This window comes from Mustela lutreola, chromosome 10 (genome assembly GCF_030435805.1).
Source record: "Mustela lutreola isolate mMusLut2 chromosome 10, mMusLut2.pri, whole genome shotgun sequence".
NCBI classification, from domain to species: Eukaryota; Metazoa; Chordata; class Mammalia; order Carnivora; family Mustelidae; genus Mustela; species Mustela lutreola.
Window position 1 is genome coordinate 93259506 of NC_081299.1, and position 262618 is coordinate 93522123.

Here is a 262618-nt window from a genome sequence, read left to right on the forward strand (position 1 = left end):
ATGGCAGCTTATAACATGGCAGCTGCTTCTCTCAGCACAGAGGAGGGAGAGAATTAGGAACGCCCAAGACAGAAGCACAGGGGTATTTTGTTGTTGTTGTTGTTTTGGTTTGGTTTGGTTTTTGGTAAGCTAACCCTATAGGTGGCATCCCATCACTTCTGTCCAATTCTATTTAAGAGAATTCAATTAAATGCAGCCTACAGTCAAGGAGAGGGGATTACACAAGGATGAGTATACCAGGAGGCAGATATCATTGGAGTTCTCTGAGAGGCTGCCTACCACAGTAGGTCATACGATCTGTGAATGTCATTTCAGAATAATAAAGGAGACATAATACTTTTGTTATTTAAGGAATATTGTTGAGTCTGATAGGGTTGAGAATTGCTGTGTTAGATAGTGATGAAACTCTGACCTTGTCTGGGAGTTGAGGTAAAAAACATTCAGAGTGGGGCACCTGGGTGGCTCAGTGGGTTAAGCCTCTGGCTTCAGCTCAGGTCATGATCCCAGGGTCCTGGGATCGAGCCCCGAATTGGGCTCTCTGCTCAGCAGGGAGCCTGCTTCACCCCCTCCCCTCTCTCTGCCTGCCTGTCTGCCTACTTATGACCTCTGTCTGTCAAATAAATCAATAAAATATTTTTAAAAATTCAGAGTGTCCATTATCAATGCACAGATAAAATGTGCTGGGTGTACACCAAGAAATATTATGCATCAATCAGAAGTAATAGATTGACAATGTGGACGGAGCTTAGAAACATAGCGCTAAATTTAAAAAGAAACACAATGAGATCTATAATGTAAATTAAATATAGAGACACGCAAAAAAAGTAGATATTTTACAGGAACAAATTAAAAAAACATAGACATAAAATACATTGAAAGGTCGTGGGGCAATGCACAGATAAGTAACAGGTGAAGGACTTTGGAAGGCCAATTACATTAGTATGTCATGAACTGCAGAGCATCAATAATTCAGCCTTCTGAACCTGAGATCCAAAATATAAAAGATAAAAAAATGCAGTTATGAGCAGAGCAGAAATAAAGCACAGAGAGTGAAAAGTAATTGTATGCTTCAATGAACTGTTTCAGGTGAATTACCAGAGCTACCAGAGCCCAGTTTGTTAGGTGGGGATGCAGGAAATGAGGCTGGAATGAAGCTGGAGTTAGAGTGTGAAAGGCCTGACATTTTCTCTTCAGAGACTGAATTTCACTCTGCAGAGTTCCTGGGAGGTCTTTCAGCAGAAGAGACACACGACCCTATCTTTAAAAAGAAAAAAAAAAATCACTACAGCAGGGAGACTGAGGATGAGAGATGATTAGAACCTGAATTAAAAAGAAGGAAATTTAGGAGGTAGAATTTACAGGACTTTGTGTCTGAATCAAACTGAGAGCTACGGAGAGAGAGGTTTACATCCAGATGGATGGAATGTTATTAATATAAATTGGAAAGTAAAATGGGAAAGCTATTGGGGTGGGGGAAGAAAATGAGCTCAGTCTTAAGAGTTTAGAGATGTCCTATAGACAGACGGACATGTAGACCTGGAAATCCACAGAGAAATTAGGACCAAAGAAAACGGTGTGGAAGACATCAACACAAAGGTGACAGTTTAAAGACTGTGTAGCAACTAAGGCAAGAGAGAAGGGGGTCACAGAGCAGATCCTTAGAAATGGTACATCAAGAAACAGAAAAGACATGGGCACCTGGGTGGCTCAGTGGGTTAAGCCTCTGCCTTCGGCTCAGGTCATGATCTCAGGGTCCTGGGATCGAGCCCTGCTTCAGGCTCTCTGCTCAGTGGGGAGCCTGCTTCCCCGCACCCTCCCTCCCATGCCTGCCACTCTGCCTACTTGTGATCACTCTCTCTGTGTCAAATAAATCTTTAGAAAGAAAGAAAGAAACAGAAAAGACTGACAGAATGGTCTAAGAGGTAGTGTTGAAAGAAATTTCTAGACTCACAATGGAACCTTTCCTGTCCCAGATGCCATATCAGCAAATGGAAACTCAGTTGCTCTGTTTGACCAGAAATGCAGCATATTCCTTAGCCAATTCCCAAATGCTAGGCCAATTCTGGGCTTTCTTACTCCCAACAAGGTTGACTATCAGCCAGCCAATCCGATATATTCATCTTTCTCTTTCTTTTTCTTTATTTTATATCCTATAAAAGCATTCTGCCTTACACCCCATTTTACAGTTCTCCAAGACTGTCTGCTTCATGAAGTGTTCAAATCCAAGGCCTTTTCCTAAATCTCTTTAATCATTTTTAATAGTAGGAAAAGATAAAAAAGAAAGATGAGGAGGAAAAGAACATATTTTGAGAGCTAAAAGAGAAAATTCTCCAAAAAGAAGCAAGTGGTCAGGAATGCTCTATGCCACAGAGATTAAGAGTTTAAGAGATTTAAGATGAGACCTTGGGTCTGACAATTAGGAAGTGGTAAAATAATCTGGACAAAATAGTTCCAGGACACTAGTGAAGACACTAGTGAAGCCAGATTATAAAAGGTTAAGGAATGAGCATATAGTTGGACAGTGAAGGGTAGAAAAGCAAACAGGTGAAAATAGCCTTAAAGGGCAATAAGATCAAGGAAAGTGGTCTTTGAATAAATGATTACTGAATGAGTAAAGCTGTGAATTTGTGCTGGATGCTTAGCTAGCTGCTAGAAAAAGTCGGGTTTTCATTATGGGGGGAAAAAAAGGTGGAATGAGCTTCTAAAGGAAAGGTTAATGACAAAAGAGATTTGTTCCCAAAAGAATGGAGTCAGCACAGAGGCAGACAGCAGTAGCTGATAGGAGGGAGCAGTAGAGCTGAGTTGTGGGAGAAAAATTTAGACAGAAAGGCAGTGGGAGGGACTATCAGAAATGAGGAAAACAGGAGGCTGGGTGGTATATTAGGATGGAATAGGAGAAGGCAGGCAGGTAGTCCCAAAACCCCAAATCCAGGAGAAGCTAAGCAATCTCACCCTCACTCTGCTCCCACCCTCCACCCCACCCCCACTTCTTCCCCTCCATCCTAGTATACAGACTTCTACAGTGCCACTCCCTGTTTGGGGCTGAGTGAGATAGTGTCATTTTTTTTTTTTTTAAGTGGCTTTCAGAATTTCCACAATAATCTTGTGCAGTCTTAACCATCAACTTCTTTACCAAAGAATTCCTGTATCCTTTGGTTAAACTTGCAGGCTCTGGGGTCAGATGACTCGGTTTTAAAATCCTAGTTGTACTTGGGGCACCTGGGCAGCTCAGTCAGTTGAGCGTCCCACTCTTGCTTTCTGCTCAGGTCATGATCACAAGGTCGTGGGATGGAGCCCCGAGTTGGACTCAGTACTCAGCACAAAATCTGCTCAAGAGTCTCTCTCTCCCCCTCTGCCCCTCCCAGTACCTTGTGCAAGAGTACATGTGCTGGCACACACAAAGACTCTCTCTCTCTTTCAAAAAAAAAAAAAAAAATCCTAGCAGTATTAATTACCAACTGTGCTATTTTTGAGACAACTTACTTGACCTCTTAATACATCCCTTCCTTACCTGTGAGATGGAGATAATTTACTAACCTTCTAAGGTTATTAGGACACTTGGATGCGTCAACACCTAGAAGGTGCTTTGAACTGTACCTGGCATGTAGTCAATATTCTGTCTCAGCTGTTTTTATTCCAGAACCTATCTTTCAGCAGCATTTTCTGCTGTTCTCTTTCATGAACTCTACATTCCAGTTTCACAAGACCACATTCAATTATTCACACAACAAATATTTCACAAGCACCTGTAAAATGTGCAGCACTGGTAATGGACTGTGGATAATGGCAAACATTGAAAATACACAGTCCCAAGCTCATGAACCTTACAGTGTAGTAGGGGGACATGAACTGAATAGATATTGTATACTCTGATAGTTTATGATGGGGAAGGCAACCCAAGAAGGTCAGAGATGCCTTCCTTGAGCAGGCAGGGTTTGAGCTGAGACCTGAGGGATAAATGGAGTTAGCCAGTTAAAGGAGAAAGTCAAGAGTATGCTGTACCCCCAAATTTATCCTGTGCCTTCCCATTTCCATGCCTTTGATCACTCTACTCCTTTCCCACTAGAATACCTTCTCACTGGAATGCTACACGTGCCTTTCCAGCCCAGCTAAAATCTCTGCACCTCCACTAAGGAGGAGCTCTCCAGCTGAAAGCACTTTTTCCTTTACTCTCCCATAGCACTTAATTTTCATTTTCTTTCAACACTTCTCACTTTCTACTGTATTTTCTGCTGATTTATACACACAGCCTATCTTGTCTACTAAATCTTATTAAAAACGGAGTCTGTTTCTCATTCATCTTTGAGCTCCCAAAGGCTAAAACATTCCTTAGGCTCTGAAGTCCTGGAATAAATATTTATAGCATAAATTAATGCCTGTTTAACATCCTTTTTCAAATATGTTGTAATTCAAATGAAGCTATTGTTGCAAGCTGGCCCTTTGGGACTGAACTTACTCTTTGGTTAAACCAGAATGCCATTGTCATGGTCCCCATGCCTGATTAATGTTCACCACAGTGACCACAACAACCCGAACAAATAGGCCACTGTTCTTGACTGACAGGTGTTTGGCAACAACTGCCTGTCTTCCAGTGGAGGCTGAAATGAACTGAGAAGGGACTGTCTGAACTGAGTCCCCAGTCAGTGGGGCTCTATTTATTCCTTGCAGTTTGGCTGAAAAAGCCCGAGGCCCAGGCTTTGGCCTGATGGAAGGCTATATGGTGCTTTCCAGGATGACAGAGACACTAATGCTTGGAATAAAACCATCAAAGATTAGTATCAGTGGAAAGCATCCCAATTTGAAGCAGTATGAAAACAAGGGGAAGGAGCTCTGAAGTCAGACAGACCTGGGTTTGGATCCTAACTAGCCATGTGATGAGACCCATGTGCCTTCTTTGAGTTTCAGATCTCTCATTTGAAAAATATTCTGCAAAACAGTTATGAGGATCAAACTGTCATAATGTCATTATATACATAATGCCTGTGCTCTATTAAATGTGTTCATTCATCTCTCTTCTCCAATACAGTTTGTTCTCGAGGGCAGGGACTCATTTTTGCCTTTATTCCTGCAAAATCTAGCAAAGTGCTCAGCACATAGTAGACACTGGTTAATATTTTTTTAAACAAATGATTAAGAGCAACAGTAATAACTAGCCTTTATGGAATGCTTACTTCATGCCAGGTATTGTTGTAAACAGTTCATTTAATCCTTCAATGACCCTAGAAAGGAGCAACCAGTACAACCCAATTTTACAGAAAGAAAACTTGAATTTAATTTTTTTAAATATAAAATTCTTGGTATAACAGATTTTGGAACAAAAGTCTGGTGAGATTCGTGTTATTCGATCAAAAGATAAACTACTTTACGCAAATATCATTCTCAATGGAGAAAAACTGAAAGCTTTTCCGCTAAGGTCAGGAACACGGCAGGGATGTCCATTATCACCACTGCTATTCAACATAGTACTAGAGGTCCTAGCCTCAGCAATCAGACAACAAAAGGAAATTAAAGGCATCCAAATCGGCAAAGAAGAAGTCAAATTATCACTCTTCGCAGATGATATGATACTATAGTGGAAAACCCAAAAGACTCCACTCCAAAACTGCTAGAACTTATGCAGGAATTCAGTAAAGTGTCAGGATATAAAATCAATGCACAGAAATCAGTTGCATTTCTCTACACCAACAGCAAGACAGAAGAAAGAGATATTAAGGAGTCCATCCCATTTACAATTGCATCCAAAACCATAAGATACCTAGGAATAAACCTAACCAAAGAGACACAGAATCTATACTCAGAAAACTATAAAGTACTCATGAAAGAAATTGAGGAAGACACAAAGAAATGGAAAAATGTTCCATGCTCCTGGATTGGAAGAATAAATATTGTGAAAATGTCTATGCTACCTAAAGCAATCTACACATTTAATGCAATTCCTATCAAAGTACCATCCATCTTTTTCAAAGAAATGGAACAAATAATGCTAAAATTTATATGGAACCAGAAAAGACCTAGAATAGCCAAAGGGATATTGAAAAAGAAAGCCAACGTTGGTGGCATCACAATTCCGGACTTCAAGCTCTATTACAAAGCTGTCATCATCAATACAGCATGGTACTGGCACAAAAACAGACACATAGATCAATGGAACAGAATAGAGAGCCCAGAAATAGACCCTCAAATCTATGGTCAACTAATCTTCGACAAAGCAGGAAAGAATGTCCAATGGAAAAAAGACAGCCTCTTCAATAAATGGTGCTGGGAAAATTGGACAGCCACATGCAGAAAAATGAAATTGGACCATTTCCTTACACCACACACAAAAATAGACTCAAAATGGATGAAGGACCTCAATGTACGAAAGGAATCCATCAAAATCCTTGAGGAGAACACGGGCAGCAACCTCTTCGACCTCTGCCGCAGCAAAATCTTCCTAGGAACAACGCAAAAGGCAAGGGAAGCAAGGGAAAAACTGAACTATTGGGATTTCATCAAGATCAAAAGCTTTTGCACAGCAAAGGAAACAGTTAACAAAATCAAAAGACAACTGACAGAATGGGAGAAGATATTTGCAAACGACATATCAGATAAAGGACTAGTGTCCAGAATCTATAAAGAACTTAGCAAACTCAACACCCAAAGAACAAATAATCCAATCAAGAAATGGGCAGAGGACATGAACAGACATTTCTGCAAAGAAGACATCCAGATGGCCAACAGACACATGAAAAAGTGCTCCATATCACTCGGCATCAGGGAAATACAAATCAAAACCACAATGAGATATCACCTCACACCAGTCAGAATGGCTAAAATCAACAAGTCAGGAAATGACAGATGCTGGCGAGGATGCGGAGAAAGGGGAACCCTCCTACACTGTTGGTGGGAATGCAAGCTGGTGCAGCCACTCTGGAAAACAGCATGGAGGTTCTCAAAATGTTGAAAATAGAACTGCCCTATGACCCAGCAATTGCACTATTGGGTATTTACCCTAAAGATACAAATGTAGTGATCCAAAGGGGCACATGCACCCGAATGTTTATAGCAGCAATGTCCACAATAGCCAAACTATGGAAAGAACCTAGATGTCCATCAACAGATGAATGGATCAAGAAGATGTGGTATATATACACAATGGAATACTATGCAGCCATCAAAAGAAATGAAATCTTGCCATTTGCAACAACATGGATGGAACTAGAGCGTATCATGCTTAGCGAAATAAGTCAAGCAGAGAAAGACAACTATCATATGATCTCCCTGATATGAGGAAGTGGTGATGCAACATGGGGGCTTAAGTGGGTACGAGAAGAATCAATGAAACAAGATGGGATTGGGAAGGAGACAAACCATAAGTGACTCTTAATCTCACAAAACAAACTGAGGATTGCTGGGGGGAGGGGGTTTGGGAGAAGGGGGTGGGATTATGGACATTGGGGAGGGTATGTGATTTGGTGAGTGCTGTGAAGTGTGTAAACCTGGTGATTCACAGACCTGTACCCCTGGGGATAAAAATATATGTTTATAAAAAATAAAAAATTAAAAAAGTGGGAAAAAAAAAAGATAAACTACTTTATAAAACCTGGAAAAGAAAAAATGTGGTAGAGAGAGAAAGAAGGACATAAATATAAGAATGGGAAGAAGGAGCAGGAAGAAGAAAGACACGTAGAAAAAAGAAACAGAAATGGGCAAATTCTGAGCAAAGTATAAAATAACTACTTAATCAAAATAAGATACTGTCTATCACTGTGCTTTGAAATAGTAACTAGCCAACTAATCAATCACTCTTCTCAGCTCTTCAACTGTCATGTCTTTGTCCTTAAACTTTATTTGTAAAAAAAGCAAAACAAAATAAAACAAAAACCTTTATTCGTAAATTCTGAGAATGACGGGGGAAAAGACCTATCTTTCAGAGAGTGACAAAAATTGGAATGGTTTTGAGGTGCCTGGGTGGCTGAGTCAGTGAAGTGGCCAACTCTTGATTTCAGCTCAGGTCATGGTCTCAGGGTGGTGGGATGGAGCCCTGAATCAGGTTGCGTGCTCAGTGGGGAGTCAGAGTCAGCTTGAGAGTCTCCCTCTCCTTCTGTCCCTCCCCCTGTTTGTGTCTTCTCTCGCTCTCCAAAATAAATAAATAAATATTAAAAAAAAAAAGGAGTGGTTTCCTTCTAGTACAAAATGAGGAGATAAAGTTATCACTAAAACAGCAAATGGCATGAGCAAAAACTGTGAAAGCAAACAGTACATTTGAAGAACACCGAAGTCTTTTCAAAGCTGAAGCTTAACGTCTACCACTGGGAGAACAGTGGAAAGTGCTACTGGAAGGCCATGAATAGCAGGGTAAAGAGTTAAACAATATTTAGCACCCAGTTCTTGCTGTTACGGGAAACAACAGTTGTGATTTTGAGCAAAATTTTCTAGTCCTCAGTTTAGAAGACCAGAACTATAATAAGGCACTTGTGAGGATTAAATAGGATCATACAACAAGGTGTGGTAGCTTTGGAAATGTCAAAACATTATATGAATGTAAGTTTTCACTACTGGAGGATAAAACTGATGTTTAAAGAAGACTGACATAGTAAAATCACTAACATGATAGCTGTGAGATTAAAAAGGGAAAAATCTGGGGGCTCCTAGGCGGTTTAGTGGTTTAAGCCTCTGCCTTTGGCTCAGGCCATGATCTCAGGGTCCTGGGATTGAATCCGCATTGGGCTCTCTGCTCAGCAGGGAGCTTGCTTCTCCCTCCCTCTCTCTCTCTCTCTGTCTGCCTCTCTGCCTACTTGTGATCTCTCTGTCAAATAAATAAGTAAAATATTTTTTTTTTTAAAAAGGGAAAAATCTGAATGACATCTTGAAAAAAGTTAATTGACTCAAAGATAACTGACAAATTTAAACTTTAGTGATTGGGGGAAAATATTAATCATAGAAACTGGGAAATTGGAGGGGAATTGCATTTGGCTTTTAACATTTCAGATTTCAGCAGAACATCTATTAGAAATTAAGATTGGAGCTTGGCTAGGACATCAACTTAAGAACTCTGCAAAGAGCTAGTAGTTGAAACCATGAACAGAATAGGTCACCAAGTGAGAGTAAATAATGAGAAAAAGAGGGTGTAGGTTTCTTAGGAACATCTGTATTTCGGTGGAAAAACCTGAGTAAAGACAGCAATTAGGTGCAGATCAGTGAGGCTAGCACCTTTCAACAATAACCAAAAAAGAGGAGAAATTTTTTAGTTGAAGGTGAGCTACATGATCAATGCAAATTAGTAAACATGAATTTATTTAGGACTTGGTTTGGGCTCTGTGGGTTCAGGGAATCAACAGTCAGTTGCTAGTGATATTATTAGTGTTGATGCTGATTTAGATAACAATTGATGAAAAATTCAAAGGACAAGACAATTATGGATTTTTATGTTGTTTTTGAAGGGTTGTGAGCAGTTCATTTGGGCAGGGGGATTTGTATGTGTATTTGCATATATTTATCTGGCCTTGTCTTACATTTTGTCCTTTGTGTCTTCCTCCCCCCATACCCCCCCCCCCCCCCCCCCCCGCATTTCTGTGTCTTTTTGCAAGGAGTCTGTGTTGCATCAGACTTCTTGTGGCTTGCCTCTCCACTTCGGCTCTTAGAAGGAGACATTTTGGGAGCTTTTTTTCCTGTAACTAAGCGGGCTACAGTGAGCAGATGGCATTGTAACAAGAGGGGCATTTAGTTCTTTTAGGACCTTGTCAAATCACTGGGTACCTTACTTAAAATTTCGGCCTCAGAAGATTGAGTTGCACTCTCGCCATGTTTTTTTATTTGAGAGACAGACCGCGCAAGCAAGCATGGAGGGGTGGGCAGAAGGAAAGGGAGACAAGCAGACTCCCCAGTGAGCAGAAGCCCCACCCAGGCTCCATCCCAGGACCCCAGACAGTAACCTGAGCCCAAACCAAGAAGCAGAGGCTTCAGCGACTGAGCCACCCAGGCGCCCCTTGCATTTTAATAAAGCAGGTCGAGTTGTGCCCAATTAAAAATTTGAATTACAAAATGCAACTTGCGGCTTTGTCTCCTCTACTCTACCCCCATCATTAGGCTGTAGATCTCTTTCCTCAGCTTGTGAAAGTTTTGTGAAAAGCGCTGTCTTGATATCCCCGATTTCTGGTTAAACAGTCCAAGGTGACCCCAGCATTTAACTAAATACAACAGAGTATTGGGCCTCTCCTGAAAGTTTAAAGGAAGATCCACAGAAACAGGCACTTATCTGTATGTTTCCCGATAGAGTGGAGCTTTAGGGACTGAAATATGTGGCTTGTTTCTGTTATGTTTCTTACTTCATTCTGAGAGTTCAGAGCCTAACTATCCTGATTTCCATAAGGAGTAAGAAAGAAGTGATAAAGTGATGTAAGTCAATTATTTCTCAGTAAAACTGGAGAAAAAATTCTGGCGTACCCAGTAGCAAAAGGAAAGAAAGAAAGAGAAAAAAAAGAAGGAAAATAAAAGAAGTAAAGGTAAGAAAGGGCAGCGCACCAAAAGCAAGTCTGGAGACCTCATGAGCCCTGCTGTCAAGGGTTGTCTTTTTTTTTAATTTTTTAAAGATTTTGTTTATTTGACAGACAGAGATCACAAATAGGCAGAGAGGAAAGCAGACAGAGAGAGGAGAAAGCAGGCTCCCCGCGGAGCAGAAAGCCCAATGTGGGACTCGATCGCAGGACTCTGGGATCATAACCTGAGCCCAAGGAAGGGGCTTTAACCCACTGAGCCACCCAGGCGCCCTGTCAAGGGTTCTCTTAGTTGGAATCCCAGGACCGAGACCTTTCCGTCGCTGGAAGGTTGCGGCTTACACACACACTAGCTGTCACAGCGCAGAAAAAAAGTGCAAAGCTGCAAGCCTTTACCTATCCAAATTCACCAACATGAACAGGTCAGGTTAGGCCTCCGCGCTACTGCCGCAAAGACACCCGGAAAAATGTGGTTACCATGACCACTTCAGAAGCCTCCCGGAAAGCCCGCTTTTACGCGTGTGTACACAGCAAGCACCGCCCAAACGAGTCCCCTAGCTCCGCAATCTGCTAGCCACTCCTGAGTGCATTCGGCGCTCGCCTCTCTGCCCTTGCGCCTGCGTACAACGCCTTCTACCCGTCGCTGCGGCCCCGATCGGGAAGTGTCAACACGGAGCTGGGTTCTCCAGTCTTCACCGATACCACTCACAGCTGATCCCGGAACCCCTAGCCAGGCCCGGGCCCAGCCGCCATGACGAACGGTGAGAGCCAATACCCAGAGTGGAGAATGGGAGTAAAGGACGAGGAGAAACGTGGCGGGCGGGGCCGGGACTGACGTGGCCATTCTCCCCGCCCCCTCCCAGCCCAGCCCCACCTTGGCCTTTCAGTGCCCCAACCCTTGTTCCCCAAACCCTTGTTCCCCAAACCCTTCCGCGGCTCCCCGGTCCAGTGCTCATCTAGAAATACCAGTGCCTTTCGTCTCCACACTCCACACGAGTCATCAGTCCTTAGGAAGAGAAAGTCTGTGCTTTCTCTTCCCCCTTCCTAAAAGTTCGTCCTAGCCCTTGCAAGACTTCTGGGCAGGGTAGTCCCAGTTGAACTATTGCTTTTGCACCAGGGAAGAGAGAGGATCCTCGTCTCAGCCCCTACGTTTTCATACTTTTCGGACTGTAGCTTCGTTGGGAGGACCAAAAAAATCCCAGAGAGTGCCAAGCCTCACACTTTTTGGAGGCGAATGTAGACCTTTAAACAAAGTTCTTGTTTTGAAAAAAAATGCCAGAAAGCTTTTTCTTGTTTGATTCTCAAGTCCTGCCTGAGAGTGATCTCATCTGGAGATCCTGGCTAGTGTTGCAGGGGTTGAGTTTAGAGACTGCCTCTTCTAAACGATGTGGCAGTTGCAACCCTGTTTATCCGACCTAATTTTCCAGACGCCTTCAAACACTTTATAGACATGATTGCCGAATTCCAGGGAGGTGCAGGAAGCAGGACTTTTATGGTTTTTAGAGTCAGCTTTACAGGAAAGAAGAGAAGGCCTCCTAGTATGATTTGAGGGGCATAGGAAGGTATTTCTTAGAAGTACCTTTTCCATAAGCCTGGCAGTAAATTTTGGCATTGTCTGCAAGAACTTATGAAAGTTAAAGAATATATTAAACTGTCATTCATCATAAGAATTGCATGTATGTGTTAATTTACCGGACCCTTTCTTATGTGACAGCTGGCTATGAGATAGTTTTACTGGAGAGAGGGAGATAGAGTGATGCGGAACTGGCAGCTACTGATTATGTAAAATAACCTTTTGAAGCTTCCTGGGCAAGTCACAGGTCTGAAGTTACTAAGCACAGTACCAGAAGGAACATCACTGGAGGAAGAAATCATCTGAGCCAGGAAATAAGAAAGCAGTCTGATACATAATAATCACTGAGTAAATTTTAGTTACCTTCCCTCCTTTTATGGTCTGAATTTTTTTTTAATTTAATTAATTTATTTATTTATTTACTTATTTGCAGTTGGGTGCTTCACTGTGCTTACATGTACAAGAAATGGCTTGTTTTACATATGCAAGAAAAAGAGCTAATTGTTCAACACTTTTTTCCACAATTGTTCTATGTTGATACCTCAGATACTTTTTTTTTTTTAACAAGAACCTGTTATTCTAGCTGAAATTTGGTTTGTAAGTAGAATATTGTGCATGAGGTGTAAGATAAGCATAGGAAAATTGTAGTTTTATGAACTCTAACTCTTGGTATTTCCAATAAAGCTTTAGTTTTTGCCTTAACATATTCTTCAACAAAGGCAGATTTGAGAGACTTGGCTAAACATCTGGCTCTCCTTTATCACATGAGTGACTGATAATAGCAACATGGGTACTTTCTTCAGCTCAGGCTCCAAGGATTCTTAAGCCTCTCTCAAACTTTTACCAACACTGACCATTTCTGGGAGACTGATTTGTGATGCACTCTTCTCAGGACTTATAGCTCTTGAAAGGGGAGGAGAGGGTGCAGTGAAATCTAAGGGGGTTGTCTCCAAGCAATTTGGGGAACAATAAAGTAACTTTGTTAGTCCCAGGATTTTGGCTCAATCTTGTCAAGTGTTGGCATTGCTAGTTGATTTTAGAATCTGGATATTATATCATTCTGTTCTCTTTGGAGTTTTCAAATGGGATCACCTGTCGCAAGCTAGACTTGTACCAAAGGTGTATGTGTGTTTTTTTTTCTTTCTGTAACAGTGTACTCCTTGGATGGGATTCTGGTGTTTGGTTTGCTCTTTGTTTGCACCTGTGCTTACTTCAAGAAGGTACCTCGTCTCAAAACCTGGCTGCTATCAGAGAAGAAGGGAGTTTGGGGTGTGTTTTACAAAGGTATAATCATCCCTGGACAGTGGGGTGCTTCTAAGTGTAGGGGGGAGGGGGATTGGCCTGCAGTGTGTTTGGTTCCACTTTTATATAAGTTTATTTTAGCATCAAGGTAATTTTAATATTCTCTGTGGGGTAAAAGCATCTAAATAAAAGCAGTTTACACTGGCCTAGAACTGTTGGAATTTCTTCCCAATGAAAAGTTTTCCTGCTTTCAGAAAAGAATATATTGGAGTCTCTTTTAAGACTGAGTTCATTGGGGCGCCTGGGTGGCTCAGTTGTTGGGCATCTGCCTCCAGCTCAGGCCATGATCCCAGCCTCCTAGGATTGAGGCTCCCTGCTTGACGGGAACCCTGCTTCTCCCTCTCCCACTCCCCCGCTTCTGTTCTCTCTCTCTCTCGTGTCTCTCTCTATCAAATAAATAAATAAAATCTTAAAAAAAAAAAAAAAAGACTGAGTTCATTAACTCAGATGCTTTTTTTACTTTTTACTTTTTATTAAGGGTATATCCTACCTACCTACATCTTTTTTCAAAATAGAACAAAATAAAAACTACAAAAAATACAAAATAAAAACAGGGTATTCACCTAGAATCTGCGGCTTATGGCTAGTATTTAAATGCATCCTTGGGTGGGTTCTTGAGAACCTTGATAGGTGTCTTCATCGTGACTAGAGATTTCAAAATACCACCTTGAAAATGAGGACTTAGATGAAAGGCAGGGTGTGATTTCTTTTCTCTTTTTACTTTTGTCTGCCAGCCGCTGTGATTGGAACCAGGCTGCACGCTGCTGTGGCAATCGCCTGTGTTGTAATGGCCTTTTACGTCCTGTTTGTAAAATGAATTCCAAAGCATCCGTCTCTTCAGCTGCCAACCAAGAGGATGAGAGTGAAGAAACTGTCCGGGGCCTGGGCCCAGCGTAAGAGAGCTCAGCTAAAATCATCAAAGTCCCCAAGATGACACCACAGCATTTGCCCCTACCATATAGGGGGGAAATTCCTCATGGTTACAAACATTATTTATACTTCAGGGGACTCCAGAAGGCCAACTTCTTTGGATCTGTGTGAATCAGTCCTCAGCAGAGAGCATATGATGTCCAGATAAATTACACCCCACAGTGATAAGATTACATACCTCCTGCATAAAAACCTGTCATCTATTCTGTTCTCCAGCTTATCATCAGGATCTTTTCAAACTGAGGCTCAGTATTCACACCTCTTGAGAAGAGAGAGAATTTTCAAGACTTTACTTTTTTTTTTTTCCACTGTTTGATTTGGATTTGGCAAATTGGTGAGGGCGGGGAGGGGTGGTGAGCTGGTGGGGTTGTCGGGGGTGGGGAACAGGAGTTACACAATGCCAAGAAAATTTTTTGGCTTTGGAAATTTCTCTTTCATATACCCATCTGGGAACATAAGAGAGAGAGGCATGGTCCTCACTGCAAAAAGAGGACAGATGAATTAAATGTACTGTGTGCTGGTAGCTCAAGAGTTTGCCAAGAAAATCCGGGCCTACATAAGATTTGGGAATTAACTGTCCATAATGAGACCAAAAAGCGGTAACTTGATAAGGAAAAATGTTCTATTTACCGATATCCCCCAAAGGAGACTTTATCCCATCAAATGGTATATGGAAAATGAATCCACTGTTGCAATTTTCCTAAAGCCTTTTTATATGCTCTGAATTACTGAGTGCTAAATAGTGTTACTCAGTCTTAAATGCCACCACTAGGGGAAAGAGAAAGTATTGAAGAAATAATTTTTAATATATTTGCAGTTAGGGTAAAAGAAATCTAGTATATAATTAATACACTAGTAAGGTCATCTAGTTTAAGAATTTATTGTGATGTTAGATGGATGTTTTGTCATGTTATCCAAGACACAACCTTACTTTGTTTGAGTCTGGATTATTATGGCAATTTTTAATTGATCACTTGTTTTTCTTGGGCAACTCTTAGTTTTCCTCATATTGGAGTACTCTCTACCTAGCTCTTGGAAATTCTTTGTATTACAAGAACATGATAAATTAAAATGAGTGAGAGAAGTTGCTGCTATTCATGGGCATGTTTGGAAAGTTCACAGAATCCACAAATAAAATGAGGGTATTTTCTAAAGTTAAGTAAAACAGATGTTTGCAATGGGGATTAATGGGCTTTTCCATGGATATGGCAATTCTTACACAAATCATTTTAGATGACTCAACATTTGAAGGGAAGACTTCTCCATTTTAAAAAAGAGAGTGTTAGTCTAATTCTTGTAAAAATCAGGCATCAACATAGGAACCAATTGAATTGTCCATTCCAGTAAAACTTGACTGTGGACAAATCAGTTGTGGTTGACCCCTGTGTGGCAGGAAATTGTCTTTTGTCTTTTCTCCGAAGAAAAGCTGCTAGAAAGTTTGGTTCTGAAATAAGCCAGTTTAGTGGTTTGAGAGTTTCTAGAGGTGTAAAAAGTCCTCAAGTAAACACTACATGTCTAATCATCTCAGAATTGTGGCTTTTTTGTCTCCAAGAATTGGCCGACAGGGTAAATCAATTTCAATGATTAGTATGTTTTCCATTGTCTCTTCTGAGGATCTTTGACGAGGGAAAGGACATCTATTGGGACAGAAAAAAAGAGTTACACCTTGTAGGTGTTTTTGGGACCTGTTGGCCAGCAGGAAGGTTACTCCCTGGAAATACAGGTTCAGCATGTTTTGCACTTGTTATTTTGTAGCTTTAATGACTTGTTTTCCAATAGGGCTAATGTCTCTAAGCTCAGTGAGGAGAGCTGCTTCGGATTTTAAACCCATTTCATTTCACAGTTCTAGGCCTTGAAACCAATTTTTACAGCCTCCCCGGTGGGTCATCTTGACATAAATTGTTATATTTTGAGATGTTTTCCTAACAGAATGTACCAAAAAGTGCACAGAATGAAGGCAACTTGCAGCAAGAAACAAATACACAGCTTATTTCATTTCTTGCCTTTATGTAAGCAGAGAAGTAGAAGGCTGTTTAACTCATTGCTTTGGTTGATGTGTCATATGTTTTTTGAGTGAAAATTGTAGAAGTTGTTCCTCTGAGGGAATGTTTTGGGGTGGAAGAAGGGGGAAAGTGATATTGCCTCAGATTCAAACTGGCATTACCGTAAGCTCTGAATGCCAGGGTGGAATGAAGTCAGCCTTTTATAGTTAAAATACAAATTTTTATTCACCATTATCTGCACAAATCCTTGAAAATAAAATTTCTTTCCCTACCATTTTTGTCCATTTTATTTGTCACATGATGAATTCATTGAACGTTGTTCAATACTCCCCTTGGTTCTACCCAAGTATACCCTTTTAGTTTACATTAGTGAATATCATTATTCCAGTTGACCCCTTGTGATGGTCACCAAATATACGATGTAGTTTAGAATTTGTGAAGGTGCAGTTTTTTTCCTTTGAGGGAGCTAATAATGTATCAGCTTATATATATAAATATATACATTACATATATATACATATATATGGATAAGTTTTGAAGCATGTTAAATAAGACAACAATACATTTTATCTACCCCTGCTATTAAAAGACAAATATTATGTTATTACCAGCCATAAACATTCAAATGAGGTAATCAGGTTAACCAGCCATGGCACATAAATGGATAGTATCCCCCTATTTGTTTATTCTAAATGTATGGTGGAACTGGCAGTTACAAATTATAAATTCACAAAATTCTGATTTATCCTACCCACACACATACCTTTTTCATTGAAGAAGGAGAAAGAAGGAACTGAGACATTAAAAGCGTGTTCCCCAGTATGAATGGAGCTAATTCGCATTATATAAACACTACTTTTTTTTCACTACTTATTCTGGAGTTTGAAAGTTAGACATGCTGTAATGGATGTGAAAGTTAAGTGAAGGTTCAGCAATATGAATGCCATAGATAGCGTCAAGTTCCCGGTAACAAGGGGGCTCTTGTAAATGCCAGGGATATGCCTTCTTACTTTTACTCATTTCACAGTATCCTGACTCCCAAGACATTGGATTTAAACAATCTATTCCCACCTTTCTCTTTGCTAAAGTGGTGTTTTCCTTTTCCCCAGGGTGGGGGGGGGGGGGGAGTAGCTCTTGGAGAAGCTGATACTGGTTAGTGACCAGGATTTGCCTTTCCACGGGAAAGCATTAGGTCACCTATAAACCCCCTACACTGAATCATCTTATATTCAGAACCTGAATCAAAGACTTGGGTCAAAGACCGAAGGAAAGCTACATATACGGATATAAGCACGTACCTGCACAAAGATCTTAAGACCATCACAATTTAGTATTGTGGGAACTTGTCCGGTTTTTCTCTGGGACCCGGGTTCCCCTCCGGGCCACGCGGGGGCAGCAAAACGCACACCGAGGGAAAGGCTAAACTCAGTGGTTCCTCCCATAATCCTCCGAGGCCGGAGGGGGGCGGAGAGATTTAAAAGAGGGTGAGAGTTCCGGTTCCTTCCCGGAGGGAGCACGGCTTGGGGACCGGGTGGATTGTGTGTTTTTACGGTGCTGCGTGGATGGCGCGTGTGGGCTGAGTGAATGGACGCGCGAATGCGTGAGTGTGCGCATGAGGCGTGCAAGACGAGTGTGAGCGCCCTTCCCTGAGCCCCTCCCCCCGCCTACACCTTGATCTTATTTGATCGGGTTGAGACCGTAGCCCCGCCGGGCCAACCCGAGATGAAAAGCTCTCCTCCTGCGAAGCCCCGTCCTCGGGGCTGTGTGCAGCGAGGCCCCTTGGGCGGCGGCAACGCCGCGGTCCCGGAGCTGGTCTTAACGGGGCCCGGCGCTCAGAAGTGATGAATTGATCAGATAGACGAGGCCGGGCTTGTCTCGGGCCGCTGATTATCGAGGCGATTCTGATCTGAGCCCGGCCCCGGAGCGTGATCGCCCGTGGCTTTGGGGCTAAACGTTAAAAGGCGGTGGCGGGGCCCGGCGCTGGGGGCTGAGGCGGGGGTGAAGGAGCTATCGCCCGACCTTCCCGGGAGCGGGAAGGCCACGGACGCCTTGTTTGGTGCTGCAGTGCTTTTCCCTAGTCCCTTTCCTTTTTTCCTTTAGGCCCGACGTGTGATGACTCTTTGTATGGTACTAACACTGGTGGCCCCCTGTACAGTGTATGCCGCTTAAGGTTATACATATATATATCTCCATAAGGGAACTTGGAGAGCTTATAAAAAGATTCCGAGGACACCCCCCCCCCCGATTTACTAAATTAGAATTATTAAAGAGGTCCACGAGTCTATATTTTTAAGACTCGGTTTATGGGTCACGATAATACATTTTTTAATACTCAGTATCGACCTGTATGAGATGATTAGCTAGAGAGTCACCCCTCTCTGCCCCTTTCAGCCATTCTAAATAATGAGAACTGAAACTTGATATTGCCACTTAGCAGCAAATGTTCTGAATACGTTGGAGTATCTCTGTGGAAGAGGAGCCGCGATAGTTCAATGGAACTTAAGGACCCTGTACCTGAGTAACAGGAAGAAATTCATATCTGAATTATTCAACAATGCATATGTTGTCCAAACTTAGAAATGGGAATTGACCCTACAATCTTCTGAAAGTTCTGCCATTTCTTGTCCAATCTAACAGCAGGTTCCCCTGAGTAACTTAAAATTTTAGAAACCACATTAATGTGGTTAATGTTTTTAGATAACCTTCAAACCCAAGCACCAGGTTGTTGAACCACATTTATAATAATCAGGGGCTGTATTTCACAGCATAAACTGACAAAAGGGAATTGACTCCCAGGCAAAAAGCAGAATTAGAGAATGAACAGTAGCAAGGAGCCAGGTCTAGGAAGATGGAACCCTTATGGAAAAGTAGAGCTCAGCAGATGACTAAATCCGGAAGGTCTGAAATACGTTAAGTGTGACCTCAGCGTAAATGTTAATGCTACACAGAGTTACCAGAATTATGGTGTGGTAAGCTCATTAAGAGAATGGGCTATGTCCCTGACACTTAGCTCAGTGGCTGACATACAAGTTTGCCAGAAATGTTGATATATCTATGTTTGGAATGAGCCCAGTTTATAAAATATAAATACCTGTCCCCTGCCAAAAACAGTGTTTTCTTTTTCTTAGACTCCATACCCAGCCTTATGTGGGGCCTGAACTCATGATCCCAAGACCCAAGACCCAAGCTGAGATTAACAGATAATTAATCAACTGAGCCTTGAAGGCACCCCATATGCTGTTTTGTTCTAGATCCTTAGCTTTTCAGCAAGATGACTTAACAAATTGCAAAAATGTCCAATAGGACTAGTTTCTAAAGTTGGGAAACTTCCACATTTTAAGAGCTGTCAAGTAGCAACTCTTTAGTCCATGGGTAACACACTTCAGGCTTCATCCAGCACAAATCTATTTAATGGAGATGGGCAGCAGATGTTCCACTATGATTAATTAGTCCAGGGGCCTGTTAACATTAGGTAGAGAAGAAGCCACCATCAGTCTTTCGGGAGTAGCCTCCATTGGTGGCTGCAGTGTGAGGGGACACTGTGGAGAAAAGAGAACAGGGGGTAGGCTGTGAATTTCAAATCCTTTGCCTTTTCTGGGAACCTGTAATCACCCACACATTTCTGGGTGCTGTGGAGAAGGTTCTTCAGTAGGTGGGGAAACTGACCTATAGAGAGGACTAATGGGAGACAGCTGTAGGTCTTCCACTCCCAGGTTTCTGCCCTTTCCTACAATTTTGTCCCTTAGAACTAAGCCTGTTAAAAGCTCTTGAAAAATGGAATTCATTTCCTAGCTTTTAGGCAGTATGTCCTCTGGTATTAGTCTAATAATGTGCCAGCTTAGTCACTACTACTCCAAGACCTTCAGTTATCCCTGAAGTTCCCTAATGACCAATCACCTCAACTCCCTGATTCCTGGGTCAATTTAAAAAAATTCTGGTACCACCCCTCTGCCCATCCAGTCTTCTAACCCTTACCTATGGATCCCTGGATGCTGTGGATAGACTCCTTCTTAGGGTTGATCCAGTATCTGATGTTAGACCGGGAAGTGATGGAAGGTGGTGGAGGAGGGGGTAAAAGTTCTCCAGGGAATTGGGTCTTGATGATTCTAGAAGATGGTATGGGGAAGAACAAGGGAGAGTGAAATCAATCAGAAGAAGAAAGGTGAGGAGGGAATAAGAGTTGCATGCAGCCTCAAAAATAATGCAGCCAAAGACCCTTTTTGCCCTCTAGGAATTAACTGAAGATTTTGTTTGTTTATACAGATGAGCACAATGCTGGAGGATCTCTATTCCTTTTAGTAAATAAAAATACAGAAATTGCATTATAGATATAGATGTAAAAAGCACAGGAATAGGTCTACAAATGAGTATCTACTGATTATTTCTATTTCCCAGATGACGATTTACCTTACAAGACTGGATGGCATTGTCCTTAGGGTGGAGAGGCTCTGCCTCCACCACTTACCCATGGGTATCCTGGGTAGTCTCCTGGTGTAAGAGTATCTCACTTTTGTTCTTGAATGTCCCTGTGTGGTGGTTGTACAAGGCTGCTAAGCGAAAATCCAGGTCATCCTTTGGTATCTACAGAGAAAGTCAGTCACCTCAGGGTTAGCTTGCTACCTCTACCCCAACTCTAGTCAGGTTCTCTTGGGCCCTACTTTTTCCCCAGAAGCAGAATGAACCCCTTTGGGGCCTGAGGTCCACCAACTCCTTACATACCAAGGACACTTTAACTCTTGTCAATATAGAATTATGTCATGCTTAGGTCTAATGAGGGGTGAGCTCTCACAGGAGCTATGGACATCTTATTGTCCTTCACTTGGGCTTACTGGGCCTTACCTCATTTCTGGTTATAATCAGAAGAGTGAAAAGTCTGGTGAGAAAATGATTTGCTCCAGATAATCAACTGGACAAAACACAAGCCTTCCAACTTCACAGAGGCCAGATAAATTAGTGTTAGGTTTTAGATTTGGTAGGACCTTGGACTGGGGACAAAGTAAAGATGCTGATGCCATGAAGGACAGATGACCTTTCAAAAAAGAGATTCATGAGTCTTACGCAGATGTAAAGAGAAATAGCATTTCAATGCTATAGGTACCTCAGGATCAAAAAAATAAACATCCCGCCTCATGGAGGTGATTGTGGGAGTTGAGCTGAGCCGACTCCAGGGTTCCTGTTGCTGAGCAAGGTGAGCTGGGTTCTTATATGGCAGTTTCTGCAAGAGAGAAACCACACGCAGGACCTGGTTACAGGAGGCCTTGCTGATGTGATAGTTTCAGTGACATCCATCTCCTTATTCCAGCCTATTTTAACTGAACCTCAGGGGGATATCTTCAAAGGGAAGAATGATACGAAGCAAAACTCCCAGGCGCTTGATGCTCCTAAGTTTTCAACCTTAGAACTGACAGAAGTAGGCCAGGAATACAGGCAAAGGGGTGGAGTGGGACGGGGTCAAGAGCGTGGAGAAGATAAGAAAGACGATGATCTCAGGTTTAGACATACTGAGTTTGAAGAAAAGATACGTTGTCCAAATGCAGTCAACAGGTGGAAAATGGGAAGTGTGAAACTCGGAGCTCGGAACAAGTAATAGGGGTATGGAGGTCATCTACATGAAGTAGTGGCTGATGCCTACAAAAAGAGGGGTGTCCAAAAGGGCTCATGATTGCACAATATTATAATGGGGAGAGGGGAGGAGAGAGGACGCTAAGGTAGTCAGAGTCAAAAGAATCGGGAGAGTGCAGTGTCTAATCGGGAAGAGAAAAAGATTGCAGTAAGCAGGGATGAGTCGTTGTGGCTGCAGAAGTGTCATAGAAAAAGTACACTGAATAGTCAGTCTTCTAAATAGAACCGGATAAGCATGAATGTGAAAAGTATGTAACTGATTTTGCCAGTTAATGTAAAAATGCCATATTGTTAACTATACAGAAATAAATGCCAGTTAATGTAAAAATGCCATATTGTACCTAGCACCGCAACCCAATACTTGGTGTTCAAAAACTAAATACTGTTTGAATAATGACTGCGAGTACAGTTTCAACCTAGTTGAGATCAAATTCAACCTATCCTGTGTTGGAACCCCCTTCCCTTCTATATAGGGCAGTGCTGTGTAACTCAGGTCAGTTAGACATTAATTGGATAGTATGTATCAGACAGTGTGCTATCACCAAAAAGATTACAAATGAAACAAGGAAACTACAAATATATGATGCAGGCATAGGCAGTTCTCCCATTCCTTAAAGACTACATAAGCCTCAAATGTCCTCATTCAGCAGAAGAATGAGACTGTCTTTCATTGAGAAAGTCAAGACTGTCAAGCATGAATACCATCCACACATCCAGTGTCCTTCCATCTCAAAGAAAGGGGTGTACCTTTAACTCCAGGATAACCCTTATGAATGAAAAAAGTTAGTCCATTCAAATGGAAGCAAAAAAAAAAAAAAAAGAGGTAGCAATACTCAGACAAAATAAACTTTAGAACAAGACTGTAGCAAGAGTCAAATAAGGGCATTTCATAATGATAGAGGCATCAATCCAATAAGAGGATATCATAATTGTGAATAGCTATGCACCCCAAATAGAAGCACCTAAATACATAAAGCAAATATAAATAGACATAAAGGAAGAACTGACAGTAATATACCAATACTAGGGGACTTTAATATCCACTTGTATCAATGGATAAACCATCCAGACAGAAAATCAAGAAGGAATTGATTGCTTTGAACAATACGTTAGATCGGATGGACACAACAGATATATACATTCCATCCAAAGCACCAGAATACACATTCTTTTCCAGAATACATGGAGCATTGTCTAGGAGATATCACATGTCAGACCACAAAACAAGTCTCAATAAATTTAAGAAGACTGAAATCACAAATTTAAGAAGACTGAAATCACATCAAGCAACTTTTCCAACCACATGGTATGAAACCAGAAATCAATTAGGAGAAAAAAACCCTGGAAAACAAAAACACATGGAGGTTAGACAACATGCTACTGAGCAACCAATGGGTCAACCAAGAAATCTGAGGAAATAGAGAAATACAGAGAAAATGAAAATGAAAATACAACTGTCTGTCCTAAGTCTTAGAGTTCTAAGAGGAAGTTTTATAGTGATACAGGCCTACCTCAAGAAACAAGAAAAATCTCAAACAATCTAATCTTATATCTAAAGAAACTGGAAAAAAAGAACAAACAAAGCCTAATGAAGAGTCAACAAAGTCAGTAGAAGGAAGGAGATAATAAAGATCTGAGCAGAAATAAATGAAAGACTACACACACACATATACAAAGATCCAGGAAACCAAATGAAACCAAGAGCTGGTTCTTGGGAAACATAAAACTGATAAACCTTTACCTCAACTTATCAGGAAAAAAAGGGAGAGAGAGTGCACAAGGAATTAAATAAAATTAGAAATGAAGGAGAAACAATAACCAACATCACAGAAACACAAAGAATTATAACAAAATACTATGAAAATTATATGCCAACAAATTGGACGATCTAGAAAAATGGATAAATTCCTGGAAACATAGAATCTTCCAAAACTAAATCAAGAAGAGATAGAAAATTTGAACAGACCAATTACTAGTAACAAAATTGAAATGGTAATTCACAAAACTCCCAACAAACAAAAGTGCAGGACCAGATAGCTTCACAAACAAATTCTACCAAACATTTAAGGAAGACTTAATACCTATTGTTTTCAAACTATTCCAAAAAATAGAAGAGGAAGGATAAAAATATTATCATCTCAATAGATGCAGAAAAAGTATTTGACAAAATACAACATCTGTTTATTATTAAAAATCGCAATAAGTAGGTTTAGAGGGAATGTACCTCAACATGATAAAGGTAAATATGAAAATCCACAGTTAACATTAATTTCAATGGTGACAACTGAAAGATTTTCTTCCAAGTTCAGGAACAAAACAAGGATGCCCACAATCACCACTTTTATTCAACATAGTATTGGAAGTCTTAGCTACAGAAACCAGACAGGAAAAAGGAGTAACAGGTATCCAAATTGTTAAGAAAGAAGTAAAACCCTCACTATTTGCACATGACACAATATTATATATATAGAAAACCCCATAAAATACCAAAAAACTGTTACAGTTAATAAATGAATTCCCTAAAGTTACAGAATACAAAATTAATATAAAGAAATCTGTTGGGGTGCCTGGGTGGCTCAGTGGGTAAGCCTCTGCCTTTGACTCGGGTCATGATCTCAGGATCCTGGGATTGAGCTTCCCCCCAACCCCCACCTGCCTCTCTGCCTACTTGTGATCTCTCTCTGTGTGTCAAATAAATAAAATCAAATCTTAAAAAAAGAAAAGAATCACATTTACAATTGCACCAAAAATAATAAAAAATCTAGGAATAAATTTAACCAAGGCAGTGAAAGACTGAAAATTATAAGACACTGATGAAAGAATTGAAGACAGTACAAATGGAAAGATATATCATGCTCATGGATTGGAAAAATTAATGTTGTTAAAATGTCCATACTACCGGAAGCAATCTACAGATTCAGTGCAATCCCCATCAAAATGCCAATAGCATTTTTCACAGGACTAGAAAAAAGTAATCCTAAAATTTATGGAATCACAAAAGATTCTGAATATCAAAGCAATCTTGAGAAAGAACAAAGCTGGAGGTACCACAATCCTAGATTTCAAGATATACTACAAAGTTATAGTAATCAAAACAATATGTTATGTGGGGCATCTGGCTGACTTGCTTGGAAAAGCATGCATCTCTTGATTTGGGGGTCATGAGCTTGACCCCTACATTGGGTGTAGAGATTGCTAAAACAAATACATAAACTTAAAAAAAAACCAAAAACCAATACAGTACTGGCACAAAATGAGAAACATAGAACAGTGGAATAGGATAGAGAGCCAAGAAATAAATCCATGCTTACTTATATGGTCAATTAATCTATGAAAATGGACGCAAGAATATACAATGAGGAAAAGACAGCTTCTTTGATAAATGGTGCTGGGAAAACTGGGCAGCTACATGCAAAACAATGAAACTGGCCACTATCTTACACTATACACAAAAATAAAATGAAAGTGGATTAAAAACCTAAATGTGAGAACTGAAACTGTAAAGATTCTAAAAGAAAAAACAGGCAGTAATTTCTTAAGATGTTAGCCTTATCAACATATTTATGGATATATCTTCTCAGGGAAGGGAAAAAAAAGCAAAAATAAACTATTGGGATTACACCAAAATAAAAAGTTCTCGCACCAAGAAAGCCATTAACAAAATGAAAAGACAATCTAGTGAAAGGAAGAAGATATTTGCAAATGCTGTATCTGATAAGGAATTAGTATCCAAAATACATCAAGAACTTATACAACTCAACACCAAAAACCCCAATCTGATTAAAAAATGGGCAGAGGACCTGTGTTGACATTTTTCCAAAGAGGACATAGAAATGGCTGACAGACACATAAAAAAGATGCTCAACATCACTGATCATCAGGGAAATGCAAACCAAAACCACAATGAAATATCATCTCACACCAGTCAGAATGGCTAGTATCAAAAAGACAAGAAATAACAAGTGTTGGTGGAGATGTAGAGAAAAGGGAACATGTAAATTGGTGCAGCCATTGGGGAAACAGTATAGAGGCTCCTGAAAAAATTAAAAATAGAAATGCCACATGATCCAGTAATTCCACTACTAGGTATTTGCCTAAAGAAAATGAAAACACTAATTCAAAAAGACATATGTACTATATTTACTGCAGCATTATTTACAGTAGCCAAGATATGAAAGCAACAAAAGTACCCATTGATAGATGAATGGATTAAGAAAATGTGATATCTCTATATATCTATATATAGCTTCATTCTTTATCTGTTTATTTATCTATCTATACACAATGGAATATTACTCAGCCATAAAAAAGAAAAATCTTGCCATTTTCAACAACATGGATGGAGGTAGAGGGTATTTGGCTAAGTGAAATAACACAAATAGAGTCCGATACTGTATTATTTCACTTATATGTGGAGCCTGAAAAGCAAAGCAAAACAAACAAAAGCAGAAACAGACCCATAAATGCAGAAAACAAACTAACAATTGCCAGAAGGAAGGTGGGTGGAGATCTGGGTGAAACAGGTGAAGAAATTAAGAGATACAAACTTCCAGTAAGTCATGGGCATGAAAGGTGCAGCATAGGAGAGAGTGTCAATGCTACTGTCATAACGTCGTATGGTGACAGGTGTTGACTACACTTACTGTGGGAACACTGAGTAATTTATAGGATTGTCAGATAGCTATGTTGTACACCTGAAATGAAGAGAACACTGAAAGTCAACTATACTTCCAAACTAATAATAAAAAAGAATAACCTTTCTTCCTTGAACCTAGCCTTTCCCTGCACTTCAGAGACCGGCACCATCCTGGTGTCCATCCCCTATACCCAGCTTCTCTTTCATTTCTTTATCACTGCCTAGCTACCACTCTTTCACCTTGCCTGCAGATCTAGACTTCTTCAAGAGTCAACATTTACTATCTTCACTTCCTCCCTCTTTCCATGCCCTCTTTAGCCACCACAGCCTGGCCTCCTTCTCAAGCAAGCCCTGAAACTACTCTTGCTGGTGACCAATGCTCTTTATCTTTAACTAGGTTAGGTGGGTCCTTTCCAGATGTCTGCATTTTTCTGGCACCATGATTCTGATTCTCTCAAATGTTTTCTCCATGCTCTGTGGGTCCAGCTCTTCCTGGCTGTCCTCCTGCCTCTAACTGTTACTGCTCAACCCCCTTGTCAGCTCTACTTTCCCCCTCTGCTCCCTTAGACAGTGCCTTCTTCAGGGGTTTCGTTTTTGTTTTTCATATTCTCACCTTCACTGGATGAGCTCATTCCGTCCTCTGGGTTAAATCACCACATGGGTACTGTGGCTTCTAGATATATATTTTCAACCTAGAATTCTCAACCATGTTGCCCACTATTCATCTTCACTTAAATGTCCCACGGGCACACAAAAGCAACATCTACAAAACTGATCTGCACATCTTTCTCTCCAAACCTGCTTCCCCTGGATGACTCATTCAGTAAATGGTATCAATTAAGCCTTCGGACACCTAAGAGCTATCCTAGACTTCCCTTCTCGTGGGCCCATATCCAGCCACAAAGTTACATCAGTCTTACCCTTGGCAACTTTTTCACATCTGCGCCTCATTGTCATCCCCTGATTTAGACCTGTTATTCCTCCTGGAGACTGCTGCCTTCTGAGGCTCTTTCCTCCTTGCTAATTCTTCTTGTCCCCACTCCCATTCTATCCAAACTACACCACTTTGTTTTCTAAAACACCCATTGACCGTGTCACTCTAGTGCTTAAAATCCTGATGTGATTCCCCAGAACCTCCAGGATGGAATCCTAGCTCACAAGCAGCGTTGGTGGTATAGTGGTGAGCATAGCTGCCTTCCTAGCTCACAAGCATGGTGTACACGGCACACCCAGTCCAAGTAGGTGACTCCAGCTCCTGCTCTCTCCCCTCCTCCATCTCACATTGATGCTCCAGCCACTCTGGACTCTTTGGCCCCAAGCAGGCCATCTTTCTCTCCTTTCCATGGACGTGCACCTGCTGCCCCCGTGCCTTTAATGTCTGGTTCTTCTTTGCTTTTTTCTAATTCACATTCCACCTTCTCCCTCACCCTAGTCCAGCTCACTCATATTTGGGTGTGAAAACTCACCTGTTCTGAGCAGCTTTCTTTAAGCCTCCAGTTCTCCTAACACAAAATATGACACAGAGTATAACTCATGTGCTGTTGTGCGAGCATTTTCGCTGCTGCTGCTGTTGTCAGCTTTTCTACTAGTTTCTCTAAAGCAGGAGCCATATTTCACTCACCTACACATCCTCAGTGTTGAGCAGAATGCCAGCGTATAGTAAATGATAAATGTTGAATAAACGAAAGGAAGCTCCTTGATTCTGTTATCAAGCCACAACTACTATCAAATTAATCTTACTTTGAACCATTTCAAGCTTTCCAAATACTTCTGCCAGAAAAAGATTATTTAAATTCCTCAAATCACTGACACACATACAAAAATACATTCCAGCATTAACCAAAAGACAGAGATGGTGTGAGGGCAGATGTACAAAGCATGGCCTGGTGGCTTCCAGGGCACTCTCTCCCACTCCATATCTCATATCTCTTCAGAGAACAGGTTTCCAAACAGAGCAAAGGGTGGCTTGGTGGGACCCGGGCCTGATTATCCACATTATACCAAGCACTCCTCTGGGCAACGAAAGCCCCTTGTTCCTCTGGGCTAGAGCTCTACTTCCCTCTCCTCAAAAGCATCTCTGAAACGTTAGCAGATCTGAACGTGGAGCCAAGAGGCAGGCAGAAAACAAACTTCTCCGATACCTTACTCAGTGTCCTCACCAGAGTGCTTTAAGTTACCATCCCTGCTCATCACACCAACAGAAAGAAGAGTGCCATCGCCCTCGGTGGGAATCTACGCAAGAAATCACAGTACCTTGGAAGCCCGGAGTTTTCCCAGGTAGGTCTCATCGTTATCCAACGTAGGGTGCTGGAAAGGGTCTCGGGTGAAAGGCATGGTAAAATGCGGAGTGAGAAGCTGGTGTGAAGGATGGAAAGCTCGCGCAGCCGCACACAACGCACGCGGAGGATCCCGGTTCCCAATTGTTTGGAACGCCCACTTCCGGTTGCCAGGCAACTCTCCCGCCATCTGTGACTGAGGTGCATTCCCTTCGAGGAGGGCGCCACCTGGCGGTCCGGCGCGGGAGAACCCTCCGGAGGAAGCTCTGGGGAAGGCAGAGGGGAAAGCGCCACCGAGCGTACCGGGGAGCCCTGCATTTGCACTTGGGAGCCTTAGTTGAAAAACGTCGGCATCCCGCCTTGCAAAAGACTTCAGTTAAGTAAAGAAGTCCTGAAAGATGACCCAGGAATTTCCTTCTCCCTCACATCTAACGAAAGAATTTTTCAAAGCAATGAGAGAATGAAGATGTTAAGAGACGGAAGAGCCCAAGTGTCGTGCTTGGAAAATTTCAGGCTAACGCAAACCCTCCTTGCTTAAGTCTTAAGGCTTCGCATAGAGCCGGTTGTAAAGGCACGGGTGGATTTGGCGGGATGGAAGTAAGATCTGCAGAAGCGGCTGTTGCAGTAGGTAACATCTACCCGGGCCACTCTTCCGGGGGGCTGTAACTTCTGGAGGTGAGACGGCGCCTCAATCTTCCTTCTATCGCTGCACACAAAGGAGGTGCACAATAAGTATTGTCGAACGCCACGTCTGCAAAATTAGAGATGCTCATAAATGGCCCATGACCCGAAAGAGCAATGGAAAACGTGAATTTGGTGGCGTTGGCCTGTAGGATGTTTCTACTGCGTTCTTTACACGACCCCGGCCCGCCTGTTGGGCCGGTTGCAGACCCCGGGCGCGCGCAATCTCACGCGGCGCGCGCCAGCGGCGGCGGCTGCCATGGCGACCGGCAGGTGAGCGGCAGAGGAGCGCGTGGTCCCTGACCCACCCGCGCGGAGGGAAAGAGGAGGCGGTTGCCAAGGCGACGTGGGTAGGAGGAGAAGAGGAAGGAGGGAGGAGGAAGGATGGGCGGCCTCGGCGTAGCCGCAGGGAGGTGACTGAAGTGAGCCCAGCCCCTTGCATCCTCCCGCTGTGAACCTCCCTCCCCTTTTTTTCCGCCTTCTGCCAGCAGTAGCAGCAGCCGCAGCACCTGAGCCGCTGCTGCCGCTCGCGCAGGACAACGCTATGGCTGAGCCGGGGCGCAGCCTCCATCCCTCTGCCAGAGGCAGGGGAAGAACGGAGCGGCGCACACTCCGGCTTCTGCGGCTGCTGCTCTGGGTTGGGACCGCCTTCCAGGTGACCCAGGGAGCGGGACCGGAGCTTCACTCCTGTAAAGAGGTACTGTTTTCCCCGACCTGACCCTACTTTGGTCAGACAATCTTGGATCCTGGCGGAGACCTTGGGGACCCAGGCACAGACAGTTTCAGAGGCCACGGAGTTTAGGTTTCTTTGGGGATGAGGCGGGTGGGGGGGTGGTTGGTGGGTGGGGGGCGGGAAGAGGAGCGGACTGGCGTCATGGAGAGGCCAGCCCACTGGAGGACTCATGAAACAGATCATCCTCACAGTCTGGGCTGTTGAGCTCAGAGGAGAAGGTCCCAGCTCCAAGGAGCCCAGGAAGGACCTGGGTCCCTGGGCTCGGAAATCAAGGAAGAAGACATGGATGGTTTTCCAGCTGCAATGAAATACCTTAAAAGTAGTTGAAAACAAAAGATTATGTACAGAGGGGCAAATTGGAAAGTGAGAGGGAAGAGCGGGGTAAGAAAGGTGTTAGGAAGGCCGAGGAAAGTAGGGGAGAAAAGCGGACATCCTTGTGGTTTTATTATGGTTTCAAATAAGTGTGAAGTTGGGAGATGTGACAGGGGGACTGAAGGAACCCATCACCTTTCTCCCCCTCCCCTCCTTCTTAAACATCCAGTTACCTTGCGGGCTGCTAAGTACTTTGCCTCCCCCAGTGTGCTTTGTTTAGTGTACCTGACAGCCCACGAACCCCTCTGACAAGACTTTGAGTCTGTAATATCTCGCTTTCCGCCAGTCTCTACTTTCCTTCTCTGGACTTCTGCTGACATATGTGAGAAGTCTTTTTCAAGGTGTTTCTAAAAGGTTGCCTGCACAATTCAGACGATAGGCAGTGAATGTCTTCCCACTGAAAATCCTTTGAGCATTCTTTTTGGAGGAATACAAAGGTATTAAGTAGTAACAAAACTCAGTAGTTTCTATAGGTTTGAAATACCATTATTTGGTTGTTCTCTGGGTAAGCTTTTTTAACCATATGGCAGAAACGTCAACAAGAACTGCACTGGGGAAGGTAAAATAAGAGTTGTTCTGTTATCTCTGTGAGATGTGAAAGATTTCATAATACACCAAGAGGTTAGCCCTGTAAAAAGAATCTCCATTGTCATACTTAGCTAGGGTTTTGAGAGATTGAAATACTTTTTATGAGTTGTTAGTGTTCACTGATTAGTAAAAGCAGCCCCCTCTCATATGGAAATATATTATTATGAAGGTGCTCTATCCATTAGACTGTCTACAACAAAACAGATCAGGAAGAACTGAAGGGTGGGGTAAGGAGAGAGAATTTTGTACTTCATTCATGAATATGGCACAAGTGATCCCAGTCAGTGGCACTTTTGATAACTTTTTATCAGTTCTAATGAAGACCTTCCCTGGACTGCCTACATTTTCACTCAGCCACTTTTCAGAACTGTTTTTTCTTTTTTTAAGATTTTATTCATTTATTTGAGAGAGAGAGAGAGCGCGCGCGCATACAAATGAGCAGGGGGTGGGGCAGAGGGATATGCAGAAGCAGACTCCCTGCTGAGCAGGGAGCCTGTCCCTGTGGGCTCCATCCCAGAACCTTGAGATCATGATCTGAGTCGAAATCAGATGCTTAACCAACTGAGCCTTCCCAGAGCCCCTTTATGACCTGTTTTAAAGATGGCTAGGAACAGGATGATCTTTTCAGTGATTGTGGCTTACTGGGCTTGGTGGTGTGTGGCCTAACCAACTGAGATACCTAGTTCAACCAAGCACCCTTGCCTAAGAATCCAGTATGGGAGTCTCCTCTGAGTGGAAGGTAAGAATCTTAACAGTTCCACTACTGCTTCTTGGTGAGATATTGTCAACTCTGGAAAATGTGAGACATTTGAGAAATTAAACACTTTGTATCATCTTGTTTTGGAGGGAAGGAAGAATACTGATGCTTGAGACCTCTAACTTGGGCACATATTTTTGCATTTACTCCTTTTTAAATGGCTGCCATTTGTCTAAGCAAAAGGTCTTACTGCAGAGCCTGAGCTCGGGCCAGTGTTACCTGTGCAACTCAACATACCAGGGGTCTAGTCTCTACCTGTTATTTACCACACAGTTTTTGGATCTGTACAATGGGTGTTTCAGTAACACCTACCACAAAAAGGATTGCCTTGAGTATTGAAAGAGAAAATACACACACAAAAAACTCCCAAAACCATAAAAATCAAACACAAGTTAGAGTTACCTAACCCCTTTCCTTTTCAGCTTCATTACCATTAGATCCATACCCCATGCCAGAGTCAAAATGACTTAGGAGTTGGCCACAGGCGTCAGCAAGTCCCGTTTATTTATTTTTTTTTCTTAAGATTTTATTTATTTATTTGTCAGGGAAAGAGAGGGAACACGAGCAAGGGGAAAGGCAGGCAGTGGGAGAAGCAGGCTCCCCATCGAGCAAGGACCCTGAAGTGGGACTCGATACGTGGACCCTGGGATCATGACCTGAGCCAAAGGCAGACGGTTAAGCAACGGAGCCACTCAGGCGTTCCTGCAAGTTCTGTTTAGACTTTCCTTGAGCAAACAGTGGCTGCTGGACACCCTTGACTCCAAATAATAAGGAAGAGAATAAACGCATTGTTACAACAGTCTTCATTTGGCAATATGAACTGACTCAACAAGTTTGGGGGCTTCCAACCCAAATGGTGAAAAATCAATTCAGGGTAGACTAACGCTTTTCTATTTTTTTTTTTTTTAAAGATTTTATTTATTTGTCAGAGAGAGGGAGAGAGAGCAAGCACAGGCAGACAGAATGGCAGGCAGAGGCAGAGGGAGAAGCAGGCTCCCTGCCGAGCAAGGAGCCCGATGTGGGACTCGATCCCAGGACGCTGGGACCATGACCTGAGCCGAAGGCAGCTGCTTAACCAACTGAGCCACTCAGGCATCCCACGCTTTTCTATTCTTAATTTTCATATGAATTCCTTGTGGGAATTCAATTCCCATGTTGGGTATTACTGGCGGGGCCTCTTTTCAGGCCAACCTGATATGACAACAGTGCTGTTCCAGCCTTGTTTCTGAAATCTGAGGTACCCCTCTGGATCTAATCAGGAAACAGAGAGATTTAATCTTTTTTTTTTTTTTTAAAGATTTTATTTATTTATTTATTTGACAGATCACAAGTAGGAAGAGAGGCAGGCAGAGAGAGAGAGGAGGAAGCTGGCTCCCTGCTGAGCAGAGAGCCCAATGTGGGTCTCCATCCCAGGACCCTAAGATCATGACCTGAGCTGAAGGCAGAGGCTTTAGCCCACCGAGCCACCCAGGCACCCCAGGAAACAGAGAGATTTAGCAGGAGGTTTAAACTGAGGTGACAGAGAACGGGGAGTTATAGATTGCTAAAGCTATGTTGGGGTGTGGCGTGCCTTTGCTTACACAATTTTACAATAATCAAGGTCACCAGTGGAACTAAGCATCCTGTATGGTATTTGTTTTCATGAATCATTTCTTTAGCCCTGTGCTAGCCTGGGCAGAGTGCTGAGAGCCAAGGGAGCATTTCCCATAAAACAATGAATATACATCAAATGAGAGAGGAGCAGAAAACCCTCTTTAACAGATCTGTCTTGTCCTGAGGCTCCAGTGATAATTGCCCCCAAAGGGACTTCCCAATCTATACTGGGAAATCCATAGGACCTGGGAATCTGGCACACCTGGATTGTAATAAAATTGGATGAGTGAGGGATGACTCTGCCACTTAGTAAGGATACTGCATCAAACAAGTTAATTCACTTCTTGCAGCCTCAGATTCCTGATCTGTAAAATGGGAATGGTAATACACATTATGATTCTTACTCTAACAAGGCTGCTGTGAAGATTAAATTAAGTTAGATAACACATGCAAAAGGCCCAGTGCATACCCTTGACATGTCACAGGTGCTTAAGAAATACTGGTAGGCAGAAAAGTAAGTACACAAATAAGGATATATAAATGATAACGCACAGTTAACATATGGTAAGCGATGCAAGAGTGGCAATACAGAGTTAAATAGGAGAAGAAGAAAACATATTTGAACAGTTGGCACTTGACCTAGTTCTGGAATCATCAGGAGGACTGCAATGGGCAGAGATGGATTGGATAGAGGGGGGAGCCTGCAGAAAGGTCCACGAGGAAAATGCAAGGGATCCTGGGAATTGCCAGTAGATCAGGCGGCAGAAATGTGAAGTACGTGTGAGTACAACAGGAGATAAGGTTGGAACGTGGAGTAGGTGTGGGGGACAATAGAAATCCAGCCTGGAAAGTTAGAAATCTGAAGTGGAGAATCCCTGAAGGATTTCTGGCAGAGATAGCAGCCTTCTCAGTGTGGATTAATAGGAATGAAAAGTAAACATGGTTGAGGAAGGCCAGAAGGTAAGAGAGGGAGGTGGGAGCAAGGAGATCAGTCAAGGAGGAGGCTAACAGGACTGTGCTGGCAGGTGGCAGTGGGACACATGGAGAGGTGTAGATGGGAAAAATGTGCTGAAGGTAGAGGTTAGAGGGTTTGGCAACTGACTTTAAGTGTAGGGTGAAGGAGAGGGGCAAGCCATGGGTCAAATTTGGTCAGGGGTTTTGAGTGGGTGCGGGAGATGTAGAAAGAACAGCTTTAGGAGCAGAGTGATGGACTTTCATAGTTCTGACTCCCCCCCCCCCCCCCCGATCAGCCCCTCTACCAGGAGGGAGAAAGTCCCGAGATCCCAGCATAGTATTTCACTGCATGATCATATCTTCGGACCTTTTATGTTTCCTCCTGTATTTGCTTCTAACTCATTATTTAAGGTTTGGGTTCCACAGGGAAATGAGTAGGTCTGGAAAACATTCAGGACCCCTGAGATTTCAGGAACTATTTCACCGGGAGCCTAAGATTTAAAGTGACTCCTGCGGGGCGCCTGGGTGGCTCAGTCAATTGAACTTCCGGCTCTTGGTTCTGGTCGGTCATGATATCAGAGTTGGGGGATCAAGCCCCCAACATCCGGATCCACACACAACAGAGAGTCTGCTTGAGATTCTCTCCCTCCCCCTGCTCTCTCGATCTCTCTCTAAAATAAATAAATACATCTTTTTAAAAAAATAAAAAACAAAGTGACTTGGGGCACCTGGCTACTCAGTTGGAGGGGCGTGCAATTTTTGAAATCAGGGTTGTGAGTTTGAGCCTCACATTGGGTGTAAAGCTTACTTAAATAAAAATTTAAAAACTTAGGAGTGCCTGGGTGGCTCAGTCGTTAAGCTCTGCCTTTGGCTCAGGTCATGATCCCAGGGTTCTGGGATCGAGTCCTGCATCTGGCTTTCTCCTCCGCGGGAAGTCTACTTCTCCCTCACTCACTTCCCCTGCTTGTGCTCCCTCTCTCGCTGTGTCTCTCTATCAAATAAATAAATAAAATCTTAAAAAAAAATTATTTTAAACTTAAAAAAAAAAAAGATTTGAAGTGACTCCTTTGGTTGGGAGTCACCAAGCTTGAATGTTTAAAACATCCTGCCATATTTGGTGGAGAGGGGAAATAGAAAGGCTCCTTTTGTCATGAAGTACTTTTTTTCCCCCCAGAGATTTTGTTCATTTATTTGACAGAGAAAGAGAGAGCACACAAGCAGGCGGGAGGAGCAGAGGGAGAGGGAAAAGTAGGCTTCCTGCTGAGCAGGGAGCCCAATGTGGGACTCAATCCCAGGACTCTGGAATCACGACCTGAGCTGAAGGCAGCTGCTTAACCGACTGAGCCACCCAGGCATCCCTCACTAGGTACTCTTGTAGGCTTGTGAGATGTGCTGGTTTTAGTAATAGATATTTGAGATCTGAAGGCTTTTGGGGAGTCATTTTGTCTATTCTCCCATCTCAAGGTAGGAGTATACTAAAACTGGACCAGTCTGATCATTATCTACCTTACTTTATTTTTAAAAATGTTTTATTTATTTGAGAGAGAGAGAGAGAGAATGGGGGCTGGGGCAGAAAGAGAAGGGAAGAATCTCAAGCAGACTCCAAGCTGAGTGTGGAGCCCAGTGCGGGGCTCAATCTCACAACTCTGAGATCATAACCTGAGCTGAAATCAAGAGTCAGTTGCTCAACTGACTGAGCTTCTCAAGCACCCCAATCTGCCTTACTTTCAAAGAAAAACTTTAGGGGCAGCTGGGTGGCTCAGTCAGTGGGGTGTCTGACTTTGGCTCAGGTCATGATCTTGGTGACGTTGGGATTGAGCCCCATGTCGGCTCTGTGCTCAGTGGGGAGTCTGCTTCTCCCTCTCCTTCAGCCCCTTCCCCTGCTTGTGTGTGCACTCTCTCTCTCTCTTTCAAATAAATAAATAAAAATCTTAAAAAAAAAAAAAAAGAAAAACTTTAAAAATTGTAAAAGTGACACATTTCCTTTGCAGAAAACTTGGGGAAAAATAGATAAATAAGAAGAAGAGAGTAAAAATCACCTCTACTCCTAGCATTCAAACTATGAATTTTACATAGGTTTTTGTGAGAGGGAGGCAGAATATGGTACAGAGTGTGGGGTCTGGATATATGGAGTGGGGTGGGATCAATTTCCAGCTCCTTCGCTCAGTAATGGCATGCCCTTGGGGAAGCTATTTAATCTCCTCACACCTCAGCTTCTTCATCATTGCCATGGGAATATTAATAAAGTCTACTTAATTGATTACTATATTATGACAATCAAGTGAATTCATACATATAAAGTGCTTAGACTAGTTTCTGGTGCATAGTAAGTACTCAATAAACATTAGCTGTTCTAGATTTTTTAGTGGAAGTATAATTAACATGGTCTTATAGTAGTAGATAATAAGAATTTAACAGGGGTAAGAGTGTTGGAAAGGGAAAAAGAGTAGATGTGAAAGGTATTCTGAGGACAAAGTTGGCAAAACTTGGCAAAGAGAAGGAAGAGAGCATAGCAGGTAAGGGTCTGGAGCTGTGCTATCCAGATATGGTAGCCACTAGCCTTGTGTGGCTATCGAGCCATGAAAATGCAGCAAGTATAGCTGAGGAAATGGATTTTTTTAAAAAAGATTTTATTTACTTATTTGAGAGAGAAGACTATACAAGCAGGGGGAGTGGGAGAGGGAGAAGCAAACTCCCCATTGAGCAGGGAGCCCGATGCGGGGCTCGATCCCAGGACCCTGGGATCATGACCTAAGCTGAAGGCAGACGCTTTAACCCACTGAGCCACCCGGGTGCCCCAGAAACTTAGTTCCTAACTAAGAAATTAAGTTTCTGTTCCAAGTCCGGTATGTGTGTTACACTTTACAGCATAACTGAATTCAGATGCTAGATTTTCATAAAAAATACTGGATCTCTATTTGGATTTCATTAAATTTCTGGTTAAGAAAGTAGATGGGGGGGCGCCTGGGTGGCTCAGTGGGTTAAGCCACTGCCTTCGGCTCAGGTCATGATCCCAGGGTCCTGGGATCGAGTCCCACATCGGGCTCTCTGCTCAGCAGGGAGCCTGCTTCCTCCTCTTTCTCTCTGCCTGCCTCTCTGCCTACATGTAATCTCTCTCTGTCAAATAAATAAATAAAATCTTTAAAAAAAAAAAAAAAGAAAGAAAGAAAGTAGATGGGGTCCCCTGGATGGCTCAGTTGGTTAAGCAACTGACTCTGGGTTTCTGCTTAGGCTGTGATCTCAGGGTGGAGAGAATAAGCCCAGAGAGCTCCGCTCTCAATAGGGAATCTTCCTCTCTCCCTCTGCCCGTCCCCCTACTTGCACCCTCTGTCTCTAAAATAAATAAATAAATCTTAAAAAAAGAAAGAAAGTAGATACACATACCCAAGTAGTTGCAAGCACAGCTGACAAATTTTCAATGACTGAGTTGAGTGTGCATTTTAACTTTAACTCTTATTTTTTTTAAAGATTTTATTTATTTATTTGATAGAGATCACAGTAGGCAGAGAGACAGGCAGAGAGAGGGGTGGGGGGAAGCAGGCTCCCTGCTAAGCAGAGAGCCCCATGCGGGGCTGAATCCCAAAACCCTGGGATCATAACCTGAGCCAAAGGCAGAATCTTTAACCCACTGAGCCACCCAGGCATTCCTAACTTTAACTTTTAATTAAAATTAAATAAAATTAAAAATCCATTTCCTTGGAGTGCCTGAGTGGCTCAGTCAGTTTTGTGTCTGCCTTCTGCTCAGGTCACACGATCCCAGAATCCTGGGATCAAGCCCCGCATCGGGCTCTCTGTTCAGCAGGGAGCCTGCTTCCTCCTCTCTCTGTGCCTGCCTCTCTGCCTACTTGTGATCTCTTTCTGTCAAATAAATAAATAAAATCTTAAAAAAAAGAAACTAAGTTTCTAATGGAACTTAGTACAGAAAAAATGAATGGGAAACATCTCAATAATATTGCATGCTGATGGCATGTTGAAATGTAGTGTTAAAATTCATTTCACCCGAAAAATATAATTTCACCTGTGTCTCTATACTTTTTCAAATGTGCTTACTGGTAATTTTAAAACCTTGTATGTGGTTCACATGTTTCTGTGTTCGGTGTTCACTTGGCGGTGACAACTGACCATTTCAACTGCATTATCTTGGGCAAGATACTCACCTGTCTTCTTCTCAAGTTTTTCATTTGGAAAATGGGGATAATTTATATCTTTTATGGATTGGTGGGAGGATTAAGCAAAATGCTTACAGTGGTTTGCAAAATGCATAGCGTAGAGTCAGTGCTTAATGTTGCGCTTGTTACCGTTTTATGATCAGCTTTTTGAAAACTGAGGAATGGGGACTGAGGAATGGGACTGAGCTCCAGATTGCCTTATTCTCTTTTGGCATATTGAATACTATTTTTAAATAGCTTTATTATTTTTGTAACAATGGTACATTCTTATTCTAAAATATCAGGAAGTAGAGAATGTGAACAGGGATGCAAAACTTACCCAAAATTTCATAACTGGCTAACATCACTATAAACACTTTGTTGCCTATTTCCGGGCTTGCTTTTATACTTGTAGACTTTCTATACTTCTACACGTAAATGTAGAGATATAAATATATAATTTTCCATAAATGGGATCATATCATACATGCTGTGTCATAACCCTTTTTTTCATGCAAGAATTTGCAAAAGACATCGCTATCTGTTAATAAATATAGGTCTAACTTCATCATTTTATTTATTTATTTATTTATTTTTATTTATTTATTTGACAGACAGAGATCACAAGTAGGCAGAGAGGCAGGCAGAGAGAGAGGAAGGGAAGCAGGCTCCCTGCTGAGCAGAGAGCCCGATGCGGGGCTCAATCCCAGAACCCTGGAGATCACGTCCTGAGCCGAAGGCAGAGGCCTTAACTCACTGAGCCACCCAGGCACCCCTAACTTCATCATTTTAAAGGTTACAAAGAGTTCTGTAGCATGTATAGAGTATAATCTATTTAACCAACCAATTCAGATGGCTTCTAAATTCTATTGCTATCAACAATACTGAAATGAATGCTTTTGCATATATATTTGTAAACATTTGCTCAATTGTTATCCTGTTAACCCCTTAGCTATATTCCATACATGAAGATTCCTTGATCAAAGAGCACATATATATTTTTAAAGATTTTATTTACTTATTTGACAGAGATCACAAGTAGGCAGAGAGATAGGCAGAGAGAGAAGAGGAAATAGACTCCCCATTGAGCAGAAAGCCTGACTCGGGGCTCAATCCCAGGATCCTGGGATCATGACCTGAGCCAAAGGCAGAAGCTTTAACCCACTGAGCCACCCAGGCGCCCCACAAAGTGCACATATATTTTATATTGCTCCCTATTATCCAATTTCTCTTTTGGGGAAATTGCACCAATTTTATTTTCCATGAACTCTGCATGTCCTCACCTTTTCTCATATCTCTGGCAATATTGTCAGTCCTTTCAAACTTAACAAATGGGGCGGTAGGCAACACGCACACCCCTTTGTTTTTGCTTGACCCCTAGCTGAAGGACCCCTCCTGTTTCAAGAAGGACCCAACCTAGAGCTCCCAAGAGACCTTAGAATGTTTCTCAAAGCTATTACTGCAACTGAGGGACAGACTCTCACTCATTCTATAGCAAGCAATACAAACAAATCCCTATACATCAGTCTTTTTCTAAATTGCTTCTCAGCTTCTTCTCCCTCCACCAGCGAGCAGTGCTCTTGGCCACGCTGCCTCCAGCTCCCCTCTCCCCTCTTTCACGTTTCCCCGTTTCCCCGTGTAAATGGCCCTGGGGAGGAACTGGGCTTGGAATAGCAGACTTGATACTCCCAAATAACCAGTGTAATTGACTTGCAAATTTGGTTCAGTGATATGAAAGAAATGCAGAAGATATGACAAGGAGACCTAACTGTAGATCATGGATCTACCCTAGATGGTAGATGGGGAAGGTGACAGCTGGCCTCTCTGAGGAGTGGGTTTAAGTGGCGAGCTCAATGAAAGCTGTGGAGAAGTTTGGCAGGTGAAAAGGAATGGACAAGCTTGCAGGCAGGAAAGAGCCTGTGCCGCTTTCTCTTCCGGTCCGAGGCGCTTCGGGAGCTGTGGGCTTCGGTGCAGACATGGCCAAGTCTGAGAAGCACACCACGGACAACCAGTCATGAAAATGGCACAGAAATGGCATCAGGAAACCCCGGTCCCAAAGATACGAATCCCTTAAGGGGGTAGACCCCAAACTCCTGAGGAACATGCGCTTTGCCAAGAAGCACAACAAGAAGGGCCTGAAGAAGATGCAGGCCAACAACGCCAAGGCCATGAGTGCACGAGCCGAGGCTATCAAGGCCCTCATCAAGCCCAAGGAGGTCAAGCCCAAGATCCCAAAGGGCAGCAGCCGCAAGCTCAAATCGACTTGCCTACATCGCTCACCTCAAGCTCGGGAAACGTGCTCATGCCTACATTGCCAAGGGTCTCAGGCTCTGCCGGCCGAAGTCCAAGGCCAAGGCCCAGGCTTCAGCTGCGACTTCAGCTCCAGCTCCAGCTCCTGCTCCTGCTGCAGCTCAGACTCCCAAAGGTGCTCAGGCCCCCACAAAGGCTCCAGTGCAGAAGCTTCTGACTGCCAGTGTGAGGACAGAAGGACTGGTATGACCCCTGGGCTTCTATCCGCATGGGTCTGGTGTCCTCCTGTGCTATTTGTACAAATAAACCTGCGGCAGGATCTGTAAAAAAAAAAAAAGAAAAAGAGTCTGTGCCTAGGAGACAGAGAGAAGGCCAGTGTGGCTGGGCAACATCAATTTACACTTGCAAAATGAGAAATGTATATCCCCATTTTGAAGTTTCAAAGCTATTAAAAGAAAATATCTTAAGCAAAAGTCCCGGAGGGCACTGTTTGTTTAAAAATTGTTATTAATTTTTCCATCATAAGGTAATATATGCCCATAATAATAGCTTACATTTATTGAGTTCCCCAAGTGACCTACAGGCAGGAACACATTTGGTCCTCATAAGAACTCTGTGAGGTAGGCACCCCACCTCCATTCCACCCCATCCCTCTCCTCTTGCTTGCTCCACTCTCTCCCACAGCCCTCTCGGCCCTCCGGCATGTAGTTTACGTACATACATCTGTGTGTGCGCGCACACACATTTTTTTTTAATTGTCCGTATTTTCTAACTAGAATGTAAACTCTGTGAGGGCTGGTATTCTTGTACATTTTAATCATTTCTAATTTCCCAGTGCCTGCCACAGAGAGATTAGCCTGCCAGAGGTTACTTGGCTGGAAAGAGAGCAGGAACTCAAGCAGCTGGGCTCTTCCCCACCGTGCTGTTTTCTGCATGTCAGCCCCAATTGTGCAAAGGGTAGAAGCCTAGAAGTAAAAATTTCCCCTCCCCACCCCTCACAAGTCCCCAAAGGCTAACCTCTGTCAGCTCCTGCTTCGATATTCTTCTTGAAATATCTTATGCCTCTACAAGCACATCTATTTTTTCGCCTTCTGTACAAATCAGATCAGAATATGTGTCCTGTTCTGTATTTTATTATTTTCCTTACTACAGATCCACGTCTTTATTTTTAACAGCTCCATGGTGGTTTGTGATAAACATGTGCCGTGATCTGCTAAAGCAAAGTTGATGACTAGGTCAGTTCCCGTCATTTATATGGTAACAGAGCTGCAGTGACTGTCCTCTATGTGTACTGAGGCAACTTGTCTGAGTCTGTCAAAGAGTCCAAGTGTTTAGCATTTTGATAGAGGTGTGCCAGGTTGGGAGCATGGATTTTTAAAGACAGCATTAGCCTTCTCCATCTGCAGTCAGAGGGAGGAGGGAGGCCTTGTCTGGGAGGGCCGCCGCCACTCTCTTCTCCCCCAGGAATCACCGAGAACCGGAGGGCCGGGCTGCAGAGCCTGTCGGCTCTATCAAGCTGCCAGCTTTTCCCCGTCAGGACAGATGGGCCTGATGGCTAATTTTGCCAGATTTTCAGAAAATAATTTGGTCCAACTCAGAGCTCTTCCTCAGTCTGTATCATTCGTCTAGTAAAGTGATAAAAACTGTGCCTTTTGTCACATTTCTTCCTAAGCTCTCTTTCTATGTCATACCAGATAAAGCACAGAACAGATAATTATAGTTAGTGCTTGACAGCTGCCGAAAGAAAATATATTTTTCATACTTCCTAGCTCTGTGCTTTTCAAAATCTTTTTAAGTCTGAGAACCCTAATGTGAGGTTATCACCCATTCTTCTCCTTCAATTTGACACGTGTTATTAAAAGCATTTTTAAAAAGACCCACCGAACTCTGCAGGGTGGGAAAAAAATAAATAAAGTGGCTTTCACAGTCCTAGGGCATGATTTTCTAAATCGGAATTGTGCTGATGATACAATAAAATGCAAAAACCCGTAATAATAATTGGAGTTTAATGTAATAAGCCTGCGTCCTTGTTGGAACGCCCCTCTTCTTACCCCATGCACAACACTCAAGGAAAGCTGTTCCTCAATTAGAAAGGAAACTGAAATTGGCTAATTTTCTGCTTGAAATTGATTACTTTGCCCTCCAACCTCAATCACATGAAGATAAAAGAGTGGCAAGTAAGCCACCAAGAGAAAAGATAAAAGGAAGCATCAAGGGTATCCATTTATTTGACTTGCTTCAGATTCTCCTAAGGGTGGTGCTGGCTCAGGACAGCATGTCAGAAAAGTCAGGTGCTCCCAGCCATGTGCTAAACACAGGCTAGATGCTCCATAAATCTTGAATTAATGGCTCAATTTTTTTCCTTGTAAAACATTTTTTTTAAAAGATGAGGGCTAGAGCTTCCCTTTGCAAATATTGAGCTATATAAATCATCCATACAAGAAAGGAAAGGGCTATGACCAAACACAGAATAAGAAACAAGGTAGCAGGATGTCAGAGGGAAACAAAGAACTATGGGGAGGGGGAGAAGGCATATTTTTAAAAGAATACATAGAGTTTTTAGTCCTGGATTATCCAAAGATGAGTCCTGATTTTTATATTCACTAGCTCGTTTTTCTCGGGTGGTGATAGATTTGGGTAACATTTCAGAAGAATGAGTGATCATGGCCAGTGTGCTTTATTGTCTTTGATGTAATTATCATTTTAGTCAGATGATGGGCAAACAATGAGGGTGGGCATGAATGAAGATGAGCAGATAAAGGTGATGTCGCTGGGAATACGCCACAAATTTTCAGGAGCTTCTCTGAAAGAGGAGACATCCTGTTGAGTTTTAGATAACTTAAAAATCTCAGGTTTTTGTTTCCAATTATGATCGATACGCCATTAAAATCCCTATTTTATACTCGCAGAAACTGAGGACCAAGGAGATCAACAGGTTGGTTCACTCTGGGGAGTGTTGTTTAGATATAAAACTGTGACCTCACCAAAAGCTGGTGTCAGGGTAGATCTCAGTGGCCAACCAGACAAAGACAACCTCACAGCCTCCCTAAGACAGCCCGGTGAGCGCTTACCCTCAAGTGGGTTTTATTGCTTAACAATTACCAACGTTTTAAAGATTTATTTATTTATGTATTTGACAGACAGAGATCACAAGTAGGCAGAGAGGCAGGCGGTGGAGGGGGGGCGAGGGTGGGGAGAAGCAGGCTCCCCGCTGAGCAGAGAGCCCAATTCGGGGCTTGATCCCAGGACCCTGAGATCATGACCTGAGCCGAAGGCAGAGGCTTAATCCACTGAGCCACCCAGGTGCCCCACAATTACCAATATTTAAAAAAAATACTTTTACCTCAGAGAATGAGAGGCTCACTATTTATGGAGTGGACTCCTACAATTGGGGTAAAAAGTATTCTTTTTTAAACTTTGTAACTGTGAAGCAACCTGACAGCCCCATTGTCTCCAATACTCATTTCCTCCGGTGACAGATACTGTTCATATTAGTACCTGGTCCCAGAGAACAGTGATCATCAGAGTACTCACAATTTGAAAACATTAATGACAGATTTCCTCTAGAGATCATGGGCCATTGTCAAGTTTTCTCTGCACTTATTTTTTTCTCTGAAATTTGAAATAATTCATCCACCAGGTATTTTTTGAACGTCATGGACTGAAAAAGAGACATGGGAGAATTGTAGGACATGAAACCGACACTGATGGCACTTACAGCCTTTCAAGGAACAAGCAGTTACAAACAGAGATCAGTGCATGATAGAATGAGGCCAGAGAGGGAGGAGCAGCGGAGCAGAGCAGTCTCTGGAGACTGGCTTTGTACCCTGGGTACAGCTTCACCGACTGTCAGACTCATTTATCAAAGGAACTAATCATATTTAATTTGAAGCATTTTTATGAATGTAGAAATGAGAAATAAGATGTGCACAGTATGACTCTTTGTATTTGTTTGCTAGGGTTGGGGGTCCTAAAGCAACAGAAATCTATTCTTTCACACCAAGGTTACTAACCTTGTAAAATCAGCTCTTAAGGAGACAGAGATCTCCTCTGGTCCAACAGGAATTAATTTATAACAAATTGCCCTTAAACCTAGTGGTTTAAAAACCCAAACATTCATGATCTCAGTTTCTGTGGGTCAGGAATTCAGGCCTGGCTAAGCTGGCCGAGTCTGGCTCAGGGTCTCTCATGAGGGTACGGTCAAGAGGTCTACCGGGGTTGCAGTCCTCAGAAGCTTGTTTAGATCTGCTTCCAAGATGATCCACTCACATGGCTGTTAGCAGGAATGAGTTCCTCACCTTCTGGGTCTCTCTCTGGAGCTGCCTGAGTGCCCTCATGACATGGCAACCAGCTTCCTCCAGAGAGGGTAGTCAGAGACAGAGAGTGGGGAGGAAGCCTCAGCCCCTTTTATGACCTTCTCTCAAAAGTCACACACCATCACTTTCGCCATGTTCTTTCCGTTCATTAGAAGCAAGTTGCTGGGTGAATCCAGCCCACACTCCGGGGAGTGGAGGGGGAGAGGATTAAACTCTCTCTTCCTCTTGGAGGGAGGAACATCCAAAAATATGTGGGCATATTTTAAAACCACCACATCACAGCATATCATGAAATCATCCATCCAACAGCAAAAGCTGTTGGACTAGTTTCCTACATTTGATGTTCCTATATCTCCATGTTGTTATTATTATTATGTATTAATACACAGGAATCATTTTGGCCTCTCACAGTGTGCCTGACACTGTGCTTGCAGCTGGGAGTTTGGAATGGATTGGCCTTAAAGGAGTTTACAGTCCAGTGGCAAGGGAAATGTGTTATAAGTATAATGCACTCAAATAAGAGATAAAAGTTAATATAAACAAAAGGCTTTGGGTTTGTACTATAAGAGGGAAACTGCAGAAATCAGAGACAGCTGTAGGGGTAGGTGGCATCTGAGTGCCTAGGGTACCATCCTAAACTTAGCCTCCTCCCAGTAGATGCTGGACAGGTCACTGGGGTGGGACATTCTAGACCAGGAGATGGGAATGTGCAGGGCTACATATGGGAGAATTTCAGGTTGTCCAGGATGGCTTTCATGGAAGGGGTAGGAAAGGGAATGGGAAGGTGGATTGAGGCAAGCCTTGGAGGACCTTATAGAATAGATAGTGTTAGGGAGAAAGATTGAACCTGATTATGAATATATTAAAGAAGTTTTTCTAGAGAGTAGTAAATGCTTAGATAAATGTTTCAGAGAATAGGAAAAAAGCTGGACCAGAGAAACGAATGTATCTGTGTGTATGAACTCATTCATTCACTCATTCATTCACTCATTCATTCACTCAACAAACTTTATTGCAGACTCATTATGTGCCAGACATTGTTTGTAGTCTAGTGGGAGATATATATATATATATATATATATATATATATATATATATGAATGAAATCATCACAGAGATAAAATTACACCTGTGACAAGTGCTACAAAAGGAAAATACATTAGGGGATTTGACTTGAGCAGAAAGTTCAGGGAACTCTTAGGGTAGCCATAACCCAGCTGGGGTCTGAAGGATGTCCAGCAATAGGCAGCCATGAGGGGTAAGAATCAGCACAAGCAAAGGCCCTGGAGTGAGTACAAAGGACTGAAAGAAGGCCAGTGTATTGTGAGGAGCAGAAAAGGAGGGAAGGAGAACATGATGAGCAATGAGGTAAGAGCAATGAATGGCCTTATTTTAATTAAGTAATTAATAGTGCCTCCACCTATAAGGACTTCACTTTTCAGGAAATATTCCATCAAAATAGTAGAATCCAAACATAAGATGAATATTATGGCAGGAAAAAATACAATTTAGAATGACAAATACAGAAAGAATAATTAAATGAACATATAAATACTATAGAAGCAAAAGAACTGGAAAATTGACCCTGAGCTCCCTGGTGGCCAAGGTAAAAGATGAAAACATTATAGGACATGTAGTGCTCCGAGCCCATTAAGAAAACACGAGAAGATTATTTAGCAGGCAGATGCAACAGAACCATGTACCGATGGGCAAGCTGTGGCATGATGGCACGAGAATAACAGATTAGGAACATCAGGGTAAGACATTGCAGAGAGATTCATTGATTAGTTAATTTCATTGCTGAAACTCTATAGTATCTGTGGAGACTCTTATGGGCCCACTGATTATGAGTTGTCTCATATATGTATGTATATATGAAGTAGATATGGAATGTAGCTTCTTTTTAAGCCCGGATAATTTCCTTTGGTGTCAAATTGAAATCGCAGGGGATATGATGTTTAATTCCTCTCTGTTAACCATTATTGAGGTTGGTAGTATGGGAGTGGGAGGAAAAAAACAAGATGGCTTGTTGATCAGTGAGTATAAAAATAAGTAGGAGATCTGTCCTGATTTCTCCTGCGACTGCTAAAAAGCAGGAGGATCATCTAAGGCCTTCCTGGAAATTAGAGAGAACAGCATCCTGCTTTAATTTCTTCCACCAAATTTCACTCTTGGACCCAGGCCACTTCTGCTTTGGCAAAGCAAGAGGTGCTGATGTGAACCGAGTTCCCAGTGATGGAGCCCCAGGCTGGTCCCCGGGGAACCTTTTGAGATTGCTTTATGCAGTGGCTGCCAGAGCCCTAGGCGCTGTCAGGTGCCTGGCCGTGGGTGGGGGGATGTGGGAGGGGGCAGAGGAACCCTGATACCAATTTTAGTACCACATAAAGAAGGCTTTCATTTTCTACTTTGTAGCAGAAGCCATCTGCAAAAGTGAACTCGGGCAAATGGCTTGGAGCTGAGCATTCTGCCTTGGGCCCTGTTCTTTCTTGCAGTTCCCCTTCCCACCCACCCTCCAGCCCCACCTCTCTTTCTCACAATGGACAATATTACAGTTTCCCAAAGGAAAACATTGCAGGCAGGTCAGTGGCACAGTTCCCTCCTCTTGCTTTAGTTTCAGGTGTTTGCCCATTTTCTGCTACAAAGTCTCACGACCTCCTCCAGGCAAAGCCTGGTGGTAGAAAGCTGGTTTGGGCTCCATGCAGGCCTTCGCCACCTCCCAGGGCTCCGGGCCTCTCCCCCCGCGGCTGACATCATCTGGCTGCCACCCTCATTTGCCACCAAGACCCTCAGAAAGAAAAGTGACTTCCTTTGAGAACCAGGTCATCCAGGAAAGGGTGGCTGAGACCTGGCCCTCTGGCCTGTGAACGGGTGGCCTCTATGATGGCCTCCTTGGTTTCTGGATAGGAAACAGCTATGCGTTCAGATGGCTGCTGCGTTTCCTGCTCTGGTCTTTTCTACATGAGGTGTAGACGAAGTTCTGCAGAGCTAGTCGATTCCACCTTTGTCCTTACTTCATGCAACTTGGAAGCCCTCTGGCAACTTTCAAAGCATCTTGCCCACCTCATCCCGGAGAGGACTGTCTGTTCGCCTTTCCAGGTGGAAAGTCCTTGGGGGGTGGTGTTGTCAGAGCTTCTCCCAGGAATGTCCCAACATTTCCAGCAGAGGAAAGAAACAGATTTAAGTAATTACCTCCAGGCACTCTCTCTCCTCCCTCCTTTTTAGAAGTACTGGGGTAATGTAATTTCCCAACATAAAAAATAGTAACAGTGGTTGGACCTGGAAGGCGAGTGAAAGGGTCAGTAGACAAAAGGTCGAGACTGATACAAAGCGAAAGTTACGCAGGGCTTTATTTCGCGCCAAGCATCGAGACTCAAACGGACCGGCCAGGGCGGTCTCTTGCAAAGAGGCGACCCCTCCCAGTCTCACAGACTAACTTTTATAGAGCAAAGGCCATGTGGTTGAGCCTGGCCACACACAGGTGGCCAATTGAATTACAGTTCACCCTATAGTAATTATTTGAACTACCGTATCACTCTGGTCAGAATTGGCGTCCAAAAGGCAGGGCCCACGATTTTGGGTGGTTAGGGAGGTGCTTTCCTGATTGGATGTCTCCACCTGGCCTGGCTCATCCTTGGCGGGTAGGGAGGTAATACGTGCGCTTTTACTGATTGGACGTTTCCACCTGGCCGGACACGTCCTTGTATGTGGGCTCCGTTATCTCTGCCCAGCCTGACATGTCCTGGTATCTGTGCTCCGTTATTGGGGGCTATTTGGCCGTATTTCACCAATTCTGTTCCTAAGCGCTTTCCTCTTGGGGGGAAGGGGCAGGTTCAATCTAAGTTTACTGCATAAACAACAAAATGGCTCACTCAGGCTAAGTAGGCTCTTAGAGCGAGGTTTCTGGAAATCCTGCAACTATATAGGTGACCTCCCCACCCTCCAAAAAAGACTGAGCCGATCTCTCAGTCCACACCTACTCTCCACTTCTCCTGGGCCAGCTTCCTGGTTTAGTGTGGGGTGGGGGCTCCCGGCTTTAGCTGGTGTTCACTGATGGGGAGGACTTCCTAGAGCCCAGATTGATGGCCCCACCCTAGCGGTTCTGATTCAGCCGGTCAGTGAAGAGCCCTAAGAATTTGCATTTCTAATCCAAAATGATTGGGCCTTTTGGGTCTTGGGACCACACTTTGAGAACCACCGATTTAAATGTAATGAAAAGGATAAGAGCTTTGAAGACAGGTGGGTCTGGCCTTGAGCCCCAAACCTGCTGCTTACTCATCAGCCGTGTGACTTTGGGGTATGCGCATCTCCGAACTAACGTCATCATTCTTAAAATGGGGTAAATAATATCTACCCCACAGGTCATTGATCTGAACACGTATTTGTTGTAGGAATATTTCAATACTGCATTCTCAGCTGGGTGGTGGGGACATGACAATGGATGAGACAGTCTTTGATGTGAAGGACTTGGGGTGGTTGTGAAGATTAAAAAGATAAAACTTGCAAAGGTTGAGGACCCTGAGAGATGCCTAATAAATATTCACTGCATTTCCCTCATAGGAGAGAACGTGATTCTACTTTTTGGGTTTGTTTGTTTGTTGTTTTTTTAGAGGAGGGTGGGGAATCCAAAAAGTCATTTTCAAATTTTATAGCATGAGACCTAGAGCAATAATTCTCTTTGATAAGATAGAAAATTTGAGGTAAAGGAGCCCCTGGGTTGCTTAGTTGGTTAAGCATCCAACTCTTGATTTCAGCTCATGTCATGGTCTCAGGTGAGAATGAACAAGCCCCTCATTGGGGTTTGCATGGAGTATGGAGGCTGCTTAAGATCCTCTCTCTTCCTCTCCCTTTGCCCCTTCCCCCACTCACACTCTCTCAAAAAAAAAAAAAAAAAATCCCCAAAACAAACAAAAAACCCCCCCAAAAACTCCAAAAGTTAAAAAAAAAAAAAAGAAAGAAAGAAAAAGAAAAGTTGAAGTATGTATGTTAGTGTACGTCCTATGTCCTCCAGCACCTCTGAATATGGCCATATTTGGAAATAGGGTCTTTGCAGATTGTGGTCAAGTTAAGATGAGGTCGTTAGGATGGGCCCTACCCCTATATGACTGATGTCCTTATCTAAAGAGGAAATTTGGACACAGACACAAATGCACACACCCAAGGAAAATGCCATGTGAAGACTGGGGTTATGCTGCCACAAACCAAGGAAATCCCAGGATTGTTGGCCATCACCAGAAGCTAGGAGAGAAGCACGGAACAGATTCTCCCCTTCTAGTCCCATAAAATGAAAACTGTCCCGGTGCTCGTATATGCCAGAACAGCCTTGATCATATTTATATCTCCTTACCCTATCTGTAGTGAGTATTTTTAGCTGAGTTACTCTGAGGTGAAGCGGGAAAACATCTCAAAGTGTTATGGTGAGGGCATAGGGTCGGAATAGGGAGAGAGAGAGGGTAGAAGTAAGTAGGGGCCAGGGAGCAGATTGAACCTTGCGAGGTGTCTAGTGCTTGGTCTGAGGGCAACGATGGGGCAGTGGTACATTCTGTTCTGCAGTTCGGTGGGTCATGCTGGCTGTGGCCTGGAGAGTGGCTTGGAGGCAAGAAGGGAGCAAAGCTTGGGAGACAGGTGAGGAGGCTCCTCTAGGTGAGAAATGACTGTGTTTTTACTTCAGTGGTAGCAGTGTGGATGGAGAGAGGTGGACTGATTCGAGAGATATTGTGAAGGTAGAAAACACACTTCCTGGGGCGCCTGAGTGGCTCAGTGGGTTAAAGCTTCTGCTTTCAGCTCAGGTCATGATCCCAGGGTCCTGGGATTGAGCCCCGCATCAGCTCCCTTCCTCTCTCTCTGCCTCCCTCTGCCTACTTGTGATCTCTCTCTGTCAAATAAATAAAATCTTAAAAAAGAAAAAAAAGAAAACACTTCTTGACTTGAACAGGGGCTGAATGTAGCAGTTTAACCAATAACAGAGCAAAAAGGCAATGCCAAGACTGGTTATATTATTTTTTCAAGTGTTCGGAATTTTTCTTTGTTTGTTTCTTTCTTTCTTTTTAAAAAGATTTTATTTATTTATTTGTCAGAGAGAGAGCACAAGCAGGGGGAGCAGCAGACAGAGGCAGAGAGAGAAGCAGGCTCCTTGCCGGGCAAGGAGCCTGATACGGGACTTGATCCCAGGACCTTGGGATCATGACCTGAGCCAAAGGCAGCTGCTTAACCAACTGGGGCATCTAGACATCCCCAAGTGTTTGGAATTTAGTAAATATTTTAAAGAAATAAGTAAAGCTAAATATTCAAACATTTCAAATGCACATCAAGTAAAATGTACATTTATAAAAATATAAATATTATTATCATTCTAGTATAAATTGTTAGCAGATAAAATTAAGGAAAAGAAACCCTATAAACCCTGAAGACCAGTATTGCCACCACAGTGGAGGATGGTGTGGAGCACCAATGGGTGAGCAGAGTTGAAAACTGTTTTTAAATGTTGGAACTGACGTGCTTGAGGAACACCCTCAGAGGCAGTAAAAGATAAGGATTAGGAACTCCAGGGTAAGGGCTAAGCTCAAGGTGTAAACTTGGAATCATCAGTCCATGAAGACAACTGAAACTTCAGAAATAGCTTTGTGTAAGAGATTTGAACTGAGCTTTAGGAAAGGCTAGGATTTTAGTTGAACTAGAAAATGCAAACACAGAGGAAATGATTTACAAGTGGAGGGAAAGAGCAAAGCCAAGAACGCTGTGGCATTAGGGATACACGGATACTGTTAGCAGTGTGCTGGTCAAGGTCTAACAACCTGCTCTTCAAAGGTGAGGAAGGGCACTTTGGTGGCTCAGTGGGTTAAGCCTCTGCCTTCGGCTCAGGTCATGATCTCGGTGTCACAGGGAGCCTGCTTCCTCCTCTCTCTCTCTCTGACTGCCTGTCTGCCTACTTGTGATCTCTGTCTGTCCAACAAATAAATAAAATCTTTAAAAAGAAAAAAAAAAGGTGAAGGGAAACCCTGGTTTATCGTGCTTGCTGATTTCCAGGGTATAAATGCTCCCATCAAAGTCGGTGTCCAGCTATCAGTATTCCTGAGCATGGGGCCGGGGACAGATGAGCGCAATCAGCTATGGGGAGCTCCTGCTAGGAGCAAGAGAACGTAGCACACATCTAGACACAGTCCTAAAGGGGAGGGAGGGTTCTGCCGGGAGTAGTGCTGGGAGTAGTGCTGGCTATGTTTAAGAGGTATCATGGACGGCTAGAATGGCTTCGAAGACAGAGAACAAGCAAGTGTTGACAAGGGTGCAGAGTCACTGAAACCTTCATGCTTCTGGGAATAGAAAACGGTGCGGCCATTATGCGAGGTGGTTGGGCCGTTCTCAAGAAGTCAAACATAGAGTTACCGTAGGACCGAGCAATTCCGCTCCCAAGTATATTTCTAAGAGAACTGAAAACAGACATTCACACCAGAACTTGGACATGGATGGTCATAGCAGCATTATTCACGATAGCCAAAAAGTGGAAACATCCCAAGTGTCCCAGTGAGGAATGGGTAAATAAAATGTGGTATATCCATACAATGGAACGTTATTGGGCCATAGAAAGGAATTACATACTGATATGTGCTACCACATGGAAGAACCTCGAAAACACTAGGCTGATTAAGAGAAGCCAGATGCAAAAACTGCCTATTAGGGTTGTCCAGCTGGCTCAGTTGGTAGAGTGGGAGACTCTTGATCTCGGGGTCATGACTTCAAACCCACACTGGATGTAGAGATTGCTTAGATAAAATTAAAACAAAACAAAACAAAACCCAAAACCACAGAGGGCCACCAGGTGTATAATTATATTTATATGAAATGTCAGGAACAGGTAAAACAACACACACATACAAAGTAGGCTGGTGGGTCCCAGGAGCTCGTGGAGGGGAAGATGCAGAGTGACTGCTGCTGGGTAAGAGTTTGAGGACTCTTAAGCCCCAGAGTAAGAAACAGTGTTCTAGAAGACCACGGTGTCGCAGCCGTTCAGATATGTTTGCTCCATTGCCGTTCCAGAAGCCCTGTCTGTTGACCTGGCTCTCCAGGCTGGATGTCTGTCCTCTGGATTCAAATTCTCCATCATCAACAGCAAACACATTTGAACACTACGGTGTCCTTGGAGAGTTTTGCACAGGCCAGTACCTCACTGCCCTGTTTCTTTCATGCGTGATTAAAAGCTCAGGTAAAAAAATTTTAACGGAACATTTTGATCTCATTAGAAAAACCAAGAAAAGCGCATCTTTGAAACATAATCTCATCAAGCAGTGCCTTGTAGACAGATGTGTGTACGGAGCTCTCAGCTATCAGAGAGGGATTGGAATTTATAAAGGGACATTTTGTTTCCTGGCGACAAAGCCATTTCAATCCTAGGGATGTTTATAAGCAAGACGGAAAAGCTCTCTGCACCTGACAGGCTGGCTTGAGGTACCAAGTGTCTAAATGTCAACGACCAGCCTTTCTCGTGGAGAGATTAGCTTTGGCGGCGGGGTTGGGGCGGGGGCGGTTGTTGCTAGGGAAGAAAAGGAGGGAAAAGGACAGATGTTATTTCATATGTATGAGCAGACTGGGATCAGAGGGTGAGTCGGGACAGGCGGTAAACAGCAAGGGGAACCGAGGAGGGGGGTCCACCTCCTGCTGTCATCGTTGCTGTCAGGCCACAAATGTCTTCTCCTCGCAGCCTTATTGCCAGGAAGAGGAGGGACGAGCCGGGGCACCCCCTCCATGAGCTCTTTCCAGGCAGGGTCATGGCAACTGCTGGCTTTGTTTTCTTTCTTCTGTTAGCCAGTTTACAAAGATCTTTCCTCAACATCATCTCCTAATTGTCCCGAGAATTTGCTGTTATTCAGGTTTGGGTGGGTGGGTGAGATCTACTTAATCATCTTATAAACAAAAAAACAAATAAATAAAATAAAATAACATGTGGGGGCCCCCCGGGGGGCTCAGTCAGCTGAACGACTGATTGATCTCAGCTCAGGTCTTGATCTCAGGGTTGTGGGTTTGGGCCCAGCGTGGAGCCTACTTAAAAAATAAATAATAAAGGGGGCGCCTGGGTGGCTCAGTGGGTTGGGCCTATGACTTTGGCTCAGGTCATGATCTCAGTGTCCTGGGATCGAGCCCCGCATCGGGCTCTCTGCTCAGTGGGGAGCCTGCTTCCTCCTACTCTCTCTCTCTGCCTGCCTCTCTGCCTACTTGTGATCTCTCTGTGTCAAATAAATAAATAAAATCTTAAAAAAAAAAAAAAAGATAATAAGGGACACCTGGGTGGCTCATTGGGTTAAAGCCTCTGCCTTCAGCTCAGGTCGTGATCCCGGGGTCCTGGGATTGAGCCCCGCATCGGGCTCTCTGCTCGGCAGGGAGCCTGCTTCCTCCTCTCTCTCTGCCTGCCTCTCTGTCTACTTGTGGTCTCTATCTGTCAAATAAATAAATAAAATCTTTAAAAAAGAAAAAGAAAATAGATAATAATAATTAGTTCATTTTAAAAAATCATCTGAGGGGGCACCTGGGTGGCTCAGTGAGTTAAAACCTCTGCCTTCGGCTCAGGTCATGATCCCAGGGTCCTGGGATCGAGCCCCGCATCGGGCTCTCTGCTCTGCAGGGAGCCTGCTTCCTCCCCTCTCTCTCTCTGCTTGCCTCTCTGCCTACTTGTGATTTCTCTCCCTCTGTCAAATAAATAAAATCTTTTAAAAAAAAATCATCTTAGCAGGGCGCTGTCATCCCTGTTTTGTGGGCACAGGGAGATTTAATAACTGATCCCCAAATGTGCAGTTTGGGGTGGCGGGACAAGGTGAGAGTCTGGATCTTTGGGCTCTAATCAAAAGTGCCTTGCACAGCTCCAGAACCTCTATAGAATCTACCTTTTCCCCACCATGCCGTCATTCAACAAATCCTTACTGATAGCTACTGTGTGGCAGGCACTGTCCTGGGCACTTGGGCTACATTAGCGATTGAAAATAAAGATGCCGCATCTTACAGAGTTCGCACCTGATCTGGAGTGAGGATGGGGCAGAAATAGACAAGGAACATAATGAATAAGTTATAAAGTGTGTTTGAAAGCGGTAAGTGTATGGAAAAGTCACTCAGGATTTGAGGATCAGTGGGGTGGAGGGGATAGGATTACAGTTGTAAACAGGGAGGTCACAGTGGTAGGGATAATGTCACGGGCGTTGGTGGGGGCTAAAAGTGAATGTGAAATGACCAGCCCAGAGCCCGGAGCAGAGCGTGTTCGTAGTGCTCACTAATGGTGGCTGTCATCACCACACCAAATCTGTCTCTCTATTGCCCTGTCAGAGTCTCCCAGGGGCCCTCAGGCCAAGGCTGTGCCCAAAATGGACAGGCAGCTCAAGTTCCAGGCAGGTTGGACAGCAGGGTCAGGGTCCTGCCTGGCCCAGGGCATGGCAGCACCAAGTGCCAGAGCCGGGGGTAAAGACCCAGGATCCTGTAAAGATCCAGGATCCAATGTGTCCATGGCCAGACCAGCAGGGCAGGTCCTGCAAGGGTGAACGAGCACCATCTCTGTTGTTTTTTAACAACATGGAAGCTGAAAACCCAGAGTAGAATAGAAAATGCTGAAAGAAGGGGCAGCGTAAGTCCAGGACTCCCCGATACTGGGAACCCCAGGGCTCCCGACACCATGTTGCTAGGCAACAGCACACAGATTGAGGACAGCCAACGGGGGGGGGGGGGGGGGGGGGCAGCCTGCCTGGGGTCTGTTTGCTTTGGCTGCTGCTGGGTCTGGTGCCTGTTCTTGGGAGAGGCTGTGTCACTTGCAAGGAGAGGAAACACCTGACTAAAAGCATGATTAGAGGAAGACCACAAAGACATCCTTGAGTCTGAATCTGCTTTGGTGCCTGCAATTCCACCTTGAGCCATTTGCTCCTTCAAGCCGAGTCTGGGGTGTGAAACTTTTGGTTAAAACAAAATCTTCACTGAGGAGAACAGATCTGTAAGATTTTAGGAAAAAAGCCAACAACACAGGGTTGCTTCATTCAAGCAGGGGAAATCCCCACTCCCCTCGAAAGGAGATTTCTAAACCCCTAGACTCTGTACCATAATTTGAAAATCCTTGACTTTAAAGTATTTCAGCCCCCTGTTAAAAAGTGAACAGCCTTTACTCCATGAAATAGTTATTTAAAAATTACTAATTTTATGACAGATTTCCATGGTTTTCTGCTGGGGGAGGGGTGGTGGATCACAGACTCCTCTGAGGATCTGATGAAGTCTGTAGACCCTCTGCTCAGGAAAATGCACATACCTGCAATTCTGCATCTCGTTGTATTGGGGAAGTGGTCCATGGGCTGTAGGTTAAGGATCTCTGTCCTGTGGGACATTTGTTTACCTAATTTGCTTCCAAGTGAGACAAATACTTCAGCCTTGAGGTATAGAAGAGTGAGTTTTGAAGGAGGGAGAGAGCAAGGGGGAAAAAGATCTAGACAAAAATCAGAATCTTAGGAATGAAGCCCAGGAATCTGTATTTTTAACACTATCTCCAGGCAGTTGTGAAGATCAGAGATATGAGCACCAGAGGCCTGGAGGTGGTCAGTCTAGGGTCCTGGGGCACAGGAGACACTGCTACTGAGTTAGTAGTCCTCCTGAGGGTGAGGAGGAGAGTGGGGGGAGAAGTCCTGCTGCCCTCCCCATACTGACAGGTTGAACAATAAGAAAGAGCCTGTGTTCACAATGGGAAACTGAGGTCACTGTGCCCCTGAGCCTCAGCCAGACCATTCACCCAAAACAAAAAGAACAAAGAGCAGGAGTTCATCCTACTAAGGCTGGGCCTAAGAGAAAGTCTCATTTGGGACACTGATGTTCAAATTCTGATATTTCTTTCTTTCTTTCTTTCTTTTTTAAGATTTTGTTTATTTATTTGACAGACAGAGATCACAAGTTGGCAGAGAGGCAGGCAGAGAGAGAGAGTGGGGAGCAGGCTCCCCACAGAGCAGAGAGCCCAATGTAGGGCTCCATCCCAGGACCCTGAGGTTATGACCTGAGCCGAAGACAGAGGCTTTAACCCACTGAGCCACCCAGGCACCCCAAATTCTGATATTTCTCTGGGGTTTCCCATGTTCTGTATGCTGTCCCTACCAGAAAATGTTAGTATCCCCCTTGATAGTCAGGATTGTTTAATGCGATCTGTTCCCATCGGGAGTCAGGTGCTTTCCAAGCAAAGGAGCATTTGCTACTGAGTCAACAAATAACTATCGATCCCACTCTACCAAGCTTAGTGTGTTTGCCTGGCCTATTCTGCCTCCATCCTGAGATTCTCTCCAGAGGATCTGCTTTTTCAAGGGTGGTGAGAGAAGGGGATGAGCCTGCAGGGAAGGGAAGAGCAGGAGGTGACCTCCTCCAGAACCCAGGGCCTATAGTCAAAATCCGGGTTTACTTAAGAACCTGTTTCTTGACGCAGGTCCTATCCCAGCCAAGACAAACGCAAGTCGTGTTTACCTCCTGCTTCCTTGGGTGGTTGTGGCTTTATGCAACAGTGACTTGGTGATACTCAGATTTAGGGGTGATACCCCCTGCAGGGCTCTCTCTTCTCCTGCCTATGGAGGGGAGGTATCTACCCCCCACCCACCATCGTTGCTGTGGTTCTTCACCCTGACGGTGTTTTGCTCGGGTGTAGCCCTTTATCCAAATCAAACAGTGAAGATTTGTGCAGTCCAGTGTGTATAAATTTTACCTAAAAGTAAAAAAATAGCAACAATTTTCAGAAGGTGGAGTGGGTGGAAATAAATGTGGAGTGGGTCCAGGTAGATGAACAAGAATGGCAAAAATTAAGTATTGAAACTGGGCGATGGCATCATTATAATCCGTTTTAAAAAAGTAAATAGTTGACATTTTTTACAATAAAAAGAAAAAAATAAATAAAAAGGACTTAGAGATGTCTGTTTTTGCTTAGAAATCTCCTTCCCTGATCAAGAACCTTAAAGAAACTCATACTCTTTACCCTAGTAAATTCCACTTCTGGGAATGTATCCAAATCAAATAATGGGAGATACACAGAAGGCTTCATAGTAGTGCTATTTAAAATAAAGAAAAAGCTGGATAAAACTCAATGTTAAGGGAACTGTGGTACAGCCATTAAAGACATGGGAAAGTGCTTGTGGCCAAAATTATAAAAAACAACAACAACAAAAACCAAAACAAAATAGCCACAGCACAAAACTCCAAACTGTACTATCTTCATTTTGTTTTTAGAAATACATGTGCACGTATAGAGAAAGGCTCTGGAAAGAAATGTAATCGTACGTTTAAAGTAGTGATCTCTACTTGCTTGGGCTTGTGGTCGATTTTTACTATCATTTTATTTTATTATTTAAAATAAAACTTTTTTACTATCATTTTAATTGTAGCCTGTATTTTCATCTTTTCCGCAATGAACATGGATTACTTTGATAATTATTTTAAAAACTGAGCAGAGCCATTTTGAAGGAAGTAGCGGGCAACAGTGGAAGAGAGAACTGATTACCGTGCTGGCTCCAGCCATAGAAGAATAGGGTACCGGAAGCAAAAGGAATCTAGAAAAGGCCTAAACTCAACTTTTTCAGTTTACAAATGCAAAGACCGAGGCCCAGAGTCCCTCGGACCTCTTGCTGAGCACCACCCTGAGCCCTCACTTCCCTCCAGGGACCTCTGCAACTCCAGATCCTGGGGACTCTGGACACATGGTGTCAATCCTAGCAGGTCCCGCTCGGGAACCAGCTATTTGACTTACTAGCCAGTCTGGGTCGCCTGCTGCCGGCGTCTGTGGCCAGCTGGCCTGGGGAAATGCCCTGGCAGGAAGAAGGTTGGAGGAGCAATGGGCCTCACAGCCACCCGATCACCAAGTGCCTGTCCCTCTGACAGTCCTGCGCAAACCTCTCTGTCTCGGCTTTGCTGTGACAGAGGTTCGTTACTTCTAAGTAAGGAGTGAGGTTCACGTTTTGTGGTGTCTGGCCTTGTCATGGTGTCTGGTTCTGGCTTTCAAACCACTGTGAGTTGAAAAAGAAACAGTGTGGTTGCATGGTTACTGTCAGGTTGGAGTCAGAGACGTGTTATGGCCTTTGCCAGAGTCCTTAGGCATGGTCTTAGTCCATTTGGGCGGCTCTAACAGAATACGGTAGACTGGGCAGCTTCAAAGGCAAACGTTTCTTACTCATGGTTCTGGAGGCTAGGAAGTCCAAGATCAAAGTGTAGGGAGATCCAGTGTCAGGGGAGAGCACTCTGCCTGGGAAGGTAACCTTCTTTTCACTGTATCCTCTCTTATACGAGACTCTGTTCCTCTTCATATAAGGACACTGATCCCTTCGTGGGGGCTCCAGGCTCATGTCCTAATTACCTCCCAAAGGCCTCACCTCCAAATACTATCATACCAGGGCTTCACTAGGGGACACAAATAAGCAGTCCATAACAGATATCAAAACCTTCTCTGGAGAAAGTCGGGGCAAGCAAGAACGTGCAAGGATAGTTAATTGTAGAGAGCGGTGGAAGAGCAGCAATTAGCCTACATATGTACGTGTTTATGACCTATCTCCTCCCTGCCCCATCCCTGCCAGCACACTCCCCACCACGGACGCATCTACACTCCTTGAGAGCCGAGACGGTCTCGGACATCCCTGCTTCCTCAGAACTTAGCACAGAAGGGGCCCTCAGGAACTACATGTTGAATGAGCAATGAGTGAACACCACATTCCTAGAATGTGGAAGACCTGACGTGTTCCAAGTGAACAGTATTTCCAGAGTTTAAACATTTTAATTCCAAAAGAGCAGAATGTTTGAAAAACAATATTTTTTGGCACTTACTCTTTATTTGCAGAATTGCAGCACGCTGCTTTCAGATGTCGGTAGAAAGCACATAAGCACCAGGGGACCGCCATGGCGGGAGGCGTATCCAGTGAGACGGTCATCATGGCCGCTCTGTCTGTTGTCTTCCACCCCTTCCTCCCCTCCTCCTCCTTGGTGTCTTTTTAACTTGTCCAATATATATGCTTCTCTTTTAGGGATATTTCTTAAACACAGACTACCAGATCATAGGCTTCTACTCTGTGGTGTACTTAATAGGTTAAGTCAGAGATTGGGCAGGTTCTTGTAGCATAATCGTTGTTTTTTTTTTTTTTTTTTTTTTAACTAGAAAAAAAAAATTCTTGAAATACACATAGCATAAAATCATCTTGACCACTTTGGGGGCACCTGGGTGGCTCAGTCGGTTAAGCATCTGACTCTTGGTTTCGGCTCAGGTCATGATCTCAGGGCCATAGGATTGAGCCCCATGTGAGGCTCTGTGCTCAGCATGGAGTCTGCCTCAGATTCTTTCTCCCTCTCCCTCCCACTCTCTCTCTCAAATAAATACATAAAATCTTTGAAATAAAATTACCTTGACCAGTTTTAGTGTACAGGTCAGGCATTAAGTCCATTCCCATGGGCAGCCATTGCCACCATCCACTGACAGAACTCTTTTCATCATGCAAAACCAAAATTCTACTCAGGGGCCCAACCCCCAGCAACCACTATTCTACTTTTTCCTCTCTATGAATCTGACCGGTATGGGTACCTCATCCAAGTGGAATCACGTAGTGTTTGGCTTTTGTGACTAGCCTAATTCACTTGACGTCATTTTCATTTACCAACAGATAGCTCAGTTTTTGAGCAAAGAAATTCCAGCTTTGGGATTCTTGTCTTCTTCTTTCTCATGTTCCCCAGGAGTACGCCATGTGGCTGGATGACTTAGGAGAGGGCAGATAAACTAAGGTGCCCACTCCTTATTTCCAAACCCTACCCTTCTCCTGAAGCCACTGCCTACTGTGGCCCATTTAAAATTATAACTTGGCCCAGGGGCGGAGGGGTTGGCACCTTGCTGGCTCAGTTGCTTAAACATCCAACTCTTGGTTTGGCTCAAGTCATGATCTCAGGGCTGTGGGATCAAGCCCTGGAGAAAGTGTCTGACTCCATGCTCTGCGAGGAATGTGCTGGAGATTCTCTCTCTCCTTCTGCCTCTCCACCCTCAAATAAATACACATAAATCTTAAAAAAAAAAAAAAAAAAAAAAAAAAAAACCCAACAACAACAACCTGTGATTTGGATATGTGTCATATCACTGTGCATGGAGAGCAAGGAATTGTGAGCTGGACACACATACCAAATATATTTGTATGTCTCCTTTGCCCATATGTTACGCAGACTGTACACTTCCAAGGACAGATCACTGGGTAAACCTGATTTGTTCATGGACCGCTGACTGCAGTCAAGGAGTGCTGTCAGTTAATGCCTCTGATTCAACTGCCTGTCTAAGCTTATGTCCTGAGTGGTGAGGTCTCCTAGTTCAGATTTGAAACAGCTGCAGCAGACTCACCACCTTGGATGGTGGAAATATCCCCAAGTGACACAAAGTAAATTAGCACATATTGAAAGGGGAGTTTTCTAAGGCTTGGAATCAACCATTTTCCCAGCAAACCTCCCACCCAAGTGAGCCCCAGGGGACGCCAAATGAAAGGCAGCGAAGAGAAACAGACTTGGCCCATGTGTCTCCAAAAGCCAAATGCAGTCCAAGTGAACTGAAATGATTTGCCCGAACAGATTAGGTATTTTAACACCAATTCTCAGGCCTCAGAAGCAAGTCTGACTGCTGGCAGACAGCCAACACTGCCTTATTTAATTTTTAGATTTGACTGTTAAATTTGGCCCAGTGGGAAATTGTGTTTGATTGGACGTATGAAGGTGGTGGATTTTGGTTGGGAAGGCCTGGGTTCTAGCTCGGTGACTTACCTGCTGTGTGAACTGGAACTGGCCCTTTCACCTCGTTGAGAGTTTTTTCTCATCTTTACAATGAGGGAAACATTCCTGCTCTGTTTGCCTTACGGGAAATTTGAAGATCAAATGAGACCATGTTTGAGAACTCTAAAATTACTATGCAGATGACCAGCGTAATTATGCTTACAGGCAGAACATCGAATCCTTTCTGCCCAGTTCACTCAATTCTGCATTTAATTTACACGCTGTGGATTTTAACTCTCATTCTTGCAGGAAAACCCTTTGGGGAGTATCGTTTTTAGACCTGGAATTGCTAATCTCAGCATCCTCTGAGATAAGGAAAAGACTGGAATTATGGGGAAAAATAGACCCAGAGAGACAATAGCCCAAGAGCACAAAGGATTGCCACCCTGCTGTTCTTTCTTTCCTAGATGACACTGACATCTAAGCCCAAAGCCAAAGATTCTCATCAAAAGTTACGCTCACAGTTCCCCCTTCTCTACATCTTCTCCCTGTGGATGAAAATGTTGAGTTTGTGTTGCTATCTTGAGCCCTACTGGACACAACACTCAGTAACTCTAATGGCTGGACATAAAATATGTATGTGGTAAATATGTATAATAGAGAGAAATAAAGTTGTTCTCTTGCAATCTTAAGTTTCTGAAACGACAGCTCGAGAAAACACGTTCACCGTGTTTCCACAAATCTGAGATGCCAGTGCTTCTAAAACCCACTATTTTTATGTATCGCTAAGAGAGGAGAGTTGTATCCGTTAAAATACGTGGGGGTGCCTGGGTGGCTCCGTGGGTTAAGCCTCTGCCTTTGGCTCAGGTCATGATCTCAGGTTCCTGGGATCAAGCCCCACGTCGGGCTCTCGGCTTGGCAAGGAGCCTGCTTCCCCCTCTCTCTGCTGGCCTCTATGCCTATTTGTGATCTCTCTCTGTGTCAAATAAATAAATAAAATATTAAAAAAAAAATATGACACAGTGCCTTCTCATTATGTCAGCTGTGATTTCACAGATGTTAAAATGTGAAATATGCATCTTAGAACAGATGAAATGCAGTGTGTTTACATCTTCCAAAAGGTTAAGTTTTCTCCTTTTGGTTCTGATGCATTCTTAGATTAGCAAACTTAAAAACCATATCATTTTTAGTCTCTGCTCCTTGCATTTACACGTGGTATGCAGTCATTCTTTTAGGTGGGTTGAAGGGGAACAGTAAACCTATTTTTCTTATGGATACTATAGTACCAAGTACTCTGGCACTTGAATATAGAGTTAGGTAAAGGCAGCTTATAAAATACTTGTCAGAGCCAAAAATTACATTAATCCTGTGGTCTGTCACTCATAAGATTTAAAAGAGGAAGAAATGTTTAAGGGCGTGGGATGCATCTATGGTGGTCTTTTTTCCTCCCACATAGTGCTTTTTATTATTATTATTCTGTGAAATGCCTGATTAGGCTGTAGTGGCTGTTATTTAGGTTAGACTTAGTTCAGGAAAGCGACTGAACTGTGAGTTTCCCAGTACACAGAGAAATTAGGTATGAATAGGTTCCGGTGATGAGAGCTGCCTGGGTGAAAATAATGACGTTTTCATAAAATGCAAAGAGGGATTTAGAGTCTTTCTGGGCAGAAGAGAGTATGAAGAACAAGTAAATACAGCTTCTGTGACAATCCTTTGCACATGTTCCAGGGACAAGAACTTGCTCATAATTCTATCGTTGGGGACAAGAAAACTGCACCTGTTTCTAGCCCGTTCTGAACTTCCCTTCTCACCTTACTCTTGCCTATCAGGTCATTTCTTATATACAACGGCCAAGAGAGTCACCACCCAGAAAGGATTTCTAAGGACTAGACCATGGCCGGGTGGAAAGGAAGGATCCAAGGCATTGTAGCTCCTGTAGGCTTCCTAACAAGCATTTGGGCACGATCCCTGCTTGCTGCCTGGGAAGAGGTGGGGGTAAGGGGGTGATTGGCTGGTGTGGTACCATGTTGGCCAGTGTCAGTAGCCACCACGATCCTTGCTCCCTGCTGGGCGGGGTGGAGGCAGGGGTCTGGCGTGGTACCATGTTGGCCAGTGTCAGTAGCCGTCACGCTGGGTGAGCAGTGGGTGGAAAGCTATTAATGTTTGATCCCTGCTAATGCACATCTTGCCCTTTGTTGTCTCCCCTGTAGTCCGAGTACCACTACGAGTACACTGCGTGTGACAGCACAGGATCCAGGTGGAGGGTCGCCGTGCCGCACACCCCGGGCCTGTGCACCAGCCTCCCTGACCCAGTCAAGGGCACTGAGTGCTGTAAGCAGTCCTGCTTCTCGCCCTTGGTCTTTGCCCCAAACCTCCCAGCATCGGAACTAGGACCTCCCCCAACAGTGCCGCTGACTTAAGAAATCAGATTTTTCCCTCGGTTAACCCCCCCACCCCTTTGAGATTTGGCGCAGAAATGTTATTTCATGGCTGCAAACTGGGCATCTAAATTTGCCTTTATTTTCATTTTTCTTTTAATTGAAATCCCATCAGGGGATAAAGAATGAGCAACTCCAGCTGTGTGCCACTCAGATCTTTTTTTTTTTTTTTTTTTTTTTTTGGTTCACATCCATTTGCTTTTGTGCCTGGGCGGGTCTCTCCAATCTACACTCACCAGCCACAACCAGTCCCTAGGAAAGACTGTGATTTGCTTTTGTTCTTGAAAAGGAAACCAGAGAAGATGAATTTCTGCAGAGACAGATCTTTAAAATGCACTGGGCATCGCTTCAGGGAAGAGAATCTTACCCAGCCATGAAGCTGCCTGTGCAGTGGGGAAGGTGGTGACTTGTCTGCAGCTCTGTCCCCACCTCTGTGACTCTGTTGTCCCAACTTTTCCACAGCTGGCAGCTCTTTCCCCTCCACTGTTCTTTCTAGAAATGTGAGGGGGTAACAATAGGGACTATGGTCAAGGAACACTTGAAGATTTGGAAAGGAGACTGGGGACATTTAAATTCTAAAAAAAAAAAAAAAAAAACTTGCCTTGTGCCTGGTTCAGTCGGTAAGCAAGTGCCTGTTAAATTAATGAGTGGATATTGCTAGGGTCTGAGCAGGACCAAGGTGTGACTAATGCTAACAAATGAGCCATCTTCAGGTAACTCAGCCAACTCAGTTGAGTTCCTCCTATGGGCACATGCTATGAACCACGAAGAGACCTAAGGCCCAGTCTCTGCCTTCGGATGCCTACAGTCTTCTAGAAGAAGCAGACATTCACATCTCCATTCATTTTTTTCAGCAAAACTTAGCGGAGCCCCTGCCATGTCTGTGCCCATCACTGGCCACTGTCCCTGGAGCCCAGAGCCTTGTAGGAGGCTCACATCAATACGATGTGTTAATATGGGGTGAAGAAGAATGGGAGTTACGGATGGATGCTTGGGAATCAGGAAGAGCTGGGGAGACCACCTGGGCAAAAAGTTTGCAGGAGGAAAAACACCAGACACATCCAGGGAAGAACATGTGGTCTGGGGCAGAGGCAACAGAGGGAGGGTAACAGAGGGGGCTGAGGCAGAGAAAATCCTGTAGGGGGAGATCAAGCTGGAAAGTTAAGTTGAGGGAAAATTATGGAAGACTTGGAATGCTTGGCTGAGAGCTTAAGTCTATAACCAAAGGGGGAGTGCCTGATGATTTTTTTAAATAACAGGAATAATAGTACATATCAGTGTGTTAGAAAGATACCTCTGACCACAGAATGAGCAAACAATAGGAAATAGGGAACCAGGTAGGAGGACACTGCAGGAGGACACTATTATCTCAATAGGCATGAGAATCCCGACCAACATGGCAGCAGTGGAACCAGAAAGGAGACAGATGCCAAAGACTCAAGGGGGAAATTCATGGCTACAGGGCTGGGCACCATACAGAAGGGTCAGCACAAGAGGCCATGGTATCTTCTACTGCAGAGTTCTTAGAATAGCTGAGGCTTTCCCTTAGGAAATGTCATGGACATGCCCAAAGTCCCTCAGCAAGGCAGAGTTCCTATAGCCCTAAATCTTTTTTTTCTTTTTTTTTAGTAACAGCTTTATTGAGATATAATTTGTATGTCATAAAATTCACCCCTCGAATGTGTAAGGTCCAGTAGTTTTTGTCCAGTTCTTTTCCAAAAGAAACATCACATCCACAAGCAATCTCTCCCCATGCTCTCCCCGCAAAGTCCCAGGCACCACAAATCTGCTTTCTGTCTCTGTGGATTTGCTTATTTTGGACATTCCATATACACGGAATCATACAAGATGTGCCATGGTTCTAAATCTTTGCGGGGCAAACTCCTAGATCTCGAACTTCTGTTCCCCCTTTTCAGGTGCCCACAAGCTGCCCAGTTCTCCTGAGGCGGCAGGAGTCTCACCACCCTGCCCTTATCCCCGCTCTGTGTTCCAGCTTTCTCCTGCAAAGCAGGGGAGTTTCTGGATATGAAGGACCAGTCCTGTAAACCGTGCGCCGAGGGCCGCTACTCTCTCGGCACGGGCATCCGGTTCGACGAGTGGGATGAGCTGCCCCATGGCTTTGCCAGCCTCTCAACCAACATGGAGATGGAGGACAGCACTACTGAGTCCGTGGAGAACTGCACTGCGTGAGTGCCTCCTCCTCTCCCTTCCCCTGTACTGGGCTAGGGAGGTTGGAAACAAGAGAGCCAAGTAGCCAAGGGGAGACCAGAGCCGCTTCCCACAGGACTGTTGGACATGACGCCCACCTCAGCACACTCTTACCGATCCAAACTTACTGGTGACTGACAGGCACTTGTGAAAGGTGGAAAACTGGAGGCAATAAGGGGATTAGGTAGACAAGGGTTAAGTGGCCAGTCCACTTCAAACAAAACCGAATTGGAGTTCCACCAAGGGATTTTGGATCAGGAGTAAACTTCCTCAACTTGAGTGCAACACAATGTGCAAAGCCTTAGGTATCTCCCAGGCTTTGGTGCTAACTCCTAAAACGGGCCAGCCCAACCAGTGTTTATGGGTTGGGGGGGATAGGCTAGGACCAGAGCTTTGGTCGGTGGCGGTCCAAACCCCTTAAGACCCCGGGGACCAGTGCCAGGTTCCTCGGGAACTGGTGAGCTATCCTTCTTGTAGCTGTGGATATTTAATCCCAGGAACAAGAATTAAATGATGCGGCTTTTATGTGCCAGGTACTGTTCTGAATGCTTTCCCTATATTATCTTCTATAATTCTCACAAGAACCCTCTGAAATTGGTATTATTGTTCCCTTCACACACATGAGGAACAGGAGCCTCAGAGAGGTTAAGTGACTTGTGCTTTTTTTACCCAGCTTCAAACCTGTGACACTGGAATGCAGACCCAGTCCCAAGCTTTCTACTGCCCCGTGCAGACATTCTCAAGGAACATGTAGCGTACGCGAAGCAATGTTAGGTCCTTACGGGAGAATTGTGGAGGCACATACAGATGTGAAAGACAGTCACCCACTGCTTCTTGTTCACTATTGACAAAGAAGATGGGAGAAGAGCCACCGGAGTGGCTGAGTCAGTTAAGGGTCTGACTCTTGATTTTGGCTCAGGTCATGATCCCAGGGTTGTGAGATGAGCCCCAAGTCTTCTTCAGGCTCAGTGCTCAGTATGGAGCCTGCTTAAGGTTCTCTCTCACCCTCTGCCCCCTCCCCCCAAAAATAAAAGATGATGGGAGAAAAGCACATGAAAGTTTCTCTTATACCCAAGCAATCAAAAGGATAAAAAGAAGTTGATAATTGTTTACACTTGTGTTATACTTGGATTTCTAAAACTGGGACCAATGTCTCCCATTCCTAAAACTGGGACCAAATCCCCTCCCCTTTCTAAAACTGGGACCAATGTCTCCTATTCTCTCAATAAGAAATATAGAGGAAAAAAAATTAAGGAAGCACCATTATCAGAGCCAGGCAGCAGGCATTTTATGGTCCAATTTTAATGTCACTTTAGAATTTAATATTTGTGTCAAAATCATTGTATGACAAGGTTGGCAGCAGAGATAGAGCCAGAGAGGGTTAAAGCTGAAAGGGGACCCATTTGTGCCTTAATAGAGAATGTGATTGACCCCAAACAAGGTGCAGGCCTCCCTCACTCAATCAATTCTTACCCTCACAAAGAAAGGGTTTCTCTCTCTCTGGGGACCTCACTGAGAGTCCAGAAATCATTACCGCTCAGCAAGACAGGATGTGGGCCGGTTAATAACAACTTGTGTTTCCATAGCACAGAAGGCTTCAGGGCCTGGATCTTCAGGGAGCCTGAGACATCCCCAGGAGGGGGGAAGGATGTTTCTCCTCTGTAGAAACAGAGAGGAAGTGGGCACCTAGAGAGGCTTTGTGATTTCCACACTGCCCTCAGAAAGGCGGCCATGGAAATAGTACCAAGAAACCGAGTGCCTGGCTTTTCTGCTCACCTGAGTATTTACCTGAATCCATCCCCACCGCCTCCACCCTGACCAGAACCCACCTCCTGCCTGTTCTAGGTGCCCCCAGCTGGTCTCAGCTTCCACTCCAGCCTCTGCGGGGCCCCTGGCCATCAGTGGCTGACCCATCTACTTAAAACATAGAGCCAACTGCAGTACTTCCCCGCTCAAAACTCCATATTCCACGGATTCCTGTTTTCTGGGAATAAAATCCAGTATCTCGCCACAGCCTGCATGGCCCTGCCTTGGTGCAGCCTTCCGCCCATTGCGCCAGGATCCAGCCATGCTGGCAACCATGCTCCTTCACTCCTGGGTCTTTGTTTTGTGTGTGGGTTTTTTTTTTTTTTTTTTTTTTTTTTTTTAAGACGTTATTTATTTATTATTTATTTGAGAGAGAGAGAGCGCGAGAGCGTGCAGCATGCATAAGTAGGGGGAGGGGCGAGAGAGAGAATCTCAAGGCGACTCCACACCAGCGAGGAGCCTAACACAGGGCTCTGTCTCACAAACCTGAGATCATGACCTGAGCCAAAATCAAAAGCCGGACACTCAACTAACACCCAGGTGTTCCCCGCCTAGCTCTCTGGACACAGTCTCCTCCAGCTCTTCTGGCTGATTCCTGCTTTACCCTCAGGTCTCTGCCTAAAAGTCACTTCCTGGGAGCTGCCAAACCTGGCCCCATAGATTCCCATTACATACACTCTGCTCATCTTCTATTTCTCTTTACGGCACTCATCAGACTGATTACTATGTGATTAGTTCTGTGATTAGGTAAGTGTCCTAATCATTTCAGTGCCTTTATTTCCTTCCTCATCCTAAAACAAAACAAAACAAAACAACAAAAAAAAAAAAACAGTGATAAACATGGTCTTTTTCTTATAGGCTGTGGTGAGGGTTAAATGAAATGATCCGTGTGAAGAATTTAGAGCAATGCCTGGCACTAGAAATCAATCAACACATGTTGTTATTGAACAGGAAATGATCTGCACCAGAGACAGCTCTAACAAAACCCAGAATCATGGTGCCTTGTGCAAATGTAGCCCACTGACGGAATCCTTTTAATTATTCATCTCACTTTGGGAGTTATTTATAGATAATGCCATGGAGCCCATCAGCACTAAGGGTTGTCTCTTTTAACAGGAGAAATCAATACTATTAGGTTAAGGGGAGATGTCTGGGATGAGCTCAGCTTAGGTATTTCGGATAAGCTTCCATTTGAGAATAACATCGTCGAAGAACTGTTATTATTCTAACAAACTCAGGGGGAATCCAGTGGACTATTGGAGGTCCCCTTCACTGGCCACTGTTAATAATCGCCTGGGCTGCTCTCAGGCCAAACAATGATATAATGGACTTATCTTTGGTCACCCTTTTCCACACCCACCTGTGTAATCCCGAGTCCCTCCTGTTTGCCAGAGCCACGCTTGGTGCCCGAGCAACAATGTGAGCAAGACAAGGGTGACCTCTGCCCTCACAGAGTCTGTCAGCCAGCCAGGAGGACAGACAATTAAAGAAGACTTAAATAAATTAAAGAGGAATTAGAATATGACCAGAGGAGAAAGCCAAATGGCAAATAAACCAAAGAAAAGATGGTGAACCTCGATAATAATCAAGGAAAAGAGATTTAAAGCTCAAGAAGCCATTATCGCCTACCATGTCACATTGGCAACAACTTTATAGTCTGACCATTCCAAACTTGGGGAGTCTGTGGAGCAACAGGAATATTCTCACATGCCAAGAGGGGCACATCCGTAGCAACCACTTTGGAGAACTGTGGCAGGAGCTGGTAAAGTAGGAGGTTCACATGCCCTCTCACCCAGCTTCCCCCTCAGACATGCATACAAGGAGAGGTACAAGAATGTCTTGAACAGAGTATGTACAAGAGCGAAAACAAACAAACAAACAAACAAACAAACAAAACCACACACAAAAAAAACAGGAAACAATCTAAAAGTCCATTAGCAAGTAATAGGTAAGTAAATACGTCAGAGCCATGCAAGGCTCTGATAGTAGCTTAGATAGTAGCAAACATGAAGAAGGAGCTTTGTGTGGGGGTATGGATGAATCCCACAATCATATTGAAACTAACAAAAGAAGCAAGTTTCAGAACACAGACGTATGATGCCATTTACGTGAAGTTTAAAAACAAGAAAAAGCATGATCATAGGACATATTGTTTAGAAATACCTGTATAATTAGTAAAGGGTAAAGAACCGCATGGAGATGATAAGCACCGTATTCCAGAAAGTGGTTACTTGGCTGAAAGGAGTAAGGTAGTCAAGGGCTTGAGATTTTCCAGGTGTACACCAAGGCTTCTGCTGTATTGTATTTCTTTTTTTTTTCCTTCAAAGATTTTATTTATTTATTTGACAGAAAGAGAGAGCACAAGCAGGGGGAGGAGCAGAAGGAGAGGGAGGGGAGAAGCAGGCTCTCCGCTGAGCAGGGAGCCCAACCCAGGGCTCACACCCAGGCCCCTGAGATCATGACCTGAGCCAAAGGCAGATGCTTAACTGGCTGAGCCACCCAGGCAGCCTCTGTATTGTATTTCTCAAGCACAGTGGTGGCCTTAAATCTTTCATAATATGTGTAAGTGAAGTGGAAGAGAGCTGTGGCTACAGGAAGAGAATCGGTGACAGCTCAGAGTGCACACATAGCAGATGCCAGTAGAGTCAAGGAGGACTTCTCAAATGAGGTGACATTTATTCTAAGATGCCTGGTACACAAGAGGGACTCAGGATTACACAGGAATTAAACAGAGGGAGGGAGGGGCTTCCTGGGTGGCTCAGTCAGTTAAGTGTCTGACTCTTGTTTTCAGCTCAGGTCATGATCTCAGGGTGGTGAGATGGAGCTCCATGGGGGGCTCCTGGCCATGGAAACTGCTTAAGATTCTCTCTCTCCTTCTCCCGCTCCTCTAAACAAACAAGCAAACAATGCTGGTGGGCTGGAGTCTAGAGAGTAGGTATGGATTTGTGCCCTATTCTAAGGGCAGCAGGGAAGTGGCATGGTCAGATTTTTGTTCTGGAGGACCTCTGCCGCCACAGTGTGGAGGAGGCATTGGAGGAGGCAGGACTGGATACAGGGAGGTAAGATAGGGACTGGTTCAGAGCTGGGGGTGGAGGGTACAAGGAGGAGGGAGAGCGCTGGGGTAGGGTGTGGCCAAGTTGAGAGATATTTAGAAAATGAAATTACAAGACAGATTGATTGTCTCTGATGTTCTCTGGCCTTCCTTCTTTCCAGTTACCAGTTATATGCAGCATCTAAAAGTGGGCCTTTCCAGGGGTGCCTGGGTGGCTCAGAGGGTTAAGCCTCTGCCTTCGGCTCAGGTCATGACCTCCGGGTTCTGGGATCACGCCCCACATTGGGCATTCTGCACAGCAGGGAGCTTGCTTCCCCCCACACACACTCTGCCTGCCTCTCTGTCTACTTGTGATCTCTCTCTCTCTGTTGAATAAATAAATAAAATCTTTTAAAAAAAAATTCTTCAAAAGTGGGCATTTCCAGAAAACCAGCTGGACTGGATGTGTCTGCTGACTTTCCCTGATGGCTTTGGAGTTGGGAAGACCTGGATTTAAATCTGAGCCCTGCCACTTGCTGGCTGCATGACATCGGGCAAGGCCTCCACTGAGCTTCAGTTTCAGCATCCATTAAATGGGAAAGAAAAGAAGTCATGCATACAAAACACTGTAGTTCAGTACCCAGGAGATAAGAAGCAACCAATAAATGTTACCCCTCTTCCCCTCACAACACCTGCCATCTATCTTCTGGATAGTTCTGTAGAATGTGGGGACGCACCCACCTGTCTTCCTTGTGTCTGCTGTATCCCCAAGCTCCTTGATCTGGAGGTCACTCTTGTTCATGTCTAAATTCTCATCGGTGAATCACAAGTCTGGAGTTTCTCAGAGACCTAGCAGGACATGAGAACTGCACTTTGCACAAAGCACAGAGGGCCGTGACCCTGCTGATGAACATGGCTTCTGTTTCCTTACAGGTCCAAGTGGGTTCCCCTGGGTGACTACATCTCCTCCAACACGGACGAATGCACAGCCACGCTGATGTACGCCGTCAACCTAAAGCAGTCTGGCACGGTCAACTTTGAGTACTACTACCCAGACTCCAGCATCATCTTTGAGTTTTTTGTAAGCTCCTGTCGCTGGGGGGGGGATGGGAGGTAAAGACTGTCCAGGGCTCAGATCCACTGACAGGAATCGCAAGCGTATTTCTGGTTGGGGATTTTCCACAGTGGTCTTCCCTCTGGAGAGAACTGTGGACAAAATGAGCTGACACTTCGAGGCGAGGAGAGAGAAGCTGGGGGCCTCTGAAGGGAAAGAGGAGGGAACTGGAGACTCTAGGCATTTTGCCCATGCAGACATGAAAAAGTGTGTAAAGGCTTCTGAGTTCCAAGTTATTTCTTTGGCATTGATGCCCTGTTGTTTTGTGTGTGTAGCTAGCTCCCACGCTGCTTCAAGGTTCATGTGTTCTGACCTCAGTCCCTAAAGGAAATTGGCAGTTCCTCTCCCATAAGAAGGGCCCTCTGGAAGGCTGTGATAGCAGGGCGGGTAAGGAACCCATTTTCTTGGAAAGCTGAGACTCTCTTCCCAAACTCCTGCCTCCTCAGGTTCAGAATGACCAATGCCAGCCCAATGTAGATGACTCCAGGTGGATGAAAACCACAGAGAAAGGATGGGAGTTCCACAGTGTGAGTATCCTGCCAGTCTCCCAGGAGCCTTTCCTGGGGATACCAGCAAAGGGGCCGTGGGCTTTTCCTCCAAGGGGTGGTTCTTCCCAGTCTGGGCTCCCACCTCTCCGTCCCTAGAGGCCAGGCGTCTGACCCGATGAGGACATTGTAGTTTCTGTCCTCTTGAGTTGACAGAGTATGGGTGGGAGATAACTTGCACTCGTGGCCTGACCCCAAGGATCAGCAGCTTGCCAGCTCTAAGGCCCAGGTCTTCTGGGGATGGGGTGTGGAAACACAGAACCAGAGAAGAATGCAGGAACTCCACTCACCACTCCTGTCAGTCCTGTTAGGCCCCTTCATAGGTCTCACCTTGGAGATACTCATGGTTTATGTGGGTGAGGGAGAGGCCACGAGAGGGTGTTAAGAGGAGGCTTCAAAGCAGAGGGAGCTGAGCTGAGCTGGGTGGAAAGGCAAAGCTGAAGAAGGTCAGGAAGGGGATCAGAAAAGGTGCTGCCCCGCAGCCGGTAAGAGGACAGGTCCCTACCAGAGGCTAATCCCATGGATTAGGGATATCTGTCTTCCTGTTTGTGGCTTAGGTCGAGCTAAATCGAGGCAATAATGTTCTCTATTGGAGAACCACAGCCTTCTCAGTGTGGTCCAAAATCTCCAAGCCCGTGCTGGTGAGAAACATCGCCATAACAGGTACCGAGAAGGGAGCGGGACCTGGGGTCTGTGGACTTCCTGACTCGGGGTGGGGGGGGCGGTGGTTGTCAACCCCCAGAGGGCTTAGTCTCGGGGCTCAACCCTTGCTTCTCCATGCCGTTCTTCCTCCCTAGGGGTGGCCTACACTTCAGAATGTTTTCCCTGCAAACCTGGCACGTATGCAGACAAGCAGGGCTCTTCTTTTTGCGAACTTTGCCCAGCCAACTCCTATTCAAATAAGGGGGAAACTTCCTGCCACCAGTGTGACCCCGACAAATACTCAGGTGAGGTTCCTGAGGGCAGGTAGAGTTGGGGGAGCGGCGGGTACCAACAATCTAGGGGAGAAAGAGGAAGGAGAACCATACTTCTGGCCATGCTGAAGACGACTCTTCGTGAACCCCTGCTCCTGGACGCTGGAAGAACCCTGCTGATCCATACTCCACCGATCACTCCAGAAGCAAAAGTGAAATCATTCACAAGTAGTTGGTGAGCCTCTCCTATCTGCCAGGTCCTATTCTAGGTGCCTAGACTGCAACAGCAAACAAAACCCTAACTTCACAGAATTTATATTCTGGTAGGGGGAGGGGGAGACCGACAATAAACAAGAATGATAATAAATATATAATAAATTATAGTATGGTAGACAGTAAACCGTGCAGGGTGCTGTGGCAAAAAGAAAAAGCAGGTCAGGGCTAGAGGGATTAGGAAAGTTAGGGAAAGAGGTTGCAATCTTTTTTTTTTTGCCCTAAACAGTGAAATTTGTATAAATGAAATTTTTTTTTTAAGATTTTATTTATTTATTTGACAGACAGAGATCACAAGTAGACAGAGAGGCAGGCAGAGAGAGAGGAAGGGAAGCAGGCTCCCTGCTGAACAGAGAGCCCCAAGCAAGCCTCCATCCCAGGACCCTGGGATCATGACCTGAACCGAAGGCAGAGGCTTTAACCCACTGAGCCACCCAGGTGACCCTGTCTGTATAAATGAAATCTTATATAATATTATAATTATAAATAATAGATACAGTAAGTAAAAGTTATACATTTATATATTTTAATTCATAACAGCTATTAACAGAGTTAGGTTAGAAGAGCCATGAGGCTGCATTGAAGAGCAAAGTTTTTTTTTTAAAGATTTTATTTATTTGACAGAGAGAGACACAGCGAGAGGGGAAACACAAGCAGGAGAGTGGGAGAGGGGGAAGCAGGTTTCCCACTGAGCAGGGAGGACAGTGCGGACCTCAATCCCAGAATTCTGGGATCATGACCTGAGCCAAAGACAGATGCTTAATGACTGAGCCACCCGAGGCACCCCAAGCAAAATATATTTTTAAAGATTTTATTTATTTATTATTTGAGAGCAAGTTGGTGCTAGGGTGGGTGGGTGGGGGAGCAGAGGAGGAGGGACAAGAACACTCCCCTGCAGTACAGAGCCAGAAGCCAGGCTCGATCCCACCACCCTAAGATAATGACCCGAGCCGAAATCAAGAGGCAGAGGCTTAACCGACTGGACTACCCAGTGCCCTGATGAGCAAAATGTTTTGATAGCAAAGATTAAAGCTGGAAGTTACAATCTTTTATCAGCATGATGATCCACTGAATTCAAAGGCCTTCTCAGGAAATCAAGGCTTCCTTAGAACATAGTTTAAAAACCAGTGTTTGGGGGCTCCTGGTGGCACAGTCCATTGAGCATCTGACTCCTGGTTTCAGCTCAGGTCATGATCTCAGGTCGTGGGATTGAGCCCCACAATGCCACTGGCTTGGCACTCAGCATAGTCTGCTTGGGATTCTCTCTCCCTCTCCCTCTGCCCCTCCCCCACCCCCCCCCACCCCCACTCAGGACCTGCATGCATGCTCTTATGCTCTCTCTCTGTTTCTCTAAACAAACAAACCAGCATTCTGAGGACAAATAAGGGGACAGGTGTAGCAGCCTGTGGCTACAGTCTCTGAATAGCTTCCTGAAGTATCCCAATTTAAGAAAGAGAACCTGGGCATGTGAGGGAGTCCCAGGGCCTCAGGGCTCTGGTGTAAGGTGGGCAGTCCTCCCAGAGGACCCTCTTCCCAGACAGCCCATAACTATTCCATTTTTCCTTTCTTACACGGAGCCACACTCACACCCCCAGCTCAAGGCTCTCCCTCAAGCAGACCCTCAAATCTGTCCACAGACACACCTGTCCTTCACACAGGCATTGCCTGACGTGTTTGCCCAGCTGAGACCAGCCATTGACCCTATGAACTGCTTATTTCTACGCTGCTTCTAAAACAAAAGTCCTAGTTATCGACACAGATCTTGCCAAATGAGTGTCGTTTTCAGCAAGAACAGGAATGTTTAGATCTTGAGGGAAGTTTTTAATCGGTGAGTCTACATTCCTGTTTTTCCACTTGAATTTCCTCTTCTCCTTCCGTGCTCTATCAATGGCGCCCTTGTTTGTCTTCATCTCCAGCTGCCTTGCCAGCCCAGCAGTGGTTCAAGGGTTTGAATGGCAAGGTGGCTCTAGAAAACCCCTCTGGGAATGTTTTGATCAACTCTGTATGTAAATTAATTGTTATCCAGAGAGCTGTTATGAAAGTGTTGGGTTGGGAGTCTGAGTCCCTCGGGGTCTGTTCTCCTGCTACCCATTTCTCAATCCACCTCTTTGAAGGGAAAGTGAGTTTTTATCATGACTTGACTCTTCCAGAATACACCCCCTGCGAGGGGGGGGGTGCAAAGAGATCTGATCAGAGCCTGTGATGGAATGTGCATAAAGGGAGGGACAGAAGACACTGAGAGCATTTAGTCATCCGTTTACGAATAAGTCCCGAGTGCCTGTGAGTTTCAAAGCCTGGGCTTGGTTGGAGCTGGTGCCTGCCTTCTGGCTTGGGTCGAAAAGTGGGAATGTAGTTATAGGAGCACCTAAGCGTGGTAAGTGCATTGTGCAGTGGCCACTCAGATAGGAACTCTGAGTGTAGCGCACAGTAGAGGCAAAGAAGGGACATGGTCAGTCCTCTGTGAGGAGGCAGGAAAGGCTTCAGTGGTAGTGGTCTTGAAAGAGGAGTCGGGGGGGTGCCTGGGTGGCTCAGTGGTTTAAGCCTCTGCCTTCGGCTCAGGTCATGATCTCGGGGGCCTGGGATCGAGTCCCACATCGGGGGAGAGTCCCCCGATGGAGGGGGGACTGCCTCTCTGCCTACTTGTGATCTCTCTCTATCAAATAAATAAATAAATAAAATCTTTAAAAAAAAAGAAAAGAAAGAAAGAGGAGTCGGTGGTTTGATGGATGTTCAGGAGGGAGTGTAGCCAAAGCCAGAAGGCTTGGGGGTCTTGGAGAAACTCAGCAGGGCAGGAGCTGACTTGGAGAGAACTAGCATCCAAGGCTAAGAGGTGGGTAGGGAACAGACTACGGACCAGCCCTTCTGTGCCATTGCTGAACATTTGGGATTTGATTCTGCGAGCAGTGGGGGCCGTTCAAGAATTTTAAGCTAGGGAGTGATGTGATTTGGCTCTTGACTTTGAAAGACCACTCTAGCTGCCATTGGGAAAATGAATGAGGAAGGAAACAGTTGGAAGCAGAGGCCACAGTCCGGAGATTTCTCCACAGGCTTCATTGCTGGTATCTAGGACCTAGACTGAGGTGGAACTAATGGGAACGCAGAAGTTAAGGACAAAGGCTTGACTAAAAGCATCTTTCTTATTAATACCTAAAATGTGATTGTTAAGAATTATTCCTTTGTGTTATGTTCAATATTAGGGATTCATTTCCTAGTAGAATAGCATGGGTTTAAGAGCACGAACTCCAGAACGGAATTACTAAGGTTCAGATCTCTGCTCTGTCACCTACTAGCTCTGCCACCTTGGGCAGGTCACTTGTCTGTGCCTCAGTTTCCTCATCCATAAAATGGGAATGGCAATAATCACATCTACCTCATAGTGTTATTGTGTGGATCAACTGACTATTACAGATGAAAGATTTAGAACAGTGCCTGGCATTGTAGTAAGCACTAATTTTATCACAGCTTAACCTTGAACAGTACAGGGACAATAACTTCTGACTCTCCAGAAACTTAACTACTAATGACCAGAAGCCTTACTGATAAACAATTGGTCAATATACATTTTGTGTTTTATATTACATACTGTATTCTTACAATAAAAGAAGTTGGAGAGAAGAAAATGTCATTAAGAAAATCATAAGGAAGAGAAAATACATTTACAATACTAATACTGTACTCTGGGTGTGTGTGTGTGTTCCACATATAAATGAACCCTCCCGGTTCAAACCTTTGTTGTTCAAGGGTCAACTGTGTTCATTTTCATTGAGGCTTATCCCAGCTGGCCTCTCTTTCCTTGAAAGGACTCTTAGCATAGGTAACAGTGATAACAAGTCACTTGGATAGTACTTTACAATTTCCCAGAGTGCAGGAGTGATCTCCCTGTGTATAGAAGAATAAAGGGCAGTTCAGAGAGGTTAGGGGGTATCTGAGCTGGACCAAGCCTTCATTAGATGATTCAGTCATCAAGGGGAATGTTTTCCTTTGATGAAATGGATCTGAATGAGAGGACATTATACTCCCGGGGGTGGGGAGAAGTCCTTAAAGGAAGAGGAAAGCTCGGAGAGAGAATCCCAAGCCCCCATGATAAACTTTATCTTCTCACAGTCTTGCTCCCTGGGCCAACGTTAGAAGAATCCCTTTTTGCTCCCTTGCCCGAACATCTAGGCAGATCTTTCAAACTTGACCAGTACCCAACTTCAACACCTCGATGAAACCTGAGCTAGGGAAGTGAGGTCCGGCTCAGCATTTGGGTTAATCATTTATTAAAACTAGGTTAGCAATCATCAAGTGTATAAACACCTGGACCACTTTTGCTGAAACCTGGAGCTAGGGTATCAGGTTGAGCAAATATTTGAACAAGCAGAGAAAAGTCCTTGTGTAAAATGTACTTTTTAACATGGAACTTGCAACCTGCTAGACCCTCTATGCTGGATCCTGGGAAATGGTGTGTTTTCAGCATCTCCTTCCGAAATCCTCCTGGCCCAGCTTCTCAAAAGCAGGAATCCCTGGATCCCTCTGGCTGAATAGGGCCTTCTGCTTGTTAACCAAGTCAATGAGCTGAGAAGACTCCAGCTGTTCCTCAGGCAGTAGCTCCCTCTTGCCCAGGCTAATCAGATGGGAACAGAAGAGGTGTGGGAACACGCAGTGGAGGGAGCTCCCTAGGGCAGGCCAACAAGGGTGTAACTAGGAGATTCTCTGATCTAGGAACTCATTTGGTGCCTCAGAAAGAAGAAAGGATCAGTTGAGGTATAAGACTTAACTGGAAGGGAGAGAAAGAAACTTTCAATCCTTATTTAAAATCTCATGACAAGGGGCCCCTGGGTGGCTCAGTCGTTAGGCGTCTGCCCTCAGCTCAGGCCATGATCCCAGGATCCTGGGATCCAGCCCTGCATCGGGCTCCCTGCTCAGTGGGAAGCCAACTCTCCCTCTCCCACTTCCCCTGCTTTGTTCCTCTCTTGCTGTCTCTCTCTGTCAAATAAATAAGTAGATAGACAGATAAAATCCCATGACAAGGGACGCCTGGGTGGCTCAGAAGATTGAGCATCAGACTCTTGGCTTTGGCTCAGGTCATGATCTCCGGGTCATGAGGTTGGGCTCCGCGCTCAGCAAGCAGTCTACCTGAGAGTCTCTCTCTCCCTCTGGCCCTTTCCCCTGGGCTCTCTCTCTCTCTCAAACAAATAAAAACATCTTTTTTTTTTTTTTTTTTAAATCTCATAACAGTTAACAAATAAAAATAATTCCCACAAACACAGGGAGTAATAGTTACCAGCATTTAGTGAGCCCCTACTTGCAATGTACCAAGAACGTGCTGGCTCAGGTAAGGTAGATATTATTATTCATGCTCTACGGAGGAGAGCTCTACGAGTCAGAGAGGTTCAGTAGCTTGCCTAAAGTGACACAGCTACTAAATGGAACGGGATCCAAACCCAGATCGTAATACTGAAAATCTCATTTCAGTCTATCACATGCCCTGTCAGGTAATCTACAGAGAGAGGATGGCACACTTGTATCAAATGCTTGCCTGCAGGTGACACAGCAGTCACCTTAGAAATGACAGTGACAGGGGCGCCTAGGTGGCTCAGTGGGTTAAGCCGCTGCCTTCGGCTCAGGTCATGATCTCAGGGTCCTGGGATCGAGTCCCGCATCGGGCTCTCTGCTTGGTGGGGAGCCTGCTTCCCTTCCTCTCTCTGCCTGTCTCTCTGCCTACTTATGATTTCTCTCTGTCAAATAAATAAATAAAATCTTAAAAAAAAAAAAAGAAATGACAATGACAGGAGCAGTAGTAATAGTGCTGCACTAGTCCTCTATGAAGCAGTGGTTTCCTTTCTTTTATTTTCTTTTTTTTTAAGATTTTAAGATTCCATTTATTTATTTGACAGAGAGAGACAAAAGCAGGGGGAGTGGGAGAGGGAGAAGCATGCTTCCCGCTGAGCAGGAGCCCCATGTGGGGTTTGATCCCAGGACTCTGGGATCACAACCCGAAGTGGAAGGCAGACACTCAATGACTGAGCCACCCAGGTGCCCGAAGCAGTGGTTCTCATTCTGGAGAAAATAAATTCCCTGGTTTAAAAAAATTTTTTTTAAAGTTTAAAAAATTAATTTGCATAAGTTACATATATTTTTCTGGAAAAACCAAACTGGTCTTTTGTTTCAGTTTCTCAAAATGTTTTTAATTCCAAAAAGGTGAAGTCCACTGCTTTAAAGAGGGATACACTGAAATAGTTCTTGCCATTCAAGCATTCACAGGGTTAAAGCAGAGCTAACATAGAGAGAGTAGAATAAATAAAATGATAGTTGATACCTTCTTTATTAGGAACAGGTCAAGGGTTAGAGATAGTGGCAGGATGTTTGGGGGAGGGGAAAGTGGAAAAAACTCTTTGTCTTAAGTGGAGTTGGAGGAAATGACCACCTTATTTGTGGAGAGTGGGTGCCTGGAGAAAGGGAAACGCCGAAGGTGGAAGGCCTTCATTGGAGGGAGATATTCAGAGAAAATGCAGGGAAAGAATTGGAATAAGAGTATGAAGACACTGTCCTAAGCTTTCCTAAGATTTGCTGTAATCCTTCAGGAGTGGAAAAAAACACCTGCACAGGATTATGAAGCAAATGGAACATGGCAGGTCTCAAAAAACCGCGTTAGTTGTGGTTAGCCTGGAAGATGCTGTCTCTGGCTCCCCACCCCTCTCACTGGCCCGCTGGCGCGTCCCCTTCCTGATGCCCTGCCCGCCAGTGCCTTCTCATAGCACCAGGGACAGGTGCAAAGGGGGTATCTGAGTGGGGCTTTAGGTTCTGGAAGCGAAGCAGAAGGAAGGGTGGGTGGGCTGGATTTTCTTCTTCCCGCAATACCTGTGTTTGTGTGCTGTACCCCAGGGTCTTGGAGGCCCTAGGGTCATGAGCAAGTGATGAAGAGCTCTGATTTCTTACGTGACTTCACCTATTTGTCCTTGCTTTTACAATTTAGAGAAGGGATCCTCCTCCTGCAAAGTGCGCCCGGCCTGCACGGATAAAGATTACTTCTATACTCACACAGCCTGTGATGCCAATGGAGAGGTGGGTAGCATGGTCTTGGAGCCCCTTGGCCCCCAGATAGCTCCTTTGCCCACTCCTTGGGCTTTACTACATTTGGGGCTCCAGAAGTCAGTGGAGCTGGCAGGGAGAAAATCCCACAGACCTCTGTGGGGACTCCAGGGCCTGGGAGGGGGAGTGGGGAGGCAAAGCGAGATGGCCTCTTTCATCTTCAGGTCAGAAACTGTTTTTGCCCCATTTGTTCCACTGCTTATTCACACATGCTCTGTTGCAAAAAAGCCATTGCATTTTCTTTTGCTTGGTTTCTCCCATTCGCTTGGCGCCTCTGGGCCATGGTGCTCTTATTTCCTCATGGAACTCATCAGACCTGTCCCCTCAGCGCTGCTTTTGTCGGCTGGCAAAGGGAATTCATTCCCATTTCCTGTCTCACTGGAGAATGGGCTGACTGTTCTGTCTCTGCTGGTTCCTTCTTTCCCCCAGGCTTTCTGCCTCAGAGAGTCTTTCCTTTGTAGTCTGCGTCACCTCTGAGTCAGCAGGCGTGATTTGAGAACAAATGCTCTGCCAGGCCTTGTGCCCCGGCTGGGGGTCACGTGATGAAGGCTCCTGCCCTGCCCTCCCAGAGCTCACTGTTCTGGGAGGGAAGGTGAGAGATGAGAACAGGAGGAGGAAGTGCAGGGGCCTGGGGGCCTCCGGGAGAGCCGTGACCAGGACTGGGGAGCCAGGGAAGGCCTTTCAGAGGAGGTCACATGTTCAAAAGTCATTTACTGTGCCTGTGCCTGGTACCTCCCATACAGCAGTTAACCAAACAGGGTGGGGGAACATCTACTTTTACGGGGCTTCTTTCTTGCTGGGGAGCAAGTGGAAAGAGAGACAACAGATAAAACATAAATAAGAGTATATCAGATGGTAGTGAGTGGAAGCAAAAAATTAAGAAAAGATGAAAAGACAGAGAATGACAAAGGGTGACAATGCTGTTTTAGAGAGGGTTGGGATGACATTTGAGGACGTAACATTTGAACAGAGACCTGAGTGAGACAAGGGGTGGCCACGGTGGTTTCTGTGCACACAGCACATGTGGAGGAGGCTGACTTGTGTCCAGCAAATTCGAGGAACAGCAGAAAGTGAGCTAGGATGGCTCAGGGGCACGAGTGGAAGGATTTGTTTTAGATCAGAGGTTCCAGATGAATTGTCTGTATCCCTAAACCACAGCCTCTCAGAAAGATAGAAGTTGGGAAATTTGCATTCAGCGTTAAGCATAGGCTTGGCTATTATTAGGATGCGTAAGTGTTTCCTGGTTGGGCGGCTGGATGAATTCTCCTCTTGCCAGATAAGCATGGGATAAAGTCTGGTCCTTAGCAGTGATTGCTTTTCATCATCCTCTCTTACTCCTCACCCTTCCCCACACCTGCCCTCGTGTTTCGAGCATCGTTCTCTCCCCCAGTAGCCGAGGGAGAATGGCTACACATCTCATCAGTTTTACCTCTGTTGTGCAGTGTCTGGGATTCTGTATGACCTTGTAAAAATCATTTTCATCTTCTTGGCATCAATTGACTCACTAATTAAATGGGGACGTTGAATCCTGCTGCTCTTCTCCCCCCTTGGCATAACATGGGGCTGAATGTGGTGGTCTTTGCTTCCTTCTGCTCCAGTATCCTCTCCTAACCTCCAGCCAAGGCCCTCTGGAGGGGCAGCGAGCTCTGCTGCCTGCCAGCGGGGGCGTCTGCCCTTGCCAGAACAGCCTGGGGCCTCTGGATGCTCAGCGGGGCCAGAGCCATTGCTCCTCCTGGCAGCCCAGCCAAGGCTCAGGGGAGGAGCCCTGCAGCATGAGTGCACAGGAGTATGCATTCATCAGGATTGCCTCGCAGAGCTCTCACGCCTGCACTGGCTCTGCTCTGTCTCATGCTTTCATTTTGTCTTCTAAACTGTATTTTTAAATCAAGGGCCATAACTTGAGTCCACTCCCATGATCGCCCTTATGGTCTTTGCCGTGCCTTGGTGGTTCCCCAGGGACAGGTTGACCAGTCCTCCGGGTCTGCTGCATGTGCTGCTCCAGGAGATGGCCCCAGTCAGTGTTCCTGCTCCCCAGACCCTTCTGTCCATCAGACTCGGGGGACAAGCAGGAAGAGAGCACCCAGGTTAGAGCCCAAGTTTGGGGCTCTGGCCATTGGCTGCTCTTCACGGTGGAATGGAGAGGGTCAGGAGAGGAGCCCCAGGACCCAAGACAGCACAGGCTCCTCTTAAGACTTGTCCTTTCTTATGCTGAGTAAAGTGGATGGATGCCTTATTGGTCCACCTTTTCACATGCATTGCTGTGCTGCCAGGAGCAGAGCATCCTCCCTTCAATGCAATTTGCTCTTGTAGATTACACCTTTTATCTCTGACTTGGCCCAAGGGCCACACAAGTAGCTTTCCCCTGCGGAACCAGGAGCCTCCCCATGTCATCCCCTCTTCTGTATCCCATACCTCCATCAAAAGAGTAGGGATGGCCCTATGGAGTGACAGATACAGTGTTTTCCTTGTCCACTGATCTGATGGCTGACCGTTCCTCTTCCCATTACCCCCAACTTCATCGAGATGTAATTGATGCATAACTTTATGTAAGTTTAAGGTGCCCACTGTATTCATTTGATATACTTATATATTGCAAAATGCTGACCACCATAGCATTAATTAACACCTCCATGATATCACATAATTATCCTTTTGTGTGGTGAAAACATTTAAGATCTACTCTCTAAGCAGCTCTCGGGTATATACAGTAGTATAGTACTATTAACTGTAATCACCTTGATGCAACTTAGTGCCCCAGAACTTACTGGTCTTATAACTGGAAGTTTGTAGCCCTTGGCCAACATTGTCCCTTTTGTCTTGATGTCCCATCAAGACAGTATCCATCCACCCACGCAGATTGTTCTTACGCGACTGTTGTCCTTGCTAGATGGTGAGCCCCTTAAGGGAAGGAGCCATGTCTCTTCCCAGTTCTGGCACACAAGTGTAGTAGGCTTCTATACATGTCTACTGAATAAATGCAAAAGCAAGAAAAATACTTGGAAGACACATGGAGACATCCCTTTTTATGTTTTGGGATTTTCATCAGCTACTTTTCCTGTGACCTTGGTAGTCATAAGATGCTACACTGGAACCAGAGCTTTCTCTGGAGACAACTGGTCCTTCCCTTCTCCCTGTCACACATGTCCTCGCTGAGTATACCCTTCTTCATCCAGGCAACACTTAGCGGATATTTACTGAGCACGGCCATGTGCCGGGCTCTGGGCCAGGAGCATGGAATATATTGGTGACCAGAAGGGGGTCCCCTACCCTCATGAAACTTTCATCGTAGACCCGAGTACCCCCTACCACCACCACTCTAATAAAGATGTGCTAAATCCCACACAGGCTGAGCCATTCTTCATCCGTTTCTGCAGACCCAGCTCATGTACAAATGGGCCCAGCCGAAGATCTGTGGAGAGGATCTCGAGGGGGCCGTGAAGCTGCCTGCCTCTGGGGTGAAGACCCGCTGCCCGCCCTGCAACCCGGGCTTCTTCAAAACCAACAACAGCAGCTGTGAGCCCTGCCCTTACGGCTCTTACTCCAACGGCTCTGGTAACCTCTCTGTCTGCGTCCTGTCCATTCCCATGTCCCCTACCTGGGTGGGTGGCGTGGCACTCAGAGTGGTCAGTGGAACGTGCACACTGCCCACCACTGTTGTCCCTTGTCTGAGGGACGGCAGCTCCCATCAGGGTGGCTGCGGCCTCATTGCTAAAGGCACGGATCTTGTGGTTCCCCCAGATTGCAGCCACTGTCCAGCTGGGACTGAGCCAGCAGTAGGATTCGAATACAAATGGTGGAACACGCTGCCCTCGAACATGGAAACCACAGTCCTCAGTGGGATCAACTTTGAGTACAAGGGCATGACTGGTGAGTACCTCCTCACCGCAGTGAGCTGTCAGCTCCCTGCTGACCCGGAGCTCTCCCGCTTCACATTTCTTCATAACAGTGATATCCCCAGAAAAATGAGCTAATCACGCCACGTATCCTCTGGAATGTTCCACTCCCCATGGACGTTCGTTCTGCCAGACCTTAGTTTTGTAGATAGAACCAGAGCTAGCAACCATGTGCACACACTCCAAAGGGCTTGCTCTAAGATCTTCAGAGTCTTTGACCGAAGTAGCAGGATAGATAACATGGTTTTGCTTTGGTGGTGGGTCTGGATGCCTCAAAGGACAGTGTTCTCTCTCTCTCTCTCTCTCTCTCAGAGTGTCAGCTGGGTGCATGTTTCCCTGCACCTGGGACCCCTGGGACACTGACTCTCCCCTCTCCTTTTCCAGGCTGGGAGGTGGCCGGTGATCACATATATACAGCTGTTGGAGCCTCAGACAATGACTTCATGATTCTCACCCTGGTTGTGCCAGGATTCAGGTGAGGGATACAGAGCTAAAGGAAGCCCACACCACCTTGACCACATCCAAGTCCCACATAGCTTGGAGTGTTGTAGAGGAGAGGGTTCTGGCGTGTGGAAGCATGAGTTCAGAACAGAGGGGAGCAGGGTAGTGGTCTGAGAGCATTAACCTGAATGTTCAGGTGGTTTCCTAGTTGCTGCCCACACTGGCGGACCTCCCGCTGGCACTCTCTCACACCTGGCTTCTCTCATGGATTGGCCACACGCTCGCTACTTGAATTCTCCCTCTTCACGCCATCAGATAAAATGTTACAAACAAACGCACAACTTTTAAAAAGAAGGCCAGGGGTGCCTGTGTGGCTCAGTCGGTTAAGCATCCGACTCTGGATTTCGGCTCAGGTCATGATCTCATGGTTGTGGGATGGAGCCCCGCATTGTGCTCTGAGCTCAGGAGGGACTCTGCTTGAGATCCTCTCTCTCCCTCTGCCCCTCCCCACTGTGTACTTTCTCTCTCTCTAAAATAAGTAAATAAACCCAAAGTAAATAAATAAATAAATAAATTTTTAAAAATTTACAAAGAAGGCCAGAAGTATCCACAGACAGTTCGTCTTCATTTGGGACAAGAAGACTGAAATGGATGGCTCTTGCTGTCATAATGATCCCCATATCCCAAGAAGACCTAGGACATTAAGCAATGCGTTTGCCATTAAAATAAAGACTACAGGCAATGTGGTGTGGTGAAAAGAACACTCTACTGAAAACAGGCACTTGAACTTCACCAGTTACTGGCTTTGTGAATTCGGGGAAGTCACCATGCTGCTGTAGGCTTCAGGCTCCTCGTTGGTAAAACAGGGGGATTGATAGTCTGTGACTTTGGACTAACTCAGGTTGAGATGATTTTTCCAGCCCAGTGGTTAGCATAACTGTGTAGATAGGAGTTGGGACTGGTGGTTCTTAGGACACAAGCAAATGGCCAAGGACAAAAGAAAAGCCATAAATGGATTTCCAAAGCCAAAGTGAATTCTTCTGCCCATATGAGCTTTCAAGATGAGGGAGGACTGCTGAATGCATTTCCCTATTGCCAGTCTGGCTTCTCCATTATCTTCTTCAAGCTCCCTCCTTTCCATCACTGGCACAGTGCTCAAGCCCATGGTAGTTGCTCAAAAGGAATAATGTCTCTTCTCTTAATTTACTTACTTAATTTACTCAGCTTATCGCTGAGCAGTGTAAATTAATTTATAACCCATTTGCAGGGTGAGCTCGGTTCTTAGGCTTTGGAGGGATGGGGGTAACATTCCCAAAAGGACATTTTAATTTGCAAAGCTGACTGCTCCAGTAGAGTGGTTCCTCACCTCTTCCACTCACCACCCCTACCCCACCTGCCCCCTGGGGCTTGGCTCTGTCTTCCCAAAAGAAGGACCAGCCTGAGAACTTGGTTGAAGAGATGACAAATTGAAATATCTGCTCATTTGACCCGAGAAAATCTCTCACCACCCCAGAGAGTGAGCTGCTAAGTGCATGTAGGTACTCTGGAACCTTGATGTGTTTCTGCATCACCTGGGAATCACGTTAACGTGCAGATTCTGATTCAGTGGGTCTGTGTGGGGGGCCTGAGGTTCCGGGCCTCTGATAAGCTCGGGTGAGGGCGATGCTGCTGGTCTGAGGACCCCACTCTGCTAGTGAGATTCTAGAGCATGTTACAAAGCACTCCTCCCTCTGTTATGCCCTTGGATCGCACCACAGTGATGGAAGGTAAATAAGAAAGGTATTATCACCTTCATTTTACAGATGAGGAAACTGCAATTTGATCGCATAGCCAGGTGGCAGAATTGGACTTAATCTGTGCTCTTTCCAAAGTCCTCAGAACTTAATCCTGTCCCCCAGCAGACCTTTTGCTGCTGTCTGGGCTCTTCAGGAAGCACTGCCTGGTCTTGGGAGCTGACTTTTCATTTCTGCCCCCACAGACCTCCACAGTCAGTGACGGCAGACACAGAGAATAAAGAGGTGGCCAGGATCACATTTGTCTTTGAGACCATCTGTTCTGTGAATTGTGAGCTCTACTTCATGGTGGTATGTTTCCCTTTCTTTGTCTGCTGTGGGGCTTCGGGGAACTATTGTGAAGGTTGGCTCCCTTTGGCCATCAACATAACTGACCGCCGGCCCCCTTTGGTGCGCCAGTGTAACTGATGGCCCTGTTTATAGTAACTTCACAGAAGGGCCTAGACTGTCCTTCAGGGACTTCACAGTTTAACATGGGTCTGACCGACTGTTCTGACCACCGGGATGGCAGCAGTATGGGAACACTGCCCCCCCACCCCCCCATGCACACCAGCCAGCCACCCAGCCACTGTGCCTTCTTCACTTATCTATCTTGGATTCAGGGTGTGAATTCTAGGACCAATACTCCCGTGGAGACATGGAAAGGTTCCAAAGGCAAACAGTCTTACACCTATATCATTGAGGAGAATGCTACCATGAGCTTCACCTGGGCCTTCCAGAGGACAACTTTTCATGAGACGGTAAGCTGCTGCCCTTCTCCAGACCCCTGGCTTCCAGAAGAGACCTCTGAGCCAGGATAATTCCTGGAAGTAGCTTAAGTATGAGTGTGAGGTTCAGAACCCAAAGGTTCGAAGGATCTGAAAGAGTCAAGCACGGAACGGCCTATTCCCACCCCTGAGAAGCATCTGGCCTTGTCCAAATGACTTCCCAGCAAGATGGCACTAAAAGTTCAAGTACATTTTTTGTCCCCTTTCACAAGGAAGAGACCTGCTTTTTTCATGTAATGGTATCTACTGCATATTTCTCCTGTGGCACTTAATATTTTTATAGAACATTTAGAATGGGCTCGTGTTGGTTTAATGTGACACAAAATGTTCACAAAGGACTACTCTTCAGTGAAGAAGAATAGTATGCTTCTCAGATTTTTCTCAAGTACTGGAGGGTAAAGAGGGTTAAGTAGTCATTTGCTATTTCTAGAGAACCCAATTGCTGCTGACATCTCAGGCCTCTCCCCTCTCTCCTCCCGTTTCCAGGGCAGGAAGTACACCAATGATGTCGCCAAAATCTACTCCATCAATATCACCAACGTCATGGACGGGGTGGCCTCCTACTGCCGTCCCTGTGCCCTGGAAGCCTCTGACATGGGCTCCTCCTGCACCTCTTGTCCTCCTGGCTACTACATTGATCGGGACTCAGGAACCTGCCACTCCTGCCCCCCGAACACAATCCTGAAGGCCCACCAGCCTTACGGCATCCAGGCCTGTGTGCCCTGCGGTCCAGGGACCAAGAGCAACAAGGTGCCAACCATGTATCATGCATTCTAACCTTGGATCTCTGAATGGACCACCTCAGAGGGTGCCAGGACCTGGGGGGGGGGGGGGGGGCTCTTGAGGGGTCGATAGCCAAGCATTCCCTGTAGCTCACTCCCAGGTTAGAGTCCTTGAGGATACCTGCCCAGGCTTTGAGCGTGGAGAGCAAGTTCTTAGCTGCAGAGAAGTTGGTTTTCAGGGTCTAGGCCTCAGCCATGACAAGTCTCATCTTCACGGGGTGGGTTAGGGAGATCTGTGACCATCCGGTCCAGAGGGTTATTTGGCATCTCTGCAGAGACCTAAAGGGAAGGAATGAGAGCTTGGGCTCACATTCAGCCTACTTCAGTGCAGCCTGTTGTCATGGGAGTTGGCCCCCCTCTCCTTTGGGAAGGCAACCCACCATCGCTGGGACATACGGTTAACTGGCATTGCTGTCTTCTATCCTAGAGGTTTTTTCTAAAGTAAAATAACAGTGCTGTTGCCCCCATGCACTTTCTGAAGCTAAGAAAGTACTATGATGAAAAGTTCTTAAGTATTCATTAACGCTTTATTTATTTATTTATTTATTATTAACATATAATGTATTATTTGCCCCAGGGATACAGGTCTGTGAATCATCATTCATTCACAATTCACAGCACTCACCAGAGCACATACCCTCCTCAGTGTCCATCACGCAGCCACCCCATCCTTCCCACCCCCCTCCCCTCCAGCAACCCTCAGTTTGTTTCCTGAGATTAAGAGTCTCTTGCGGACAGGGAGGGAGACAAATCATTAATCCTTTTTAAATGAACTTATATTTTACTTATCACAGACACATCGATACACAAACATCTGTGAGGCATTATTTATACAGTCTGCAAATGCTGCTTAGTTTAGCTGTGCAGTAAATGCCACAGTTCTGAGACCTGGGGAACCTCTTCCAGGCACCCCAGGCCTTTGCTGCAAACTTCGTCCCCTAGGGCTCCCTCTGCCGCTGAGGGAGGGAATGACAGTTGCATAAGGCTGCTGCTGAACGGAGATTCTAGAAAGGAGTAAGGTGTTTATGGGGTTTATGGAATGTAGTCCCCTCTTTTTAAAGATTTATTTATTTATTACTTATTATTATTTATTATTATTATTATTTATGCCAAAGAGGGAGAGAAGGAGAGCAAGAGGACAGAGAGAGAGGGAGAGAAGCTGACTTCATGCTGAGCACAGAGCCCCTTGTGGGGCTCCATTTCACGACCCACAAGATCAGGACCCATAAGGTCATGACCTGAGCCAAAAGCACCCAGGTCCCCTAAATCCCCTCTGAGGCTCAGCGTCCTGCAGAGAACCTGGGAGAGAGGAGGCAGGCTTCAGTGACTTTTAAATGGGGCACGGGAAAGGCTTATAGCTTCTCTTCTGCCATCCGGAATACCCTTCTAGTTCGCGCCTCCCTGTCTTCTGCTAAAAAGCAAGAAGGGGCTACCTTAAGTCCTCAGAGAGAGTTCAGCCATCTAGGCAGAGAGACAAGGCTATAAAATCTGTCTGAATTCCTTACTGAAAAATAGTAGACTCGGGTCTGTATACCATATGCGTGCTAACAAGTGCACTGTGGGATGTACATAACCCTCACTAGCCCATTTCCCTTATTTTAATGCCCACCCAATCCTTTCGTCTGCTTCTCTCACTCCTGAACTGGACCAGGCTGGGGATAATAGCTGCCACTCTCCATACAGTCCCCTTCAGGCCCCGCCCAAACAGCCCACCTGACCGAGCCTTTCCCCTCAGATCCACTCTTTGTGCTACAATGACTGCACCTTCTCCACCAGCACTCCGACCAGGGGGTTGGACTACAACTTCTTGGCTTTGGCAAACACCGTCTCTCTGGCTGGAGGGCCAAGCTTCACTTCCAAAGGGCTGAAATATTTCCACCACTTTACCCTCAGTCTGTGTGGAAACGAGGTAAGCTGTGTGAGTGTCGGGGCATCATATCGAAATGGGACACCGGAGGGTCAGAGCCAGAGATGGACACAGGCGCAAAGCCAAAAATCCAGGCAGCAGGCGACTGAGAAGACGCCAGCGTTTCTAAGTGATGATAATTCCCTCGGAGGACGTTTTCCTCTAAAATTAAATCATTTGGAATATAAACATTTAGGAAAATAAAGGTGTTTGAGTTAAGATATTCATTTACTCCTACCTGACTTTAATTCTTTCAAACTGAATATTAAAAAGCAATGCCAGAGGAAGATTTTTTTTTCCCTTTAAAGAGCAGTCTGAGCAGTCTTCACTAATCAAGGCATTTGACATTTGTTCCCTAAAGACTGGATAAAATAGTAGTTCATCTCTAAGAAACTTTGTGGGCAGTTTTTTAAAAGGGATGTGAAAGGCTTTCCAGGATATGGGAAGAATGTTACCTTTAGGCATTTCACGCTGCTGTAAATGTGTTGGATGTACAAGTCAAAGACAGAAATGTAAAGAGTAATCCCAGCACTACAGCACTTAACTAAATTACAAACAAGCCAGGATTAGCAGTCGGAGAGATAGTTTCAAATGCAGCAAAATAAAGGGCATCTTGAGCCTTTAGTCTGAGACCCTGTGTGGCAGTGAGACCTCACTTAACACACAGTCTTCTACCACCTTCTGGAACATGTGAAAAAAAGTTGATTTGTGTTTGTATAGAGAACACGCCAAGAAATAAACCAATCAATGTTCTATGGCAATTATATCTTAATTTAAAAAAAGAAATAATCTATGGAAGATTAGAGATGCATGTCTCTATCTTGTTTTTACAAGTCTTTGAAGTTCAAATGAAGCTTCCAAGGAGTTAGTGGTAACTCAGAAACTGAGGCTGATTAAAGCAAGATCCATGTAGCAAAAGTTTCATTCAGTGAGTGGGGAGAGAGATGAAGACAGGGAATTTGGAGAGATTGACTTTTTGGTTTTTTCCCCTTTATTCTTTTCAGAAATGTCTCCTGTTGCTGTCACACTACTGTCAGTTCAAAGACAAAAATGGGTCTTTGTTTTACCATAACGCAAAGGTTTCTTTCTGTTCTCTTGTCCCTAATTTCTTACAATCTGAAAAATAAACTAAGAATCACCAGATTTAGCAATTGACATAACTTCACTTGTAATAAAATTTAGAATATTGGAAATCTGACAGGGTAAGTGCTTAGGACACTTCCATTCTTAAACATTTTATTAAGCTTTTAATTTTAATTCCAGTATAGGTAGTTAACATACATTACTAGAATGTAACGTAGTATTACCTTAGTTTCAGGAGTACAATGTAGTGATTCGACACTTCCATACATCACCTGGTGCTCATCACAAGTACATTCCTTAGTCTCCATCACCTGTTTCACCCACCCTCCCACCCATCAGCTTGTTCTCTATAGTTTAGAGTCTCTTTCCTGCTTTGCCTCCCTCGCTCTCTCTCTCTTTTTTCCTTTGTTCATTTATTTTGTTTCTTAAATTCCACATATGAGTGAAATCATATAGTATTTGTCTTTCTCTGACTGGTTTATTTCTCTTAGCATAATACTCTCTAGCTCCAGCCATGTTGTTGCAAAAGGCAGAATTTCATTCCTTTTTATGGCTGAATAATACTCCATTGTGTATATATGCCACATCTTCTTTATCCATTAATTTATCAGTGGGTACTTGGGCTGCTTCCACAATTTGGCTTTTGTAAATAATGCTGCAATAAACTTAGGGGTGTACATATCCTTTTGAATAAGTGCTTTTGTATTTATTCTTTGGGTTTAGTACACTCAAATTTAAAGTAGTGAACAAATGATTTTATGCTGACACATTATATACTGATATTCCATAAATGTAATGTCGTTGAAGGAATAATACCTCAGTATTTCCTCTATTACAAAATCTCCAGGAAGAAGGAGACTTAATCTTACCATCTTCCAGAGTTCTCTACAGTGAGGGTTGTTAGAGAACATTTTATTTCTTGTCATGTTTTCTACATAAACACAGACTTTCTTCACTTGGTCCTTTTTTTTTTTTTTTTTTTTTTTTTTTTTTTTTTTTTTAGTGGATTAGGTTCCAATTATTTCTAAGATGTCCTATCTCAAGGCAGGGAGGGGGCTAGTTGTGCGGTCTGTTTTAACTGCTGGGAATCTGTCTGGAAAGTGCTCTCACGACAAGCACTAAGGGAGATAGAGAGGGAATGTGAGCCAAGCCAGATGTTCAAAAACTTCAGAGACTCGGTTATATATTTCAGTATCTATCTAGAAATCTGGCTAGGAGAAGGAAGACTATTAACTGGTGGGCTGGTAGATTAGAACTCCAGGTCTTTGCCACCATCCCGACCCTGCTTATATGAGGCTCCCACGTGACTCCGAGGAAACAAAAAGGCTTGGCGACCTCTGGGCCAGAGTTCCAGAAACTAGGACACCGAGGCCTTATTTTTAGCTTTAAAAAAAAAAAAAATGTGTCTTGTAATTAGATCTAGGATGAAATCATTCCACTGCAGCATACCACTGGAAGGCTGAAATTTCAGATGTGAAAGCAATGTGCCCTCTTCCCCTTTGGGAATTGTGTGACCATTCACTCCTTCCCATTCCTTCCTCCCTACGTCCCCCTACCCAGGGTAAGAAAATGTCCGTGTGTGCCGACAATGTCACCGACCTCCGGATTCCTGAGGGTGAGTCGGGTTTCTCCAAATCCATCACAGCCTACGTCTGCCAGGCGGTCATCATCCCCCCGGAGGTGACAGGCTACAAGGCTGGAGTGTCCTCGCAGCCTGTCAGCCTCGCCGACCGTCTTATCGGTGAGTGACCCAGCTGCTCCAGCCTGTGTGAGTGTGTGAGTGTGTGTGAGTGTGTGTGAGTGTGTAAGAGAGAGTGAGGCTACCAGGCTCTGAGATAAAAAGGCCCCAGATGAGGGGCCCACCCTCTTGATCTCTGTTTTGTATTCCATCCTGGGGCCTCTGACAAACCTTGGTTTACCCTTTCATGAGCCAGTCGGGAATGTGAGGAGATGGAGGAAGGTTGGATGTTGACAGGTATTGGAAGAATTGAAGTGATTGCTGGCTCATGCTACTAGTGACAACTAATTAGGAGCTCTAATTTGGCAGGGGTGACAACAGATATGACTCTGGATGGAATCACCTCCCCAGCTGAACTTTTCCACCCGGAGTCCTTGGGAATACCGGACGTGATCTTCTTTTATAGGTGAAGATGAGAGACCAGGCCGATGCAAGGGAAACCTAGCCCCGCCACCGTTTCTGGTGCATCCCTCTCTCCAGCCACCTACTTATCAAGCCAGAACATGTCCGATGTCTAGCAGATTGACCCAGCCATGACAGCTACAGGCTGGGAGTTCACTGGTCCCAGCTTCTGGGGTATTATTGGGGCAGGTCTGCCCTGGAGGCAGGGAGAAATATGGGATTATCTGTGGCTGACTTCCCTTCCTGCCTTAGGAGACTCGGGTGTTATGCCTATGCTAACCTCTCCTGGACCAATGCCTTTCCCCTGATCAGCTCTCCCCGATCCCCACTCTCACAGTGTATAAACCAACTCCTGTGCACCCCCAAGTCCTGACTTCCCCAGCAAGGGAACTGTTTGGTGCTGACCTCACTTAGTGACTCCCCAATGAAACAGGTGAGTGACTTCTACCCCCACCGGGGGCTGGCTTGCTCTGCAGGTCCAATGACGTGACCCAGTCCTGCAGTTCTGGGAGATCGACCACCATCCGTGTCCGATGCAGTCCACTGAAACCCGCTCCTGGACGTCTGTCGCTGCCAAGGTAAAGGGGTGTGTAACAAGGTCTCCCTTCTTTGGACTCATTTCATCCCAAGAGTCAAAGAGAAAACACTCTGAGAGGCATGAGCGGGCTATTGGGGACACAGTCATGACTTCAAATTCTCAATCTTCAGGTGTCAGAAGTGGGGCAGAAGGAAGAGTCCAAGCTATTCTCACAATCCCATACCATTACGGGGACAGCTAGGCACAGCTATTGGATTCATGTCCTCCAGTTACCAGCTATGTTATCGTGGATACATTTCTTATCTTCTCTGGGTCTCTTGTTCCTTATCTGTAAAATGAGGATAACAAGAAGTTCCCTCAGGGGGTGATCTTGAGGCTTCAGTGAGACCAGGAGACTTGTGGACTTCTTGTGGTGTCTGGTGTGTACTTGCTATTATTAGGAGGAGTAACAGTTTTAGCAATCTCTGCGTAATCAAAAGACCCAATTATGAGTTTAATAGCTGGGTGCGCTGAATTGAGAATTCTGGAACCAATTTGATTGCAGGACCCTTCCCCCACCTCCTTCTTTCCCCCAACTAACATGTTGAGGGGCGCTAATGTCTTGAGGAAGATGGTTTGGAGAATGCTGTTTCTTTCTTTTTTTAAGATTTTATTTATTTATTAAAGAGAGAGAGAGACAGAGAGACAGAGCACAAACAGGGGGGAAGGGTAGAAGGAGAAGCAGGCTCCCTACTCAGTGGGGAGCCCAACTCAGGGCTTGATCCCAGGACCCTGGGACCATGACCTGAACTGAAGGCACATGCCCAGCCGACTAAGCCACCCAGGCACCCAGGCACCCAAGGGAATGCTGTTTCTAAATAGCAGCTGCTCGGGGAGATGGGGACCAATGCAAGATATTTTAACTCTGTGGTGTCAAAATATAAGACCATTGTTCTTGCTGGTATAAACATTGCAGTAAAGTAACTAACAGATATCCATGACCTAAGTCTGTTCCTGAAACCCAGCACCCCACCTCACCCCCGCCCAAGGAAGCTGCATTGAAGAGGCTTTTGCAAAATGTCACAGGTCCATGGGGGAGAACAGAAGCCTCTGAGGGGGCGTTGGCTGGGGCAGCCATGGTACAGCTCAGACACCTGACATTAGCTCTCATCTGATGTAGCAGAAACAAGTGGGCAGAGGGTAGAGAACCTGGTGGAGACTGGGAAGGCCTCTTGTTATCAGGGACACTGGAGAGCAAAACCTGTATTAAGGACTAGCGGGAAGGACGCTGGTGGGGCTAAGAGTCTGGCGAGGAGAGCTATGAGATGATGGGACTCCCACCAGCTCTTGCCACCACCCAGCGCATAAGCCCTCACGTCTCCTTTCTGCTTTGCTAGCGCATGTTCCGATGGGACCTGTGACGGCTGTAACTTCCACTTCCTGTGGGAGAGCCTGGCTGCTTGTCCGCTCTGCTCCCCTGCTGACTACCACGCTATCGTCAGCAGCTGTGTGGCCGGGATCCAGGTGGGTCTCTCTGCTCAGGGACGTCCTGGGAGAGAAGGGAATGTAATCTCTGAGTTCCTTGTCTTTGTCCCCAACAGAAGACCACTTACGTGTGGCGCGAGCCAAAGCTGTGTGCGGGTGGCATCTCCCTGCCTGAGCAGAGAGTCACCATCTGCAAAACCATCGACTTCTGGCTGAAAGTGGGCATCTCTGCAGGCACCTGTACTGCCATCCTGCTCACCGTCCTGACCTGTTACTTTTGGAAAAAGAATCAAAAGTATGTGATGGGGTATTGGAGTCTGGGGATGGGCAGGGTTGGGTCACTGCACCGGGAAGAGGACATCTGAGAATTCAATCCATGAGGCTTTTCTCTGGGGCTGGCCATGGACCCTGTGACTCCGGCCAGAGACTTGTTGAGCCACTTATCCAGCAGCTGCCTTGGCTGTCCTGACTCCTGAACAGGGACAGTACCACATGGTGGTCTATAAAAGACCGTTAGATGCTCAAAGGAAAAGCAGAATATCCTTAGTTTGTTGTTATTATTACTAATTAAAATAATGACCTCATCATTCCAGTATTTCTATTAAGCTTTGAGAACACAGACACAGCTAACCTTAAGGGAAGAAGATCACTGAGCTGGAAATCAAGATTCCTTAGCTGTAAGCCCAGGCCTCACACCACTTTGCTAGGCTTCAGTTGCCTTATCTGTGGCTCCCTGTTTAGGGCCCAGCCTCTCTCCCTCTCTCCCTCTCCCCTCTCTTATTCCACATTTCCTTGTCTAACCTTTCTCATTGCCCTGCCTCACAGACTGGAGTACAAGTACTCCAAGCTGGTGATGAACGCTACCCTCAAGGACTGCGACCTGCCAGCCGCTGACAGCTGTGCCATCATGGAAGGCGAGGACGTGGAGGATGACCTCATTTTTACCAGCAAGAAGTCACTCTTTGGGAAGATCAAATCATTTACCTCTAAGGTAGGGAGGCTGGCCAGCACACTGAGGTCAGCCTGGAGGGCTGGAGAAGACACCAGTCCTAGGACATTGAATGGTCCCACACTGTTCAGGGACCACTCACTACTCTACTCCCCACCCTTCCTACTGTTCCAGCCCCCCACCCTCAAAATCCTGGCTTCTGCCTTCTGTATTTCCACACCATTACTGTTTCCCATGGGGCCCAAGGCTGCTCTTGACCAGGCTCCTTCTCTCCCAACATGCACTCCAGTTGATGGACTGTTTGGGCCTTTTAACTTCCAGAAGGAGTATTGAACCATCCACGTTGTAAGAATCATTTCCCTTTTTTTTTTTTTTTCTCGGAGGGTGGGGAAGAGGCGAACCCTAGGATCAACTTCTGATAGAAGTGAGGCTCTCCTTTGACCAGTGGAGGGTGCTGTCCCCTGATGTCTGGGCCCTGTCCTGTGGGGGCTGAGTCATAGCTAAGGCCACGCTGCTCACCACTGAGCGCTGTGGAGCTGGGAGAGTTGGCTCCGTGTGTGTGTGTGTGTGGGTGGGTGAGCAGATCTGAAGCTCATAAATGCTATGCTGACAGCACTGTCGCCAGGTGTGGGGCCAGCAGAGAGCATCTGAGCAACGCCTCCGGGGCCACAGCCCTGTGCAGCCCTAGCCTGCCAGAGCCCACACCTCCCTCCTGTCCTGAACCAGTTCATCCAACAGGTGTGGGTGGGAAGGTAGTAACCAGGATGGGCAGGGGAGGGCGAGGAGGAGTTTAGACTGCTGAATCTCATTCCCTTTGTGCTAACCCGGCAGGGTGATGCGTGTGTGTGTGTGTGTGTGTGTGTGTGTGTGTGTGTTTGTGAAAGACCAATGGGAGAACCATTCACCCTGGGACCCTTGAGTCTTTCTGGGTTTTTAGAATTCAGCAAAGATGCAAAGCAGGGGGTTTTAAAGATTTTTCTTACCCTCTGACTGACTGGAAGGACCAAGAAGAATAGAGGGTATCTTCTGTCTGTTTCCACAAAGCCACTGGAAGCAGGAATTCCATAAGGGTTCCTCCTGTCACCTCTTTTCCGTTTCTCTCCTTTGTTCCCCATCTTGCCGCCGTGCAGCAGCCAGCTCCTGTCACCATCTCTCTTTCAGAGGACTCCTGATGGATTTGACTCCGTGCCACTGAAGACATCGTCAGGAGGCCCAGACATGGACCTGTAAGAGGCACTGCCCTGCCTCCCCTGCCTCTTCACCTGGGCACACCACCTTGCAAGCCTGTGGCGATTTGGCTGCCAGCTTCCTGCTGGGAATCTCTTCATTGTGGCCTTATCAGAAGAAGTTTGGATTTCCGATATCTGGTTTTTTTATAGAGTACCCAAACCCTCCTTTCTGCTTGCCTCAAACCTGTCAAATATACCCACACTTTGTTTGTATATTACTCCCTTGCTCGCATCTTGTTTCCCAAAATGGTCTAGCTGCCAGAGCCATAGCTTCGTCTGCTCATAATTCATAGAGCTCCGGAATGAAAATATTTCTCTCTTCTGAAGTATAGAAACAACTTCCTCTGCCCTAACGGCAGAAGCAGCTGGGAGTTTTTCTGGTGATCTGCCCTCTGCTTATGATCTCTTTAGGAGAGAGGCTGGGTAAGGAGTGTTGGTGTTCTCTCCTGGTCTGTGATGGTAGTCTGGATTCTTCTCTCCTGGATAACCAGCTCAGACTGAGTTTCGTGGCTAGGCTGGGGGCAAGGTGAGTCAGGTCTGGGAAGAAAAGTCTTGATAAGCACAAAGAGAAGCAATAAGGAAAGTTTCCTTTTGTTTTTGAAACCTGGTACTTGACTTCCTTTTTCTCAATAAGCGATGAATATTCTCACAAGAGCTAAAGGAAAAAGTGCACCAAGAAAATGCCCAAAGCCCCAGTGAATTTATTCTCCCCGCTTATTTTTTAATGTCCCACCATCTCCCTATGATGTTAAAGAGAACCAGGTAAGCCCCAAACACAGGTGATCTTGCTTTCTTCTCTGCTTGCTTGTACCCACAGACACGCCAAACCTTACCAGCAAGGAAAATGTCCTGCACTTGAGGTCCCCATTTGTACAGGCTTGAGCATATCATGGACCAGGGGTATCTTATTTTGAAAGAACACGAGGAGGCCAAGGTTTTAGTGGGGCCGTACTGGGGGATCTGCCCCACAATGGGATGGACCCGAGGTGGCCAGGATATCTGTTTCTAAGCTTAACTCATCTGCTCAGCTCCAGAATAAACATTTTCTGGGCTGGCCAAAAACAGAATTGACTCCTAGCCCATACTCCAGCCAGAAGACCACATCGGTCTTCCTGGAGGAAAGACGACTAGGGGAACTGAAAAAGATATTTAGCAAACTGTCATCCTTCACCCTCCCGAGCCCCTAGCTTTCTCTTTTTCCTGTTCTCATTTCTTCTGTGTGCTAAAAATGAAAAAGACTTCTGGTCCCAGTTTCTGGCAGATCCCCTTCTGAAAGGTGAGTAAAGTGAGTGTCCTCTGTGCCCCTTCTCCCCACTTTGGCACCTCGTGTAACTGATGAACTTCAAGTAACTGCAACGGCAAAACCAGCACAAGAGCTTAAATTCTTGTTCTCTTACTCCCGGTGTTCTCCCTCCCTCGCTATCAGGTTGGCATGACCGTCCCTGGGTGAGGGCCCACTCAACCTTGGTTGTGCCTATTTTTTTTTCCTGAGTGGCCACGTGGTCCCCAGAGGGTAGGTATAGAATGGGAATGGTCTCTCAGAGTGGTTTGTCTGCCACCAAGATGGTCTGCTGGTCTGATTAGGCACTGCTTCTCCGGCAGTGCCCTTATAAAAGGGTCAGTGAGAACCGGGCCCTGCTGTGAACTTCTGGTCATCAGTAGGATCACTGAAGGCAGGCAGTCCCTTTGGTTCAATAAATCTAGGAGCTTTGCTGGGATGGGGGGCGTGCTCCTCTCAGGGGAGTCAGGCTCTCAGACCCTCTAAGCGATGTTGGAATTTCTCCCGACGGATGCAGATACTTCGCTCCTGAACTCCAGCGGAAAGTTTTCTGTGGCCTCAGCAACACCCAGAAAGCATCTGCTTTCCTGCTGAATAACTTTCTTTGTGGCAAGAGGCACACATGGTCCTTAGACTGGAAGCAGTAGGAAAAAAATATCTACTCTGCTGACTTCTTTATTCCGACATCTTGAACCTCAGTGCCCCCAGAGCAACCTCAAACTCCACTGATTGAGTCACAACGTTTTAAGCATCTCCCTTTATCTAGCCCTTGGTGTACCAACTTCTATGGATCTTCCCTGCGTCTTGCCAGGAGCTCCTGAGCTGTGAATTGGGGTCACCTGTTGCTCAGACATGTTCAGTATTTTTTTTTTAACAGCATTGAGATATAATTCACATACCATACAATTGGCTCATTGAAAATGTACAAGTCAATGGATTTGAATATATTCAAAGAACTAAAATATTAAAAAAAAAAAAAAGAACTGTGCAGCCATCACCATGCTCAATTTTAGGACAGACACATGTTAGATTTTTATATGGGAAAAGCCTTTAACTCTTATACTAAGGCTATAGTGCTTTGCACAGGCTACTGGGGGAGGTAGTGTGGGCTCAGGAGACAAAATACTTAAATCCCATTTGGTCACCTAGAGTGCTGGAAGACACAAGTAATTCTCATCACGTAAGCATCACCTGATTTGGCTGGGAAGATAAACAAACATTGTGGTATATTCAAGGACCAGGTGATTTCTTATGCCAAGGCTTTTTTTTTTTTTTTTTTTTTTTTTTTTTTTTTTTTGGTCTGACTCTGCATTAAAGATAGGATTGACTATATTTATACAACAGAGACTTTGTGACAGATTTTTCAGCTTTGTGAAACCAAATTTTTGTCCCATCAAGATTGTTTGGATTTCCTTTTTATTTTGTATTCCAAGAGTTTGTAGTTTATTAGGGGATGACTATGACTTATCACATTTTTCCCCTTTTTTTTTCTTTTTTTTTTTTTTTTTTGTGTGTGTGTGTGAAATAAAACGTATGTTTCAAGTTGCTTCTCTTGAACACGGGTTGGGTGGTTGGATGGGGGAGTGAGAAATGGAAGCTTAAGCTGAAGGTGAAGAGCATTCTGGAACCCCAGAGTGACAGAAAAGAGCATGCTTCAGAGCAATAGGGACCTAGGATGGAAAGCCTCTCACCACCTGTTGAGGAATCAGCCAACAACCAAAGCCTGTTTCCACAGTAATAAAATGCATCTAATGATGCCTTACTTCTCCAGATTGGGTGAGGATCAAAGAGAGAATACATAAAACTCTTCACATCTTCCCTCCCTTCCTTTCCAGTTTAGTTTTCTCCCATGTGGCACTGAGGCCAGCCATAGAACAATGTATCTACAAAGACAAGTAAAATTTGCTTCTTTGGATACAAAGTGGATTCTTATAGACTACATGCGGAGAAAATCACAGAGGACATCAGGACCTACCATTTCCAGGGTTAGCTGGATTTTCCTGCCTCAGTACTTTCCTTCACTGTGGTTGAGGCATTTAACCGCTACCCCCCCCTCCGAAAGTTCTTCCTCAGCTGGTTGTTTTCCTAGGACTGAGTTGTACCTGGTTGTACGGATGGTTAACTAAATATCAGTCCAGTTTATGGTATAAAATCTAAACTAGAGGCAAGGACTATCCCCATTGTAATGGATGAAGAAAGTGCATCTGCAACGGAGTTAGTGTTGTGGCATGTAAGGTCCCTAACAGCCTACGTGCCCCCTCTCTGCCCACATTGGATCTACTCCAGCTACACTTAAAAAAAAAAAAAAGATTTTATTTTTAAGTCATATCCGCATTAAATGAAGGGCTTGAACTCACAACCCTGAGATCAAGAGTCACACACACTACTGAGCCAGCCAGACACCTCACTATTCACACAACTTTGGACTGTCCCTCACAAGCTCTTTTGCACCTCCCAGCATTGGCCTATGCCTCTGCCTTTGCCCCTCCCCTTCCTTTTCACCTGATTGACCCCCACCCAGCCTTCAAAATCACCCCACTACAGGGATGCCTGGGTGGCTCAGTTGGTTAAGCATCTGCCTTTGGCTCAGGTCATGATCTCAGGATCCTGGGATCCAGTCCAACATCGAGCTCCTTGATCAGCAGGGAGTTTGGTCCTCCCTCTGCCTGCTGTTCCCCCTGCTTGTGTGTGCACATTCTCTCTCTCTCTCTGACAAATAAAAGCCTCTTTTTAAAAAAAAAGTCACCCCACTGTGAATCTTTCCCTGGCTCACCCACAGAGGACACAATAGTGAAGAAACACTGACATGAGAGTACTACAGTTAATTTACATGAATTCAATCATATACTGTGTGGTGTCCCAGTGCGTCAAACAAGCAGCAGACATGACCAAGCTTGAAACTGTGGGAGGGGCACCTGGCCGGCTCAGACAATGGAGCATGCAGCTCTTGACCTTAGGGCTTTGAGTTTGAGCCCCATGTTGGATGCAGAGATTACTTAAAAATAAAATCTTAAAAAAAGAAAAAAAATTGGTATGTGTGTGTGGGATGGATATGTGGACGATTTTAAGGGTTTCCCAATCAACGACAAAGAAGTGAAATACATTGTCAGGTGACAAGGCAAGAAGATACTGATCTAAATCTTAAAGAAGACAATTCGTTGAAAACCACAGAGCAACAAGTCTTATTGAAGAGACAAAGAAATTGATGTAGGTTGCATATACAAAAGTTCATCGATAATTTGGGGGGAATTTGGCATATTAATTCCATATTAGCACTGAAGCTAACAATTCCACATAAAATGTGATAGCCCAAACCATACAGTGTGGTAGGAGAATGGACACCTCCTTCCAACTCTAACAGGAAGAGGCAGGATCAAAGTCCCCCCAGATCCTGGCAACTTTCCCTGATCCATGTTATTTTTAGATGGTTCCCCATACATCATCCAAGGACAGCAACAATAACTTCCGTTGTTACTGTCTCTCTCTGATAGAAGGGAGTGGGCAGCCTCGAGCTGGAAGTTGGGTTGTCAGTTTCTCCTGAAACAGTATGATAATGCTACTGTACTCTGGGGACCTGGAAGGGTGGGTGCTGCATTGATCTGGGGGGAAGGGTGAATAGCGTAGCAGAGAGCTTCTCGAAGGAAGGAGGAATTGGCCAGTTTGGAGAAACAGGGGAGGGAAGAGGGTTTCCAGGTAGAAGGGGTTTGTATAAAGGCTCAGAGACAAGAAAGGTGTGCTACAGGTAGCGCAGCATGGAGAATGTGAGGAGGAGTGTCAAGAGATAAGGGGAACATTTGAGAGAATTTGGTAGAGGACAGATCATGAAGGGCTTTGCAAGGCATATCTGGACATTCTCCTAAGGGTAACAGGTAGCCACTGATGGTTTCTAGCAGGGGAGTGAGAGGGTAGGGCCTGCTTGTCCAACACTGAGAAATCCTCCTTCAGATCCAAGACCAAAAGGAATGCAAAGAGGTACTGAAACAAGGCCCAGGAGAGCCCTCCTACTTTAGCCAGCACTGAACTGGTAAAAACTGAGAATGGCATCTGGGGCTGCATGATCCTCCCTCTTTTCTTGCTTTTTCCCTGCAGGTAGTCATTCTCTGTAGGCTGTCCACCAGCTGGCCAGGACCCCTAAGGCCCTGAACCTGCAACAAGCTTCTAACCTCCCAGCCTACTCCCTGCAACTCACATCCCCAATAAGGATATAATAAGCACCTGCCACGTGTAAGGCACTATGCTAGGTCCAGTGGGGATAAAGATGCAATAAAGGGTCTCTGCCCTATATGAAAAAGCCACATCTTCTAGCCAAGTTCCTCACGGCTCTGTTTTCTGCTATGGAATGCTAACAGAGAAACAAGCTCAAACATGAGACTATCTTAGAGTCTTACCAGTATTCAGGTTTGGTTCTATTGCTTAATTTCCCTGGGCCTCAGTGTTCTTGTATAGAAGAGGAAGGGGTTGACATAGCTGTTTTCCTTGAACCCGTGAATCCTTGGGTCCTCAGGTGCAGCACCCAGTAGCTGTTCTCAGTACTAAAGGCCAATGGAAAGCACACATCCAAAAGTGGTATCACACCATAACTGAAGTACTACTGTGGATTTGTTTTTGTGTTAGTTTCTGGCAGTGTAATAACACTATATTTTCTGCTGATTGGAAATTCTAATTGGCGGCCGTATATATCTGATGAATAAGAAGGGAAAATGAATTTTTTAAAATCACATTTGTTAAACATATTTTAAAACACAGGGGACAAGGTGATGAAAAGTTTAGGAATTATTAGGCTAGCAATTACCTGATTCACCTCCAGCTCTAAAAATTCTATGATTTCTAAGTTGATGAAGTATGCCATTATGGTAATTGCTATATTTATCAGGTAACATGAGCATTTTATTTTATTTTTAAAATATTTTTATTTATTTATTTGACAGAGATCACGAGTAGGCAGAGAGGCAGGCAAAGAGAGAGGTGGAAGCAGTGTCCCCCCAGAGCAGAGAGCCCGATGTGGGGCTGGATTGACCCTGGGATCATGACCTGAGCCGAAGGCAGAGGTTTTAACCCACTGAGCCATCCAGGCGCCCCTAACATAAGCATTTTAAAGGAAGATGACTATAATATAATGATAAGACTAATGGTGAAAATTCCTAAGGAAATTTGTGGAGGCTGAAATTTTAAGGCCATCCATCCAATTATACTGATGACCTCCTTATAGGATTAGCCCTGTGGACCTCCTCCTCTGGGCCTGGGCCCCAGTGCACCCTCAAGAACATCCATCACTGTCTTGAAACTTAGCAAAGAACACACTCTGGCAGTGCCTTCACTGACAGGGAAGAGTCAGCCCCTATCAGACTTTGCTCTCAGAAGGTTTCGGGGAACCTAACACAGTTTTCTTACATGTTTTCTCAGGAGACTGCAGCTGCCTACATGTCTTTTCCACTTGTTTTAAGTCTAGCATCCTAGGCAAACTGAACCTAGGGAGGCAAACCCAGACAATCCCCTTACCGAAGCCCCCCTCTGGATCTCTACTTGTCAGCTTCACCACTGTCTTTTGCCCTATATTACATCTAAGTTGGCTTGGCAGACATTGTTGGAAAGCAGGGATAGCAATGCCATATCTTCATCACAGGAGCCCATGCAATGGCTGTAAGACCAAGACAGACTTAGCACAGCTAGCTGGGGGGCATTGGGGGTGGGGTGCTAAATAATCTCCTTATCAGCAGTACTTTTTGATAACTTTGGCTCCAATCAGTAGCCATAATGTTTCACTGTAAGAGGCGCCTGGGTGGTTCAGTGGGTTTAAACTTCTGACTTATGCTCAGGTCATGATCCCAAGGTCCTGGGATTGAGCACCATATTGGGCTCTCTGCTCAGCAGGGAGCCTGCTTCCTCCTCTCTCTCTGTCTGCCTCTCTGCCTACTTGTCATCTCTGTCAAATAAATAGAATCTTTTTAAAAAAATTATATATAAAAATATTTCACTGTAAGGGCCTGAACATTATAAAATGAAAATACGGTGAAATCTTCCTTCTAGGAGTTTTAAATAGACCCAAGAAGTGACTTCAATACCTTGTACTGCCTTCAAATCCGCTGAATACTTACCCCGTGGAAAAGTCTCCTCATGCCCCTCTCTAAAATATTTCAATCTCACCTTTCCAATCCTGTGATCCGAAAGGTTGGTAATAGGACAACCTGATTTACTCAGTAATCACGTTAAGAACGGTATCCTAGGGGCGCCTGGGTGGCTCAGTGTGTTAAAGCCTCCACCTTCTGCCCTGGTCATGATCCCCAGGGTCTCTGGGATCATGATCCTGGGCTCTCTGCTCAGCAGGGAGCCTGCTTCCTCCTATCTCTCTGCCTGCCTTTCTGCCTACTTGTGATCTCTGTCAGATACATATAATTAGGATCTTAAAAAAGAAAAGAAAAGAAAGGTATCCTAGCTCTAAGGCAGGAGAGCAGGAATCTTGAGTTGAGGTAACGCAGGGACTAAAACATGTAGCCATATATTCTTGTCTTAAGATGATGGAGAGAACAGAGGTCCAGGGAGAGGGTCCAGTCTTAGGAACCACGCTTGTAAGACAAAACCTGGCAACTACCGGAAGCTCTAGCTTCCAAGCCGGAGATCACACTGGCAGGCCTCTGCCTAACCAGAGAGATGCCCTTTAACATGAGGAGGAAACTGAGGCACTCGCTTCTATAGGATAATCAGAGATGCTACAGAGGTCGGGGCTGGGGAGGATGCACAAGACCGGGACAACCCACTAGCCAGGCCAGACCTGCACACAACCTGAGACGCCCACGCCCCACCTCTCCACGTTCCTCCTCCCAGCAACCCTGCCTCCAACGCAGCGGCTTCCGGCCGAGAGGGGGCGCCTGCGCTCTCTGGCTGCGCCTGCGCGGGGAGGGCGGGTCAGCGCGCCGGCGCAGTGCGGTGGTCACTGGACGCTGTGCTACGTTCCTTACGTCCCTTAGCGTTGGCCGGGGAGAAGGGAAAATGGTGCTGGATCTGGATTTGTTTCGGGTAGATAAAGGAGGGGACCCAGCCCTCATCCGAGAGACTCAGGAGAAGCGCTTCAAAGACCCGGGACTAGTAGATCAGCTGGTGAAGGCAGACGGAGAGTGGCGACGATGTAAGTACCGGGACGCGCCGGGTATCCCCGGGTCCTAATCCCAACTTCATCTCTCCGATCTCGTTACTGCTCCTGAGGCCACAGCTTCCATCCCTCGTTAGTCCCCTCCCTGGTTGCGGTGACTCCGAGGCTCTCACTGTCCCCTAAAACGCACTGTGCGAACCGGGACCATCCTGCCTTTTCCCTCTGCCCGGGCCCTGGGCGCTCCCTTCCACGCGTGCTCAGTGCGGATCCCTGGGCTGTCTGGGAAGGAGCATGGCGCGTGCGCAGCGAGAGCTGTCAAGTCTTCCTGCAGCAAGGGTAGCCAAAAGAAAGCTAGGGCGGGAGGTTCGGGGACTTCCGAACACTCATCTTTGGTTTCCTTTGGTCCCTTTTCATCTTCAGCAACGCCCGAGTGGTCTCCCTCTAATTTGGTAGGGGCAAAGGCTCCAGCCTGAGACTGAGTCACATCTGCAGCTTAATAGTTCAGTCCACCCATATTGCAAGTGTTTGGGGACTTCGGAAGCCGCTCATGACTAAAAAGCAATGATTCCAAAGCTTTGGAAGAGGCCGTCCCCCTGACCTGCAGGCATACCTTTAAAAATCGAGGGAAGACTTTACCGTAGTAGAACAAGCATGGGGAGAGGAGTGCCGTGAGGCAAGAACAAGCTTGTAATTATTGAGCCTGTTTGTGATTTGTGCAAGTTTTCCGGAAAAGACATTAGCAGAGTTGGTCTAGGATCTGATCCGGGCATCTTTCGTGAAGCTAAATAAAACCAGAGAACCGTCAACTTGTGCCTGGATTAACTGGGGTAGTCACTGATTGGCCGGAAGCTGTCAAGCACATGTGATTCTTTTTTTTTTTTTTCGTCTGATGCAATAGGTCTGTAACCAGCTGAGAGCCAGGTTTTATGACAGCACACTGCAAAGGCCCTCGCTGTCCGAAAGTGTGGTGGATTTCTGTTAGAAAAATTGATTTTCCTAAATTTATCAGGTCATTGGGTAGGAAAAGAGTATTGATTTAACTTCTGTTGTCTGCTGATTCTGTGGTCTCATTCATTCAGATGTGGTATTTGCTTGACTGTGATATCCTACTTCCTGAATCTAAATCTAAATTTTTGAGTTGCAGTGGAATTAAGTGGAAGAAAAAAAATTAGCCTAGACGCTGCTTTACTGAATTAGAAGTCAGAAGTATCAGATTTTGTGTCAGTCTGGTTATTGTAAAACTGTTAAGTGACTTTGAATGTTTTAGTAGTCTTTTGTGTATAATGTACACTTCTACAGGAAGTTCTGTTCCTTACTTGATGAGTGGCTATGTGGTGAGGGGATAAGTTCTTCTGGGACAAGTTTGTGTTTTATTTACCTGTATGTCCCAATAGCTGGGGTATACATACACATACAGGTTATGCATATACACATATATACATATAATCCCAGTATTTTATCAGGTTACCTACATATAATTCCCACACCTGGTTCTTGGTAAGGACTTGACAAAGGTTTACTGAATTTGTGAATATCTTCTGTGTTCAGGGCACTTTGCCCTTCTGTATGAAAAACTGTATATTTGTAGTTTATTTTCAACACATCTGTTGATTTGATTCTGTTTTACCTAACATCCCTTCCCAATATTCTCTTGCCAGACAAAAGGAATTACTGATTTTTTCCCAGGTCATTGGCAGCCCAAGTTGGACATTGATTGATCTTATATTTTATATCAAGGTTCTTCTGTCATTGACTGCAACAAGGATGTGTAACCTAGACACATGTATACCTATTTGTCTGCCTGTGGACATTCAAGGGGCCACTAGGGCTCTGTGTGAAACACAGGTATCTGATAGAACGTGGAATCATAGTATCATATTGGTGTTTACCACAACTCTTCTAACTCCAAGGATTCAAACTGTGATTTCTTCTTTTTAAATTTAGAGTAAAATAGCGCATTTGAACATACAATAAGGATTTGTCTCAATTATTTCCAAAGCTGCTAGATTTCTCAACTATTTCCAAAACTACTAGTGTATCTTGAAATCTGCTGGTAGTTACAGGAATTCTATCTAGCCTGTGCTATACTGAATGAAATTTCTCTTTACCGTCTTACTACACATGCCTTAAGCCAGGTCCTTCTCTTTGGGAGAACTTTCTAACGGCTTTCAGTTTTACCTTAGTCTCACCTGATGCAATAGGTGAGCCTATTGCCACATCCAGGACATGTGATCTGTATGGAATGGAAATCGAATCATTTGATATCTGGATTTAAGTCTTGCTGTGTGACATTCTTACCTTAAAGCAGTGCTGTCTGAGGGTGCCTACCTGGCTCAGTCAGTTAAGTGTCTGACTTCTGACTTCAGGTCAAGTCATGATTTCAGGGGACTGGCATAGAGCCCTGAGTTGTGTGGAGCCCTGCATCTGGCTTCACACTCAGCAGGGAGTCTGCTTCTCCCTGTCCTCTTCCCTCTCCCCTGCTCATGCATGCACCCATACTCTCTCTCTCTCTTTCTCAAATAAATAAATTTGTAAACATTCTGGTAGCCAATTAGGGAAAGAAAAACAAGAAGTTCATTTTAGTAAGATACTATAACTACCTCAGTATATCAAAAATTGTATATTTAACATATGATCAGTATAAAAATTGAGATATTTTACATTTTCTTTTTTTTTTTAAGATTTTTTTTTTTTTTTTTGACAGAGATAGAGAGAGTGGGCCAAAGAGAGAACAGGAGGAAGGGTAATAGGCACAAGCAGACTCCCCACGGAGCAGAAAGCCCAACATGGGGCTCGATCCCAGGGCCACAGGATCGTGACCTAAGCCGAAGGCAGACTGTTAGCCGACTGAGCCACCCAGGCACCCCTACATTCTTTTTCTTTTTTACAAGTCTTCAAAATTTGGTGTCTATTTTATACGTACAATGTATCTCAGTTTGGGCTTGCCGTGTTTCAAATGCTCAATAGGCTCACTTAGCTGTTGGCTACCATATCAGACAGTGTAGCCCTAAAGCGTGAAAATACAAATTACTTAACACAATTTACAAAGCCCCTCATGTCCCGCATGTCCTCCTAGCCTCTTCTTCTGTCACTCTGCCACATATCCCCTCCAATCTTTGTTCTAGCCTTGTTACACTACCTGTATGGTCTTTTACATGTCCATGATTATTGCTGCTGCTTGGAATATTCCTTATCAACCTGCTTCTCCCGCTCCCATCAGCCTTCCTTGCCAGACCAACTCTGCTCCCATAGCACTCCCTTATTTGTGTATTCTCCATATATTATCTCATATGTTTAATTGTCACATTTATGGTATTTTTATGTACAACCTTTTTAAACTTATTTTTTTTTTACTGAGATGTATTCAGCGAACTGTATAGATTTTAATGTGTAGTTTGATGGGTTTTACAAAGATGTATACCTGTCTAACCACCACCCAGGTCAAGATCAGAGACATTTGTAGCACCCCAATAAAGGCTCCCTCATGCCCTTTCCAGAAATAACCTTATCTGCGCTCTGTCACCATCAGTTAATTTTGCCTGATTTTGAAATTAATGTAAATGGACTTACATAGCATATATTTTTCCATTAACATTGAGTTCAAAATCAGGCAAAATTAATTTGCCTGATTTGGGCTTCTCTCAAAATTATATCTGTAAGATTATTCCATCTTTTCATGTGAAGTGGTGGCTTGGTCTTTTTCATTGCTGCACAGTATTCCATTATGTAAATACACCAGTTATCATATAGCTGTATCAGTCAATTCTGTTGATAGCCATTTGGTTTGTTACAGTTTGAGGGTATTATGAATAAAGTGCTATGAACATTGTTTTGTGTGTCTATTGGTAGACATAAGCACTCCTTTCTGTTCAGTGTATACAAGTGGAGTTGCTGGATAATAAGGTAGGTACATGTTTAGATTTAGTAGATATTTCCAAATAGTTATCCAGAGTAGTTATAGCAGTCAACACTCCCACCAGCAAAATAACAATTCTAGTTTTATACCTCCTTGCCCTTAATATTAGCAGTCTTTTTAATTTGATTTTAATTTAATACTTAATTTAGTTTTAGCCATTCTGGTGGGTATATAGTGGTATCTCATTGTTGGTTTAATTTGCATTTTCCTGGTGACTAAAGATACTGAACGCTTGTTCATGTCCCTGTTAGTATTTGGATAGCCTGTTTTGAGAAGTGTCTGTTCAAGAATATTGGCCAGTTTTTATTTGGTGGTTTGTCTTTTTCTTATTGATTTGTAGGAATTCTTTATCCCTTCTGGATGGAAGGCTTGTCAGATATGTATATTGTACGCATTTTCTCCCAGTCTATAACTTGCCTCTTGCTCTTTTAGTCTTTTAAGGAATAGAAATTACTAATTTTAGGGACACCTGGATGACTCAGTCATTTAAGTGTCCAACTCTTGATTTTAGCTCAGGTCATGATCTCAGGGTTCTAGGGGGCTCCACACTCAGCAGGGAGTCTGCTTGAGAATTCTCTCCCTCTCCTTCTGCCCCTCCTCCCATTCATGCACTCTCGTTCTCTTTCTAAAATGAATAAATAAATCTTTTAAAAATATATTAATTTTAATGAAGTCTAATTTATAGATCTCCTCTTTGTAGTTTGTGCTTCCTGTGTTTATGAAATCTTTTCATATCTCAAGTTCCTGAAGAGATTTTCCAATATTTTTTCTAGAAGTTTTATTACTTTGCCTTTCACATTTAGGTGGATGACTCATCCCACATTGATTTTGGTGTATGATGTGAGATGGGGATCAAGTTCATTTTTTCCTGTGTTGCTCCAGTTGCTCATGGTAAAATGCAGGAAGCTAGGAATAGAAGGGAACTGCCTTAATCTAGTAATAGATATTTATCAAAAAACCTATAGCTAACATTCTTTTTTTTCTTTTAAGATTTTATTTATTTATTTGGCAGAGAGAGAAAGTACAAGTGGGGAAGCAGCAGGTAAGGGGAGAAGCAGGTTCCTGGCAGAGCAGAGAGCCCAAGGTGGGACTTGATCTCAGGACTCTGGGGTCATGACCTGAGCAGAAGGCAGATGCTTAACTGACTGAGTCACCCAGGCGTCCCCTATAGCTAACATTCTTTTTTTTTTTTTTTTTTAAGATTTTATTTATTTATTTGAGAGAGTGAGAGAGAGAGAGAGCTTGAGAGGGGAGAGGGTTAGAGAGAGAAGCAGACTCCCTGCTGAGCAGGGAGCTCGGTGTGGGACTCAATCCTGGGACTCCAGGATCATGACCCGAGCCTGAGGCAGTTGCTTAACCAGCTGAGCCACCCAGGCACCATATAGCTAATATTCTTAATGATGAAGTACCAAATGCTTTCCCTCTGAGGTTGGGAACAAGACAAGGACATCTGCTACCACCACTTCTAATTCATATCATGCTAAGATATAAGGCCAAAAAAAAAGGGGGGTGCCTGATGGCTCAGTCAGTAGAGCATGCGACTCTTAATCTCAGAGCTGTCCATTAAAGCCCCACAGTGGGCATGAAGCCTGCTTTAAAAAAGAAGAAAAAAGGGGTGCCTGGGTGGCTCAGAGGGTTAAGCCTTTGCCTTCGGCTCGGGTCATGATCTCAGGGTCCTGGGATTGAGCCCCACATCGGGCTCTCTGCTCAGCGAGGAGCCTGCTTCTCCCTCTCTCTCTGTCTGCCTCTCTGCCTACCTGTAATCTGTCAAATAAATAAAATCTTTAAAAAAAAAAAAAGAAGAAAAAAATTAGAATAGAGTGTGATGACAGATGGTAACTAGATTTGCTGTGGTGATCATTTGCATTGTATACAAATAACAAATCATTATGTCGTATACCTGAAACTAATACGATGTTATATATCAATTATTTAAAAAAAAAAAAAAAAAGACTGGTACAGAAGTAAAGCTGTCATTATTTGTGGATGACTAGATTATGTATGCAGACCTGAACTATTAAAATTAAGTAAATTTGGGAGGTACCTGGATGGCTAAGTGGGTTAAGCCTCTGTATTTGGCTCAGGTCATGATCTCAGGGGTCCTGGGATCGAGCCCCACATCAGGCTCCTTGCTCAGCAGGGAGCCAGCTTCTTCTCTCTTTGCCTGCCTTTCTGCCTACTCATGATCTCTCTCTGTCTCTATCTTTCTTTCTCTGTGTGTCAAATAAATAAATAAATAACTCTTTAAAAAATAAAGTAAATTTGGGACGCCTGGGTGGCTTAATCAGTTAAGTGTCTGCCTTTGGCTCAGGTCATGATCCCAGGGTCCTGCCCCTGCCCCTCTCCCTACTTGTGTGCTCTCTCTTGGACAAATTAAATAAATAAAATATTAAGGATAGATAAACCAATAAAATTAACTTTAGCAAGATCACTCTATACAATATACAGAGTCAATGATATTTCCTTTTTTTTTAAAGGTTTTATTTATTCAGGGGTGTCTGGGTGGCTCAGTGGGTTAAGCCGCTGCCTTCAGCTCAGGTCCTGATCTCAGGGTCCTGGGATCGAGTCCCGTATTGGGTGCTCTGCTCAGCAGGGAGCCTGCTTCCCTCTCTCTCTCTCTCTCTGCCTGCCTCTCTGTCTACTTGTGATCTCTCTCTGTCTCCCTCTCTCTCTCTCTTTTTTTTAAGATTTTATTTATTCATTTGACAGAGATCACAAGATATTTCTATATATAAATAACAAAAAGCATCTGATGCCTAGAATACACTTAATAAGTGACATTCAAGATCTCTGCACTGAAAACTGTAAAAGCATTGCTGAGAGAAATTAAAGATAGTGATGGGATATACTATATTCATTGATTGAAACATTCAGCACTGTTATTTTTTAATTGTCTTATTTTCTTTTACTTTCAGCACCTAGCATGCTATTTTCTTTTTTATTCCCAGCACTTAATACAGGGCCTTGCAAATAGGAGGGACTAAATAAAATTTTTAAAGACTTTTTATTTTAAAATACTTAAAAATTCCCATAAAGTTGCAAAAATAGTAAAAGGAGTTCCAATGTACCCTTTACCCAGTTTCTCCCACAGATGACATCTAACACAACTGGTACAGTATCAAAGCCAAGAAATTGACATTGCTATAATTCACAGACCTTATTCAGATTTCACTAGTTTTACATGCACTTGTGTGTGTGTGTGTGTGTGTAGTTCTCTGCAACTTTATCCCATGTGTAGATTTGTATAACCACTGTCACACTGTCTAGGACAGGACACAGAGATCATCACAGAGATCCCTCTCACTGTCTCTTTGTAGTGCATTCTCGTTCCCCTCTCCCCTCCAACCCCTGGTGACCACTCTTCTGTTCCCATCTCTTTAATCCAAGTAAGTGAATGAGAAAGTAGTTAGATCATTTTGTACTGACATTTAGTTCAAGTTTGGCAAAGCCTTAAAAAAAATAGCTGCCAAGGAGCTGTCTCATTTCTAGTTGTCATGTCACCTGTCAAAAACTTGCTGTTTACCATGTTGGTCCTTGAGCCTGGATTCAAGAGGTCTGATTTTTGCTCATTAGACTTAGCTTAATGAACTGCAGTACCGATATAATAGTTTGGCCCCAAATACCCATGTAGGCTGATTAGTGCACTGTCTTTCCCCAAAGAAATTAAAGCACAAGAAACTTTTTCTCCAGGCTGTCCGGTGAGATTTTGTCCCAGCAAAGGGAGTAACATTAACTATTGCCAGCACAGAGATGCACAAAGATGCTGTAACCACGTTCACAGGACTTGAAACAGGATTGCTCTCTTTCCAGATCCCAGTGCATATCACATAGTTTCTTTCAATGGATTTTAGAAAATTGAGCAGGTTATGGTTATTTGAGTTTTTTCTAGGTTCCTCAGATCTGTTACTTGACCATGGCATTGTCCAGATTATGGTAGTTTCCAATTTCATTCTCAGAAGGGCCTTTTCCTTGTCACCAAATGCAGGGAGAACCCCACTGTCACTAATATATGCCAGCTAAATTTGGGCCTCTAAAGATGTAAGATTTCACAATTTCATGAGATCCTTTAGATCTGTCTAAGGAGATTCTTGGATTCTTTATTCTTCAGGCAGATTTCGGGCAGACAACTTGAACAAGCTGAAGAACCTGTGCAGCAAGACAATTGGAGAGAAAATGAAGGTAAGAGAACTAGGTAACATTCTTGAGAGCTTGAGCAGAGGTATTTAATCTCACTCTTGGTGCTCACATAATTTCTAATCTAGTGTCTAATTCTGTGAGCTACTGAATTTCTTACGAAAGGGACGGATATTTTAAAAAGAGAGGAAGGAAGTGGGAAAGGGGACTAAGAGGCACTTTCAGGGATCAGTGAGTCTGTCTTCTGTCCTATAAATCTTAGACCCTTCAAGCTGCTGTAACTGCTTTTAAACAAGAGCAGTTTATTTCTCACAGTTCAGAAGACTGAGAAGTCCAAAATCAAGGTGCTGGCAGATTCCGTGTTGGTGAGGGCCCACTTCCCAATTCATAAATAGCCGTCATCTCATTGTGTCCTCACATTGATAGAAGGGAGCTCTCTGGGGTCTCTTAGAAGGGCACTAACCCCATTTCTGAGAGCTCTGCCCTCATGACCTAATCTCCTCTGAAAGACCCTACCTCCAAACACCATCACTCTGGGGATTAGGTTTCAACATACAAGTTTGGGGGGATACACAAATACTCAGTCTGTAGCAAGATAAGATTCTTGCAATGTTGCTCATTCGTTGTCTGTTTTGTGCTTATAGTAATATAAATTCCACCAGTAATCTTATCTAATTACCTCTTGAGCCCAATCTACAGTGACAGAAAGATTTTCTTAGGGTGGACTTGAGATTCTTTGTCTCAGTGTAGTCGTGCTCTTTAATGGAAAGGGCACAGATATGAAGTCCAAATCCTAGATTGTTGGCTATGTGACCTCAGTCAAGTTAATTTCTAAGCTTCAGTTTTCTCATCTGTGAAATGACAATACTAACATTCACCTATAGAACAGAATTGTGAGAACTAATTTTTTTAAATGTAGAGAAGCTGGCACAATGCCTAGAACCCTGTAGTTATTCAGCAATTGCAAGTAACAGCAGAGGGCAAGTCGTTACTGGCCTTCATCCAAAAAATCTTTCCTGTGCTTGAAGAATGTTAAGTTTTTGCTTGGCCTGGCTTTGCTATCCAGAATAGTTTATGCTTTTAATCTTTCCTCAAAAATATCCTCTTAGCTCCTTAGTCATTTTTTAAAAAACATATTAAATGCTCCCTCAAATCTGTCTCATTTTTAAGTTGTAAACTTCTCAACTAAATCAAAAAAATTATAAAATTTTGGAACCTGAACCAGAAAAGAACATAACAAAAGACTCCCTCTGGATTCTAGTACACTTCATGATAGTCTGAATTGTTCTCTTTACCAGTATTTTGTTACACTTTCAGCTTTTCACTGGCTGTGGAAATTGATACCGACAATCATAAAGTTTTCTTCCTTTGGGACCCATGATGCTTAACATTTGCATGTCAGAGGCCCCATAATTATGTAAATACCAGTGTGCACTCATGCCTGTGTATTCTTTAGGGCACATACAGATAGTACCAGCCTAGTGTTTTCCTAGCTAGAAGATGGAAGTGTTTTAATTTGCAGTAGCATTGTTAGATCCCTTCACTGTAGCCCCACAAGGAGTGTTCTCCCTTCCTATCCATTAGAATGGTCTTAAAAAGTGCTTTAATAGGGGCACCTGGGTGGCTTAGTGGGTTAGAGTCTCTGCCTTCGGCTCAGGTCATGATCCCAGGGGCCTGGGATCAAGCCCTGCATCGCATCCCCACCCCTTCTCTGCCTGCCTCTCTGCCTGCTTGTGATCTCTATCAAATAAATAAATAAAATCTTTAAAAAAAAAAAGTGCTTTAATATGTATAGCACTTGAAAGTATTCATTTCATTTTGGTTTTTCATCTTTGCTGCAAACCTGGAGTGTAGGTAGTACCGTTGTCAACCTTATTAAAAGGGCAAGAGAATAGGCTTAGGAAATTAAGGAGCCTGCCTAAAATCACATTGTAAGTTAGTTGCAGAGTCAGAACTTGAACTCAGAACTTAAATTTGCTGCTCTGAGGGATTATCAGATAGCAAAGGGACCTCAGCTCTCTTGGCAAAATCTTGAGGTTTAGGCCATTTCTTTCTACCTCAGTAGTCTCTACTTACTCTTTTTTTTTAATATATATATATAAGATTTTTAACTTATTTATTTATTTGATAGACAGAGATTACAAGTAGGCAGAGAGGCAGGTGGGTGGGGGTGGGGGTGGGAGCAGTCTCCCTGCCAAGCAGAGAGCCCATTGCAGAGCTCGATCCTCATGACTTGAGCCGAAGGCACAGGCTTTAACAACACCTAGCCACCCAGGCGCCCCTAGTCTCTGCTTATTCTTAAGCAAGACTCATTCTGAGATTTTCAGACGTTTGCAACTTTTTTTAAAAAAAATTTTATTTGTTTATTTGACAGACAGAGACCGCAAGTAGGCAGAGAGGCAGGCAGAGAGGGAGAGGGAAAAGCAGGCTCCCTGTTGAGCAGAGAGTCTGATGTAGGGCTTGATCCCAGGACCCTGGGATCATGACCTGAGCCGAAGGCAGAGGCTTGAACCCACTGAGCCACCCAGGCACCCCCGTTTGCAACTTTTTAAGATGATTTTACTTGAGTCACTGAAAGGTGTGAGTTTGGTTATGGTTAGCATCTTGACTTCTCACTTTAGTATATGCGATTGTGTAATAAATCTAAAGGATTTCTACGTTTTACCCCAAGAAAATATAGTTCTTTCTTATGACTCAGTTTTGTGCAGTGGTATATGAGGTTGTATAAACATAATTGCCTATTGTTATATGTATAGAATTTTTTAAAAAATCTTTAGAATACGACATGACTTATACTTGCAAAGCAGACCCTGAATCTCCTCAACTTACTCTTATGCAAGTTTTGCTGAAGTTGTACATATCTTGTTATAATGGCCTGTGATAATTTTCTTTAACTACTTCTAATTTGGGAAGAATTTGACTCAATTTATCTTCTCCATGGCTCTGGGCGAGGATTGAAAATGATCTGACAGAATATCACAAAAATGGGTGAGAAGAGAACCAGGCCAGAAAATCTAGCCCTGCTTATGTTCTCCAGTTTTGCTAAGTTGCACTGATTGCTCTAAACTTGGTTCTAGATTTGGTGACTTTTCCTCAAAAATTTTGTTTTCCTCAGTGTCCTACGATTCTATCATCCCATCCATTTTTTTCCCCCTTAGCCTCAGTGCTGGGATTTTTCTTAGGGAGTGGCCAGGGATTCAGATTCACATCCAGGCACCTGCCCCGGAGCTGGGCAGTGATACGAGCATTTTCACACCTTCTTGGTGCCCATAACTATTCTATGTCTAGAGAGGACATTCTTCTTACATTCCTGTTGATGACAGCCCTTTGACCCTGATGGATTAATTGATCTGTCCAGGATCCAAAAAGCCAGAAAATGGCAGGATGAGGACTTAAAATTTTCTCACTAAATTTTTCTCTCACAGGCTGCAGCTCTTAGATACAGTTGTGTAGAAAATTCTGTGGTTAGTTTATATATTAATTTGGTGTGCCCTTGTAAAACTCGGTCAGAAATTTTCTTTTATTTAATAGTATTGGGATTTTTTTGGTTTTGTTTCCCCTGCAGAAAAAAGAGCCAGTGGGAGATGAGTCCATTCCAGAGGATGTATTAAATCTCGATGACCTCACTGTAGACACTTTAGCTGTAAGTTATTGTACTTTTTTCTAGACTGGATTTCTGTTCTTTCATCGTGACTTTGTTCCTAGACAAGCAAGTGCTGACACTCGGCTCCACACAGCATTGCAGCCTCCTTGAATGTGTGCAGCTGGGAAATGTCCCCCTCCACTCTTGTTGGTTTCAATCCTTGAGTATTTATTAGATCGCAGAGACGGGGATGGATGGAGTAGAAAAGTCAAGAGTAGGAAGAAGAGGAAAAAGGAGCCCAACTACCTTTGGTTCATAGAATTTCGTTTTCACAAAGTCAAGGATTTTTTTTTCAGTTTGCCACAATTCAGTAAATATTCACAACAGTGAACCTAGAGAACTAATTTTCAAGTTTGTTAGTCACCGAACCCTTTTGTAAATCTGCAGCACAAAATCATGGCAAGAGCATAAATACAGAAAAGCAGAGTTGCGGGGGCTCGAAGGGGTGGCTTGGGGTCACCACTCCCGCGCAGCCCCACTTGCTAAGGGCTCTCCCATCGCCACGAAATCAGTAGTTTGATACACTTGCAAAAAGGAATACAAAAGAAGCTTAGGACAGGTTCTTTTGCTTCTAATAAATTTGTAATCTCCCTAGAGAACGGTTAAATGTAGTACATAAGAGTGCTAAATTGATTTCATCAGGAATATCAGAAAGTATGCATTAAGAGAAAGAGCTCTTAAAAGAGATACAGTATTAAAACCCCTGAGATATATAGGACTAAGAAGAATGGCCAGAATTAATCCAACTCTTCCTTAGGTACCCCTGAAGAAAATGCCAACACATTTGTCAGGGTAAAGCTGTGTGCGTGCATTTCAAATAAATCTCAGTTCTTCGAAAGCCTTCATTGTTGATTTTTAAAATGCTTTTGCAAGAGTTGTCATTTGAGCACAACAAGGTGAGGGCAACAGAATCTTACTCCTCCTCTGTACCTTGACCTGCTGTGGCTTGGGTGCCGGCCTGGCCTGTTTATCTACAGAACCTGAAAGTCTCACAAATCAAAAAAGTCCGACTCCTCATCGATGAGGCCATCCTAAAATGTGATGCCGAGCGGATAAAACTGGAAGCAGAGCGGTTTGAGAACCTCCGAGAGATCGGGAACCTCCTGCATCCCTCCGTGCCCATCAGCAATGATGAGGTAGGTGTCCGTGCCCCAGTGGGCGGCAGCCTGCCTGGCGCTCCCCTCTGTTGGGGAGGGGGTGGGGGCGGGGGCGGGAGGGGCACTGGGAAACCCTGGCACTCTCTGTATAATAGGCCTGTGTCAGAAGTAGGCTCTTTGTATATTCGCTCTGCCCACCAATTGAGAATTGAAAGAGTCAGATCCTTGCCTGATTGGGAAGTAGCAGAGACAGCAGGTAGGAGGAGACTCCTGGCCCAGAAATCTCTTCTAAATCGGGCTGCTGTCCTCCACTGCGTGTTGCCCGTGGTAGCAGTGAGTCCTGTGGGAGGGATCTGCGAAATCAACCTCACCCCTCACCCACACCCCACTGAGAAGCTGCAGGTTGCAGGGAAATCTGCATGATAAAAGTTTCCTGCTGAGTGGGAGCTTCCCCAGCACAAAGCTGCTCTGAGCCCAGCCTTTGTTCTCTGACACCCCAGCCATGGCTGGGCCCATCTGTGCCTCTTTCATTCATTCCCTGGTGAACGAGCCCTTAAACTCACTGTAGGCTGGGGTGGGAGACTTGGGAGGTCAGGGCTCTGAGCCCGCCCTCATATGGCCCCAGAACCAATGAGAGCCTGGAAAGAAAAAAAAGTCTACATTCTCCTCTGCACCCCAGGCGATGCTGATGGGGGTTGGGGGGGGGTGGATGTCATGTAGCAGGATTTTCAAGGAGTCATTTAAAAGGGTAAAAAAAAACACAAAAAACCAAATGTGAGAATAGGACAGATCTCTTAAAAATTCATGATTTCAGTTCCAAAGTTAGAATCACTTCTAGGAATCTGTAAATGTTTATTTCTCCATTGAACACAAATTCTCTAGCAAATTCTTTTCCTTAGTCTCTGGACACAACGACCAAAACCTAGTTGTTTGAGTTAAGCAGTAGTTTTGCAAATCTCTAAGCTGTTCTTGGAATGGGGTTTGGAAAGCTGGAGGTTGTGCAGTTCAGCGGTCACCCGTCTTCTTTCCTTAGGATGCTGACAACAAAGTAGAGAGGATCTGGGGCGATTGTACAGTCAGGAAGAAGTACTCTCATGTGGACCTGGTGGTGATGGTAGATGGCTTTGAAGGCGAAAAGGGGGCCGTGGTGGCTGGAAGTCGAGGCTATTTCCTGAAGGTAAGAGTCAGGAACCCATGGCGATGGGATTCTAAAGAAGGAGCTAAAAAAAAAACTGTGCGGAAAACATAACCTACTTAAAGAGGCCCACAAATCCACCACTTCTCTTGCCTTTCTCCTGCAAACGGATTGGCAGTCAGATGCAGTTCGCTTTCTGAGGCAGGAGAATGCTTGCTGCTTCGAATTCCCTAGAACCAGAGCCCCTATTTGATCCTCCATTATGGAGACATGTGCTGTCTGGATCAGAACAGGCTGCCTTTAAGGGGCTGAGTGGAACTGGACCGTGAGACAAGTAATGAAGAGTTGAAACCCACTGATGAGTGCTGCCGGGTGGGTGGGCCCAGAGAGCTATGAGAACAGGTAAGCAGAGGCAGCAGACCTGGAGTAGTTGGGGCAGAGGGCTGATGAATTCAAAGAAGACTTCTGGGAGGGCATCCCCCAAAACAATTTTGGGGATACATATATACAGAGTATGTTCTACATACACACACATGTCTGCTGTTTAAAATTAGTGCAAGAAAGCTCTCCTGTGCACCCTGAGCAAATCATCCTTTCTGCTTCGCTTTGCTTCTCCTGACAGTGTGCCTGGATGATGGGCTGGGCATTGGTATCAAGAAAGAATCTCTTGGGGACGCCTGGGTGGCTCAGTTGGTTAAGCAGCTGCCTTCGGCTCAGGTCATGATCCCAGGGTCCTGGGATCGAGTCCCACATCGGGCTCCTTGCTCTCCGCAGGGAGCCTGCTTCTCCCTCTGACTCTGCCTGCCATTCTGTCTGCCTGTGCTCGCTCTCGCTCACTCTCTCTCTGACAAATAAATAAATAAAATCTTTAAAAAAAAAAAAAAAGAAAGAAAGAAAGAAAGAATCTCTTGAATCAGGTGTTGAGGTTCACTGTCTTTGCTGGCCTCCCCTGGGTCCCCAGTTGCCTCTGAGTGTAAATTGTAACAGATGAATGTGATGGCGACAGAACCCAGTCACACAGTGCTTTGTCTCTGCTCCTGTAGGGTGTCCTGGTATTCCTGGAACAGGCGCTCATCCAGTATGCCCTTCGCACCTTGGGGAGTCGGGGCTACACCCCCATTTATACCCCCTTTTTCATGAGGAAGGAGGTCATGCAGGAAGTGGCGCAGCTCAGCCAGTTTGATGAAGAACTCTATAAGGTAAGTAGCCTGGGGTAGTGTGACAGGATGACTTAAGTTATAAAAAGTTTAACCTCAAAGATACAGAGCAGTACTGTCCAGGAGAACTTCTATGGTGTGGAGGTTGCCTGTATCATGACTGTTGAGTGCTTAAAATGTAGCTAGTGCAACTGAGGAAATAGAATTTTCATTTTTATTAATTCTAACAAGTAGCCACATGTGGCTAGTGGCTACCATACTGGACAGTGCAGATATAGAGCCTGTTTTATCTTTCCCCAGATAATCTATATGACTTACCTAAATGAAGCATACTTTTAACACCATGAGCTTCAGAAGAAAGCACATTTTTTGAGTGCTTGGACTAAAGACAATTGTAGAAGCGGCTGATCTTCCCATGTCCTCCTATTCCTAACCCCGGACTAGAAGCTAGAGGGCAAGACATATTTCCCTTGGGATTGATGTGGCTTCCAGTCTGGGGCTTTTTCTCAACCCCAGAGCATCTCAGGGAGAATGAGAGGATTCACGTTCAGAGTCAGAAGCTCATTTTGATGAGCTGTCTTCACCGCCACCTGTAGTACTCAGAATTTCTAGAGGTTCTGCTACCGGCTGCCCCTCACAGCATAGTCTACTTTTCACCTGTCCTTCCCCTCCAAGACTGTTCTGTCAGAAGGGGATGACTTGGCTCTTACTGGGGAGGAGTTAGACAGTGTTCCTGGGCTCACATGACTTACCTTAGAGAGGAATTTTTTTTTTCTTTAAGATTTTATTTATTTATTTGTCAGAGAAAGCGAGAGAGAGCATCCACACTAGCAGGCAGAGTGGCAGGGAGAGGCAGAGAGCGAAGCAGGCCCCCCACTGAGCAAGGAGCCCGATGCGGGGCTCGATCCCAGGACCCTGAGATCATGACCTGAGCCGAAGGCAGCGGCTTAACCCGCTGAGCCACCCAGGTGCCCCTTAGAGAGGAATTTAATAGAACTTCTTCCCACTGGATCCTGTTGATGAGTTCAAATTATGTTCTCATTCAGAATGCCGTGGGAAGCAAAATGTTCTCTAAACCCTAAGGACTATTCTAACCTTGGTGTCCTCCCCCACTTCTTCCCTTTTTTTAAAGATTTTATGTATTTATTTATTTAGAGAGAGCAAGCGAGAGCAAGGCGGGGAGGGGCAGAGAGAGAGAGAGTCTCAAGCAGACTCTGCATTGAGTAGGGAGCCCAACGTAGGGCTGGATCCCATGACCCTGAGATCATGACCAGAGCCAAAAATCAAGAGTCGGACGGTTAACTGAGCCACCCAGGCGTGCGTGCATGTGTTCGTTTGTTCTTTCTTTCTTTCCCGTTTCTTTATTTTAATGTGGAGAGAAATGTGTTCATGTATCGGTCAAAAGCTGTTATCTCTTTTCTTCTTTTCCTCATCTCAACCCCCAGATTGGATCATCACAGAGCTTTAGAAGGGTGTTCCGTGGGTAACGTCAAGGAGAAGCTTACATGAGGGTTATGAGAGAGACACTAGGTAGCAGGTGTCCCTGCTATGTTTCCTACATTCTCTATCTCTCTGCAGATGCTTCTTGGATCCCTGTCCAGGGAGACTCACATAGTGAGAGTCCCCATAGTGACAGTTTGGGCTGGCCCATCTTGCTGAATAAACTCAGTTTATGAATTCTCTGGAGCCGTGCTTTCCAGTAGAACTCTCTGCAGTGATGGGAATGTTCTGTAGCTACTGTCCAGTTTGACAGCATCAGCCGCATAGCTGTTGAGCACTTGAAATGTGGCTAGTGGAAACCGAGGAACTACATTTTAGTTTAATTTAAATAGCCACTTGTGGCTAGTGGCTAACTTCCCACTGTAGAATAGCAATGTCATCTTCCAGATCCCCAAATGCTGACCCAGAGCAGGTTTCCACCCTCCTCTTTTTAAAATTAAAATAATACCACGTGACAGAAAATTTGGAAATGATAGGGGATATCATCTTCTTTCTCATTACCTCATATAATTGTCATTTTTTAAAAATTTTTTATTTATTTATTTGACAGAGATCACAAGTAGGCAGGGAGGCAGACAGAGAGAGAGGAGGAAGCAGGCTCCCTGCTGAGCAGAAAGCCCAACGCAAGGCTCAATGCCAGGACCCCAAGATCATGACCTGAGCCGAAGGCAGAGGCTTAACCCACTGAGCTACCCAGGCACCCCATAATTGTCATTTTTAATACACTTTGGGGGGCTTTTTTCATACAGCCATCATTTTCTCATTCTTCTAATCACAATGTCTATAGATTGCCTTAGCAGTACATCAGAAGCCTATTTCATTGTTCCTTGGTGGTCTTCATTGCCAACATTTTCAAATGGTTACATAATATTACGTGGTCTGGATGTAGGATAGCCGACTCTTCCCTTGTGGAAGTATTCAGGGGGCTTCCTTTTTTGCCATCCATAAGTAATGTTACAATGAACTTTGTCCTGTTTATACCTTTTTTTCTTCTGTGTTACTTTCTTCAGTGGAACACCAAAGTGATTCTTGAAGGAGTGTAATCCTGCACTAATTCATAAGCACCAAGAGAGCAGAGACTGTGTCTCCTCTTGGCCAGCACTGGCAAACTTGGCCCTTACAAATGCCTAACAAATGTTTGTTGAGTGGATTGATGTATATTGCTACCAGCTCAGGTTTTATTGCACTGCTGTCATTGGTTTATCATATATTATATATAGCAGTAATCGCGCCTCGGATAAACCTCATTGGCTATGATACTGCCACTGCGCAAAGCTTATCATATATTATATATAAATGTTTTATTTATTAGATCAGTAAAAAAAAAAAAAAAAAAATTACCAGAATATTTTCTTTCCTTTTAATTTGCATTTTTTCGATCTCTAGGAGGGTTCCCATTTTGGAGTGACCCATTCCCTCCTTTGTCTTCTTAGCATTCCCTATGGTTTCTTGCTCTAGCTGAGGTCCCCATCCCTCACTCTTAACTAGTAGGGGTCCCTCCTCCTCCAGGTGATTGGCAAAGGCAGTGAAAAGTCTGATGACAACTCCTATGATGAGAAATATCTGATTGCCACCTCCGAGCAGCCCATTGCTGCTCTGCACCGGGACGAGTGGCTGCGGCCTGAGGATTTGCCAATCAAATATGCCGGCCTGTCCACCTGCTTTCGCCAGGAGGTGGGCTCCCACGGCCGAGACACCCGCGGCATCTTCCGAGTCCATCAGTTTGAGAAGGTGAGTGGACAGGTCAGGGTGAGGAGTAGGAGCCTTCTCTCGATATCTCTGGGGTGATTAGAGGGGCAGCAGGCTCTGTGGTGCTCAGACCCGCCTTAGCTCCGGTCTTCCCTCTCACCGTCTCCATCAGTTTCTGTATAAGAAGCACATGCTGGAGTGGCTGTGAGCACAGAACCTGGAACCAGGCTGCTTGGGTCCCGGTGCCAGCTCGGCCACTTAGCAGCTGTGTAACCTTGAACAAGTTGCTTAACCTCTCCTCTACAAAAGGAGTATAATAATAGTACCAACCTCCTTAGGCCTGCTGTGAGGATTCCGCTGGTTGGTAGGGGCAAAGTGCTTAGAACGGTATCTGGCATGTGTATAATAAGAGCTCCACTGAGTGTTTGTTCTTGGAGCCCCAGTCCAGTCCAGCACCCATATCCTGCGGGGGCCCCAGCCTCTCCTGACTCCCAGCGGTGTACGATTAGGTCTCCATCACAAGGATATCTCCCACTTCAGTCCTTTCGTTTATTCTCCCTGTCCCATTGTCACGGTCTCCTTGGGTCCCTCTCTGCAGATCGAACAGTTTGTCTACTCATCACCACACGACAACAAGTCATGGGAGATGTTTGAAGAGATGATTAGTACCGCAGAAGACTTCTACCAGTCTTTGGGGATCCCTTACCACATTGTGAATATTGTCTCAGGTATCCGCCTCCCTTTCCCACAGCCTGCAACCACCACCCCCGCCAGGTGAACTGCCACACAAAGAAATAGTTCACAGTCCAATTAATTGCCCACATTAATTAAAACATCACACTCTTCTCACTTGGGAGTGTTTGGTGATGAGAATATCTGGGTGTGATTTCACTTCTGGGGATAAGGTGTAAATTAAAGAATTCTTTAGGTTTGCTAAAGGTTAGTGTTCTGAAATACCATCCCTCCTTCATGAATTCTAGGGGTTTTCCCTTTCAGGTTCTTTGAATCATGCTGCCAGTAAGAAGCTTGACCTGGAGGCCTGGTTTCCGGGCTCGGGAGCCTTCCGTGAGTTAGTCTCCTGTTCTAACTGCACAGACTATCAGGCTCGCCGGCTCCGAATCCGATATGGGCAAACCAAGAAGATGATGGACAAGGTAGGTGGCCCCTCGGGAGGCAGGAAATAGAGCCTTGTGCAGAACAGGTCCATCTTATTTCTCAGCCCTTGGCAGACATTATGTCCCAGCATCGTGGGAAAATCTGAGCTGCTCAATCTAGACCAAAAAGGGAATCTGAAAATGATTTCTACTAAATCAGGACAGAATCCTTTTAGATAGAATCCTGAGTTAAGCTCTGTGCTACAAGGTATTTCTAGCTCTTCTCTTTTGGGCTTTTTTCTCTGTGACTCCAGATAAAGAAAAATCCCCATTTGTGTGCAGAAGACACGCTGAAGACAGTGTCTTCCCTCTCCCCCAAGAAGGTCTGGGTTTATAAGTTTCTCTCTTCAAACCCAGTTTTTAGGCCTTAATCTTTTCCAGTTCAGGGACTTGAAAGGGGTAAAGGAGAGGCCGCAGTGACAGTTGCCTCCATCCCTCAAAGGGCCCACCTTCTGTCCGTTTGCTGGGACCTATCACTTGACACTAACGGAGATATGAGGAATCTTCCTGGAATTATTATTATAGGGAATAAGTACTAAACAGAATTCTAGTCTAGCAAAAGATCAATAATGCTTTGGATTTGGATAGTTACCATTGGGGGAGTCTGACTAAGTGGGTGGTTCCTGGTCACGAGGAAGACTAGGTTGAGTTTCGTGTTTCCTCTGGGGGCCCTGGCTTTGCAGGTGGAGTTTGTCCATATGCTCAACGCTACAATGTGTGCCACCACTCGCACCATCTGCGCCATCCTGGAGAACTACCAGACAGAGGAGGGCATCGTCGTGCCTGAGAAGCTGAGGGAGTTCATGCCGCCCGGTAAGACTCGCTGCCCAGCCCCTCTTCCTCTTCTGTCTTCCCACTCTCCTGAAGAGCAAACCCCCTTCCAGAAGGTACCAGTCCCCAGAACTCTGCCTGTCCCCTGGTGCTGGGCATGACAGGGGCAAAGCTGAGAAAGCAGCCACTACAAGTCTGAAATCCTGTTTAAGCGCAGCTAAAATTCAGACCAGAAAAGAATTAATGAGACGAGTTACTGTCGTGAGTGCCCTTTTGTTCATAGGGATCATCCTCTTGTGGAACTCTCCCCAAGAAGTCCTTGGGCTTTGACTCCTGAGAATTGGTCAGTTATTTGGTTGGCTCTGTCCCTTCAGGTCTCCAAGAACTGATCCCCTTTGTGAAGCCCGCACCCATTGACCAGGAGCCATCAAAGAAGCAGAAGAAGCAGCATGAGGGCAGCAAAAAGAAAGGGGTAGCCAAAGATGTCCCCCTAGAAAACCGGCTGCAGAACATGGAAGTCACCAATTCCTGAACATTCCTTCCTCCCAGTTTGTCGGGCTTTTGTTTCTGTCAGCTGGGATCTCAGAGCCTGCCCATGGGCAGGGAAGCCAAGCACCCACTCATCACCCGCCCCATCTGACTGCATTGCTAAAGGGGAACAGTCTGCCACGTACAGCGCGACATCCCCATCTCCTTGCATGGGCACAGGATCCATTCACTGACGACCGATGAAACCATGTAATAAAGCATCTCTGGGGGAAGGCTAGGACTCTTCCACAGTCTTCTGCCCAGGGCTCGAACCCTGTCTCTGACAATTCTCCTGGAAACCACACTCACTTTTGCTTTTCCTTCTAAAGAAGGCTGTTCCATTTAGCAAGTCAGATAGCCTTTGACAGGGTCAGTGAAGGCAGGGGTAGATTTAGGAAAGGCTTAAGGAGAAAGTGAAAACTTGGAGTCTTAGACACACAAGCTTACAGGATAAGGGCCACACCCTCCTCTGTAAATTCGCCTTTGCTCAAAAGCAGTTGGGAAGGGGCGCCTGGATGGTTTAGTCGGTTGAGTATCTGCGTTCAGCTCACGTCATGATCCTGCTGTCCTGGAATGGACATGCCCCATGTTGGGCTCCTTGCTCAGAAGGGAGTCTGCTTCCGCCCTTTCTCTAGCCCCTCCCCCCTGCTTTTGCCCTAAATGCATGCTCTCTCTGGAATAAATGGAAAAATCTTAAAAAAAAAAAAAAAAAGGCAGGTAGGTAGGACTAGCTTAGAGGCCAGAGTTGACATAAAAAGCCTCCCGGTGCTTCCGTTCCCTAGGAAGGGCTCCAAGGGAAGGGCAGGAGGCTGCAGGACCTCATGGAAGATGAGACTGTGTTTGATCCCACAGAGACCCCAGACTCAGGAGCATAAGTTGGGGCCTTATTAACAGCTTCTTCTCTTGCCTGTTCATCCCCAAGTGGGAGACCAACCAGCAGAGCAGAGGAAAACTCTTCTCTCCCTTCTCTGTCACTCCCCCTGTTGCCCTAATGGCCAGTTCACCCTTTCTCTGTGGATGATGGGTGATGGTGAGGCTCTTGCTGCCTTTCATCTGCAATCTACAAACACTTCACTTTAATAACACCTTATGTTAGCACAGTGCTTCTCTTCTGGGAGCCTAAAATACTTCCTATAGCTGATCTCTTTTATCTTTGTGACAGTCCCAGATGAGAGGGTGGGGACATGATTATACCTCTCCCATCACACAGAAGACAGGGTACAAGGCAGGTAAGGAAGATGAGACAGCAGGGCCGGGGAGCCAGGAGTCCCCGCTCCTCAGCAGCGCTCAGGGCTTGCGTTTCTTAGGGATATGAGGGCAGGGCTCTGAACCAGCCTGTCACTTAGGAGCTTCATTCATTTCCACTTCCTTAGTCCATAAGCTGCAACTTTGCCAGGCCTGCTGGAGCTTGGCACCCAGGGAGGAGGCTGTGTGCTTGGTCTTCCACAGGGACTTGAAGCTGATCCTGTTAGTCTTGCTACTGGAAACCCTGTCAAAACTGGGCCGCCTGAAAGAGTGACCATGGTGGCTCTCTTGACACAGGTAGGCTCAAGCAGCCTGCCTCTACTGTAACCTGTTGCCCTCAGCTCTGGGTTGACCAAGCCAGGGCAAGAGGACAAAAGAACAAGTTGCTCCCCGGTACTCAGAAGGACCAGATGGGGACATTCCTATAGATAGCCTTATGCTATTCGGTTTGAAGAAAAGCAGTTATATACGGTATCAGGAGGATGGTTTAGGTCACCACCACACACCCTTCTTCCCCCTTTGAAAAGCCTATTGGGATTTAGGGTTAGAAACTTTCAGGCAGTTCTGAACACCCCCAACTCACCTTAGAGGTCCCTCTACCTGCCTCTTCTGCTCCCTACTGTGACCTCTTCTGCTCTTTGTGCCTGTGACCTTCCTTCCACAAGGAGGCACTGCTTTTCTCCACTGCCCTTAGCACCGTGGGAGGGCCAGAAGCTGGGGCTCTGAGCCTATAGGGGCCTGGCCTGGCTCCAGGTTTCCCTGGCCCTTCCCTCTCCTCGCATTGGCTTAAATACCTTCTTACCTGACCAGTTTTCTGGAGCCTTTGGCCCTGGAACCTAGACTCTCTACTGCTTTATGCAGAGCCTCCTGCCCTGTATTGCTGGCAGCCCAGCTCCTGTGCCAACCCTCCCCTACCTGCCCTGTGGCTGTGTGAGGGTGTGGACAGGCCTGATAGCCTGCCTAGTGAAAAGGAATGAGTGGAGGCTGGAAAGTAGCTGGTGTGTGACCCAACTGGTCTGTTACCAGATGGTCTGTACCCCTTTTTTACTGATGGAGGCAGAGGAAGAAAAAATCGTGAAGGAAAGGATGACCTGTGACTGAGGTCCTTCCTACAGCTCACACAGGAACACGCCAGTAGGCAGGCACACTTTGAGGAGCAGGGCTTCTAGAAAGAATGGGACACAGTCCTTGCTCTCAAAGAACTCACAGTCCTTGGGAAAGGTGTGGCTTGCCTTCCTCCAGAGTGAGTTGAAAACCAGACTCCCCTCCCTGGAGCAGTGGGATGGGGCTGATGCAAGCCTTGTTTAGGATGGGAAGGCCGGCCTAGACGCTGAGCCCTCGGGAACAGTCCCAGATAACCTTGACTCCACCCTGGCTGTTGCCTTCGCAACCCACAGCTGATGCCCTCATCCCTGGCACTCTGACCTGCCCCATCTCCAACCTCAGCTACCCAGCTTACTACCTCAGTTAGCAAACAACCCCACAGGCCTGGTGGAGTGAGTCAGAGCCCTGGGTCTCTCACCAACCTTTAGTTCCCACACCCAGGAATTCAGGGCCCAAGAAGCAGGTCCAGTGCTTCAGGCAAGAGAGGAGGCGCCAAGAGACAGACAACCAGAAGACAGACTTCCAGAAAGAAATTCTAAAGAACCAGGCAACTGTGTGGGGACCCAACGTTGGGGGCTGGTTGGTGGGGAGGAGGCTTGCCTGAGCTCAGGGACTGCTGAGAAGTTCAGTTTATCAGCCACCAAGGAGCCACTGCAATGGCGAAGCCCCTCCTGGAAATGGACACATTCCCTGCAACTTGTCCTGCTTTTCCTTCACTGAAGCTTTCCTGGGTTACCCAGGCTCCTAAGAAGGCCTTCCCTCCCCTCAACCTCCCCCATACCTCCCACTGGGGGCCCGGGGGGGGGGGGGGGGGGGCCCTGGCTGCACTCCCAGGATGAGTCTGACAGGCAGAGCTGGGATGGGCCCCAGAGAAATGTGCTGCATGTCAGAGCCTGTGCCAGAATGAGGGGCCTGCACCACTCCCCCATCACCTCCCAGCATGGGGTTCCCCAAAAGCTCCTCCCAGATACACACAAAAGGTGGGGTGCAACCTGCATTGCCTGCAGGGGGAGGTCCTGGTGGAGCTGACACCACTGCCTCTGACGTTGCCCTTTTAAGAGCACCCCCCCCCGGGGTGGGGGGGGCATGGGTGCTGCAGGCAGTTTCTCCTAGCTGGAGCCGGGTGCAGTGCTGCTCCCCACAGACCTGCTGGAAAGGAGACTGGAACGCCAACCTTGCGGGGTCCCAACCTCTAGTTTCCTGGGGTCCCAGCCACTGCCAATTTGGAGAAAGCCCCCCTTTTGGAGAAGTTCCTCTCCTTCGCTGCTCTGATTGGTTGGCGGACAAGCCCTGCATTTTAGAGAGCAGTCTGGGTCCCTCCACAAGACTTTGACTTCCCTCCCCCGACTTAAACCTGCTGTAAGAAATGGTCTGGAAATTATTTTCATTGCGGTGTAAATTGCTAATAAGATAGTGTGACCCTTCAGGGAGACTTGTTTGGTTTTTAAACCCTGAAGAAAGGGAAGAATTTAGCCTCCCTTTAGAGTAATATTCATCCTTACCTCCTTCCATCTTGTTTCAGAGGGGAGGGGGAAAAAAAAATCTATCTATCTATCTATATAGATAGATAGATAGATAGATAGATTTTTTTTCCCTCCTTTCTCCTCCGTTTCTCTCTCCCTTTCTACTCTTTCTCCAAAACCACCCCTTGTCTACTTGTTCCCGGGATCCCATCGCCTAGGTATCCCTGAGTTCCTGCTCATCAGCTAGCTCTCTCCTGAACCTCCCTCTCCTCTCCAGTCTCTCCCCTCCTCACCCATTCCCCTCAGTACCGACCTGCTTATTATTTCCCCATCTTGCTGCCGCCCTGCCTCTGCTGTCAAATTCAGATCCCATCAGGCTCCTTTCCCTCAAAGATAAATAAACAGCAGACACTTGTAGGCTCTGCTACCTCATCAACATTCCAGGCCCTCCTAGTCCCCACCCCCTCAGAGAGAAGGTGGAACGTTCCAGACAGAGGGAACCACATGAGGGAGCAGGAAGAAGGCCGGAACAGCTGGGTTGCTGAGAACAAGGCTATGTTGAGTTGAGGGTAGAGGAGCGAGTAGGATCAGAAGACTGTACTTGCCCCTAAATGCTGGCTCCTCTGGGTTTCCTCCCTACTCTTCCACTCACACTCTCCTACTTCACATTCCCAATCTGCCATCTCCCCACCATGCATCTCCAGCTCCACTCCCCTCCCTGACAACAAACCTGTAGACTTCCCCACCAGGATCTCAAAGTCTAACTCCCTAGCTGATCCTCTGCTCCCTCCCTCCTCTGGGCGTGTAGGCATCCAGAACAAACACCTGGAACTCCCACTGGACCACTCTGTCGTCATCCCCAGAGGCCTGCCTCACACAGTCCCACTGAGTGTCTTGGTCACTCAGAGCTACCCCCTGGGCAGCCTGTTCCTCAGCCGCCACTCTGGCTCTGTGGCTCTCCTCCTGGACCTGGACGGTGGTTACAAGCATCTCCTGCGGGTGTGGGTCCCCAACCCCTCCTTCACAGGGACTATTCACCAAGCTGGAGGAGGTTGCCTGGGTCCCACCCTTCCCTGCCCACCCGCTTCAGATAGTTCTCTCAACTTATCAAATAAAGCCCAGACTTTTCAGCTAGGACCCACATTCTTCACAATGTGGTCACAGTTCAGATTAGCAGGCTCTTCTCCTCTGCTTATCCTAACCATGAGCTCTGAGCTCCAGCCCTGCCTAACTACTCACCTCTCCCAGCACTGACCATGCCTTGAAACCCCTCTGTATTTGGCCCTGCTGTTCCCTCCACTGGGATGGCTTTTCCTCCTGCCACTCTGTGGAATTCCTCCTTCCCCACCTCTTTTCCAAAGCCATCCCTAACGCCTCCAGCCCCACACAGAAATATTAACAAATACAACTCTCCCACTGCATCTGTCTCTGTCCACGTAAGACTGGTGGCTCTTTGAGGCCAGAGCTGGAGTCTTGTTCATTTGTGTACCTCTCACATGTAGCTTGGTGCCTGGAGCATGGCTAGGGCCAGACAGGGCTCTCTCCTGGGCCTGCTCTGATACACTTGACAATGAACTTATTGTAGATGTTGCTTTGGGATATGCTGCTCATAGCAGCCCCAGGCTCCATCTCTTCCCCTCTGTGCTCAGGGCCAAAAATGATCTCAGCTGGATCTCTGGTGGACTGTACATCAGCCATATGGAATGCTAGGCCTACTGAGCCACCCCCAGCAAATAGTGTGGCACTGTAGTGTGGGCTGTACCTGTTGCTAGGTTAAGGCATTCAGTGTCATCTTTTCATAAGCCTCAAAGAAAGTCTATGTAACTTGGCTGGGCCATCAGGCCTACATCTCCTGGCTACACATGGCATTAAGAATACAGCTTTCTGGTTAAAGTGAATGAGTTCAGGGCTATCCGCAGAGGAGCCCAGAGACCCAGCTGGCCTCCCAGCGGTAGCCCCAGGAATGGACAAACTCCTGGTTACTCCTCTATGCCTGTCTGCCATCCATCCATCCATCCACCCATTCACTTAACCAGGATTTACTGAGTGCCTACTATGTGTCAAGTACCATGCTAAGTGCTAGTATTCAAGGCACACGTGTTCTCTCTGCTCCTTTGGAGCTTGTTGCTAGTGGCAAAGATGGATGTCAACCAAATAAATTACCAAATAAATAATTTATGTAATTATAACTTGTAACATGTGCCATCAAAAAGGGGATATTTAAGGCCACCATATTCAACGGCTGGAAGGAAGCCGGGGTGCCCAGAACAGAGAGAAGGGGGCGGAGGCTGGGCCCCTCAGGGCTTTGTGGACCAATATGAGGAAGTTGGCTTTTATTCAAGTACATCCAAAAGCCTCAGTGCAAGGTTTTCAGGAAGGAAACAACATGCTCAGATTCAGACTTTGCAGTATTACTCTGCAAAAGACGCCATGAGGAGTCTGTCCATCGGATAAATCCAGCATGTGGCATATCCAATAAGAAAACTGGCCTAGGGGCGCCTGGGTGGCTCAGTCGGTTAAGCCTCTGCTTTTGTTTTGGCTCGGGGTCGTGATCCCAGAGTCCTAAGATCAAGCCCAGTGTTGAGCTCCTTGCTCAGAGGGTGTCTACTTCTCCCTCTCCCTCTGCCCCTAGCCCCCATGCTTGGTCACATGATCTCTTTCTCTCTTAAATAAATAAAATCAAAAAGAAGAAGAAGGGGGGGTGGAGAAAACTGGCCTCGACTCTTCAAACGGTCACTGTCACAAGGAAAGAGGGAAAGAAGGAAAGAAGGAAGGTAGGGAGGGAAGGAGGGAAGGAAGGACAGACGGAGGGAAAGTAAAATGACACAACCGAACGTAAGGCATAAACCTCTGGTTTGAAAGTAGCAGCTATCAAAGTCCCCTGAGGGACAGCAAGGAATTTAGATGAGACTGGATATTAGGAATTTGGATGAGACTGGATATTAGGTGACTCCTCACTCGTGTTCCAGGTATGGCGGCCACCCTGCGAGGGTGTGGGAGGACTCTGACATGCAGGAGCTGCTCGCGGAGGGACAGGGGCTTGAGGCGCCATGACGTTTGCTCCTCACTTTCCCCTCATTCTCTAAAAATTGTGAGAAAAAAAAACACATAGTGTCAACAATTAGTGAATCTAGGTGGCAGGTATCTAGGGATGCATTGTACCATCCCTAGATATCCCAAAAATTACCATGTAATTTTTCTGAACACTTGACATTTTCCAAAATAAAAAATTGAGAGAGTTTTGTTTTTTTTTTTTTAATCTAAAAGATGTTCATTGATTTCAAAACAATGACTTGGGCTGCTGCGTGGAGGCTGGTTTGGAGGGAAAGCAACCACATGAAGAATTCAAGTATCCTCACAACTCTGACCAGGTGCCCTTCAGTGCCAGGCACAGAGTCGGGGGCCCAGCAAGGACAGTGTCCACCCTCTAGGAGCAACACCCTCAGCTGTGGAGAAGAGTGCAGGGAAGCGGACTGGACACACCAGGCAAGCGTGGACAGGAGACACTCAGGTCTTGGCCTGCTCCAACTTTTGGCTCCTGGTCCCTTCCATCCTACCCCACACCACAGTCCTAGAGCTGCACTGTCTGAAGTTCCACAGGGACAGAGAGCCTCTCCCCACCCATTTCTGTGCCCTTAATAAAGCAACACTGAGCCCAGAAACAGGATCAGGCTCCAAGGGAATCAGAATCTCCCTTGCCAGAGAAAGCACCCTGCCTGCCCAGCAAAGGTCACAAGGACCCTTCCCTTCCACTGTCTCCATCCACACCCCTCCGTTCAAGCAGGTCATTTGTCCTAGAATTTAGCCCACAAGCCCATGACAGGGGTCACCTGATTCTTCCCAAATGTGGCCTTATCTGCCCCTCCGCTGTGCTAGGCCACAATATACTCACCCCGATCTTGGCTTCAGCCAAGGCAACACATCATTCATTCATTAAGAACATGGACTCCAGAGCCAGACTGCCTGGGTTCATATCACAGAGCTGCCATTTCCGAGCTATGTCACCTTGGAGAAGACCCTTACCCAAATGAGTTTGCTTATGAATTCCTCTTGCCAAGAGTGCTGTTTCTGATTCAAGATGCAACCCACCTCCTCCAGGAAGACCTGGAGGATTTCCTCCACTCTCACTGTCCTCTCCTCTGAATCCTTTAGCCTTTTCTATCTCAGCTGCTCCTGGAGCACTGTGCTACCCTGTGTTACCTTCACCTGTGCTACCCTGTTCAGCTGAGAGCCAGGGCTAGGCCTTATGCAAAAATGTATTCTCCATTGGGGTGCCTGGGGAGCTCAGTGGGTTAAACCTCTGCCTTCAGCTCAGGTCATGGTCCCAGGGTCCTGGGATCGAGCCCCGTATCAGGCTCTGCTCTGTGGGAAGCATGCTTCCTCCTCTCTCTCTCGCCTGCCTCTCTGCCTACTTGTGATGTCTGTCTGTCAAATGAATAAAAAAAAAATTTTTTTTTTCAAAAAAAAAAAAGTATTCTCTGTTTCCCTGGGGGGCCCTCAGAAAGCAGCCTGGGTGAGGAAGACCCAGGGTTGGAGGGGGGAGTCTGGGGCTATCCCAGCAGGTCACTTTCCCTTCCCACCCTCAAAGGACATAAAACAGGGGGTTTGGCCTAGAAGAGCAGTAAATTCCCTTTGAACAGACTCCAGGATCTTGGTGCACCCTGATTTTCTCAGAGTAGGAGGGAGGTCTGAAGATGCCTTATAGCTGGAGAGTTCCATGAGGTACGTGGCCCTTCCTCTAGGTGTCAAGTAGGACACCACTAGGGCAAGCCCTAGACTGAGACATTCTGATGCACAGAAAATCTGGAAGTTTCTTTCTAGCTTTTGAGAGATAGAAGCAGCTGAGGAAGGGACAGGGGCTTGGACAAGCAGCTCTGTCCTGTGCCCCTAAGGTCAGGGCAGGGAGAAGAAGAACGACCATTTGCCAAATGTGTTTGGAGATGAAAGAAGGGGTTCCTCGCATACTCCAACTTGTCTGCCCTTGGGGAGAAAGGCCACTGACCCAGAGGAGGGCTTCCTGTTCCTGTGCCTTCCATGGCAGCCCCTGCCTCAATGCTAGGCTCCAGAACCATGCTCCACACATGATCCAGAGCCAAGGCTGCCTCTCTCTCCCAACCAGAAAGCTTATTTTGGTACAAAGGGAGAGAGATGAATGGAGAGCCTGCAGTTTCCCCATGTGCTGGCTTTGGCCTTCAGCAGAAATGAGAGTCTCATTACCCAACCCTGATTCAAAGGATAATTAACAGATGGTATAATTTCCAAGCATTCTCCGCACCACATGGCTATTAGGTGAAGAGCAAAATGCCCACGCAGCCCCTAGATCCTCCCAAACCAGAGTCAAAGCAAGTCCAGAGAGGCAAGCCCTGCAGATACTGCTTAAGCCATCGCACTGCTCCCGGAGCTGCTCTTGGCCTTGCCCAGAGGAAGAAAGCTCATCTTCAATCAAGGCAAGAGCATTCCCATGAGGCATGGGTCCTCCTCCCACTTCCTTCTCCCCATTCTTTCCACCGCCATTGCCAGAAATGCAGTCTAACCTTAATCCCGCTAGCTGTCCCCAAGGCCCATCTCCTTTCCTTTCTCCTGGGGAAAAAGTGAAACGCCGGCATCTTATCCTAGGCCTCACTGCGCAGTCACACTGTGACCCTGGGGCCGGGGTTCCAGAGACGGGATTCATGCCTCCTCCACTGCAACCACAGCACACTGTTGGAAGGGAGCATCTCCTTCAGGGCTTTTCAAACTGGGGTCCTCCAGAGCATAAGCCCCATTAGGTGACCCAGGCATGTACTGGTGGGTAGAGCTGCGGGGACAGGGCAAGGCCTTGACCTGCACTTCATCCCAGGAACACCACTGCTATCTGTGTTTCAGTTTGGACTTGCACTTCAAATTGCATCAGAAAAACAGATTCTCCTGCTAAATTAACTTTTGGAAACCATGCATCCTTATTCAATTCCCTCATTTTACTAAAGGGAAACTGAGGTACAGGACTCTGACCAAGATCACACAGCCAAAGGATGGGGTGGGGGCTGAGACTAAACCCCCAACCCCCTCCCCAGGCCAGGCCTCATACTACCTGACCAGACCCCTGGCACCGGACCCAGGTGGCCCTACTGTTCCTGGATACAAGTCCCGGGGCGGGGGGGGGGGGCGCTATGAAAGAGGACAGTTCCTTCCGGATCACTGTCCACCAGCACTGCCTGGCTTTTCTTCATGTTCCAGTTTTCATGCCTGGGCCACTCTCAGGACTCCTGGAATCCCACACACCCCCTTTCAGATGGAAGGTTCAGGCTGCAGACCTACACTGGGCACTGGGCAGAACTCACGGGTAATCACAAAGCTGTGCGTGGAAAGAGGGGAACAGCAGCTGGACACTGATGGGGAAGGAGGGAGGGGGCAAGAGGTCATCTCTCCAGGCACCAGCTTGGTGAAATCCACCAGTCTGGATCCAGGAAACCTGAATCCTAAAGCTTGGCTTCATCCCTCAACCACCTTGACCCTGTACAGGTTTCACTGTTCCTGGGCTTCAGAGCCCAGTAATATTAGCAGCTTAGTTTATACCAGCTAGCTCTGGCTTTGGCACTCCCAACTTAGCTCCTCCGGAAAAGTCCGAGTGCTGTCCCAGTTGAGACTGGGGTCATTCTGCCCAGCAGCTGGACCCCAAGGGGCATCCTAGTTAGATCACAACCTGGAATAGGTGTGGGGATGGGGGCCCTAGGACTTCAGTGGGTGTCGCCAGGGAGATGGGGTATCTTTCTGGAATATGGGGGAGGCTTTATACTGTTGAACAGGGCCCTTTTAGCTCAGTCTTATCCTGACCCCAAGGGCTTTTATCAGCTGCCAACCATCCTAGGTGCAGGCTGTGTGAAGTCGGCCCTTGGCCTCTGAGAGCCCTTCCAAATGTTTTTGAAAACCTTTAAGCATACTTAAGATACTATCACCATTATTCTCATTCCTTGTCTGTATTTTGACTGTTAATTCCTCTCGAACCTGTGGTAGGGATCTGTCACCCGCCCAGTGGCAGGCCTGGGGAGGGATTGGGAATGGAGGTCTGGCCAGCGGGAATCCTAGAACGTCGGTGCGGAGGAGGGCGCTGGGTGGGGCCCACCTCCTTCGGTGCGGCTGGCGTCGCCGCTTTAAGGCGGCGGCGGCGCGAGCAGGTCTATGGTAATGAGCCGCCGCCACCGCGGCTGCCGCCGCCGCTCTGCAGAGCTCGCCCGCCCGCCGGGGAGGCAAGGGATCGTGGGGCTGGGCCCTTGGCCGCGGCGACAGCAGCAGTCGCGGCGGGTACGCGGGGCGCGAGCGGGCGGCGCGGGGCCGTCGAGGAGGGCCGGGGTCCGGGTGCGTAGCTACGCGGACGCAGGTGGGCCATCCCGTGGGGGCGAAGGGGGCACCTCCGGGCTCGGGGAGTCGGCAGGGCCAGGGGCGCGCGGGGCCCGCGGGCGCAGGTGGCGAAAGCCAGGCGCGCAAGTGGAGGCGCAGCGCCAGCCCGCGGTGGTCGGGGTGACCCGGGCGCGGGCCGGGAGCGGTGCGAGCCCGGGTGCGTCGGAGGGCTAAGCGCCGGGCCCCGCCGAGGCAGCGAGGCGCAGGCCCCGAGGGGCGCTCGAGTGGCCCCCGGGGACCGGCGCCCCGGCCCGGGCATGAGGCGCGGCGGGGCCGGCTGGAGCCGGAGGAGGAGCCGCCGCCGCCGCTGACCCGGCCGGCCGGGAGCAGGGAGAGATGCAGAGCCGGGCAGCCCGCGCCCCCCTTCCAACGCCACTGCCGCCGCCGCCACCGCTGCTGCTGCCGCTGTTGCTGCTCCTGCTGCTGCTGCTGCCGCCACTGCTGGGAGACCAAGTGGGGCCCTGTCGTTCCCTGGGGCCCGGGGGACGTGGCTCCTCAGGGGCCTGTGCCCCCGTGGGCTGGCTCTGTCCAGCCTCAGCTTCCAACCTCTGGCTCTACACCAGCCGCTGCAGGGATGCAGGGACAGAGCTGACTGGCCACTTGGTGCCCCACCACGACGGTCTCAGGGTCTGGTGTCCAGAATCTGGAGCTCACATCCCTCTGCCGCCAGCCCCTGAAGGCTGCCCATGGAGCTGTCGCCTCTTGGGCATTGGAGGCCACCTCTCCCCACAGGGCAAGCTCACCCTGCCCCAGGAACACCCGTGCTTAAAGGCTCCACGGCTGAGATGCCAGTCCTGCAAGCTGATGCAGACCCCAGGGCTCAGGGCAGGGGAAAGGTCAACAGAAGAATCCATGGGCGGGCGTTGGAAAAGGAATGTGAATACAGCCCCCCAGTTCCAGCCCCCCAGCTACCAGGCCACAGTGCCTGAGAACCAGCCAGCTGGAACCCCGGTGGCATCCCTGCGGGCCATTGACCCAGATGAGGGTGAGGCAGGCCGTCTTGAGTATACCATGGATGCCCTCTTTGATAGCCGCTCCAAACATTTCTTCTCTCTGGACCCAATCACCGGCGCTGTAACCACGGCGGAAGAGCTGGATCGGGAGACCAAGAGCACCCACGTCTTCAGGGTCACGGCGCAGGATCACGGCATGCCCCGACGCAGTGCCCTGGCCACACTCACCATTTTGGTGACAGACACCAATGATCATGACCCTGTTTTTGAGCAGCAGGAATACAAGGAGAGCCTCAGGGAGAACCTGGAGGTTGGCTATGAGGTGCTCACTGTCAGAGCTACAGACGGTGATGCCCCTCCCAATGCCAATATTCTGTACCGCTTGTTGGAGGGGCCTGGCGGCAGCCCCTCAGAAGTCTTTGAGATTGACCCTCGCTCTGGGGTGATCCGAACCCGTGGCCCCGTGGATAGGGAAGAGGTAGAATCCTATCAGTTGACAGTGGAGGCAAGCGACCAGGGTCGGGACCCAGGACCACGGAGCGCCACGGCTGCTGTGTTCCTGTCTGTGGAGGATGACAATGACAATGCCCCTCAGTTCAGTGAGAAGCGCTATGTGGTCCAGGTGCGCGAGGATGTGACCCCGGGGGCCCCAGTACTCCGCGTCACAGCCTCGGATAGAGACAAGGGCAGTAATGCTCTGGTGCACTATAGCATCATGAGTGGCAATGCTCGGGGACAATTCTATCTGGATGCCCAGACTGGAGCTCTGGACGTGGTGAGCCCTCTTGACTATGAGACAACCAAGGAGTATACCCTCCGGGTTCGGGCACAAGATGGCGGCCGCCCCCCGCTCTCCAATGTCTCTGGCCTAGTGACAGTGCAAGTCCTGGATATCAATGACAATGCCCCTATCTTTGTCAGCACGCCCTTCCAGGCTACTGTGCTGGAGAGTGTCCCCTTAGGCTACCTGGTTCTCCATGTCCAAGCCATCGACGCTGACGCAGGTGACAATGCCCGCCTGGAATACCGCCTTGCTGGGGTTGGACATGACTTCCCCTTTGCCATCAACAATGGCACAGGCTGGATCTCTGTCGCAGCTGAGCTGGACCGGGAAGAGGTGGATTTCTATAGCTTTGGGGTAGAAGCCCGGGACCATGGCACCCCAATGCTCACTGCTTCAGCCAGTGTCAGCGTGACCATCCTAGATGTCAATGACAACAACCCCACCTTCACCCAACCAGAGTACACTGTGAGACTCAATGAGGATGCGGCCGTGGGCACCAGCGTGGTGACAGTGTCGGCTGTGGACCGTGATGCCCACAGTGTCATCACCTACCAGATCACCAGCGGCAATACCCGCAACCGCTTTTCCATCACCAGCCAGAGTGGTGGTGGTCTGGTGTCACTTGCCCTGCCGTTGGACTACAAACTTGAGCGGCAATATGTACTAGCGGTCACAGCATCTGACGGCACGCGGCAGGACACGGCACAGGTGGTAGTGAATGTCACAGATGCCAACACCCATCGTCCGGTCTTTCAGAGCTCCCACTATACAGTGAACGTCAATGAGGACCGGCCCGCTGGCACCACGGTGGTGCTCATCAGCGCCACGGATGAGGACACAGGTGAGAATGCCCGCATCACCTACTTTATGGAGGATAGCATCCCCCAGTTCCGCATTGATGCCGACACAGGGGCTGTCACCACCCAGGCTGAGTTAGACTATGAGGACCAAGTGTCCTATACCCTGGCCATCACCGCCCGTGACAATGGCATCCCCCAGAAGTCTGACACCACCTACCTGGAGATCCTGGTGAATGATGTGAATGACAACGCCCCACAGTTCCTGCGTGACTCCTACCAGGGCAGCGTCTATGAGGATGTGCCCCCCTTCACCAGTGTCCTGCAGATCTCAGCCACTGACCGTGACTCTGGCCTTAATGGCAGGGTCTTCTACACCTTCCAAGGGGGTGATGATGGAGATGGTGACTTCATCGTAGAGTCCACGTCAGGCATCGTGAGAACCCTTCGGAGGCTAGACCGTGAGAATGTGGCCCAGTATGTTTTGCGGGCATATGCGGTAGACAAGGGGATGCCTCCAGCCCGCACGCCCATGGAAGTGACGGTCACCGTGTTGGATGTGAATGACAATCCACCTGTCTTCGAGCAGGACGAGTTTGACGTGTTCGTGGAAGAGAACAGCCCCATTGGCCTGGCTGTGGCCCGCGTCACAGCCACTGACCCCGACGAAGGCACCAATGCCCAGATTATGTACCAGATCGTGGAGGGCAACATCCCTGAGGTCTTCCAGCTGGACATCTTCTCTGGGGAGTTGACTGCCTTGGTGGACTTGGACTATGAGGACCGGCCCGAATATATCCTGGTCATCCAGGCCACGTCGGCTCCCCTGGTGAGCCGGGCCACAGTCCACGTCCGCCTGCTTGACCGCAATGACAACCCACCCGTGCTGGGCAACTTTGAGATCCTTTTCAACAACTACGTCACCAACCGTTCAAGCAGTTTCCCTGGGGGTGCCATTGGCCGCGTGCCTGCCCATGACCCTGACATTTCAGACAGCCTGACCTACAGTTTTGAGCGGGGGAATGAACTCAGCCTGGTCCTGCTCAATGCCTCCACAGGCGAGCTGAGGCTGAGCCGGGCACTGGACAACAACCGTCCTCTGGAGGCCATCATGAGTGTGCTGGTGTCAGGTAAGGAAGGGCCCAGGTGGCATCGGGTGGGGGTGACCCCTGGGGGAGGGCCTGGGCAGCTGTCCAATGAGGAACTGCTGACCTGCCTCTCTGCCCAGTGCCTGGCACAGAGGTTGAGGGGCCAGAGCAGCTTGGGAAGGAGCCCTAGGAATCCTAGGGCCCCTCCTGCCGCCCCAGGCTGGGCTGGGCTGGGCTGCTTTGGTTGGCTGCCCCCTGCCTACCACTGTGTGACGTGGCGGGGAAGTGCTGCGAGGCTGCCCTAGCTATGGCTGCCAAGATTGTGAAAAAAGGCGCGTGGAGAACTGGGGGGCCAGGAGAGCTGGGGGAGGGGTAGAGAAGGCTGTGGTGTGTTTGTGTGGGAGGGGGAGGTAAGCCGCCCCCTCAGCACCCCTTCATGCCTGGCAGGGTATTCCTGTGATCTCATAACAGCCTTCTGACAGATCGGAGGGCGCTGGGGCACAGGGTTGCCGCCAAGGGGTCAGGACCCCGCAGTCGGGCCTCTTCTGGCCCCTTCTGGCTCCCGGCTGAGCCCCAGACTGGCTGAGGGGGACTTTGTCTAGTGCATTCTTTTCCCTCCAGGCAGAAAGAGCCTGGCCTGGCTACCCCTTCAGAGCTCCAGCAGGAAGTGAAGCCAGAGCTTATTGTCTCTGTCCAAACAGACCCCACTGTCAGAGGCCACTGTTCGGGGTCCAGCTTGGGGGAGGGGCTGCAGTGAAGCTAGGGGCAGGCTGAGGCCTCCTGGGCCCCCTTGCCACCCCACAAGCTGTTTGGGGGATGCTGGGCCTTCTTTGCTGGCTGTGACCAGTCTGGGCTCAGGGAATGGGGTGTGGGACCAGGATGAGCAAAGGGACTGGTGGCCTTTGAGGGTAGAGCCCCCTGCTCCGGTGGGGAAAGAACAGAGTCCTGGGGCGTGGGAGCCTGGCCAGGACCCAGGCTGGGCATTCCTGCTGCTTGGCCAAGCGCTCAGCCTGCAGACTCCCTGGACAGAGGACTGGGGGAGGAGAGTTGAGTGGGGGCGGCATTCTGTCTTCTCCGTCAGCTATGGGGAGTGGCAAGGAGGGGGCCAGCCCCAGGTTGCTGAGTCCCTTCCCCAAGCTTGGGAACCACGGGCACCCCGCAGATGGGTGGGCCAGGGTACCCCACTCCAGACACATCAGGGAGGGATAGAAGAGAAGAGTCTGGCACTCCTGTCACCCCAGAGAGTCTGGGCCTGGAGGGGAATGAGAGGCATGTGGGATGCAGGGTGTGGTTCAGCCCCCTCCCCGCTCTGGGTCCTTCCCGGACAGGTGCCTCCCCTGCCCCACTCCTCAGGTGGCCCTGGGAACCCAGGCATGTGAGCTTTTAGAGGTCATGGACAAGGTTCTGTGCCTCTTGAAGCTTCAGTTTCCCTCCAGGAGCAAGTGAAGGGCTGGAGTTCCTGGATCTTCTTTCCTTCTCTGTGCTGGGAGAAGTAAGCAGCAGGGAGGGATGGAAAAGAAGGGGCCTTTCCTCTTGTCCTCCCCACAGCCTGTCCTGGGTGCGAGTAGCAGGACACTGAGGAGGCCCCGCCCAACCTGCAGGCTCCTACCAGGACAGAGCCCGTGACGACAGCTCCCCTAGAACAGGAGGGAAGGCCTCAGGCTGGCCCTCTAGCCCCGGCCCCATCCTGTCCCCTCGGCCCTGACCCTTGGAGGCAGTCACCACGGCAACCCTAAAGTTCAGGGAGGCTGGGGTGAGGGGGAATTGACTCCCACTGCCTCTTTGTTTCCCTTCTCTTGTTCTTTGTCTCTCTTTCTTTCCCGCCCCTGCCCCTGCCCCTGCCCATAGGGGCCCTCCTGCTCTGCCCCTCTCTGTGGCCTTCTCCTGATCTGTGTGGCTCTCTCCTTTCCCAGTTTCTCCGTTGCTGGCTTTTTTCCTGGATCTTTGTTTTCCCCTGTTCAGTCTCCACGTTTGTGCCTCTCTGCCTTCCCCCTCTCTTGTTCCCTGGGGCTGACGCTGCCCCAGCTCTGGCTGGACGGCTCTCCTGAAGCCCCAGTTCTCCCTGCCTCTTTCTTACTCTCCTGGGACACACAGGAGCTCCTGTGCACGGTCCAGTCAGCTCCCAGAGCAGCAGACCCTATCCAGGCCTACAGCTTCCTCTGGCACATCTGCCAGGGGAGAGAGGCTTGGAGTCTGATTCTGCCACAGTCTGGGACCTGGGGCCCCTCTTCCCACCTTGCCTGGGCAACTGAGGGGTTACCCAGGTCAAGGCAGGGGAGAGGAACAAAGAGCAAGGATTGAGCAGTACGTTGATTGCTGGGGATGGGGGACCACAGAGGAGGGGGCAGGTGGCCACAGATGGTAGACCAGATGGGAAGCAACGAGACACATTGGGTGAGGGGCATGGGCGGGGCCTGGGACTGCCGAGGGGAGGCACAGGGAGGAGCGCTTGTTCCCAGGGCTGAGTGCTGGTGAGGTTTCTCTCATTCATGGGCTTTGACTGCCTCCTCCCTTCCCTAATCAGTTAGGGGCACTGTGTGGACTCTTGGGCCACTTTCTGCCTGGAGGGACTATCCCATCAAGGAATCAATGGGCAGAGGCACCAAGTACACAAGAGGCCTGTGCCAGCTCCATACCCCAGTACAGGGTAGTCTGAAAGGAGGGAAGCAGAGCCTGAGGTCATCGATCTGGGCAGCCTTCCTAAAGTAGGTGAGCTTGGGGAGGTGAGAGAAGTAGGAGGACTGTGGCGTGGTATCTGGGTAGGCTAGGTGGGAAGGCACAGAATGTTCGGTGGCTGTAGACAGGAATGGGAGGAGCAGGAGTGGGTAATGACAAGCAAGCTTGCTGGCGAGAGCTGGTGGGCTTCGGCAGTCTCAGGTGATGAGGCTGGAGGGCAGGTGGGTGGACTGAGAACGGGGCTTAGATGGGTCTCTGCCTTCAGCCTTCCCAGGCTCAACTGAGCTGCCAGGGGTAGTTAGCCATCTCAAATAGGTGTGGCATAGAAGCAGAATCTATTCCCAGGTTCCTCTCTCCCACCCCACCCCAAAAACACCATCTCCTGACCCGTTCCTGCCAGGGAGCCCTTTTCAACATCAACTTGGGACCCCTGCTGTGCTTTATTTTTTATTTTTTAAAAAGATTTTATTTATTTGAGAGAGAATGAGACAGAGGGAGCACAAGTTGTGGGGAGAGGTAGAGGGAGAAGCACACTTCCCTCTGAGCCAGGAGCCCTATGTGGGGCTTGATCCCAGGACCTTGGGACCATGACCTGAGCCAAAGGTAGATGCTAATGACTGAGCCACCCAGGCGCCCCCCTGTCCTCACCCCACTGTATTTTAAAGACCATTTCTTCACTATGGAGCCATCAACATCTCATTATTTACTAAACACCTACTATGTGTAGGACATTGTAATAAATAAAAACATGAATACCCTTTAGAGCCCTGCCAAGCCATTTCCCCCTCCCCACTGGCTTCCAGCTTTCATTTCAGAGCTAAACAAAATCCACTGCCATGTATATGTGCATTCAGGTGTGTACGGAATTTCTGGGCTTAGAGTGTGGGTGGAGTGAGACACTAGAGTGTGTTAGCACCTGGCTGTTTATAAGTGAGTGTGTGGCCCACAGGTGTGGCAGGCATTCGGGTACGATGTGTGAGCCAAGTGGGCGATGAATAGTTGGAGGCCCACGGCCAGAGGAGGGATCAGCCTAGTGGGGCTCTTCTGGGCTTTCAGATTGGACAGCTGCCCAACCCTGTCACCACTGCCCCCCAGATCCCTCACAGCATCAGGCAACGGGTGCTGCAGCCTCTGGTAGGTGGCTCAGCTGGATTTCCTGGGGTGAGCCCCCCGCCCCGGGCTATCTTTGGCAGCCTGGAGAGTTGGGCAGGAAGAATGCTTTGTGTGGGGTGTTGCTATGGGGATAGTAGGCCTGCGCCCAAGCAGCTATGGGGCTCAGTGGGAGGGGGACTGGGTGGCCCACTGACCCAGTTCACCCCCCACTCTGCTTTGGTGGGGGAGGAGGGAGCACAGACAGGGTCAGGGGTATGGTAGTGTTGAGATATAGAGGCGGAGGGGGTAGGATGATTTTGTGGATATCTCGTGGTGCTCTGGGCCCTATAGAAAGGTAAGACATAGGCAAAATCGGGTTCTTGTGCAGGGAAGCCCAGTCTGGTATAAGGGAGCCAGACTCACAGCTTGGGCAAGGAAAAGGTGCACAAACATTTAAAAATGCACCATTCTTCACAACGGAGGGTTTTGGGAAAGTATGCAAAGAGAACTTCTGAAAATCAACTCCCTCTAAGTGTCTGTGGGGGCTGATCCCTCAAGGTGTGACTTGTCTACAGGTGGCATACATGTAGTTTCTTGGGCCCCTTTTGCCGATTAGAAAAGGGAGTCCATTGTGGCAACTGAGCAATGCAGGGGTGTGTGGGCTAGATCTTAGCTCCCCCTCCCTTCTCGGGGCGCTCCTACCCAGTGCTAGGTCTATGGCTTGGCATCCCCGCCCTCCCCAGCTCCACGTCAGGTACTGACCCATGTCGTTTCTCTGCAGACGGCGTGCACAGTGTGACCGCCCAGTGTGCACTGCGTGTCACCATCATCACGGATGAGATGCTCACACACAGCATCACACTGCGCCTAGAGGACATGTCGCCAGAGCGCTTCCTCTCCCCCCTACTGGGGCTCTTTATCCAGGCGGTGGCGGCCACGCTGGCCACCCCCCCAGACCACGTGGTGGTCTTCAACGTGCAGCGGGACACCGATGCCCCTGGCGGCCACATCCTCAATGTCAGCCTGTCCGTGGGCCAGCCGCCGGGGCCCGGAGGCGGGCCGCCCTTTCTGCCCTCTGAGGACCTGCAGGAGCGCCTGTACCTCAACCGCAGCCTGCTCACGGCCATCTCGGCACAGCGCGTGCTGCCCTTCGACGACAACATCTGCCTGCGCGAGCCCTGCGAGAACTACATGCGCTGTGTGTCGGTGCTGCGCTTTGACTCCTCCGCGCCTTTCATCGCCTCCTCCTCCGTGCTCTTCCGGCCCATCCACCCTGTCGGAGGTCTGCGCTGCCGCTGCCCGCCTGGCTTCACGGGAGACTACTGCGAGACTGAGGTGGACCTCTGCTACTCACGGCCGTGCGGGCCCCACGGGCGCTGCCGCAGCCGTGAGGGCGGCTACACCTGCCTCTGCCGCGACGGCTACACAGGTGAGCTGGGGGCGGGGCCTGCAGGGCTGACACCACAGCGCAGGCGCAGACCTGGCCTAGGGCCGGGCAGCCTCCTAAGGTAGAGGTTACCCTGGCCCTAGGCAGATCTGAATTGCTTTTCTACACCTGTTGGGGAGAAAGGAGTGTGTGGGGGGGGGAGCCCTTCTTCTCAGAGTTCGCCTTCCACCCCCCATCTCAGGCAGCGCAAGTGAGGCCAGCACCAGCTCTAGACGCAGCCCGCTTGGGTTTGTATTCCAGCTTTGCCACGACCTTGGGCAAATTACTGAATCTGTCTGTGTCTCAGTTATTTTCAAATGGAGATAATGAATCTACTTACATCATAACACGGTTGTAAGGATTAATTTAATTAACTTAATACATGTAAAGAGCTAGTCTTTGGAAGGTGTTGGCTGTGATTTAAGAGACCCCTGGTTGGGACGCCTGGGTGGCTCAGTTGGTTGGGCAGCTGCCTTCGGCTCGGGTCGTGATCCCAGCGTCCTGGGATCGAGTCCCACGTCGGGCTCCTTGCTCTGCGGGGAGCCTGCTTCTCCCTCTGCCTCTGCCTGCCATTCTGTCTGCCTGTGCTCGCTCTCTCCCTCTCTCTCTGATAAATAAATAAAATCTTTAATAAAAAAAAAAAAAAGAAATATTAAGAGACCCCTGGCATCAGGTGACTTGTTCTGAGTCTCACCCCACAGCTTAACTAGCCTTGAAGCGGGGCCTGGGCCTGGTCTCCGCCATTGCTGAGAGTCACCTTTTGGGCTATAAGCTGTGGTTTCCTTCCCAGGCCTTGAGGGGATGGCATAGAAGAAACCGGAGAGGTTTGGGTGCAGGGCAGGATTGTTTCAGAAAGTCGTTGTACCTGAGTGACCCTGAGCAGAAGAGCTCCACTCCTGCTCAGGTGCTGGAAGAAGGGTGAGGCCTTCCTGTGGGCCTGTGACCTGGGTCTTTACACATCCCCATCCCCTCCCCAGCCTCTCCCCGGTAGGCTCACTGACTCTGCTTTGTGCTCCTGCCCCTGCAGGATCCTGCTTCTCCTCAGGACACCCCCTTCTCCTCTCCTCCTTGGGCCCTGCCTTCCTAAATGGTTAGGCCTTATTCTTTCTCCTTCACAGCCATGCCCACTGGCTCTGCCAGCAGTGGCAGGCAGACCCCGCCGCCTTCCCTGCTGCATCTTCCTGCCCAGAACTTGCCAGACTTGACTCCTCTCAGCTGCTGCTGTGGGTGGGGGTGGAAGGAAGGGGAGGGCTTGGGGGATGGGAGGGGAGTCTTTGTCCAAGAGGATGGGGAGGGGGCTTAGAGTAGGCGAACAACAGTTGCCATGGAAACAAGAGCCAGTCACTAGGCACAGGAGCTGAGAACCTATCTCTAGAATCTGGGAATGGGGAGGGAGAGAAAGGGGTGGATTTTCCATCTGATGTTGTTGGAATTTTCAGCTCCTCCACTAAAATCCTGGTCTGCTCCCAAGGCTCCGTTCCCCCCTCTGTCGCATCTCCCAAGTGCACAGAGGGCCTCAGTCTGGACCCCAGGGCCCAGGGTGGGAGTTCTCTGCCCCATTCCTGAGAGTCCCCAGCTTCACACACCCCCAAATACCCCCCCCCTCCACCCAGAACTCTGACAATCCAAGTGGAAGCCTAGTCTCATCCGCAGTGGGGATACTGATCTTGGCGCCTGACAGGGACAAAAGCACCAGTGGGAGGGAGGGAGGAAGAGGGTTCGGCGCCAGCCCTGGTGTCCTGCAAGCTCTTTCCTTCAGGCACATTCACTCCTGTGGGAACAGAACTCCCCCCAGCTTGCTCAGTAGCTGTGACACCAGAGGCTTACTAGGACTTGGGCCTTCTGACCAGGGGAACCGGCAGACCTGTGCGCTTGAGCCCCAAATAGGAGTACAGAAGGGCCTGGGAGCTCCAAGAACTTGTAGGGCAGCAGTATAGGGGAGGGTGATGAGGATGCATGGGAGAACTTGGGAGTGTTGACGGAGCTATGGCTAGACCCCAGGGAGGCATCCCAGTTCCCCTCCACCTTCTCGGGCACTTGGTTATTACCCTGCCATTCCCCCTGCCCAGGTGAGCACTGTGAAGTGAGTGCCCGCTCAGGCCGTTGCACGCCAGGTGTCTGCAAGAATGGGGGCACCTGCGTCAACCTGCTGGTGGGTGGCTTCAAGTGCGACTGCCCGTCTGGAGACTTCGAGAAGCCCTACTGCCAAGTGACCACACGCAGCTTCCCTGCCCGCTCCTTCATCACCTTCCGTGGCCTGCGCCAGCGCTTCCACTTCACCCTGGCCCTCTCGTGAGTGGCTGGGCACTGGGGGGGGGGGCGGTGAGGGAGTGTGGTGGGAGCCTGGGGTGTCTCCCCTTCTACAGACAGAGTAAGAGGTCAGGCAGCGAAAGTGCTGGGAGGAGGCTGTTGGCAGAGCCAGGTCAGCACTTTGAGTTGCCTGTGCACTGTGCCAGCAGCCCTTCCTCACCCACCCGGGTCACTGACTGCTCCTCCTACCCACTTTCAAGGGTGGGGAGCCATGGGGTCAGGGGTCTGGTTTCAGATCCGGTGTGGGCTCATCGTCCACACTTGAGCTCCAAGGCCCATGGAGCCAAGGGCCACAGTGTCAGCCCTTTAGAGGGTTCTGCGTAGGATCAGGAGCTAGTTAGGTGGCTGGAGTGTTTGGGATTAGCTAGGTGCCCCATTCCCTGCCCCCTACCCTCAACTCCCGCTCAGGTTCGCCACCAAGGAGCGTGACGGGCTGCTGTTATACAACGGACGCTTCAACGAGAAGCATGACTTTGTGGCCCTCGAGGTGATCCAGGAGCAGGTCCAGCTCACCTTCTCTGCAGGTGACCCCGTTTGCCGCATGTCCTTGTCCATCTCCCAAAGGCCCTAGGTGTCTTGACCCCTGATCCCAAGTCACACACACACCTCCCCCCAGCCAAACCTGGGTCCGGTCCCAACCACGAGCATACCCTCCCCATTCCCAGCCCTCATCTGCTGTCCCAGCTCACCTGGGTCCTTTCCCCAGGGGAGTCGACCACCACCGTGTCCCCATTCGTGCCTGGAGGGGTCAGTGATGGCCAGTGGCACACGGTGCAGCTGAAGTACTACAATAAGGTGGGTGTCAGAGGGGGTCAGGGAGTCAGTAGCTTCTGTCCTTGCCTCAGGTGTTCAGACTGAGGTGGTGCTTTATCTAGGGGCTGGGCGGCTGGTCATGGCACTTCTGGCTGAAAGGGAGGGAGGTGGGTAGGCTGGGCCGTTCCCCTTTTACCACTGTGTGGTGCTCGATGCTCCATGTCCTATTAGACAGGCATGGACTCCAGACACTGTTGAGGAAGGCAGGTAAGAACGTAGGTCCTGTGAGCACACTGAATGTGCATGTGTGTATACACTCAAATACGTGTGTACAAAAGAGTGTTTGCAGGTGCTGGTGTCTCTGTGCCTGGCCCGTGAACCTTGTGAGCTCCTTGTTCATGGTTCTCCTTGTCTGCCATCTCTGTCCACAGCCACTGTTAGGGCAGACGGGGCTCCCACAGGGCCCATCGGAACAGAAGGTGGCTGTGGTGACTGTGGATGGCTGTGACACAGGGGTGGCCCTGCGCTTTGGAGCTGTCCTGGGCAACTACTCCTGTGCTGCCCAGGGCACCCAGGGGGGCAGCAAAAAGTGAGTGGGGTGGGGGGAGGGCTGGGGCATGGGGCGCAGTGTGGGACCAGGTAGGGAGGGCAGGTTGAGATAGTGGGCCTGAGGGGGCCTGGAAATGGAAACCAATCCAGGTGAAAGCCCTCCCTCCCCTTGCTTCCCTTAGCCCCTGCTCAGCCTTCTACAGGGGTTTGGGGAGGGGGGTGGAAGCGGCAAGAATAGGGGATTAGGGCAGGGTCTGGAGGGTGGGTATGAGGTGAGGTGAGAGCAGCTCCAGGTTGGGGTGCCTCCCTTCCCCTGTGCTGTTCTTCAGGGACCCTTGGGCTCTTGGTCTCCCTGGCCTGGTGGCAGGGAGACGGGAGAAGGAAGAGCCGGAAGACCCCCCATTTTTGCTTCTCCAGGTCTCTGGACCTGACAGGGCCCCTGCTGCTGGGTGGGGTCCCCGACCTGCCTGAGAGCTTCCCGGTCCGCACTCGGCACTTTGTGGGCTGCATGAGGAACCTGCAGGTGGACAGCCGGCATGTGGACATGGCCGACTTCATTGCCAACAATGGCACTGTGCCTGGTATGGGAGCCTGGGGCAGGGGCCAGGCCCAGAGCCTGGGGTGGAAAGGAGGGCTGTGCTGGTATGGGGACGTGGTGGGGGTTTCAGAGTCCCCTCTGGCCACAGGTTTCCAGTTTGGAGCCCCGAGGGAGCCCCTCTCTCTCCCTTCTAGGCTGCCCTGCCAAGAAGAATGTGTGTGACAGCAGTACCTGCAACAACGGGGGCACCTGTGTGAACCAGTGGGACGCATTCAGCTGCGAGTGTCCTCTGGGCTTCGGGGGCAAGAGCTGTGCTCAGGGTAGGAGAGGCTGCCAGCAGTGGCCAAGGCCGGAGAGCTGTCGACAATGCTGGGAACGCTGGCAGGGTCGGGGAAGGCACTGGGCAGGGCCCAGCCAAGCTGGGCTGTGGGCGGAAAAGCGTGTCTGGGCAGAGTCCTGAGAGGGTAGCGCTGGAGACAAAGGGCCCAGTCAAAGGCAGGCCTGGGCACAGTGTGGGGCGGGCCCTGGACAGGTAAATGTTCTTGAGGGCGGGGCCGGCTCGGGGCGTGGGCACTGGGAGAGGCAGTGCCCTACCTCCAGCGGAGCCTGCCCCTCTGAGCATCACACCCCCTGGGGCACTTGGCCACTCCATCCTCAGAGTCTGCCTTTATCTGCCTTCCCAGAAATGGCCAACCCGCAGCGCTTCCTGGGCAGCAGCCTGGTGGCCTGGCACGGCCTCTCGCTGCCCATCTCTCAGCCCTGGCACCTCAGCCTCATGTTCCGCACGCGTCAGGCCAACGGTGTCCTGCTGCAGGCTGTCACCAGGGGGCGCAGCACCATCACCCTGCAGGTGAAGCAGGGAGGGGTAGGGGGCAGGCAGGCCCTGAGCTGGGCCAGGGTAGCCTCCCAGGCTGGCCTGTCTTAGAGGGCTGGGTGGGGTCTTTCCTTTTTCCAAGCCAGTAGCAGCTCCGTCCAGTTGTTGGATCACTGCTGCCATCTATTGGCCGCAAGGGAAATAATACCCTTTCCTCTGGGACCTCAGTGGTGCCAGAGGATGGGTTTGGTGGGCCAGCAGAAGGGCAGTGTGCTGCAAGAGCCAATGAAGGCAGGCTGCTGACCCTTTTTTCTTCTCTTCTGGTGAAGCTAAGGGAAGGCCACGTGGTGCTGAGTGTGGAGGGCACAGGGCTGCAGGCCTCGTCTCTCCAGCTGGAGCCAGGCCGGGCCAATGACGGCGACTGGCACCATGCACAGCTGGCACTAGGAGCCAGTGGGGGCCCCGGCCATGCCATCCTGTCCTTCGACTATGGGCAGCAGCGGGCAGAGGGCAACCTCGGGCCCCGGCTGCATGGGCTGCACCTGAGCAACATTACCGTCGGGGGAGTGCCGGGGCCGGCCGGTGGCGTGACCCGCGGCTTCCGGGGCTGTCTGCAGGTGGGTGGTCTCCTCTGTCTTCCCCTCCTCTCCATCAGGAGGCCCGCTTCATGGAGGGCCAACATTGCTTGTGTCCCTCCCAGGGCGTGAGGGTAAGCGAGACGCCCGAGGGGGTTAGCGGTCTGGACCCTAGCCGCGGGGAGAGCATCAATGTGGAGCCAGGCTGCAGCCTGCCAGACCCTTGTGACTCGAACCCGTGTCCTGCCAACAGCTACTGCAGTGATGACTGGGACAGCTATTCCTGCAGCTGTGATCCAGGTGTGCCAGGGGCCCGGGGAAATGAGCAGGTGGGCACGTCCTGGGGTCTCACTTCAGCTCTGCTGTGTGACCCAAGGCCAATCACATGACCTCTCTGAGCCGTGTCTCCTGCACTACAAAGCTGTGGCCAACCTGTAGGGTTCATAGGTGGAAGGTGGCAGAGTGAGGGCAGGTTTAAACGAAGTGCCAGGGAAGGGTAGGGATTGACCCTTTGTCATCTTTACGATCCTAGGTTACTATGGTGACAACTGTACTAATGTGTGTGACCTGAACCCATGTGAGCATCAGTCTGTGTGTATCCGAAAGCCCAGCGCCCCCCATGGCTACACCTGCGAGTGTCCCCAAAATTACCTTGGGCCATATTGTGAGACCAGGTGAGTGGACCCAGAAGTGCAGCAGCCTGTCCCTAAGGTGGGGGGGGGGTTCCCCTTAGAACACTAGGAACTGGGTTGAGCTACAGCCACCATCAGAGGGTCACACGAGGCTGCAGCAGGCAGGCATGGCAGAGGGAGCTCATGTCTGCCTGGGCCTCTCTCTGCAGGATTGACCAACCTTGCCCCCGAGGCTGGTGGGGACACCCCACGTGTGGCCCATGCAACTGTGACGTCAGCAAAGGCTTCGACCCAGACTGCAACAAGACAAGCGGCGAGTGCCACTGCAAGGTGATTGCCCTGACCTGGGCCTCCACATGGCCGTCTGGGCCCGTGAGGGGAGGCAGTGGGAAAGCCTTCCCACAGAAGGCTCAGGGCTATGTGCTCTTGCTACGATGGGGGATACAGGTGGCCACGTGCTCTTCTGTGTCTGCTGTTTGGGGGGGACCCGAGACCTGTACTTTACCATGGAGCTCTAGGCCAGCTGTACTGGCTGTTTGCAGCCCACTCTGACTGGTGGTGTCTTATTGATGGGCTACCCTGCAAATTTTTACTAGTTAAATTTTTTTTTTAAAGATTTTATTTATTTATTTGACAGAGAGAGATCACAAGGAGGCAGAGAGGCAGGCAGAGAGAGAGAGGAGGAAGCAGGCTCCCTGCTGAGCAGAGAGCCCGATGCGGAACTCCATCCCAGGACCCTGAGATCATGACCTGAGCCGAAGGCAGCGGCTTAACCCACTGAGCCACCCAGGCGCCCCTAGTTAAATTTTTTTTAAATGATTTTGTTTTTGCAAGAGAGAGAGCGAGTGTATGAGAGTGAGCCTGTGTGCACAGGAGTAGGGGTAGGGACAGAGGGAGAAGCAGGCTCCTGCTGAGCAGGGAGCCCAATGTGGGGCTTGATTCCAGGACCCTGGGATCATAATGTGAGATGAAGGCAGACACTTAACTGACTGAGCCACCCAGGGGCTCCTAAATATTTTGAATACCACTCCTGGGGGGACCTAAAGTCAGCAAGCCTCTCTCTAGAGGGGCCACAGCCTAAAAGACCCGTGAGTATCCCGGAGAGACAGAGCCTGAGCCAGTGATCCATGTTGTCTGTCCTCCCTCTCAGGAGAACCACTATCGGCCCCCGGGCAGCCCCACCTGCCTCCTCTGCGACTGCTACCCCACGGGCTCTTTGTCCCGCGTCTGTGACCCCGAGGATGGCCAGTGTCCATGCAAGCCAGGCGTCATTGGGCGCCAGTGTGACCGCTGTGACAACCCCTTTGCTGAGGTCACCACCAATGGCTGTGAAGGTAGGATTCCCGCGATGGGTCGGTGGCTCTCCTGCTGTGTGCCAGGTCCCAGCATGCCAGGGAGGCCAGGAGCAGGGGCTGGTTGCAGGCCTGAGACTGCTGAAGGAGGGCTGGAAGCCCGAGCACAGCTCCGGGGGACAGCTGCTTCTGGGTGACCCTGTGTGCTTCCTTGCAGTGAATTATGACAGCTGTCCACGGGCCATCGAGGCTGGGATCTGGTGGCCCCGTACCCGCTTTGGGCTGCCTGCTGCTGCCCCCTGCCCCAAAGGCTCCTTTGGTAGGTGCTGGAAGCCTAGAATGTGATACTGTGGACTCAGTCTCTCATCCCTGGGATGAGGGTGGGAAGCCCCTGGCTGCAAATCCCGGGATCTCTCTATGGAGATTTCATGTCCCTTCTTTCCTTGGTGCTCTGTTCCTCTGCTCCCAAAGTTGCCGGGATGAGAGGCACCTCTATCTTTAACTCTTATGAAAAATGCTGACAAAGCTGCAGCATGCCTGCCATGGGGATGGATTCTAGAGATTCAAAGAGGAATCAAACAGCGTTCCCATCTGCAGCTCACGTCCTGGAATGGGAGTCTTGCCACTCACAAGGAAGCCATTCTGGGAATTAGGGGCTGTTGGGTGTAAGACAACCCCCCCCCCCCCAGGATGGGGGTTGGTGCTGGTCCTTGGATCAATGATGATCAGAGTTCATAAGCAGAGAGTGGCAGGGAGCCCAGACTGATGGCAGCATAGGGGCAGCGATGCTGGGGTCTTGAGAGCACACACCCCATGCTCCTGGAGTCCTCCCTCGGGCCAATCTGGCAGAGGTCTGGGCTCTAGTGTTCTCCAGAGTTGTCTTCCTCTTCGGAGCTGGGCTGCAGGAGGGCAGGGCCCTTGTTGGCTTATTCCTGTCTCTGGCCCATGAGGTGCTGGACCCCAGGAACTCAGGCAGGTCCTGGAAGCCTCCTGTATCTCTCCTGAGGCCTGCCCTCTGGGCTTCCTCCCCCCAGGGACCGCCGTGCGCCACTGTGATGAGCACAGGGGATGGCTCCCCCCAAGCCTTTTCAACTGCACGTCGGTCACCTTCTCAGAGCTGAAGGGCTTTGTAAGTCAATCTCTTCATCGCTAGCTCCTCTCTCCCCTCCCTGGGTGAGGGGCTTCTGAAACTCGAGGCCCTGCCTCCTGGGGCCTCCACATGGAGTGGCACTTCTCCCCTTTCCTGAGGCCCTTTTATTCCTGAGTTCCAGCTCTGTCCTCCTGTGCTGACCTCCTTTGCTCCCTGTCCTGTCTGGCTCCATCCTAGGCTGAGCGGCTGCAGCGGAACGAATCGGGCCTGGACTCTGGGCGCTCCCAGCGACTGGCCCTGCTTCTGCGCAATGCCACGCAGCACACAGCAGGCTACTTTGGCAGCGACGTCAAGGTGGCCTACCAGCTGGCCACACGGCTGCTGGCGCACGAGAGCGCCCAGCGGGGCTTTGGGCTGTCTGCCACACAAGATGTGCACTTCACCGAGGTGGGGCTTGGATGGGGCAGGGCTGGCTTGTTAGATGGGGGTCATGGTGAGTGAGCCTGTTCCTGGGGCAACTTGGGGGCCATCCTGCCTTTGGGGAGGGACCTCCCCGCTGGCCTGAGGCCTCCAGGAGCTCCCTTGAGCTGTGGAATTTAGAGTATCTCTTTCTAGCCCTTTTTCTAGTAAGGTGCTATTAGAAACTATTGTTTGTATTGGGGCCTGGTATGACCAGGCTCCTCGGAGCAGAGGCCCTGCCCACTGTGCCACGGTGGGGAGAGGTCAGCCTTTAATACCTGGGTGGGGGTCCAGGACCAGGGCCCAGAAGCCCTTAGCTGCAGAAGGAGGAGAGAAGGTCTGAGGGAGGGGCATGGTTCAGATGGGTCGTCCTGGCTGGTCTAGGCACAGGTGTGCCAGGTGGCGGGGTGGCGAAGGCCCCAGGTTATAGCACCGTGACCACGCCCACCCTAGAACCTGCTGCGGGTGGGCAGCGCCCTCCTAGACGCAGCCAACAAGCGGCACTGGGAGCTGATCCAGCAGACGGAGGGTGGAACGGCCTGGCTGCTCCAGCACTACGAGGCCTACGCCAGCGCGCTGGCCCAGAACATGCGGCACACCTACCTGAACCCCTTCACCATCATCACGCCCAACATTGGTGAGCCTGGGTCAGGGCGGGGCTTGTGCACGGAACCCCCGGCATGGCCTGCTGGGCTGGGTGCCCACCTGCCTGGCCAAGGGTCTGAACTGTGACCCTCTCCCCAGTCATCTCTGTGGTTCGCTTGGACAAGGGGAACTTTGCTGGGGCCAAGCTGCCCCGCTATGAGGCGCTGCGTGGGGAACGGCCCCCAGACCTTGAGACAACGGTCATTCTGCCTGATTCTGTCTTTCGAGGTCAGTGGGGAGCTGCAGTAGGGGTTGGGAGCCCGGCTGGGGCATCTGTGCAGGGCCCAGCTGAGTGGACAGTGTCCTGATCCTAGAAACACCAACCATGGTCCGGCCTGCGGGCCCTGGAGAGGCCCAGGAGCCTGAGGAGCTGGCCCGGCGTCAGCGGCGGCACCCGGAACTGAGCCAGGGTGAGGCCGTGGCCAGTGTCATTATCTATCGCACCCTGGCTGGGCTGCTGCCCCATAACTACGACCCAGACAAGCGCAGCCTAAGGTGAGCGGCCGAAGAGATGAGGATGGGGTGGGGATGCAGGGCGGGTGAGTGCGGGAGCATGGAGAGAGGCCGGGGCTGGGGGTATCCCCCAGCATTGCGGGGTGTCCCCTCAGCCACCAGATGGCCCTAGTGACCGTATGCCTACCTGTTCCTCATCAGAGTCCCCAAACGGCCGGTCATCAACACGCCTGTGGTGAGTATCAGCGTCCATGATGACGAGGAGCTGCTGCCCCGAGCCCTGGACAAGCCGGTCACTGTGCAGTTCAGGCTGCTGGAGACAGAAGAACGCACCAAGCCCATCTGTGTCTTCTGGAACCATTCCATCCTGTGAGCCTGCACTGGACTTTGGGCAGAGAGCCAGGTCCCTGGGTGCCTTCCCTTCTTCATCTCCTGACTCTGCCTCCCCTCCCACAGGGTCAGCGGCACTGGTGGCTGGTCAGCCCGAGGCTGTGAGGTCGTCTTCCGCAACGAGAGCCATGTCAGCTGCCAGTGCAACCACATGACAAGCTTCGCCGTGCTCATGGATGTGTCCCGGCGGGAGGTTAGACCCCCATTGGGGGATTGGGGGGCCAGGGGCATGCTTGGAGCTAGGGGTGGGGGCCCAGGGCTCTGGGCTGGATGCTCAGGCCCAGCCCTTCCTAACTCTCCTGGCCCCCCTGCCCTGCAGAATGGGGAGATCTTGCCACTGAAGACACTGACCTACGTGGCCTTAGGGGTCACCTTGGCTGCCCTGCTGCTCGCCTTCCTCTTCCTCACAGTCCTGCGTGCCCTCCGCTCCAACCAGCATGGCATCCGACGGAACCTGACTGCTGCCCTGGGCCTGGCGCAGCTGGTCTTCCTCCTAGGAATCAACCAGGCTGACCTCCCTGTAAGACCTCTTTCCTTACCCAGAAACCATCCATAGCTCGCAGTCCTCCCTGGCTGCCTAGGAGTCTTCCCTGGCTGTCTGCCCCAGTCCCTGCTTCTGCAGCAGCAGCTCCGATGAGCTCAGCCCCACACCTAGCCCACGGTTTCCTGTTCTCGAGCTCCCCCTCACTTCCCTGGCACCCTAGAAGTACCTCTCTCTGGCCCACACTTCCCAAAGCACCACCCAACACCCCGGTCCTCCCTGTCTGCCTAATAAGTCAGAATCTGTGCCCTGGGGGTGCCCTGGTCACTGACCTGGCGTGGCTGGGCCCCCAGTTTGCTTGCACAGTCATTGCCATCCTGCTGCACTTCCTGTACCTCTGCACCTTCTCCTGGGCCTTGCTGGAGGCTCTGCACCTGTACCGGGCGCTCACCGAGGTGCGCGACGTCAATGCTGGCCCTATGCGCTTCTACTACATGCTGGGCTGGGGCGTGCCCGCCTTCATCACAGGTACCGCCACTCCATTCCCGGTCTGAGGCTCTACATTTCCAAGCCCAGGGTCTACCTTCGTGCCATGTTCTCTCCATCCACGCCCCTGTGCCCCAAGCCGAGTCCTCCTCTCAGTCCCTGATGCTTCCCACCAGGGGCTGGGTCCCCCATCCTGGAGAGGTCGGCAGGGACACAGGGTGGGTGGAGCCCTTCATCCCCTATACCTGGCCCCATGAGCCCACGTGACCCCTGACTGATTCCCAAGGCCCGACCACTGCTTCCCCTGCTTTTGTCACTGTACCCCCAGGTCTAGCTGTGGGCCTGGACCCTGAGGGCTATGGGAACCCGGACTTCTGTTGGCTGTCCATCTACGACACGCTCATCTGGAGTTTTGCTGGTCCTGTGGCCTTCGCAGTCTCAGTAGGTGTCAGAGAGTGGGCTGAGAGCCAGCAGGCTTTGTGTGTCCTCAGGGTCCCCTTCAGGAGTGGTGCCACTGCTGGGCCCCCGTGGGGTGGGGTAGGAGCTGTCTGTCCCCTGATGATGCCCCTCCCCAATCTCCTGCCCCGCCAGATGAGTGTCTTTCTGTACATCTTGGCGGCCCGAGCCTCCTGTGCTGCCCAGCGGCAGGGCTTCGAGAAGAAAGGCCCCGTGTGAGTATGGGGTGTGGGTGCCTGGGCAGTGGGCAGTGGGCTGGCTGTGGTGCAGGGGGCCTCTGGGCCGGGCTCACAGCTCCGCCTCTCCAGCTCAGGCCTGCGGCCCTCCTTTGCCGTCCTCCTGCTGCTGAGCGCCACATGGCTGCTGGCATTGCTGTCTGTCAACAGTGACACCCTTCTCTTCCACTACCTCTTTGCTGCCTGCAATTGCGTCCAGGTGCCTGGCTGTGCCCTGTGGAGGTGGGGGGTGGGACCTGGCTGTGGGGGCCCAGACGGGCACTTAGCTGCTGCCTGTTGCCTGCCAGGGCCCCTTCATCCTCCTCTCCTACGTGGTGCTTAGCAAGGAGGTCCGGAAAGCACTCAAGTTTGCCTGCAGCCGCAAGGCCAGCCCTGACCCTGCCCTGACCACCAAGTCCACCCTGACCTCGGTGAGGGGGCCAGGGGCCAGGGACATGGAGGGCTCTGGGGCCGGGAGGAAGAGGCAGGGGCCCCAAAGAGCTCGTTCTCTGTGCTTTGTGCCCCACTCTTTCTGCACTCCAATATCCTTTCTCAGGAGGAGAAAGGGCTGGGGAAATGGTATGTGTGGCCCAGGAAGAGCAGGATTTGGGGCTGGCAAGGGTTTGACTCAAGAGAGATGGGAGTGAAGCTAGGAAGAACAAGGCCAGGAAGGGGCCAAGAAAAGTGATGCAGTCATGGGTACCCAACGTCTGAGAATCCCTGGCGCATCTTGGTAAATTTTGTGTCTCCCACTCTTGGGAGATCATTCCTAGTACCAGCTTTTACCAGGTAGCCGTCTCGTGGAGCTGAGTCCAGGGTGCTTAGGGTGCATGGGGCTTGCACAGCTAGGTCAGAGCTACATCCACTACCAGGCCCTGATATGGGGTTGTGTGTGGCTGAGATATGGGGCCTCTCTCCTCCAGAGCTGGGCATGTGAGAGGTAGACCTTAGGGCAAGCTCCCTCGGCCCTTCCATTCCCCATCCTGGGGCCGTCTCATCCTGCTCCCCCACTTACTGACCGCTCCGTTCCCTGCCTAGTCCTACAACTGCCCCAGCCCCTATGCGGATGGGCGGCTGTACCAGCCCTATGGAGACTCAGCCGGCTCTCTGCACAGTGCCAGCCGCTCGGGCAAGAGTCAGCCCAGCTACATCCCCTTTTTGCTGAGGTGAGCATTGGGGTTCGGGGTATTGGCAAGGGGCTCAGAGCACCACGCAGGCTGGAGGCCAGGCCAGCCACCTGCTGGGAGTCATATAGCACACAGGGAGCTGACATGCGTGACAACTTAAATTAGAAGCAGGAGGGGCACAGGGCAGGAACTGGGAACCCGGAGAGAGAGAAAAGAATGGGACACTGGGCAAGGGGCTGGGCTGAGCCCTCCAGCATGGTCTTGTCTTCTCAGGGAAGAGTCCACACTTAACCCCGGCCAAGGGCCCCCCGGCCTGGGGGACCCAGGCAGCCTATTCCTGGAAGGTCAAGATCAGCAGCATGGTGAGAAAGGAAGCTCGTGCTGGCCGGTCGGGGGGCAGCTGCCTGGCTTTCGCGGAGGGTGTGCAGAGGTGGGTGGGTCAGCTCTGATCTCTTCCCTGTCTCCCAGACCCTGACACAGACTCTGACAGTGACCTATCCCTGGAAGATGACCAGAGTGGTTCCTATGCCTCTACTCACTCGTCAGACAGCGAGGAGGAGGAAGAAGAGGAGGAGGAAGGGGCCGTCTTCCCTGGAGAGCCGGGCTGGGACAGCCTGCTGGGGCCTGGCGCCGAGAGACTGCCCTTGCACAGTACCCCTAAGGGTGGGCCAGCGCCAGGGCTGTGGCCTTTGAGGGGGCAGTGGGAGGGCAGAGAGCCAGGGACTCCTGGGGTGGTGACTTTCCTAGTTGTCTGCCTTCTCTGGGCCTTATCTACATCCTTTCTCCACCAGATGGGGGCCCAGGGCCCGGGAAGGCCCCTTGGCCAGGAGACTTTGGGACCACAGCAAAGGAGAGTAGTGGCAATGGGGCCTCTGAGGAGCGCCCGTGGGAGAATGGAGATGTCCTGCCTCGGGAGGGGTCCCTTGGCCCCCTTCCAGGCCCCTCTGCCCAACCTCACAAAGGTGAGTGGGGCATGCCCAGCTGTCATGGTCCCCCATTTGGCAGCCTCCCACTTCACATTTGCCTTGTGGCTGGTAGGGCTCTCTAGGGCAGCTCCCTGACCCATCGACTGCTCCTCATGGCGCCTGCCCCCCCACCCCGGCCCACAGGCATCCTCAAGAAGAAGTGTCTGCCCACCATCAGTGAGAAGAGCAGCCTTTTACGGCTACCCCTGGAGCAAGGCACAGGGTCTTCTAGGGGCTCCTCAGCCAGCGAGGGCAGCCGGGGCGGGCCCCCTCCCCGCCCTCCTCCCCGGCAGAGTCTCCAGGAGCAGCTGAACGGGGTCATGCCCATCGCCATGAGTATCAAGGCAGGCACAGTGGATGAGGACTCGTCGGGCTCCGAGTGAGTGGGGCTGGCTGGGTGGGACAGGGGGCAGCCCCACAGAGCCCCTGGCTGGGCTCAGAGCCACTTCCAGGCCTCGCCAGGCTGCTGTGGCCGGCAGTCGGGGAACCAATGGGTTGGTGTAGCCCAGCTCCCGTACTGTGACGTGCCCGCAAACCATGGGGGCCCATGGGGTCAGCTCAGCCTGCATCAGGCGAAGTGAGGGAGGGTGGGGAGCTGGGGGTTGCTTTCCTGTTTCCTTCTCCTGGTGGAAGCTTTCTCACTGTCTTCTCTGCTCCAACTAACCCCCTGTCTGCCTTTTCTGTCACTTTCCTTTCTGCCTCTCCAGATTTCTCTTCTTTAACTTCCTGCATTAACCCTGGGCCGGTGGTTCCTACACCCTGCGGCTCCTTTACCTTCCCCAGCTGCACTCATGCCCCACTCCTGTCTTGTGCTTTATCCTGCCCCTGCTCCCCACCGCCTGCCCGCAGCAGCGACGAAACGTCCATCTGAGGAGCCTGGGCCTTGCCGGGAGGGGCACCCACCCCACCCAAGGCCATCTAGTGCCAACTCCCTCCCCCACCATCCCTTTCACTGCACTTTGGACCCCTGGGGCCAACATCTCCAAGACAAAGTTTTTCAGAAAAGAGGAAAAAAAGAATTTAAAAAAGGATCTCCACTCTTCATGACTTCAGGGATTAATTTTTTTTATATGCTGGAAACTGACTCCCCTTTCCCTTCCCAAAGAGGATAGGACCTCCCAGGATACTTCCCAGCCTCTCCTCAGTTTCCCATCTGCTGTGCCTCTGGGAGGAGAGGGACTCTCGGGGGGCCTGCCCCTCATTTGCCATCACCAAAAGGAAAGGACAAAGCCACATGCGCCCAGGGCATCGAGCCCTGCCGGCTGCACCCCGGCGGGCCTCAGTGTGGTGAGGGCATCAAAGACAAGGGCACTCCTCACCCTGCCTGTGCTGCCCTCCCAGGAACTGAAAAAGCCCCGTCCGGAGAGGGGGCAGAAGGACTCCGCGCCCCCGGATCCCCAAATGCTGCATGAACACATTTTGAGGGGAACCCGTGCCCCTGGGTGGAGGCCGGGCCACCCCAGCCCCTCTCCTTTCCCTGGACTCTGGCCATGTGCTACAGCCCAGGCGTTTGCTCAGTTCGCTGACCCAAAAGTGCTTCATTTCCCTGCCTGACCCACCCGGGGAAGGCCAGTCACATGTTCAGTTGCGCTTCTTTGCTGTGGTGTGGGTGGGACAGGGAGGAAGAGTAAGGCCCGGGCTGGCTCAGTTGCCCCCAGAAGTCTCAAGCACAGGTCTCAAGTCCGGGTTCTGGGTCCACACAGCCATCCCCGCAAGATCAGACAAATCCCATTTTGTCTGATTACTGTGGCCTCCGAGATGTGTTCTATTTTTAACCCCTTTTTGGAATTGGCTCTCTTCTTCAAAGGACCAGGTCCTGTTCCTCTTTCTTCCCCTTCTGCCATGCCCATCCTCAGCTCCCTGCGAAGAGAGAGTTAATATATATTTTTATTTATTTGCTTTTTATGTTGGGATGGGTTCATGTCCGGTCCCAGGGGGTCTGATGTGGCCATGACAGATCAGGTGGGTGCCCAGCATTCCTGGTGTGGGGGGGTTGAGGCCCTTTCCCTTGCTCCAGGCTCTCATCTCTTGCCTCCTCTCCTCCTGCCACCCCGGTTTTGCCAACCACTGTTCATTTGAGTTACTGTGTACGCTGAGCATGTATTCCCCACTTGTCACTGACTTTCTTCTGGAGCAGGTGGCTAGAAAGAGGCTATGGGTGGGAAAAAAAAATGTTCCTGTTTCTCACGTGTAAGGCTGGTTGCTCGGTTTTTCTGCCATGGATTCTCCCCCTGAACCCTCCCCTCAGCAGTTCCTACAAAGGGTTAAAAATTTAACTGGTTTTTAACTACTGATGACTTGACTTAAAAAATACAAAGATGCTGGATGCTAACTTGATACTAACCATCAGATTGTACAGTTTGATTGTTACTGTAAATACAGTAGGGTTTTGTGTTTTTTTCATTTCCCCATACCACTGAATAAACTGTCGTTCTGTGCGGGTTGAGCACCATCATCTTGTTTCTGTGGGGTGCCCTGTGCTTCCTGAGCGAGGCTCTGGAAAACACGAGCAGGCAGGGCCCTGGGAGGGCCTAGAGGTCAGGGGACTCGGATGTCACTTGGCCAGTGAGCTAGCCTCACCACCAGCACCCCAGCGGTGCTCTCCAGATAGCCTCATCAGCACAGAGCCCATGTCCTGGTGTGTCCAAGGAAGATGTGGCAGGCGGCAGGCGAGTATCCTTGTATCAGGACAGGAGGGACATGTTTTCAGTGGAGAGGCTGCAAAGAGCAGGCAGGTTTCCAGTTCAGCCCCTCAGGGCTGAGTCCTGGGGACAAAATTCGGAGACAGGGAGGGCAGAGTGGCTGAGTGGCTCAGTGATGATGTACCTTCTGACTTCACTCCCCTGGATCATTGTGTGTGTTTTCCCATCAGGAATGAAGCAACAATTCACACTCAAGCCACCTACGTGCTCTGCAACACTTTTTCTGTTTGCGAGTTTTCTGTTTTCCAAGGGTCTGGTCAGCAGACTAGCTGGGAAGTTAACACAGTGGCCATAGAGGATAGTGATGAAGAGCACAAACCTTGGAACCAGACCCAGTGACTTAAGCTCTCTGAGCCTTAGTTTCTCTGCCTGCAAAATGAGGATGATAACAGCATCCCCCTAATTGAGCCTTTATGAGAATTAAATGAGTTAACACATGTAAAGTGCTTAGAACAGTTCACAGTGCATAGTAAGAGGCCAGTAAATGTTGGCTTCCCTCATTGTTGCTCCTGGGGAGGGGTGGGGATAGAGTGCACACAAAGAAAAATAGAAAGCAAGCCCAAAGGGAAGGAAGCAGGTAGCTGAGCAAGAAGGGCAGCTGTGGCAGGTGGGCCTCCTCCCTAGCTGGCAAAGTCTCTTGGATGTTGCTTAAGCAGGTTTGCAGCAGGATGGGGGCAGGGCAGCTGGGGGTTATGAAATTCAAGCCTGACCGAGGGCACAGGGAACATGCCTTACCCTTTCTGGCCACCAGGTGGCAACAGCACATGGGGCTGCAGCTCCTTTCGCCTCCCAAACCACACACAGGTGCCATCTGCTGGCCACACCTCAGTCTGTTCTGTCCGGGGTCACCAAGGGCCCTGCTCACCAGATGGCAGCTCAGGACTCAGCTGCAGAACACCCCAGAGGTTTTCTTGCCTCTGCCAAACTTCTCCAGAGCCAAACACTTGGTGTTTCCACATCCCCTACCCCAGCTCAATTCTTAGAATCCCAGAGGCTGTAGGAGTTGCTGCAGGAGGCTCAGGGAAAGGGGCAAAGGTCTAGGCAGCTGCTGCTGTCACACAGATGAATGCGGTGTGAGATCAGAGATCAGCGGTGGAGGGCCCCTGTCTGGGGAAGAACATTTCAATGCCTAAGTAGGGTACTGATGGGCATATATGTGTGGGGGGCACTAGCTGATGCTCCTCTCCCTCTGCTCCTTAAGTCATAGCCCAGCCTTTAAAGAGGGAAGTTCTCTCAAAAACTCACAAGGAATTAGGGGTGCCTGGTGTGCAGTCTTTTTAGCATCTGACTTGGTTTTGGCTCCCGTCATGACCTCAGGGTTGTGAGATCAAACCCTATGTTGAGCCCTGCCTTGGGCTCCATGCTTAGCCTGCTTAAGCCTCTCTTTCCCTCTCCCTCTGCCGCTACCTGCCCCCTCTGCCAGCTCTCGCTCTCTACAATAGACAAATCTTTTAAAAAAACAAAACAAAACAAAACAAAACCTCACAAGAATTGATTTGGTTCTGGTTGCAAGAGTGTGAGAAAAGGGAGACACTTAGTAAAATCTGTTAAATGAGTCTCTGTCATTTTTTTACCAACCCCCCCACCATCGTGCAAATTTATTTTTCCAACAAATGAATGAAATTCTCTGCCACATACAAATCATAACACCAGGCATGGCAGAGTTTTATAAGACCTAGTGTCAGCCCTCAAGTCTAGGCCCAACAATTCTAATGATATAAGGTGGAATGAGATGAGGTGTTCCAGTATCTTCTGCTAATGCAGTCAGCAAAACTGAGTACTAGGGTACCCACCAAAGGGTCCCCTCATCTCATCAGCACAGCAGACCAGATGCTGAGGCATTCTCAAAAGGCTCTGTGCTCTTGCCAGGAAAGGTCACCCAAGCTTAGGATATAAATAACAATTTGACCAAGACCTTGCCTTGATAGCCTTACTCATGTATTTCCATTGATCTGGACCTTTCAGTAACACATGCATCCTGGAAGAAGGCAGCTCATTCCCATCTAATGCGAACCCCAGGGCGGGTGGTCCCGGTCTGATGAGCTTGCAACACAAGCCCCTTTGGTCTTATTTAGGCCCAGCCTGGGAAGCTCGTCCTGACTCCCTCGTCGGAATCACACAGGAGTTTACTACAAATTTGTTTGAAATTGGAGAATTTACTTTCACATATACAGAGATTAGAAAAATACATTCATTTTGTTTTAGAAAAACGCAGCCCAATGCAAGCTTATCATCAACTGGCCCGTTAGGAGTCCCAGAATTTGCAGGAAACCAGGTGCCTGCCTCTGCCTCTCCAAACAGGCCTGCAGTCCAGTAGAGGGTGCTCCTCAGGGAGCCGGGGGCGGTTAGCTACAGAGGCCATTCACATGTAAATGTCCAGTGAACCAATGCCTGGGAAGAAGATCAAACTCTGAGACTGAACACAAGAGTGGGGGTGGACGAGGGCAAACTACTCTCTGGCTTTTCTCATTTTCTGCTTGTTAATTTCACCGTCAGGAGGCGACCTCTTTTCCCTAATCCTCTTTCAACTCACAGGGTTGGACTCCCCTCCAACTCAACCCTAATCCACCCCATCTCCCATCTCTTTACTGCTGGGGCACCAGCCCTGGTGGGATCTCTTTCTCCTGCTCCTGGGCCAGGATTCGCTTGAGTCGAGGCCTGTCTTCCATGAGAGAGCTTGGGAGGCCGAGTAGAGGTGAGTCCAGGCAGTGACTGTAGTGGTTTGCTACGGAATTCTTGCTTGCTGTCCTAATCTCTTTACCTAAAGAATCAGAAGGAAGAACTGCTTTAAATTGTCCTTCTTCTGCAAGCCCATTTGTCACCTGCTGAGCTCAAGTTTCTCAGGGAAGGAAGAATGGGACTCCCTGCCTCTCTAGGCTCCCCTCCTCATCCCCACCTTGCTACACAATACTCAGAGCTGGTGTCCACAACAGTTTGGAAGCCCAGAGGATGGGACAGAGAGCATCTCAACTGATCTTACCTGGTAGGTCCTGGGACTGCAGCTTTCTTAGGGGGCTGAAGATTGCTGCGGGTGGCACCAGGGGCGGGAAGATTTGGTCGCTGAGAAATGGGAACTTGATGGGGGTTGACAAGAGAAATGAGTTAGCACAGAGTTCAAGTGACCTTCTCAGAGTTTGGGATTAGTGCCTTTCTTCCTACCCAAGGTAAAAGACATGAGGTTTTTGAGAACCACAGTTCAAACTCTTTGCTCGGGCCCACATCCTCTCTTTAACTCAGTCTCGCCATCTTCAAATTGAGTGGTAATGAAGATGGAGGCAGTGGTCACTGTTCCCAGCTCTGGGACGGTACATTCAAGCTAGACAAGGGTAAGCATTCTTCCTCCTGACTTCCAACTGTTATGCCCACTCTTCCTCACCTCTGTGCCCTGCCGCGCTTGGTCGTGGAACTCCTTTCCGAGTTGGCAGAGAAGCTGGAGGCAGGGCACCTTTGCTGGGTGGTACACTCCGGCTGGTGAGTGGCATTCGGCTGGCAGGCCTGGGGATAGCCGAGGGAACAGGCAGTCGACTGGAAGTCTTAGCAGCTCCTCCCTGTGGCCGAGAGAGGCGCTGAGAGTTGCTGGTAGAAGGCTGTGGGGCCAAGACTGGTCTGACAGTGGGAGGTGGGCCTGCTGAAATGAAGTAGAGGAATTAAGAGGGTCAGCTCCACATCCTTCCCCCCCCCCCCATTCACCCACAGCTTTGCTGTCCAAGCTTTCTCACTTGCTGTTGCTCTCCCACTGGGTCCAGCTTTGCCCCGGATTGGGGGAGTGGGCCGGGCAAGAGGAGAAGATGCTGGGCTTTTGGATGCAGGGAACAGATTGCAAGTGGGTGACTCCTAAAATACAAAGAGAGAAAAAATAGAACTAGAATGGAAAAAGAATCTGTTCTGCTGGCTGTATGAGAAATAGAGGCGGAGAGTTGCCTACATCCCAGTAAGGAAGGGCAGACGTTAGTTGCCAACATCATCATCCTCACCAATAATGTTTACCGTAAGCTTATTATAGACACTGCAGAGAAATGTGCAGACACTGTGGTAAGTGCTTTGCTTACGGTATTTTGCTTAATTCCAATAATTCTGAAGTAGAATCTTACTAACCCCATTTTACAAAAAAGGAAACCACTCCATGGCTATTCCAAGTCATACATTGTGCCTGAAGGGACACATCCAACCCAGACCCTTCGAACTTACCCTCTTCACACTGGAGGGCCTCTTCCCAGATGCTGCCCGAAGAGCCCTGACTGACCCCTTCTTATCGAGGCTCCGGAGTCGGGGTGTCAGGCTGCTTGGAGAGGGGGTGCTCCGAGTCAAAGAACTCACAGTGGGCAGCAGGTCTCGGACGGGACTGTCCTTCAGCACAAAGGTCTCCCGCCTAGGGCTGGGCTTCACCTTGCGAGGCCCCAGGCCCTCACCTGTGCTCTCCTGCTCCTGCAGGGCACACTGCTCCAGCTGGGCTGCCAGTCGGTTGGCCTCATGGAGAATCTCCTCCAGCTTCTCTGGACTAAGTGGGCCTAAGCTGAGCCTCACCCCCTGGGGGGCTGGGGCCACTGCATTTGGATCACTTCGATTGGAAAGTCCTCTTCGGAGGGGTTTCTCTGGAGTCACTGACACTGCTATGTCTTCCTCCTCACGACTGAGACAGAAAACAAACCAGGCACCATGCCCACAAAGAAGAGAGCAGGAGACTGTGCAAAGGAGACCGGGCACCCCCCTCAACAGAGCCAGGGATACAACCCCAAACCCCAATGCCTATGCTTGCTGTGAGATCTGGCCTCTACACGATGAGACACCTGGTCCTATGAGGCCTAATAGGCCTTTAATCCTTACTGACATTGGAAATGATGCCAGGATGAAGATGCAGCAAATCCATTTACCCTTCTTAATATCCTGAAATCTCTTTCTAGCTTATCCCTTTTCCCTTCCCCCAGTAGAGTCATTGAGGCTCATGTCAACAATGCCCCCAGCAGCCGCAGGGCACCCAACCTTGCTACATTACCCAGACCCCACAGACCAATAATTCAGCAGTAAGGGGTTAGAGACAAAGAGGCATTGTAGGAGGAAAGCACGAAAGTCAAAGAGGATGGTACCTGTCAGATGGTGACAGCCCTCCAAAGTCCAAGGTCTCATCCACTATAAACTTCACATCTGTAAGGGAGGGGGGAATGAATGCCAGCCTCAGGTTGCCAACAGGGCTCTCAATCGCAGCGCCCTCATTCTTTCCTCTTTACTTTCCTTACCTTCCTCCAAATCTTCCATGTTCCCCCAGCAGGAGCACGAGTCAGATGAGACCTGAGCTGGAGAGAAAATATTCCTTTCTTCAGGTCTCCACCCTGCCCAAGGATCCCAGCTAGACTCAGGGTGCAAGCCAGGGGTGGGGGAACACGCCGGAGGTAAAGCAAGAATCCCAGGAGTAGCACCTGCCCTTTTAACAGCCCTGTTACCTCCAGAGAAAGTGCGGAGAGCGCACCATCCCCCTTCCGCAGGTTGCCTGGCTGCCCCCCTACAACCTGCTCTCTCCTCGCCGGGGGCAGTGTGCACTCCCTATCTTCTTCCCCGCCACCATCCTCCAGTTCTTTCTCTCCCCAAATCGCCTTTCCACTCCCACGGCCCCACAACCACACCACACCTCCAGCCCACCCTCGGTTTTTACTTTCCGCCCCGCCTCACCTCTCACCGAAGGTGCTAGCCTCCCAATACTTAGTCCCGGGAATCACCCCCGAAGGGGTGGGGCTTCTTTCGAATCTCTTAGGCCCCACCCACTTTTACTACAGACGCCCAGTGATTGGCGGATCCCAGCATTTCCCGCCCCCTCGGGGGCGGGGCAGCGACAGTCAGCCGGCCGGAAGTCTGCCTGTGGGGGCCTAGCGGAGAGCGGCTCTAAGAAAGACTCCATCCGGAGGGCTGAAGCGGGGAGTCCACGAGCGCGCGCGCGTGCCCGGGAGACCTCCCTATGGAGCAGGCGGGGCCTTGTGGCGCGGCGCGAGGGTCCTGGCCAATGAATGTAGGTTTCTTGCCCGGCTAGCCCCGCCTCCTTTCCGCCCCCTCCCCCAGCTGGGCGGAGCCAGGGCTCGCGAGGCCGGCCTGGAACTAACGCCGCCCTTGAGGGAATTCGGTTCCGGAGGATTACTTGGTTTGCAAGCACCACGTTTGCCAGATTTCCACAATTGTGATTTTTTCAAGTTGCGGGAGCACCCAGACATTTATAGCTTAGGTATATTGAGGATCCGTAAGAAGTACATCTCCCATCGTCTTTTTAAGCGAGAACTTTCAGAACGTGAGGTAGCTGAGGTGTAATTAAACAAAACAAAACAGACAGGCTTTTCTGGCAGGGAGGTGTGGGTCCAGTTCACCAGAGACCCTTCCGTCACAGGCAGGCATGCTTGAGTATACGCGGCCCGTCTCTTCTCCGCGGAGTGAGGATCCTGACCATCAGTTATGTTCCCTCGAGTTTTCGGCCGCGTGCCACAGGGGCTTTTGAACGTGCCTGTAAACGCTTTCAAACTAAAAGCTGTGTTTGTAAAATGCTTAAGCCTACTCATTAGAGATTCCCTTTTTGTTGTTTCCCACCGGTTACCTGTGACTAGCCTGGGCCACCAGTTACCAGAGCTTCTTAGAAACGTTTTAAAAATCGAGAAGAATGGCTGGAGAGCTTTGGTCTCCTGCGTTTATGACCATTATCCGGGCTATTTACAGGCCTTTTTTTGTTTGTTTCCTTCCTAGTTTTTAGCCATGAGGTTGAGGTGGTGAGGTTTGTAGGCCAGAGCTGTCCCTGAAGTAAATGCCACAGGCAGCAAAGAGACCTTGGGATTCAGTGGGGACTGAGGTGCTGCGTGGGGAGGCCCTGGACTTGCAGGCTTGTGGGCAGCAGAGCTGAGAGAAGAGGGTTGCCTGGGTTTCTGTACGCTTGCTGGTGAAGGCGGAATTGCAGTAGCTTGTAGCATTTGGGTTCTGGGGAGGTGGGAGGGCTGGAGCCGGGTACCTCCCTCTCTCCACGCAGGTGGTGGTGAAGCGGAGTGTAAGGAGAGAAGCTGCTCATTAATTAGCAAATTGGCTGTTTGTTTCTCCTAAGGAAACTTGTCCTCAATTTCCTGTCACCAGGGGTGCCTGGGGGGCTCCCTCCGTTTGGCTCAGGTAGTGATTTCAGGGTCCTGGTGTGGAGCCCCCTATTGGGTTTCCTGCCCAGCCTGGAGTCTGCTTCTCCCTTTCTTTCCCTTCACTCATGCTCTCTCTTTCAAATAAATAAAATCTTTTAAAAAAAAGAAAAATTCCTGTCACCAAATTATGATTTTGAAAGTTGTTGTAGTACCAGAAACAAAAAGCAAGTGAACTTTCTCCACCATCAAAATAACAATAAAATCAGAAAATACAGATTTCAGGCATGAGAGTTCTTACTCAGCATAAGGCCATTACTCTGAGAATTGTCCACGTTAGCTCAACCCCAAAATGAGATATATGAACAGATGTTTAAGATTTTGAATAAATGTGGGCGCCTGGGTGGCTCAGTGGGTTAAGCCCCTGTCTTTGGCTCGGGTCATGATCCCAGGGTCCTGGGATCGAGTCCCGCATGGGGCTCTCTGCTCAGCAGGGAGCCTGCATCCCTCTCTCTCTCTGTCTGCCTCTCTGCCTACTTGTGATCTCTCTTTCTCAAATAAATAAATAAAATCTTAAAAAAAAAAAAAAGATTTTGAATAAATGTTAAATGAATTAACAAAGAGATTGCCTCCTCCCAGGCAGGTGTTAGACCTTAGTTCAGAGGGAACTCCATTGTGTTGAATGCATAAATGATAAAACCAAGGATTCCAGGACAGTCCTTCTTGAATGTGGAAAGATTAACTGTGACTGGAAGTCTTGTTCAGTGTGAAGATTTTATTCCTTTATCATGAAGGTTCAGAATAGATGAACTGTAAGGGATGGTCCTTGAGTACTCAACAGACAGCTGAGGCATGGGGCTGTGGGCAGAGGTCAGAGGTCTAACTGATTCTTAGGAGATCATAGCTGGGAGTATTCTACTCCTTCCTGACCTAGGCCCTGCCCTAGCCAGAGGGGGGGTGCTTCTTGGCCATTGCGTACATGACTAGCTGGCTCTGGACTCTGGGCCCCTTCTCTCCCCACCCCAGCATTCTCAGCAAGGGCATTAGACCCTACAAATAATTTGTGTGGTTACTTTCTCAGCTTTCTCAAGATGCTACATAATTAGTAATGTTCTGAATGCATAGAAGAAGTTAATTTATGACATATGATGGATGCCTTTGGGGCACTGGGACTTCATTCTTATAGTGCTCCTGTTGAGAAAAGCTGGAACAGACACTTTGCCTCAACTGAAAACAGACCTTTGCTTTGAACAGAAAAGCCCTTCTCACTCTTCTCAGGCAACACAGTCCCTCCCCCTCTCAAAGCCTTGTCTAAGATTTACTATCTCCTAGGAATCTTTTCTTTCTTAAACCCATGATCTCAACCCAGATCCACTACAGGGAGGGTCACTGGGTGAAAGAAGGGAGAGGAAGGAAGGAAGGCTTGAAGTCAGGCAGACCTGGTTCAAATTCTACTACCAGCTGCAGGACTTGGAGCAATTATATAAACCTCAAGTGCCTCATGTGAAAAATGAGGATTAAAAGAGATAAAGCCTGACATCCAGTATCTGATGCAGAGAAGGCTGTTCCAGTTACATATTACTGTGTAACAAACCAGCCCAGTATTTTATGGCTTGAGATAACAGCAACCATTTGCCTCATGATTTTACAATTTGGGCAGGCTTGTGTAAGGACCATCTGTCTCTGCTCCAGTGGGAGTGGGCTGGGCTTGACTAGGGCTGAATGGTCTCAGGTGGCCACACATGCCTAGGGGCTGTGGTGTGGACCGTTGGCTGGGATGCTTGGTTGTCCTGCATGTGGCCTCTCATAATTCAGTAATCTGTTCTGAGATTCTTTACATGGGAGCTGACCTCCAGAAGCAAAAGCAGAAACTACTAGACTTCCTGAGGTCTAGGCCCAGACCGTCACAGCATCACTTCCGCTATATTCTTTTGGTTAAAGGAGGTCACGTGGTCAGCCCAGGTTCAAGGGGAGGAGAAATAGACTCCAGCTCTTGGTGGGAAGAGCACTATGCCCATCCTAGCCAGGATGGGAGGAATTGCTATCTTTTGCGGACTCCATCGTAGAATGCCTTTAATATTTTACTTATTATAAGAATGAAAACAAACATGTAGGCAAGGGTACCTCGCCTTTATTCTTTCCCCAGGACTTAATGAGACTGCTCTACTTTCTTCAGTATCTCCCAGCCTTCGAGTCTCAGTGCTCTGTCTTTAATTAGCTTGGTACGTGTTTATGTGTTCTGCTGTCTGTGTCTCTGTGATGGACGTGCGTCCTGTTTTCCAACTTATACTGGAAAGTGCAGAGAGGAAGAGTACAAGTCATGTTCAGCATCTCTTTTAGTACCAGGCACTGGATAGAATTGAATTCAGCTCTGGCATAGACTCTAGACAAAAGGACGGTGTTAGAAACCTCTGCGGAAGAGAATGTGGGTATGGGGAGAAAGAGGAGTGTGAGGGTCTGCAGATTCCATACAGTCTGGCTAAAGGATTCCAATGTTCTAAATGTTTTTCCCATAGAGAGTGGCTCAAACAGATGGACACTGAGGCACTGAGGATCCACACATTTATTTAGATTAGTCCAAAGCAGACGCTGTGCTGGAGCTCCTTGAGAACACAGTCTCACCACCGCTGGGCTTCCTGGAGGCACAGAAAAGAAAGAGTATATTGTGGCTCTAACAGCAAACACCCAGTGCACATCCAGGATGCTGAGGCAATCCTCTCCCTGGTCCCTGGGTCCTGTGCTGTCGCTTCTCTACTTACTCTGCTGTGTTGCCCATGATGACTGAGAGAGAGGTAGCAGAGCAAGTCCTCCTGACAAAGCTAACCCCAACGTGACATTAACATTAGCCCAGAGAGGGGACTGAGGGGTGGCCAGAGAACTGTCTTTGCAAGCCAACTGGCAGAGAGAGTTCTCCTGAGAAGTCTGTGCTTTTAATGCATCCCTGAGGGTTTTTATTTGCTCTTTATCGATGATGGACTCAAATAAATGGCTTCTAGGTTGGTATTCTCTCTCAATTTTCATCAGCCCGGAACTGCAAATCCAAGGAGACACTGGGAACCAGTTCTCCTTAATTCTCCCACAAGCTGCTTTTTCACCCCACTCATCAGTTCGTACACAGCATTTCTACTGTGCGTGATTCGGAACCTGAACACGCTATCCCATTTTAAACGGTGATCTGAGTTGCCCTTTGCCAGTAATGTGCTGCTTGGGACCACATACCCACATGTTCAATTATTATTGGCATGATGATAATGGTGGTTTCTTCTCTCAGAAGGGAAGGAATCCGTAAACTTCCAAGCAGAAAATAAGCAAACTAATCTGTTTCTCACCATGCTCATGATTCTGAGGTAGAAACAATGACCAGAAGCAGCTTCCTGTTCCTTTTCCCTGCTGCTGCCACTTGCTGGTGATGACCTTCCATTCTCCATTCCTGATGGTTCCCTTGATGCCTTTTCGTATAGTGCCTGCCCGCCTCCCTCCCGCAGAACCCGCTTACAGTTAGGTAGATGCTGTCATCCCTTTCCAGAGGTCCCTTAGGTTTAATACCTGTCATCAACTTGAGTAGAGATAGATAGAGGATGTGACACAAGTAGTACCATCTATAGTAAATTCCTTTCACGGAGATGATGTGGTAGCTTCCCAAAGAAAGTGGTTAAGAGGAAAGTAGTCACCATTGGCTGCATGGTTGAAAGACTCAGGAATAAACGTCTGTCTCAGACTCAACACTAGTCATAAACATGACCTACTCCTTTCAGAACCCCAGCCCCTCTTTCCTTACCTTTGTCAGAGTTGCCCTAATCCTCTTGGGGAGCCTCAATGAGGAGCTGCAAGAATTCAGACATTTCTCAGAGTTAACATCTCCGAAATCTCTGGGAAACCTTCTTGTAGAGCACTGGGCAGGAATAGGTCTCTCCAGAGTCCATGGTGCTAATTAGGAGTCTCCACATGGGGAAAAATAGGGCGTGCAATGGCCTGTTCATTCCTAATTCATGCTATGCACACTTAGAGAGTGCCCACTGTGTGTCAGAAACTGGGCTCAGCACTGGTGGGGGTGGGCGATGACGACAAAGGCAAGTCAGAATGTCCCTTAATGGAGAAACAGATCAATATACAGGTACTTACATAACAATACGCTAAATGCAATGACGGACATCTGAACAGGGGGACAGGAATGGGTGGATGAATGAATACTTTAAAAGAGGTAGAGAGGATGTGCAATTCTCCCTTTTAGCAAACCGGAGGGGCAAGTCCTGACAGACAGCTGCAGCTTTCCCGGACTCAGTCAAAGACTGTATAATTTCAAGACAAACTATCTGAGCGAAGGCCAGGAGGCTTGTGCTCTTTCCACCACAGTGCTGACTTCTCACTTAAGCAGTGCTGGGGATCGTGGGTAAACCGATCACTGCCCTGTGCATCAGGTTTCTCCTTTGCAGAATGGAACTAGCTATCCTGTATTACAGAATAATGTTGGAGAGTAATAAGATACTGGAGGATAAAGATGGCTCCTCACATCCATCCTGATGTTAACAGGGCCGAAAGCACCTGCAGGGGGAGCCAGCCAAGCCCTGCTCCCTGCAGGCTTGTAGCTCCATCCCCGAATTTTCCAGCTGTGGAGAGAAGGAATGAGTTCTGCCCTTACCTTTCACATCCACCCGACAGTCCACAGACGCCTCCCCCAGGGGGTTAACCGCCTTGCAGGTGTAGATTCCCCCGTCAAAGGGACCAGGCTTGCGGATTTCTAAAGAACAGATTCCCAGGTGACTGAGAGCTCTGTACTTGGGGTTGCCTTGGATATCCATCTTGTTCTTCAGCCAGATGATCTTTGGCTGGAAGATAAAGATGAGGGGCCAGCACAGGAGTGATGAGAACCAGTTGTTCTTTCTGTGCTCAATTCCCGGGACTCCTTGCCTACAAGGCCTGGGGACACACTGGCCAGAGAAGTGGGAGGAGTAGGGTGCCTTAAGAACGGGTGACACAGGATCTAGAAGAGATAATGGTCTTCTGGAAAGCTCCCCATGCCTTACGTTTGGGGAGGTATTCCCTTTCCAGTACCCTCAAAAGCCTCCTAAGCTCCTTCTGTTGGTTTAAAAAAGCACCTGAAACCTTGCCTTGTTCAACTATTCTTGACTAGAAAAAAGGTGGGACCTCTGTCCCATCCTGCGCCAGCAGGCCCCTCATGGATCCCAAGTACCGGGCCTCAGGATCTCCTCTTTTTTGTATATACATTGTTGAATCATTCATATTCTGTTCCCACTGTTGGCTTGGGACTCACTGTTGCTCCTTTGGTTAGAAAGTAGTTTCTAGAGTGTGCTTATTGACATTCTCTTTCTGAGACTATCTCCATGCAGCCTGGCCCAGGACTCCTATGCGAAAGGTACTTAGTAAGGTTGTTAGTGCTGGTTTATGCAGTATGGTATCCAGAAGGACAGTGACCAGATTGAACAAAGACTTTCTCTGAGCCGTGGCCTCAACTCTAGATACCTGGCATGCAGATGGCCCTGAACAGGTGAGGCATAGTGGGTGATAAAGGAGAAACCAGAGAGACTCCATCGCCTCTGCCAGAGAGACAACTTGAACTCACGCCCAGCAGACCAGTAAGTGACATCTTCATATATGAGGAAATTGGAAAAGGAAATTGGAAAGCATCATCCACATCCATATCCACATCAGCCTGTCTTGGACTCTAAGTGCCCTGACTATTCACAGCCTGCCTGAGCCTCTGTGGAAGGGGCAGAGGATGGGGAACAGGGTAGGGGGAACAATGATGTAGTTAGAACACTCTTCCACATGGCGGAGATTAGGGCAGGAGCAGGGAATGGTGTGGCCTGGCCCATGGGCAGGACTCCCGCTCACCTTAGGAGAAGCGCGGACACAGCAGAAGAGCTGGGTGTCATAGCCGGTGACTGTGGTGCAGTCCGCCAAAGGCTGGGTGAACTTCGGGGCTTCAGAGAAATCTCGTTGCACAAACCCCTCGATCTTGCAGACAGTTGCTGAGGGGACCAAGAAGGGCCATGCTGTAGTGCCTGAGAGCCCCAGCCCTCTTCTACTCTTCATCCTCAGCTCTTCCCAGCTCCCAGGCCCCGGGTCCTACCTGCTTTCTGGATGTGGGCAAGGTCGGCTGTGATGGGGGCTGTCTCACTGAGCCCACACTGGTTCTCAGCAAAGACTCGAAAGGCGTAGGAGTTGCCCACGATGAGGTTGGAGACTGTGAAGCTGGTGCGGTGATAACGTTCCAGCACCGTGAACCACAGCTTAGGGGTCCCAAGAAGATGTCGTGAATGAGACCCCTGTTTTGTGAACTCACTCCACCTCAGCCCACTGCACAGAGCTACCAGAGTCCCATTCCAGAATGCGTTATTCCTCTCTCCCCACTCCCTCCCAGCTGGCCTCACCCCAGATTTTGTGTCAGCCTTCTGCAAGGTGTATCCCAGGAGTGCTGTGTTGCCCGTGTCTTGGGGAGGTGTCCACTCCAGAGTAGCATTGGAGCCCCAAACGTCCACCAACTTGATACTCTGAGGAGGGCCTGGCCTCTCTGAAAGGGCCAAGCATGGCAGCAGGCATGGTACCACTCACATATGCCTGGGAACCACTTCGGGAGTGCCCCTCCCCTTCTCTGCTCAGACACACTTCCCCTCACCCACCACTGTGCCCCACCCTCGGTGAGGCGTCACCCCAGCTTCCCCAACTCTCTGTGATGGCTCCTCTTTAGCCTGGAGAGGGAGCCCCTGAGGACCACTTCTCTCCAACTCCCTGCATTGTACCGATCACCAGGATGTCAATGGTGGCAGTGGCCTCCAGCTCTCCCAGCTGCACACTGAGCTGGTAGCGACCCGAGTCAGCACGTTGGGCTTCTCGGATGAAGAGGATGGAGTCCTGCTCCCCATTCCGCACACTCACACGGCTGGCATCCAAGGCACAGCCATCATGTGTCCAGGTGGCTCGAGGTTTGGGTTTGCCCTAAGAAATGGGAAAGGACTGTGAGGAACCCCAAGAGGGCTTATGACCCTCCCTGTCGCAATGGGGGCGGGGAGTCAGAGCCACCCCAGGTCCCCATGGTGACTTGACTTGAACTGAAAATGCCTTGAGTTAGAAGTTGGTGGGCTGTCCCAGGAGACTGGCATCTTTCATCAGCAGCCTAAGGATCATGGGTGGAATGAAGGGGTTTAGCTTTGAGTTTCCCACCCTCTGGGTTTAGGTCACCTGGGGCAGCTGAGACTAACTAGAGCTGCCTAACCCCCCAAGAGCCCTCTAAACCGAGAGCTCCCAGAACTCTGCTGACTGAAGGACATAGGGTAGCCTCAGTTCATCACCTGTGGCATTCCCAGCCCAAACCCCACATCAGGAGTGCAAATTGGAAGGGTCATTCTGCCTCAGATTTATGGTGACATGGCCCCCTTCATTCCAGGCCAGCATGACTGCTCCAGGGCCAGCAAGACTCTTAGTATCCGTTTCCAAATTAAAACCCTGGCCTGGTCCCAGCATGGGCCCAACATGGACCCAGCACGGGGCCAGCATGATCACCTGGAATGGGATCAGTAGGTTCACAGTGTCTCCGACCTTCCGGATATAGGTCTGCCTCAGGGTCCGAGGTAGCCAGATCTTGGGGTGCTCTGAGTGATGGAAGGAAAGGGAAGAGTGGGTGGTGAGCCTTCTAGGGTAGGAGGAGCAGAGCTCGAAGGAAGTGGACACCACCTGGCTGTACCTCGTGGGCAGATGACCCATGTGCTCAGCAAATCCAGCTTCTCCTAGGGAACGGGAAGATTGCTCCCATCGTCTCGCTGGGATTTAGGCAAAAGTGATTGGCTGAAAGAGCCCCTTGAGAGCATTCAAGTCTTGGCAGTAAGCACTGAAGTGTGAGCCTGATGCTTACTTCTTTTAATGGGTAACTCTCAAACTACTGACTTTTCATCAACCAAGATTCTTTTTTCTGTTTGCACACAGAATGGTTTAGCCTGTGCAGTTTGTCTCTCAGCCCCCTTCCTACGTTTGTCCTTAACAGCACTTCTTTTATCAAAGCCACTTTCAATGTTAGTCTTGACGTCCAAGGGTCAGCCCTACTTCTCAGCTTGAGGAGAAAGCTTTCCACTCTGAGGGCAGAGTCACACAGGACCCACTTAGGCAGCACCGACATCACCGCTCCGGGAGCTGACCCCTGGGTCCCTTCCTCTGCACGCTGCCCGCTTGGGCACCTGCCCGGTGCTCTTCCAGTTCATGGACCATTGCTTTGTATGAATAGGATCTGGGAAAGACTAGGCCCACTGCTCACTACTCCTTGATCTCCCAGGTGTGTTCCAGTGAGAAGAGGGATTAGCTCCTGTCCCTTGGCTTCCAGGATGGAGGCAGGAGATGCTCAGAAAGTGCTGAGTGTAAGGTATGGAGGCTGACCAGCTGTGACCTCTCCCCTCACAGAAAGCCTTGGGCGGCCTTGGCTGAGAAAGTGCAAACATCCCACCTGGGTTCCCTTGGGAGCTTGGCTTACACGGCACCATTTCCCAGCTTTCTAGGGCTCTGGTGTCCTCTCCAGGGGCACACATGGTCTCCTGCTGTTGTTGCTTTAAGTGAAATGTGATAGCACCTCAGGTCTCACCAACTCCCCAGCCTCTCCCCACAATTCACTGGAGCAGCTGTCAAAACTTCACCCCATTCACAACTGTGGCAAACTGCACAACGGTTTGACAGAGGATTTCAAACTTTCTGATAACAGTTCCCTGCAAATACATTCCTGAGCCTTCTACCACAGCATGTGTGTGTTTACTTATAAGTTGGACTGTTTAAATATGTACACGACGCAAGGCAAACTTCCGAGTGGTCAAATTCAAAATCAAGTGAAGAGAGTTTTCACTGTGTTCTTCCTACACCTCAATGCGTAGCCCACTGTTTAGAGCCCAGGAGCTTCCCTCCCCTGGCCAGCCCCATGACCGTCTTGAGATCACTTTTAGCCTTTGTAAATGAATATAAACATGGTACTGAGCACACACCGTCCATCTCATTGATCTATCTTCCCTTTTCACTGTGTGGTTTACATTTCCCCCTGGGGGTGCAGTCTTGGACTACGCTTCACCTAGGGCCCTGGCAAAAGCAGGAACTGAATGACGCAGGGCCTCTGCGCTCTCTGTCCTGCCTGTGCTGCTGGGGCTGACCTAAGAACACCACAACGACCCAGCCCCAGGCAGCTGAACGACACTGTTGCACTTGCCCTCTATTCGACTTTGACGGTTTGGAAGGGGGTGGGGCATGAAAAACAGAAGAAGTGTTTGTGTGATGTGTGCCCCTCCTGTGGCGGTCTTGGCGAGCAACCAAGGAGTTGAGAACAAGCGGATATGACTTAAGAGTTTTCTGAAAAAGAAGGGCGGCGATTGAAAAGAAGGGTCAAACCTCATCTTGCTGGGCTTGGTTCCCCACTGTCAGGTGGGGAAATAGCCCCTCATGCTTGCTGGAGAGAAGTCGGCTCTGCTGTCTCCTGCTTGGCCCGCGTGACGCAGAAAGACCCAGACGAGCACCAGGAACAAGAAGACAGGAGGGAAAGGGCTCGGAGCGAGAAACACATTGGTGAAGTTAGGCTGCCTTCCAGTCTAGAAGTGTGTGCCTGAAGGACCCGTTCTCTGAGCTCGGGGTCTCTGCCCACTTCCGGGGGCCTCTGCTGTCCCCTGGGGCCTTCTGCTGTTCCCTCCGCTGTCCTCTGCGGCCACCACAGTCAGGGCTCTGCCTGTGACCTCGCCCTTAGGAGAAGGAGGAGGCAAAGAAGGGAAGGCAGAGGGGACACCCTCCAGAGTTGGACAGGTTGGGGTGAGGAAAGGAACCCAGGTCGTCACGCCTGGAAGGCGTGCTGTCTGAGCCCTGCTAGAAGCTCAGGTGGGAAATGGGCTTTTCTATGGATAAGTGCAAGCTGAGTTATAGATTTCTGCCCACTTCGTGCCTTTTGTGTTTCTTAGATAACTACCTTGGAAGATGCTCCCATTGTTTCACCTGAACTGAAGAGAATGATCAGAGAAAGAGGTTTATGAGGAACATAGATTAAGAGCGTGGCCTTAGGAGGAGGACGAGCAGAACAGCCCTGAGATGCAGAGGGGATACCAGCGGGGGCAGAGAGACGGAGGAGAAGGGGACCGCTGGGATGGCAGTCTCTTCCTCCCCGGGGGGGGGGGGGGGGGGCTCCCCTGGCAGTTCTTTGCTTCTAGGCGGGACTCCCTGACTAGATGATGAACTGACAGGGAACAACTTACGTTAGCAGAATGTTGTGAGTCTGAAGATTAGGAGGTGAGGATTCTGTGCTCAGCAGGTTCCCAGACCCCAGCTGGGGGAAAGAGGATGGGCTCCAGGCCAAAGCAGCTGACAGAGTGAGGGAGGTGGCAGGAGAGTACTTGGCAGCTGGGGGCGCCCGGGGCAGCGGCATGCTCTCCCCAGCTCCAGCCCGGTGCTCTGGTGTGCCAGAGCAAGCGAGCAATCTGCTCCTTTGCTAAGAATGTTAATCGGAGGGCTCACTTGGGACACCTCTTTTCACACATCTGTGGTCAAGAGCGGTGTTAATTGTACCGACCTTGGGGAAACGCCCAATGTCTTTCTGTTCCTCAGATGCCAGCACAGCTGTGAACCAGAGACAGCCCTGTGGCACAGCCCGGGTCTTCTGAGACCAGGTTTGAGACAGCCACAGCATGGTTTTCTTCCGTTCATAGTCTTGGGGAAAAGGCATTTTGAAAAGTGCTTTGAGAGACATTGACTTCTGAGCAGTCTTTCTCTCAGACAGAATGCTAATTCTTTCTTGAAAATTAGCAGAGAAGGAGACTACTACTTCAAGTCCAAAGATCTTGACTCCTCTGGATTAGAAAATTCCTCTTAATTCTACCCTAACTCCATTCTGCTGAAGTTTATCCCCGTTTCCTTATTCTATGCTCATGGGAAATGGGTGTTCCTATTCTCTCAAAATTTCTCTTTGCGCCATTAAAGACTTTTCTCCAGCAATTTCTTAAGGGCTGCGAACTGCATGTTGATGTTATTACTTATGGTGTGGAGCATGAAGGAACAAGACAGACACATTGAAAGAATGAAGGCTGCGTGTGTGTACACCTATGTGTGAGAGAGAGTGCCTGTGCAAGAGTGTGTGCAAGTATGAGACGGTGTGGGCATGTACTCAGGTAAGTGTGTGAGCGTGTGAGCACGTGAGTGTGTGTGTGCACGTGTCTGCATGAGTGAACTACCCAGAAAGAGGAAAGGCACAAGGCAAGCTATGGCTTTGAAATAGGATGTGGCCTTCGCCTTATCAGAAACTTGTCTGGAGGGCATCTGGGTGACTCAGTTGGGTGAACATCTGCCTTCAGGGTCCTGGGATCAAGCTCCACATTGGGGTCCCTACTCAGTGGAGAGCCTGCCTCTCCCTATGCCCCTCTCCCTCCTTGTGCTTTCTCTCTTGTTCTCACAAAAATAAATCCTAAAAAAAAAAGTTTTTTAACAGAAGAAAAGAAACTTGTCTGGAATAGTGTCATAGGGAAAGTGACCTCTGAAGTACCTTGTGAAGGACAAGAGTGTCAGCTCCTTGAAGACTGTGAAACTAAGCTCAGAAAAAAACCAGAAGGACATAAAAGAGTAACACATAAGAGTCTGAGGAGATTTGTGGCAGAGCCACAAGAGGGAAGAGGCCTGGGGCCTGAAATTATTGCATGCAGAACTATTTTTAATAGAAATGAATAGAGAAACTTTTTAATAGAAATAAGCATCTATTGTTTGGGGGATTTCAGTTCTGAGACCCACTTGTTACCTCGACAGGCATTTCCTGATGAGCGCAGTCTCCACTGCTCGAGATCTGCTCTCTGGCACCAGATCCTGCGGCACCACTGAGACCTCTGACCCAAGCCTTCCCACCCCTGCACTCCCCATCACCCTCTTGGTTACCACGCTCTTTCCTACCCAACTTACAGTCCAGTCCTTATACTCACTCCCTTGTGTACCCACTCAGCTCCCTTGATCCTCTGGTACTCCACTGCACTCCTCGCCATGGCCAACACCAGTTAAATGCTTTCCAGCCCCTTAGTGCCCACATCTGCACACTGGGGAAAAATACAAGAGAGGCTGACTGTGAGCCACTAACACTGACCACTAACTCCCAATAGCCCCCTTGCAATCCTTCCAGACTTCCCACTCAGCTTCCTCTTCTCTTGAGTGACTGCTGCATACCTTCCTCTTCTAAAAGCTCCATACCTTCTCCCTCATCCTCATCCTTAGTTGATGACCTTGCTAGTGTCTCAGGCCTGCCTATGACCTATGCTTAACTCAGCATTCAGAATAAGCCTTAAAACCTATACCTGATCATGTCAGTTCTCACTTAAAACCCTGCCCAGGCTGCCCCATCAGTCTCAGTGTTGAGTCAGTCTTCACAATGGTATTGCTACTTCCCTGCACCCAAACCCATCATTCTCTCTCTCAAGCTGCTACAGGCACAATGGCCCCCATCCATAGGGCACACTCCTGCCTCAGGGCCTTTGCACTAACTATTTTCTCTAAACAGAAAACATTCCCCTCAAATATCTGCATGCATTGTTCTCTCATCTCCTTTAAATTGCCGCTCAAATAGCACCTTTTTAATGAGCCCTTCACTGAATATCCTGCTTAAAATAGCAAGCAAGTTTCCCACCCCCAGCACTTTCTATCCTCCTCTGCTTCATTTTTCGGCCCGTTTCTGACATATTGTATATCTTACTTGTTTATTTATTGTCTATCTCCTTATACTAGAATGGAACTTCCACAAGGGGCATTATTTTTGCCTATTTGGTTCATTTTTCTAACAGTGCCTGCCACATAATAATCATGAAAGAAATGTTTGTAGAAGGAAGAAAGAGGGTAGGAAAGTAAGAAGGGAGGGAAGAAGAAGAAAAGGAAGGGAGGTTGCTCCCAGGCATGGGCTCCAGTTTCCCAAGCCTGGAAGACAGAACAATTCAGATTGAAAGGAGATGCAGTTATTCTGAAATCAGCAGATGGACCCTTCCTCTGGGTCTCAGATCCTCCTCTCCTCCACAGCAGGGGAGCAACCTGTCCTCCACCTCCCACCTGGAGGTGCTGCCTCCAGGCCCCAGTGCCTCCGTGTAGTGCTGAAGGCAGACGGAAATTGTTTCCCAGTGCTGGCTGCCTACATTTGCCTATTTAGCCACAGAGCAGGCTTTCTTGACTGAAAGCTCAGTGTTAGACAGTTGCAGGCTAATTTGATGTTGCAAATGAATTTTTGCTTCTGGTCCCTATTCTGTTTTCCACGTCTACTGCAGGGCCCCTCTGGATCCCGCAATGCTCCCCACAAAATAGAGGAGGTGTTAAAAGGAGAAAAAAAGGCCCTGGCGCTCACGGGAATTTAGGGACCATCTAGGCCAGGTCCATGCTACCCTGAAGGACCTTCGAATGGGCTTCAGGGATTCTGTGAGTTCCCCGAAATTTTTTGAGTATTTTTCCTGGAATAAGCTTCCACAGATGTCATCAGAATTTCCTAGGTGTCCATAGCCATCAAAAGGTTATCCTTCAATTTACAGATGAGAAAATGGAAGCCTAGAGAAGGGCGCTCACTGACTTGCCTAGGGTCACAGTACAGAGCTGGGACTTGAACTCCTGTGTTTCCTAAGCAGATAACAGAATCAAACATACTTTGCAAACTATCACAAGCAATGCCTACTACCCCTGACCTCTGGGAAGCTAATGAGTTGAGCTGCTGGCGCTGGTGGCCCTGAGGCCTGGGGCTCTTGAGGCTGCACTCGTTGGAGATGGCCAGGGGCTGTCAGGAGCCCACGGCCCACAGCATCTACTCACAGCAGAGGGAGGAGTGTGGGTGGGTTGGATGCTGTCTGCCAGGGTCTTAGGGAGACCCGCCAAGTCCGGAGTCAGCAGTCCTGGCTCTCATTCTCTCTGTGGCTTGTTCCTTGGACCTTTTTTAAGAAGAAACTGGTTTTCTGTCTCAAGACTATCCCAGCCTCAGGGTGCCTGGGTGGCTCAGTGAGTTAAACCACTGCCTTCGGCTCATCCTGGTGTCCTGGGATCAAGCCCCACATTGGGCTCCCAGCTCTGCAGGGAGGCTGCTTCTCCTTCTGACCTTCTCCCCTCTCATGCTCTCTCTCTCTCAAGTAAATAAAATCTTAAAAAAAAAGAAAAAGAAAAAGAAGACTATTCCAGCCTCAATGCTCACAGTAACTTCTGCTCCCTCGACCTCCTTTTCCATGGAGCAAACTCAGCCAGCTCTCTCCCTGTGACATCTAAACAGCTCCCGAAAACCCAGAGTCTCCTATGAGGATGACAGGAGGTAGCCAACTTCCCCTAGTCAACCCCATTTGCAGGTAGAACTCTTAGTCTTCACTCCTGACTTGGAAATACCTTATCATCTCTTCACATCTTAGCTTGCCTCTTCTGAGGCACTTCCGGTCATCTCCATAATCCTTTCAGCTGCCCTACTAGGTAGATATTGTTAATTACCATTTTACAGAGAGGAAATTGAAACTGAGCAGTTGGTTGGCTTGTTCAAGGGCACAGAACTGCCGAAGGTGGCACTGGGCAGAGTCTAGATCACGTCATCTTCTCCTACTTCCCCCTACCCTGGGGTTCCATGAGCTTCTTGTTTTCAGTCTTCCCATCCCCTGCACTCAAGATGTCGAGAGGCCCAAAGTAGGGACTTAGTGCAGGTAACTGTCTTAAATGTGTAAGGTGCCCATGGTCCCTCCTGCCGGTTAATGCACAGAAGGAAAAAAGCCTGGCTCCTGCCTCCCATGTCTGGCAAGCTGAGCCAGGTCCAACGGGTGACACCCCAAGTAAACATCACAGAGATCACAGAGCTGTGAGCTGCAGAGGCCTCAGCCAGGGGGAGCTGGGGAATGGGTGGCGCGGCTGCTGGCAGGGACACCCGGTACTAGGAGGGCCATCTACCACCTCCTGGCTCAAAAGTGCCTCTTTGCTTATAAGAGGCTCACAGAGAATACTGTGGAAGGGAGGCCAGTAGTTCTCCTGGATGGGCTCTTCTTCCATGGAGCTCAGACCCCAGGAGGCTGGGGATTTCCCCTGGGAGCCAGCTGGAGCGTTAGTATAGCTCCTCGATCTATGGCACTGCCGAGCGACAGGCAGAGTGTCCTGCACTATTTGTTCACCACCCAATCTCTCAGTTGCTAGAGACTTTTCATTGCCCCCCCCCCCCCAATCCAGACAGCCACCATCTCACCCCTCATTCCCTTCCTGGCTGGTATTAGTATATCAGGTCCTCAGTCTCTGGGACATTTTATTACAAGTACAAATATAAACAGATCATCTTTAGTCACTGTAAAGGGCTGCAAATACCACTCACTGACTTCTCACCCAAAAAGCACAAACCCAGCAGACACTTGAGCAGCAAATAAGAATCCACCAAGGGAAGGGGTGGGGGTTCCAACCAGTGCTCCTCCATCCTGGGTACCAGTCCCATGAAGCCGTTCACCTCTGCACAAAGCTAAGGAGGTGCAGCCGGGTGTTAGGGAGACCTCCCCAACTCCTACTGACCCAGCCGCCCCATCCTTCCCAACCCCACGGGTCACCTTCTATATGGGGCAGGAGCTGGGGAATGGGGTTGCTGGACTCTTGTCGAGATGAAGCGGGGGGTCCTTCAGCATCAGCGGTGCGCGTTTCTTTCACCTTCAGTGTGGATCCCGAGGGCACCTCCAGAGCTGTGACTGCCTCCATGCTGGGCCACCCCAAGGCTGGGCTCCAGCGGGAGATTTTCACTGTTGGTGGTGAGGGAGGGGCTAAGCACCTGCTCTCCAGCCTGGCCTCCCAGGGTCCCAGCCACGGGCTTATGTAACTGGCTGGCCTTCTCCCACCCAGCTCCTCTCAGCAGAAGGGCTGAAGCAGGGACTGGGGAAGACAGGAAGATCAGACAGCAGCCCAGAATAGCCGCAGGAGGGCTGAGGTGACAGCCCTCGCACAGCACTGGGGAGGGCAGGGAGGGCTTGAGCTCCCCTGACTGCACGCACAGATCGAACAACGGGGGTCGGGCTTAGCAGGCTTAGTGGGTTTTGCAGGCACACCTTTAAGGGCTCCTACTCTCTCAGCTCCACAGTCGGAGAGCTCTAAGTTCTTACCCACTTGCCCTTTATGGGGTCTGTCCCCATCCCTTCCGCCTAACCGCCTAGTGGTAGTGGGAGGAGGCTGAGTCCACACTCCCGGGGCCAGACCAGCTGGCCTCACCTTTGGCTCCATCACCAGTTAGCTGGTGTGACTGGCCACATGTCACTCTCTTAGGTCTGCTTCCTCACCTGCAAAACGGAGAGGATAAGGACCACAGGGTTGTCGTATTACAAGAGGCAATCTGTGTAAAGTGCTTAGCAGAATGTGGCTAAGTGCTCCATAAATGTGAGCTATTTTTAGGTGAGGTCGGCATGTGGCCCTCTGAGTGCTCCCCTGCCTCGGAGATAAAGCACCAGCGGAGTGAGAGGCAGCCACAGTGGAGGGGAGCCAGGGCTGAGAGGCCGGAGGGTGTGGGTGTCACTTCTGGCTGTGCTACTCTCTCAGGATGGAGGTGACCCTGGGCGGATCACGAACTCTGAACCGCAGAGCCTTGGGCTCTGAGACCAGAGATGCTGACACCATGACCGTGTTGAAGAGAAAACAGTTAAAGTGGAAGGAAGTGGCCAGACCACTGGGTTAGTAACTCACCGAAGGTTCTGTGTGATGTCTAGGCTTACCAAGTCACCATTCCTCATGTCCTGTCCACCGCATCCAAACGGTTTCCTATCACACCCCTGCTTTACTAGCTCTAGAAAGCAGCATCCCTGTGTGTGCGTGTGTGTGTGTACACATTACTTTTTACAGCAGTTTTAGGTTCCCAGTAAAGTTGAATGGAAAGTACAGAGTTCCCACATATCCCCACCAGCCTTTTCATTTATGGAAAAAATAAGAGTGTAGTTGAATGGGCTCTTTACACTCATTTTTCCCTTTAGCCCTCAATTTGGAGGCAGAGTCGATACTTTCCCAGGAGCCTTTGCTACTCTTTGCAGCTTATATTGGGGCTGAGGGCCAGGACAGCCTGCAGAGGCACTTCTGGCCCAGGAAACTATTCTCAGGAGCTGGGATGGCGGAGGCGGAGCTACAGAGCTTGACCTCTGAGGCTGCGCCTGTCACGTGGGGCCTAGTGTGAAGGCTTCTAGCTGATTTCTCTAGCCAAAGCCCTTATAAATACAGAGTCCCCACACCAGGTGGTATGAAATTGGCCTAGACTTTCAGCCTGAGCCCTTTGTTGCAATCAAGGTGTAAAAGAATCAAGTTAAAAATGTAGACTCCTAGGGTCTGTCCATTACAGTCTTATTTAATGGGTCTGGGTGGGGTCGAGGAATCTGCATTTGAAAAAGCAACCTAGGGGCGCCTGGTGCTCAGTGGGTTAAGCCTCTGCCCTCAGCTCAGGTTATGATCTCAGAGTCCTGGGATGAGCCCCGCATTTGGCTCCTTGCTCAGTGTGGAGCCTACTGCCCCCCCTCTCTCTGCCTGCCTCTCTGCCTACTTGTGATCTCCCTCTCATTCTGTCAAATAAATAAATACAATCTTAAAAAAGAAAAAAGAAAAGAAAAAGCAACCTAGTGATTCTGGTGCGGGAAGACTTTGGACACTAGCTTAGCTAGACTTCCTGAAAATAAAACTACCATACGCCATCTCCCAGGGGAGGAACTTCTCCACCAGATAGCTGGCTCCTTCATAGGAAGGTCTTCTGCCTCGTCATCTTCAGATCATGGTGTCAGAGTAAGTATCCATTGGAAATGTCACCCAGGATGGCTGGTTCAGAGGCAGTCTTCAAGGCTGGGCTAAAGTCTCAAGGGAGGTGGACAGGAACTTCTCCTAAAAAAATACCTGGGGAGCAAGGAAAGCTGCAACTCTTTGAAAGGTCCTTAAATGAAATGAATCAGGCAGGACTATGAGCAAGAGCAGCAAGAGAAATCTGAGAGAGGCCACTGGGAAGTACCGAACTTAAGCTTCCAGTATTGTCATTTGTCAAACCTGCCTGAAGGAACAGCTAATTTGGGACAGTCGTTCTCTGCCGTCTATCCAGAAGGAAGTGGTTCGCTGCTGCACCCTGAGGGCATATGGAGTAAGAATGGGAAAGCTGGTCCTACAAATACCCACGGGAGGTAGTTAAGGGGCACAAAGGACAAGAAAAACTAAGTTTTCCCACCACAACTTACCAAGTACCTCTCACGCTACCGGTGCAGGCCTGGCTCTTTACCTGGTTTATTCTCCGGTTGCTGGAGTTTGATTTCTGAAGCTAGAAAACTGGGAAATCACGGTAACAAACTGTAGCTTAGTCATTTCCATAGGTCAGGTAACAAAGTCCAGTCTGTTTTATTTCTAACTCAAAAATTGCAAATATACAGAAAATTACCAGTACAAAGTTAAACACATCCAGATTTATTTACACAATGCTAATAAAGAAATTTAAGTTTGATTTCCATTTTGTGGAATTTTGCTATGGGGTCTGGCTTTGTTGGGTAACTGACATGGGTCACTGAAACTTGATTATCCCACCCCACATGCAATTTTCTGTCCCAAGGGAACAGAAGACTTGGGTTTTTAGCGCACATGCAGTAATGATGTTAATACTGCTTTATACTTTAGTAGGAAGGCAGCTGTCCCACAGCTGGGGGAGGGGTCAGAGAAGTTACAGGACAGGAAGGGACCACATGCTCAGAAAGGGAACGAGACACAAGAGAGGGTTGAACAACAGGCACGTGGGGACCCTGAGCATTTCTGTGCATGAGGACAAGAAGGATACGACCAAAACCCTCCTTCCCTAGACGTCCAAACACGGGAGGTGGGCAGGATCATCGAGGAACATTCAAGTCACCCGACCGCAAACTGAGGGCATGCAGAGGATGAGAACTGCATGAAAGATTTGGGACATATCAATAAATCATTAACATGTACACTATACAGTTTATACATGTATATATGTACATATATATATATATAAAGGTACAGATTAGTTTATGTTATTCTATATAAACGAGGATGCTTAAGAATGTACTGGTGTGAAAAAATGCATACAGCCAGTTTTTGAAGACAGTTTCAAATTAATGTTGTGACTCTTATTGTTATAATGCAACATAACCAAGGAACCAACATACTCCTGCCGTGTCAGTCAGCCTCTGCGAGGGCAAGGCCCAGCTCTGCTCAGGCAGGACGGTGCTCCCAGAGCTGCTGGGTACATGGGTGGCAGATGAAACTGAATGTCTGGCCCCTGCTGAAGGCCAGCACTGAAGGTCTGGCCTTCAGTGCTGGCCTTCTGGTCTAGTACTCCGTCATGCGGCACATCTTACACTTTGGTTTTATTCAAAGGACATTTAAGTCCCTGTTTACCTCCCTGCTTGAGGCCAGGTAGTAGCATAGTCGAAAAGCTGAAGCTCTGACTTTAGCAGTTCCAAGCATCCGGGCTTCAGATGGGGTGAGGAGGAAATACCAACAAGTAGGGAGAGCTCCACACCCTTTGCGCGTGGAGGCAGGGTTCTTAGAGCCTTCTGAAGGGAAAGAGGACCTCTCTACTTGAAGGATTGGTCTAGAACAGAGAGAACTGACTGAAACTCCAGCCAGCTCTGCAACCCGGGGTGGGTGTGGACAGCTCCGCACTCCCCTCTGCATCCTGGTCCTGTGACCCAGGCCATGGGAGAACCAGCTGCAGTGTAGAGAGCCAGTGCAACGGCTGGAGGCGGCCAGCCTGTTACTAATGCGTCATGGATGAAAGGCCAGCTTGGACATGGAGAGGCCCAGAGGCAAACCTAGGAATTAGAGAGGTACACACTGGAAAGCCTACTCAGAGGCAGATGGCAAGTTCTAAATTTCAGTTATAGCTCATCTATTGAATCTTCTGAGCCCAGCTGAGAACTGCCAAAACTCTCCAGACTTTTTTCTTCTCCTAAGTGAGGTCCCCATTCAAATACCAGCTCAGGTGCACGGACCCTTGGCCTCTAGAGTCACCAACCCAAAGCCCTCTTAGGGCCAAGGTGCCGATCACAGGTGAGGGATGGTGAGTTCTCCACCCGGACTTAAAAGCTCAGACCACTGTAGACAGTCTGATGTGTCCAACCTTTCTTATGGTGCTCAACCCTATTGCTGAAACCTCCAGAAATCATCTCTTCTCTTCTGCTACCATCAAGCCCGAGATTTTATACAACGAAAAGCTACACTTTACTTTCAAAGATAATGCTCCTAATCTAACGTCAGTAGAACAAATTAGAAATCGTTCTCTCTTCGAAGCCATCACGGATAATAGGCTGATATACTTGCTGGCTGAGATGGGAAGCTAACTAGCCAATGAAGGGGGTGATCCAGGCTTGTTAGCAGTCCTCCAAACAACTAAGCTAGCCAGCCAGACAGACGAGGATGAGAAAACAAGGACAGGGAGAAGGTAGTTCCTCAAGGGACAGCCCACACCTGCATCTAGATGAGGGGCAGTTTCTAAATACACATTCAAAATTACCATTAATTTTTGTTTTTCAGCCATGTAAAACAGGAGAATAAAATTTTCTGTCACAGTGGCAAAAAGGAGCGACACACTGCTCCCACAGAGATGCCACCCATCCCTCTCCTGAAGGACAGAGAGGCGACCGTATGCAGGAACCCTGCCCGCCCTGGGCACGCAGCCCCTGCACACATAAAAACGTTCAAAAGCTCTAAAGACAACTGGCCAGCACTGCTTGCCATGCACACAGAAACCCTGGACAATTTACTCACTTTTGTACCTCAGCTCCGTCTCCTGAAAAATGGGGACGACAAACCCCTGGCCTTCAAAGAGAAAGTCTCATCGAGAATGTTCTAAGTTTCCAAAGACACAATGCCAAGTCAAAGTGCTCTGAAAATTGCCAAGTTCTACAGAAGTCCCAGATACCCTTAGAAGCCCAGAGCTCTAACCTTATTTGGTTAAGGAAGAAGATAAACTTTCCTACATCCTAAAATAAATCCGAGAACTACCACATACGCACACATCTGCCCAGGCGAGTATAAGCTGCAGGGAGAAGGTGTGCGGCAGGAGTGGGTCTTTTCTGGGCATGAGAATCACTTTGGGCGGAAGGGGACTGTGTCCGGGAGAAAGACTGACACGTTATCATTTGTGAGCTGGTCTATCTTTGGAATGTTTTTTAAATTTAAAAACTATGCAAAATGAATGAGCTTTTCCTAAAAGACCAGTGCTCTATGGCTCAAACAAATACGAATTCTCTTCACAAAAAATGCCCTAGCTTTATTTCCCAACTGAAGCTCCCTGACTCATTTAGTTCTGCTGCAGCTTCAAAGTCTCTAACCTTCTCCATCCACCCCCTCTCCCACTTTCCCTGCTGCTGTTAATCCATTCTGGGGAGGAGAGAACACAGCCATCTGCTCACGCATTCTGACAAAAGTTGATTTGGCACGTCTACTTTTTCGTGACTTTATCACCATAAAATGAACTAGCAGCAAAATGGCAGTTACCAAAGAATGTCCCAACCATAATTACTGGGAGAAACTGTGGCCAGCACAGTAGGGACACTAGGACCAAAAATGTACTATACTATATACCTGGAGAGCAAATATTCAAGCTCTATTAAAACGAATTATTGCAGCTTTCCATTACTGTGTGACCACCCAAATCTCCACCTCACCACATTCTACTGTTAACTTGATCTGAAAAAATGTCCAGTGGAAAACTTCCTTAAATTTAAAATACGAACTTAACGCATCAGGTAAAACATCACCTACACTATACATGTGTTTTCAGTTGGTTCGGCCACAAGTTTCATGCCAACAAATTAGATGGCAAAGCTGGAGAAAATAGGTGAGGAAGAGAGCCTGGTAATAAAATCTTGATTTTTAAAAAATAGTTTATAAATCTGAAAACATGTCTAGTCCTGGCTCCATGTACAACAGCAGTCCAAGAGGCAGCAAGCAAGTAGCCATCCTAAGGACTCACCACGATGCCCACAGGTGACAGAGGACACAGAGCACTGTGATGTTCAGTCCTCAGAGGCCACCCCGGACACCCTCCCTTGGCTCCAGTGGAGAGACCCCACAGCCTGGGCAGATATCCAGGGCAAGCCCTCACCCTGTCCTTGAGCAAGTTCACAGGCACAGACATGAAGCACGGCTGGAAAGATCTTGGAAGAAGCAAGAATTTGTCCTTTAATAGGTGCTAACCCTAGTCAACTCCCTGCTGCTCCCTTCTTCCTGCCCCAAGTTAAAAATATTGCCCTTTAAGTTTTCCTGATTTAGTGTCTTGGAAGCACATGGTTAAGTCAGTTGCCGAAAGGCAATTAACGAGGGTATTGCCTAATTAAATGGGGTGGGGGGAAGAGACACCACTGTGGTCCATGGTCCCCGAAAGAGCAAGCAAGCAAAGGCGGGGTGTGTGTGAGGAGCTGGTATGTAGCACTCTCGGCGTGGGGCTGTCCCTGGCCGGAGAAAGGCTGCCAGGCCATGCCAGTCATCGCAGCCCCCGAGTCCCTCTCAGCAGCTGCTCCGTGTCGCCCGGCAGAGCCCAGGGACAGCACCAAGTACTTGGTGATGGTTGATGCTGGGGTTGGCAGGTGCCTGGGGGCAGGCGCCATGCAAAACATGCAAGAGGGGGGTTAGTGAAACATTCCCTTCCAATCCCATTTCCCTTACCAAACAGAAACAAAACCAAAAGAACCCATACTTTGCAAAAAGACAGAACTTGAAATAAAAAATTAAAAAATTTAGATTTCCCCCCCTTCTCAGAGCCAATCGTGAGAGTGTTTCAGGTCCCCACCCACCCACATTTCTTTAGTGCAGGTCCTTTTGGCTTTGGTGGAAGCAGCAGAAACAGAGCTGGGTCCCTCACAATGGGAAATTTATTCCCCCCAAGTTGGAGCCACAGGGCGTGTGAGAGGTACTGCGGTTCCATCATCTGTGCTCGGTCCCAGCCACTTTGAAGAGCTATTCCAGGAGGTCCTGAGAAGAGAAACAGAGACTATATTATTTGTACACTAAAAAATTCCTATTTTGAGGGTGGCTCAGCCATTAAGCATCTCCCTTCGGCTCAGGTCATGATCCCAGGATTCTGGGATCAAGCCCCAGATCAGGCTCGCTGCTTGGTGGGAAGCCTGTTTCTCCCTCTATCACTCCCTCTGCTTGTGTTCCCTCTCTTGCTGTGTCTCTCTCTGTCAAATAAATAAAATCTTAAAAAAAAAATTCCTATATTGAAAGTTCTGACCTGGTTTCTGGGCTGGCCAAGTCTTATAGGCATTAAGTGGCTGCTACTGGCTTCCGCGCCCCCTCTGCCTCAGTCGAATCCTGATTTTGAAAGGAACAGGAATACCCCTTTCTTGTGCTTCCGGGCCACCCATCAAGAAGTCTTACCTCATCTGAGTCGTCATGATAACCACTCTTGTGAGTGTGGGAGGCCGTGTCCAGGGCATCCACGCCATCCACACCATTGGCCTCGGCATGCTGCTGCAGCACGGAATAGCGGTGCACCAGGAACCTGGGGGTGGAGACCTCCGTGAGCCATCCCATGGTGACATGTGACATGGGGCCATGGGATATGAGATATGCCTCCCACAGGCCTGAGGACTTTCCGAGTTCTACACACTCACAGCACGAGTCACACACATGGGAGGCACAGCCCACAGTCGGCATGTAGCAGACAGAAGCTCTGAGAAGGTCTGGGCCTGATGCTTCAGGAACACACTACCATTGGCCAGTTTTCGCTAGGGGCCGGCTCAACCACACGCCCGGGGCTGCCTCTGCAGCTGGAGTTTGGTATTTCTGGCTGACTGCCATGTTCCTTACCTTCCTCCACAGACGTACTTCTTCACAATGAGCACCCCTGCTACGACTGTGACCAGCATCAATCCCACGGTGGCCAGGATGATTGGAACAGAATTTGACTTGGAGTTCTTGACAAATTAAAACACAGACAATTTCAGGTGTGCACATGCTAGGACTGAACTCAATGAGGCTGCTCCTCCCCCTGGTTTATCTGTGAATGACCTGCAGTCTCCAGGCCCTTTGTGCTTTCCCCGCCCCCGGCCCCCGCCAGACTGTCTCAATCCTACCAGGAGTGTATCACTTATGGCAGAGGGGAACCAGAACTTCAGCTGTCGGGAAGCTGCCAGAATGATCCAAACTCAGGCTCTAATATCTGAGTTACCCTGGGAACTATGGCAATGACCTAGGTCAAAGAGCAACTGAAGCTGTTCCCCACTAGCCATGTAGAGTAGTGGAGCACTTAGGGGCACAACGGGAAAGGGGAAGAATGACAACAGTGGGTCAGATAAATCTGGAACATGGTCAGTCCCTGGGAAGAAGCTGTGCCCATGCTGCCTCAGGCAGGACATTGTGTAACATGAAGACCCCTTGTTTTTACTTCATTTTTCGTATGTTTTTGCAAATAAGCCTTTTCATATTATTGCTGGAGTGGGCCCTACTTGTTTCAGGGCGGGAGATAGGGAATGTGTGTTTTCAGTGAATCTAAGAGGTGGCAGAACTGGAATCTGGGACCTGTTGTGTCCCTGGGGGCGGGAGTCCTATCCAATTACACACACACACACTGAGGATAGCTACTAGGGATGCAAGGTGAGGGTGCAGAGAAGAGGGAACTTGCTCCCTGACAAGGACACACACCCACATTCTGCTCCGGCTAAGAGCTCCTGCTCCTACCTAATCCTGCCCGTGTCAGGCCTTCATCCCTCAGAAGGCCGGAGAGGAGGGGACTGTGGATTATCTAACTCCCATTTTATGGATTAGGGAACTGGAGCCCACAGCTGACTGCCCCAGTCACACTGCTGGTCCAGTGCTTCTTTATCAAAAGGCTTCCTCTTTACCACTTCCCACATCCCAGCCAGACGGTTCAGCACTACAGAGCCGTAATCTGCCTCATAACCTGCTCCTACATCACAAACCCATTAGTACCGAAGTTCAGTTGTCTAGTCTGAGCACACTCGGCATGACTCAGCACAGAGCCCACCTAAATGAGGGCCAGGGCTCCTCTCTTCCTGCCCTTTACAGCCCGACTTCAAGTATTTTCCCTAAATGACTCTCAGCCCCCAGAAATGTCCTCAACCTGATGCTCCCAAGAATTCAGAACAATTGTATGGAATTCTACTTTGTTCCTCCACCGATAAAGTTTTTAGCATGGAGTTTATCATGCTGTGTGACCCATCCTCCATCCTAATGGTCTCCTGTGCACAGTGCAGGCCGCCTGAAGTAGTCTGGCCTCTTTGTATTCAGTCATAAAATTCTCAGTGCTGTCGCTTTGTTTCTGGCAGAACACAAAAGCCCACTGGTCCCTAAACCAGATCTACTTTACTGTACCTGCTTTTCAGGACTCAGGAAGTTGCTTGTGCATTTCTTTTTCAAGTCTTTTACTTCTCGGACTGGATTCACACCACCTTGGCATCTGTCTCCTGGAATTTTTCGGTACCTGAAAAAGCAGAGACAATTTCTTGTCAGACCCTTAGGATGTATTCCTCGTTCCTGAAAGCAAGATTTGAAAATCTGCAGAAAAGCTTCTCAAACTTCCACCCCCTTTCAGGCCTGAGGGGAGAACCTTGGGAATGTTTTGGGGATGTTCTGTGCAGTCTCAGGCCCTGAACAGCCCAAGCATCCCTGGCCTTCCCGCAGAGGCCTGCCTGCCTCTCTGGGCCACGAGATGGGGCCAAAGAACCATGGCCCAAGGAAAGCACGGTAACACACCGTACAAAAATGGGAGTGGGGGTATGTACTGTGGGGGAAGTACTGTGTCTCCTCTGGGGCAGCACTGCCCCCACACAATGGCTACTTACACTTAAACTAAGTAAAATTAGTTCAGTAGCTACACAGGGCTAATGGCTACCGTATGGGACACAGCAGACGAGAAGGCATTTCCAGCGCCACAGAAAGTTCTGTTCCACAGTATTTTCCTAGCATGCTCTAGAACACTGCCTGCATGGAGGTGCAGGGCGCAGTGAGTGGGGGCTCACTCTGCACCGCGGGGACACGGCTGTCATGACTCAGGAGGGGAGGCGCCTCACCCATTTGTTGTCAGGTGCTCCTCTCTGCCATACAGACAAAATTCCAGATCGTGGCCCTTTAGCTCTGGCTGTTCCACACATTTGGAGTCATTTTCTGGACGGAAGTAGCCAAAATCACTGTAAGAGTCCACAAATACAGTATGTTTCAGAGCTGCACAACGGCAGGGACGGGACCATCGATGAAGGTTTTATGTGGCACAGGCAGATGGATAGCCCAGTCTGTGGCTGCACAGGAACAGCCGTGTGAGGAAGGTCCACTGAGGAGGACAGACATGGAGAACACTCAGCTGGGGGACCAGCGGCTCATGGAGTAGGCCTGGTGGACTTGGGACTCTGTAGCCAGAAGCCTGGCCGAGCAGCGGCTCCAGGAAGGGAATGCCTGCAGCAGGGTGGGGACTCAGCCGAGAACTCAGACACTGAGAAACAGTGGCACCAACGACAGATCTAAACCCACAATGCTTAGTCACCATTTTATTTACCTCCAAATCACTCATTATGTTCTCTGGGTGTGTACCCTAGGGTGTGTATCAAATCCTGCCTGCCTGCCCCATTTCTGTCCCTCTTAACTTCTTAGGATCCCTGTCTCCAATGTGGATGCCTGCCTGCTTTTCATCCTATCCCATCTCTCCACAGTGCTTCCCATCTGCTCTTCTCTCTCTGCTTCCCCCAAGAAGTAATATACTGCCTCCTCTCCAAGGCTGATCCCCCACATGAGTGTCCATGCTCCATCCCTCCAACTGCCCTGGGACCTTGCTTGGCTGACCATGTGGAGGGACCATCAGGCCCACTCACCTGAGGGCTTCTCCTTACCTGTGTGTATCATCTTCCTTCCCTCTCTTCTTCTTTACTGGCCAAACTTCTTAAACAAATTATTTTGTACTTGTTCACTTTTTATCCTGTGCATTTATCCCCCCTACTACCTTGGAGGCAAATGTCTGAGGCCCCCAGGATGCACGAGTCTGGCAACCTTGGGGAGCCTTCTCTGGTCTGGCCTTCCCTGTGCTCCGCATGTGCTGCCCACGCCTGCCCATGCCCCCGCAAAGCTGGCTCACCTGCTTCTCTCTGCACGGTTTATGCCTCTGCCTTCCTAACCCGGAAACACAGACCCTTGCCTGCGGTCTGCAATTCATTCTCTTACCCTGTATCTGCTCTACCTTTGTGAGCTTAACTCTTTGTTGTAGCTAAAACTTCCAGGTTTTACCTCTCTTGACCTGTGATCCTACATTTCCAAGTTCCTGCTGGACGTCTCCACCTAAATCTGCTGACAGAACCTCAAATAAATAGAGCACTCAATACACATCATGTCCTCTCCTTCGAGCCAGCCTCTTCCACCATTTCCCTGTGTTTGTCCACAGCACTACCTTCCTTCCATTATCTAAGTTGCACATTCAGCCCGGGCCTGCCCCATCTGCACCCTCCGTACTTCTTTATCAGGATGGCTGCGACTTGCCCTCATGGCCTATCTCCCAGCACACCCTTCCTGAGCATGCCAGTGGGCATCTACGCTCGCACCACTTCACTGGCTTTAATGACTGTTCCTTCCCAGATGTGCAAAGTCAAGTCCTAGTGCTTGTCAGGGCTCAGCTCAAATGCTCCTCCTCAACAAAGCCTTCTCTGAGCCACCTCCCTTCAGCTCTAGATGGAATGGCCTTTCCCTTCTCTCAATCCCCCAGGCACTGTTTCACAGCATAATCCTGTGCATCTGAGCGTCAATAACAAACTTTTTATTGTCACTTTGCACCGCCCTGTGCACGGCAAGGATGCAACAGATGCTCGGGGGGTACACGGATGCTGCTGGTACTTCAAAGTCATGCTGACAAATATTTAGGGAGCAGGATAAGAAGAACAAAAGAAGTCGAAGATACTACCCCTCCGACAGGGGGAGAGTTATGGTGAGAATTTTAGGTGTGCAATCCCACATGTCAGGGAACGCGCCCTTTGTCCTCACAGTTACACACTTCTCAAGCACATGGGAAAGGTGCAGGCTCCAGGGCCGAGCTGCTGGGCGCACATTCCAGCTCTAACACTTCTGGCTGAGCTGCTGTGGGCAAGGCAGTGATGCCCTCTCTGAACCTTCATTTCTCCCTTGGTGAGACGGAAATGGCAACGGTCCCTGTCTCAGAGGGCTGCTGGGGGTAAATGCAAATGGCTTGGGACAGTGCCTGCTACAGAGTCAGTGCCAGGAGCTGTGCTGACTACTCCGTGCTGATCAAACATAACGCCCTCAAGAAGCTAAGAGTTTGAAGGCAGACCCAAACCTCTCTACGACAACCAAAACCCAGCAGTAGGTATCCTGCAGGAGTGCAGATGAGGGAAAGCCAGGGAAGGCTTTGCGGAGTAGAGAAGTGAGCTAAGTTCTAAAGGCCAAGTAGGCATCCCCTAAGCCTGGGGGGCAAGCAGGCAATGTAGGGAGACTTCCCGGCCAGAGGAAGCCCCATGGACAATGGCACGCAGCTCTGATGAGGCACAGCAGATCTGGAAAGGAGAAGGCTGGGGAGTTAAGATCCTAGTCTGTGTGACTTGTAGGATGAAGGCAGCCCATGAGAGTGTCACAGTCAACATCCTCTAGCCCTAGACTGACACCACAGCCATCGGAGAGATCCCGTTCCCTGTGGAAACACGGAAGGAGCAACCCTGGCCCGTTCCATGTGCAGATGGGAGCCACACCGGGGCAGGGGGTCCACACCGGTCAGACTGGGAGGTTCGCTCAGTCTCGTATTCTCGGTCACCTGCAGTTCTAGAGAATGTGATGTGGAGGGACATGACTGCTGTCTGTCTGCACTCTTTTCCAGATCTTCCAGGATTCACCTTTATTTCCTGCCAGTATGATTTAAAGGAAATGAGTTCAGGAAGCAGTACCCCTGCTTGGTGATCTGAGGACTGCCCTGCCCTTAGATAATCAACTAACTCCATGCTGGCTGTGCCACTGACCCTTCAGCGCAGATGGTCCTGAGCTTGCGGGAGTCCACCTCGATGGCCTTTAGACCTTGATGGGACATCTGGGCCATCATACCCTGACATCCCCTCCTGTCCCAGGACAGAACCACACTTGCTGCCTTTAGTCTTGCAGACAATCCAAAACCTAGCGCCACACCTGCTGAACTCAGGCTGTCAGTGTTCAGTGAGCACACGGAAGTCCAACCCCCTCCCAGCTCCTGCACTGCCTTTCCCAGTGGTCTCTGCCCTATGGTCCCCTCTCTGGGTTTCTGAGCTCTCTTCCTCCTTACACACCTCTCTCCCCTGCTGTCGGGCCAGGATTCCAGGGGTTGTTGCCAGTTGTCCAACAACTGTCTGATGTGACACCTTACCTGCCCCATTACTAACAACTCTGGATCCCTTCTCTAAGCTTCCATCTCCTCAGTAAGCAGCAGCAACTCTCCACCCTCAGGGAAGAAAGGATCTGAATCCTTTCCAGCTGCCCCTCACCTCCTCCCACATAGCAAAGCGGCTAACAGGGATCTGAGGGAAGCTGATACCAGAGGAAGTCTTCCAGGGAGCAGGGACAGACAGACGGCTGCTTGGTCACAACGTAGTCCCGACCATTCTGGCAGACGGACGACTTGCGAAGCCGTAGGTACTGCTCCTTGTAGCCCAAGATGCAGCCGTCTGCGTAATCTCCGGGGTCTGCGGAATGAGCCAGCCATATGGTATAGTCCTTCTCCTCACCTAAAGAGAAGACAGGCTGTTCAGGTCACCGCCTGGCCCCACACCTACGCATACGAGGCGGCTGCCAGGCGGAGAGCAGAACAAGGAAGGGAAACGGGGATGTCTGACTCCCGCTACTGCAGCATTTTGGAGCTGCAGACAAAAGTTGCAGGACCTGGTGCCTACTAGTGGTTGGCATCCTCTCGCGCCAGAGGAGGGTTCTTCGCCTCCCACTCCGCTTTTGGGTATTAGGAAAAACCGCATTTGTTTCACAGTGGGCAGCTGCATGGAGCCCCTCTGAGCTTTCCTCCAAGCGGGGAGGCTGCGGTCTCCCTGCTGTGTGCACCTGTGCCCCTGGTCAGCGGGAGCTGCCACAGGTAAGCGAGGTAGTTCTTTTTAGGATAAGACACCAGTTAGCCTAAAGCATGGGTTCAGTTTCACCATGGGTTGGCTTGCCTCAAACAGAAGGGAAGACCATCTCTTTCTAGACTTTTTACTCTAGTTGACTGGCTTTCAAGTAGACCACTGAGGATAGTCAAACTGGCTTCTTAAGTCATATCATCCACTCCTGGAAAAAAGACTCAAAGCCTATGGCCTAAAGACTGTGGATTAGGTTTTTATCCTTTGGGATCTGAAGACCAGCATGGAGTCTGTTAGGAAGCAGCTGCTTATCAAATCTCTTAGCGGTATTAAACTTTAGGGATAACTGTAGAGCGCCTTACGAGGGGAAAACTCATAAGCCAGCTCCTTTACAGTCTACTTAATGAATCTGGAAAATAATGACTCTCGGGCATTAAATCATATTTAAACACCCTGTAGAAAAGTAAGGTCCAAACAGAATGCTCAGGGGTCACCGAAATAACATTCAGAGGAAATGGACCCATCCTCCAATCAAAAGACAGGACCAAAATTCAACCACAGTGACTTGAAGCCTTAAGGCCTTTTTTTTTTTTTTTTAAAGATATTATTTAATTCAGAGAGAGAGTGAGAGAGTACACAAGCAGTGAGAAGAGGGAAAGGGAGAAGCAGGCTCCCTGCTGAGCAGGGAGCCCAATGCGGGGCTTGATCCCAGGACCCCGAGATCATGACCTGAGTTGAAGGCAGACACTTACAGATGGAGTCACCCAGGTGCCCCTGAAACCTTAAGTCTTAAGGTTCCTAACACACCAACAAGAAACTGCAGCTTGCAGGGTGGGGGACTTTTCTCCAGTTTTTTCTTTTATCTTCCATATTTTTCAGTACAATGTCAGCATCTTTGGTACTGGTGTCTGGGTTTGCTTGGGATTCTTTTTACCTCCTTTACTGAAGCCATTTTCTGTGCCTTTTTAACATGCCTTCCAGCGTGAAGTCACAGAACTCTGAAATGGCCCACATGGGCTCATTGCTAGCCCAGTCATCATTCTAGAGCCTCGCCTAGGGCTGACATTCAAGCCAAAACTGCGCAAAAACTTTCTCACTTGAATGTTTTTTGTTGTTGCTTTTTTTTTTTTTCTTCACTTCAACGTTTTGATTAGGGACACAATCAGTCAGATGCTCTTTGAAACACACTTTTCTCTAAAGCTTTCTCTTTATGGGTCTGCTGCAATCAAGGGTGAAAACCCCTGAAATGTCATGAAATAATTTTAGATAAATGTAAGCATGCATTATCCTTACAAGCAGAAATAAGTCCCACAAAATGTTACAGAGCTCCAACAGTGTGAAGCTATCTTCTCCTATGTGAGAGCCTTACCCACTTATTGCTGGTCTGAATTGAGATTTACTATAATACTAAGTGTTAAATATACACTGGATTTTGAAGTCTTAGAAGAGAAATATGACACACAAAACAGGGGCACCTGGGTGGCTCAGTGGGTTAAAGCCTCTGCCTTTGGCTCGGGTCATGATCCCAGGGTCCTGGGATAGAGCCCCGCGTTGGGCTCTCTGCTCAGCAGGGAGCCTGCTTCCTCCTCTCTCTCTGCTTGCCTCTTTGCCTACCTGTGATCTCTGTCTGTCAAATAAATAAATAAAATCTTTAAAACAAAACAAAACAGTTGTTGTTTGTCCTGAAAGCTTTTAATCTTTCCTTCTACTTTCAATGATAGCCTAGCTGGATATAGTATTCTGGGCTGCATGTTTTTCTCATTTAGTGCTCTGAAAATATCATGCCAGCTCTTTCTGGCCTGCCAGGTCTCTGTGGATAAGTCAGCTGCCAATCTAATATTTTTACCATTGTATGTTACCGACTTCTTTTCCCGGGCTGCTTTCAGGATTTTCTCTTTGTCACTGAGACTTGTAAATTTTACTATTAGGTGACGGGGTGTGGGCCTATTCTTATTGATTTTGAGGGGTGTTCTCTGAACCTCCTGAATTTTGATGCTTGTTCCCTTTGCCATATTGGGGAAATTCTCCCCAATAATTCTCTCTAGTATACCTTCTGCTCCCCTCTCTCTTTCTTCTTCTTCTGGAATCCCAATTATTCTAATGTTGTTTCGTCTTATGGTGTCACTTATCTCTCAAATTCTCCCCTCGTGGTCCAGTATCTGTTTGTCCCTCTTTTGCTCAGCTTCTTTATTCTCTGTCATTTGGTCTTCTATATCACTAATTCTTTCTTCTGCCTCATTTATCCTAGCAGTGAGAGCCTCCATTTTTGATTGCACCTCATTAATAGCTTTTTTGATTTCAACTTGGTTAGATTTTAGTTCTTTTATTTCTCCAGAAAGGGCTTTTATATCTCTCGAGAGGGTTTCTCTAATATCTTCCATGCCTTTTTCGAGCCCGGCTAGAACCTTGAGAATTGTCATTCTGAAGTCTAGATCTGACATATTACCAATGTCTGTATTGATTAGGTCCCTAGCCTTCGGTACTGCCTCTTGTTCTTTTTTTTGTGTTAAATTTTTCCGTCTTGTCAATTTGTCCAGAGAAGAGTATATGAGGGGGCAAGTAAAATACTAAAAGGGTGGCAACAACCCCAGGAAAATATGCTTTAACCAAATTAGAAGAGATCCCAAATCGTGAGGGGGGAGAAAGGGGATAAAAAGAGGTTCAAAAAGGAAGAAAGAAAAAAAAGAAAAAAAAAAAAAAGAAAAGAAAAAAAAAAGAAAAGAATTTTAAAAAAAAGAAAACACCTAAGAAAAATATAAAAAAGAAAAAATATATGTATTAGATAAACTAGTAAAAAATCGTTAAAAAAGAAAAAGGTAACAGTTAAAAAAAAAAATTTTACCCGAAGGCGAGAAAAAAAAACAAAAAATGAAAAAGAAAAAAATTAAATTAACCGCAAGACTAAAAAAAAATCACAGGGCAAAAGCCATGAGTTCCGTGCTTTGCTTTCTCCTCCTCTAGAATTCTGCTGCTCTCCTTGGTATTGAAACCGCACTCTTTGGTAGATGAACTTGGTCTCGGCTGGATTTCTTGTTGATCTTCTGGGGGAGGGGCCTGTTGTAGTGATTCTCAAGTGTCTTTGCCCCAGGCGGAATTGCACCGCCCTTACCCGGGGCCGGGGTGAGTAATCCGCTTGGGTTTGCTTTCAGGAGCTTTTGTTCCCTGAGCGCTTTCTGTAGAGTTCCGGAGGACGGGAATACAAATGGCGGCCTCCTGGTCTCCGGCCCGGAGGAGCTGAGACCCCAGGGCCGCACTCCTCAGTGCACGCTCAGAGAACCGCGCCCAGTTACTTCCGTCTGCCTGACCTCCGGCCGCGCTCCGAGCTCACCGAGCCTGCGACCGGTTCAAGGTCACCCCGAGCTGCGAGCTTACTGTCGGCTCTGTCTCTGTAGCCGGCTTTCCCGTTCCAATACCCGCAAGCTCTGCGACACTCAGACACCCCCGATCCTTCTGTGACCCTGCGGGACCTGAGGCCACGCTGACCCCGTGTGGGCTTTGCCCCGGGTAGCCTCTGGAGCGATGTCCCTCAGCGGAACAGACTTTTAAAAGTCCTGATTTTGTGCGCGGTTGCTCCGCCGCTTGCCGGGAGCCGGCCCCTCCCCCCGGGGTCTATCTTCCCGTCGCTTTGGATTCACTTCTCCGCCGGTCCTACCTTTCAGAAAGTGGTTGTTTTCTGTTTCCAGAATTGCTGTTCTTCTTCTCTTCGATCTGCCGATGGATTTTCAGGTGTTTGCAATCTTTAGATAAGCTATCTAGCTGATCTCCGGCTAGCTGAAGTAGTCTCGGCCTGCTACTTCCAAAACATTTCATCGATAACTCTTAATATTGCTTATATGTTGAAATGATAACATTTTGGATATGTTGAGATGATTGTATTATTATTATTAAAGTGGATTTCACCTCTTTTACTCCTATAATGCAGGGGATAGAATAATTTAAATCATACATGTGGTCTTCATTTTATTTCTCTCGTACAGTTCTAGTCCAAAGAGGGAAACTGCATTTCTGATACCATTCCACTGCCTGCTTACCCACATTCTTCAATCTTCTTACCTGTGCATTTTCTTATTCCAGCTAAAAGAAACGAAACTGAATTGGTTATTTAGGAAAATGGGCTTATAAGTTTCTGGTGGAAAACGTCAAAGGAGGTACTCACAGTTCCTTTCAAGGACATCTTTAAAATCAATGGTGTAGGAGACCCATTGGCGAGTCAGGAAAGATTCTGTGAAACCCCAAATGCTGATATTCATGGACCGAGCTCCAGGTTCTGAAGCGAGGCCAGTAAAATAGATGGGCTCCCTGGTGAACATGTAGGTTTGCCAGCACTGACCTTCATCTGTGGAGAACCTGGAACCACAGCCAGAGAACAACTGTTTATTTAGGTGGTGGCTTACTGACTGATGATTATATTAATTTTTAATGCCTACAGTTAATAGGGTGGGTAAAAGGGATTCATTCAAAGAGTAAAGAAGAAAATGTCTTTATAAAATTTTTCACAAGAAGGCATGGGCTTCTAAATAAATAAACAGAAATTACTTTGTGTAACTTATACTTAAGGAGTCAACTTCCACCCAAAGTGCTAAAACGCTGTGTAAGATTCTTGTGGAGAGAAAGAAGAATATTTTTAAAAAGTGACAAAAAGTGTTAACTAGAGGAAGTCAGAAGAAAAAGCAAAGCCACTGAATATGGGTTGCAATCCCTTTAAGAATGATCCCCACAGTTCTGTAGAATGTACACATTTGAGTCAGGGTCTGTAACCAGCTCCTCACCCCCCCCCCCAGTTCTCCCCACAACTAAAAAGCATCCCACAGTCGCCCTCCGTGGAGATAGTGTGGGTGGAGCAGAGCTCATGCATACTTAATCACATTGATAGGATGGCTGCTGTGCTCAATGGCCACAATGATGCCTCCGGAATCCAGGATGGTGTAATAGTGGGGTCCTTCCAGCATCTTCGTCCAGGAGTAACCCCCATCATCTGAGATGTATACATCTGGGATCATCACTGAAATGGCATCCCCTACACTACCTGCAACACAACCCAACTTATCAGCAAAACCCAGCAACGGAACGGAGGGGATTTAGCGTTGAGAGAATGATTTTCAATGAATTTACCCTATTTCCCACCATGTCTCTTGTAACAGAAAAAAAGATCACAAAATTTGGGAAAGGGAGAAATCATGTTTCTCTCTCTAGGGAAAATCCAAAATACCATTATCATGTCAGAAGCTCTATAAAGCATGGTAAGAGTCATGGCTGATGGTTTTCTTAAAGGAGTCAAGACTGGGACTGAGTCTCAGCGTGCTCAGCTGATGGTTCCCAGGGAGATGAGAGGAGGGCTGCTTACCGTGGGCAATGACTATGCCGACGGCCTTAGGCTCCGAGAGTGGGGCCATTGGAACGTTTAGCTTCTGGGAGATGCTGTAGGAAGCGTGAATATGAAGGCTACACTGTGAAAAGAAACCAAAGCTTAGATTAAAATCAAAGATGTAATTTTTAAGTCATCTCACAGACCCTTCTAAGGAAGCTCTGAACTGAACCCAGACTTCAGTGGGATACTCTTTTAAAAAGTTGGGGTAAAATACCATAAAATTTACCATCTTAGCCACGCATGTTTAAATGCGCAGCTCAGCAGGGTTAAACACATTAACAATGCTGTGCCACCATCACCACTGTCCATCTCCAGAGCTTTTTCATCTTGCAAAACTAAAAGTCTACACCCATTAACCAGTAACTCCCAATGCCCCGCCTCCAAGATCTCCCGACCTTCCAGAATGGGAACCACCATTCCACTTTCTTGTTCTATGAATCTGACTATTCTAGGCACCTTACAGAAGTGGAACGGTATTTGTCTTTTTACGACTGGCTTATTTCACTTGGTGTTATGTCCTTGGGGTTCATTCATGTTGTAGTAATTTCATGTTGTCAGGATTTCCTGCCTTTTTAGGGCACAGTATTATTCCATGGCATGTATATAAAACATTTGGCTTATCCATTTAGTGGTCTATGGACACTTGGGTTGCTTCCACCTTTTACCTCTTGTAGATAATGTTGCTGTGCACAAGGGCATACAAATTGCTCTTCAAGACCCTGCTTTCAATTCTTTCGGGTATATACCCAGAAGTAGTATTGCTGGATCATATAGTAGTTCTACGTTTAATTTTTTAAGGAACCACCATACTGTTTCCCATAGTGACTGCACTATTTTTCATATCCACCAACAGCGCACAAGGGTTCTAATTTCTCCACATCCCTAATAATACATGTTATTTTGTTTTGTTTTTGATAGTCATAGCCATTCTAATGTGTGATGTGATCTTTCCCTGTGCTTTTGATTTGCATTTCCTTAATAATTACGATGTCAAGCATCTTTTCATGTGCTTCTTGGCCATTTGTATATTTTCTTTATTGAAATGTCTATTCAATCATTTTTAATTTGGGTTGTTTTTGTTGTTGAGTTATAGTCCCAGTGGGATATTCCTTTTTTTTTTTTTTTTTAAGATTTTATTTATTTATTTGAGAGAGAGACAGTAAGAGAAGACACAAGAGGGGAGAAGGTCAGAGGGAGAAGCAGACTTCCATGGAGCTGGGAGCCTGATGCAGGTCTCGATCCCAGGACTCCAGGATCATGACCTGAGCTGAAGGCAGTTGCTTAACCAACTGAGACATCCAGGTGCCCCCAGTGGAATATTCTTGATCCCAAAATGCATTATATATTTGGGAGCAAATTATGCAATTATTTTTTCATGTGCAATGTCTTAATTTATTTTATTCCTGCATTATATGAAGCCTGTGATCAATATTTAAAGCATGATTCCACACAAATAAACTTCATGAACACCTGAAATATTTCAGGTACTGTACAAGATGTGGTAGCGATTCAAAGTAAGACCCAGTCCTGCCTTTAAGAGAGATTTCTGAGGGGCGCTGGGGTAGCTCAGTCAGTTAAGCATCTGACTCTTGGTTTCAGCTCAGGTCATAATCTCAGGGTCCTGGGACTGAGCCCTGCATTGGGCTCTGAGCTCAGCAGGGAGTCTGCTTGAAGATTCTCTCCCTTTGCCCCTCCCCGCACATGTGTACACACACTCTTTCTCTCTCTAAAACAAACAAATCTTTTTATAAAAAAGAGAGATTTTACAAGAAAGTTAATGCTTTAAAAGAGGTCTGCATTGGATAAAATGTTCATGTTATATCATATATTTTACTGCAATAAAAAAGAGGTTCAAGCAAACTATTGGTGAAATGAAAAGGAAGGATTAATCCTATTTTTTAAAAAAAGATCTTATTCATTTATTTGAGAGAGAAAGTGCTCGCAAGAGAGAGCATGAGCAGGGGGAGAGGGATAATTAGGCTCCCCGCTGATCAAGAAGCCTGATATAAGACTCGATCCCAGGACCCTGGAATCATGACCTGAGCCAAAGGCAGACGCTTAGCTGACTGAGCCACCCAGGCTCCTGGAAGGATTAATTCTAACTGAAGGTGGGCAGAAGGATGGTCAGGATTTCTACTAATTCTACTGACCTGGGGGTGGAAAATCAGTCACAATTTCCCCAGGAGTCTCGTGGGCAAGGCCACAGTGGTAGGGGTGCATGCGGGGTGTTCAGGGAGCAGCAGAGGGCTACAATAAGGAAAATACCAGTGAGAAGATGGACAGTGACAATGAAAAGGCAGGAGAGAGCCTGACAGGGAGGAGAGGACCTTCATTCACCAGGTCAGAGGCACAGCATTTATTCACAGGCAGAGGGGAAGCCTGATGTGTCCTGAGGAGGGAGAGGCGTGGGACTGTGAGGGGGGCCCACATCAGTCGAGAGTCCACTGCCTCAGCCAGGTTAAGGCAAGGCCACGGCACACGGATTGGAAAAAAGGAGAGGGGAGAGAGGCTCACAGCACTTAAGAGTACAGAGAAGGAGAGAGAGAACTGAGGGGGGTACAGGTACCCTACCTCACACTGTCTGAGGTTCTCAAACAAAACAAAAATCCCACCTACAACAGCAGAGTGCCTATTAGCCACAGGTGTTCTGAGGAGACCTTGGGAACCACCAACACTATCACTTTTTGAAGAAAACTCCCAGGGTTTCCCCACGATCCTCTCAAACTCCCTAGGAGTCAGATACAAAGCTTTTTTCTTTTCTTTATTTCTTGCCTGTCAAGACCCGTCACTCCTGGAATCTGGGATCTCCTGGAGCAATGCCCTTCTATCTCTACTCTTAGCCTCTCCTCAGAGGGGTCAGCTCTGGCTTTCACACCTGCGATGGCACAGCGTCTCCAACCATACCCGCCAGCCACATGGAGCCCAGGCAGAGGGGAAGAGAATGTCAAGTTCTCTTCCATTTGTTTCTGGCCAGCACGGCTTTGCACTGCTCATGAATGCTCATAGCTTCATGAAGGATTCTTAAAGTCTCAGAGCTGCCATGCTGACTCCTGAATGATCACAGGCCCACCTTCTGCTCTGTCTGCATTTAGCAGTTTAGTAAGACACAAAATTTTAGCCTTCAGTTTTTTTTTTTTAAGAAGACAAACAATCCACGGTATTTTTGGCTTTTTTTATAGTTCCTTTTCCTGCATTCTAAGTTCCTTTCATATCTCTCATTTCTAAACTTTGGGCTTGCAGCTGCAGACCCTAATCATTTACAAAACTTTGTTATTCAAAGGCCTGGCACCCATCAGAGCAGAATGGAATGGCTGCCTTGCTCCAAGCACATAGGACACTTGGGGTAAAACAAACCTCATTCTTGTTTTTTGCTGTAGCATCACATTCACTATTTTCAGGCTTCCTCAAATGCTTCCATCTTCCTCCTTGATCAAAAGTGATCATAGTCTGGATGGAATTATCTGAATGGGAGAAGAAGGACACTAAGTCTGATACACCGGAAGCGTCTTATGGAATTCAGTTGATCATTGCATCTCTCTCCTGAGACTACACAATACCATTACAAGTCTGGAGGCCCACAAGCTTGTGACATCCAACGGAACAGCTCGGTGCTGGTGGGAAACTGATCCAGAGAGCACTCCACGATATCTGAGCAAGGCTTCCCACCTTCCTAGGACTCAGCTGATGACAGGAATCATCTAGACTGATACTCTTGAAAAGATACCTTTTATCTCCTCACCAACAAAACAGGCTGATGTCCATTCTCCTTGCTTGCTTGCTTGCTTGCCTGCCTTGGAAGTAAAATCTACAATGGGAAGGCATCCCACTCTTTCCTCAGAGAAGGCCAGGATACCAGGCTTGTTTTAGGGACTCTCAAGATCTGAATGGGATTTGAATGTATGAGTGTGAGTGGCGTAAGAATTCCTAGTTTCTGTCTCTCCACTACTCTGTATCTGACCTCTTGTACTTTTTCTTTCCTTTTTTCTATAAATCTCTTCCCTGTTCTATTTTCAATGACATGAACTATTGCAGGTTTAAATTCAGAGGCAATATGCTTTGAGATATCCAACAAAAATCAAACAAGAAGGCAAATGAAGGACAATTCATTTAGTCAATAAACATTTATTGCGTGCCTACTATGAAAACTGCTGTAAACCCTTGAGACTCTTTCAGTGAACAAAACAGGAAAAAAAAAAAAAAACCCACTCTTGGAAATATACATCCCAGCAGGATCAGACAGACACTAGACACTGTAAATAGGTAAATTATATAGTATGTGAGACAGTAAGTGTATGGGAAAAATCCGTGAGGAGGGGAGGGCAGACAAGTTTCCAATGGGATACCCTGGGCAAGTTTTCATTAGAAAGCAACATATGAGCATAGATGGGAATGGGCACGGCATTAGCCTTGCAGCTCTTTGAGGAAACAGAGAACAGTGCCTGCACATCTCTAAACCATGTGTGTGTGCAGAGGGCTGGAGTGACCAGAATGCAGTAAGTAGAGGGGAAAAGGGTGGCAGCTGAGGTCAGGGAGGAAACAGGGCCAATACTGATTAAGACCTTGCAGACCACTACAAGTAAATAAAATTTACAAATAAAAACAAACAATGCCCCACCTCCTACCAAAAAATAAATACATATTTAAACAAAATCTTAAGAGCCTTTTTATACTATAGGGTGTCTTGTTTATTTGTACAACTGGGCCTTAGCAAGGTGAGCTCTGCAGAACTACTGAGTAAAGCACAAGAGAAATACTGGCTAGCTATAGCTGTGCTCTCTACCAGGAGAAAAGCAAGCAGTGGTTCAAACTCAGGCTCATTCCCCTAGTCCTGAAGCTCCCTATATAGAAAACTTATTTTTTTTTAACACTTACCCTAAACAACATAGAACTCAAAAAGTCTTTCTTTTTACCTGCTGTTGCTTTACTTCTTTTTAATCCTGTTTACCATAATTTATATAACATAAAGAGTCAGAATTTACATGGATAGTTTTGCAGGCCAGGTAAGCAACATTACTACGGGATCAGAACCATTATTCTCCCCCACAACCTCAACTCCCAACATCTTCAGGAGAAGGACAGCTGTACCCAGACTCACCTTCTGAGAGCACACTTGTTATGTAGACCCCACGGAGGGAGGTCACATTGGTAAAGTCTGTCTCGCCACCTGTGGTGGTGTAGAGATGTCGGTCTAAAGACTTGGAGTAGACAATGCCTCGATCATCTGAGGTAAAGATTGTTCCAAATCCGGTATCTGAAATAGGCAAACAAACAAAAACACTAAGTCTGGGAGGGAACAGAGGGAAAACAAGAGTCCAGCCATACACATGACTGACCGCAGTACGGACTGTGTACATTAGCCAACTGTCTCTCTTCATGATGCAGATGCCGACCTGAGAATTAATGATGGTTTGATACTCGTGATTTTCATGTCCACCTTTAATTCCAGCACCCAGCTTGTTGCCTGGAGTATGGCAGATACTGTTTGTTGGATGGATTAATCAGATGCTATAGAAAAGACCTCCCCAGATCTATTCTGGTGGCAGAGGCAACGCCTTTGGATTCATATCATACATATCTCTAAATCTTCATATTCCAGAACAATGCTTCTCAAACTGTCTGTGGTGAAGGATCAATTTTTTTAAAGTTTTATTTGTTTAAGGAATCTCTATACCCAGTGTGGGCCTCGAACTCACAATCCCCAGATCAAGAGTCAGATGATCTTCTAACCGAGCCAGGCAAGTGCCCTGGTAAAGGATCAATTTTTAAATTTCTACTATGGCACAAACTGATCCTTTGTAAAGTATAATAAAAATCAATCATAAGAAGAGTGAAGTACAAAAGATAGACAAAATATAATCCACCATTTTTTAATGATTAGATTCAACAGATATAAAAAGACTTGGTCAAAGGCTATAGGAGTTTCTCTATGTATGCCTGCTATTGTTTTCTGTGCTTACTTGGTAACAAACAGTTTGCAAACCAGTGTCAGTCCTCTGACCATTCTTTGAGCAGCAGTGCTCCAGAATAAACCACACTACAGAGTCAAAGCAAGCAGCCTTCCTAACAGAGACTACATATTCTCTGTAAGACAGTATATTCAGTAGGACACTAATAAATACCTAGGGGTAAGAGAAAAAGTCAACATGTAAGAAGGAAGTTCAAAGTCGAACTTGAAGCTTACATCTCTGAGCATTCAAGGGCAGGCCGCTGAAAGAGCTCTTACCTCCGGGTTCATCGACATGCATGAACACCATGTCATCATTAGCTGCTAGAATAGAATAGAACTGTTCCTGCCCCACAGAAGGTAGCTGGGCCATGCTCCATGTGTCCCCTTGATCTGTTGACACATGAATCCTTCTTGTTGTATCCTGGAACAAATGCCAATATTTATCTTTTTAATTTTCTGCCAAGATGCCCTGTGCAGGGACATGAATAGGAACCTTATTATTCATAATTATGAGTATCATTATCCATTCCCTCACTAGGTACAACTGTTATAATTGACAGGTCCCAGTACCAGTTAGCAAAGCAATTTCCAACCCCTAGCAAAGTTCCAGGCCATAGAACAATCCATTCTATTATAACAAAGGTTATCTTGGCTTCCTCTTTGGCTTCTTCATTCTGGTATGGCCCTGTAAGATATAACCTTCCCAACCTCTGACATTCCCATTTCCTTCAACAGAGCTAAAGGGGTGATGGGGCCATCTTAGTTTGGCTTTATAGGCATTCACATATGCTTACTCAGATAATTCTTAAAATGATGACTGCTGCACAGAAGTTTGGTTTCTTTGAGATAGTCCTGGCATAATCCAAAGAACTAGATAATTAAGAGTCTAAAAAAGGAAGATGAAACCCATGCTTGGGAGATCACAGGGACGTCAAGATGTGACACGTCTCCTCTTTAAGGAATAAAGGTCTGTGAATTGCCATAATGAAGGTCCTGCACAGCCTGGGAAGTGGCCAATATAAGGGAGCTGATCAGGAGGTATTTATATGCTGAAAGGAGTCTGTTAAGAAGGCAGGTAATACCTCCTCTCTGAGGAACAGCTTAAAGTACCTACTAGACACAGTTGGCCGGTGCACAAGAATTAGTCCCAGTGCCTTCTAATGTTAAACACTCTTGCAAGTTCAGTGGCAAGTGCATTTGACTTACTTCTCTAGCTCACACCTGGAAGTTCACTTTCAGTCTTACTGTTGCAGGTAAGAACTAGAATTCAAAAGCATACAGTAGGGTGGTGACCTGGTAGACTAGCGCTACACCACAGGAGGCCCCCTCCAGAGTGGGCCAGTCTGATTTCCACCACAGTTCCATCTCTCGGTGATCCTGAGCAAGTTACTCAATCTCCTCAAATACAAACTGAGGCAAGAGGACCTGCTCCCAGGTTGCTAGGAAGATTCTGTGCAACTGCTGGAGGGAGTTATGTGAAGCCATTGTGTCTATTTCCCCATCTCCACTCCTATTCTCTCTGAACCCACTGTAATCAGTCCATTAACCCCAGTCCTCTGAAGAAACTGCACTTGTCAAGGTCACCGACAATCTCCCCTTCGCCAACTAAAGTGGGTCATTCTAAGGACTGCTCTAATCCCACATCTCAGCTGAGCTGCACACAGCTGATCACTCCTCCTTCCTGAGATACTTCCTCCACTGGGATTTTGTGGCATCCCTGTCTGATTCCCCACCTCCCTCTCGGTCTTCTTTCTCATCTCTTTCCAACCCTTCAGTGTCACTGGGGTGCTCCAGCATGCGCTCAGTCCTCCAGGAGATATCATCTAGTCATACAGCTTCATATACCATATAATCTGGAAAGACTCATGCCCAAATGTTACTCGACATTTCCACTTAGGTGTCTAGTGAGCATGTCATACCCGAAGATGAATTCTTGACTTTTCTCCTACAAACTTAGTTCTCTTGCCATCTTAGGAAATGGTCATTCACCCAGTTGCTCAGGGCAAAGATCTAAACTTATCTTTGGTTCCTCTCATTCCTTCATAAACCACATCTAATTCATCAGCAAATCCTACTGGCAATACATTAAAAATACATCCACGATCTTACCACTGCCTCACTCATCCACATTAACAGCTACCATCTCTCTCCCTGCTGTCACGGGCTCCTAGCTGCTCTTGGTACTTCCATTTTTGCCCGTCAGGCTAATCTACACCTACCTACTCTGTCGAAACAGAAGTCAACTTACGCCATTCCCCCACTTACAGCCTTTCACAGCTCCCCAAAACATGAAGAAGAAAACCCAAGGTCTTGGCCCATAAAAGTCTTCTCTCATTTGACCACTGGCTCCCCTTCTTTGGATCACCCTTCTCTGTGCTCCAGCCATGCAGCCATCCTCACTTTTCTTCAATATTTCCAGCATGTTCCTATCTTTGTGCTTACTGTCCCTTCAGCTAAGATGTACACAGAACTATGCTCTCCCTTCAGTTGGGTCTCAGCCCATCCAAGCCACCTGATCTAAAACAGGACTACTCCAGCATATTCTAGTTCCTTACTCTGTTATAGATTTCTTCGTAGCTTTAATCACTACCCAATATTATGTCATATTTATTAGTTTAGTATCTATCTAACTCCCTACTTAAATATAAGCTCTGGGAGCAGGACATTTATCTGTTTTGTTCAATGCTATATTCCTGGGGTCTAGAACAGTATCTAGAATATAGCAGGTACTTAATTAATGTTACCTATTTCTATTATCATTATTGGATAGTGAGCAAGTGGATTGCTTTTTTTTCAGGTGTCTGTGTCTGAGTAAAGTCCAAATTCTGGGGTTGTGGGTATTCATATGGTGACAATAGGCTAGTATGCAGAGCCCAGAAGAATCAATCAGCCTCTAGAAAGAATTACCTCCAAATGTTAGTGAGACTAAACACTGCAAAAAGGCAAGAAACTCTGCTAGTACTAGTGGTAAAAGGGATCCATTTGAGACATATTTACAGAAATTTCAGAAATGCCAAAAGAGGGCGCCTGGGTGGCTCAGTGGGTTAAGCCGCTGCCTTCGGCTCAGGTCATGATCTCAGGGTCCTAGGATCGAGTCCCGCATCGGGCTCTCTGCTCAGCAGGGAGCCTGCTTCCTTCTCTCTCTCTCTCTCTGCCTGCCTCTCTGCCTACTTGTGATCTCTCTCTGTCAAATAAATAAATAAATAAAATCTTTAAAAAAAAAAAAAAAAAAAAAAAGAAATGCCAGAAGAGGCAACACTCACCTTATCAGCCATCACAGAGGCAAATAGGAAACGTCCCCCAAGACCAAAAGAGTAGATTTTCACACCAATGGTTTTGAAGCTTTTCCCCAAGTCTGAAGTTCTCCATAATTCCAGTGCCCCAAGGTCAGCTTCTTAAACAAGACAAAATATTAATTAAAATTTCACATACTGGTGAGCCCTCAGTCCAAAACAATTGTTTTAGAATGTTAATTTTATAGCTAAACAATTTTTAATTCTATGCTTGTTAATCAAGTGACAATGTAAAATGACATAGCATTAGACATAGGGAATTCACATTTGGGTTTTAATATTGTACATGTGAGGTTCTGCACTAGACAGAACGAGAGAGTTTACTTAATTCAAACACAGTGTTGCATAAACAACATGTCACGGCCACGGCATCCTGTTTTGCTTTCTTCATGGCACACTTATCTTTTTCTATTTTAAGTAGTCTTGTTTGAGTTTTTGGTTTTCTTGCTGATCATCTAATACCCCCTACTGGAACTCAAGCCCCATAAGAGAAGCTTGGGTGTCTTGTTCTCTCCATCCTTAGAAAAGTGAATGGCATATTACAGCAGGTGTGCAAAACAGTGAATAAAAAAATGAGCTGTTGAATGAATAAATGAAAGACCATGCTTTCTGCTTTGAAATGGTGCCATGGATTGGAAAGCTGACAATATCACAACACAACCTTCATGCTCTTTCGACTTGTTATTGTTTGTAGCCTAATAATTACTTTATGTAAATACATTGCTAAAATTAAGTACACTGCCTCTCTGTATAGCTCATGTTTTTATTTGATCTAGGCTCAGTACTTTTAAAAATTTTTAAATCCTTGACAGTTATCTTAGCTATTAAAACTACAGGAGAATAGAAGGATCTCTGGTGTTTCTATCTCTTACAACCCAGAACATTCTACTGTAAATGGACCACAGGACATTCTTTTTTTTTTTTTTAAGATTTTATTTATTTATTTGACAGACAGAGATCACAAGTAGGCAGAGAGGCAGGCAGAGAGAGAGGAGGAGGCAGGTTCCCCGCCGCACAGAGAGCCCAATGCGGGGCTCCATCCCAGGACCCTGGGATCATGACCTGAGCCGAAGGCAGAGGCTTCAACCCACTGAGCCACCCAGGCGTCCCGACCATAGGACATTCTTATTTGGAACTAAAATATACTTACTGCAGGAGCCATTTGCATAGGTGGTAAAGAAGATGGTGTTTTCTGATCCCCTAAAGAGAGGCAAAGACAGAGAAAAGACACGGTTCAAGACTGCTGTCAACGGCAGTCACAAAGCTCCAAGCAAGCTTCTAGTGATAAGCTCCATCCATGGGTGCCAGGCGAAATGGCCTTCTGGGGAGCTGTATGCCGGACTCTCCCAGTCATACTGGTCAAGGTGCCCCCCAGCCTGGCCCAGGATTTTGCCTGTCCACTACTTCTCATGAACTCTTCCAGCTGGTCAGACTGGTCTGTTTATACTCTCCAAATCTGCCTCTTACATTTGCTATTCCTGTTTCTGGCTTGAAATGCTTTTTTCTCTCCTATAATCAGATCTAAGCTCACAGTCTTTAGGCTCCAACTGAAAATCTAGCTCTTCCGTGAAACTTTTCCTGGCACTCCATCTGGAAAGCTTCCTTGCTGCAAATTTCTACAGCAGAGATTCTCAACTGGGGGTGACTTCACTCCCCAGGGGACATTTCTGATTGTTGTAACTGAGGGATGGGGAGTTGTTGCTAGTACCAACGGACAGAGACCAGGGGTGCTGCTAACCATCCTGCAATGCTAGGACAACTCCCTCACAGCAAAGAACTTTCCAGTCCAAAATGTCATGAGTGCCAGCGGTTGAGAAACATTGTGTTCTAGAGCACCATGCCATTCTGCACCAGCCATTTGGCACTCCTTTGTCTCTTATTTAATTATTTTAATGAACAGTGTACACCTCCCTCTCCTACTACATTATCGGGTTCTTTAGGACAGGTATGAAGTTTTATGCTTTGTTGTTTCCCCTCAGAACCTAGTTCAATGCTTTGCATGTGCTAAATAACTTAGTTCTTTCATCTCAAATAGACAGCTAGGTCAGAGGTTGAATTATTTAAATTCTATCTTGGAAAGGGAGTTTGTAGGACAGTAGGTTCAGAACCTGGCAGTACTTTTGGATGAGCACCAGCACAAGGGGTGGGCTCTGAGCATGTTCTTTCAGCACTTCAGGCTGTCAACTCCTAGAAATCAAAGATCTAAAAGGTGTGTAAATAGTTATCAGCTGTCCAATTATCTTATATTTAGACACTAATCAAAGAAATGTAAACAAACAAAAGTTAAAAAAAAAAAAACCCTATAGAGGATACAAAATACCACTTAAAAACAAATTTTAGGGACGCCTGAGTGGCTCAGGAGGTTAAGCCTCTGCCTTAGCTCAGGTCATGATCTCAGGGTCCTGGGATCAAATCCCGCATCGGACTCTCTGCTCAGCATGGAGCCTGCTTCCTCTTCTCTCTCTCTCTGCTTACTTGTGATCTCTGTCACATAAATAAATAAAATCTTTTAAAAAAAAGTAAAATAAAAATGAATTTTAGGGTTTTTTAAAAAGATTTTTAAAAATTTTTCAGTAATCTCTACACCTAACATGGGGCTCAAATCCATGACCCTGAGATCAAGAGCTGCACACTCTACCAACTGAGCCAGCCAGGAATCCCTAAAGGTTTAGCTTTAAAGATGAGTTTTCTGTTTGCTTCTTTTGGCTTTTTATTTGAGATCTAACTGACAAATACCATTGAGAGTGCACACTGCAGTGATTTGATATACATGTATCATGGTGAGTTTTAATGAACGAAACTTACTACAGTCTTACTTGAGCACATTCTATATACTTTAGGTCCACTGAGAGTGAAGCAACTTGTTAATTTAGTTCCTTTAAAATTACTTCCTTCCTGATAAGACCATATAAGGCACAAACACAATTCGTGAAAATACACAGACCGAATGCAGATGTAGCCTGTGTCCCAGAGCGCGGCAGCACAGACCTCATTTTATTAGCAGTTTCTGGGAAAAGGCCACTTGAAGCAATATTTTTTTAATATTTTAATTTCAGTAGATATATTTGACAATGTATTACACATCTCCCTGAATCCCTAAGTAGAGGACATTAACTATTAAATTCTTCCCTGGGACTATGGGTCATGTTCATGAACATCAAACATCTGACACTGTAACACAGTGTTCCCATTAGAAGTTACTGAGCTACGTGGGCTCTCTTGATCCGGCACAAAAGCAGCACATCCTGTCACGGCCTCTCTGGTATGGCTGCTTTTACAGCTCTCCTGCCTCTGTGTTGCTCTCAGCACTGGCGTCTCAAGCTGGCCAAGCCGGTTGCTAGCACTCATACCCCCCCCCCCCCCCCCCCCGACCTCAGGCACCAATCTGCTCTCCACAGGGAAACTAGATGCAAATTTGCTGAAATTAGTCAAAGAGAAAGAAAAGACTCTAAACAAGGGTGGGAGCATAATCAGAATTGTGGTGGTATGAAGGTTTTTAATTCAATTCTAGCTCCACCATCCCCCAAACTCCCCCCAGTAAATCTTTCACAAAAGGGAAACACCAGAGCCCGGCTTAAGCCACTGACTAAGCCAGTTTTGAACAAAGGTGACCCAATTCCCAAGTAAGAGCTCCTCAGCTGCATCATCTTAAGCAGGGAGGGGTGTGTGTGTGTGTGTGTGTGTGTGTTTGCAAGCGCGCGCACGCGTAAGCTGGGGGGTGTCCCACCGAGAGAGGGAAAGGATTTTTGGTGCATGCACAGGGTGACTCTAGTGCTCTGGGTTTCTCCAGGCTTTCTTCCTGACTCCTTGCTACATTCCGCACAGCCGGAATGGATCCCTAGGTGAGGGAATATAAATCTGGCCACAGAGAAGTATATAAGTCCCAGGTCAGAGCTGTGTGTTATGCTATTCCACCTGATGTCACCTTTTATGGAGAACAAACCTTTACAGGCAGCAGCTACTCAGTCCTGCGCCCTGTTTTACATTTTATATCCTAATGCTTAGTGAGATTAAGGATTCTTTCCCAGCAGAATCAGAAGTTCCTCCAGGTCAAGATCTGTGTCATGCATGCCCCTTCCCTTATGCCCCTCATGGCATCCTGAAGATTACTTGGCACATAGTCAGTGCTCAGTACTTAATCCTGTGACTTCAGGCAGCACTGTCGGGATAGGGTTAGGGCGCTGCACAGATGGAGTCTTCTGTTACTCACCATTTGGCCAAACATACTGCTTTGTGGATTTCTTCCCATTTTCCCCCAAAATCCTTGGACACCCACAGGCCATTCTGAAAGATTATAAATGACTTATCAGAATTCCAGCTTTGTCTTGTGCAGCTGCTTATATGACCTTTAATAATTCATATCTAATCATTTGGGACAGTAAACACACACACTGAAGTTCCATCAAGCAGCCTGCCCTCCATACATACTTGGGTGATGGGGGCCCCTTCAGGGTTTTGGAAATTCAGAATAACAAATGCTTATGGAGTGCCTACTGTGTGCCAGGCACTGTCCCCAGAGGTTGCACTAGGGACACAAAGACAATATATTCCCTGTTCTTAAGGAGCTCAGGGTTTAACAAGAATAGTGGATAAGATTTTGATACAATGTGGTAAGTTACGGAAACACTGTGTCCAGGGTGAGAATAAGGAGGGGAGCAAGGATGCTTCAGAGACAGTTTGTGAAGTCAGCTGAACTACTATTAAATAATGAGCAGCGTAACCATAAGAAGGCAAATGGGGAGATGGGATGTTATTGCACAAATACACAGTAGTACCAGCTGAGGCCAGAGGGGATAAAACATCACAGCGCCAGCAAGGAGTTCAAAGCCTTCAGACACTGATGGAGCACAAATTCCAAGCTGAGGAAAGAAGGGGCTCATGCTAGGGAGAGATGTGAAGGCCCTTGGTTTTACTTTTTTTTGAGAGAGAGAAAGAGTATGCGCACACACACGTGAATATGGGATGGGAGGAGTAGAGGAAGGGCAGAGGGAAAAAGAGAATCTTAGGTTCCATGCTAAGCATGCTAACCCCTGACACAGGGCTCGATCTCACAACTCCAAGATTCCCAAGATCACAGAACCTGGGCCAAAAATCAAGAGTCGGACACTTAACTGACTAAGCCACAAAGGCACCCCTCAGTTTTACTTTTTTAAAGGTATAATACTTGAATGGCAACAGGAGAGATGGATTTCAGACCAGAAACAGGAAAAGCAGTAAAAAAGCTGTACCCCATTAGTTCACTGAGAGTTAGTGAAACTCCAGAGCCCCTGGGGGCCTCAGCTGCCTAAGTGTCTGACTTCAGTTCAGGTCATGATCCCAGGGCCTTGGGATTAAGCCCCGTGTCAGGCTCCCTATTCAGCAGGAAGTCTACTTCTCTCTCTGCCTTCTGTTCCCCCCACTCATCCTTGCTCACTCTCTCTCAAATAAAATCTTTTTTTTTTTTTAAAGATTTTATTTATTTATTTGACAGAGAGAGATCACAAGTAGACAGAGAGGCAGGCAGAGAGAGAGAGGGGGAAGCAGGCTCCCTGCTGAGCAGAAAGCCCGATGCAGGCCTCAATCCCTGAGATCATGACCTGAGCCGAAGGCAGCGGCTTAACCCACTGAGCCACCCAGGGGCCCTCTCTTAAATAAAATCTTAAAAAAAAAAAAAAGAGTTAGTGAGGCCCTAAACCACACCTGTGAGGAATAGGCTCAGGAAGAATCTAGAAACTAGATTTGGTAGAACTGGTAGCTTTTTCCTGTAGGGCAGAGTGTGTGTGTGTGTGGGGGGGGGGGGGGAGAAGATAGAAATCTGAAGTGCTAGGAGGAAGCCAGAAATATGGATTTGAGAATCTTACACATTACAGGGACAGTTACAATGGACAGAGGGGAGGAGATTGCTCAGAATGAAATGAGCAATAGCAGCTTGAGGGTAGATTGACAGAAGTTTATGAAAGAGACCAGGAAGGAATGGTTAGAAGGTAAGAAAGAAGCCAAGGAAGCCAAGTTCCCGAAAGGAGAGACTGGCCATTTATTTTCAAATGTAGCAAAGGCTGGGTAAGATAAAGACAGACAATATCCATTACATTGGCAACACAAGCCCACTGGGCCCAGACCCAGTGGAGCTGGGACAGAGATGACCTGGTACAGCTGAAATTATAAGGGGCTGATCGAGGCAGAATTTACCTACAGTGCTCCCTCCATGCTTACCCACCATTCTTCCTTCTGTAACTCTTTATTTCTCTGATAACATTCACCTCCCAGCATTTCTAATTTACCAAATTCTACTTGGAAATATCTGGTATCACTTATAGTTGTATCTTAGTACATATTGGTCTGTCTTTTCAACCCTGGGTTTTTGTTGTTGTTCTTGTTTTAAGATTTTATTTATTTATTTGAGAGAGAGCGAGCAAGTAGGGGAAAGGGGAAGAAAGAGAATCTTTTTTTTTTTTTAAAAGATTTTATTTATTTATTTGACAGAGCACAAGGAGGCAGAGATGCAGGCAGAGAGAGAAGGGGGCGGGAAGTATGCTCTCTGCTGAGCAGAGAGCCCGATGCAGGGCTTGATTCCAGAACCATGGGATCATGACCTGAGCCGAAGGCAGAGGCTTTAACCCACTGAGCCACCCAGGTGCCCTGAAGAGAGAGAATCTTGAGCAGACTCCACACTTAGTGCAGAGCCTGACGCAGGGCTCAATCTCACAACCCTGAGATCATGACCTGAGCCGAGACCAAGAGTTGGATGCTTAACCGACTGTGCCACCCAGGCACCCCAAACCTGATTATTTATACCTCCAACTTACCCTTAACTGGAAGAAACTGAGATATAAAAGCAGACTGTGACTACCTCTTCCTGAGGACAGCATGTTTCAATAATCTTAAGACACTTGGTAATGGCAATGGGGTTGAATTCAAAATGGGGGTTGCTGGGGTGCCTGGGTGGTTCAATGGGTTAAAGCCTCTGCCTTCAGTTTGGGTCGTGATCTTAGGGTCCTGGAACTGAGCCCCGCTTCGGGCTCTCTGCTCAGTGGGGAGCCTGCTTCTGCCTCTCTCTCTGCCTGCCTCTTTGCCTACTTGTGATCGCTGCCTGTCAAATAAATAAACAAGTGATCTTTAAAAAAGGGGAGGGGTTGCTGATTTTGTCCATTCCTCTGGGGGTCTCTGTGCTCCCTTGAAGGGCCTAGCTCAAGCTGCTGGAGGCTGACTTCCTGGAATTGTTGCTTTAAGATCTGAAGCCTACCCAGCAGGCCAGTTTCCTTCCTCTATCCTCCTTTGCCTAAACTTAACTTTGGTCTCCTTGAGTCTTCTAGCCTTTCCTCTGCTCAAAGATCTGCACAGAAGGCCCAGACCCCAGACAGCTCTTCATCCTCCCCATGCTACCCCTTTGCTCAGCCTGGCTTGTCCACGATGATGACCCACTTTCTGTCCCCACAGCAATGGCTCTCAAATTTTAGTGTGCAGACTCAGCTGGGAAGGTTGTTAAAAATACTAGCCACCTCAAAAACAAAAGTCACTGGCAGACTATGTCTGGACCGGGGCCAAAGAACTGCATATTAAAAGAATCTCCCAGGGGTTTCTAACTGATATTGCAGGTCAGAAGACCACGCTCTAAGAAATAAGATGAGAAAGAGCCCATGTAAATGAAAAGTATAATTATGATTATCACAGTCTAGCAACTCAGCCACTTTGGGCCCTTAAAGTTGATGGTAAAGGAGACTGGTACTCCAGGAAAGGAAAAGTGAAATGTGCTCCCCATAGAACTTTCAGAAGAGAGGTGGAAGGGTCAGGGAGAGGCACAGGTTCCTGGGGACAGTATAGGAATATGGTAGGGGATGCAGAGATGTAAAACTCTGGATATTTAATACAGGAGTATCAAAGATAGAAATCAGTATGATTTATATACTGGGAGCTAACAAAAAAAAAATTATGAAGATGTGGTTTGGTCATAGGAAAGGAGTAACACCATCAGGAGTTTGACAGTTTATGCTTGTCCCTTGAAGCACAAGAATAATTACATTAAACTGTTTTCTAGTTCATTACTCTGAGAGCACACTGCATCTACTCACTTAAAAAAATGTGTAATGACAGCTAGATATCATACTTGTCTGGAATAGATAGTACACGAAAATCATGCCCTTTACCAAACTAGAAAATAATGCAAAAAAATACAAATTCATGCCTTAAAAAATCACTAGAAAGCAGTCCAATATAAAGGCATTTCCTATAGGGTTCTTTTAAAACAGTGTGTTTTCAGTTTATAAAAATGCAAAAAAGCAACACAAGTTCCTCAACTATACTTACTTCAGTGCTGAGGGCTAAAAGATAATCAGAATTCTGAGGGCTATACATCATCTGAGTCAGAGGATGGAAAGGGAGATTGGTCTGAACAAAGTTCTTTGCAAAATCTGAGGATCTGAAGATTCTTCCTCCGTGACTTCCTCCAGACACCTCTGCTGTTAAAATCACCTGATAAAGAAGAAAAAAGTTCAGATTCAGAGTATAATACTATAAAAGCACAGAAGTTCTTACACCATTTTCACCAGATATCCGTTAAGAAATTTCCAAAAATTCAAAGAGTTATAAAAACAGATTATAGGTATATTACACTCAAGTATTAGTCTTATAACAAATATTATCCTAAATTGAAATAGTGCATCATAACTGTGAATTTAGCTTGCTCAGTTTGAGATTAGCTAGTTGCCCAAAGCTAAAATGTTGTTTTTTGGATTATACATTGTGATGCCAAAGAGCTGCTACATAATTTTTTTTTTTTTAAGATTATTTATTTATTTATTTGACAGAGAGAGATCACAAGTAGGCATAGAGGCAGGCAGAGAGAGAGAGAGGAGGAAGCAGGCTCCCTGCTGAGCAGAGAGCCCGATGCGGAACTCGATCCCAGGACCCTGAGATCATGACCTGAGCCGAAGGCAGCGGCTTAACCCACTGAGCCACCCAGGCGCCCCTGCTACATAATTTTAAAGATTTTTTTTAAAATTTATTTTACAGAGATCACAAATAGTCAGAGGCAGGCAGAGAGAAAGAGGGGGAAGCAGGCTCCCTGCGGAGCAGAGAGCCCGATGCGGGGCTCAATCCCAGGACCTTGAGATCATGACCTGAGCCGAAAGCAGAGGCTTAACCACTGAGCCACCCAGCTGCCCCTGCTACATAATTTTAAAGAGTTTGGCTAGGATCTTGGATAGGGACCCCCCTCCCAAAAAAGAACCTGTGTGCTGAATTCCATTCTTTGATGAACAGCACTAAATTATGTTTAATTTTAAAATGCACTAATGGGGCGCCTGGGTGGCTCAGTTGTTAGGTGTCTGCCTTTGGCTCAGGTCATGATCCCAGAGTCCTGGGATCAAGCCCTGCATTGGGCTTCCTGCTTGGCAGGAGGCCTGCTTCTCCCTCTCCCACTCTTCTGGCTTGTGTTCCCTCTTTTGTTATGTCTCTCACATAAATAAATAAATATTTATATCAGATAAATATATGTGTCAGATAAATAAATAAAATCTTTAAATAAAAATAAATATTTATATCAGATAAATAAATAAAATCTTAAAAAAAATAAAATGCACTAACAGCAAACTAAATATATTGCTATATACAACTGGACCATTCCAACATTATTATCTGACAACCCTATGTGTCGCACAAAGCACAGCTTCATATGTGTGTGAATGAGTCTCACCTTTCCAGAATTCTCAGGACCAATAGCCATGCCAAACTCAGTCCGAATGAAGGTGTTATTGATGAGATTTGTAATATCCTTAAAGTTCTTTCCATAGTCCTCACTGAGAGGAAGAAGAGCAAAACACATTTAGAATGCAGCAGTCAAAGACACTTTCGGGAGTCCTGCCTGGCTTCCATACATGATCCCTGCCCACTGCCTTGGCTGAGGCACTCACCACCCTCCCCTGAACAGTCACCTGCCTCAGGGGATGGATCCCATCTCTAGTTCCAGTGGTGGGCCTGATTAGTCTGAAGGACAGTCTTCCCCTTCACCAGTGAAGGGTCAGAAATGGGAGTGACCCAGGTAGACCCAGTAAGACAAAAGGGGGAAATTTGGGGTCTTTGAGGAAACACGTTTCTTTATCCTTAAGACAGCCACCTGACAAAATGATGTCTTCCTTTGCTGAGCGGTTCTCAGTCAATGCATTCTTGCCCGCCAGCCCCCACCACAACCGCAAACATTTGGCTTGTCAGGAGACGTTTATTATCACAACCCAGCGGTGAGATGCTACTGGCATCTAGTGGGTGAAGGCCAGGGGTGCTGCCACACATCCTACAATGCACAGGACAGTTTCACGACAAGAAAAAATTAGCTGACCCTAAATGTCAGTGACCCAAAGATTGGGAAACGCCAACCCTGTAATATGTGAATACAAAGCAAAAAACTGCTACAGACATTTTGGCAAAATGAGAGCACAACTTGAAAAATAAGCCAACAAAAGTGAACTGCTGAGGGAATTCTGGAATTCCAGAGAAGCAGAGCCCATGACATTGGATTGAACTAACACCAAAGCCCATCCTTCTTCTGTATTTAGTTATGAGCCATTAATTCCCTTATTATTTAAGCTAGTATGGGTTGGGATGTCTGCTAAATGTAGCCAAAGGCCTCCAAACTAATCTAGTCATGCACAGCCCTAACGATAAAGCTGCAAGCTGCAAACGAAGGAGCAGGAGTCCTGAGGTCCCCCCACTCCCAGAGGCTGCCGTACCAGGCACCCATGTCCACAGTGTGCCTCGCACAAAACAGCTAGGGAAAACAAAGTTAATCTCATTTCTTGGGTTGCTAAAGCTTTCTCTAAAAGTTCATTCCAACAATATTTTTGAGAAGTATTCAGCTTTGTGTTTCGATTTTGCAAACTAAAAGCAAAAAAGTCAGTAGCTATCTACATCTGCTGGGTTTCATACTGTGTGCAGTCTGCTAAAATATGATAGAGAATGCGGCATCTCAGCAGTCGGGAGATCTAGACGTTCGTCGGTGAAGACGGCTGTGTGCAGCCAGTTAGTTGCCTGCTGATAAATGCAGTGTTCGCTGATAAATGCAGATAGGGTATATGGCTTCACAAATGGTAGTTCAGGTAGAAGCCTCCACAAATAAAGAATCACAGAACTGTGGAACACAGAATGAGAGAGATGCAAGGGACTGAGGAGAACATCTTGTCCAACTGCCTCACCTCACAGCTGAGGAGGTTCCCAAGGAGGCAAACTGTGAGAAGGCAACCAGTTAATTAAGGGCAAAACTGAAACTACAATGCAATTCTCTTAACTCTCAGCCCCATACTAGAGGCAACTTTGAATTATTTTATTTGTAAATAAAATTCTCTTACAACCTGTAGACTTCCACAATCTTGCCAGGGCTGATGTCCCCACAGTAAAGATGGGCTAAGAGGAAGTTGAGCCAGACAGGAAGGCAGCGTCTCCGAGTGTTCCCGGAGGTCCCTGACTGCATGCTAAAGCAAACCACACCTAAATTCAAGTTGTCTGAAATACTCTTCCTCAACAAAACAGGGATTAGGCACCGTCCAACTGATTCTTTACTACCCTATCCTTGGCTTTGGAGTACAAAAAGTTTTCTTATCTTCCGGATAGCAGGTCAAAGGGATTACACATAAACAATTCCTCACTCCACAAGGTACAGATCCTTAGTCACTCAGACAACCGTCTAAAGGGGTTTGTAGTAGCTTGCTTATCACCAGCTTACAAATCTCCCCTCCTTTAGGACATCCCCAGTGAACCTCCACAAACCTGTTGGCAAGCCTGCTTGCTTTTTAAGAACTTGGCACAACAAACACAACCCTGCTCTTCAGAAAAAGAAAGCAACATGAGCATAACAAAAAATCATCTGCAACTACACTACTTTAGTCACTGAAAAAAACAACTGGAGCACAATGGACTAGTATCAACAGGCTAGGATTTATGCAGGGTTCTGCTGAGGCCATGTAAGGCCAAGGAATATATTTTAATATAACACTTTATTTTAAAGTAGCTTTACTGGGATGCCTGGGTGGCTCAGTTGGTTAAGCAGCAGCCTTCTGCTTGGCTCATGATCCCAGGGTCCTGGGATCGAGACCCACATTGGGCTACCTGCTCAGCAGAGAGCCTGCTTCTCCTTCTCACTTTGCCTGCCTCTCTGCCTACTTGTGCGCCCTCTCTCTGTCAAATAAGTAAATAAAATATTTAAAAAATGATTTAAAAATAAAAAATTAAAGTAGCTTTATTTGGGGGCACCTGGGTAGCTCAGCTGGTTAAGAGTCCAGCTCCTGGTTTCAGTTCAGGTCATGATCTCTGGGTCTTGGGATTGAGCCCTGCGCCAGGCTCCATGCTCTGCACCTGCTTGAGATTCCTTCCCCTTCCCTATCCCTCTCCCTTTGCTCCTGCCCCTGCTTGGGTGCTCTCTTGCTAAAATAAATAAATAAAATCTTAAAAAATAATAAAGTAGCTTTATTTTCTATCAGTACACAACATACATCATGAAGAGGAAACCAAAGCAACATCTTGAAAAATATATCTACTTTTCAAAATCCAGAGGATAATTAATAGTGTCATAAACAGCAGTCAAACGATAAGTAAATCCTGTGAAACCATCTGCTTTAGAAACAAGTCTTTTGAATAGAAAATAACCAATTTCTGGTTGCCAAAAATAAATGATCACTTACGCATATATCTGTGCTGTAAACACGCATAAGAATATGTACATATTTGCAGCTGAAGTGTTAAAATACAAATATTTTCAGAATAGAACCCAATACCTTCAAAGAACAAGAAAGATCTAGACATTATTAAAATAAATGAAAAAAGAAGTAATCATCGTATAGGACTTCAAGTAAGACAAAATCAAAATTCCTAGTAGAAGGAAGCACTCAAAGGGTTTTTTCCCATAAGACTCATATTGACACTCAATCCAAATGTCAATACTCAAAAATTACATCCTTGTTTTTGAGGACTTTTCATTTATAATCTATTGGAACTTGTAACACCAGGTATCTGAACCACAGACATTTAACGGAAAGTAACAGTATGAGAGTTCTACAATATCTCAGATAATCTTACATTTTATTTTTCTTGACAATCAAACAAGCATTTGGGGCGCCTGGGTGGCTCACTCACTTAAGCATATGACTCTTAATTCAGCTCAGGTCATGATCCACCCTGAGCATGAAGCCTGCCTAAGATTCTCCTCCCTCCCCCATCCCCCTACCTCATGTGCGCACAACACGTGTGTGCGCGCGTGTACGTGCATGCACTCTCTCTCTTAAAACACACAAACAAGCAAACAAACACCCACATACAAGCATAGATATCCTTGTTTTGTTGGCTTTTAGGCCTAAACATTTCTGTTTCTTTATTTTTGCCATGATTAAGTCGCTATAAACTGCAACATAAAGGCAACAAGGATGACAACAAACTTAAAAAAAAAAAACAACCTACTGTTTTCTAGTTTTCACTGATCAGGAAGCTTACACAGTAGATCCTTACTGTTCCTAGGTTTCTATTTAAAAATTTGACTGCACACTCAAACGTATTTGTAACCCTTGCTCCTGACACTTTTGTAGTCATTAGCAGGCATGCACAGAGTGAGAAACACAGAGTGAGTAACCCAGCATGCATATTCCCAGCTGGGGTCCGAGAAGAGGACCCTCGGCCTTCTTCTGTCAGCTTTTACACTGTCAATAAGTGTATTCTTCACACTCTATTTAGTGCCATGCATTTTGCACTTGTGTTTTTTCTTGGTGATTCTGCTATTTCTAATAGCACCCAAGCACAGTGTTGGAGGGCTAGTGTTCCGCAGCACAAGAAGGCTTTGATGTGCCTTATGGAGAAAATAAGGTTAGAAAAGTTAGAAAAAGCATCCTCTCGGCATGAGTTGGAAACGACCTCAACATTAATGAATCAATAATACACATTAAATAAGGTGTCTTCTTTCAACAGAAATGTACATAAAACAAGATCATGTACTGATCAATGAACAAAAATGAATGGTGTGATGGAGCACCTGGGCTGGCTCAGTAGGTTAAGCCACTGCCTTCAGCTCAGGGTCCTGGGATCAAGCCCCGCATGGGGCTCTCTGCTCAACAGGGAGTCTGCTTCTCCCTATCTCTGCCTACTTGTGATCTCTGTCTGTCAAATAAAGAAATAAAATCTTAAAAAAAAAAAATGAATGGTATGAGCAGAGGTTTGTGGGAGCTGAAATCTTTCTTTCCTCTAGGAGCAATGGTTTCGTACCTCCCAATTCAGGATACATGGGAACTCTGCAGAACAATGACAACCAGCGGTACTGAGACTTCCAGTTAAAAGATCAACAGGGAGAATGTAGCTTATTAAATTGTGGCAACAAAACAGCAGACCTGAAATCACAGACTGGCCAGTAAAATGGGCAGAATTTGAATTCACATTAAGCTGAACTCCCAATACTTTAGTCTTTCTCTCTCTCTCTTTTTTTTTTTTTACCCCCAACTGTCTAATGTTACCTTATGTCTTTTTAATATTTTATTGTTTTATGCTTACTGAAAAAAGGATGCATGTGTTTTGGAGAAATTTTGAAAACACAAGTGGGAAAATAAAGGAGATAAGATATTGTGAGTAATCAGAAGAAACATGAGTATGTACCCGGTGTCCCTATTTGGCTTTGGTTGACAAGGCAATTCTAACATGTATTTTCATGGGAATATTTCCTAAATGATGAAAACCACCTAGTTTCATGATTTTTATATGCTCTAAGTTCATAAAAGTGAAGCTGTAGTAAAAAGACATCATACATTTTAATAAACTTTTTCTTTAAGAAAAAAAAAGCAGGGGCGCCTGGGTGGCTCAGAGAGTTAACCCTTTGCCTTCGGCTCAGGTTGTGATCTCAGGGTCCTGGGATCTAGCCCCATATCGGGCTCTCTGCCCAGCAGGGAGCCTGCTTCCTCCTCTCTCTCTGCCTGCCTCTCTGGCTACTTGTGATCTCTCTCTGTCAAATAAATAAATAAAAATCTTTAAAAAAAAAAAAAAAAGAAAAGAAGCAATAAAATATATTTTGTAATGAAATTTAAGTTAAAATTTTAACTAAATATGCAGTCATTATTAATAATCTACTGCAGTGAAAACTGGACCAAGCATATCATTAAAAAGGCTGTCATACAAGATGTCCTGGAGAAGCCAGTTTAGTGCACTTTGCTTCAATATCTGTTGATATCTTCACATTAACCTTTTTCTTTTTTTTACCTCAAGTAAGATCCTTAAAAATTTACAGTGACTACGGAATAAAATTTAATGTGAAGTTTAATTACCTCAAGATGCCCTTACTCATTTCCAAAGGTTGAACAACTCTCAATAGCAAATAAAATCACAAATAAAATAGCAGCTGTTTTATTTTTTTAAGATCTACTTATTTATTGGGAGGAGGGGCAGCAGGAGAGAGAGAAAATCTCAAGCAGATGGCAGAGCCTAAGACGGGGCTGGAACCCGAGGCGGAGCTCCATCTTACATTCCTGAGATCAGGACCTGTGCCAAAATCAAGAGTTGGACACTTAACCGACTGTGCTACCCAACTGCCCCAAAACAGCAGCAGTTTCGTGGTGTGTACAGAATTTTGATGTAGAGTAATGCTAACATGTGTTTCATTAAGTTGATCTTACAGTGAAAAGTTAGACTCAAGAGGCCCACAAACAAAAGCATGGAAAACATCTTTCAGTTGCCAAACACCAAATTATCATCTTAATCACAGGTACAGTTTATTTCCTTTTTAACTTCACATTTGAAAGAGGCACGTGTACTTTACAATCTATTGTGTAAATTATTCCGTAACAGAGGATCAAAATTTAAGCTATTCAAATATAACTCCTTTAAATTGAAGATATTAATATATTAATTTTACCTAATCAGCAATACCTAAGGAGGTTATTTATTATTTCCCCCATCTTCCCACAATTCTTTTTTATAACCTAAAGATCAAAGTATATATTTCCCGGGGCGCCTGGGTGGCTCAGTGGGTTAAAGCCTCTGCCTTCAGCACAGGTCATGATCCCAGGGTCCTGGGATCGAGCCCCGCATCGGGCTCTCTGCTTGGCAGGGAGCCTGCTTCCTCCTCTCTCTCTCTCTGTCTGCCTCTCTGCCTACTTGTGATCTCTGTCTGTCAAATAAATAAATAAAATCTTAAAAAAAAAAACCAAAAACACAAAGTATATATTTCCCTCTAACACAGCATAGGTGACAGGCACAACTTCCTTCTATCCTGTGAGCCTCTGGGCCATAAGACTCAGAGCAAGTGGCACATGACCAAGTGCTGTCTATTTGATTCTCAAATGAACATATGACCACATAAGATTTAGTACAGAAAGATAATCAGGTAAATAATATGATCATGAGAGATGTGAAAACCAGAAGAGACTTCAGAAAGAATTCAACAGGCTTTTGTTTTTTCTCTTGGGCAACCGTGGCCCGTTTAGGACTCCTCTTAATCAACCTGCCCCCTCCCCTCTGAGCAACACGTGCCCCTCGGCTGGCCTGCCCAAAAACGGGACAACAGGACAACAGGAGTCCCTTCCTAGAGGCCAGGCCAGGGGAGAAGCAACGAAGCCTATTTACAGTTTCCACCTAAACTCTGGAAAAGGTCTCACTTCACAGCAGGGAGGAAAGAATTAATATTCAAAATGACCTTGGCAAAAACAAAAAAACACCCAAACAAGAACCCTGCTGTGGGACAGGAAGCAGCAGAAGGTCAGTCGCAGGACACTACTGGAGAAACAAACAGGGTCGCTCTCTAGTCAAGTGTGTGTTAGGGGTTTCTCACAAGACTAGGCAAATATAGGATGGGAAGGGCTGAGTCAGATGCTGGTTGGTATTTTAACAGTAACACTTAGTGATACTGCTTTTGTTTTTTACTTTTTCTTTTGTTTTCTTTTTGTTTTCTTCTGGCTGTCTTTAAAGTAAGCACAGAATTGAAAAATAAAAGGATGGGAAAAAGAGTCATGAAAACACATTTCACGCCCCCTAGGTATGACTCAGGAACCTGTCAGGTCCAGTTCTAGCCACACACTTCAAGAGCAGTGTAAAGAAAAAAAAAAAAGGGGAATTCAGAAGGCAAGCAAGAAAGTGGCTAACGCTAACTGTTTCCTTTGCTGTGCAAAAGCTTTTGATCTTGATGAAATCCCAGTAGTTCATTTTTTCCCTTGCTTCCCTTGCCTTTTGCGTTGTTCCTAGGAAGATGTTGCTGCGGCAGAGGTCGAAGAGGTTGCTGCCCGTGTTCTCCTCAAGGATTTTGATGGATTCCTTTCGTACATTGAGGTCCTTCATCCATTTTGAGTCTATTTTTGTGTGTGGTGTAAGGAAATGGTCCAATTTCATTTTTCTGCATGTGGCTGTCCAATTTTCCCAGCACCATTTATTGAAAAGGCTGTCTTTTTTCCATTGGACATTCTTTCCTGCTTTGTCGAAGATTAGTTGACCATAGAGTTGAGGGTCTATTTCTGGGCTCTCTATTCTGTTCCATTGATCTATGTGTCTGTTTTTGTGCCAGTACCATGCTGTCTTGATGATGACAGCTTTGTAATAGAGCTTGAAGTCCGGAATTGTGATGCCACCAACGTTGGCTTTCTTTTTCAATATCCCTTTGGCTATTCGAGGTCCAGAATCTATAAAGAACTTAGCAAACTCAACACCCAAAGAACAAATAATCCAATCAAGAAATGGGCAGAAGACATGAACAGACATTTCTGCAAAGAAGACATCCAGATGGCCAACAGACACATGAAAAAGTGCTCCATATCACTTGGCATCAGGGAAATACAAATCAAAACCACAATGAGATATCACCTCACACCAGTCAGAATGGCTAAAATCAACAAGTCAGGAAATGACAGATGCTGGCGAGGATGCGGAGAAAGGGGAACCCTCCTACACTGTTGGTGGGAATGCAAGCTGGTGCAGCCACTCTGGAAAACAGCATGGAGGTTCCTCAAAATGTTGAAAATAGAACTGCCCTATGACCCAGCAATTGCACTATTGGGTATTTACCCTAAAGATACAAATGTAGTGATCCAAAGGGACACATGCACCCGAATGTTTATAGCAGCAATGTCCACAATAGCCAAACTATGGAAAGAACCTAGATGTCCATCAACAGATGAATGGATCAAGAAGATGTGGTATATATACACAATGGAATACTATGCAGCCATCAAAAGAAATGAAATCTTGCCATTTGCAACAACATGGATGGAACTAGAGCGTATCATGCTTAGCGAAATAAGTCAAGCAGAGAAAGACAACTATCATATGATCTCCCTGATATGAGGAAGTGGTGATGCAACATGGAGGCTTAAGTGGGTAGAAGAATAAATGAAACAAGATGGGATTGGGAGGGAGACAAACCATAAGTGACTCTTAATCTCACAAAACAAACTGAGGGTTGCCGGGGGGAGGGGGTTGGGGAGAAGGGGGTGGGATTATGGACATTGGGGAGGGTATGTGATTTGGTGAGTGCTGTGAAGTGTGTAAACCTGGTGATTCACAGACCTGGGGATAAAAATATATGTATATAAAAAATATATGTTTATAAAAAATAAAAAATAAAAAAAATAAAAAAATAAAAAAAAAAAAAAAAAAAAAAGAAAGTGGCTAACGCAAGAGGTATAGAAGACAGTTCAATCTGGTGAGGGAAGAGTTTAGTAAACAGCCTTCACAACAGGTAGGGAATCCACTGGAGAGGAAGTTTTTATTTGCTACTAAAAATGAATTGGAAATCAGCAACTTCTTTGATGTAAATGTGTGGTATTTACCACAGCAGCATTAGTAATACTGAAAACATCAGCTACAATCTGTGTCCACAATGATAGTGATTAAATAAGTTCTGTTGATCTAACAAAAATGGTAAATTATTAGCAGAGGGGATATGAAAAATGCCACAGTATGAGCAGCACTCACCAAGTGGAATGGACATAGGTTAACATCAGGGGTTAGTAATACTTGCATACTGGCAGGGGCAAGGGTGTGAGCATTGTATAAGCCACAGAAGCATCTGGGGGCAGGCAATCACTCTTTACCAGCTGGCACCAAAGGCTCTCAGATTCATTTTAATAACTGGTAGGGCAGTGCCAGCACAGGCTGGCTACAAGCCATCCCCGGCTGTTGGCACGACAGCGGCTAACCCCACTTCGTTCTTATTCCACACCAGCCAATGCAAAGCACAATGTGCAGAGGCTCTGCAGTGGCCATTATTACCACCTTTCTTTTACACATGACAAAAAACTTTGGACTTGTTTGAGTTCATTCTGCTTACAAATGATAGTGCTGAGATTCAGTCCCCAGGCCTGTTTGCCAACACAGTCTGGCAATTTTACCCTGGATCACGCTGTTTCCTAAGACTATGTATGTAGTCATATGAATAATATGAAAGGGAAAAATCAAGATAATAAAGTGTAAAAATATTAAGATCACACTTTACTTTTTAGGTTGAATTTTTTCTTTCTTTTAAAATTTCCAAATGTTTTATAACATGGTTGTTTTCTATAAGAAAATATTTTATGAGAGCCAGGTTTTTAAAATACTGGTAAGAGTTACTGAAGTTACAACCTAAAAAAATTTTTTTCCCTCCCCAAACAGGATACCTTTCATCTGTCCGAAATGCTTCAACTACTGTTCTATCTGAATAAACAAAATCACCTATAAATCATAGCCCTTTCCAGCACTGGGATTCTACAATGCATTGTCAATCTTTATCAAACAAATAAAAAATACTATAAGCCTGAAAATTATACAGAGGCAAAGGTATTCATTCACTCAATTAGTATGTACTGCTTGCCTGCTATGAGTCAGTTGTTTGGCTAGTTGGTGGGGAACCCCAAGTTAGTCAAGAACCCTGCTTTAATGGATTTCAAGATGGCAATTCCTTCTTGGTCAATTTTTAAGCCAACATCACTATGCTGAAGGGCAGAGAGCACTGGCTCCAGGCTCAGCAGCAGCAGCCAGTGATCACGCCTACCAGGGAAGGAAGGTTGGGCTGATCCATCATCTCAGAGCTTCAACATGGGTTCACCTCCTCCCGGACCAAAACCAATAGTCAAAGAAGGAACCCTGAGAGAGTACAATGGCCCTTGGGAGATCCCTTGGCCCTGGGAGGCATTTCTATGTCATCTGCTGGGATGTCATCTTTCTTTAAAGTCCCTTGGGGGGAAAATGGGATAGGCACAAATGACAGAGAAGACAATCAGCAATTTCTGAGAGTAAGTTGGTCTTGAATCTTATAATTAAGGGAAAGAACCTACTATTTAACCAAGCTGTACCTTTGAGAAGACAACTCTAAAACTTTGTGAACGTCACAGTATAGATTATAGTTCCTGAACACATACTGCCCCCATCATTACCACTGTGAATACTGTGACACACGTGGGTTAGGTCAGAACTCCCTCTGATCTGGAAACTCCCTCTGATCTGGAAATCTGTTTAGGGCTCAAAATACATATCCATTTTATTGTAAGAAAAATCACATTCACCTGAAAGGTATAGGAAGGACTCTTTCAAGGATATAAAAACCACTCTGTGTTATTTCAGAGATCTAAAAAAAACTCATAATAAATGGAAAGATGCTTAAATTCTATGATACCTTCGCACAAATAAATACCCATTTAAATGAAGAGATACAGGCTGCTATGAACTCTTCCTTTGTCTTCCTTTATTGTTTTGCCACTCAGTGAGGTCAGCCTGCCTAAACTCCTTGGAACTAGATCCCTTTTTATACTTCGTCAGGTTGCTAAGCAGATACGCAGTATGCTGAGTGTGACAGTCTGATGAAAACTTAAGATAGCTAGAAAATCCTTTAAATCAACTTTTAAACTCCATCATGTCTATATCGTAAGGAACTTACATTCACAATGTGTTACTCAGCCAATGCCCCAGCCACACGTTATGCATCTCACCTTCGATATAGCTTGGACTGTCCAAAAGTCATAATTACCAGTGGTACATGGAAGGTAGTCAAGACCAGAATGATCTGGGGAAGAGACAAAAGCATGCAGTCAATAAGAAAGACCATCCAATTACATGCTTGCATGTGATGGGATTAAATCAACAAGTAATAGATTGCCAGGAGTCCTGCCCTATGGTAGCCTATACTGTAGTATCAGAAAACCCAGAAGGACCACATTCATTGGGCTCACAATGACTCAAAATCTCAACTCATTTTGTTCAAATGGTCCCATCACATACACTTCAAGTAGTGAGGCAGAGATAATCAACCTCACACTATGATAAAGGAAAGGTGAATCTCTATTATTGTAAGATATTCTCAGGCAAAGATCATCTCTCTTTCTGCTCACAGAGGCTAGAATAATATGGGTGTTCTTAGAGAAGTCACTATATCATATATATTTGTCCATTTCTTCCTCTCCTTGCCGTTAGTTCTCTGTGAAATTAATTTTTCAAATAAGTATTTTTCTAGAAAGAAATATTCATGAGAAAAAGACTCTGATAGTAGATTAATACAAGAGGCTATGGAGTCTCAAATAGCCACATAACAAGAAGCCTTAGAGATACATGCCATCTTAGATAAATGGTTAAATCACAGAAATTGGTGCACTACTCAAATTTTAGAAGAAACTGAGACATGGTTAAAAATTAATTAAAATAAGAAATGTATAACTTGCTTTTCAACATCAAAATTCTATTTCTTTTGATTCCTGATGCCACTGTCACAGGCCTCAGTGCTATGATATATACATTACCAGAATACCAGAGGGTATGAACTATGGCCCCTTCCCTTGTTCAGACAGAAGAACACAGAGCCGGGCAATGCCATACCCTGACTCAAGACCTACAGCCACCCTCAGCACAGCTTCCTGCTGGGGGACTGTCTATATGGGGATACAGAGGGATGAGGAGCTGAAGGACTCTACTTCCATGATGCCAGTCCTCGCACGGGCTCCTCCGTGGAAGGGGAAGAGTCAACAAAAGGAGCTGAACAACCGCGAGCCCATGGGCGCCACAGTCCTTCAACACTAACTGTGGGAAAGGACACGGAACAATACAGTTTGGAGGAAAAATGCCAAGATGTGCAACGTGCAGTTTTCTGCTGCTACACAGGGGTTTTCCCAAGTATTATGAGGCTCCTGGCTGAGCACATGGCACTCTCCTTCCTCTTTCTTCTTCTTGCTCATCTTGATGCCAAGCAGCTATCAAAAACTAAAAAGGTGTCTGTCTTCCTACTATGGAAGGCAGTCACTAGATGTTCCCAGTTCTAAAGCAAAACCAAACCAATCACAGCTTCCTGAAAATCTGTACTGCAAACATGCCTGCAATGGAGATTGGAGACCATTTCAAAAAGTAACAACATCCAGTGTTTAAACTCCTAAAATCCCCGTCTTCTTCTTGCTACACTGAATTAACAGACTGAAAATACTACTTACCCCAGTGCCATCGCCAACCCAGGACAAGGATACTGAGACACTGAGATCATCAAACACATGCTATAAGGGAAAAAAAAAAATTCATTTAGAAATGACATCTGTCTTTTGATCTCTGGCTTCCTTAAATAATTCAGAACACTATTACTTCCAAAGTAATTAAGCTGATAATCATAAGGGAATATGAATTCCCAGAAAAATGTAGGAAAGCTGGGATTGAACTACTTAACCCAAATTACAAATAACTTGGACATTTTTTTTTTAACTTGGACATTTTAATTCTCTCTCATATAAAGTAAGCCAAGCAGATGAGTTTTCTTACTGCACCAGATGGGGAGATGGAATAATCGAATTTCTTTCTCCAACAGGACTAAATATAAAGATATAGAAAGTATTCTTAGGATGCTTTAAACTAAGAGATCACAGCCCACATTGACAGATATAATTGTAACGCAATCGGCATAATTTAAATTTTTCTAGGCAGCCTTCACAGTATAGTTGAGTAGTTAATAGATGGATTCCTTTTGCTCCAAGGCTAACTCACTCACTCAAAATGACAAGGGACAGAAGCAAGAGCCAATGCCCTGTTTCACCTTTAAATAGTGAAGATGGGGACACCTGAGTGGCTTAGTTCATTAAGTGTGTGACTCTTGACTTCAGCTCAGGTCATGAACTCAGGATTGTGAGATCGACTCCCGTGTCAGGTTCTGTGCTCAGTGTGGAGTCCGCTTGAGATTCTCTCTCTCCCGCTGCCCCTCCTCCTGCTCTCTCTCTAAAATAAATAAAATAAATCTTTAAGGGGCGCCTGGGTGGCTCAGTGGGTTGAGCCTCTGCCTTCAGCTCGGGTCGTGATCTCGGGGTCCTGGCATCGAGCTCCGCATTGGGCTCTCTGCTCAGTGGGGAGTCTGCTTCCCTCTCTCTCTGCCTGCCTCTCTGCCTACTTGTGATGTCTGTCTGTCAAATAAATAAATGAATAAATAAATAAAACCTTTTAAAAAATCTTTAAAAATAAGTAAATAAATAGTGGTGATGATGATGAATTAAGATAGAAGAAGTCTTGGCAGTTGTGGTAAGAGTTAGGAAAAAGAGGGGTGCCTGGGTGGCTCAGTGGGTTAAGCCTCTGCCTTCCGCTCAGGTCATGATCTCAGGGTCCTGGGACTGAGCCCTGCTTCGGGCTCTCTGATCAGCGGGGAGCCTGCTTCCTTCTCTCTCTGCCTGCCTCTCTGCCTACTTGTGATCTCTGTCAAATAAATAAATAAAATCTTAAAAAAAAAAAAGAGTTAGGAAAAAGAAAAGGGAAAGCTGGTATATTATAACCAAGATACCAGAAGCATGTTGGAATGTAGTTATAATAATCATCACGGATCCTTTAGGGTTTTGGTTCTCAAATACTTTCTCTATTTATAAAATAATACATATCCATTATAGAAAATGTGGGCAATAATAGGGAGGTATAATAAAGAAAATATAAATTATTTATAATCCTATCACACAGATATTCAAGGCTAACATTATGGGTATAATCTTCTAGTGTATCACTTTTAAAATTAAATTAAATTAAAATTTTTATATTATTTTATTATTTTTTTAAATTTAAATTCAATTATCTAACACACAGTACATCATTAGATTTTGGTGTAGTGCTCAATGATTCATTAGTTGCGTATAACACCCAGTGCTCATCACATCACATGCCTTCCTTACTGCCCACCACCCAGGTACCCCCCCACCCTCCCATCATTTCTTTAACTGATAAAGAATTCCAAAAAGGCAATACACTGGCACTTGGTAAAAATTTCCAACCATGCACAAACATATATAGTCGATCCTTGAGCAACGTGGGAGAAGGGGGTGCTGACCCCCAGCATGGTCAAGAGCCATATATAATTTTTGAGTCCCTCAACACTTAAATACTAATAGGCTACTGCTGACTGGAAGCCTTACCAATATCTCCAATAGAAGATTAACACATATTTTTTTTACATTATATCTACTATATGCTGTATTCTTGCAAAAAAGTTAGAGAAAATAAAATGTTATAAAGAAAATCATAAAGAAGAGAATAATTTACAGAACTGCACTGTATTTATCAAACACCAACAAACCACATGTAAGTGGATCCGTGCCCTTCAAACTCATGTTGTCCACAGGTCAAATGCATAATAAAAAGTGAAGAGTTTTCCTCTTCCCCACCTTGTGCCCCACCACCTCAAGCCCCACTCCCCTGAGCAGTTAACAGTTTAGTATATACTCCTGCTAAATGTTGACAATTATGCTTTTCACTTACAAAGACTTCTTACATCTTACTAAGTTCTTTAACGTTAAGTGCGCCCTGACTTTCCAAGGATGAGCGGTTCCTTAGAAGCAGAGGCTGTAACTATACTTCTTGGTATTCTCTGGGCCTGACTTGATACTTAACACCCTAAATAAGCGTCTGTTGAAAATGATTATACATCCTTCCCAAACCACAAACTCAGTCTCAAAATAGAACATGTCTATAAATGGTGGGATGCCAGCCACTTGGTCACTCAAGCAACTACCCCAACAGAGAAGTCTGAAGAAATACGACTCAAAAACACTAACTGTTCTGCTCATCTTCTCATTTTCGTTCATGGTCCTCCTGAACGGGTTTCTGAATTCATCTACACTATTTGCCCCCTGGACAGTGAGTACCTTTGAGTTCAGCAGAAGCTCTTGTACGATCTCTGAAAACGGTACAATCCGTGCCTCATGGAAGGCTTACTTGTTAAATGCCGGTTAACTCTCAAACATTCAGGCAGAGCTTCTCACAGCCTCTGCAGGACAGAAAGGCCATTCATACATGTAAGCTGGCTAAGCATCTGAGAAAAAGTAGGGCTGCTAGAGACATCTGGAACCAGCAGCTTAAAAACTGACACAGCAATGGGTCTTGTAAGATACTCCACACAGAGCAAGACGGCCTGTTCTCTTGCGTGAGGATATAGTGTCTGAAATTACATCAATGAGCTCCTTGAGGAGTAGGAATACCCAGAGCTAACACAGGCACCAGAGAGACCACATGGGCTCACAGTCATTTAAACACAGACTATATTTCCAAGGAAGGCTCTGGTCATCACAACTGACTATGATAAAAGACAAATTCCATCACAGGAGTCCTGGCAATCTTGATCAGGCCACAATGTAGTTAGTCTTGAGCCAATCAGGATCTGCAACTTTCACAAAGCTCTATACACTGCACCCCGTCAGCGCACACTGGCATTACTCACATTTTCCTGTCACCCAGTCACAGAAAGAGGAGGGTCATTAGATATCACTAGCGACACCCAGCTTCACCTGAACAACTCAAAGGATAGCTGCCCTCATTTATCATCCAAACAGTGCCTCTGGAAATGTAGGCCAGATTTATTAACTACAATTGGGGTCTTCTGCTACCTTTAACTCTTCCTCCCTTTCCTTCCCAATAACTCAGATTACACTGGGTGTTCTTTGACAGCAGGCACTGTGATGTGGTGTCACCCATTAGGCCTAGCACAAGGTCTCATATGTATTCAGGGCTCTGCAAATATCTCCGTACAAGTCTATTCGCAACCCCCAGCTACCAGTGAGTGTTATCAATCTGTGTGTAATCCTCCTTTTAGCATGGTTACCACCATTTCAGCAAATAATGGCTGAAAAAACCCATCTGTCTATGACAAATGCAACTAACGTTTTATACTCCAGTCTTTAACATTCTTTTTTTTTTTTTTTTAAAGATTTTATTTATTTACTTGACAGAGAGAGATCACAAGTAGGCATAGAGGCAGGCAGAGAGAGAGAGAGGAGGAAGCAGGCTCCCTGCTGAGCAGAGTGCCCGATGCGGGACTCGATCCCAGGACCCTGAGATCATGACCTGAGCCAAAGGCAGCGGCTTAACCCACTGAGCCACCCAGGCGCCCCAGTCTTTAACATTCTTATACTACTGAAAGTAAAAGAGAAAAATGAAATCAGATCTAACAACAGACCAAACCTCAGGTGGAAAGAAAAGGTCATATGGAAAGAAAAATTAACCCTCATGTAAATGCTACTCTGGACTTGCCTTAAAAAGCTTAGAAAGAAAGAAAGAAAGAAAGAAAGAAAGAAAGAAAGAAAGAAAGAGAAAGGAAGAGAAAAAGAAAGAACCCAACCAAGAACAGAAAGGACCAATCCACTGCCAAGGAACCTAACTATGCCCAGACCAAAGTTCAAGATATTTATAGGAATATAAAAATATCTAGCAATCGAGAAGATAAAATTCACAATGTCCAACGTTCAATCAAAAAAACCAGGCATGCAAAGAAGCAAGAAAACGGGAACCATAATGAGGAGAAAAATCAATCAAACTGACCCAGAAATAACACAGATAATAGAACTAATAGACAAGGACATGAAGACAGCTGTAATTATACTCCACAGGTTTAAGAAATTAGAGAGTAGACTGAGCATGCTAAATAAAGGCATAGAAGATATGAAACAGACTCAAACTGGACTTCTAGAGATGGGAATTACAAAACCTGGGATGAAAATTACATGGGACAGCATAAACAGGAGAGGAGGCACTGCAGAAAGGGACATTTAAAAAATATATATTTTATTTATTTATTTGACACAGAGAGAGAGAGAGAGAGATCCCAAGTAGACAGAGAGCCAGGCAGAGAGAGAAGGGGGAAGCAGGCTCCCTGCCAAGCAGAGAGCCCCATGCGGGGCTCGATCCCAGGACCCTGAGATCATGACCTGAGCCGAAGGAAGAGGCTTAACCCACTGAGCCACCCAGGTGCCCCAGAAAGGGACATTTTAATAGACTCGAAGCTATACCCATAGAAACTATCCAAGTGAGACACGGTGAAAAAAGACAGGAAAAATGAACAGGGCATCACTGAGCTATAGAGCTTCAAGTCACCTAATATATACTTAATAGGAGTTCCTGGAAAATTGGGGGGTAGGGTGGGAACAGAAAGAGAAAACAAAAAAAAAAAAAAAAAGGAAAGAAATATGAGCCCAAAGTTTCCCAGATTTAATTAAAAGTATAAACCCAGAGAGCCAAGAAGCTCACAAATCCCAAGCTTAAGGAGCACAATGAAAACTACACCAAAGCACATCATATTCAAAATGTTTAAAACCAGTGATAAAAATCTTAAAAGCACCCAGAAGAAAAAAAATGACATTACATACAGAAGAACAAAGAATTATTGGAGACTTCTCCTTATTCATAGTGTAAACTAGTGAGTGGATCAGGATTTTTAAAGAACTGGGGGAAAACTGTAAAGATAAAATTCTATACCCAGTGAAAATAGTTTTTAAATGCATGCTTTAGAAAAGAAAGGCTCTGGTTCTTCTGAACTTGTTCGTTGCCCCTCACTATTACATGGTGGATGTTCCTTTCTGACAGCCTCAAGGGAGGGACTACACCAGTGCAAAAGATCTGGAAGGCAACTGAAATCCCGACTTTCCGTGTAAAACCAACCATTCCAGTTCCTCATGATCACAGCTCACGTGATCTCCTCCTAGGTATTACTCTCACAACATGTATGGATGTTGCTGATACTATAACTATTTACACACCTGGCTACCTCTCAGATTACACTGGGTGTTCTTCGACGGCAGACACTGTGATGTGGTGTCACCCATCAGGCCTAGCACAAGGTTTTATATGTATTCAGAGCGCCGCGAATATCTCCGTACAAGTCTATTCGCAACCCCCTGCTATCAGCGTTATCAATCTGTGTGTAATCCTCCTTCCAGCGTGGTTACCACCATTTCAGTAAATAATGGCCCTTTCTGCCAGCTGGAACACTGTTAACACTAAGACGTGTTCCAGGGTGCTCATACACATACCAGTGACCTCACTCCTCTCCTTCCCACTACAATTACCGTCAACTCCATAAGGCCCAAACTGGTAAAGGTGTCTTGCATGCATCATATTGTTTGGAGACACTGGCGGGGGGGGCAGACCATACAGAAGAGAAATGCACACATCTGAGTTCGAAGAAACAGGGGTCTGCATACTGAGATTTAAGCAGGGTTTCCAGAGGTGGGAATAGCCACAAGCAACAGCAAGGTTGATGGGAGGAGGTTGTTGTGCAGGTAAAACAAACATGAAGATACATGCAACCCTTCTGAAAAATGTCAAAGGAGAACACAAATAACATATTAATGTCACCCACCAGTCAAGTGCTGAGTATACAGTAGACACTATTAAGCACTTGTTCAAATGACTAAAAATTTTAAGATTAGGATAGACAAGCCATGGTAGGAATAGAAGAAAAATAAAAATACAGTAAAGGAAATGTGTTCGAGAAGAAAAGTACTTCTGCTTGAATGCCCACAGAAAACAGAGATGAGGCCACAGGATCACTTATGCAAATAGGCATGGTTTCCAATGGTATATACAGCTGAACATAATCAACCAGTAAGTTATGGTTCAATTGTTCTAATCAAGGTAAAGTAAGATGAATAAAAGAAATATGAGCAGAGGACAAGGCTATGTGGCTAGAAAGAACTGAAAGGCAGAATAATCCCTTTTAAAAGGAGAAAACCCCAGACCTTCAGCACGATATTACCAATGAATAGCCTACAATACTAAAATACTGAACATATAAAAACACATAGCTATGTAGGAGTTGAGGAGTCCAGGCAACGGAAGGTATAGGGGATGCCTACCGCAAGCAGTGTTGCAAAAGTGATGTTCTGTGCTAGCTGTAGAGATGACAGTGGAAATGGAGAAGGTGGGGAGAGCTGAAGCACATTTTATTTCTGGAAAACAATAGCAGTGTTGCTCCAATGTATTATGCCTAAGAGGTAGATTATTTAGCACAAAGAGAATATGATCTGGCCACTTCATATTGCTAAGCAGTCAACCAAATGTACAATGCAGAAGCAGGCCAAAATCAAGGGAAACCATGTAAATATGCTATTTATGTGAAGATCAATCCAAAAGCCAGTACCCAGAAGGCCCACGGAGTAGATACAGTAATTCTGATTACTTAATCATACTCTATGGTAGGAAGTTCAGAAACCAAGCAGTTTAAGACTAGCTATGTAAAAATGTCAGCTTGATTCAATCAGGAGCAGATGAGCATGAAACTTGTCACTTCTAGAGAGAGATTTATTAATCTCCTAGCACAGTTACTGGCACAAGAATAGACAAGACAGATCAATGGAACAAAACAAAGTCCAAGCCTGGGTAAGGCTTCTTTTAGAGTGTATGATCAAGTTAGCATTTCAAGTTAGGGATTGAAGTGTTAGAAAAACTAGCTATATGGAAAAAATAAGCTGGATCCCTAAAACCTTTCTTATCCCCACTCACAAATAAATTCCATACAGAGCAAAGATTTAAATACAGAAAGTCAAATCTTGAAAATCCTAGAAGTATGAGTGACTATTTTTATAATCTTAAAATGAGAAGACCATCTCAAAAAATGATGCAAAAACTGGAACCCATAACATACTACAGGAATTACTTGGACTGCATAAAAAAAAAATTTAATGGCAAAACACCAAAAAATTTAATGGCAAAACACGAGTTGAAAAAAATGAAAAAAATTATTTGCAACAAGACAAAGGGTCACTATAAAAAAGAGTTGTCAAGTCAATAAGAAAAGGACAAAGACCTCCAAATAGGCAAAAGACACAAATAAGCAATTCACAAAGGATAAGGAAATGACTAATAACATGGGAAAGGCTATTCAATTTCACTAGTAATCCCAAGGAAATCACAGACAAATAATGTAATGACATTTCCAACTTCCAGAAAAGCCTGACAGCACGTATCCAGTAAGGACACAGAGCCCGGGCACCTGTGTGCACTGTGGGTGGGAGCGTCTCAACAGTGATGTGAATCAGAACTGAAAATGTCCACACCATATGACCCAGCAATCCCACCCTTAGGAATTTATCACAGTGGGATAATTACACATCTTGACAAAGGATGTTCGTACCTGGATGAGGCTAGCAGCTACTGAGCACATCCTTTAGGCCATCTACTGCGTGAAAGCAGCTTAACACATCCTCATTTCATCCATGTAACAACACCGTAAGATATCACTCTCTCTGTATATTCTAGGTGAAGGATTAAAGCTTTGTTACATATGCTATAACAGGCAACAAAGCAGACTGGGTGCTGCTGGAGATGTTCCAGCATCTGACACTGGAGGACATTCCCAACATGCTTCCTAAAAAGCAAGTCACAGAATAGTGTGTAAAATCCTGTGTGGGTCCTTATGGTTAAAAGTTACCTGGAGGGAGGTCCTTCAGAAAATCAACAGCAACTGCCTCTAAATGGTAGAATTCATGGGGATACTTTTCCTTCTTTATAGTTTTTCTGGACTGCCTGAATTACTCCCCACCCCACCTCCACTAGCAGGAATCATGTTTAAAAATAAAACTATAGAAGTTATTTTTATTTTGAAAAAAGGATATATAAAAGGATGGTATTAAAGTATACACAGATGATGTCAGTTTCTTCTATTATACTTCTATTATACTGGCTAACAGGATGCAACAGAAGGTTACAGGACGGGTTAGAAAGCCCATGCCTCGAAGCCACACTAATGTCGGTGGTCTCGATTTAAGGCAGACCTCCAAATACCACATCCCAACGTCAATATTCACCAATACACTCACAGTCTTCCGTACATCACCTGTTGAACAGTGATTTCTAATATCCCAGATGGCACTGACAGCCATTTGCTGCCCCCAGTAGGGAAGCTCTGGGCAGCAGGAAATCTTTGGCTGGCATTTATAACCAAATTGGTTTTCAGGGACTCATTATGTTTAAGAGTAGGGGACAGCTTGTACTACCTTCTCTGAAATACATCCACCTTGACAGCTGATGGTAAGATTTATCCATGCATTTACTGCCTACCATTTTAAAGTCTGAGGTCCACACATTTAAGAGACCATGAATGAACACTAATGTCCATTTCTGGGGACCCATGGCCAATTGCTAGCTCCATCTGGAAAAAGAGAAAGGCCACAAAACACAACATGCTTCGTGGGAATAACTTTGTCTTCACATCTAATTAAACCAGGAGCCTAATTAAATTACTGTTTCTATAGCTCAGAGAACTTACAGTTGGTTGTGAGACTCACTGTAGCTTGGAAAGAAAACCTGGTAATGAGAAACTTCTGCCTGTCTTAGTTACACATCTGATCGAAAGTAAACTACTGAAAGAACCAAATGTGGGTCAGGTTTACAGGGTTGGCCCCAGGTGAAAAGCCATTCACAGATGACCTGACCATTCTGCCATCAGGAACCACTTCTCTGGCAGGTAAACAAGGGAATGAATCCCATGACGGCATCCTTCACACACATTCCTTCTTTGGACAAGTACCTCTGTGTGTCTACCATGCACCACGCCCTATTTGGAGCCCTGGGGAAACAGCAGTGGGAGTCCGAGTTCTGTGCTCATGGAGCATTTATACCCAAAACACACTTCCTACAGAAGTCTAAAAATGAAGGCTAACCATGCTAGACCTTTAATCTATAGATGACAGCCTGTCACAGTGAAAAATACAACTACAAAAGCAGGTGTGAAAGCCCAGTCCAGTAACTCGCTGGTTGGAAAAACAGGCTCAAATTATTTTCTCTCTTGGGAATCCACTTCCTCAGAAATAAAACTGAATTATGCTCCTTCGCTCACTGGAATAGTAAGAATCAAATGAAATAACATACAAAGGTGAGGCCCTGGTGGGCCCATAGAAGCTGGGAATTTAAGATTCAGGTTTCTAAACCCCAGCTAGGGAACACAGGGACAGCCAGGACACAGCGGAATAGGTCTGGGACATAGCCTGGGTGACGCTCCTGCAGGCAGGAAGAAAATCTTCACAGAATTCAGTTCTGTTAAATAAGGCACTGCTGGGATCATAAAACAAGAGCTAAAAATAAGATCACAAATGTTCCAGTTCTCAGGGAGACTATTCTTAGAAATGAAAACGCTAAACACAAAACATTACACAAGTTTTCATACCTACTCAATTATTCAGAGTTTTCTGTAAGGCAGGACGGTAAAGAGAAGAGCACTGGGCTAACAGTCAATCTAAATTTTCTTTCCAGCTCTGCGGAAAAGCTGTGTGAACTTCAGCAGTGCAACCTAACTTCACCACCAAGGTGAGGGGGGCTGGAATGCCAACAACTCTAGTCCTTATTAGCTTTAAAATTCTATGACTCATCAGTAATTAAACCACTCCGTTTGCTTTTCCACAGCTCTTTGTTTAAACAAACAAACAAACAAAAACCAACTCGGCTGCCTGCTGGGCTCTGCAATCCCTACGTGCTGAAAGGGGGAGGGCCCAGTACCCTGCCTTAGATAGAAACCCCAATGAACACTCACCGAACACTCACTGGAAGGAAGCATGTGAGACCTCTGATGGCAGTATTCACGTGGTAGAAATCTCTGCATCTGACCTTGGAGATAAACTTGCAGACCATCACTCTGTATCAACTTGCCAAACTTGTCAGAATTGTCTACAATTAGTAATCCATTTTCCTAGTTTACAGAAGCAGCAGCTAAAATTTAGGGGATAGTGCGTCTCAAGACAGGGTCAGCAGCAAAAAGAAGAGGATATTGCAAAGGGACTATCATTTCAGCAGAACCAAAAAGTAAGGTTCAACAAGCAGACAATGGGCTGTTTGAAGAAAGGGGAGAAAACAGCCCCACATACCTCAACAGCCCTTGAGGGCATGAATGCCACACCGATTAAAATAATAGGAGTGGTGGCAGAGCATAGTTTAATCTCTTCTAAAATGATGTGGGGTCACAGTATTGACTAAGAAGGTAGAGAAATATTTTAGAAAGATTCTCATTAAGCAAAAACAAAAAACCTTTGGCACTTAAAAGGGTGGGCTTAGTTTTTGAAAAATTCACTTTCTTGGGATAACTCAATTCTCATTATGACCAATAAATGAGCTAAATTCCAAAGCAGCATTTACTTTTTACATCTTAGTCCCACTTCAAAGAAAAAGTGATAAGGGATAGGTCCCCAATGCCAGCCACTAAGCCACTGTGAGTGGGTAAGAAGCGCCCACTGCCTCTGCTGCCACCACACCCACTTGCTTCCAGGTCCTTGGGCACACCAAGCTCCCTCCAGCCCCAAGCCTTTGAACACGTGGTTCTGTGATACTCCTACTGAATAAATTCTATTCATCTTCAAATCTCAGTTTAAATAATTTCTCAGTGAGTCCTTCCTAATGCCCCCAGATTAAAAGGACATCTGCCAATTACTCCCCGGTTGTTACTTTTGTTCTTCTGGGTATTAATCATATTTATAATTACATACTTGTTTAACGTTCATGTTTTCCACTGGCTCATAAAAACAGGGGTCTTGTCTGCTCTGTTCTACCATCAGCTTAGGATCCAATACAATGGCCAATATCTAGCATTGTATAATCAGCAACTGTAGAAAACTGAAGAAATGAAAGTAAACATGAGACAGAATACTATAGTTAAATGCTAGCTTACACAGCATCGTTGAGTGTTGTAGGAGAGAAAAGAAGAAAGCCACTGAAGCTAGAACGGCATTCAGACAGGAGGAAAGCCATATGAACAAGGATGGAGAAGCACAGAGCACATGACGAGCTCAGGGCCTGGTGGAAAGGTCACACTAACTGGAACAGAGGGTAGGCATGGGGCGGGAAGTGGTGAAATGTTAGCCTAAAGAGACATGCACATAAGGAAAAATAACTGCACTAGCATCCTGGTCTGCCGTGCTTCCAAGAAAAGTTCCTCAGAAGCAGCCATCACATCTTGTTACTATTTCTTCAAACCTCCCAGACACCGGCGCGGTGCAGGGCTCACAGTGGCGGCTCCGTTAACAAATGAGGGTGAAGCCGGCAAGGTGCGGGTGCAGAGCTGTCAACTTAAAACCACAGGCACTGACTCTGATAAACTAAAGCTTACTGAAGCTTCAGAAGTAGTGATTAAATAGTAAGTAGTCTTATTTTTTATGATTATAAATTCTTTAAAACCATAAGTAAACTTTATCTACTTGAAACTACCAGAACCAAATGACGGGGGATCTGATGATGGTGGGATTATTATTTCTCCATCAACTCCCATAGCTTCAGGAAAGATACCTGGGTTAGATAATCTCCCTCTCACCTTATATCCTTGTTCTTAAAATCCCAAGTCCAAGGACATAAGTAGTACACATTTCTTAATCCAGACTTCTATCACTGCTCATGATGATTCCCTAGGAATATTACAGCTATAAAAAACAATTTCAAGTGTATATACAAATATTTGGGCGTCTAACCAGTAACGCATCAGAAGCTTTGTGGAAATAATCATTGTAAGATTTACTAAAGAATGAACACACACTAAATCCCACATCTCATTTAATCTTCACAATGACCCTAAGACATAGAACTTAGGACCTCCATTTTATAGATGAAAAGACCAAGACACATTGAAATTAATCTGTCCATGGTCACCACTGAAGTTTGAATTTAGCCAGGTCTGACCTGAGATCATGTTCCCTCCTAACCACTGCCTCAAAGAACTGCCAATCATATTAACAAGTTAAAATTTTGATGTAATCATGAAGGTTAAAAAAAGAACACATACGCTTCTCACATTTCTGCCAATCTTGACTCACCCTCCTTCTTGCCACCCCCACCCAAGCCTGTCACCCAACCCTGCCAAGTGATAAAACCACTTCATCTCCCGTATCTCCTTTTCTGCATGTGTTGCTCTGGAGTTGGTATTTATCAGGATCATTTGGCTGACAACTGGGCCCTGTGGAGTCAGTAGCCAGATCAACAGGCTTGTTAAGAAATGACATAAATCACACATATGGTACTCCAAGGTTTTCAGAACATTTTCTCTTCAAAGCCTCTGATAATGCTTTTTATATGGGAAACTGAGGCTAAAAAAGGCTAACTGAGCTCTGCTGAGGGTTCAGTGATGGAAAAGAGCAGAGAATTCACAACTGTAGGACTTAGAGTGGGGGTCTATAACCTTGCCTTATCCCTAAAGCAAATGCATTGACTTAAAATATCTCTATGAGGGGTGCCTGGGTGGCTCAGTCAGTTAAGCATCTGCCTTCGGCTCAGGTCATGATCCTGGAGTCCTTGGATCCAGCCCTACCCCGGGATCTCTGCTCAGCAGAGAGTTTCTTTCTCCCTCTCCCTCTGCTGCTCCCCTCTACTTGTGCTCTTATCCTCTCTCTCTCTTTCTCAAATAAATAAAAATCTTAAAACACACACACACACATCTCTATGAAACACTTCGAAACACTGCACCACATTGGGACATCTGTGTTCTACTCTCAGTTCTTGGCCCACATACAAAGTCATTTAGACTCATCAGTAAAAGTAAGAGATCTGACCAGCTAATGAGCCTAACAATCTATGATTCAAACTGTTAAGCACATTATCAGCAAGAATTCAACCTCATCCTGTTCAAAAATATTAAGGAAAGAGAAATCTGTTCATTGGCTTCACCATCTTATAGCTCCTGGGAGTCTCATGCCTTGGCTCACATTCTCCTCCAATAAGGTCCAGGAGTCTAAGAGTGTTCCTTAGAACCTTTAGCACCTTTAAGTATAAAAGGTGGTCTGCCCTGCTCTCTATTCTGCTCTCCTGTCGGATGTATTCTTCAATACCACAGCAATGGTCAACCTCTAAATGGTCAACTCTTCTTGGATCCCCATTTCCACCTCTGGTTTCTCCATCTCCAGCCTCAAGTCTAACACTACCCATTAAAAGACATTACCCATGAAGTCCCAAAGCACAGCTCCCTGCCCAGCCCTCCCCTCTGTCTCCTCTTCCTTCTCCCACCTAAGACCTACCTTTTTTGACTTCTCTTACGTGTTTTTCTGGAAACCTTAGACATACTCCTCATCAGCTACTTCTACCCCACAGAAAACTTTCCCTTGACCATTCCCTGAGCATGTCCTGGATTTCCCTACCATCATGCCTTTACAGATCTCTTAAGAATTACCTGCATACCTTGATTCTCTCTTCATCCAGGAGGCCTTCCCAAACCACTGCACTGTGGTGGGCATGCCTTCTTTAAAAATTCTTCCAAACTTTCATCAAGACACCTTTGAACACTTAATCCTGAAAGCAGCACCAATGTGGGTCTTTAACATTTGCTTTGGATGTCCAAAGGCCTGGACTCCACTATATGTAGCTTACTAGGTGCTTAAATGAATGACATTGACACAATATATTTAACAAAACATTTTGATAAAACTTTTTATTTCCCCTTCCAAATGATCCTAAAGCTGCTTCTCTAGTTTAAAAAACTATAATAAAGGCCAGAGGAGTGAAGTGACTGTCCATGATCACACAGCTATAAAACAGCAGAGCCAGGACTCAAATCTGGAAATTGAGAGCTCTCTTTTGAATTGTGCATACATCTGAATCCCTTTGACAAAGGGTAGGTACCAGATAGACGTCTGTTTCGAACTATCTTGTCTGGGAAGTATAAAGTTGATCAAAATTTTCCTTCCCAGTTATTCTCCTAGCCCTTCAGGGTGATGATCTTGCTATTGAACCAGACTTGCAAACTGGCTTAAGTACAATATCAGTACTTCGCTTCTTAGAACATACAGGAAGAAAAGAACAAAACTCTTAACAAAAGCAAATATAAGAGATAGTATTCAAGCCCAAGAGGGAAAAAAACAAACAAAAAACCCCTCATACATTCTCTTCTGATGGAAAAAAAAAAAAATCAAGCCAATTAATCACTCATATGTTTCTAACTAGCACAGGGCTGAGTATATTAATGGTAAGCTGACCATCTATTTTTAAAAACACAAGCAGCCAGGACAAGAGAAAAAAAAAAAAATCCTAGTTTTGGCCAAGTACTGTAGGAAAGGAAAAAAACAAATTAATTGTTATTTGTTTTCTGGGTTTGCTTTTAGACTATCCAAGCTAGTAGCTTTGCTTTGCATTAGATTTTTCAGGCAACAAAGGATGACAAAGTACTACCCAAAAAGTAAACAAGTCAAATGTCTTTCATAATTTTATGGAAAAAAAAAATACTCCTGCTATCTTAAAGAACACTCATATTTCAGTGAAGCAAACTCTGGAGGTGGTAACAAATTACCCCCAGATGTGAAATCCCTGCTATGTTCAAGTTCAACTAGGAAGCAGAACAGCCCCAATTTGCTTCTAAATTTGGAATCAATCAATAAACATTTGTGATCACAACCCCTGGCCTCCCCCTCTTCCATATGAATCAGAATTTTTTTAGACATTTTAAAGCTAATCTAAAATTTCTCCTGTTGTATCTGAGGAATTGAGAGCTCGATACTGAAATGTAAAACAGAAAATAAACTGCATTCACAGAAAACTTTCTCAGCAAAACACCACAGGCTCTGAATGGAAGATTCTGTTTTTGCTGTGGTTTCCTGAGACTAGGATTCAGGGTGGAGTGGGGAAAATAGCCTCAATATTTTAAAACAAAACAAAACAACAACAACAACAAAAACAAACAGAAAAAACCTCCACATTTCTGGCACTTAACGACGTCTGTAGGTATGAAGGGTCTGTCATGAAGATTCATTCAACCCAGCTAACTCAAAGCCACATATGACTAACCCAACTTTGACTACAGTCACTATTAGAACAACAAAAAACCTGTCTAGAACAGCCTGAAATTGGCTAGCATGTTCCTCAAGCCCCATTACTCCTCAAACCCACCTACACACAAATCAGTGAGGCAACTAGACAATGGTAAGAACAAATTTTTGCCAAATTTTTAAAAAGAATAAAAAATGCCAAAGAAACACTAGTTACAAAGAAATAGGAAGGTAATTGAAAAAATTTTTGAAATTTACAAATGCAATATCTATTTCATAATATTTTTAGAGCAACTGTCACAGTGCCTTTTGCAAGAAAAGCTGTATTTTTAATTACATGTCAAATTTGATAGTTTTGCCTGCCATAAAATTAGCTTCTAATCATATAAAACATCCAAGCATCATTTCTCCAGTCTCAAAACACAGCTCACTTCTGTAAGGGCAGAACTTGAAGGGTGCCTGGGTGGCAAAGTCAGTTGGGCGCCCAATTCTTGGTTTTAGATCAGGTCATATCTCTGGGTTGTGGGATCAAGCTCCAAGTCAGGCTCCACACTCAGCGTGGAGTCTGTTTGGGACTTTCTCCCCCTCTCCCTCTGCTCCTCCTCCTCATGTTATCTTTCCAAAATAAATAAATCTTAAAAGGAAAAAAAAAAAGAACCTAAGGGGTAGGGGTGCACAGAAAGGGAGGGAGAGGAGCAGACCTCACTCCTGCTCCAACCATTACCACTCAGTGTTAAGCTCTGTCCTTCCTGTGAGGATCACACAAGGATAACAGGCCAACTAGGACAAAGTTGGGGAGCACAGTCTCTGCAGTCACCCACTGAGAATCCAATGCTTGTTGGCAAGAGCGGATTAGAAATCGGCAGAGTGCAGAAGAAGCTGCTAAGAGCCTTGTGAACTGGACATGAAAAATCAGATCAAAACAGCAGGATGGAAAGCCTAATATTTTTATCATTACAGAAAGAAAATAACCATTAGAAATTGACCAGAACATAAGCCTTCTTCCAATCATTTCCACAAACAGGAGACTCAGATTTCTAATGAAAAATCACTATGCACAAAGCCAAATATTTGAGTCAGCAGAGACCTTACCTAATTGTTACACTGCAGTCCCCCTGAGCCATTTGTCCTGCCTGGATAGCTCTCTACACTCACCCCAACCAAACTACAGATGAAGACTAACCTTTCCCCAGACAAATACACATCATCAAATCTGCTGATACGTGCAACTGAATTCCCGACTGCAGAAGTCACTTTACAGCCATCAGGGTTAAAGGTCTGATATAAGTATACTGCATGGGAATAGGGTCCTCGTGGGGATTTTGCTCATTCTGCTCAACCGGGATCAAGAAGGAAATCCTATGGAATTCCTATGCTTCTACCTCTTTGTAAAACAAACGGGTGGAACAGGGCTCAAGAGAAGACTAACTCCAGGGTCAGGGTGGGAGTGCTGGGGAAGGTAGTATGGAGAGAGACTGCCTGTTGCAATAAATGAGGCAGTTAGAAAGTTCTGGGGCAGATAAAGGTACTGACTGACCTTCCGATTTCCGGGTGTGACAAAGATCCACAACAGGCTAGGAGCGGGAGCTCCCTGAACCTCCAACAGGCACATTCAGTCCTGTCAGCCTGGACTCAGCCCTGCCAGCACCAGCAAACAAACACACACATTCTTCTCAGAGCCCACATGCCATACAACGCTGTCTCTCTCCAGGGCCTGTTTATTTAAGAAACCAGATGCTTTGATGTTGGGGTGCAGTTGGGAAGTTCTGTTAAAGAAGTAGTTAATGACAGGAGCAGAGGGAGGACAGAGAGTGAGCAACAGTTTCTGGCTTTTAATCATAAGTTTTGAAAGTTTTAAGGAAATTATCAAATGGTCTGAACACAGGAATGGGAAGTAAGGAAATTATGTCAGCAACCACTGTAACTCTGGCCAAAGCATTTCATCTGTTTCTTTAAGACAGTTTTCATGCTGAACCTCGAAGGGGTACTTACAGGAGGAATGTTTTGAAGCAATCCAACTTAGCAACCAACATTAATAAAATCTTCTGTGCTTGCTCAATTTGTCTCATGTGCAAAGGTTATACGTGTCACGGATACTCCAAGTGCTTAAAAGAGTCAGTTAAAAGTGTGGCATGAAAACAATTTTGGGTTAAAGATAAAAAGGTTATTTTTTGAGTCTGAGAAAAGGGCATTTATAAATACACAGACACACTTGCTGGATTTCATGAGGGAAGAAGCCCAAGGTATAAGTCATTAGGGCACATTATCTCCTAATACCAGAATATAAAAGCACTATCATGCTTTAGTTTTACCTTGCTTTTTAAAGAAGAAACGCCAATAAATTCTCACAAGCCAAACAAGCCAATGGTCCAGGAGATCTGCTAAAACCTTCTGAGACTTTTCATTGTCCAGTCTGAACTCTTTCCTTTGTATCTTGGCACCCAGCATCCAGCACATCTTGGACATTTGGACGGCGTTTTCGTGCACTGACTATATGAATCAATGTGGCTTAACATGAACTGCAAGTTTTAACAAATGAGAACCAAAAACTTTCGATTTTCTTTGGGAATTGACTCCTGTCATCTTGTGAAAAACTCCTCTTAGTGGCACTTTCCCAGCTGTACAAAAGGATACAAAAAAAGTATTGTATACAAAAGTATACAATAGCCCTAATAAAAAGTTGTTTGGCCATGCTGATCCTTTTATTTCACACTGTTTATAAAGGGTCGCTAAATACTAGATCTCTCAATACCGTTCAGGATGACTTATCAGGATTTCTAAAAATAAAAAACTGAAAAGCAGAACAGACTACCACATAACAATTCTGGGTTAAGGACCTCTAAGAACTGCTTTACTCAACCATTTCTAAGGTGAAGATTATTAACAATGGCTTCACTTTCACCACATTCACATGTTATAAACAGGATGGGATCTCTGAAGAAGAGACTACTGGCAATTAACAAGTGCAAAAAGAGCTATTTAAAATTAGGTCACTGAAAGAAGACGGAGAAAAAAAGCAAAAAAAAAAAAAATCAGTAACTAAATAAAATGAGAGAAATAGAGGGAAGCTTCTTTCTGAAGAACAAGGTTTCAGATCTGCTTTTGAGTACATGTGGCCTAAGGAATCCCTGAGCCATTTTTTTTAACCTCTAGCTTTAGAAATCAACAGTTTACAAAAGATGTATCAAGTCAGACTAGTCAGGGAATACATCCAGGAGTAGCAGCAGGTCCTGAGGTAGGTCAACCAGCAAGAGAAGAATCAAAAATATGGGGTAAGAATGCTACGTCCAGCTGACTCCAGGAAGGAAGGGGTCCTGTTTTAAGTTCAGCATCAGTGCTGTAAAGCCTTCCTCAACTCCCCACTGTGAGACAGCCCTCTACACCATTATTTTTTCCTGGCAAACAGGAAGTCTTCCCAGTACTCACTCCACCCTGTCCGCATCCAACTTGGTTGTATCCAACTTGGTTCCACCGGTCAGCACAAGTTACATAGCTGCCACCAGTGTGGCCTTCAGTGGGGCTCTCCCTGACTGCCTGTGCCCTGACAGCAACTGCCTCCGGGGACCCCACATCTGAGAATTCAGCACAAGTATCAAGTAGAGTCCAGGCAAAAGGGAGAAAGATAGTTCAAGGGAGACTGAGATTTGGCTGACAGGGAATGTGAAATGTAATGGCGAATGTATCACATGAAGGCTACCCTGGGCAAATATGGGTAGCAACAATTAAACCATTAGCTCCCAGGGAGACTAGAGGAAAGGTGTCCACATTGCACTGCAGCAAGGAGCCTGGACCTTCTTAACAATGGGCTTTGTCAGGCCAGTAGAGTGCAAAGGTTGAGGGGCTTGTCCCTAGGGAGAGAACTATCGCAATTTTTAAAGTTTCTGACTAGGACTGAGCACGAAGGAGAATGCCGGCAATGTGCGTCCTGCTGGAAATCTTGTTACAACAGGATGAAGACAACCTGGTCGACTCCGATGCCAGGCTAGAAGGTCAAATTGAAGGCGGAAGAGAGATCACAGATACATTGTCAGCCCATCTCCAAGCTTGTCCCTTCACATACTAAAATACACACAGTAACCTAAGAACTGCTGTGGGATTTCTGAACACCCGCCTACCCACCCTGAAAGTCCTGACCCGGCGAGGACACACCTCTGCTTCTGCGCAGCCCAACTTCTCCAGCACTTAAAGAGGTGATTAGTCCTCCAGCCTCCTGGTGGGTTATAGCGTTACTTGGTCCTGATTATTTACACAGACACAAAACAAGGGCGCTCTAGAAATTTTGGCAACTTAAAAAAAAAAAAAAAAAAGAAAAGAAAAAAAAAGAATGCCGTGACAGTCTAAGGCTGCCTCCCCTGTGACGAAACACAGCCGCGCGGGTCCGCCGCGTCCCGGGGGCCGCTCCCGGGCCGGACTCCGCCCGCCCGCCGCAGTTTCGGGGCCGCGGCCCGGGGGGCGCGGGCGGCGCGGGGCAGGCGAGCGGCTCCGGTCTCCCCAGCGGAGCCGCGAGTCGCGCGGACGCTAGAGGAGGGACGGGCCGCGCGGGCGGGGCAGGCGGCCGCCGGGGGAGGGGGCCGGGGGGTGGCACCTCGCAGTCCGGGCGGCGCCCGGGCCCGGCGCCCGCTCACCTGGTGCGTGTTGTTGGCCAGCTTGGCGACGAAGTCCGGTACCCGGCCGCAGTCCTGGTCCTCCTCGAGCGCGCTGCGGCGCCAACGGCCGCCGCGGGGAACCGGGCCCCCGGGCGCGGCCGCGCGCAGCCCCCAGCTCACCCCGACGGGGCCGGACCAGCGCGACAGCGGCGCAGCGGGCGGCGGCGGCGCGTCCAGCCGGTCCTGGCCGAGGGTCTCCGGCGGCAGCAACTGGAAGAGGAGAAGGAGGCCGAGGCCGTGGGGCCAGCGCAAGAGGCCATCCGCAGCTCCCCGGGGCCGCTCCATCGCCGCCGAATGCCTACGCCGCCGACACCTGCCGCCCGGCGCGCCCGCCCACCCCCGCCGGCGCCGCGCCACACCCCCGAGCCGGAGCCCGGCGCTCCTTGGATACGCGCAGCCGGGCCTCTCCGCCTCCATAGGCTGGCCGTCTGTCCTTCTTCCCCGGTCCGCTCCTCATTGGCTCGCGTCGCCTCCGGCTTCGGGGGTCCTGGATTCGGATGCCAAGATGCGGGACTGATTGGCTGGAACGTGGCAGAGACCGCTGAGGTCATCCCCCCATCGCCTGGCGTCTCCCGGGCCGGGCTTCCAGAGTTAGCGTAGGAGCTTCCCGCGCCTCCCGCGCCTCCCGCGAAGCACCCCCTGCCCGTGGCGCCCAGACCCCTCGCTGCTCGCTCTGGCACCCTCAGGTTGGGGACCGCGTTATCCCCCCCCCCCCGCGCGTCTCCCCCACAGACATCCCTAAAATTCCTTGGGTTGCGGCAGCGCCTGGAAAATCTCCTAAGGGACTCCCTCAGCTTGCTCAGCTGGAAAAGGGGGCTTCGTCATGAACCGGTGCTTCAGGTTTTTAACCTTCGCGTACTGGAGCACCCATTGTCCAGTGAAGCAGCCCGCCTCGCTGCCAGAAAGGTAAATGCGAACTGTGTGGGCTGGTCCTACGGAGGCAGATAGACATCAGAACATCCGTGACTCATGCAAGCTTGAAGAGTCCTCCACTCCACCACGTATGGTCTCACTCGCTTTCCTCTTCCGCAGGGAGTTAGGCCAAAGGCAGGATTGCTTATTGGTTTCCCTAGACTTACAAAGTAGCTTAGAAATCAGGGATGGGTAAAAGGGGCAAGAGAATTCCCCAGTGCTTACTTTAGACACGATAATTTCATAGGTAGGTGCATGTTGTCTTTACCGAAGTGTCTTAACCCTGCCATGAGTGCATTGCACAAGTTTGATTTTGAGTATATGATGCCCCCTAAATTAGCATCCTGCCTCTAATCAATAAAACAAAACCCTATGCGGTTCCCTTTATCGCAGAAACTGCACACTTAACTTTTAGAACATGCAGCGCAGGTAAAACCAGTTTTGAATCTTTACTGACTCCATCCCTTCTGAATGCTCGAAGTTGTTCAGTAGAAAAGGTAGCAAATAGAAAGATACTAAGCGCACAAACGTTACGCTCCAATAATACCACTAAAAAGTACTTTTAACTACAAACTGGAGGTAAACCCAAATGAGAATATATTATTCATTGTAGAGCAAAATGGTGCAATGCACCCAACCTAATGTTTACATTAAAATCCATCTACTCACAATAATTTGCAAACAAAAAGCTTTACAAATTTACATTTTTTCCCAGAACAACCATAAGACCTGAGAAGTGAAAAATATTTTTGAATGGCATCTGAGCAGAGTGGTGAAATCTCTAGATCAGTCTTCCAAGTTCTCAGCTGCTGAAATGACAAAGCTTGAAAACTGGTGTACAATTTGTTCCTTTCCATTAATTACCATGTGTCAGATTATTTTTTTAAAATACAGATTATTTTTTAATCTATGCCAACTATGGAGTAGATCACAAGACAGTCAGTTCCAGTAGCATGTGATTAGCTAGGGGAAGAAGAAAGGGTATAGAGGAATATTTCTTTGTTTGGGTGACACAAAGATGAATGGTCTATTGTCTTATGGGCTTGAAGAGAAAAAAACAACTCAACAGTGCCATCTCCTGGACGAATTACTACATACACTTTTAAACAAGTATTAAATTGTTGCAGTTATTGTACTTTTGAATATATTACTTTTTGTTAACCAACCGTATGCTTACAGAATATGTATTTCCTTCATCAACTGTATTAGCTGCTAGGGACATGGTACTTTGCATATGGCGCTGAGAAAATGTTTTTGCGTAACTAAAGTGTTTCAGTATTTTAGTCTGACACAGGCATTATATGCAAAAGTTGCACTGTCAGATCTCCCTTGTGAAATACTGCACATAAGATCTTACCTCACTTGCAGGACTAAAATACATAAATTACTTATTAGTAAAAACTGTACCTTTCTCCAAGATAAATTCTATAGCAAAAAGATGAATAAAAAGCGGTTACACATCACAAAACCATCACTTTTACTAGCGAGATTGTTTCTGATCCTATTTATCTTTTTAAACAAGAAGTCTTATTTATTTGACAGAGAGAGGGCACAAGCAGGGTGAGCAGCAGAGGGAGGGGGGAAGAGGCTTTCTGCTGAGCAGGGTGCCCGATGTGGGCCTTGATCCCAGGACCCTGATATCACCACCCGAGCCAAAGGCAGATGCGTAACCAACTGAGCCACCCATAAGCCCCGCTGATCCTATTTCAATTGGACACAAGAAACGTTGTAGGAAACTTACAGAAAACCAAACATCTCTTTTAAGGATGCTGAAATCCTATTCTTTCAAAAACATAGAGGGTGTGAAATTCACTGTCTCACCATTTGTAGAGTCCAAGGTACAAATAACACTGCCTAGGCAGCAAGAAGGCAAAGTAGTGTAAGCTGAGGCTAAGGGAGGTATGTTAAGATCTGTTTTTCCCCACATAATGCCCATAATTCAGAGACACAACTCTCATCTCTCCCTAAAGGAGCATGCTTTGTCCATGAACCTACAGAGTTAAAGGAAATGCTAGTCTAGTTCTTCCCAGTAGAAGCTTCATGGAAGCAGAGGCCACATCCAGTATTTTCACAGCTCCATCCTCAATGCCTAACACATGGTACATAGTAGATAGGTATTAGATTTGAATAAATGGAAGTTGTGATCGGATTTTTCAGTGGCATTTTCTACCAGGATTTGATAATGGTGAACATGAGAGAAATCAATCTCATGATTATCGTGTTGTATTTATTTTTTAAGTAACCTCTAAGCCTAATATGGGGCTCAAACTCATGACCCTGAAATCAAGAGTTGCATGCTCTACTGACTTGAGCCAGCCAGGTGCCCCTATCATGTGGTATTTAATAACAGGGATAAAATCACTAGACCAGTCTCCAGAACATTGGTGACAATGTGTTCTGGTTCTCTACTTTCCTTATGTGCATATCTAGGGCAAAATTATTTTCTTCCAAATGTTTGCCATTACAATTTCCAAATGTATATAAACACAAGTTTTTTTGTTTTGTTTTGTTTTGCTGGAAACACAGTATGAAATTTAATATGAATTCAACCTACGCAAATAATCATGACTTATTTTGACATCATGGACTACAACTTTCTACAAATGTCAATGAAGATAATATGCAATCAATTCTGCCTTAACCATATATGGATTTGGGGCACCTGGGAGGCTCAGTCGTTAAACGTCGATTAGCCATGTTGTAGATAGTGCTGGTATATTTCAAATTTCAATGAGATTTCCCTATTACTCACTAGGTGTATAGGATCCAAGGACCTGGCATTATAAAATCAAGAGTTGATTATATGAAACCAGAAAATCCGAGTTCAAGTCCCACAGCTTAATTTTCTGTGTCTATGGACATATACCCTTAGATTCTTCATCTGTTAAAGTATGATAATATCTACTTCATATGGCCATTTTGGGGGCTCCAATAGATTGATACTTTAAATAATCTCAATGAGTCATAAAATGGCAGCTTTTGTAGTTAACCTCATTAAAAATGAAAATCTCTTTTCAAATTCTCTATTAAGACACAAGAACTGGGACAACACTGTAGTTAGCTTAATTAACTCTAACCCTCAAAATGTGTTTTTCATGGTCAATTTGTTAACATCTCCTTCATATAAGAAAAGCAGCAAAAGTACCTATTTAATCAAGAGAAACTACAGGTCTGAAAT

At 46.9% G+C, this 262618-nt stretch overlaps 8 protein-coding genes, 1 non-coding gene and 2 pseudogenes across 21 annotated transcripts; 6 read left to right on the plus strand and 5 right to left on the minus strand.

Annotated features, from left to right (window-relative positions):
* Positions 1 to 11077: 11077 nt before the first annotated feature.
* Positions 11078 to 16557, plus strand: TMEM167B (transmembrane protein 167B). Its single transcript, XM_059137997.1, has 3 exons — positions 11078 to 11236; positions 13201 to 13332; positions 14085 to 16557. Exons 1-3 carry the CDS (start codon positions 11227 to 11229, stop codon positions 14165 to 14167), a joined length of 225 nt encoding a protein of 74 aa, XP_058993980.1. The 5' UTR covers positions 11078 to 11226; the 3' UTR covers positions 14168 to 16557.
* Positions 16558 to 17782: 1225 nt separating this feature from the next.
* Positions 17783 to 18193, plus strand: LOC131810720 (small Cajal body-specific RNA 2). The gene has a single exon (XR_009345698.1). It is a non-coding gene; the product is annotated as a small Cajal body-specific RNA 2 (non-coding RNA).
* A 1482-nt stretch (positions 18194 to 19675) lies between these two features.
* CFAP276 (cilia and flagella associated protein 276) lies at positions 19676 to 28978 on the minus strand. The gene is made up of 5 exons (XM_059137995.1): positions 28795 to 28978; positions 21382 to 21498; positions 20749 to 20864; positions 20259 to 20389; positions 19676 to 19822 (listed from the first exon to the last, which is right to left on the minus strand). Exons 1-5 carry the CDS (start codon positions 28873 to 28875, stop codon positions 19752 to 19754), a joined length of 516 nt encoding a protein of 171 aa, XP_058993978.1. The 5' UTR covers positions 28876 to 28978; the 3' UTR covers positions 19676 to 19751.
* An 879-nt stretch (positions 28979 to 29857) lies between these two features.
* ELAPOR1 (endosome-lysosome associated apoptosis and autophagy regulator 1) lies at positions 29858 to 98516 on the plus strand. Of its 4 annotated transcripts, none has more exons than XM_059137991.1 (23): positions 29858 to 30195; positions 64121 to 64241; positions 66342 to 66534; positions 72327 to 72474; positions 72954 to 73034; positions 73610 to 73715; positions 73850 to 73999; positions 81198 to 81286; positions 84688 to 84865; positions 85052 to 85180; positions 85591 to 85681; positions 87626 to 87731; positions 88043 to 88180; positions 88694 to 88957; positions 90725 to 90898; positions 93539 to 93719; positions 94026 to 94122; positions 94595 to 94696; positions 96033 to 96159; positions 96237 to 96415; positions 96946 to 97111; positions 97359 to 97414; positions 98200 to 98516. In XM_059137991.1, exons 1-23 carry the CDS (start codon positions 30043 to 30045, stop codon positions 98297 to 98299), a joined length of 3129 nt encoding a protein of 1042 aa, XP_058993974.1. In that variant the 5' UTR covers positions 29858 to 30042; the 3' UTR covers positions 98300 to 98516. The 4 variants fall into 4 exon arrangements, with proteins under 4 accessions (XP_058993974.1, XP_058993975.1, XP_058993977.1 ...); XM_059137992.1 differs by having other exon boundaries at positions 98231 to 98516; XM_059137994.1 differs by lacking the exon at positions 97359 to 97414 and having other exon boundaries at positions 29859 to 30195.
* Positions 40371 to 41236, plus strand: LOC131810268 (large ribosomal subunit protein eL29-like; annotated as a pseudogene).
* Positions 98517 to 106491: 7975 nt separating the features above from the next.
* SARS1 (seryl-tRNA synthetase 1) lies at positions 106492 to 127665 on the plus strand. Its single transcript, XM_059136674.1, has 11 exons — positions 106492 to 106700; positions 114689 to 114759; positions 118280 to 118357; positions 119335 to 119493; positions 120488 to 120631; positions 121633 to 121788; positions 124756 to 124977; positions 125534 to 125663; positions 125932 to 126089; positions 126773 to 126902; positions 127235 to 127665. Exons 1-11 carry the CDS (start codon positions 106565 to 106567, stop codon positions 127390 to 127392), a joined length of 1542 nt encoding a protein of 513 aa, XP_058992657.1. The 5' UTR covers positions 106492 to 106564; the 3' UTR covers positions 127393 to 127665.
* LOC131810610 (U4 spliceosomal RNA) lies at positions 124441 to 124523 on the minus strand (annotated as a pseudogene).
* Positions 127666 to 138785: 11120 nt separating the features above from the next.
* Positions 138786 to 164061, plus strand: CELSR2 (cadherin EGF LAG seven-pass G-type receptor 2). 4 transcript variants are annotated; one of them, XM_059135785.1, is made up of 34 exons: positions 138786 to 142241; positions 146749 to 147396; positions 149463 to 149685; positions 150112 to 150227; positions 150410 to 150498; positions 150888 to 151045; positions 151423 to 151586; positions 151738 to 151863; positions 152227 to 152393; positions 152687 to 152974; positions 153058 to 153232; positions 153465 to 153606; positions 153774 to 153894; positions 154715 to 154898; positions 155074 to 155175; positions 155891 to 155985; positions 156184 to 156393; positions 156859 to 157042; positions 157150 to 157278; positions 157365 to 157545; positions 157705 to 157872; positions 157960 to 158086; positions 158213 to 158413; positions 158728 to 158902; positions 159189 to 159301; positions 159452 to 159531; positions 159625 to 159751; positions 159840 to 159962; positions 160570 to 160697; positions 160932 to 161020; positions 161127 to 161321; positions 161450 to 161620; positions 161768 to 162002; positions 162331 to 164061. In XM_059135785.1, the coding sequence occupies exons 1-34, from the start codon at positions 138914 to 138916 to the stop codon at positions 162356 to 162358; spliced, it is 8790 nt and encodes a 2929-aa protein (XP_058991768.1). In that variant the 5' UTR covers positions 138786 to 138913; the 3' UTR covers positions 162359 to 164061. The 4 variants fall into 4 exon arrangements, with proteins under 4 accessions (XP_058991768.1, XP_058991770.1, XP_058991771.1 ...); XM_059135787.1 differs by having other exon boundaries at positions 162473 to 164061; XM_059135788.1 differs by having other exon boundaries at positions 162729 to 164061.
* A 2400-nt stretch (positions 164062 to 166461) lies between these two features.
* On the minus strand, positions 166462 to 170222 carry PSRC1 (proline and serine rich coiled-coil 1). 5 transcript variants are annotated; one of them, XM_059137358.1, is made up of 8 exons: positions 169990 to 170220; positions 169560 to 169616; positions 169410 to 169467; positions 168514 to 168955; positions 168045 to 168159; positions 167702 to 167950; positions 167306 to 167399; positions 166462 to 167086 (listed from the first exon to the last, which is right to left on the minus strand). In XM_059137358.1, exons 2-8 carry the CDS (start codon positions 169576 to 169578, stop codon positions 167083 to 167085), a joined length of 981 nt encoding a protein of 326 aa, XP_058993341.1. In that variant the 5' UTR covers positions 169579 to 169616; positions 169990 to 170220; the 3' UTR covers positions 166462 to 167082. The 5 variants fall into 5 exon arrangements, with proteins under 5 accessions (XP_058993341.1, XP_058993338.1, XP_058993339.1 ...); XM_059137355.1 differs by having other exon boundaries at positions 167702 to 167953; positions 169990 to 170219; XM_059137356.1 differs by lacking the exon at positions 169990 to 170220 and adding an exon at positions 169764 to 169930 and having other exon boundaries at positions 167702 to 167953.
* A 3739-nt stretch (positions 170223 to 173961) lies between these two features.
* MYBPHL (myosin binding protein H like) lies at positions 173962 to 189563 on the minus strand. The gene is made up of 10 exons (XM_059137408.1): positions 187587 to 189563; positions 186938 to 187123; positions 178935 to 179023; positions 178175 to 178370; positions 177806 to 177945; positions 177505 to 177664; positions 177267 to 177403; positions 176053 to 176239; positions 175192 to 175237; positions 173962 to 174049 (listed from the first exon to the last, which is right to left on the minus strand). Exons 2-9 carry the CDS (start codon positions 187080 to 187082, stop codon positions 175227 to 175229), a joined length of 1065 nt encoding a protein of 354 aa, XP_058993391.1. The 5' UTR covers positions 187083 to 187123; positions 187587 to 189563; the 3' UTR covers positions 173962 to 174049; positions 175192 to 175226.
* A 141-nt stretch (positions 189564 to 189704) lies between these two features.
* Positions 189705 to 258881, minus strand: SORT1 (sortilin 1). 3 transcript variants are annotated; one of them, XM_059137406.1, is made up of 20 exons: positions 258508 to 258881; positions 238364 to 238423; positions 236879 to 236952; positions 225667 to 225769; positions 224280 to 224444; positions 220207 to 220280; positions 217147 to 217196; positions 215967 to 216094; positions 212980 to 213124; positions 211852 to 212007; positions 210111 to 210217; positions 206733 to 206835; positions 206246 to 206414; positions 205545 to 205735; positions 200860 to 201049; positions 197384 to 197500; positions 196686 to 196794; positions 195162 to 195268; positions 194730 to 194853; positions 189705 to 194321 (listed from the first exon to the last, which is right to left on the minus strand). In XM_059137406.1, the coding sequence occupies exons 1-20, from the start codon at positions 258811 to 258813 to the stop codon at positions 194307 to 194309; spliced, it is 2493 nt and encodes an 830-aa protein (XP_058993389.1). In that variant the 5' UTR covers positions 258814 to 258881; the 3' UTR covers positions 189705 to 194306. The 3 variants fall into 3 exon arrangements, with proteins under 3 accessions (XP_058993389.1, XP_058993388.1, XP_058993390.1); XM_059137405.1 differs by having other exon boundaries at positions 215967 to 216097; XM_059137407.1 differs by lacking the exon at positions 258508 to 258881 and adding an exon at positions 255420 to 255509 and having other exon boundaries at positions 215967 to 216097.
* Between the last annotated feature and the right edge of the window lie 3737 nt (positions 258882 to 262618).

Excerpts from the sequence above, each read along its gene's own strand:
- SORT1 (XM_059137405.1), bottom strand. The coding sequence starts at position 258,813 with ATGGAGCGGCCCCGGGGAGCTGCGGATGGCCTCTTGCGCTGGCCCCAC. Across the intron at positions 225,770-236,878 it reads CAGTCCAAGCTATATCGAAG|TGAGGACTATGGAAAGAACT; the intron begins GTGAGATGCATA and ends TCTTCCTCTCAG. Across the intron at positions 205,736-206,245 it reads CATCCTATCAATGTGATTAA|GTTCTCCACAGATGAAGGTC; the intron begins GTATGCATGAGC and ends CTGTGGTTCCAG.
- MYBPHL (XM_059137408.1), bottom strand. The coding sequence starts at position 187,082 with ATGGAGGCAGTCACAGCTCTGGAGGTGCCCTCGGGATCCACACTGAAG. Across the intron at positions 179,024-186,937 it reads GCTCCTGCCCCATATAGAAG|AGCACCCCAAGATCTGGCTA; the intron begins GTGACCCGTGGG and ends TCCATCACTCAG. Across the intron at positions 176,240-177,266 it reads GTGTCCGCGCTTCTCCTAAG|CCAAAGATCATCTGGCTGAA; the intron begins GTGAGCGGGAGT and ends TTTATCTTCCAG.
- SARS1 (XM_059136674.1), top strand. The coding sequence starts at position 106,565 with ATGGTGCTGGATCTGGATTTGTTTCGGGTAGATAAAGGAGGGGACCCA. Across the intron at positions 118,358-119,334 it reads TCACTGTAGACACTTTAGCT|AACCTGAAAGTCTCACAAAT; the intron begins GTAAGTTATTGT and ends GTTTATCTACAG. Across the intron at positions 121,789-124,755 it reads TTGATGAAGAACTCTATAAG|GTGATTGGCAAAGGCAGTGA; the intron begins GTAAGTAGCCTG and ends CTCCTCCTCCAG.
- CELSR2 (XM_059135785.1), top strand. The coding sequence starts at position 138,914 with ATGCAGAGCCGGGCAGCCCGCGCCCCCCTTCCAACGCCACTGCCGCCG. Across the intron at positions 157,279-157,364 it reads GCCTGATTCTGTCTTTCGAG|AAACACCAACCATGGTCCGG; the intron begins GTCAGTGGGGAG and ends TCCTGATCCTAG. Across the intron at positions 158,087-158,212 it reads TGGATGTGTCCCGGCGGGAG|AATGGGGAGATCTTGCCACT; the intron begins GTTAGACCCCCA and ends CCTGCCCTGCAG.
- PSRC1 (XM_059137355.1), bottom strand. Across the intron at positions 167,954-168,044 it reads CAGTGGGAGAGCAACAGCAA|CAGGCCCACCTCCCACTGTC; the intron begins GTGAGAAAGCTT and ends ACTTCATTTCAG. Across the intron at positions 167,400-167,701 it reads AAGCGCGGCAGGGCACAGAG|TTCCCATTTCTCAGCGACCA; the intron begins GTGAGGAAGAGT and ends ACCCCCATCAAG.
- TMEM167B (XM_059137997.1), top strand. Across the intron at positions 13,333-14,084 it reads TTGGGGTGTGTTTTACAAAG|CCGCTGTGATTGGAACCAGG; the intron begins GTATAATCATCC and ends TTTGTCTGCCAG.
- CFAP276 (XM_059137995.1), bottom strand. The coding sequence starts at position 28,875 with ATGCCTTTCACCCGAGACCCTTTCCAGCACCCTACGTTGGATAACGAT. Across the intron at positions 20,865-21,381 it reads TTTATTTTTTTGATCCTGAG|ATACCAAAGGATGACCTGGA; the intron begins GTACCTATAGCA and ends CTTTCTCTGTAG. Across the intron at positions 20,390-20,748 it reads ACTACCCAGGATACCCATGG|AATCATCAAGACCCAATTCC; the intron begins GTAAGTGGTGGA and ends ACCATCTTCTAG.
- ELAPOR1 (XM_059137991.1), top strand. The coding sequence starts at position 30,043 with ATGGCTGAGCCGGGGCGCAGCCTCCATCCCTCTGCCAGAGGCAGGGGA. Across the intron at positions 85,682-87,625 it reads CTGGTTGTGCCAGGATTCAG|ACCTCCACAGTCAGTGACGG; the intron begins GTGAGGGATACA and ends CTGCCCCCACAG. Across the intron at positions 97,415-98,199 it reads AGTATTGAACCATCCACGTT|CAGCCAGCTCCTGTCACCAT; the intron begins GTAAGAATCATT and ends GCCGCCGTGCAG.